This window comes from Zonotrichia leucophrys, chromosome 1A (genome assembly GCF_028769735.1).
Source record: "Zonotrichia leucophrys gambelii isolate GWCS_2022_RI chromosome 1A, RI_Zleu_2.0, whole genome shotgun sequence".
NCBI lineage: Eukaryota > Metazoa > Chordata > Aves > Passeriformes > Passerellidae > Zonotrichia > Zonotrichia leucophrys.
In genome coordinates this window covers 44,115,167-44,353,732 of record NC_088170.1, presented here as the reverse complement: position 1 = coordinate 44,353,732, position 238,566 = coordinate 44,115,167, and the positions used below count along the sequence as shown (strand labels likewise).

The 238,566-nt window shown below is 38.1% G+C and overlaps 1 protein-coding gene and 1 long non-coding RNA gene across 2 annotated transcripts; both read left to right on the top strand.

The window, feature by feature from the left end:
• Positions 1 to 1,630: 1,630 nt before the first annotated feature.
• LOC135457693 (uncharacterized) lies at positions 1,631 to 12,903 on the top strand. Its single transcript, XR_010442756.1, has 5 exons — positions 1,631 to 1,681; positions 1,812 to 1,887; positions 9,364 to 9,443; positions 9,913 to 10,264; positions 12,354 to 12,903. It is a non-coding gene; the product is annotated as an uncharacterized LOC135457693 (long non-coding RNA).
• Positions 12,904 to 28,367: 15,464 nt separating this feature from the next.
• CNTN1 (contactin 1) lies at positions 28,368 to 232,563 on the top strand. Its single transcript, XM_064702590.1, has 24 exons — positions 28,368 to 28,543; positions 85,760 to 85,803; positions 161,264 to 161,396; positions 170,036 to 170,165; positions 172,866 to 173,038; positions 174,976 to 175,071; positions 175,926 to 176,132; positions 177,407 to 177,503; positions 177,652 to 177,833; positions 178,988 to 179,112; positions 181,095 to 181,212; positions 182,822 to 182,972; positions 183,482 to 183,609; positions 184,818 to 184,993; positions 196,164 to 196,284; positions 199,371 to 199,529; positions 202,743 to 202,892; positions 206,293 to 206,363; positions 209,651 to 209,885; positions 213,465 to 213,568; positions 219,657 to 219,843; positions 221,289 to 221,401; positions 222,541 to 222,697; positions 230,031 to 232,563. Exons 3-24 carry the CDS (start codon positions 161,282 to 161,284, stop codon positions 230,108 to 230,110), a joined length of 3,075 nt encoding a protein of 1,024 aa, XP_064558660.1. The 5' UTR covers positions 28,368 to 28,543; positions 85,760 to 85,803; positions 161,264 to 161,281; the 3' UTR covers positions 230,111 to 232,563.
• Positions 232,564 to 238,566: the final 6,003 nt, after the last annotated feature.

Genomic DNA, 238,566 nt, shown 5'->3' with positions numbered 1-238,566 from the left:
CAGCAAATACAAATAGACCAGTGTGTTACCATGTAGAAGATCAAAGACACATGCAGATGCCCAGCTGAGTTGACAAGATCAGTTGCCTTTTCCTTGCACAGGGCAGAGACTTGCACTGGCACAGAGATGAACATTGGGAGAGACCAGCCTACCAGTGTCATGAGGTTCCTTGTCATGGGAATGGCCCCGAGCTACTTTTGCACACTCAAAGAAAGTGTGCAGAAAGCATTATTTCCAAAGAATAAGTTAATGTGTTTCCTTTGCCAGCATGGGAAGAGTCTGCCCGTGTGGTGGTGTTTGCAGGGGTCCCACGATGAGGGAAGAGATGAGAATCTCGACGCCATGTTTCGGAAGACTGATTTATTGTTTTATTATATATATTACATTAAAAGAAAACGATATATTAAAACTATACTAAACGAATAGAAGAAAGGATTTCATCAGAAGGGTAGCAAGGAGAGGAATGGAATGATAATAAAATCTTGTGACTGACCAGAGTCCCAACACAGCTGGACCCGTGATTGGTTATCAAGTAGAAACAACGCACATGGACCAATCAAAGATGCATCTGTTACATTCCACAGCAGCAGATAATTATTGTTTACATTTTGTTTCTGAGGCCTCTCAGGAGAAAAAATCCTGGCAAAAGGATTTTTCATAAAATATATCTGTGACATGCCTGGTCAGAGAAAAAGAGCAAACCAGTGTCTAGGTCTTTCTGAGCCCGTGTGATGTTGGTGCTGTCAGTCAAGCTATCTCCACAGCAAGCATCTACTAACCCTGCTGCAGGGGAAAAACAGAGACAGAGCAGGACTTGGAGCTATGTGCCTGAACCCTTCCTGAATTACTCTGCCTGGAATTACTGATCACAAGTAAACTGTGCTAATGCCCAAACAAGGTATCATGGTGGCTGAGGAAGGACATGCTTTGGTGTGGAGAGCCATGTGTCATTCTCAGGTTCTCATCTTGCTGTAGTGGTTGACACCCAAGATAAGGTGTGACTTATGTAAAATCAAGTGGCTGGATACTGTGCTTTTCTGTTAATTCACATTGTTATGTGTAATAAGTGTTGATGCAGCAGATGTGCATAGGACAGACAAACTAAGTACTGAAAATGAACTCCTGAATATATGGTGAATAGACCACCCATTAGTGCTTTTTATCGACCTCATGATAAACAGGATATTTACTCCATGTTACGCTGTTGTGCTCTTACCTTGCATGCTGGTCAACTCGGAACTATTCTGTTGACTTTTGACTTCTTAATTTTGATAGAGATACTTGAGACCCATGTAAAGGAACAGGAATTTAGAATCAGCATGGATTTCCTAAGCACATTAACTTTACAATAGATCTTCACCTCCAAAAAACCCTTCAGAAATGAGTACACACACACACGCACACCATTTTACTCTATGAAACAAAAAAACATTTGTCCCCTGTAGGGGGATACAATATAAGAAAATAAAGGTAGTAAAGAAAGTAATCTTACCCCATTAAGGAGTTGCAGCTGAGCCAATTATTAGAGATTGGGTAACAGGCCTGATGTTAAAAGGCCACAGCTGTCGCCAATAAGAAGAGTGTTATAAAAGAGTGTTAGGTTAAGGAGGACTGGAGTTGGTTGCCTACTGTGAGGATGAGTCAGTGCTTAGAGGAGCTGCCTACAAGAAACACCAAGGAGGTATGAAACTCTAGCAATATGGAACCCTTGCAATGTAATGACAACGGTCTTCGCTGCATGAAGCACTCAGAGAGTAAATCTGGAGAGAGCTTGCATCGTGCAAAATGAGTATAATTCTGTGATGCTGCAGGTTGGTGGCTGTGAATCACAGTGCTGTTCATGAGATCTGCAAGTCTCTCTGGGTTTCACTGCTCCTAAAGCAACAGGTAACAAGCTAAAAATGCTTTCAACTCTTCTAAAACTGAATGTCTTTGGATTTAACCCCAGCTGGCAACTAAGTACCACACAGCTGCTTGCTCCAAATGGTTTAGATAAATATGTTTGTTGAAAGGTTATTGGCCAGATTGAATAGCCCCAGGCATCCTGCTTCAGTTTTGGCATGGGTCCATGCACCACCCTTGCAAGAAATGTTGTCAACTTCATTAATCTATCCACTATTTTTTTTTCCACCTTTTAACATAATAATAAGCTGAAAACATGCCTCACCTTGAAGTGATAAAATTAAAATATATACTGATTAAAAGAAATTTCACATACCTGAGCTGCATGTGGCCAAGTGTTAGTAATGTGATATTATAATTACCAATTGCACCCCTACATTTTCAACAGGTATGCTCAAACCACATTCAGCATATATACATATTTCTACTGAAATATACATATATCCAGGTATTGTCAGTCAGAATTTCTTACAACATTCAAACCAGTGCTGAAGCCTCCCCTTGTTCCTAAGGTTCAGTGCAGCTTTGGAACATGTTACTTTGTATCATTCTGCATCAAGGCAAACAACTGAAGTTAATCCCTAATGAAAATGTGTTTTTGGAGTGTTGTTGACTCTGCACTGACCTCAGTGGATTTGTCTCCACTGTTAATTAGAAGCATCTCTGGCCCAGGCTCTGTTCTGGGGCCCCAACCAGCCCCACAGCACTGCTGTCAGCTCATTACCAGGCTGTCTTGAAGGGCTCTGCCAGTGCACTGTGGGGTCTCAGAGGTACCTGCTCCCAGCTGGCAATGCAGACAGGACTGTGTGAGCTCTGGCTCCCTTCAGTGCTGTCTCAGCACGTTCCATATGCCAAACAGTTAGGATGTGCTACAGCCATGCTGCGGGAAGAACGTGATCTTGCACCCCTACCACAGCTTTAGGCTTGGAGAGGGGGAAGGAGGGTCAGGCTGAACCTCAGTGGGGGCAGCTCATCCCCTGCAAAGTGGGGTCTACACAGGGTTGTCAAGACCAGGTCTGTGCTCCTTGGTCTTGTGGCTGCCACCTCATTCTGCACCTTCTTTAATTTGAGAACATACACATAGCTTCACTTCTCTGGAGAGCCCTGAGACAAATGTGCCACCCTGAAAAGGGAGAGAGGGAAGGGATCCTTCAACTTTAAATAACACTCCCTAAAATTACCCAGTTGTACTTTCTGAGGAAATAAATAGTTGGTTTAGAAAACTCAGTTCTGCATATGTACTTTTGCAAGCAGAGAAGTGACCAGGCCTACCAGAAAGCAAAATCCCACTGAGTTCACTGCACTGTGAAATAAAATCCAAAGTGGCTAGTAGGGAGAATATTCCACTCTTCTGTGAGGTTGAAGACTCTCCCCAACTAATGACAGTATAATTGATCTTGTGTGGCTGCTGTATTTTATTGCAGTGTTCAGCTTTTGCTCTGTGATTACAGATGAGGTTTATGACAGATTTCCAAGGCAGCTTTCTTTTCTCTCTAATATGGCATGATCTATTTCTTAAGATAATAGAATTAAATTAATTAAATTCCATATTTTGCTTGAGAAACAAGAAATCATTGCTATTCCAGATATCTATTTAAAATGTGTTTTAAAAAATATTTGAGTTTTAAGGATATGAACTAACAACAAAAATGAACAGAACAAAGTGCAGAGGCCAAAATATATGCACGTGTGGTATACATAGGGTGGCCAGCATGTATGATGTAGGTGTACCCAGTTGAAGGTACATTTCACATACACTGATTCAAGCATTAACACCCCAACAGAATTCAGGGGTAAGTGCCAAAGAAGAGAGCATAGGAGGGGTGAGGATGGTGAGGAAATAGGTAAGCAACAGACCAGAGAAAAAAGGCAGAGATAAAAGCAGTGCAAGTGACATAAACAAGACTTTTCTGCCACAGATGTATTTACTTCTGCAGGTTTGAAAGAAATTTATCTCTGGGATCTTCACATTGTTTTTCCATAAATAGGCAAGAATAAATCCACTTAGAAACACTTTATTGCCACTAGGACATGAAGGAAGCATTAACTTTGAAACAAAAAGCAAGAGATGAATGGCTGAGTGCCCAAGCCTAAAAGGAAACTGCCTGCCCATTGCTGCATGCAAGTTTGTGTGATGCCTTAAAGTGGTTTTTTTTTAAGGGAAAAGAGTGGCTATTACTACCCAAGTAATAGCCACTCTTCTACCAAATAGTAGTTAATAAGACATCCATGGAGAATTGACTTGATTTAAATACTTTATTCTAAAGGGTATTTAGCAATCATGTTCCCACTAAATGGATAATTAAATAATTCACACTCTCCATTTAGAAATGCAGTTCATTGTTAATGACCTAATATCTGGGTGCACAGTTTTTTTCTCAGAATCCAGACCCCTTTGGGGCCTCGCACTGCACTAAAACCTCTGAGCTGAGAAAACACTGCTTTATGTTTTGGATAGTCAAACCACAAGTGATAGACTACAGACATGTATGTTATCAGCTTCAAAATTAGTAACTTCCTGTGGGTAATAGCTTTAAGGGCAAATTGAAATTTATGTGTTGAAGTTAATGGAAATAGGATCAGTTTTCACTCTTCATACCATATACTTTTCCAGTGGGTTCAGCTTGCTGTTGTGCTGCCCTGACCACCATGTGCCCTTCTAGTAGTGAAAGAGAAGAGTTGCTCCTCAGTCCATGTCAAACTGCTCCCACTGAGTAGGACTGAACAGGTTGGAAACTGACAGGTTTTTCTTTATGAAAATTAAACCTGGGACTGTCAGAATTCAGTCAACGTGGAAAACAGATCTGAATTAAATAAGTCTCTTTTTTCTACTCTTATGTCTGTGATTTTCCTTCATGAGACCAGATCCATTATCAGAAGGAATCTCTTATGGTTATTATTTATGTCACAAAGGCACAGTGAGGCTTTTAGAGATCCCAATATGTTAAGTGATACTAAAAATGTGATTGGGCCCTTTGCATCTGATTTAAGTTGCTTAAAAAACAACTTAGCTTTTGACTTTAAATTCATCTTTATCCTCTCACAAGACACACTGATAATATATTTCTCTATTTTGCAAATTCTCTTAAATAGCAGCCAACTGTAAGTCTCAGGTCCATGTCTTAAATCCTTCTGCTAAGGGTAAAAATGCACATTATGGACTGGGAGAGGAAATGGAGACACAGCAGGACCCATGAGACTTGCCCCTATCCACTTACTTCCCTAAGATATTTATTTGGATCAGTCCCTCATAGCAGAAGGAACCAGCTTAACTTTTCTCTTCCCCAAGAACTGAAAGGGTGTTGCTTAAGGGACAGATTCTTATAAAAAATATACTCACCTCCAGCTAAAAGCAGAGGTTGAGGCACACAAATTTATTCAGTAGTACTGCTTGGAGATTCCTGAGCAAGCTGACATAGAATGTATTTGTCCCTGCAGGAACTATGTGAGGGCTGGTGGAGAAGGGGAATGATGGGGATGGGGGGTGCTTTTGGTGGTCAAGGGAAAGGCTCCTGTTTGCTTCTTCCACCATCCTCAGCTCTCTTCTCCTTCCCCAGACCCAGGGGAGCCTGTTGTAGGCATTTTATTCAATGTGAGAGCTGAAAGCTTTTTGAATAGAAATTAATTGCTGCAGATTTACTGCCTAATCTCAGGGGAATTTAATTTGTTAGTTTCAAAATGGGAGTGTCCCTTCAGTGTATTTTGAGGATACAACCACAGCATTACCTTGGTATGATATGGATTTGTCCCGTGACTACTCATAAGCTCTTAGCCCTAGACCTTACTTTGTGCAATCAATAAAGTTTGGGAATCTGAATATTAAACATAAGCAGATGATTTAGCGGTTCAGGTTAGCAAACTAAAATGTTAGTCTGGAAAATTAATGCAGGAAAACAGGAACAAAAAATTCTGGGTAATTTACATTTTCAATAGGGACAGGAATCATAGAACTTAGCGGTTCTAAATCTTTATAGAACCTTGCTGTAGGTGCAATTAATTATCAATTTGGAATCAGAAAAACTCAAAATATGGGCAAGTTCATTAAAACAGGAGAATAAATGGGGAACTGTGCAAAAACCCCACTTGTCCTTAAGTTACAGATTCTTTAGGAAATCAAATCTCTGCCCTTGAAGAGAGATATCTCAGTCTGTTAAATGCTGGCATGGGTGATTTGAATCTATCATGTCAGAAGTATAGTCCTCCTGCTGGAAGAACTCCAGAAATGAGATTAGTAGTTGTTCAAGCAGGAAGTAATAAAAGCAATTCAGCCTCCTCTGGGGAAAGGTAACACCACAACAATGTGATTTTCCTGGGATAATGCAGCATTAGGCTGGTGAATGAGTTGATGTCATTGATAAAAGGTAGACTGGAAACTGTGATTACTCCAGTGAAATAAGTTTCACTCGAAGAGAGAGGGCATAAATCATGATATGTACCTGAAAAATAGCCTGACATTATGCCCAAGAAGATAAAATGGCTACAAACACATATGGGTATCATACAAAAATTTTCAAGATTATATTGATGGCAATAATCCATCACCCTGCATTTTAGTTATCAATTGTGAATGTCTAGATACCATCCAAAACCCAAAAAATGGATAAAATAATACTTCCTGAAGCTTCTAGTTTTGCCCACACAGCTGCAGAAAGAAAAGCTGAACCCTGACAGTTTGGAGCCCTTGGAGCCTGATTCTGTTTTGAATTGACATGGCAAAGAGGTGAGGTCCCCCAGCCCTCTCCTGTGGTGGGTCCACAGCTATCAGTGATGGGATCTCACAGGCTTGAGCTGCAGCGAATGGCTGTAGGAGATGATGTACAAGTCAGCGCCCTAGCCAGCAGCTGGAGAAAATACCTTTTCTCAGCCACTGAGAAAAGGTATTATTTCAAACAAATGCATGGTATCTTTTTTAATTATCATTCCTGAAAGAACACAGAACACAAGAAGAAGCTGAGCCAGTGGGACAGGAAGATACACACAAACTGAGAGTAAAAGCACTGATGGCAATTTGGCAGCCTAAGGAGTACTAGAGGGATGATAATGAATAGGAGCTGTTTTTCAGGCACTGAATACAGCTACTGTGATTCAGATTTGGAAGCTGTATAAAGGTCTGTAAAGAGTAGGAAAAAACCATTATTGAGACTCCAGTTCTGAGCAGATCCTATGTAACCCCAGGGGTCAGAGCTTGGTGCTATGATAACACATCTGACTGCTTAACTGGAATGTTTTCATAGCTATGTATAAAATGATTTCTGGGAAGACAGACCTGCAGCTGAACCATTTATCATTGTTTATGGGCTGGCTGGGTACAGACCATGTCTCAGGGGCAAAGATGCTTCCTGTGCCTCTACCTTAAGTGTACATATCAGAGTAGACATCCTTTACTCCATGACTGGCACTCTTTCTCTGCTTTGGAAAATAAACAAATCTGGACTCCGCAGTGTCAAAGGAGCCCTTAAACACTCTTACTGGTCCAAAATAGTCCCTTTCCAATCTCATGAGCTGGACATTAGCAAGTGCAGAAAATGTATGGGTGTCAAAAAGACTCCCTTTCTACTGTAACAAAGACCACTTTCCTTTTCCAAGAAACAGAGAGACAGACAGAGATTTGACAGAACTACTAATATTTGAAGAGAGAAAAAAAATAGGAAGTAGAGGAGTGCAGAAAATATCTGGAGCTTTTACTCTGATTCAGACAAGGGTGAGACAAGATGAGCCCCAAGTCTGAACAGAAAGAGGCACAAAAACTCACATAGGATGGGATACCGAGAAAATATATAATGGTTGACATGCTGAAAGAAAAGAGAAAATTAGTTGGCTGACACAATATTTCTTCTTCCGTAAATGTTGTGAAATCTCTGTGCAGAGAAGTTTCACAAAGCAAGAAAAAATGTGGGCAGAGGGGCTTTTGGAGGCAGTCCCAGGCAGCTCACTTGAGAGAAATGCAAAGGATGAAAAGGGGAGCTACACGGAATGCACTGAGAACTCTCTTTTGGAAAGCAGACATTAGATACCAAAATGGTAAATAGACCTTGGTATTTCTGTTCCATACATACGCAATGAAAATTCTTTGTGAGTTTATGTGATAAGAGTGGCAAAACCCCATTTATTTCTGAATTATTCACTTAATAGGAGTTTCTGCATTTTGCCGGTATGAAAATGGCAATGTAAATGGGTGTCTAAATTGAGTAGATATCATGGTCAAGCAGACATAACCTATTGCAGTGAAATGCCATTGAACTTGCCTCATGTAATTAACAAACAATCATCAGCTTGATCAGGCCCTGCAGAGATGTGCTTTCATTAGTCTGAGCTGGCTATTGATAGCTTCCTGTATTTCCACCACCCCCTGGAGCACGAGGCAGCACTTCACATGTGTCTGTATTCAGGGCTGGTTGGTCAGACATGGGGAAAGACTGCTCGGGGCCAGCTGGGATAACGATTTTTAACAGCTGAACTACAGGGTCCTAGGCAATTATATAAAGTTAATTCAGTTTGTAAATCCAATTAAAAATAAGTTTTAGCACCATGGAAAGCAAAGCTTTTTACTGTAATTATAGAAATATGCTTAGGCTAATTATTTTTCTTATCAGAATGCAAAACAATGTTTGATGAGTATAGTTCTGTATTATCAGCAATTTACAAATATCACAGAAATTGGGCAGGTTTGAAAGCTTGGCTCTGGTTAAGTGAGAAATGAAGCAAGTCTAAGCAAGTTCCCACACAGAATCAGGAATTGTGTTGTGCTTTTGATTTAGTGGCATCAGAAGTTACCCAAGGTCTGCAGCCTGCAAGATTCTCACAACTGAAGAAGCAGCTCCTTGTTTGATAAGTTTAGGCTGCCCATGTACGCTGGCTCACAGCCACAAGTTTGAAAGTAAATGAGTGCAGCTTTTGTGGGAGTGCAGGAGAAGCTCCTAGTGACTGTGTGATTACTGGGTTTTGGCATTCATCTGATATATATAATCATGTATTCTAATGAGCATGTTAATGTTATCAAAATGTGATAAAATAAGCCTTCAGTAGGCCACCTGTGTTATAAGGGCTTCTGTTGTTATTGTATGTAATATTGCATGTCTTTCAGGTTATAAACTTGGCAGCAAAAAAACCCCTAAAACATTTAAAATAATATAATTTGAAATTGCAATGAAACATCCCATTCCCCAAATTTTATAGAAATAAATACAAACTTATCATCCAAATCCACAGACAATCTTGGCAATCTCAATTTACAAATCTTTTTCTTCAAGTGTTGGGAAAAGGATTTCAAAAAGAGTAGCATAAGGTATATACACTGACACTGACTTGCCTTTCTTGATGACCTCTCTACCTAGATAGAAAAGATATAATAAATGAAGTACAGTTTTGAACTTTTCAGTGTTGTGACTACAAGATAAATACATTTAAAATAAGATCCAGGTACTCTCTCTGGCATTTAATTCCCCATCTTTATTCATCTAGGGAGATTTATGGCTCTTTCTGCCTTTCTCAACATGGCCACAGTTGCTATACTCAAGATACCAATCAGGTGGAAGACCCAGGTAACCTTGGCTCCTCATGTTCACTGACTTTTTTCTTCTTCTAGATGTCTTTTTATGATTGGCCGTTTCCACAATCACCAAACATTTTTTTATAACAACCCATTATCCTCCAAGTGTTTTCAATGTATCTTCAGAGTCCTTACTAACCTTCACAGCCTCGTCCCAGTACTTAACCTACAGGATTCAAACTGCTTCCATCCAAGCAAATACAGAAAATGTTTGACAATACAGAAAAAGTGTTGCCAAGCACTTCGTAGCTGAAAACCTGTAAGGACTCATAGGAGGATTTGAGGAATGTGACACCTCTTGGGATGATCATTACATAGGTTGTGTGCTAATTCTGAAAACTGAAGTAGTCAGGCCTGTGGGGTGTTTTTATGCAGCTGTCTAAAGTGGAATTTGAGGTCAGCAGAGAGGCTTACTTTTCTCTTGAGTGTTTTCAGAGCTCATTGTTCCCTCCTGTGCCCAGGAACCATTTGGGAGTTTTGCCTCTGGGACTCCTGGAAGGACAGAGATGGAAAGACTCTAACATCTGCACGTGGGCTGCCTTCAGCTTTGCAGGATTTGCTGAAAATGGTGGTGGCATCTCAACCCTTCCAGATCTGGCCAATTTCAGCCCTACTCTTCTTTCAGTGTGCTGCAGTAATTATCAGATGATGAGAAACTCTCCACAGCCTGTCTCTCCTGGCAGCAAGGCTGCCAGCTTCAGACAAATCTTGGCTGTCTCCCAGGGCAGGGCAGTGAGCCCAGACACTCTGAATGACCCTCTTCTGCCATATAGACACAGGACACGCACTCCTTTTGAAGGAAACTGCTGTGAGGTGAGTTGTTCAGCTGTCCTTGCATTTAGTATGCTAAAATAATGTCCTTGTGTTTTAAGGAGGATGTGTTATGAAGACAGTAGATTTGTTCAAGATAGGTTCAAAGAAGCCAGGAATTTTGGGAACTCAAGGAAAGCAGGGCTGCATATCTCTCTCATCTAAAATGAGTTGATAAAAGCCCCAAAACTCACAGTTATTTCACTTTTCTACCTATTCACTCATAAAACCACTTTGCAGCTCCTTGACAAGCATTGTGTTAATGAGAACAAGGTGCCTATGAGGCATAAGGGGTGCTCAAATAGTTCTGAAATATCTTCTTCCAAATTGTGGACAATATCTCTCTTACTCCATTAATTTAAATCACACTGAATTCACAATAGAGGTAACTGAGAGAGGGATAAATGTATGCAAAAAAATAATCTGCTTGGTTTGCATTTTCTAACCCTCTTTCCTCTAAATGGAATGTATATCAATATATGTTTGAAATATCAAACATACAGCCATCTATGGCTTTTACTTTGGCTGACAGAGGGGGAAGTGCCAATTTTTTTAAATCCTGGTGTAGAGCCTCACTCATGTTTGGATGGTACTTTGTGGGCACCCAATACTGTCAGTTCTGACTCTGGATCCTGGCATCTAAGCACTGTAATTCTGCTTGCCACTGTGTCCTCCTCTGACTTTTCTAAGTGTAAGGCTTGGGCTAGGTCAGCCTGCTGAGATGAAGGAATACCTAGTTTTATGTGTCACTGACATTTATGGGTTACTGGGATGGCAAAGAAGCTCATTTATGTAATACAGCCTGCACATTGCTATGTGCCCCAAGGGGAGATATTTGCTGCAAAGCACTGACAAAAATACATGCTTAAAAAATTAGTAGCTTTGGGGGATAAAAATTGAACTTGAGCAGCTATAAGGATGATTAGCTCCTTAAATCTCTTCTGTGAATCCTATTAAATTCAACTTCTACTGCCTGAAGAGCTTCTGTCCTCTTCCCCTGCCAGCTCCCTAGATAAAGGGAATATGTAATGCTGGACAAAATATTATTCTAACAGAAGGCTTCCCTCAGAATTAAAAATTAAGAAACACTCATCAATTCTCAAATTACATGGGATTTAGCTCTATGTAGAGACACCATTTCTGACCAGTTTGGCATTCCCTTTACTCACCTGCAGACTTGTTCATGAATACTTGAAATCTATGAATCTCCTAAACAACCTCAGAAGCAACCAAGGAAAATATTTAGAACCACTGCATTTCCAGAGAGTGCTTTGTTGTTGTATCTTTGTGTAGAAACAACAAAAAATAGTCTACAATTATTTCCTGTTTTGGGCTTTAAGACATTGCAATACTATACAATGGTGCAGATGGTGAGAAAAGGGGTCTGTTGCTAAGAATATCTGCTCCCTTTCACAAAAGTTTAAATTCACTGTGACCTCATCATCTCTTCTATGTCTAACTGAGCTATCTAGAACCTGGACAGAACCTGGAATCTGGACTGCCTCCAAGATGTTCCCATGCACACTCAGGTTGTTCTTGTATGCAACCTGAAATCTAAGATGAAGTTTCTCCCCGTGTTGTACAACCCTGAACACACAGTGCATATCAGCCCTCTGACTTCCCACTGGCACCTCTGGAGGCTTTACACATTCATTTTGAAAAAAACCAATAGTCACCCAAGTGTTTAAGGCATAGATTTTAAGAGGCACAGAAATCCTTAGTGGTGCACATAAATAGCTGTGTGGAGTTCAGGCTGCATAAAAGATGACAAAAAGCTGGGACACAAAGCTGGTGAAAAGCACCTGGATAAGGGTCTTGCGGAGTTGAAAAATGAATCCTGGAAAAAAAATGGCAAGCACATGAGAGAAAAGAAATTTCTGGTTTTAATGTGGGACAGACATTTTGAAAAAGTTTGTTCGAATAGTTATGAGTTGTATTGTTAATCTCTGGTATTTATTGGGAGCATTTCTCACAAATACAGCCCTGCGAAAACATGCAGTTTGTCTAGTTGGTCCCTTCATGAGCACGTGGCCCAAATTCATGAGAATTTTAATCTTAACTGTGACTACTTTTTTCCCTGTCTTGAATCCAGTGTACTTCCCCAAGCCCTGTACTGGCACTGTGTGAACCCCAGGAACACAGGCTGCTTGAGTGCCAGCCAAATCCTCATTAACCCGCTGACTATTCCAATCACATACTGACCAACATGTCCGAAAGGGTCAAGGAAAATAAAGGTCAGGAGAGGGTGGTGATGTCTGCTGATGTAAACCTGAGTCCTCACAGTGGTGCTGCAATTTCCTCGCTGCACCTGATTCAAAAATACACCAACAGGTATGTGGAATCTTGGAGAATCTACAGTGTATTCTTGGGAGATAAAGGAACATTTTTTTAATATGAGGAGAGAGTCTGGGTTTGCCTCATGATATGTGTATGGATAATCCATTTCTTATGGAATTGGTCTCTTGCATTGTAAGACTGAAATAATCACCAAATGCCAGATGTGACAAAAAATGTAATCACCCTGGTTTTGACCCCATTTTTAATCTTGTGTTAGCTTTTTGTTTCATACACGCACTTACAATTGAGCCCAAACAATAAGGATGTTTTATGCCATCATGACAGAATGAGTACATATTGTGCCTCCAAATCTCATAATTCTAATAAGGGATCTGATGAATAAATAAAAGTTAATGTAAGCTCTGTATTAAAAGGTTGCCTCCTTTTAAGTCTCTTTCTCTGATTTATTATCTCAATTATATCCTATATTGCTACTGCAAAGCAAAGGCTCAATTATATTCATTAGTTTATAGTCCATCTGATGTAATATTTAAAAGAGATCCAAATCTCATTTGTATTTTGTCAGGTCATCACTTTTATTCCCATGTCTAAAGCTTGGTGAAGTTTTGAAATAGCTTGACACAGCTTCCCTATCAGAAAAGGCTGCTGGAGGATGGTGTATGTGGATAAAACCAACACTGAATTCCTCAGGTTTGATTTTGCACAGATGCTGGTACAAAACACAAGAGTTCAAGTAATCTATCTGAAGGCAATTCTTTCCAACTCCAAGCACCTCAGAGAGTCAATGAGTTCTTAATTTTACTATCAGACAGACGATTTGTCAATTTCCTTTACTATGTCTTATCTTAAACCAAATACAGAATATCTGCTCTCATTATGACTGAAGAGCTGTCAGATGTGAGCATTGAGTGTGTTTGTAATTAACTACAGCCTGTCTTTGTTCTAAACTCATTTTTCCAATATTAAAGTAACATATTCTTCAGAAGCTTTTTACTACAGCTGTAAGTTTGTAATGTTTGCAAGGACAAACAGAACACTTCAACTGTACACGTGCCATCCTTCCTGAGTTCAGCCTGAAGGATGGCCTATGGCACTTTTGGCTGAAACAAACCAGTAAAAATGCTTAAACTATTTAAACTAAAATATTGTTACCTATATTTTTTCGCATTTCATTTCCAAGAGTGTTTTGATTTATCCATAGTACCAGAATGTTCACAGCATCTCTGTAGAGAAAGGATAAATACATATTCATGCATTTTATCTTAAATGTCAAAACAGGAAATTGTTTCAAAATCTCATTATTGAAGTGGGAAAGACAAACACTAAAAAGTTACAAAGTGCTAAAATGAAACTTTTCTGCCCAAGCTTAATTTGTTTTTTTGACGTATGGATTATAGTAATTTTTTAAAAAATAGGCATAGACTATTTTCTCCACCAAGATGTTGTCTCAGTGAACATATGCGTAGTATTCACAGTAGCACTGAGGATATACCCTGGAAATGGCTCAGCATTATTTAACAGGAAATGTTACTCACAGTTCTTCGACCAATTTTGTCCACCTGATGCTGTTTCCCCTGCCCAGGCACTCCTTGTCTCTCCAGCAGCTCTAACTGATAACTCTCCAATGCTCCCCTTTGTCCTGTCTGGTCCAGTACCACCTTGGTCAGCACATCAAACCTAGCAGGGACTGGGTCAGGCTGCTTCTAGCACAATACCAGGACCCCTAAGTGAGAAAAAGGGTATCCTAAAGTTGGGCAAAAAAAGCAGTTTCAAGGAAAGTTTGGCTTGCTACAGGTAATTCTGGGCTAACACAGATTCCCTCTCTGTTCCTCATGCAACTCAAGCTTGTTGCAGAACAGGGAGTATGAAGCATGTTTGTATGTGAGGATGACACATAGAAGCTCTGAGATGAAAGCTGTACCAGTAAATTAAACAGTCTTGGGGTACTGACACCCACCTGTCTGCACTTTTAAGTGATGGTGACAGTGACAGTTTTGATCTGGACCAATGAGCACTCTGAGAAACAGTTCACTGGCACCATTTGGAATCTAGCACAGCCAGGGACCTTTCCCAGCAGGCAGCAGCAATGAGGCCCCCCTGCTGTACAGAGAGAGATTATAATGATGCCATGGGCAATGTCAGGCCAGCTGGTCTCTGTACCAGACATGGCACATTTAGTTTTTTTGCCTGAATGTATTTTGACTCAGTCGTGCTTATTGTGCCCTGACACATTACACCTTTAACCTGAAAAACAGTGGCAGTCTTTACTCCCTTGAGCAGTCATTTGCCTGAATTTGACAAAAATTACAGAAGTAACAGCACAAAAACTACATTCCCATCTAATGACAAGACCATTTCCAAAGGATAAAGTTCTAGGGTGATGAAGAGAAACATCAGCATTTTAGGAATCTGTTAAAGACTGTATTTGGGCATGGAAAATGACAAGTAATACATCCTAGTTTGTCAATAACAAAGGCAAGTTGAACAAAATTTTCTAATGCAAATATAAGGTGACATTGATAGTAGTTACTCCAATAATGACACCTGTAGGAAGCTCTTTAGCAATAGGAACAGTAAGGCTGTAGAGATTACACTTACTTTTCTTAGTTCCACCAGCACAGTAGCAGAGAGCTCGTCAGCCTCAGGTGTGTTGAACCTGTGGTGTGTGTGAGCAGCCCCTCTGTTCTCTCCAGTGCACTGCTGGCTAGGAATTTATATCTGGGATACATTAAAGCTTTAATTTTCAGCAAATTTGCCTTTGTTTTGGTCAGGCAGAAAACACTGTATTCCTTCTCCAGAATCTTTCTAAAAGGTCAGCTCACCAAGGGGGGCTTTGGAAAGCTGCAAGAATAGCATGTGGCTGCCCCATAAGGTGCACACAGCTGGTGTTCAGCAGCTGTGAGCTGAAAACCAGTATAGAGCTCCAAAGAGACTGCTGCCAGGCTGCTAGCTTGTTTTGTATTTGGATTTTGTGTTTGGAGTCTTTTTAATTTTATTTTGCTACCTCACAGTGACTTTCTGGTCTTGATTTTTTGCTTGCTGTATATATGGCTTTAAAATTCTTGTTTGCTATGGGATCATTACTGGTAATTTCCTCTTTTATGCTTTACTGATATCAGATTTGTACACAGAAGGAACCTGGCATGTGGCTGCAGCACTTTGTGGAGATGCCTGGATCTGTTGGAAAGTATCACCTAACAGCATGACAGTGTCACTGCTGATGCCTGAAACGTGTCCTCATGTCCTTAATGCAGCTGAACTTAACTGGACACGGCTGATTTTCAGATTCTGTTTGAAAAACAGAAACTGAATGGAGAAAAACCACATGATCTCCCAACGTACAATGACCCTGGATCTGTGGGTGCTTTTGGGCCCATTACAGGGTGTCTCTGTGCTCTCCACCACTGCAGACTAAGGCCAGATCAGAAGCAGCCTGGCCACAGCCCAAGTGTTCATCTGCATCTGCTTGCATGGCAGTCCTTGCTTACCCACACAGGAACAATCTGCATCTTGTGTCAACCTTAGCCAAACACTGGGGGAATAAGCAGAGACTTTTGCACTATATTCTGTTTTGCACTCAGTCTGTTCTCTGATCTTTTGTGTGTTTTGTATTCCTACTGTGTTACAGAATATCCCACAGCTATTTGGGTCTCTTGCTTGGAGCACCTGCTTCTTTTGAGGAGATAATTTAAATCATAGTAAGGGGATATACTGTTATTCTCAGTGTTAACTCCAGAGAGCAATAACCCTGTGGCATTCTGGGATCTGCTCATTTACCCACCTGTGCATTTGGCTTTTTGTGTCTATATTTTTTATTTATAATGCAATTTCAGTGACTGCAGTCTGGAACATGTCAGTTATTTGGAGGTCACTGGAAAATAAGTAAATATGCACATTAAACATTGATGAATCATTTTCCTACTGTATTTAAAATGTTAAGCTGGAAATTAGGATCTTGATCCAGGAAATTTCACCATTTTATTAACCTCATCAGAAATGGGAAGCCTTTCTGTGTAAGAGTTTTTTCAATCCTTGTGGGAGACAGTGACAAGAAAGTCAATAAATTTCTCTAACAATGTCTGAATTTCAGCACTTAGCAGCTTAGGGGAACACAACAGCTTTATCTGTGATACATTTTAGCAAAGCTGAATTCAGTGTATTACTTTTTAAAAATATGCTGAGATTTAAGAAATGCAGGTATGTGCTGGCTGAGTAGTTAAAATGCAATTTGGTGTGCAATTTCAAAATGCACACCAAATTTACAAATACTCCACACTTCAAAAAACATTTAATATTTTTTACAAGGTATAGTATCTTTATGTTTTCCCCCCTTTAGCAAACTTATTGTATTTTGCCTTGGAAAATCCATGGAAACTTGCTGGGGAGTCAAAATTTCATGGTAAAGAACAGGAAAGTATTGTAGCTTTTACAAAAGTGGAATTAACTAGTATCTCTTTCTACACATAGTCTTCTTTCATCTCAACATGAGTTTGAAGTAGCTATCGAAAAATGTGTTTATAATGAAGCTCCAGGGACTGCTGCATAACACCCTCTTGTACAGAAAAAGGTTCTTCAACCTGCTATTTCAGGACTCTAATGCATCTGGGTAATATACATTGAACTCTCAGAAATCTTCTAGAGATCCCTAATTATCCCATTAACCGAACTTATTCTGTGTTATATACAAACTATTTATTTCCTGTCAGACTTGATGGGGGTTTTCAAAATGGCAAAAAGAAATACAGTCTGATTCTCTGTATATATATTCAGGGATCTGTGTGCAGGGCAAATTTCTAGAGGGTGATCTTTGCTCATCTTCATTGGTTTCCGTATTCTGGATCCTCAAGCAATACAAAACCAATTAAAAATGTATGCACTTGAGGAAACATTGTCTCTAGTAGCCCCAGAGCTGAGAGTTTTCTTCTGTTTTTCTCCTTCATGCAAGTGATTGACTGAGAATGATTCCAGCAATGTGCAAGGTAATATTCAGAACGGAACCTGGCAACAATTGGCTTCTGCTAAGTGGGTACATATACTGCAACCATTAGCATGGCATCTGACTGTCTTGCAACCCAAGAACAGAACATTGTAATAAAGAGAGAGAATTATACTGGGAGAAAATGCTGAAGAGGGAGAAGTTGAGAAGAAGAAGGGCAACTTGGAATAGCCAGGAATCACAGAACCAGTCAGGATGCCTGATATTCAAGGGAAGTTCTGGTAAAAACCTGTATATCTGGTGAAGTTTCAGTGCTATATTGTTTAATTTAATATAGTTGTTGAGTCCAGAGCAAAAGAGAACTGGGGGATCTTGTAGAAAGAAATTTGATTTTGTAGAGGAAGCTGGGGTTAAGTACTCAACACTGAGGCTAAAGAGTGCATTCTGTTCTTTTCTCAACTAAAAACAGTGTTTTAGAGAAAATCCTAACATAGGAAAGGGAGACATTTTCAAGAAAACATCTTAGGCTAGAAGTGACATGCTTCTTCTTTTTAGATTATTTTTTAATGATTGAAAATACAATAATCTGATAATGAATATGTAACTCTATACATAGCATGAACCTAATCTTCACACTTCATCTGGAGTGCCCAAGGGAAGGGATATTATGCTTTTCAATCAACACAGTCATTCTAACTCAAAATAAACACCAGTACACAGCAGTTTCAATCAACAGACTCTTAAGCTGAAAGATATTTGCCCTGATTTTACAATATTAATTCTCTGGTTTTAACATCACTTATATGATACTTCCTTCTTACAGGTCAGTCATTTCATTTTCATTATTTCTACCTCCTAGTTTTATCTGCAGTTGATTGTAGGAGTTAACTGAGAGATGGAGTGAGTTCTCCCTTCTCTTTCAAACAGCTGCTGGTCATCACAGTTGTTTATCTAATTCTGCTAGGTCAATACTGTTGGACTCTGAATAGAGACACACCAGATACATTTCTTCTTAGAGAATAAGGATATTAACCATGGAGAATTCTCCATCTGAGCTATACATCAAGTCTCCCTCTAGTCAATGGAGAATAGTAAGCATTTCTGTTCATCTCACCGTGAGACTGACATCTACACTAAGTTCAATGAATTACATCCTAAAATTGCCTGGTTTCTCTGTTCACCATGAACGGAGATCAGCATGAGTTGTGTGGTTGTAGGCATTTGTACAGTAGACACAGGAAGGTAGGTGTGATTAATTCAGGCACTGCCTTGGTATTTCCAGCAGATTTCTCTGTTTTGAAATTGACATGTTATGGTACAGCTGAGCAGGTTCCAGGCAGAGCAATAAATGAAGTAGCCACTGTTTGTGTTGCACTATCTTCTTATAGAAACTAGCAGGTGTTTCCATCATCATTCAGTTAATGCAAAGTAATATGGGCAAAATACACTTTTACAGCTTCAGAACACAATATTGCTATGGCATGGGTAACCTAAAATTGGCACTGAAAATACCCAGGAATTGGTTTTGCCATTGCCTGTGGCTTTTGAGACACAAAAAACAGTCTAGTTGAGATTTAGAGATCAATAAGACAATCACAAGGCTGAAGGAGCTTTAAAGAGATCACCTGCTACAGACAATCTCCTGAGGCCAGGTCATCTTTAGTGAGATTATTTTTGTCTTTACAAAGCTCCTAAATTGGAGACTTCAAACCACTAGTATTTAAGCTGATGCTTCCTAGTTGTAATTTATAGCCATCTCTTCTTGTTTTCTCTGCTAGAGCTTGAACAACAGGTGAACCTCTTCCACCTTTTCTGTAACAGACTGCTGTTCCTTGTTCTCTAAGCTAAACAATCCCATTTTGTCTGATTTTCTCATACAACACAGTGACTCTTCTCAGCATGTCTCAGCTCTGTCCAACTGTTCCACATCATTTGTTGTCATGTCCAAAAATAAACATGGCACTGGTATAGAACCTTGCCAGACCTGTGGTGGGTGGAAGGACTGGCTCACAAATTTTGTATGTTGTTGTTTCGAAGTCCCAGTACAATGTATGATTTTTCTTGCAGCACTATGACAGTGTTTGCCTGTGCTTGGGAATCATCTCAACCCATGGATCCTCTCCTACAGTACACTGGCTTTCCTCAGATGGATTCTCCACATATGTGCTGCTACTTTGAAGCAACCTGTCCTCTGTCAGGCTGACTCACTGCCATCTTTGAATTTAGTAAGTGTGATGGGTCTTTGCATGCCTTGCTCCCCTGCCCCCCTTCTCCATCTCTGATGGCCAGTGTGGTTTGTCCAAAGATGCAAACACCAGGTGGGCACTGCAGGAGGAGCCATCTAGGATCTTGCATAATTAAGGTGCTCCAGCGATGGGCGAGATGAAGAGTTTGCCATTTACTTTGGAGCTCATCAGCCTGCCTACAGGTATAAAATGCTGCTGGAAACCGGGCCAGTTGGGTAAACTGGTCTCCTAAGGTTACAAGCAGCTTCTTTGTGGACTGCTACCTCTACACACAGCCCAGCAGGGACTCCTGTGTTCAGCCCAAAGACAGGAAACACTCCCTGTTATATGCACAAATGGAAAGCACCAAGATCCAGTCAAACAGGGACACAAAATCCTGAAGTAGCTACATAGATGTTATGTGGCTTTTAAATTGTGAATTCTAAAAGGCCAAAGACTTTGAACCTGTATGTTTCTAGCTTAACCAGCTTATACTATATAGCTATTTAGAAATAAACTGTTGGGCAAATCTGAGACTAAGTGGACTGAACCACACCTGGAAGTTTAGAAAGCAAGTGGGTCTCACTGAAATGCTTCACTCAATAGGAGGGAACACAACCTTAGTGCACTATAATCCATGTAATAGATGATAGAATTGTTATTTAAGTACTGCACTGGCAATATTTAGGTATTGTGTTAGCAATAAATCTAATCACAATCATCCACATAACCACTGTGTCCCACATCTTGTGTCTGGCCAAGAGCCTTCTCTCCACTGTTCTGCCACTGTAAGCCATGAAGTATTCTCAACTGCTCCTCTCGACAATGGAAGTGCACAATGCCGAGGCAGGCCCTTGTCACATCTCTCAGACACCTTCCCATTTTGACTCTGAGTTACTGCTAATTACCCTGAGTATTCTTTTCCAACTACTTTTGTAGTCAGGCAACAGCATTTTTATCTAAATCATCCTCCCCAGTTTTCTCAGTATCTATTATGAGGAAACTTAAAAAACTCTCAGTATTTAACATCAGCTGCCTTTTATCTTTCCTCAGTAGAGGTTAGGCTGCTGTATGAGGAAGTTAAACCAGTCTGTTACAACTTGGTCTTGACATATCTGCAGAGCAGCAGACAGGCAGATTAACAAAAGGACCGAAGTGACATCTAACAGTAATTTCAGATCTCTGAGACTTGTATCATACAAACTTGTAGCTTCTAATAACTTAAATTCCCTGGATGTTATATTTTCTTGTAGGAAGTGTATATTTTCCCAAATACGGTCTGCACCTCAGTAACACTTAGCTCCTAAATCCCAGCAGGATTGAGTGTCCAACTGAAGCTTTGTAGAAAATAAGTGAAGACTGAATGGGAGAGAAATTAAGAAGAAGAAATTATGTCATTTATCCAGGATAGAGACCTTCAAGTTCCGGTTGCTGTTCAGAACAGTTTCTACATGTTCCATTAGAATGTCACTGGATTTAAAAAAACCCCAAACCAGATGGATAATAGGCTGAATTTAAATTTTTCTTTCTTAAGTACCCTTTGAACAGAGGAATTGTGTGCATTGCAGTATAACGATGCAGTTTGTTGTGATTAGTCACAAAAATGTTAGAAAGGCATTAATTGTCAACTGTAATTGTTGGGGGTTTTTGTCTCCCGAAATATTGTATCTGCTAAGCACAAATTGCACCAAAGCACCAACGAATTCATTGGAGCCTATTATTACCTCTCACTTTATTTCTCTACTTTTGTGTCCTTTTAGCAGAAAAATACTTTGCTTGAAAAAACATGAGTGAAAAAAGTATAATCTTTTGAAGTGGAAGTTTCTGGTCAAGTTTAAAGATTAGGCTTTTATTAGAAAATCTCAACTACTGAGCAGCCAATTTGCATCAGTCCCATGAGAATTTACATTAAGTTTTGTCATTTTTAGTTGAAAAGATTAAAGACTTCTTTGGAGCTCAAAAAGAGAAGATTTTTATTGGATGAAAATTAGGACATAGTCCTTTTTATTATTTTCTTCCAGATGAAAATTGTTCTAAATCTATTTGTGTACAGGAACATGCATACATGCCTGTGTCTATCTCAATATCATCTCTATCTCTGTCATCTATCTGTATCTTTACCTACATGAACATGCAGTCAAGACAAGGTGACCAAACAGATTTCAGATATCAATGGAGATTTCTGGGTTGGAGTCTTTTCACTAGCACTAGCAGATATGTGACAGATTTCTATGTCCCTCATGTTGTAGCTGTAGGGCTACAGCATGCTTTTCAGCCTCTACATTGTCACATAAAAGCTCAGGACACTAGGAAAGAAAAGCTGAAGTACAACTTTTGAACCTGATAAAGAAGAGGTTATGCTACCTAAGACAGGATATCAAGAAAACAAAGATACAAAATGTAATATTTAAGCAGGGCTGTTCTGCTAAATAAGAATTAAAACTAAGATGATGGTAGTCTTTGGTGATGTATTTTGATGCTGTTCCAGTACATCATTTTGATTCACCTTATCTCCTGTACTAGTGATCATCAAGCAAATATGTCAGCAAGCAGTAAACTTGGCTGTGTCGTTACCACTGAGCTGATATTTTGGTTGTTTTGTTGTAGACATTTGAATGGCAAGATCTTCTCAGAGTAGTTTTGCAAGCACTGCAGCATTCTAGCCTTGACAGACATATTCCCCAGCTGAAGACAATGGCAGTAACAAAGAAGCCACCCAGTGCTAACCTTGGTGGCAACCAACAGCAGAGATAATAGTGGACATACAATTTTTAGCACTAGTCTTTCTCCCATTTCCTCCACAGGCAGGGCTGTATTGGCTTCTGTATCTTGTCCTGTCAGGCGGATTTCATATAAGATTTAGGAAAAGGAAGTTAAATCCCACATTGCTAATAAGCAATGACTAGCAGGCTAGTGCAAATACACATCCTAGAAGTCCAAGGCATCTGCCACACCTTAGGAGAAAGCATCTGGTATTAATGCTAAGTATATAATACACAAGTACCTTCTGTGACTGAGAGTCTTCCATTAGAAATACTCCTTCTGCTCCTTCTAGAAGAACTTCTTAAAATATCATCAAAGAATTGTTTAATACTGTTCAGAAAACTGGAGCATGCTGTAGCCTCTACAGATATGCTGAATCCTACTGCACAGAAATTCTTTTTCTTTGAAGTAAATGAATTCTTTCTTTTTGTATGGCTGATGAATATTTTATTTTAAAAAGCAAATAAAAAGTGACATAGAAATATGCATTATATATTACCCACACAAAATGATGTTGAAAGAACACAAAAATTCAGAGTCCAAAGTACAGATTATGTTTGCATTGTTACTGAGGTTTGAATGAAGTGACTTTCTTTGAAATAGGTGTATTTTCTTTTAAAAACCTTACACTGCAGCATGATTTCAATAGCAGAAAGTGCTTAAAAGAACTTATCAAGACAGGAGAACTAAGCTCCATATCTTTCACAGTGTATGTGTTACTGCACCAGCCACTTCAGGCATTTTTATTTTCCCAACAGTAGATGTGCTCTTTATTCTCCATTCAACCAGCAGAAGTGCCAGTCTCAGCCCTGACTTTAGGTAATCTTATCGACCTTCTTCCTCGCCTATAAAGAGTATGGAGAATGTTTAGCATTTCTGATAAGAAAGGGCCTCTAATTGCTGAGATATTTGCAATTTATTTAGTAATTTCCACATGTCATTTTGTATCTTAGATGCATATACTGAAATGAAGATACTAAAATCTTGTCATACCAGTATTTTTGGAAGAAAGGTTTTGAAGACAGGAACCTTGGGGAACACCAGGAAATGCACTCATGGCTACAATGAAAAAAGAAGAGGAATTTCTACTTAGCACCACTTAGCTGTAAATTATGCCTGAATCAGTTGATTGTTTCAGACAATAAAGAAATATTATGGAGATGCTGTATCACATATATTCACTTTTTATAGTGAACAGGACAGGAATTCTTAAAGGAAAACCCACGAAGCCCTTGTAAAACTCTAATGTGTAAGATTAGAGTAAAAAAAATATTAGGGTGAGAAAACAAAGGTAACACAGTCTCTCTTAATGACTTGAAACAGCAGTAAGTACTAGTACTCTTTTCCCAAAATGTTTATGCAGATTTTCATATATACTTAAAGAAAACTGAAATATTTTCCCTGTATATGACACTGTCAGTAAACTGCAGAATTTTGTGTTCATGAGATGATGGTCTGTCACCTGGGCTAAATGAGTTACTATGGGCATCAACGGTAATCAACAGAATCAACATCACATGAGAGAAATGGCTGATACAGGGCCACACAAGCCACTTTCTAAAAATGTTTGGTTTGGTTTTGTCCTTTGTTTTGCAGTGAGAACCCTGTCTGTGCCTCTGGCCATATGCACCCATGGAATATGGACTGGACTGGTGAGAGATTGTACTTTTGACTCAGGAGAGAATCTGGGCAATTTCTGCTTCTCTGAAGTTGCACTTGAGTTGCCTGTGCTGTGGTATCCTAGTAATAGCTCATAGAGAAAAGAATTTAAAGTAAAAGTTACATATTTTCATTTGTGGGTAGGTTCACAGGAAAATTGAGATCTGCCTGCTGAGAGGAAAACCTAATTTTATATTCACCCAACCCATGACACGATGTGACTGCCTCTTAAACAACCTCCAGTACAACTTATAGCAACCTAATGACCAAAGTTGGACTGGTATCCAGAGCATATGGCACCAGTCAGTGATCAACAGATTGTAAATATATTATCATGTCATCCTCTTAATTTCTCTCCTGCTCCAGTTATTTGTCAGATATTAATATTTTTGTTTTTACAAAAAAACCTGTCTGAGCTCTAAGCTACTTTTTTTTTGCCAGACCTCAAGTTCTTAATCCCTTCTGAGGAGGGATATAGGGACAGCATTCCCATTGCAGGAATGGTTGAAAAAGTTGTTTCTCATTACAAGTATCTAATTTTATCCTTTAGCATCCTCAAAAATGTCTGAATCATTTTCCAGAAACATTTGATTCATAAAAGAGATCAAGCATAGGAAATAGCAGCCTCAATGATTAAACTTCAAGCTATTGAGAACAAACTCATATGATACAGAATTTAATTTTAACCTTGAGTCTTGCCGTATGTTCTGTTTTAAGCTCTATAATTAAAATTACCTTCCTGATGTGTTTCATTCAATGTGGAAAAGCTTGGAATTCAACAAGAATAGTGTTCAGCTCAGTTAAGTCTGACTCTAAAACTTCCTTTCATCTGAAAATATTTAATATCATGGGAAATATTTTGCAACATTTGGGAACAATGAAAAGGAACTTGCATGTGTCAATTTCATGGATGATAGGCTTGGATATAGCCAGAGTTCAAATTATCTCTGCAAATATACATGTGGAATTCAAATAACCATGGATTTTAAAATGGATTGTTAGCATTGTTAGCCTTCCTTCAGCAGCATAAGCTGCAGCACAATTCTTCAAAGGGATAGTCTTAATCTATTTTTATGCATTACCCTCAACCAGGTAAGACTCTATAGACAAAGAGTTGAAGGGCAATTTTTTTTTTTGTAAAATTTGCAGTTGGAACATGATATTAATTCTTTGCTTTTAGCAGTATCCCAAGGCAGCACTGAGTATGGAGTAACATATGGTCATTTCTGCATGTTTACAAGAAAAGGCATTTTTCAAATAAACAGCCATTAGCAAAAGAATAGGGGCTTCTAATCTCATTAATCCTCTAAAAGATTGCTGGTACTGGGTAGGGGTATATAAAGCTTATGCTGGCCTCTGTCTCCATTTTATTACAATAACAGAAAGCTGTTGTCCCTGTTTCATACTCCCTCCCCCCCTTCCTCCCATGGTGGATCCTAAGAGTATTGTAAAAAATATGAAGTGAGGTCAGTGGTTGCTGTCCCTCCATAAGTGCTGCAGGCTGAAGCTATGTCTATTTCATCCTTATGTTTGGATCCCAAAGGACTTTTGGAAACCAAACATAAGAAAGAAATAGACATAGCTAGGGAGCAAATCCCTGACAGGAATCAAGTACCCAGGGATGTAGGTATGTATATGAACTAAAATACACAGATTGTAAGCAGCTGATGATTACAAATGCACATGATGCTGAAAGCACTCTGTTTCTGCCTTTAGCATGAATTCTGTTGTGCTCTACTGACTCCGTGACTCTAGCGAAGGACGTTTGAATCAAGCAAAGGGGGAGACAGAGATGTTCTGTGCAGTGCAGAGACACCCACTGGTATACTTAAGTAAAAAAATACCCTACTTCAAAATGTGTGAGACAGCCATCTTAACTTCTGGCAATGAAATCATAAACTGAGATTACTGAATATTAGGGAGGAACATCCTTCAGAGAGCACTGTAAGTGTTAAATGCACAGTGGCAGAGTATACAGCAGCCGTGCTGTACATCAGAGGGGACACGGCACAGCCCTTCTGCACAACTCATCCTAGAGCTGACTTTGTGTTTTACAGCTCCTAGCAGCAAATGCAGCCTGAGGCAATGAACAATGCCATTCAGAGCAGTTGTAAGGCTGCTCTAAATCCTAGCAAGGGCTGAAATTGTTATAGTCCTCACCATAAGAAAGCAGTTAAGGTGTCTAAAAACTGACGTTCATGTGAGGTCTGTGCCAGAGATACAAAGCACACTAATACTTCAAATGCCTTCTGTTTAGTGACTAGATACTGTGCCAATATGCATAATCTAACCCGTTTACTTTAATATGCTGTTCAATCTTTATTTCTCTTTTTTTTTTCCCGTGCTTTTACAACCACCCAATTTTCTCCCAGTTTTCTGGCATGTAATTTCTGTCCCTGCTGCTTTGAGAGCACACCAACAGTGACAGCTCTTCTCCTCTTCTGAATGTTTGTGTACACATACAATGGCCAGTATTGGATTAAGACCCAGGAATTAAAGACCCAAGTCTAAACCTCCAACTCTGGAATAACTAAATGAAAATATATTGGTTGAGGTTTTTTATGAACCATCTTTTTTATTCTTGAACAAGCTTCTGATCCATATGGTCGTGAGAGTACGAGCTCACTGAACTTGACATAACCGTATTTGGTGCAATCAGCAAACAGTGAAGCCACAAAGTCAGTGCTGTCTTGTGTTTAAGAGTTCAAATCCTTTCAGACATGTGAGAACTACCCAAGATGACAGCTGTAAGTGAAGTAGTCCTCCCATTCTTACTTCAAGCGTCAGGGGAAAAAAGGAACTGCAGGAACCTGATTTTTCATAAGGGTTGCTGCGGTGGTTACTACCACCATAAGAATTGATTATAAAGAAACAAAGAGTCTCAAGGCCTTGGACTAGCTGAAGTTTTTCACTCTCTGGTTGTTACTGTCATGCAGGTGGTGCAACCTAGTCAAGTGTTATTTCTGCTGTGACTGCTAGTAACTGCATCTTATCTGTCACTCTCTGTAAATATAAAGTGTCACGGTTGCAGGCCCTGCTGCCATAAAAAATTTCATTTCATATAGAGGGTGAACTCATGTCCCTAAATTTCTTAGGTTCCATGTTCCGTCCCTCATGAGTCCTTCCTGCAGCAGTCGTCACAAATTTCGAAGCTCATGATTTTTCAGTGGATCATGTCTCCACTTTTCTTGACCTGTTTGCTTTCTACAAAGGGATATGCAGCAAGCCCCATATTTGTCTTTTCTTTTTCCTCTGGGAGTTTTGATTTCTGCAACTTATAATGTGGAAAATACCATAAGACTGGGGCTCAAGGCACAAGTAGATGCTTTAAAAATAGCTAGTCTCTGCAGTAATGAAAAATAATTAAGAAATATGGTCCTACATACAAGACGCAAAGTTCAGAAAAAAAATTGAGGCTGAAGACAAATCGTGTCATTTCAAAATCATTCTCCTAGTTTGTGAGGAGGGTATGGATCGAAAGTTTGAACCTGGCCGTGCCGAGCACATTCCTCGGGGGTCCCGAGCATCACAACTCTTCCCCAGCTGCATCCTTGCGGTCTGTCCCGCCTCCCGCCTCCTGTTTGATGCTGTCCGTGGATGCCGGCGCGGCTGAGAGCCACGCTCGGGGTAGGGGGAGCAGCTTATCCTGGGCTTCGCCCGCCCTTTGGGCGAGTGCAGCGCGCACGCCTGTGCCCGTGTGGCCGTGCCCGTATCCATCTGTGCCCGTGGCTGTGTGTCTGTCACTACGTGTGAGCGTGTCTCTGAGAGCAGCAGCCGGGGCCGCACACGCTCTCTGCAGAGCGCGGGGAGCTGTTCCACTGCAGGCATGTATCAGGGCCGCCGGGACGGCCGCGGACGGAGGGATGCCGAGCCCCCTTCGCCCGGCCCTGCTCACCTCCGCCCCTCCCGCTCTGCAGAGGCCCCTTTCCTCCCGCCCTCCGCAGCCAGGGCTGCCGGCCGGTGCGCGCCTCCGCCCCACGGCACTCCTCACGCCGCTTTCCGCGCACCGCTTCCAGCGCGGCTCATCTCCCGCGCCGGGGGCACCGGGCACACGGGGCACCGGGCACGGCGCCCCCGCTCCCGCTCGCTCCCCGCTCCGCCTCACGGCCCCGCTCCCGCGCGCTCCCGCTCGCTCGCGCGCGCACGAGTGACATCACCCCCGTCCAATCAGCCGCCGCCGCTCCCCGCGCCCGCTCGGCCCCGCTCGGCCCCGGCGGCCCCGCGCGCGGCCGGGGCGGGGGCGCGCGGGCGGCTGTCAGCCCTGCCGAGCGGGCAGGGACGCGCCGAGCCGAGCCGAGCCAGGCGCGCCGGCCGGGCAGCGCCGTCCGAGACGTGCCCGGTGCGCAGCGGAGGTGCGGGCGGCGCGGGGTGACAGCCCGGCCGTGCGGCGGCACTGCGCAGGTAGGGCAGGGCTCACACCGCAGCGGGCGCCCCCCGCCCGCGCAGCGCAGCGGGGTCCCGCGTTCGAGCGGCACTGGCGGAGCGGCCCTGGGGAGCGGGCACCGCCCCGGCTGGGTCCCCTCAGCGGCGGGGAGTCTCAACTTTGCCGGTGCGGCCGGGGGAAGGCGGGGAGCTGGGGCAGGTGCGGGGCGGCGGGGCAGCCCAAAGCCCCGCCACGGCCCATGGTGGAACCCCTCCTTGGCGGCGGCCGGGGGCGGCGGCCCTTTCCCGGCCCTTTCCCTGAGCGGGGAGCGGAGCGGCAGGGGGAAGCCGCCCCCTCCCAGGGAGCCTGCCCGCTGGACGCGGGATTACTCGGCACCCCGGGCTGCCGAAAGTGGGCCGCCTGCCCCTGGTAATCCCCCGGCGAGGGCTGTCCCCGCCGGTCGGGAGCTCGGGGGCGATGCCGGCTGCCGAGGGACCGGGATGCTGCCGCAGGGGACGCCTCGTGCGCGGTTCCTCCCCGTTTCCCACGGCGCACGGATGGATTTTGGCAGCGTGTTTAAAAACGCGTCCGTACCGTGGTCCTGCAGAGCATCATTTCAGCACCACGGTCTGTGTGCGGGAGCAGCCGCAGCCTGCGTTTTGGGTGTGCTTAGTGGCGACGGGCTAAAAAGGGTGTTGGTTTTTGGTTTGGCTTTTTTTTTTTTTTTTCCAGTGCACCTTCTTGCAGTAAAAATGATAGCGTTTCACTCTGTTTTCCCCTTGTAAAATGCTAATAATGCCTTTTTTCAGTGCCGCGTTTCCGTAAATGTCAGTAATTGGGGGCGGCTGTAGTAACCTGCCGGTGAGGGCAGAAATGCCATTGCTGAGCTCCGCTAAAGGCACCTGGCAGGGCTGAGCCTGCACCTCGGTGAGCGGCTCTTCAGGAATTGCAGCTGCTCTGTGAAGCGCTGTTTAATTCTGCTTATGAAATCTACGGGAGATTATCTATGCAGTTAATCAACTATGCTCCATTTAGTAATGAAAGTAAAGTAAATTCGGAGCCGCGAATGTTTTCGAGTGTTACATTCTAGCATGGTCATAGTTATGTAACAATATTATAATAGAGTTATATTAAAGCACATTAAAAAGGGTTTGATAACGTTTTGAAAAATAAGCCATTATGTAATTACTAGGCTGTACGATTTAGGGAAAAATACGCCTTTAAAATGCAGCCACCTGTGCAGAGGTGGCGGTATCTAAGAAGGAATTAACAATACGTTACTTAGTTTCACGCTTTTGTATAGAATTGAAAACCACTAAAAATCATCAGCACAGGCCTTGAAGTTACACAAGACAGGGGAAAGCTTTCTGAAATAACTTGAAGTTATAAAAATTTTCAGGTTTTTTTCATCTACCATTAGTAACTTCTAAATGTCCTTGTAGTGCAAATACTGTACAGATCTCTGTGAAAATATGATCTTTGGTCCATGTTCTTCTATAAATGATAATGCACCAAAATTTCTTTAATAAGAACTTGCCCTAACATTTATGAAAGTTTTTGGTAGTATGAATCTTTTGTTTGGTCGTTTCCATTCAAATATATGTTATATGTTATCAGATGCTTAGGTTTTGTCTTTAGCAATAGTTGACATTATAAAAAAAATAGATCTTTTCTATCTCTAAATTTTGGAAAAATTAAAATAATCTAAGCTCAACACTTCTGTCCTGGTCCATATTTGTATTATCCATAATGCTGTTCTAAACTAGTAGGAGATTTCCAGTTTCACTTTTAAGTGGTGCTAAAATATAATGCAACCTCAACACAACTTCATGGTAATCCAAGAACCTACTTGATTTTATGGAATTTTAAATTGAGTGTCTGTCTTAAACACCTTTTGTAGAGGAATCCCACATTATTAAGGTATGGAATAAAGAGGTTTTAAGTGCCTTTTTGAGCCTGTACTTCTGGTACAGTCTTAATTACATGATCACATACTATTTTTTTTCCACAGGAATCCTGTCTTTCACTGCATGGGATAGATTGAGCTCACTTAAGAGAATCCAGTATTTTTCATTGATCGTTGTGTGAGCCCATGATTTATTTATTCAGTGTTACTCAGCTCTGCTTTGAAGACAGAACTGATAACATCTGTGTGAGCTTTGCTAAAGTGCTTATCAGTATGTGATCAGAATGCCCTACAAAGCACTAGTGGTTTATCAAACACTACCTAAGGTGAGACAACACTTCTACAGATGGTGAAGAAAGGCACAAAGAGGGTTAAGTGAAAAGTATTTACTCATTTTTGGTGTCCAGTCTGGAATTTCTACAGTTCTTGTAAATATGTTTCCTCAAGTTATACTTGCTACTGCTTTTTGTAACAGTCCTGGCTGCTCCACATCTGTGAGTGTACCTGCAGAGTGAATGGGGAAAAAGAGGAATTTACTGTCAATTACAAACTATGGAAGTTTTAGGTTAAATGGTTTGCTGCATGAGAGGAAGGGGAATGAAGGAAACTACAATAGAGAGGATGTTAGCCATTAAAGTCTTTGTGGCATATGACAGAGCCCCTGTCCCTTTTTCTTTCTGCAAGCTCAGTTCTTCAGTAGATAAAACAAGTCCTACCTGCCTTCAGTTCTCTATCATCTTCAGTGGCAAGGTAACTGAATAAGAAGCACATGTCCACTTAAGTGTATTGTAAAATACCAAAACCACTCAAGGGAAGTTAATTATGGTTGCATAGACAACAGTTTGTCATTTTACACCTTCTGAGTGCTTGATTTAGTAACCTTAATAATGTTCTTTTGTGTTGTTTGTGAAGTAAAATATGCATACATGTCCCATAAATGTCCTTAAAACCTAGAAAATTAAATTTTAGGGAATTAAAAACAAACAAACAATCAGAGAAGCCAACAAACAACAAACCAAGAAAATGCAGAAAAAATTCAATTCTCCAAGTAAATTTCTTATTGTTTTACTGTATTGGACCTACAGTGGTTACAAAGACAACAGGAAAATTTATTCCTTTGCAAAAAGCTCCTGAACTTTTACCACCATGAGTGATACTATAGGAGTGCACTCCCTTTCATAGAGTAGTGCAGTGGTAAAGCAGAATGGTGTCACTTGTAGTGCATTTGCTTGGGTAGTGGAAAAGTGGTGCAAGACTGAAGTCCTTTGTACTGTAGACTTTAGAATGTGTTGTGGTGCATGAGGGCTCTTTTGCAGGACTTCTGCAAGCACAGTATTTTTCACTTCATCATTTATATGTATCCTAATGACAGTGCCTTTATTGTCCTGTAGCTGGTCTCAGTGTTTTAGGTATTCCTGGTCTTGACCATTCCAAATGTTGCTTTTGTATCTCACCCAGTCCTGGCTCCTTGCTTTTTTCCTGTCAGCTTTTCTTCAGTTTACTTTCCTTTATTCCTTGGAGCCTTCTCATCCTGATTTGCTATGTCAGCCCAGTCTAGTCTCCTTTCTGCAGTCTCCAGTCACTTTTTCTGTGCTTTTAGCAGACATTGGTCTCAATTTTTATTCTTCTTTAAAGACTGTAAGGTGGCTTTTGTTCTTCTCCACCGAAACAATGCAGTACTTTCTTCTTAGAAGTTGGTTGGACTTTGTTACATTTTCAGAGATAAATGAAAGAGCATAGAATAACTCAAAGCCTGTCTATGATGATGGCTTCAAGCCATAGTCACAAACATTTTTTGAAGAAAAATTATTATGGTTTTCCTTTTTAAAAATTGAAGTCTTAAATTTTTTGATGTGATGTGTAAGTATATGTTTTATATGCATTGGCAGAAAGCAAGGACACACAGGGCACTAGGACAAATTTGTAAGTAGTAGTGAACTATAGAAATGCCAAGCAACCTCAATAGTCCTATTTATGCAGAGAAATCAGCCATTCTGACTGTAGCATATCCTGTATTCTTACTTAACTCAGCTAAGTTTTGGAGGGTTCTGTGCTGGCACATAAAATAACGGATGATTTGGGTTTTGTTTGTATTCATACTAATTCCTCTCATTTTATCTCAAGGATTTGCTACAACCTCTTGAGACAAATACTTACAAAAAGATGATGTAAGCATCTCACTGAATTGAGATCTGGATAAAACTATTGGAGTTACCACTGCTCCATGGTAGTTTTGTTTACATAAGGTAGTCTTTTGGATGTGGTAAAATAGTATTTGCAATAACTTAGTAGCTTTTGTGCCTGAAATAAGGGACATGATTGAGCTATGGTTAGCACTACAGAGAGAATAATTAATGTGATAAAGTATTTTAAAATGAAGGAATATAAATAAATGTATTTGACAAATTCTTTGCCTTTATTTGCCTAATGTTTTTTATAATTGACATATAGTGGACAGATGATATGTTGGTGCCATGCAAATGAGTTAGCTTGGAGCACAGAGATCAGGATTTAGTCATGAGATAAGTGATCTTTTTTATAGCTTTATTGGAAACATCATGTTTTACTATAGACAATTCAATTTTCTCCAGTTCAGCAGGAGTTGAGTAGAAGCATTACTATTAGTTATTCCTAGTCAAGCCAATACACAGAGTTGTTAGACATGGACTTGAATTTACTGCTGCATTAGATTTGCATGAAATTGGTTTTCTTTTCCCTAAAATATGAGTAATACACTTCAGCTTACTAGCTGCTAAATTTAATTTGTTTGTAAAAATCAGAGAGATGTTTATATGTTCAGTCAAGCATTGGTTACTCAGAGTTGTGCCCTTTCTCTTCTTGAAAGATTTCAAGACTAAAAAATAAAGCCCCCAGTAACCTGACCAAATGTCTTAGCTTTCAGCAGGAGATTGGGCTGCAAACCTCCTGACATCCCTAACAATATGAATTATCCTTTGACATCCCTTTTTTTGACTTGTCTTACAGCATGAAATATCCTATGAGGTTGTTCTGTAATTCTCAGGGAGTGAAGGGAGAAAGTCTATATACAGTCTGAACAGTACTTTCTGAACGGGAAAGGATAACTGTGCCAACAGACAGAATACTCAATGTGTGCATGGAATAACGTTACAGACTGAATTCCCTTTATAGTTTTTATTGATAATTGTATTTAAATGTACTGCTAGATTTGCTGTGGATTAGTTAGGCTAGATGTTTTATTATAGGTCTGTTTTCAGGGAGATTATAGCAGGATTCAGTATCTTTGTCAGTTAACACGTTGTAACAAGTTGTAGTTCTTCATCTTTAAGTTCATGGGAAAAAAGAATTGGGTCTATTAATCAACTGTTCATTATAAAAATTATATTTTTCATACAAAATCTCATATTTAAAATCTGAATGCAAATATTTAAAACAAACACTGATGCTGCTAAGTGGAACAGGCTGTTCATGTTGTCTCAATGTTGTTCCTAGTTGTGGTGTTAATCGTGTAATTGTTCTAGGAAGGATCGGTGCTTACTCAATGAGGAGATAACGAGGTGCCTTGTCTTAACCAGAAGAATGGGACAACAGAACAGTGACTGGTTTGAACACATCAGATCCAGTGAGATGGGAAGTTTTGTGTTTTCCACCATCAGGACAGAAATCCATGTAATTTGAAGGTTTTGTGTACTGTAAAAACACTGATTTTTTTTTTTTTTTAGGCTCTGCTTATAATTCAGTTAATGTGTGGTGCAGTGGTGAATATGTAACTTTTTGAGAACTGTCTTGATTTTACGAATACCATAAATTAACCTTTCACATATAGTTTTGTGTTTCACTATGTCTTTTCTTGAGGTTTTCCTGTTTAGGATTCATCAGAGCTTAGCAGAAATAAGCCAGTTTTTTTATTTCTTCTGTGAGAAAAGAGAAGCAGTCATATACCTCAGATATTTCTTCATGAAGACTTCCTTCCAGATATCTGTTTTTCCAGCTAGAATGCTTTCTTTGAAACTTGGAATAATGCTGACTTTGTTTTGATAAAGACAATCAGTTGTCCTGCCAACTACTCACTGATAAGATCTTAAATAAAGTTAAAAAGACATTATGTGTGTCTTGAGTTGTAGAGTAAGACTGTATTTTTCTTTACCAAGTATTATAAGCAAACTTGTAAAAGTGCCTAGAAGGATAACATAGCAGTTGATAAGGCTTGCTTTTTCTAGAAGTGTGAGCTCCCTGCTGTTACTAGTAGTACTTTAGAAAAAGCATTGGATTTTTCCATTATGATCATTTTTGAGCAAAGCAAAGAGAAAATAATTAAGATAAATGAGAAACAGCTGCTAGAAATACCACTTTTTTTTTTTTTTTTTGTTTTCTGAATGTCTTTTTCTGAAGATTAAGGTCATCTCTCCTTTGTTTATTGCCAGAAGCCCAGCTCCCCTTTCATCAGCAGTCTACAGTTCACTTCTTTTATAGAAATGAACTTTGGAATATTGAACAGTTTCCACTTCAGATTTTCATTATAAAGGAGCTCCCAGGGAGGCCAGCTGCTGTTGAAATAGATCTTGGGAAGCCAGGCATTCTGTAATGCTCCTTTTTTTGCCTTCTTGTTGTCACTTCCTGAACTCTCTTTACTCTGTGCTTTTATTATATCTTGTCCTTCTCACTTTTCTTGACCCTCAAATTTTTCAAAATTTTTTAACATGTTTTGAAGAAGTATCCAGTTCTGCCACTTAGACTAGGTGTAGCCATGATATGCCTGAAAAATGCATAAACAGGCCATCCCAATGGCAGAATTAGTCTGCAGCTTGATGGTAATAGGTTGTTTTTGAACTAAAGGTAAAAGTTCAAGACTTACTGCACTTAAAAATTATGTATGATTTTTGTTTTGATTGGTTTAATTTCTTTCTTGACATAAGTACTGTGCAAGTTTTGTAAAACAAGCAAATAAAACGCAAACAAAATCCAAACAAAACCATTGAAAGATAATTATTGGAATGGTGCCAATGCTGACTTCCGTTCTAAACATCTGGGGTGATACTTACACTTTGTTGTTCAAACATTTCCTGTTTAGGTATTGCATTAGGCCTTGTTAGATGGATTCTTTGGCTCCCTTGGTTGTGGGTTCTTTATTTAGCTGGAGTCTCTTTTTGGTCAGTGTAGGAATAAAGGTTTATTGTCAGAGTTTTAAGGGAATGCTGTATGAGATCTTAATTCCTTTACCTCATCATAGTAGTTCATTGCCTATTTCATTTCTTGGTGTTGATCTGCCCCATTCAAAAGAAGAGTTTTGCAAACGTTATTAATGCATTAACTGAAAAATGCATGTATGAGGTAAGTCCTATAACAACCAATTTACCTGATAATTCTTGTCTTTATAAAAAGAGGTTATATGTGTAAGTATATAGGCATTTAGATATTTCCTTTTAAGTAGCTGGTATTTATAAAATAAGAGTCTGGAAAGCACTGGCAAAACCTAATTAAAACTACTAAACAAATTCTTAATGGAAAAAAAACTTGACTGTCTTATTTGACACATTGACCTCATCCAGTCACTATTACATTAACATATTCATATACTCAAATATATCTGTATCTCTATACAAGATCTTTTCCCCCATGCACTCCTATTTATTTGAAGATAGTGAACTGAAGAAGAAAGTTAAATACTTTAACATTAATATTTTATTAAATACTCCCAAAAACAAAAGAGAACTAGATAATCTCAAGTAGGATGATTTTGAAGAACTTTAGAAGTTACTAATTCCATTATGAAAATGTCAGTGTAAAATCTACTTTTACTTAATTTCATTGTATTATTGAAATGAACAAGTACATTTACTTGGTAGAGGGTGCTTTTTATTCTTCTGGGGATCTTCTATCAATATGTGGAAAAAATGAGTCATTACTTAAGGAATTCCTTGGACTGAAGTATTTCTCCCTGTTTCTTCTCGGAAATTTCATGTTGACTATGGAACAGGACCAAGAACAATATAAATTCTCCCTCCGGGATAGTAGAGCAGATAATTGTTTTAAAATTTTAAACAGCTTTTTGTTTTTAAAGTGATGGTGATCTGTGTTTTATTTGCTAAGAATACTTGAGATAACTAAAGGGGTTTGAATGAAAAAGACATGATTGCAGTTTTATTACCAGCAATTTTTTGGTTCATTTATTATTAGGCTAGGTGATTCCAAAATATGATTTTGGGGCATAAAGGAAAGTGGTATATGTGAGAAATGGGGTTAATTTGTGCTTAACTGTTTAGGTGAAACACAGAAAAAGACAAATTTGATTAAACCAAGTATTTTGTTGTTGTGAAAATGGGAGTTTTCTTATCTGCTGCACAGAATGGCAGAGATTGCTACAGAAACCTAAAGGCATAAAGAAAGTTTTGTATTTAAACAGCCTCAGGTTTGTAATAAAGCACAGCTGTTGCCACTTCCACTCACATTCTTTTATAGAAATACATTCTGTGGGTTCTCTACAGACCAGCTGACCCAGTCTTAAATGTGGCTGAACCATAAAACCTGTTTTGTCTCATTTCTGTGAGATCTTATTTGAAGCATTCAAAAGATAAAAAGGCTTTTTTTTTTTTTTTTTTTTCAGAAGGTTTAAGTCCAGTCAAATGTGATGTTTGTATCTGCAGTTACAGCATCTTCATATAATCCAGACTTTGCCTATGCATATACTGGAAGGAAGCACAGAGTAGCTGCATAGGATTTAATTTTTTTATAAACTAGGACAAGTCTGAAAGAAATATACTTCAGTGCATTACCATATTCTTATGTATTACTTCAGTTTTATTTACATTCATGTAGTAGGCTTTTGTGACCTACTAAATATTTTTAGCTGATCTTATCCTTGGCAGTGTTGTTAACATAGTATTTAAACTGACAGTGATTAGATAAAGCCTGCAAATAGTCACTAAGGTTTTGCATGTGTGTGTTGTGTGTTTTTTGTTTTTAAAAAGCATCAACAAACCAGCTCCCCAAAACCCAACAAATATCAAGCACTCTGGTATGGTACAAGTGCCAAGAGAAGAAAGGAGAGTGTGGGAGGGATGTATGTGGTTTTTTGGCCACTGTCAAAAAATTTCTAGAATATCACATAAACCAATGAATACAGGTCAGAATTTACTGTTCTGTCATTATTTAATACTACCAAAGCACCTACGTATTTTATATAAGAGAATTAATCAGCTTTCAGATATTCTTTCCAGATCAGCTTGAAAGAAAACTGGATTAATAAGGACAGTGAAGCGTACAGAGCACCTTGCAATGTAATTTCTATTCCAGCAGTTTAGTATCTGTCTCTAGACAGCCATTGTTAAGGTTAGCAGGCTTCTATGTAGAACAGTTTTCATACTTGTGGCTGTCTAAACTAAAGCACTCCAAACATTTAGGATATTCTTGGCCTATTTTTCAAGGACTGTCATGTTTACTGAGATATTAAACTTTTTTTTTATAAGTACTAAGTGCCTTTCTAAAAGGGTAAAGCATTTATTGTGTGGGTACTGGCTAGATACTGTGCTATTTAATGTGGTGTGCAAGCAGCCAAGGGGCAGTTATTTGGCATTTGTCTTGGATCCATTGTAATCTAAGATAATAAAATAATCTAAAAGGAAATATGGTTATATGTGTAGCTACTAAATTAAATTTTTGAAATTTTGGTGTACCAGCAAGGAAATTTCAGTTCAGCTTCATAAAACATTGGCAATCATTCCAAACAGGCCAGGACCTAATTCTTGCCTGTTCTGGGAGAATCTATTGTTAAATATACATTTTCAGTATGTTTTTGCTTGTCAGTTATCTTCCTCATCTGAAAGCTTTGTCAGAACACAAAATTCAGAGTTAAAAATAGGTGAATTTAAATTTTTGTTAACTGTTAACATTATTCTGTTAACCTTTATCATCCAGATCATCCAAGTTTGGGATTGGACTGAGCTCTCTGTTGAAGGTGTTTACCATAGTATAGAATATCAATATTTAGGTGCTGAGAGTAACTTCACAGAACATAGACGCTTGTGCTGCCTCTAAACAACCCTTCAGGATGTTGCTAAGAACTTATGTAAAAAGTGTATTTATTTTTATTTTTTAATCTACAGGGTAATTTTATTGATTCTAACTTCATTATTCCTGTTCTATGGATCTTATCTGGGAGCTTTTTAGTACATATAAAATAATGCCAGTGTGGGCATTAGGATGACATTTGAAAAACTACTCTTCCTGAAAATAGCAAAATTTTCTGTTGCTGGATATATCTATCAATTTGATACATCGTTTGTACCCATGCTTGCCTCCAAATTCGTAGCTCATTAAAACTTGAAAACCAGGCTTTCATCCTGGGTTGTTCTTTCATCTTCCCTGGAAGTTCTCTGGATGGGCTGAGAACTTCAGTAGACGTAATTCGCATCTCAGAATCAGGAGCGATGAGAAGCTGGGTCAGAGGAGGCAGTAGCCAACAAGGGCAAACACACATTTCTTAATTTGCCTAGCTGTTCTGTTTTCAGTCTGAAGTTGTTTGCATGAGTTTAAATTCACAACAACAATTTAAAACAAATAGTCTGATTTTGCCCTGCTCTAGATTAGGACTGCTTATAAATTTGCTGACCATGTTTTCTCAGTGCAGTGAGATATAAAAGCAGAAATATTTGTTGCAGGCTTTTAGAAATACTCTCTTACCTTTTACAGACATTTGCAAGTAGTGTTTTGGTTAGATTTTTTAATGTGATTTAATTTGATTTTGTTAATTCTGACTGCAGAAGTGTATGAAAACATTACTGAGTCTCTTTTCTCTCTGTTGGTCTAGTGACAGTTGGCAGGTGCTGGCTCGCAGTGAGAGCTGTGAGTTGCACAGCTTGGTAATTGGCATTGAATTTGAGTAAGGAAATTGCCTCCTTCTCTTATGCTACAATACAGGCTTTCTAAGACAAGTTCTTTCTCTTTTCCTTTTCCTGAGAAAATCAGCCATTATTAAATTTTCTCAAAGAAAAAGGGCTTATATGTGGGCAGCATGAGGAAGAAGTACTTGCTCTCTGAATGACTTGTGTCACTAAGAGCCACCAGCTCAGTCTCACCTATATCTTTGAAAACCAGTCTAAGAATGTTTGGAAATTGAAGAGGGTGCTGTTTGGGAAAAACTTGAGGGGTACTTGAGTGAAATTAGTGGCAAAAGATTGCTGTACAAGGAAGAAAACTGTTTGTCAGTCTGCAGTTATAGAAAAAACGTCTCCTTTCCCTTTCATTAAAAATCAGATTTCTATACTGTGCATCTGAGAATATAATTCTTTACTCCTTCATTTTTCTTTTCTTTAATTTTTTTTGTTAGTTTGGATTTTTTTTCTTTTTGTGTTGTTTTATTTTTTTAATGGAGCAACGGTGAGTTGTTTTGTGGGATATTACTGTTGAGAGATACTTTAAAGTGTATTTTGCTTTGAACAGCTATTGGAGATTGTGTCAGTGTGTATAGGTACAAATCACAGTGTACTTAAAGCCAGAATTAGAGAATTCCTGTCCTTCTGTGGGGCTAGTGGAGTCTCTTCATGCATCAAACAGGACATCTGAGCTGATCATGTCTTGGAGTTTGTAGTACCTTTTCGTCATAGTGAAAGTGTGAAAAACCCATTTATTTGAATTTCTTTTCAGAGACAAGTTGTATAAAGAACAGAATTACATGTTGACAAAATACTTTGTTCTGCAGGTGTTGTAATGCATGTCAGGGTATACAGGAGATTAAGTCCTGATGTCATTTAGAGCATCCAGACATGCTTGTAAATTCTGTTTAAACATGATTGTAAATTCTTTTTTCCCTGATAAGGGAGTGAGTAAGAGAGAGAGATTCCAGTGAAAATGTATTAGAACAACTTTTACCAATTAAGGTTTTACTGTGACTAGAGTAAGGCTATTATTAAAAGCAGATAGTTGCATGGTACATTGCTTGTCTTGTGCCACTGTTCCCACACCTGCAGGTGCACACTGTCACAGACCCTGTCACACACAGACCCTGTCACACACACAGACCCTGTCACACACACAGACCCTGTCACACACACACACGCTGTCACACACACACACACACACTGTCACACACACTGTCACACACACAGCCTGTCACACACGCTGTCCCTCCCAGTGTCCCTGTTGGCTCCCAGGGAGCCTCTCTGGTGTGCCAGTGGCCCTGGGCAGGTGTCACAGGGTCCCTGAGGTCCCCCAGCAGCAGGGGCAGTCCCGGTGTCCCTGCGGGTGCGCAGTTGCCACGGGCGCCTGGAATGGGGACGGAGCTGCACAGCCCTGGCTGGCACTGACCCGGCCTGGGGCCTCACACACCTGCCACACGTTCTGGGGCTCATTTCATGTCATGAGAGGGCAACAGGAGAATAAATCTCTATAGCCTCTTAGTGTTTGCTAGACACCTTCTCAGCACACATGGTTCTCTTGCTAGTTTGCTCTTTTCTACTGACTTCATGTAGAGAAATTCCCAGCAGCGGGATTTTTATTACAACACAACCCTTGTACAGCTGCTACTGAATTGAAAAACTGCTGAATTGAAATGGGACGTCACTCACCTGTGAAATACTTTTCTCAATTTTCTTTCAATCTTCTTGTTATATTTGGAATTGAACTGTAATCAGTTTGAATTTTGAATTTTCATTTTGTATACTAATTTACTTCTGTGGAGTTCCACAGAACTCCATTACATTTGTTCCACTGCAACCAAGTTCAATTCCATTTTCCAGTTGTTATGAAAATACTAACAAAAAAGTGTCACATCAAATGCATTTCATGACGATTTTATCTAACCTGTTAATGCAATTCCAACACAAATATATTTATTATAACTGAGTGAAATATTTCTGCAGAAGCAGACATCTTTATTTTAAGATTGTTCTAACTATACTGATCATGTAAGTTTCAGTATTTAGATTCAGTGTTTTTTTGTTAGCCCAGCATACACTCTGCGTTTGTAATGAGGGCAATATGGCACATCCCAAGCCATAAGGAAAAAGGAATGGCCCCCTTTCTGATCTGCATGGACCACATCTCTATTTTAAGCAGAGTCTGAGAGACTGCATCAAGCATCCTTAATATTCTCCGGCTCGAATTTCAAATTTAATTTCTTGCATGTGTTGGGAGGAGATATTGAGCTAGTTGCATTTGTCATTATATAAGATATATATATATATATATATATAATATTCGTCATTATATATATTTGTCATTATATATATTATATAATTTGTCATTATGTCCCTGCTTTTTGATGTTCCTGGGTACTTAGTATTTAATATATCCTTAGATATAGGCTGAATCATAGTGTGATATTTTAATTTAATTTCTAGATTTTTAATTACCTGAATATTTCATTTGGATCTGAAATGTCCCTTTGAGCATATTGGCTGCAGAGTGTTCACTTGATGGTTTCACTATATGGGGTTGTCAGTTTAAAGTGATGAATAGCTCAGTAAATCTGGAGTCATTCCATACTTCGTAGCTTTACAGTGAAGTGGGAATCCCATCAATTCATACAAAAAATCTAGTTTAGTGATTCTTTTGGAATCACTAGAATGTATTTTTAAATGGCATATTAATATCTCTGAATCTAGCATTATTTTTTTAAGAACCTGCAAGTAAATTAGACATCTAGATTTAATGAAAATTAAATAAAGCTCTATTCTCTCAGGGATATAATATTTGTGTCTTATTTTGTGATTTTTTGTTGTTTTTTGTTGTTTTTTCTGAATGATTATGTTAATGTAGCTAAATAATTTGAATTTGTCACCACTCTTAATATGCACATGTTATAAATACATATTTAAATACTTTGGGAAAAACACCCCAATCCTGCAACTACTGTTTGAAAAGTGCAAATCTCAATGGTCCTTTAATAGCAAGTTCCCTTAAACTATATGCCAGTGTCATTTATCTCCTTTCAGCTGCCTCTGTAGCTGAGTTTAGCTCACAGACATGCAGAGTCTCAGCACATAATCCCCTAAAGACAGTGCTTGTATTTGTTATCTTTCTAGGCACAGTGTTTTATCTCCTGTGAACCCATTTGATGCGGGTTTCTGGTCCTTGTATGGGTGATGTACCAAGTAATGCCCTTGTAGATGTTTGCATGGAGAATTGTGAGCATGCTGTTTTTGTTGATGTCCTGTATTTTAGACCAATTTTTCCCCTTTTTCCCCCCAGTACTTAAAGCTATGAAAAGGTGTAAGCACAGCAAAAAGTAGAGCAAAGTTTGAATAATTATCATAGATGCAAAGGAGGAGGAAATATACTGAATTTCATTGCCTGATGACAGGAAGATCTATTTCAGTTTAAATTAATAGGTAATGCTGCAGGGGATTTTTGTTTTGTTTTGGGGTGGGGTTTTTTGCATAGTGGTAGTTTTAGAATGCTTATTATGTTTAATTTGGAGGAAGTTTTATGTTCCTTTTGGGGATTTTGATAGCTGTTCAGACAGCTATCAAAAATATTCTCTGTTGATGCATTCAGACAGATGGTTGTCCTGTACAGTATGTGCAAGGATGTTCTTTTCTCAGGGACTAAACTTCAGCTTTGACTGTTAAGATTTTGGGATTATGTTAATTTTGCCTCTCGGATTCAGATGCTCATGTAGTCCCTGGAGAGAAGTCTTCTGGTTATCGCTAGAGGCAGTAAATGAAATCTGTAAAATGGAAGAAGTAGGTCATGGTTTATCTTCTGGTTTTGGGTTTATCACCAAGTAGAGCCATAGAAAATTCAATGCATATTGGAACCTCAGGGCATCATTTTTTGATACTGATACTGTCATGAGGAGGAGTTTGACAGGTCACTGATTAAGTATTTGCATGATTGGATTTCATGAGAAAAGAGATGATGATGATGTTTCAACTTGAATTTCCGGTCAAATAGAAGTGAGGGTTGCCTTTGAATTTTCTCCCATCATGTTGATGTTAAACTGATTTATTTGTCTGTGAAAAATTTGCTTTCTATTAAAGATCACCTTTTTAATGAGTAGGTAAATACTAGGAAAAATACATTAGAAATCACTTAAGAAAGCTGCCACTTTTTACAACTTATTACAGCATAAGAGACCACATTTAGAGATCTCTTACAGAAGAGAAAAACCATCTCCAGACTACTGAAATGATCCCCTGGTAGAGATTTTTTGTTTATTTGTTGGTACAAATAAATGTGAGTGAGCCATCTGAACAACCAGCAGTCTAGAAGTCCTGAGGCACAAAGCATGAGTCAAAGCAGATGCATTGTGGAGTTATTAAAATATTTTATTTAAATTTTACATTCCTTTTAAGTATTTGTGTGGAAGATGTGGAAATGTTTTCAAACTTTTTTTTTAAAATGGGAATGTGATAGGTTTGTTATTTCAGCTCCTTAGAAATATTTCTGTCCTACTGAGAAACTAAATTCTGTTTACAGACTGTGTTTGTGAGTTCTTGTAGAATTTAGTAAGAAGTATTATAAAATTGTCTAGAAAAACATTAATAAAAACTAGTTGACAAAAAAAAAATGCAATGAGTTATTCCCATCTTTGTCATAGTGATATTTTAAGATTTCTCTTTAATTTAGGAAGACAAAAGTGTAAGGAAAAGATGATCAGAGTAGTATTTTACATATATGTTTCACATACTAAATTTTTTAGGTATACAAAAGATAGTAGTTATACATTTACTCATTTTAGATAAATTTGAATATATATTATTAATGACTCCAATTTTTTAGGTATACAAAAGATAGCAGTTATACATTTACTCATTTTAGATAAATTTGAATATATATTATTAATGACTCCAAAATGTAAGTTATTCCAGGTATTATAATTTAGAACTTTTAAGTATTTTGATTTGGTGTTCACCTGCTAATGCAGATAACAGTCATACATAAATGGATGTATTTTCAACATATTATATTTTCATTGAGCAATGAGAGAATTTACTAATATGCACTGGGTTTTTATGGCCAGGTTTTAGCAGTGAGGGGCTACAGGGCTGGTTCCTGTGAGAAGCTACCAGAAATCTCCTCTGTGTCTATCAGATCCAGTGCCAAGTGGCTCCAGGACAGACCTGCCAGTGGCCATGACCAAGCCCACCAGCGACTCTTCATTACCCATCTCTGACTTGACTGCTAATAGATTAAGCTGATTCCCCTAAGCTGAGCCTGTTTTTCCTGTGATAGTAATTAGTGAATGATTGCTCCCTTACGTTTTTCCATGAGCCTTACATTCTGTTTTCTCACCTCTGTCCACCTGAGGAGGGGACAGGGTCAACCCACCACATAAACTATCTTCAACAAGCTAATTTTCTGTCTAAACATCCAAAGTGATCTTAGAATTAAAAGACAATAATGTAAGGTAAGCTTGTTTGAGTTGGAAAAAAAAAGTGTTTCGTTCTTGTGGGAGATTTTTTGGTTTTTGTTTTGGAGATTTGTTTGTTTTTGTTTCATTGGGGTTTATAGTGATTTATTTTTGTTGTGGTGTTTTTTTGTTTTTAAAAAGACTTCTGCATACTTCTTATCCTGTATTCCAGCAGACATAGCAAGCAAACACAGATAACTCCTGTGTTCTGAACCATAAGACAGTGGGTTTGTATTCTTGTTGTTGGTTTTCTTCATTTACATTTTTTGGATATGTGTATCTGAGTTACCACTTTATGCTTGTTATGAAAGTATTATTTTGTCATGCTTTTAAGCCAGAAGTTATTTTAGTTACTAGAATTTATTTATTGCAGTATTAGTGTACTGGTTACAGCAGACAAATGGACGTAAGTTTGGTATTTTTATCAGACATAAACGGCAAGAGTTAAAAATACACATGCTTCCTAATAAAACTCTGAGCATGTCAGTATGATAGCATGCTTTGCTTTGAACTGACCTGCTGTTTTGAATAGTTGGGAAAAATGATCCCTTAATATAATTTGCTTTTTTTAAAAATAAAAAATTGGATTATGGGGTAAAATCTCATGTTACTGACATTTTCATTTCCTCTTCAGTCTAAGAGTATTTATGATTTGTAGTTATATGATTTCTGTTTCATAATGTAAGCTGTTGATCTGCCTCAAAAAATGGAAGAGTGCAGACTCTGCAGTGGTTTGTTAAATGCTGTTCTGCCACAGACAACTGTCAACAACTGGCTGTAAAATATAACCCTGTTTTCTGGCCTTTCTTGTAGAGTATTTGATGAATCAGTTTTTCCATGTTTTCTTCAGGAAGCTTTTAACCTGAGATTCAGCCTGTCTTTTTTGATCTGCTCTAAGGCACCAGTAAATAGCTTGGACCTGCCTCTTGCCCCGTTGGTAATTCAGGCTATGGGAGGTTAAGAGAAAGCTTTCAAGAGATGAGATTAAATCTGGGAGGTGTTTCAGGAGAGGGCACTCCAGGGGCTTTGTTCTTCAGGAAGATGCCTGTGGGATCTACATTTTGTTATAGGAGAGCATAGGGCATATTCCTGGGAAGCTGCTTTAATCTAACATTAAATGAAAGTTTTTCATCTTCAAAGTAGAGTACTTGTGGAAGTCTCAGCTCCTTCAAATGCACCATAAAGGGCGTCCTTATAAAAATGGTTGTGTTTTGGTTTTATTAAATATCCTATGTGAGCATAGCATGCTGTTTGGTTCATTCCTGAGTTGTGGTATGTAAACTTTATGCCTTGGCTCCTTCCAGTCATTCCCTCTGTATGCAGGCTGGCTGGCTGGACTGCAGGGAAGAAGTGCCCAAGCAGGGTGGCCAGGCTGTCAGAGAAACACCAACTACATCTCTGCTCCTATGTGATGCCAAGTGTTTCTTACATGGAATTGCTTCTATTCTTTCAAATTTGTTTCTTTCCCTGTCATTATGATGATCTCGTTCAGGTGAAATGAATCTTAACTTGCATGCACCTATTTCCAATTATGGGGTTTTGGGAGGAAATTGAGTGTAAGGGGGTGCAAAGTTAGATACTCAGGCCATGTGGATTTGCCTGACTTTTCCCCTCTGGTCTCAGTGGGCTCAGCCTCTCTCAAGGTTAGAGCGTACACATCCTTGAATTTCCTGTGCTGTGAGCAACAGATAACCAACACTGTTCCAATGGCAGCTTTCCAGTAGTACCATGAAAGAAAAAGTCCTTCAGGGTGAAAACTCTTCTAATGGTTGCCATGGAAACAGAGAACTGCATGATTATGTGGATTAATATCTCAGCTACATGTAAATGTTCTCCAACCTTCTCTGCCTTATCATTTAGGAGAAACATTGGTTCTCTCACCATTGTTGCTTAGATTTGGGCCAAACCTTTAATGCAGAAAAATAGCTATCTATTTAAATAAATGGTTTGATGTTAGTCCTGCTGGCTCTTCATGAATTTAGTAGACAGCATTGTTTTTCTGTTGTTGTTGCATAAGGTGCATTTTGTAGTTTAATTTAATACAATCAATGCTTCAAATACTGTACTAATATTCAGGGGATATCGCTACCTTTTTTCCTGTCATTGCCCCTGTGACATTCCTGGTAAAAACATTCCTCAAGAATATTCCAGAGGATCTGTAAAGCAGGAGTTACAGACAAATTGATCATAATTGCCTCAGTGTGCTGCTTGTTATTACTGGAGGCAAATTATTCCAGTGCATTCTGGCCAGGTAGATGAGTCACCATGCCGTGTTGGAATGTCAAATTCTTCTATCCAAGAGAAAATTAACTTTTGTTTTTAAATGTCATGTTAAACTTGACTTAATGTCTACTGGTTTATCTATAATAAAAGTAGCAACAATTTCAATTTTTAATTACACCAAATTTAATTTTTTTAAAATGCTGTATAACTTCATGACCACTAGCAGCATAGTTACAGATCTTTTAAATGTCTTCATTTCTGTGAAAGCACTAACATGAATGTAACCTTCTAAAGGTAATTTTAGTCGGATCAATTTCTGAGTGGAACAAGATTCTAACATTATATTTTTATTTCATTCTGATGGAGGAATTTTCACTTTGTTTAATAGCAGTGTAAAGGTACTCTTATCCTGAAAGAAAAAAATGCATAAAAAGATCACCTCTATTCTTATTTTTCCTATATAAATTTTGCTTTATAATTGGATTTATTTATTTATATGCTGTCTAGATTTACACTGAAGATTGCAGCGTTTCCATTGGTTCTGCCAGCTCTTGGCCTGTGCACCCCTCTCCAACAAGATCCTTGTGAGTGAGTCTTTGTGGTTTGGTGCATAATTTGGATTAAAGTTGAAAGAAATTACTTCAAGAATCATATCAATTTATTCATTTATTTTGCTTTGCTAGTAACTGAAAACATATCTGAAGTCCTGTTATACTTATTAGTTCTAATATTCTTCCTGGTTTTGGGTTTTTCTGTGGAAAGACCAAAAGGACTGTGTGTTGTGTTTGAAGTTACATATTTTAATTAGAAATTTATTCTCTTGTAACAATGTGACTATGGATGGAAGTTAATGTTTACAAAGAAGGTAGTCTGGGCCAGACAGCAAGCTCCTTTTTATCTTGAGAACAATTACATATGGCAGTGGAGTGTACACAGAGCACAATGACTTCAGTGTGGGCGTCCAGATGTGTTGATATGGTTCTAGATATCTCTATACATCTGGAGACGAACTAGAGATATATATTTCTTAGTTGACAACATTCATTATTTGTAATGACATTGTAGTCAGTAATTCAAATGTTAGCTGCTTTTTCTTATGAACTAAGAATTCATGCTGTCACTCGTATGTGTCTATTCATGTATGCATGTTGTACAAAAATTGCATGCTTATTGTCTCCAGATGCTGTCTAGCTTTAAGGCAATCAGCACTGTCAGCCAGAGCATTTCCATTTGCAAGTGTGGTGACTCTACTAAGGCAAGGTGGATGCCAAACAAAGTCAGTGTCAATATGCTGAGACCACACTGAGATACTTTTCAAAATTTTAATGGGCTTTATAGGTAAAGAACATCTTAAATTCTGTGTGGTTAGACTTGCTGCAGATCTGAAATTGTGTGTGCAGCTCCTCTTATGAACACAAAAAGGTGAGCCTTTGAATATTACCAATGAGATTAGACAAAAGTCTGAGACCAAAGAAAAATATGAGTTTTTAAATGGAAGAAAAAATTAGGTTTCACAAGTAGCATCTAGATATTTAGACTCAAGGTGCTATCAATGCTCAGTTAGAATCACAAACTGTTAACTACAGGATTTTTGGAATACTGGTTCTGCCTAATGTGTAAATGTGTAGAAGTAATATTCAGTCTTCATACCTCTTGCTGGAAATAATCTTAGGAACACTTGATTTGTAACTGTACAATGTTAGTCAAGAGGGCTATGTTTAGCTGCTTTTCCTGCTAACTTGTTGGAAGGGCTTCTTGCTGGGACATGCAGAAACAATCCTGAGCATAGTTCAGGAGCTAACATGGTCCCAAACAATTTCCCAGGAGAGTTTGTGTCTGCTTGGCTCTATTGTATAAGGTGGCAATAGTGTGGAAATGGCAGTGGAACTCTATGTCAGGTAATATGGTTTAGAGCATCTTTAATTTCTAGACTGGACACAGCTGTATAATACAGATTAACTTGAAGACCATACAAAATTTTTAAAAATTCCAAGTATTGCATGCATTGTCCAGATATTTAGCAGAAGTGACATGTTTATGAAGGTCTTTAAAATGTGATTTTGTCGCTGTTTTTTTTTCCATCCCTCAGAACAGTATGTTTAATTTTCTGTTCTTTCAGTCTGAAAAGCTTCTATTGGTAACTAGGCTCTATATTATTCTACAGAAGGCTTTTCTCTGGGTTTATTGCCTTATAAATGTGTATGTAATATAATGGGCCATCTGTGATTGCTTCAAGTTAATGCCTGAGACAGAGAAATATTTTCTCTATTTCCAGACAAAATGCGTGAGCCTGGTACTGTGGATTCATCTGTGCCAACAACCTGCTAATCACATTTTTCTTTGGGATTTTGTTCTGAAAATGTAGAAAGTTGTAGTGACTCACTATGGATTGACAGATGACACTAGCAGTAATCTTTCCCAAGGCAGATCTTCCTGTGAATAGGATAATTTGTTTTCTGATTCAAGAGGAAGAAGTGGTTTTGAGAAAGAAAGTTTCTGAGTTGTACTTGTGCTTCTGACCTAATCACCTCTTTAATTACTCAGTGACACTGCTGAAGTGATTTAGAGGTTCATGGCAAATAATGGAGCGTGGTATCAAAGCATGTGACAAACTCAAATCCATATCACACAAATAGTCATGTGAACAACTTGAGCTGAGTAGTAGAGTTCCAGCACCAGGAGAACTGCAGTGCTTACAAGGAATCACTTCAAGAGTAGTCCTTCATGAAAAAAAGATGTGATAGTTGATTTAAGAGATGCTATCCAAGGATGAAGAGGGTAGCATAGCAGATCTAACTATACTGATCATGTCACTTTCAGAATGTAGATTCAGTATGTTTGTTGGCCAAGCATACACTCTGCATTTGTAATGAGGGCAAAATGGCACATCCCCAGCTATGATGGAAGAGGAATGGCCACCTTCTGATCTGCACGGACCACATCTCTATTTTCAGCACAGTCTGAGAGACTGCATCAAGCATCCTTAATATTCTCCAGCTTGAGTGGAGTGTAATTCACTGAACACATGCTGGTCATAAGATTTGTTTGTGGATAAAATAGGGTTGCTCTTAGTAGTTTAATTCCACTTCAATTTCTTGTTCTTCTCTCCATGGCCCCACTGGCCCCTTCCCTCAATTCTCTAATTCAGTAATTCAGTTAGTTATTTCAAGGTCTGTTATTCATTCTGCTTATGGCTCCTAGAGAACTACAGGTGGTGATTCTTTTGATTTAGGAAGTTTGTCATCCTTGTTTTGGGAAAAAAATTCAATATAAACTCAGTCCCATGGAAACTCAGGACAATATAGTGCATAACAACAGGTGCCTTTTCTACGGTCAGAAACATTACTGTTAGCACTGATAAACCTGCATGACCTAAGTTTAAATTCACTTAATTGGGTTAATTGCTAAGGAGACAGTCTAGGAGAATGGGGCTCAACAATAGCTGCAAAATATGTCTGTGCTTCTGAAAAAATTCTTGAGCAATTAACCAACAATTTCTTCCATGTTACCACACTGATGTAACTGTCAACAAGTAAGTATGCTGCAATTATGATTTTGCCCAGATAATGTAAATAGTTTTATAAATGGTACCATAAAATAAAAACATTAGTTTGTTATGAAAGAATGTCTTTTAGCAAAAGCAGATTGGCACTGGTTTTGCCATGAACTAACACTTCTGTATTGTTTTAATCTCCAGCATAGTAACTGCAGTAACTGGGACAGAGCCACACAGAGGTCTTGGTGGCATACTCTCATATTAAGGAGGAGACAAGTACTGTTAAGTTGTCAGAATTTTGCCTAAGAAAAATTATGGGGAAGCTAAAAATTAACATTTTTGGATAACAAGGTTCCAGGCTTTGCTGTTAGTTCATGCAAGCCTCACCCACTAACTGACACCTCTCCATTGTGTATCTGTGGAGTGATGTTACTCTTTTTTCATGTTCAGTTCAGGGTGAATAATTCCCATATCCCATTAAACTGTTCACCTGTGTTGTGAATTGTACAAATTAGATGTTCATTTGAAAGCAGTGTCAGCATACAAGTATCATAAAGTAGGTCACACTAACTTTTACACTTTTTTAAGGTAAAATTATACTCTAAGACAATGACCTTGAAGCAAATGTTTGAGCAAAAACTACTCAGAAAGGCCTAATTTAACTGGTACTAAAGAAAAAAAAATGTATTTTAGTCTTGGGGAAATTGCTTCAGAATGTAACATTTATTTTAAGTGAACGCACTATCATTTAAAACAGATGAAAGACTAGGTGTGCTCATGGAGATTCCCTCAAGGTCCTTAAAATAAACCATTTGCTAACAACAGATGAAGAATTAAAAATGGTGGGAAATGCAAAGAGGATAAAAACCAACATAGGCAGCAATGATGGGTGTTCTTAGTGTATTAGTTCCTGTTAATTTCATCACCAATTGTACTAGATACCCTGCTTTATTGGTGAAGTCTCAATATTTGATTATTTTGTGAACTGGTTGATGTTTATTGTGCCTTCTGAATTAGGAAGAGGTATCATAAAAAACCTTAGCCTTGCTATGCATTTAATTTGTGTACCATTTATTGGTGTTCCTGCAGAGCTAAATGTCGTAGTAAAGAGGAACATTACATTACTTAAGTAAGTATTTCAGAGGGATATGTGCTAAAAATGAAACTTATAAGTGGCAGTAGTTTGCTTTTCTTAGTAGTTCTAAATGTGTAAAATATAGAAGACATCTTCAAGCCTATACTTGAATAGGATTTATTTTAGTAGTGTTACTTACAGTCTGCATCATCAGGGGGACTCTTTCAGTTATTTCTTTCAGAACTGGATCAAGCCCAATAATGACTGAACCACTTACAATCTCCCAACACTTTAATTGTCAATTATCTCATTCTTTATGTGGCCTTCAGTCTTCACTGGCTGGGGAGTAGTGGTTAATCCTTCCAGAGATAGGATTTTCCAGTGTGTTGCATGCAGCAGTCATGGCACAGCATGGCTCTCAGAGGACTCTGTGACATTTGTTTGCCAGCAGTAATAAAACTGTCCATTGTAGTTTTGCTGACAATCAGCAGCGTGATTATGGATTTATCTGGTACTGTAGAAATGTGTGGCACATTGACAGCTGCAAAAATGATTTAATTTTGGTTCCATACAAGTATGCAGCTAAGTGCTTAGTAATAAAGCAACATTTATAAAGTAAATATTATGATGACTTAATGCACACACAAAAGTGTAATTCATGTTTCTTGGAAATGAATGATGAAGCAGGAATTCTATCACATGAGAAAAAACAATAGAAAATTATAAGATACAGGTACATGAGTATGACTAATGCTTTTCTTGATTGAATACAATTTGAAGTTTGCTAATCCTGTGAAAATGTGGTTGTTTCCTTCAACTAAATAAAGCTTCATTAATTGCATTTAATACTCCATAAATCCATTGAATGAAAGAGCCTTAGGATTTCCTTAACAGAGAGGAAATACAATGTGTTGTGCTGAAATGTTACTATTACTTTAAAAGCAGTAATCCTAAAGTTATTGTGAAAGTAAGTAATAGAATCAGCACAGTTAACACAAAAACTGTGTGTACATGTACAGGAGTATGTTCATGTGAACATGTAAAATCATGGATTAGAAAAAGGAGACCTTTTAGCTCCATAGAATCACAGAATATTCTGAGTTGGAAGGGAACCACAAGGATCATTGAGTCCAGCTCTCTCTACAAGTGTCTGTGAAAGCCTATATTGTGAAAGCATATGAGAAGTCTCCAAATTAATTTGTTAATCATAATTAAGAAAATGCTAATTTTATTAAGAAATTATGTTAGTGCTTTGTTTAGTTCTTGCACATACATTCCAAAGCAAAATGAATTTTTTTATTACTGTGAAAGATCTGAAGGCATACAGCTCATACAAAAATACTTTGTGGTCTAGCAAAAACACCTTGCATTGACTGACTTAAGATCAATTTATTTGGTTTATAAAGAGGACTTGATCAAAGATTGTGAGTACCTGCACTAGGAAGAGAAAGATAGTGTTAGAGAGCCCTTTAATTTGACAAAATGCAGCAGGGCTGTAAAGCTTGAATTTGAAAATGCAAGAAACGCCAGTAAAGTACAGTAAATTTTTTTTTTTTAAGAGAAGTGTTATTTACTCTTAAATTAACCTTAACCAAGATGGACTATTTCATAAAATCTGTGTGTTAGTGTTTTCAAAAGTCAGGAGACCTTGATGCAAGAATTACTGTTGGTAGTTGGCGGTATGCATTATACATGTATATACTAAACTCTTACTATGGCCATTTTGATCATAGAGACCTTTTGTAGTGCGTGTCCTAGTGGTCCTGTCATTGCTTAGTTTTGCTGTTATAGAAAGCTAAAAGTATTTTTTGTGGCTTAGTATCTTTAAGTTTTAACTACATTGTGTATCAGCAAGAATCCCTCTCTCTGGCATATATGGCTTTTCATAATATATTATGGGAGCTTATTGGCAAAGAAAATTATAGTAGTAGTATGTTGCTTTGTATCTGGGATATACAGGCAAAAGAACTAAACTTGGATTTGTGGTAATGTTAGTCCAAACAGAAAACCAGTTTTGGAAAAACTAACTTCTCAAAAGCATAAAGTGTATGTAAAACATTTCATGTAATCAATGTAATTAATTTAATCTATACTATATGAAAACAAACCTAATACCTAACAGCCTAGGTTTTTTTTAAGTGAAGTAGTTTCAAATTCATGATAATGTTGTCTTACTTTACAACATTTTCATTGTTTATTTGTCATAAAGTGATGTGATCAGTTTCTTTCCATATGATGTGTAATAAATATTGGCAAAATCTCTAAGATCCTTAGATGATAGACACTACAGAAGTATAGAGATGAAGAGTGAGATAGAGGTACAGCTCAAAATTTGTATGGAGAGAGATTTTATATCCAAGATTGTTCAGAAAACCACTTCATTAAAACGATTTCTCAATTTTCTTTCTATTGGAAATTTTCCAGTAGTTAAACAGTGACAGAGTATGCAACATCCTCAGCATAGTACCATTTGTGTGACACAGCAAATACCAGGATAAAAGTAGATTCTTTCATAGTAGCCAGACAAAGCCTCTAACCCATATTATTTAGTGTTTTTCTTGGTGTGATGTTACAATTAACAATGAATTGTAGCAGCTCATGAGAAGTTTTCAAAATAGAATCAGGTGAATTAATGAATTTCACCCAAGTTCTTGGAAGAACATTACAGTGCTTTAGACTTCAACCACCTAATTCAGTAATCTAATAAGCAGGAAAAGCCTTTATACTGAAATATTACTAAGATACATGAATTCCAATCAAGTTATTCTTATGTTGCAGTTATGAATTTACTTGACTGATTAAAAATGCCTTCTCCAGTGTTCATTTATCTCCTGTTTTCCATGCCTATTAAGTATTTTCATATGCTTGATTGCTTGAGAGTTTCAGTCAAGTACCTTCAGATCTGTATTCCCTTTCCTTTTAGACATACCCTTGTTCATTAAATTCGATCTCTTCAGAATGATATTCCAGAAACAGGTTGGAAACAAATTATGTTAACTCCCTGGAAATGTTGTGAAGTATTTTTACCCCATCCAACTGGGAAAGTGAGGAAAGATTACTTCCATAGTTATACACAGATTCCTTTCCATAATTAGTTCCCTCAGATCATTTTATTTTCCTCTTAAAGGCAAAATTGAGTTGTGTCTGCTGAGTCTGAAATGCAAAGAATTTTCCTTTAGGTAGAAGCTGAGAAAATCTGGACAGTGTCCACAGCATGGAGCCGTTGCTGCTGTCTTTCTGTTGCTTGTGGCAGCCCTGCTCCTCTGCAGCTCTGTCTTCAGGCCTTGGGAAGTGTGGGGAAGTCTGGGATGTTTTTGTGATCCCTCAGAATGCTTCCTTAAATAATTTCCTTATATCTAACCCAATTGAGGCATCTAAAAGGTAGATATTTATGTCTGAGTTAATCACTCAGGAGGAGTAGACATATTCTTCACTTCTCTGAAAATGATGTGAATGTAAGTGCCTGTGACCCATGTATTAAAAAAAAAAAAAAAAAGAAAAAAGACTAGGTCAGAGAAATTAAAGTCTTTTTTTCACCATTTTATTTCGAAATAATCTCTCTGAAACTACTCAATCTGGAGATGCCTAATAACAACATGTGCATTACCTGAGTTTAGCCAGATTTGCCATCAAAATGGGCTGGGTGATCGTCTTCCCTTCTCACTCACCATGGAAGGGAGAGGGACTATGCCAGAGTGTGATTTAGCATAACAAACTGAGTAGGAAACACCCTTTCTCTGGAAGAGGGGTTCTGAAGGAAATAAGGAAGGAAGTTGGTGATGGGAGGTGATAAATGTGCTTAAATAGTCCAGTGCATTACTTAAATAATTCAGCTTATTCAGACAGTTTATCAGACTGAAAGTATGTAGAAAGTCCTGTGGAGTGACAGTTCTGCAATGCTAAGTGAGGCCTGAAGCAGGAATGCCTGGAAAGCTGAAAACATTCTTTTGCTGATGTTTGAGTGCATCTGTACATATCTGAAAGACCATAACTGTGCCTGTCTTGAAGAAACTTGTAGATGGATTTGGTTGTGCTCTTAATTCTGGAATTGGAATGTAGTAGATTTTCACTCAAAAAATAATTGCTCCATTTTTTTCCCATCTCACTAAAAAAAACCCCAACCAACCAACCAAGTTATTTTTTTAAAATGCCTGCTGCAGTACAATGAAATTTACAATTTCATTGTAAAGTAAGTACACAAAAATGAGCTAGAAAAAGAAATAATATGTTTAATACACTCTGAACATTCAGGAACAATTCAATATGAATGTTCATTGAATGAAGAACAGATATTAATATTGTGGCTAATTGAAAAAATGTTTCTGAAATGGTGTGCTGAAAGTAAACACAAATAGACTAGACATTTGTGCGTACCAATCTTGTATACCAGATATGTTTCAGCATTAAAAATTTTATATAGGCCATCTTTTTCTGTTTTTCCCAGTCAAAATTATGTTAATTCTTTTGAAAATAGTAAAATTCAATTCCTAGGGCACCAACAGGATGTGAAATGTTCTGCAGGTCCAAGTATTAGATGCACTCTTTATGTTTAATATTCAAAACTGTTTCTATTCTGAAAAATGAATCTGAGGCTAATTTTATAACAATGAGGCATAAAAACCAAAGATCATATCCTCAAATGTCTTCAGTTTTTATTTGACACAAAACAATATGTTGGAAGAAATATTTTTAGAAATTGCTGAGAGCATAAGGGACAGAAAAAGATCTCAGAAGAGATTATATTTCCCACTCCTTTTTGTTTTATTATTAATGTTGGTCCTCTTTTAGAGTAACTTACTTATTTGATAAGCACTCTAGAATATATGTCAATCTGTGTAGCCTGATACTACTTTTTGATCAACTCTTGAGACTTTTAATCCAGATCAGCAGGTAGATGTGGCAAACCTGGGTTCACCTTTCATCACACACAAGAATGATCTTAGCAGGTCAAGAGAGCCCTTTCTGTAGAGGGTGGTGTAACTATCTCATGTTCCACACTCCGAAGGCTGGAGGAGGACAGCTTCATTTGGATTCTCTCTTCTGCCTCTGGATGTGTGAAGAGCAGCTTTCACCTGACCACTGAAGTACTCTGACTTCTGAAATAAAGAGCAGAGCTACAGATGCTTATGCTTGCTTTGTAGGTGAGCATTGGAGATTAGTGAAACAGCAGAGTGATTTAATATTTTGATACTGTGATGTCATAAATCAGCTTCTGATTTATGACATCACAGTATCAAAATATTCTGAAATTTTAATTTCAAATTTTAAACTGATTTTCCAAAAAAAGCGCCAGTTTTTAAATTTTCTTCCTGAAATACTTAACCTCATAATGGTCTAAGTGTGCAGCCAGAGTTTTCCTATATAGATATTATTCTATAAAAGTCAAGCAAATGTATAATTCTATGAACCTTTCAAAGCAAGTTCATTATCATTCTGTGAATTCAGAAAAAATAAGCAGTTTAAACTTTATTTTTTTTCAATATGAAGTCCTTAAATGAGAAACTCTAGTCTTTGAAGCCTGTCTTCAGATAAATTGCGTGAAGTTTCCTACTTGCACATGCCTTTATGTCAGTTCTCCACATTGAATCTTGATAATTGCTTCAGAATGAGAACAAAGATCCCACTATGTTCATGTTAGTCACATGTTTGTAAATGATGAGCTGCTGGTGCCAGTGCTGGCTCTGTTCCATGTGAAGAGGCCGTGTCGCTGTGCAGTGCAGCCTGTCCTGGGTGTGCTCCGGTGCTCCGGAGCAGCGCGGAGCCAAGGGCGGCTCCTGCCCGCACAGCACAGCCAACCCCGCTGCCTGTGGCCTGCAGTGCAGGCATCTCTGCAGGAAAATGCAGCTTTTGGTCTTTCAGCTCGAGTCTGCTAAATGTTTGATTTTTAGCCTGCTTTGCATGGTGTTTCCAATCGCCTTGCTGTGCTATTTCAGGACTATTCACCAAGTCAGTTTGGGAGATCCGGGCGTTGGGAGTCTGGAGTGTTCTTCCACCACAGTTGGCAACTTCACTGCTGTCCATCTCTTCTCACTGCCTTTCCTTCTCTGCTTTTTTGATTGAAGATTTCACTTAATGCAAAAGGACATATGACTAGTGGTGTTAGCAGTAAGAACTACTTCCACTCTACCAATCTTTGCTGGCTGGCTTTCTGTTACATTGTGTGGTTATTGAGGTTTAAAACGTGATTTGACTAAGAAAGATGATTGGAATTTTTTCTGTGTGACCTGGTAAAACATTTCCTTACTGCTTTTCTGCGTGTAAAAAAGGCTGCTGTACTTGTACTGAAGTTACCATTTTGGATGCACTCTTTTTTATTTCTTTTAATTTCAAGTATAATGTGATCATAGATCTCCTGCATTATAAAATCTTTTAGCAATTTTTTACATAGGACAAAACTTTTCATGTGAGAGGTCGAAACTATTTATGGAGTGCTTTGAAATTGTACTGAGAATGCAGTAATGTAAGTACGTAAACATGCTTACATATTACAAAAAATACTGTCTGCATGAAAATACTGCTTTATTAGAAATACTTTGTCAGCAAATTAACTGGCATTTTAGAGGAAAAAATTAGGAAGAAATAGCTATGAAGCACTGAGTCTTTTCAGAGCTCTTGCAGTCTGCTTTTTATCTGGATGTTTTTATGTGATTTTATTAGCATGTAAATTCTAGTCTTACAACACTGATGATCCAGAGTTTCAGGACAATGAAGACCCAGTTTTAAAATAAACTTAGTTAATTCACAAAATTTAAAGTTCTTTGACATTTCAATTGAATTTTGATTGATATAGAGTAGTGTTTTACTATGAAAAAAGTTAAAATGTTTTTTTTGTGGAAGCATTTTCTATTTTTTTTCCTTACTGTGCTTTTTTGAGTTTTCCTCTTGAAATCTGAAATAAAATAAGTCAGATAGCAATGGTTGAGGGTTTATTTGGCTAAGAAAGTAAATATTGTGTGCTATCTGTTAAAACTGTTCAAGAGTAGCAGTTAAAAATAATGTGCAATGCTGTAAAAAGTTTCTTATAACAGAGTAATACATTTTTCCTCATCAGCAGTTTCTTGTGTAGAATAAATAAAAGGCTCCCATTTTACCAAGATAGGTGTCAATTACTTCAGAGTAAATATTATGTACAAATGTACAGAATAAAGACTTAAAAACCTGTTAGCATTTCTGTTTACTAACAGAAGCTAAAACACTGTGCTAACAATTAGAGCATCTGGTTTTGCTCTTTTTGTTCATGAGCTGCTGTGATCTACTTTTGGTCATATAATAAAAATTAATGGTAGAATAATAATGTTCTCTCTGATATGTGTTGTCTTTGAGCAAAGAATTTATTAGGTAACATCAATTCAGTTTGTGCTCTGAAGGGATAATGTCATTACTTTATGTTCAATAAGGCTGTTGGGTTTTATATAGAACTAATTACTGTCTAAAACCAGCCTAGTATAATCTAAAAATATGGCGTCACCAAGTATGAAGTCATAATAAATTGAAACATAAATAGTTTAAAAAAAATTAACCATGATTATATTTAGTATGTGCCTCAGGGATTGGTAAGGGATATGAAAAGGATGCAAACTTTCCTAGACTGTGTTCACTGTCTTTTTGAGTGGCATGCACAGTATGCACATTATTGGAAAAAAATAATTCATATTTATCTTATCTCTTCTGAAAGTAAGTGCTAAAACTTACCATTTAACTAATTAAACTTCCAGCTGGTGGTTAGGGAAAAATACTCCATTGCTATTTTTAAAGTATGACAGTTGCTGCAGAGATTGTGTACTCAATCACATTGAAACATCCTTGTAATTAATCAATTGCTATGAAAATTAGTCAATATTTTAAAATATATGATCAATTGAATTAATTTTAAATATTACTAAATGAAGCAAACAAATTACTTTTTTTCTTAGTGGTACAAGGGCTTGGTACAATGATGTTTCTCCCTAGCAAATAGATTATGTACAACCAAATTCGTTACAACACATTTGCCCACTCACATGGTGGCATGAAAATTAGCCTCGTCTGTGAATTTAAGGAAACCATTAAGGGGAACTTCAGAATGAAATTGAGAAAATTAAATTCACTAATGGAAATAAAAGGTAGCATCTTCTCTGTGGGATGATCAATCCTGTATGTATGGTTGCTTGCTAAGACAGGAGATGCGAGCATGCTGAGCCTGCTGCCTGGGCATTCCTGGTTACCCCTTGGCACTCTGGAGTAGGGTGAATATTAATTTTTGATGCAGAAAGCATCAAGAAATCCTTTTATGGATTTGAATAGATAAACTCAGGCACTAACAATGGAATGTGGCATGGGGTTTATGGGGTAGGGCTGACATATGACTTTTTTGGTCACTGAAGTTAAGGTCCTTAGTTGTGTTTCTGTGTGAATGAAACTGAGAGTTGGAGAGGAAACTACACTCATGGGAAGAGGGGGAGTTGTTGTCTTTGGTCTCTCACCTGTGAAGCTTTTGAATCAAACAGAGATTAAAAAGGCAGATTTACAGTAAGTGAGAAGCTGGAGGTTTGTGCCAGTGGCAAAATACATGCTTGTTTCATTAAGCTTTCTCATCAGGCTGAGGAAACCACCCTGTGTTTTACTGCTTCCTGTCGCTTGCTTTAGGGTCAGGATACTGAGACTAGAGTATCTTTTTTGGGATCTTCCTTGAGGAGAGAGCAGTTCCTTGAAGAAATTGTCTTGCTGCCCAGTGTATTACGTAGAATACCATTCCCCCACTGGTACTTGTTCTGTAGGCACTCAGTATTTTAAAATGTGAATTAGGTGTAACTGATGCCATTATGCTTGCTAAGCAGCTGAAGCTAGATCTGCAAAGCTGCCTCGACAGCTGTTCTGCAAAATTGACTCCATTGCTGGGTTTGTAATTCTTTCTATTTTCCTGCTTCTTTAAGTATTTATTGTGCAGATCCAGCAAAGTGTTCATCATCTGTTCCCTTCATCATTTTACTCCTTGGAGTGCGTGGATTTTGGATGGAGATATGTTTCCCAAATTTTAGCTACTAACAATGGAGTCTGCCTGAACTGTTTAGAGGGAGTCAGCTACATCTACCACCTACAGCTGGTATTTCGTTTTGGCAATGGCCATTGCTGGAGATGAGCTTGTTTGTACTCTTGTTCTGTGTCTTCCTGTGCCTGTATTTCCAGGTGGTCCTGCTGGACCCTGTGTGCTGTGCCAGGGCCACTTTCCACTGCTGGTGCTCTGATCTGCTATGAGTTTACTAAATGCAGTCAGAAGGTCCTTGCTTTGTGTGTAGTCCCCTGTCTTCCTGGGACTAGGTGTATTCAGTTTTGGCTGGAAATGGTCCAGGGATTTGTCATGAAAACTTCTTTATCTGAGACAGGTTGATAGCTGAATACTATGTCCCCCAGCTGAAGAGCTGCTCTGTGGGGTCTGGCTGCCTAGACCTGAGCTACATTTCTGTTCTATGTATCTTTGGATCAGTTTTTATTTTCCAGGTCATGCACCATCTACCAGCTAGTGTCCTGAGTACTGTGCTTTTACAACTGGCTAACTGCTTCTCCCAAAATAAAGAGGTGTCGGTTTTTTACTGCCTTGAAGAAATTGCAGTTGTACAGCTCCTTCACAGCATTGCTTGACCTGCTGCCAACTTCCCCTGCCACCTCTCCTTTCTCCACTCCCTATGAAGTGTCAGCACTGGGGATGCTGGTAGAAGCCCTGTCTCAGGGCAGGAATAGGAATTGCACTTCCAGCTGTTTAACACATATGTGGGATGTTGCCAGTTCCTGTTCATTGTGAGTAATCTTACTGTTGCCACCTTTCCTATCTGCTGGGCTACTGTTAGTCCTGTGCCAGCTATTGTTTTGACCACTAGTTATGTTGCTAACACCAGTTGTGTTGCTATTCACAAGGACTTCAGATTTTGTAATTTCATTGGCTTATAATTAAATATTTAAAATCATGCATTTATTTCTTAAACTAGTGAGACAACCTTGCAGAATTTTGTTATACCTGTTGTAGCTGATAGACTGTAACTGTATAAGGCTATATTTCCACCAGAACAATTTCTTCAGTGACCTAAACTCCTTTCCATTCTGCAGTGTCAATTTAGTCCATTCATCTGCTTAAAGCTCCAAGATCGAGCTTCCCTTATCTGATAGTACTGATTCCTGTATCTGATATTGATGCTTTTTAAAACTGTCAAGGTTGTTTTCTAGAACTGTAAAGCTGAGATAAGTGAAATAGTGATAAAGAGTGTAATTATTTATAGATCACTGATCACAATCAAATAAAATAATGAGATTTAGTTGACTTTAATTTTGGCAACAAATATTATTTCATAATATTAGTTAATTAGCTAAAATAAACATCAGAAAAGTTAATTATTAGAAATCACTAAGAAGCAGAATTTTCTACTTACAAGTGGAAACTACTACTCAGTGAATTCTCTGCTTGTGCAGGCAGAAAGAATTTCTGCTCCAAAAACACTGAGAAAATAACGGCATTCTTTGTACTGTGAAAAGCAATTTTCTTTTTTCTTCTATAAATCTGCTCTGCCAACAATAGAGAAGGTCTGGCATCCTCCTTGGTTTAAGCTGGATCTTCGTGTCCTCTGGCTTATATTGGTGTTAGTACTTGGAAGCCCTCACAATGATCTGGATCATTGAACTGTTGCAGTTAAAAAGAAAAATGTTTTAGAAAAAGTCCATGGTGCTGGTGGCAACCAGTGACTCATCTAAACATTTAAGCAAATCTCAGTCATCTGAAGGTGTGTGTCCAGTTAAACCACTGTTCTGTGCTTTCTCTGCAGTCAGCAGTGAGGAGGAGGTTCCCCCAAAGGAGAGCCCTTCCTCCAAATGTTCATATTTATTTGATACATAATTACTTGTCTAAAGAAATTTGACAAGTTCAGGGAAGATGCAGGTAGCCAGAAAACAATTATTTTATTATTTGAATTCCTACCTGATTCGTTGTTAAAGTTTTACTGTTTTTTACATTTATACTCAGAAATACAGTCATGTTATCTTAATGGTTTTTGACCATAAGTTATTAGTCCATTTTGTACCTGTCATTATTCATAACTCCTAAAGACAATTTAAATGAGTGGTTGCATTTTGCAGCTGTTTTGTGCAATAATAAAAATTAATTTAGCAGTAAAGAGATGAGATAGGCAGAATAAGATGTTTCAGTGTTGATAGTTGCCCCCAGAACTTTAAAAGCTTAACACACTGTTATGAATTGAGTCAAGCACAGGGTACTTACTGAATCCTTATCTGCAAATCCAGGTGATAAACGGGTTAATTCTAATGTTACTTTATTTCTTAAACTTTTGATTTGCTTTAAGAAATAGGCAAAAGAACAGATTTAAATGAGAGCTCTGCCTAATAATGGGCTTGGTGCCCAAAGCCTAATCCCCACTTTAATAGGAGGTTTCTAATACAGTGGGTATCTTCTCTGACTGATAATTCCCCAGGTTCCTACACTGATTTTGTTCTATCTTCAAACATTGCTATTCTTTGCAGCCAATACATATCTAACACATGAATCACAGCCTGCCTCTCTCCACTCTTTACATAATGAGCCTACACGCATGGTGGCTTTTGTAACTTGGACCTCTCTGTGCTGTAATGTAATGGGATGAATCTTGATTTAAGTACTGCTTTACCTAAATCCTCTGAAGAGGTCAGTGTCCTGCATGTGTTCAAAGAAAGAAGACCTGACTCAGCCTAATGCAGCTGAGGTTTTTCTGCCTCAAATGAATTCCTTACATGCTAAGCTAAACTATGGGAATGTGCTTGTGGGGTGACTCTCAGTTTTGAAGACATGTAACTGTGTCAAAAATAGTCCTGTGAAAAGAATGTGTGAGGTTCTCCTCTGTCTTCTCCAATGATGAGTGTCTGCATTTCTTATCTGGGAATATGGAGTGCATGGCAGCACAAGTGAATTTCCATTCTCTCATGCATAGTTATCCAAACGTCCATTAGAGAGGAAAGCTATTGCTTTTGCCTCACCTCTGCTTACCTCTGCTTCTTAAAACTAGGTCCAAGTAATTTTAGTCTCTTTCTGTACCCCTTTGTAAGTTTTTTTGCTGCCTTAGGCAGAGAAAATATTTTCTCAGGAGGACAGGGACAGCATTACCCTCCTGTTAAGTGTTTGAAGGTGCTAGTTCACAGCAGAGTCAAAGTCTTTTTGAATAAGAAGAAAAACAGGTGAGTTTTACAGTCATTGAAAGTGTCAGAGAGGAAGGAACCTCCTCATGACAGTGTTGCTGTAGTGTTTCCCTGTATAAAATAAATGGGTAAGAAAGATTACTGCCCATTTTACCATCTCTTAAGACAAAAGCAATTATCAACTTCTGATCTTAAAGAGATGAGAAAGTAAATGAGGAGGAAACAGTATGGGATGGGTCTTTGTAGACTGATGTCTTTTGTTAGTAATTTCTGAAAGATGTAGACTGCTGGAAGGAAAGGGATTGTTTACATGACCCATGTTCCAGTCTGTTGTGTGAATGAATTTGGATGACATTTTAAGATCTTATTCAGGGGATGAAATCTCATTCTGATCACATGAAAACTCCAAATGGCATTTTCCTCAAGGTGCCTTTGTCTTACTTTACTTTTAGGTGAAAACAGGTCTCTCCACTCCACTGCATCTGCCCTTTCTGTTACTGTAAAATTGGCAAAGCCAGAGAGTTTCAGCCAAATGCAGCTCATGGGATGATTCAAATGCGTCTCCATGGCTAAGCCAAAAACTGCTGAGAGTGGGGTGGGGGGAGAAAGCCAGCAGGGCTCCAGCAGCAGTGTTCCACATCATCCTAGAAATCCTAGAAACATGTCAAACACCCATCTTGACGCTTGCAAAATGTAAATCTTCTACCTAGAAAACAGTTTTCACCTACCTATTGTGCAGTGTGTCTTGAAGCTTTCTGTTTTTCATGTGCAGAAAGCTTTACTGACTCTCTGTTGATGCTTTGACAGTTGCCCATGAATAATGTAAAAAGAGCATTTAGTAAATATCAAAGCCCTTGGTTCAATACCTCTTCAGACCATTTAGGCAAGACAGAGAGCTAATATAAAGCTGATGTAAAGTTATGAAGATAACAAATGGCAGCAGAAAGGTAGTGCTTTTACCTTTTCCTGCTTATAACTGTAATGGAAGAAAACATAATAGGAAACTACAAATCATACAACTAAACATGATGATTAAAAATTACCACTTTTGAAGTTAATGCACAGTAAACTGGTGGAATCAAATAACACAAATATCACTGAGGGAAAAAATAATGAGGGATAAATAATGACAAGTAATGCGGCCTTGACATTTATGATCATCAGGCCAAAAACAGGGAAGATGTATTTGTTGAAGGACTCTGCCATCAGTTAGCTAGTAATAATCTTGGATTGGAAAGTAGTTCCTGGGAATCAGGAAGCAGCTGCCCACTTGAGGGGTTTTAAAGGCTTAATCAAATGGTTATTGTGATACAGAATGCGAACTTGGACCACAGTCCATTCACTTATAGTTGTTGTTTGTAGAATGACAGAGCATCAGAACAGTTTGGAGAAACACCTTCTAGAAATGTGCAGGAGCAGACCGGTACCATGTGACATGGCAGGATGCCTCAAGGTAGGGAATCTGTCCTGGAAAACCACAAGTGAAGCATTATGTTCTCTCCCTGTCAGAGAAGCATTTTGGGGGACAATTAGCAGCTGTTGCTGGATGAGTTATTTCAATATTTTTCTCATCCCTATAGCAGCTCCAAGAGCTGTGTGCCCTGAGAAAAGGATGCAAAGTACAACTGAGCTATGGAGTTCACCACCTGGCTATTAGAGGGGTTGACAGACTCCTAAACAGTATTAGACACCTTATTTCTGAGACTTTAAGAAGAACTGTGTATTTTCTGGGGTTTTGTTTAATGCATTTAAAAAGAATGTGAACTCTGCAAGTTTTCCAAGTTCTTTGCTATAGGTAGTAAGACTTCATTAATTTTTTTTTAACTGCTGTATCTACACAATATATATTATTTTCAGTTCTGCCCTTGCAGTATGTCTTATGCGAGGCTGGTAACCTGTGTTTTTTTCTTGTCAGATATTTAAATTACTTTAGCAATTTTAGATATTAAAAACTTGTGCCTTCTAATAGAATTGTCACAGTAGTGTCCTGCTTTAAGATTCAGTTCTCAGGAGGGCTAGGCACTTACTGTGAGCTTAAAATTCATTAAGACTACTGCTCAGGTAAAAAAAGTTAGTACTAATGAGTTAGGTGCATTCATGGTAGTATAAGCTACTAACTGTACATCACTCTGGTTTTCTGCAGGTGGAAATTTAGAAATCCCAGGTAATTTCTCCACTTTTACATTTTGTCACCTTAAGAAGGTTTTCATTACTCTTAGTATTTTGATTAATTTTCTGACTTTGATTCATTCATGCATTTTTTGATAGACTGGGGCTGAGCGTCATTTTTTTCATTTGAGTTGTCTTCATGCTTTTGTGTGTTTGATACTTAAATTCTATAAAATTCCACCTGGTTGACAAGGACAGTAAGTTCACAACTTCAGTATATGTAGTTTTTGCAAAACTGTAGCTTAAATCTCTTTTCCAGGTTTTTTAAGCATTTGCTAGATCTCAGTAACAGGTAAGTTTGAAAAAAAAAGCATCAGATTCCTATTGCTTATTTTTTGTATCTTTTGCCTTATATAGATAAATTACGCTGATTTAATAATTAAAAAATCTACAGTAAAAACCCTGCCAGTGAAAGTCACTGAATAAGCACTGAATAAAGTCACTTCGTTCACTACTAATAGTAAACATTAAGGGTAAGACTGATTGCTTTTTTTAGTTCACCTTTTTGTTAAAACATATAAAGGTTATTTTCATTTCTAGCATTTGCTGGCTGGTCACTGTGTTCCATGTCAGAGGGAGCCTTGAATAATCTCTTTGAAGGCAGTATTGAGGCAGAGAATTAGCATTCTCTCCAGCCAGACTCCACTGCACACAGGTTGGTTTCTCATTTGTCATGGCAGTGTTTTCATTAGGTCAGCTGAAAAACTGCCCTTCTCTCCTTCAGAATGCAAAATGAGCAGGGAATACAGCAAAATGAAATTACAGAAATAAATGTTAGATAATGTATGTCAATTAACCATGAAAGCATTGACATTTAATCTTACACAAATTCTTATAATTTGCTTGAGCATACAAAAAGCACAAACCCGCAGATGTCTTGCGCTGGAGTTAGAATTTCCCTTCTTTTTTTGAACTGTAGAAAACAAGGTTGAGTTCTCTATCTGAGAGAGACTCTCTCTCAGTGAGACTGAGCAGCAAAATAGATGAGGAAGTGATTTTTCACCTCTCTTGACTCTCTCCATCCCTCCAAAGTTGCTACTGACACTCAGATTTGGAAACAGGGTCACATTTGGAAACAGGGAGGATTGACAGAAACTTGATAGGATCACTCAGAAAACTAAATAATAAAGCTGCAGTAATTCCTGGCACAACAGTAGTTGAAACTTTCATTGAAAAAAACTGGCTTGACCCTTATATTTTCAGCAACGGTACAACTCTGTGGGGTTTTTTTGTAATAAAAAACCCCCAGTAAAATATGGAAAATGTTTCAAAAATGTGTCCCTCTTCTAATATCCTTATTTAGTCAATCTACACTTAGAGTTCATTTAAAATTGCTGTTTCATTAATTTTGTTAAGAGTATTTTGGTTTGAAAAGAAATACTGTACATGCAGGAAATAAGTAAACAGAAACAAGAATAATAAGAATAACAGACAACTAAGGAAGATCAGATAAAATAAGAAATTAGCAGTATGTTCTAATTCACATAGGAAGAATTCTCTTAAATTTAATTTCTCTTATTAGAAAACTGGTCCTTCCAATACTACCTGAGTTATTATTTTAAATTACTAGCTAGAAAGTCAGTAAAGTAATATTTTTCAATTTTTGTCAGAAAACAATTCATCTTCACCTGTTGAAACAAAACCAGATCTCTACCACATGCTGGATTTTAATAGTATAAATACTTCAGACTTCTAAATTACATAAATAGAGTAGGCAGTTGTCAGCCTTGAAAATAACTCTTACATTCAGCTGGTGGATAGGAAGATGTTTATTTTGGGTCGTACAATTCCCATAATGCAGAAGAAATTACTGTTTTGCTGTCCTATTTTTGTATTGCTGATCAATTCTCTTTGCACAGTAAAGATACAGTTCTGATTCAGATTTACGATAGGATTTGATCAGTCTCTTCAAGACCAAAGAGAAAATTCTCCTACTTTACTATTTCATTCTTGGGAGTCAGCTGCATGGTTTACTATTCTTGCACTTTATTTAGCCACAGATTTTGGTTTGGTGTCAAAACCAAACAGATGCCCCAGAAATGTGAGAGTCATTGTCTGAGACTGGAAATACACCTGGCTGCAGAACTCTTGGCCATCGCTGCCAGCTACATCTGCCCCAGCTGTCATAGCAGCACTGGGAATGGGGGCCTGGAGCTGCCAGGGGAAACTTCAAACCCTGCCTTCTTCCCTGCCTCGTAAGAGAAACAGCACTGGCAGAAATAGTCCACTTTTATTGAGAAAAAACTGCCTCAGGGAGCTGTAGAGTGTGCTGGTGTGGTGCTGCTCTGAAGTAAAACTCAAGCATGCTCTGCTCTCATTGGCAAGGCTCTGTGTGTGCCTAAGTATTTGCTTGCCTTTCTGCTCTCTGAGGAAGTAATCTGCCCCCTGTGTACAAAAGGGTGAGGAATTCCCAGTTTTATAGTAATAAAATATGTCTGATCCTATGTTTTAAACACAGTGCGCCTAAGATACCAGAGGCTTTGCATTTAAGAACAGTATATTTTTAAGTCTCTTGGCTTCCCCAGGTCATTTCTCTCTCAGGCAAGAAGTGCCAGCCCTGGCTGTGGGGGAAGCAGCCTCCATCAGCAGTTGGTTTTGACACTCTGTTATCTACAGCCTGGTAATCCCTGCACTGGTTGCAAGTGAGTTGTCACCAAAGAAATTATTGCACCCTCAGTTACAAGGGAAAACCTTCTGAATGAAATGCTCTGGAAAAACAGAAATTTCTGGTCACTGTACCTTTTCATCAGAAATTACTAATTACACCTCCCTGAGGTCTCCAGTGGACAGGTTATTGTGAAGAACGGTTGCACTGTATTAATACTGAAGAGGATCCTTTTTTTCCCCAAGCCAAGTCATTGAGCTTTAACCTCAAAGTAGGTTTTCTTTTTTATTTAACTTAACAGGTGTTTTCAAAGAGTATGTTTGGCTGCAAGTCATGTTCCAGACTCTGGCATTTGTGACTGCTAGGACCAGTAGACAATCAAATACTCCAGCCACATAGGGAAGATTGAAACAGGACTGAAAAAAGGTGTGAGATATGAATTCCCAAGGAGCTTAAGGAATGCTTCACTTGTTTTTCTTCTGGCAGCCAATAACCAAATACTTATTTTAAGTATATATAAAAAAAATCTTCTTCTGTTTGTTATGTAGACTATGGAAATATCATGTGAATGCTGTGTGAAATTCAAACAGTACAGCACTACATTCACAAGATTCATACAGCTGTTTGGGCTGCTATGTATAATTTGACTAATTTTTCTTCTAATTTCTTATATTTCTCTTTTAATTTTTGTTTCATATCTTAAAGTCTTGTGAGATAGCATAGTGTCATTTATATTTGCAGTCTGCATAGTACAATTTTTTTCTTGCCTATTTTGAATCTTTGTGTGTGTTTGTGTTAGCCATATTTAAGGACCCAACATCTAGTTGCTTTCAAAGGAAGAGAACAATTTACAGAAATGCACAACAACATGTTTGTGTGCCTTTTATTGGTTGATCATACTTCCAACACATTCTTCAGTGCACTCAGGAAGAGTGAAGCACCCAATATAGGCCAAAGTTTCTGTATGGAAAATGTTGCCTGTCTTAGAGTGAAATTCCAGTGGATTTAATTTTTATGTATGCATTCATTTGTGGTGACAACAAAGAGCTGAGCTTTATTTTCATCATATAATTTTGAAGTATTTTATATCAACGGAGGAAAAATAAATCTTGTTCACATTTTCATTTCTGTAGGCTCCTTGCAGTTGTGCAGTAATAGAACTGTCATACAACTGCCAGAACCCAGAAATTCTGCCTATTGGTGTGTATAATGTATATTTTGTCAGGGCTAATTTGAACAATGTTGTCAACAGCATGCTATAAAAAAGCTTGTGGTAGCTGAAGCACAGGATAACTGTAGGAGGGCTGGAGTAGCACTTGCTGCTCTAAAGAGCAATCAGAAATAGTTCAGAAACCAAAGAAATTGACCCCACTTTGATGTGAAAAGGGAGTGGAGAAAGAAGGACTGTAATCCCTCAAGTGTAATTCAGCATCCCTGTGTCTATGTTTAGCATAATTTGGGATTTGGCACCCTGTATGTTTCTCTCTCTGTTGCAGAACTGGCTGGCTGCTAATGTCACAAAAGTCAGTGTAATCCTCCCACTGAGGAGGCACCTGCAGAGGGTCTGGGGCAGAGGGTCCTGTACCGCCTCTGCTGCACCTCCTGGTGCCAGCAACCCTTCTTCCTCTCCTCGTGCTAGAAAGGATTTAGAAATGTGATAACTGCCCAGGGGCTTTATAAGCCATTCCTGCCATGTCCTAAGTTCATTTGTATTAGTTCATTTACTGCATAGTCAAGTTTTTATTGAATTATTGAGCTTCTGTGTGAATAAAAGTCTGTGTGTGAAGGGAGATGCTCTGCTGTCAACATCTTCTGAAAGCTGGGATTCGTGATGTATGCCAGAGTCCTGGGAGTTCTTCAAATGGAGATGCTTTGGAAAAGCAGCTGTTGAACAAAAAACAAAATGAAACTTCAGCATTTGTCAACTCTTGTCTGTCAGAATTCAGAGATAGATAGTGCATTATTATTTAGAACATCAAGAGTTCCTTTTAGCAATTAATATTGTTCTGTGCTGACTGTATTCTTGTTACTATTTATTCCCTGCATTCATAGGGCTTTTTTGCAAGGTAGTGTGTGGCCTAAAATAGGAAGCTTTTCCTCAGCAATCTGCAAACTGATGAAGCAGTCAAAGAAGATGTAGAGCAATCATTTTTGTAGAAAATACATGTTCAGTCTCTAGTGACAAGTAAGCATCTGTTTTTTCCTTTACATTAAAAGACATTACAAGTTGATAGGAGACATTACTGCTCCCTTAATAAAAATGATGTTGAAAAGTACTGGTGAGCAACCTCCTAGGATCTGCTTTCTCCACTTGGCCAGGAATGCTACACCAACCAGTGTATTTCAAAGGCCTGCACAACACAAAACATACAGCCAAACATACCACTAATTGATATGAAAGTGAGGATCTGTAGAGTAGAAGTTACTGTTACAGGCAGTTTTTACTGATTTTATATTGGCATTTTTTCTGCTTAACTTCAGAAAGAAATAGCTTCTCATAATTTCTGGAGAATATTTAGGGAAAGGTGCAGGGCTAGTAACTGAGAAAAATATAATAGTTTCCTGTCCTTCTGTTGGAAAATACAGTAATATATTTTTGTTGCCCATAGTGGAAATTGTTTCTTGCAAAGCAAATAGCATAAGTAAAACAAAACAAAACAAAAACATGGAAAGGGATGTTTTTCCAATAGGTTTTCAGGGTGAACAATGGAAATAAATACTGAAATATTTATAACCAAGACTTATCTGCCTTACCTTCTGATTCTCTTTTCAGTGAGGAAAAGTAGGTTTTCTTTTTTATTTAACTCAAATTCTGAGGATTTAAATTAAAATTCTTTGATCAGAAACAGTTCTACATGTATATATTTAAACCGTGGGAGGAGCTAAAATGCAGACGGTTGGGCATCTCTTGGATGGCCAAGAAATCCAATTAAAAGGTATGAGAAATAATTTAGCATGTATTGGGGAAGTCTGTAAGAACAGTTTTTATAAATTCCTATAGGAGACTTTATATAAAATTTTATGAAGATTCAAATTGGTAGCTAAACTAGTTAGTTCTCTGCATTTAGAGCATCCAAAAAGACACTGCTGTAAAGCTTTTTATTATTCCTTAGTGTTCATGGATGCTTTCAGATGTTTGGTTGGATCTGTCAAAAGTGCAGTACAATTCAGCTCCCATCTACAGTTACAATCCCAAGAGAGATTTTTAAGACAGTCCTTGGTATAAGCAGTGACATGAAGGAGTTGAAAAAATTTTTTGAGAGTAAAGCAACTTTATAAGAATCTTCAGATATTTTTCTTTATCAATTCCAAATCACTCATGACAAGCATAAGAAATTCTCTTTTGGGATAGAACGAGTTCTGGATCAAGAAGCCAAAGGTGATGGCTTTAGTCAATAGTTGAATTGAACTATTCAAAAGCAGCTCTGTTTTACAGTTTTAGGCAGTTTACTACCTGGAATATCTTTTACTTGAGCTCACCTAGTACCAAACCAAAGCTAAAATATCTTAGTTTGGAGTATCAGTTTCCTACCCAGGTAACAGGCTGCTTAGCAGACTTTCTTATCTGAAAGTAAAACCATACTTTTGAAATATCTTTGGTTTTGAAAGATGAAATTTAAGGATGCTGAAGTTGCAGGGCCAGTGACAACAGGATTCTAACTGTAAGAGGGTGAGAGTTCATAAAATGTTGATACTTTTCTTGGATGACATTGCATATACAGAACTGAACTCCAGATTTTGTGATATGTCAGTTAAACTGAATTTTAGTCCCTTGCCATATTTTTTGCTGGTTCCCAGCTGTCCTAAAACCTTATTTATTCAAATAGATTTAACTGTGAAAAAAATCTAATAAAATGCATCCCAGTTTGATTATGCCATACTTTTAGCAATTAATCTGTCACTGTGTCTATCTAAATTGTAGCAAGATTTTTCTCCTATTTGTTTTCTGCTAGACATAGCTTTCTCAGCAGTTATTTATGTGAATTTTAGAAATGTAGTTTGCTGGCTACAGGACACCATGGCCTACCAAACAATTTTCTGGATAAACACAGGACTTGGGCAGTTATTTCCCTCCCTCATTCTGCAAGCTATGAAAAAGAAAAAGCACAGCAGAAATCAGATTTGAGAAAAATATGGTCCACTTAGTTTGATTCCTTATGGCTTCCTTAATAAAAGTTTAAAAAGCAATAAAAGAATAAGAGATTGGACCACTCAGGCAAACAAGCTTTTTTCAGGCGTTTTAAATCAAAAATATATAATTATGCGAGGTAGACTAGGAAAGAAAACTAAAAGCATTTCTTAAATAATTAGTCCTAAAAATAAGTAAAGACTATTAACCGTCTGTACAGATCTTGCAGTGTTTTTCCTGTAGCAGGAACTTCCTTAATATTTTGTAAACCATTTTGATCTTCCAGAAATTCCCATCCACATAAAGTCCTCCTTATCTTCATTTGTGGCTTATCCTCCACTATCCTTCCGCCATTCTCCTCCTAGTGCATGTATAACATACAGGAAAAATCCCCTTGAAAAAGCTTCCATTTACTGACTCAAAAAGCTTTCATTTACTAACTCATTTACTGATCCCAAAACTCATTCTCCACCTGGAAACCATTTCAAAATCTGTGCCTTCTTTTTCCCATCATGTGAGTTATTTTTGAGAATTACTATGTAAACATGTGAAACTAATTTCTAACCTAGTAATGAGAAAACTGAAATAGAATGGAGGAAACAGTTCCCATAGCAATAAAAAATGCTATTTTGGAAAAAGATTTCTTCCAGCATATCAGTTGCGTAAAGCAGTCCCAGTGTGAATAACATTTCATAACACATTGAAAAAATCCACTTAGTTTTTTTGGGGAAAAAAGCATGTTTCGAAGTCCATTATTCGCCAGAACACAGGACATTTATAATGTTCTTTTCTAATGCTGTTTTTGGCTTTTAGCCTTCTAACTGGTGTAGTATAGCCATATTTCCTAAGCCATCCAGTCAGACCAGGCCAGGGCTTATGGGAGGTATGGAAGCTCACCAGGTATGGTTCATCCAGTTGTGAAGCACAGCTCAGCATTGACACAAACAGAATGTAAGTTTGATAGGGGTATAAACAGAGATAAGTTTGTCTTTTGGTAGTCTTTAAAGGCATATTATAACTTCCTTTGAAGTTGTTTTGTTTTAAATAAACCTTTGATTTTGAATCTTAGCCTTGATATTTACATCCATCTAATATACAATATCCATCTATATACATCTAATGTATGTGTGCTCCTGGAAGAAAAAAAGCAAACAATAAATCAAATCTTGATTTTGCACATCATATAATCCATCATCTTCAGTTTTTACAAACTTATGCTCCCTGCTTTTAAGGGACCACGTTGGGGAGGGCAAGGTTCAAAGCACCATGCTTGAGAGAGGATGAGTTTCCTAAGCAGTGCACATCTGTTCTTGAAGTACTTTGGTAATATGCAACCATAAATGACCTTCTCTAAGTTTGTATTTTAAGGGGAAACCTAGGACAATGTAGAAACTGTTAAGATCATACATTTATTATAGGGTGTTGTATCCAGTTTGATCAGTGGAAATTTTAACAATGATTTCAGTCAGAGCAGAATTTGGCCATTATTTTATGAAGTAGTATCAAAGCCCAGACAGAAGAAGTGATTTATTTATTAGCAAAGGCTTTCTAGAAATAACTATAAAAGAGAGAACCTTGTAACATAAATGTAGCATCACATAATGAAACTAACATTTTTTTCCCTAATTCTTACTCTTTGTGAGATACAAGCTCTAGAAGACTTTTCAAGACTTGTTAGAGCCATAAAATATCTGTAGTAGAGGCTGGAGTACGGGCAAAGGATTTAGTTTTCTCTTTGTCAAGAAGAATCAGTAAGATTTGATCTCCTAAGAGGTAGGAGGGAGTTGGTGCAATGAGAGGAATTGCCTTAATGTCTCTTCTGCAGCAGAGGAGATGCATTTACTCAGTCTGATATTCTCCTAAGGTGGAGGTGAAGGATAGTCTGGGAGAGCTCCTTTCTTGGCAGATGATGCAGAAGCCATTCAGTCCATGGTGACAGTGAGTAGCATGACTCCAAGGATGGGCCAAAACAGCAAACGTGTCGTCTATTAAATGGGGGCCACAGTCCACTGTTGACTTGTCTGTTTCCCCTCTTTCCTTCTGACATAAGGGTAAGGTTTGTTTGGGAAGTGTGTTCTTTTTTTATTAGCAATTAATATTCAGTAGTGACTTATTGCTTGTTCCTTGTATTTTTTAATTCCCTTATCCTTACAAAGAGAAGAAGGGATGGAAAGCAAAGCAAAGGTAAATATTATTTTCTTAACCTGGTGAAGATCAGGGAGTTCTCTGTGGTTCTCTGTGGTTTTTCTTCCCTCGAGTAGGCACTCATGGTACTGTGAGCAAAGTAATGGCTGTCAATGGCTGTCAACAAAAAAGATGAGACAGAGGACAAAACCAGACTGGTAATTAACTTAACTGTGGTTAATTGGTATCATTCATGAACTTGTTTCTGAAAGCAGTCACAGAATATGTCCCTTGTGAGGAAGGAGAGCAAACTAGAAGCTAAATATTCTTTCATTGTAATTATTTTTAAGAATTTTCTTAATGTTTCATAATACATTGACTGGAAAATATCCGCTTATTATCAGAAGTAGTAGACATTTTATGTGTACACACAAAAAAAGGTTACTGCACTACTCTGTCTTCATTCCTGCCCATGTGTCATTTGCCTGGCTTGGTTTCCTCTCACTATTAAATCTGAGGGGACTGAACACTGCATGTTGAAAGGCTCAGGTTATGTTGGATCCAAGTTTCATGACTCACTGGCAGCTGCAGCAAGGGAGTTTTAGCAGTCCATGTGTGGATAGAAGGAAATATCTCACCTCCTGTCATACACTGGCAGAGCACACAGCAGCCACACAGTGTGGCCCCATTTGCAAGTACAGGAGAAGCATGACTGTTGGAGATGTGTTTACTCTTCAAACAGCTGATCTGCATCTTCTGGATCAGGTGAAAAAACCCCACAGGCCAGGTGGAAGCATCCCAGAGGCTGAGCTGTGTTGTTATGCTGTATGATATGATAGAGATAACAGCCCCAGTCTCTCTAAAATCTGTGATCTGACCTAATATACATAATGTTAATCAAGAAAGTTTTCATAGTACTTTCCTAATAGTCTTAATCTCATTTTTTTGTTACGTGGGCCCATTTATATCCCTAAGAACTTATCTTAGTTCTCTTCCCTGTCGGTGATGTCATCCAAAATCCTAAAATTCAGTGCATTATTTATCTTTGCCAGTAAAGAAATGTTTTCTATGAATTGTAGAAATGGAAAACAGATGATCAGAACTTCAGCACAGTTATTCTCCCAGGTTAACTGTCCTATATTTAAGGTAATAGCTTATGTTGTCATCCTTCTCACTCTCCTCCAGTTTGGGAAAATTGTAACTGTGGCTGAAAGCTCTGCAAAAAAAAAGATAATGGGTGTTCCATCCACTTTTCCTTTCCACCTATACTCACTCAAAAATTGTCTTCCTTTGAAGTAGTCAGGTGTAAAAGTGTATAGTTCTGTTTAGTTTGTACTGGGGCAAAGGTGAGTCTTTTCAGCAGAAACTTACGCAAGACCTTACATTTTTATGATGAAGCTAATTGTAAGTCCAAATCTATATACCATTACAGTAAGATACATGCTTGGATGCTTTTACTGTATTGGTTCAGGAGGGAGATGACTCCCTGGTAGTGCAATACATTCTCTAATGGGTTCAAGAAGTCCTGTGAGGCTTTGATCTGTCTGCATGCCTAATAAGTAGGTTTCTAACTTTCAGCTTTTAAGCCCAGCAGGCTGGCTTAATAGAAAAATTAGTAGATGGACTTTTAGGCATGCACGTGGTAAACAGCATTAGCATTTTCTGTGTCTAGAATGCCAATTCTGCCAAACCATTCAATTATACATACTGATTTTACTGAGGGGACTTTGGTTAACTGGGCACCAAGATAAAATCATTAAAATATTCAACATGGAATATGAGCTGCCCTTTCAGAAATTGGGCGGTAAGGAAAAAAAAAGATATATTTACTACTGATGACATTTTTAGACTTAAAGGAAACATTTTTTTGTTTTAAGTTTATTTTTAACATCAAAAAATGTTAAGCTAGTTTGATCAGGGAGCACATGATAGAAGAGAAATTATTTAAATTTTAATTCAGATTGAATCCAATCCAAGTGATCAGTATCTCACTAGAAGGAATATCTGACATTTACAGATGATAACTCATGTGACAGGGATTGATAATACAATTCATTTTTCAGTGAAGTAATTTTACATTAAGTAATACTTTCATTAATTCATTAATTTCAGAAAAGTTACAAACAGGGGAAAATTTTTGCTTGTTAGCCCTAGAAAAGCTGGTTTTCTCTGGCTTATATATATATAAACGTGAGGTTTACATCAGTGGAATGGCAGAAAAGCCCATGACATGCTAAAGGTTTCATCAGTATTTAGTTTTCCAGAGAAACATTTAATGAAAAACAAGGGTCTGCATATTGTTTAGCCAGTTTTTAAGGAAATGAGACCTAGATACTGTGTACTGAGTCCTGTGCACTCACAGGTGTTTCTCTGGTAACTTTTTTACCTGTTGTGCTGTTTCTAATTCAAGCTTGAGAACGAATGCAATTTCCCAAAATAACTGCAGCTGACCCCAGTAAGGAGGAGCGTTAGCTCACAGTTACCTGTTGTGCTCAAGCACACACACCTGCAGAACTGGCTGCACCTCGCTGAGTTTTTCAGTGAGATATATGGCAGCTTGTGGGGACACCTGGAGGGTGATTTACAGAGTGTGGACATCATTCGTAGGTGCCATGGGACAGTGGGTAATTCTGAGGGGCAAGGGAAGGAGCTGGAATTCTTACTGAAGCAGGGCAGACAGGAGAAGCTGCACGGTTCACGAATCTTAGGCTTCTTCAGTCATCTGCTCATGCAGCAACTTACATTGCTCTATGAGTATTTAAATAAATACAAAGAAAATTTGCTAAGTATTTTGTGGTTTAGTATGCATAGGTGAATTGTTAAGCAAAATGGAAGCACAAGCCAGATATAAAAGGAGTTTTGCTTGCTAGTACAGCTAGACATATATATTCTTGTGTCTTGCAGACAGGTACCTTAATGAAAATATCTTAACAGTATTTCACAAATAAAAATGTAGTGCTTTTAATGTATCATGCTTGTAGCAGCTCTGTTCAGTGCCACGTGCAAAAAATAAAAAACTAATACCCAAATACTTTATTTCTTTTTTTCCGGTTATTTTATTGCATACCATTCAAGCACTGGTATGTTTATTCCTGAGGCTTGATACTTGTGGTAGTAGTATTTTGAAAATCACATCTGATTTTGTCAGAGAAACATATTAGTACCTTAAGGATTGCAGAATTATTAGTGCTTTTGTTTTCTAATTGGAGTTCTTAGACTAAGTTATTTAGTATCCTGCTACCTGACAGAAATTTTAAGGCAATCATTCTCCAAATCCTACAAAAATGTTTTGCTTGTTCCCAAGGAGCTGATACATGTCCTTTCTCTTTTCATAAGTAGAGCTAAATCCAGATCTGTTTTTAGTTCTTGGGCATGCATTCACCAGCTGGAAAGCCTGTGATGAGAATCGGATCATTTGTTTAATGGGTGTTCTGCATGACAGAAACAAGGGCAGATGCAGCTTCTTGCTCTTCCCAGTAAATCCAAGCCTATGGAACATACTTTGAAGTGGTGACAGCTTTATGTTCTTTGGAGTAGAAATTAATTACTCTTTCTAAACCAGATGAATTAGGGTTTAGAAGGTAATGCAGACTACCTCTGCATTCTGTAAGCCCAGAAGTCAGGAATCAGAAAACTTAAATGATGTAGAACATGCAATTTTCTGCAATATTTCATTCTATTGATTCCAGTGGTAATTAAATATGAACCTTTTGGCAGTTCCTGGAACATTTTTATCAAATTTTACAGTGATGGATTGAAGGTCTCCATGTCCAGAGGTGAACAGGGTTGTTAGCATAATTCAGCCTGAGTTGGTTGAATGCACTTTGCTAACATTATTCTCGAGGGTAAAAGATTATTTTCCTTTTGTGTACTAGGAGAAATATGTTACAGGTCTTTGACAATCCTAAATGTGGAGGCCCTTGATAAATTGTTTGAGCTTGGTTCACTCTGGCAAACCTTCTTAATTTTATGTTTTTGGTTTCAGTAAATGCTTTATTGCAGCTATTTTTTCAAAGTGTCCCATTATCTTTCAGAGCAAATACAGTAGTGAAATAATATATGAAAATGAGGGAGTCAGAAAATATGTGATTTTTTCCACTTCCTAATACATTTTGTGTGAAATAGGAAGGCACTTTTCAAATCTAGCCTTAACTGGACTGGTAATTACTCTGGTCAATGGTGAAAAACATCTTTAGTATTAAATACTGGATATACCACCCTAAGCTGAAATACTCATTGAAATACCTAATTCTTGATAGATGTACACTTATAATGACCTAGTGCACAGAGTGATCTCACTTGTGTGGCTCTATGTGAATGAAACTTGTTCGCAGGAGGGATTCTGAGTCATTTGTTCTTGTGACCAAACCCAGAGAAGAGCTATATTGTGGGTTAACCCCTGCAGGCCACTAAGCACCAGCAGCCTGGTAGGGTGGGGGGTAGAATCAGAAGAGTAAAAGTGAGAAAACTAGTGAGCTGAGATCAAAGCAATTAATAGGTAAAGCAGGAGTTGTGCATGCAAGCAAAGCAACACAAGGGATTCATTCACCACTTCCCATGGGCAGGCAGGTGTTCAGCCATGCCCAGGAAAGCAGAGCTCCATCACAGGTAATGGTGACCGGAGCAGACAAACACCATCCCTCCAAACATTCTCCTCTCCCTTCTCCTTCCCCAGCTCTGTGTGCTGAGCACAGCCCCACCTGGTCTGGGACATCCCTGTGTCAGCTGGGGTCAGCTCTCCTGGCTGTGTCCCCTCCTTAGGCACCCCCAGCCTCCTCACTGGTGGGGTGAGAGCTGGAAAAGGCCTTGACTCTAGGTGAGCTCTGCTCAGCTACAGCTAAACACCCCTGTGTTATCAGCACTGTTTTTGTCACAAATCCTAAACACAGCTCCATACCAGCTACTGTGAAAACTAATTATCTCAGCCATAATCAGCACATTCTAGAAACAGGGACACCTCACAAAATCTTATGCATCTAATGCTCAAAGTATAATGTACAAGCAAAATCTATGGCTGTCCAAACATGCTCACTGGATCGCTGAAATCCAATAACTAATAATCTAGTTTTGTCCTTCAATGAACTGGCAATTTAAAGGTACATGAATGTCACCAAAGTCAGAGCTTAAAAATACCACTTAACAATAAATAGCACAAAGTGAACGTCTTTATGCTGAGTGTAGAATAAAATTTGCTAATTCATGCAACATATTTGTTACCATTTAAATATTCTCATATTTTTACAAAAATTTATTTAATTGCCCAACTGTCAATAAATGGTATGTAGGTAGTGAGGGTGGCAATGAAATAGAGGATTTTCTTGGTTTTCTGGTGTTTCTTCAGCCTTAAAATAGTGTAGAAATGAGGAGGCTTGCAATTTAGAGTGATTCTAACTTGTTCCCAGCTAAGGCATTTGGAATACTACATCTCACAACCAGAGGGTGTTACAAAGAGACTTTTAAAGTTTTCTAGTGCTTTAGTATATGGTAGGATGGTAACTTACATAACTCAGGTTTATGTTATCACATGGTTTCTGGAACAATACGAACAAAACAAGCTTGAAGATTCTCTAGAACAAAGGGTAGTTTAATAAAGAAGAAGAAACTTTGTGTCTTTGTCAAAAAGCAAGTAGCTTTGGTTTTTGGTTTCTTTGTTTATACCTAATTTTTTATTTATAGCAACAGAAATTCATACTTACACTTAGCTTGTCACAGGCAGATCTTTTTTGCTTTGCCAGAAGCCATTCCAGTCTTGCATGAAGAATGGCTTATGAAGGAGGTTTTGAATAGCATTTCATATTCTCCAATGGGTAACATCATTGCCTTAAAGTGATTAGTTAGAGATTTCTTAATATATGGAGGGGATCTCTTGCTGTATTGTTGGGAATAGACAATATACTCTTCAAATGCAAATAGTTATATTATTTCAATAATACTTTAATATGTTGGAAATCCTCTTAGCAACACTACAGCTAAATTACTGGTAGAATGATAACATAAAATGAATGATTTGCTTTTCAAAGTAGAGGCAGCATTGGTGTGCTGTTTATAGGCTCAGTTTCTGAAGAAAGATTAAATAAGGTCCTGGTCCTGCATGATTACTTACATGAATAAAGTTTCTGATATGTAAATTTTTTCAGGATAAGAGCTTTTGTAATTTCCCAGGCAGGAGCTGCATCTGTCTCTTTGCTTTGTGATACACCTACAGTATGAATCAACTTATAATACTCAATTTTAATTCCTTGCAAAAGCAGTGACTTAAGCTTCAGCCCTAAGTTAAAATGAGAATAAACAGGGAGCAAACATTGCAGAGGCTCTTAGCACACTGGCAGTTGTTCTGTTTTGCACTGTTGAGTTGACTTGTTTATAGCCTGGGTTTGCAATGAGCTCATATGTAGAAGGGGGAGATCTTGGATGTCCACTGCTCACCAACCTAGTTGACCCTGTTTGCAGACCTAAATAGCTAATGGAACAGCCTGCAACCAGTAGCAGATGATGAGATGTTGCTGTGATTAATTTTAAAAATTGTTTAATCTCATTCTAACTTGATGGTGGCAGCTGGAAGGATGGGTTTTGATGCCTTTGGCAGCAACTTTGCTGAAGGCAGGCAGGGCTCTGGTGCTCAGCCTGGGACTGCACCTCTGCTACAGAGACAGAGAAATGATGAGTGATGTGAGGAGCTGTGCTTTATCTTTAGCTATAGTCCTAACTTTCTACTCAAAATACAGCTGTTATTTCAGTCCAGCTCCTTACAGTTATTGATACAGTTAATACACAGACTTTATTGTATGTTCCATTCTCTGGTGCACACTCACTCTTTCAGCATCCTTTGAGCCTGCAGCCTGGTGGTGTCAATACTTCTCAAGAATAATTGCAGGACAGATTGAGTGAGGTTACAATGAATCAGCAGTACATTGGTGCAAAGACGAGTGGTATGCTAATCCTGGGGGTCCCTTACTGCCTTCTCATAAATCCACTAAGAGACATTTTTACTTGTTTTCTAGCAAGGTTGATTACTTGTACTTTGTAGGCACACAGTTTGTGGTAGTTGGGAGAGAGGCTGTGGCTGACCCTCAATCCCCAATGGCGTACAGCTGTGAAAAGCAGGTGAACAGCATGAAGGTAATGAGACATGGAATGCCGACCAATCAGGAACTGACCAATCAGGAACTGACCAATCAGCACTGACCAATCAGTACTGACCAATCAGGAAGGGGACCAGAGGCCCCCCAGGTGCAATGCATTGGCAGTCAGGGGTATAAAAGGTTGGGCTGAAGCAGAAGAGGGGCAATGGTTGCAGCCCTCTGATGTGGTAAGGTGTTACTCTGCTGGGGAGATGCCTGAAGCCTTCTGATGAGGTATGGTGTGACTCTGTAGGGGAGAATGTTTAAAGCCTTCTGAAATTGTGTGGTGATGCTCTGCATTGTGGCCCTCTCAACTCTGGCATTTGCTGTGACAGTACTTTTGTAATTGATTCACGGTTCCCCAACATAATCTTTCTTCCTTTTTTTTCTTTACTGATTTTACCTGACTCACTCCTGTATACTGTGACTTGTATTTTCTGGCTCATACTTTTTGTATTTTCCTGTGTCAGTGCTGCGCTACACTCTGGGGTTGTTCCTAGGGTTGTAGATAATTCTGTGATCCCCCCCCCCCCCATTTCCATTTAATAGTTTATGAAGGAGCTTTCTCAATATTTGGCTTTATTTGGATAATAATATTTGGATAATTGGAGTTTTTTTTATGCTAGTGCATACCTTCCTGTTTTTCTGCTCTAAGCCTGGCCTTCAGCATGTGAGATGAGTTAATGTCTGAGCCTAGAAGACTGGTATGACTTCCACGCAATAGTGTCAGAAAGAGCTAAGCTGTGTAAATTTTTTTCACAGTTTTCAAGCTTTTTTTTTTTTTTTTTTTTTTGGTATAGGAAAGGCCATATGTGTGGGATGAAGAAAAAAGACACTTGAAGTGATTAGGTGGAACTGCAGAGGAGGGCTTTATGGAAGGATGGGAAATTATTGCCAACAGTTTGACTAAAGCTACTAGAGAAATGTCTGAAGTCCTTACTGTCCTAAGTCAGAACTGATAATTTATACCTTTAGCACTGCTTTGTCTAATGGCCTGTACTGAGATCCTTTTTTAGTGTAACAAACTAGCATATTGAGTTTTCAATTGAACCTTAATATCTCTAGGAAGGCAACAGCTTTGTGTATCTTTCAAACTTGGAATATCTAAGCTCCTGACATGCACAAAAAACAATGCATGTTTTTTATTAATGCAGGATTCTGTACATTGTATTCCCTGCCAGAAGCCATTCCTAAATAGGTCATGGAGATATAAGTATCTTTCTGATGTAAACCGAGTAATCATCTTTGAGCTTGGTCAAGTTCTTACTTTCCCTGTGTTTCTTGTCCATGGGTGATCTTCTGCATGACATACTCCTCCTACAGTGTCATCCACAATGTATTCATGTATGTGACAAGTACTACAAAAGGGCTTTTCTCTGAGTGGAGGTTAATTTATAATGGCCTTTTTTTACCACTGCTGTGCACAGCCAGTGCCTGGTGCTGAACTGATGGGTTCCTCTGATTAGCAAAGTCTGAAAGTGGTGTTTTCAAGGTCTCTGTATGATTGCTTTGGCATTACTGAGTTCAGCAGTAAACTTTATCCATCACAGCTCTCTCTTGCTTCACAATGTCATTAAGACTGAAGAAGTGAAGATATTCTAAAATTCTGTGTTTTTCTATAAATTTTCATGCATGGAGATTCATGCAAATCACTTCATTATCTTTTACAGCCCACTGCAAATGGGAAAAGTGCAGTAAAACTGAAAGAAAAAAGTATTCTGCCTGTCTTCATTATGTTATGAGCTAAAATGATCACATCCTATTTTCATGACACCTGATGCAATACTGTGAATCCTTGTAAAATGAATACCATTGCTTTCCCAGGTAACTCAGAGACTCAATTCAGGTACCAGTAGATAGAAATACTTTGAGTTCAGTGTTGTTCCTCAGATATGAAAGAGGAATAGAGTTTGATGGCTTCCAGGGTAGCCTGTGAAAGATGCTTATTTAGTCACTAGGAGTGAGTTTTGCTGGAGTATCTCCTTCCCTTGCTGTGCCTTGGTGTGTGGGCAGGGGAGCTGCTGAGCTGTGAGGGTGAAATTTCCTGGTAATATCTTTAACATTTTTTTTCTTCTTACATTGTACAGCAGTCATAAGCTTTAGTTGAAATAAATAAATGTAAATCTTGTAACAAGTGCAAAGTCTGGTGTACAATAAAGGGATGATAGAAAATAACATGCAGAGAGTTACAGAAAGACTGTTGTTTAGTAGTGCTAGGGAGTTTCACTGAACATGATAGTAAATAGGTCTCATGCCTTTGCTTTAGAAAAATGTGATTAGTTTAGAGAACTCTAATAAGAAATTGGCATTCTTAAAATGCTGCCATTTCAGAAAACCATTCAGAACCTTGATGCTGAATTTTTTTATTATTTTCCAACCCAGCTAATCAATTTTGTAGCAAGCATGTAAACAGTTCTATTTAGAGCTGAAAGAATGACAGAATACATTACACTATTCTGAGAGTGTACTCAATGACTTGTTACTCCAAGAACTTTGTGCTCAAGATAAATGTCTTTGTTGAAAGCCAGTTTTATGAGTTACTAAGACTTCTGACCATGCCAGCACGTACTCAGCAAGGAAGTCAATAGAAAATAAAACTCGGGTGCGGCAAAGTGAGTCTTTTTCTGTCTGGGTCTGTAAGAGTAGTTAAAATTAGTTTTATGCGCATATTCTCAGTAGTAGCTTACAAGGAGGTAGAAATAATAAAATTTTATAGATGGGAAATACCGTGATATTCTGTCCATGTCAGCAGCAGCAGAAGGGTTAAACCCAGGTGTCTTAACATGTACAGTAATGACCTATAATGAGCCTGAAAGTACAGTCATCATTTCTCTCAGCACAGTGAAAAGTAGTACAGTAAGTCAGAGTACAAGAGAAACAGAGTAACAAACACACCTTGACTAAGCTGCCTACAGTGTAGTACAGCTTTGGAACCTGAGTGCCTGGATTTTTACAGCACTCATAGAAGTAGAAACCAGACTTTATGTATGTAAAATAATTCCATATCTCACATACTTAGATCATTGAGCTTTTGGCCATGAACAGAAATTAAAAATTCTGTTTATATAATATGAATGAGCTACAGTTACAAAGGAAATAGAGAGATAGGAGTGAGCTGAAAATCATTTCCTTTTATGTAGCAAACTTCTGAAGTGAGTTCTCTGTATTGTGCAGTGGCTGGAGCTGCTGTAGATCTTTGAAGCATTTGAAAGTTGCAACTAGTGCCACTGTAATGTAGTTCCTACCTTGATCCACTGATCAAGATGTACTGTGGATGTAACTCCCAAACTCCTAAGGGAGGCAATTGAGATTTGAGGTACTTTGACAGCATCTATAACTGTGAATCAGAAAAGAGTTGGGACAAAGCAGTCATACCGAAAGTTGCGTACTTTTTTTTTCCTGGAAGGGTATGCCAAAATTTGATGGATGGAGACAAATATAAGGAGGTGTTAGAAGAGATACCACAGAGGGAAGAACTGTTAGAGAAAGCAGGAGTTTTGTGATAGTATGTGTCTGAGCAGGCATCTCAGTGTAATTTACTTCAGGAGAGAGCTCTAGGATCAAGTGGTTCTGATGTTAATAATGTTTCTGTGCTCAGATGTTAATAACTTGAAAAAGTAGCTAAATCTTCACCAAGCCAGTTTCTAAAGGAAGCCTATAATAGCTTATTTTCAAGTTTTCAGGAAAAATAAAACCACACGGGTTTACTCTGCTTTTAATTTTAGTAGAATGTTATGGGTATGTCCTATTTTTATTAAAAAAAAAGTGACTTACTGGAAATCCACATATTTATGAATGCTGGAAACATCTGTTAAAAGCTGATTGTATGACAGTATTATGAAAATATGCATAACAAATTCTGATAATTGGTAACTGAAAAACTGAGGATTGAGCAAACAAGTGAACCCTCTTTTTATTCATTTCTAGATACTGACTTTGGATCTGCAGTGGAACAGTCTACCTTATTAGAGGTTGGTGACTTATTTTTTCAGTTCTTACATACAATTTTAAAGTAATCTTAGAGAGGCAGAACCTCAGTGCCTTTGACATATTGACAAGCTGTTGTGTTGAATGTTTCTGTAGCACTAGACCCAAGTGATCTGTGTAATAGAAACAAATGACAGTAATTCTTCATATTGTGGTTTGGGGGTTTTTTTTGTGAAATTCCTCCTTGCATTTCTGTTTCATGTACTGCTTCAGTTAATTGTAACTTAAACAAATCAGTGTAGATCAGACTTAAGTTTTTAGTTGTCTGTAGCTAACCTGTCTGACAAATAGCCCAAAAATCCTCAGCTTTACTGTTTAATTCATTCTTCTAGAGTCAAATATTTATCTGGATCTTTCATCCATTTCCAAAGTACTAAGACATGACTTGTTGTATATGTGACAGTATGTGGATTATATCGTGGTTCATTAATATATTTATTCATTGTATAGTATGACACGAGTGTTTAATGCTAATGCGATTGCATACATTTTAGGAATTATTTTGTTCTTTGGACCTTGATTTATGGCATAATTTCTGGAGAGAGCTATCTCATCTGTTAAGCTATTTTTATTTATGTTCTATAAAACTGGTTTCTTCACTAACAAAGATGAAAGTGCAGCTTATTAATAGTTGTGATTCCAGTTGTCTGATCAGAGTTCTGGAAGTTTGGCAATGCGTTTCTATTTGGACTGAGTGTGATATCATGGCTCACTGTATTAGTTCCTGTCCTTACATAGCTGTGCTTAGGCTTAGTGTGATTCACATTTAAGTGAAGCTTCTTATCAGCCAGATCTGCTGGAGCCATTAGCATTTCTCAAACTTGCAGCACATGCACACTGCTGCAAGCAGATGTTCGTAGGGTTTCTACTCTTTGTGCTTACAAGGGCGTAATTTTTTGCTGTAGGACAGGTATTTGAGATGGATCTTTCATTCCTGAAACCCGTTCCCTATTTGAGATCAGATCCATGAAATTGTTTACACACTGCTTTTCTGTCTGAGAAAGAGTTTATCTACCCTAATTGCATTGCTCCTCACACTCAATTTTCCAAGTATATGTTATACTTTCCTTACCAATAAGGTCATGACTGAGTATGGCATATGCTGTTGCTCTCTTTAATTAAAGAACTGCTTTCTTTTATTGTATAAATGAGTTCATGATCCCAGGAGCAGCTGGATATACCTGATGCTTTTTGTCTTCATTCAAAACAGCCACAATATCCTGCTGTTTCAAATTTATTCATGTCATCAGTAAAGATGAATATTTCTTTTATTGTTTTCCTGGGAAAATGAAGAACAAAGATCCTTACAGAGGTGTGAAAGGTGTAAGTGCAAGAGTGTGTACTTCCCTGTAGTGGCAGACAGCATTGCTTATCTCTGCTGGGAGAGGGCACCTGCCTGCAAGCTCATCAGGTAGTGCTGGGGATCTGTGCAGCTGCACTCAGATGCAGGTCAGGTGTAATGTAATTCAGTGCTTTTCCCCAGGGAAGGAAGCAGCTGGGAGTAAGTCTCTGGTGTCCTGCAGGGCTCTCTCCTGAGCTCCTGGAGTGCAGAGAGGGAGCAGTTCACATGGTGAGCATGCGGCTCTGATCACCATCTTTAGACAGTGCCTGTCATGTGAAATGACAGAGGCTGGGGGTAGGGCAGTGCAGCTGGAATGCAACACTTGCAGCCTCCCTGTTACTCTCTGACCTTATGGGATTAGCTAGTGTTTGTAGGATCTGCCAGTCATTCATGTTTTGTTCAGGTCTGGGAGGGATGCTGAGCTGCCATAGAGGAGCACTCTCTGGCAGAGCTCAGCACTGGGGCAAGGCTGCAGGCAAGTGGCACAAAGTGCCTGTTGTGTCCCTCTCTTGGTGTCTGACTCAGTGGCATGGTTCTGTGACAAGACCAAGCATGATGGCTCTCATGTATTTGAAGAAAAGGTTGAGAAGCAAGTATATCATTCTTCAGGTATTCAGCAGAAGTAATGCTGGTGTGTTAATTATTGCATAAACTGCACCATCTCATCTAGAAGTCTCTTTGAGGTATGCTGTGAGCTAATTAAATATCCAAGCATTCAAAACTAGTGCTTTTCATATATAGATGTATTTCTGTGCAGCAATGGAGTCTCTTCCTCATTGCAATGCCTCTAAACATGAAAGATTCTGTCTGGTTATAACTGTTACTTCAGACTAAATGCTTGTCAATGGTCTTGTAGAATTCCTTTTGGATATTTTTTAATGACCAGAAACAGGTCCAATAAGCCTTTCCCTGGAAAGGCCTTCATAGAATAGATTCTGTTTATTATGGATTACTTTCTAGAACTATATATCTGCCTTTTATATTGGAGGCATTATTTTCAAATTACTCAAGTGTTTTAAGATGCTTTTGGTAAAGGCCTAAGCAAAGTATAAAGGCCAATCTGTTTTCCACATAGTAGATTGTTGTTCAAGAGTTTGTGCCAGCCAGTACAGAGTGCAATCATTCCTCTCAAGAGAGATGAATTACTCAACTGCCTCAGCTTCTGCTGCTCCACATTCTTATCCTTGGACTGTTGGAGTGGCCTGCTCCTCTTGTGGAGCAGACTGGCAGAAATGTAAATGTCTACCATTGTCTCCTTGATAAAGGATCTTCACCTGTGAGCTGTTTTGGATATGCACCAGTTTTCACAACAATGCAGTTAATTGTGCTTTTGAGATTTATTTTTTTTGTTTGAAAGAAAACCAGATTTTTTTTTTTCAATAGCACTGTGTACAGCAGTATCTTACAAAACTGCTGCAAATTTGCAGAAATTGAGTTGAGTGATACACTGATACATTGCAACAGGCCAGGTAATTTATCTTGCCATTTTCTGTTGAGAAAATTTTGTTTACGGTGATAATTTACTCAGGTGTTTGACAGAGTAGGGACTGTGAAAAGATTGTCCAGCTAAGATTGCCTGAATCAACAACATTTGTGTCTTTGACTAATTTTCTTGTGAAACAGGTAGGACCATGTGCCTTCAACATTTAATTTTTTAAAAGTTTGTATTTACTACATGCATACTTCAGTATAGTTACTGCTGCAGTTTCTCAACAGGCCTGAGTATTTTCCCACCTTGCTTGGGGTTAAAATGTGACTGGTATGTTACTGAAAGGCCCCTCCAGAGTGCGGTTTCCCCTGGCAGCAAAATCCTTTGACTTTGGCAGGACAGTATGGAAGTACATATGTAGCTGTGAGTCCAATCATTATCAAACCAGCAGCAAATGCTGAGTGTCAGCCATGGATACTTGTACCTGGGGGTGTCCAGAGAAGTCTTTGCGAGAGTGGACCACAAAAGCTAGTGGCCTTGGAGGAAACACAGTAACTGATGTAACAGAGATGATGTATACCAGTTCCCAAAATAACCCACAAGCCCTTCATTTGCAAAGGAAAATTAAACTATATTTTGCTCAGAGGAAGCACTGTTTGCATAAACAACATAATTTATTGTAGATTAGGAGCAGAGCACTTGCAGATGTTCAAAACACTTCTTTTGTTAATGTGTCAACACTGCACTCCTTAGGCAGAGCCTGTGGAAGGAAGATTATCCAGATATTTGTCTAACCAACCTCTGGAATTGATGCTGGTGTCAAACACCAACTCCTATTCTTGAGGAAGGAAGCATCTGTGTTAGGCACTTAGATCACGTGTGCGGTGAAATCTATTTGAATAAAGGCAAGACATTAATGCAGTTTTGTGTTGCCAGTTTTCCCAAATAAATAACAAGTAGTTCATGTGGATAGAATTTGAGTGTGCCAAATCGCCTTGCAGACTTTGACATCTTTGCTGTATTTCACTTTCCATCAAGAACAGTGTGTGTTTTCATTGTAAAGAGACTAAGTCTGCAAAACAGTGCTTACTTGACCTTCCAATAATCATGCAAAATAGTTGTTACTTGTAGATTTTAAGACCCAAAAAACAATTACTAGATAGCTGCAGACCACAGAACCTTTTTTTGATATGGACATTAATTTGAAATGCATAGGTTTTATTTTTTTAAAGATGTCTTAGTAAGGTATTAAATTTGTTGATAGTTGCATTATTAAAAATGCTTATTCACTAAAAAGCAAATCAAGGGATCACAGATTAATGTTTACACTAAGGAGTTTTTAAACAATAGGCTGTATAAATCCCACTCAAAACCACTGCAGATAGTATGAAATCTGTTACTGTCTGCTGGTATTTGTGGAGTATACAATTTCATCTTAGCTTTGTTATGAATAACCCAATAGGTTAAAGTTCTTTAGGTCCTGCCGAAGGCAAGTTTGACAACTGTGACTAAATAGAAACTTTAAATTTGATCTTAAATATTCTTTTAAGGTGTTGATTCAAGGACTAAATGCAGAATACCAGTAATGACTTCACTAACATCATGTACTGTCCTAATTATACCAAATACAAAAGCAGAAATTACATGTTCATTCTAAGAATATTTATATATTAGTGTATAATTCTCCCATTTATCACTTCAAGGATGACTGACACTGCACACTGGAAGTGCACCTTCAGCTGATTTTCTGGTCCTTGCTGAGTTTGCTTGAGAGCCTTTTGGGATATAGCTCTCCATTTTAAAGATAAGATTTCATGCTTATTCTTCAAAATTAATACCGTTCTAAAATTGAGAAATAGCAGAAGCATAGTACTTTGTAACTGAGAACTGGACAACAATCTGATCCAAACATGAATTATAAATGACTGAGTAGTGCATACCTGATTTTGCACATGAGGTATAGCAAACTGCTGAGTTATGTGTGCTCTGCTAATCCTGCATCATGGCAATTTAAACAGCAGTGCTGCTAACAGCTCCTTATATCTTTTTAATGTCATTTGCATGCACTTACATGTTTATATGTGCATAAATGCGTACACACAAACAAGAGAGGTTTAAATGGAATTGCTCTCTCCAGGATGACACCTGTTTTAGTCACTCCCATGGATGTAGTAGGATGGGATATTTGATTGCTCACATTGAATAAGCTTCAGAGAATCTCAATAATCTTCTTAGAAGTATTTGTTTAATAGTGTGTGTGTCCTGGCTACTGGTGTTAATACTAGTGTATCCTTGCTTTGAAAGTGTCTCCAAAACTTATGAGCATTGAAAGTGCCAGAACAACATTAAGATCTAAGCAATTGCTTCTGCAAATTAGATTATTACTCACTGTGAAACTGCTGAAGTAACATAGAAAAAATCTCATATTACTGGAAATAATGGTGTGAAGAGTTCAGCTTTTGGGTGTGCGTCACATGTGGAGAGGAGAGACACCATCTGCTGTCTACTCAGTGCTGTTCTGGTGAGGAGAGCAGTGTGGGGAGCTGATGGGAAAGCAGTGAGTCTGTTTTGGCAGCAGCCAGGGGGGCTGTTCTCCCAGGAGATAAGCTGTGGGACAGATAATGGATCAGAAAAGTGGCTTCCACAGCTGGAGGTGATAGTGGTGTTAGGTGGATTGGCTGATGTTCTTGATAGACTTGAGTCTGCATCCCTGCAGAGTGCTTCTGGAGAGGTGGTCACATTTTTTCATCTGAGTAGTGGCAAAGGAAATCTGCTTTGCCAAAAAAATATTGCTAGAGGTGATCTTCTATGCAGAAACAAGAGGGGTGGTGGCCTACAGAGACTTGTTTTTTACTAGGGGTAACTTAATTTAGAAAACTGAGTTTGTTTCTAGAGCTCTGTCAAAAATAGGCATTTGAAGTATGAAATTGTACGAGGAGGGGTATGTATACTGCTGAGGTATACAAACTGATCTCAATGGCCTAAGTGCTTCCCATCTCTGTTTTTCTGATGAGATTTCTTTGTTTCCTTTTCCTCCTTTCCATTTTACCCCATTTTTCTTAGCTCAGTTTTCTCTTTCTGTCACTGTTTCAATCCTTCTGGAATAATTGCTTCCAGTGAAATCCAGTTCTCAACTATTTGACATCAGGAAAAAATTTTAGGCCACTAAACTCCCATAAGCTATTATTCCCTTCCCTTAGGCTTGCCTAAAGAAGGCAAAGACTGGGGCAAATACATGGGGCTCTTTAGCCCCATGTATTCCTTACAGATCTTAGATTCCTACCAGCCTGTTCATAACCATAACAAAAAATTACCTAATACAGTAATCTTGGAAGTGGTGACTAATATTCTTCCATAAAAAATCACAGGTGTGGAGCACTGAGGGTGACAAACTCACCAGCTATCATCTCTCTACCAGGTCTGCACAGGGAAAAGCAAAAATGGCCTGCACATTGCTTTATGGCCACAGACTTGATTGCATCTTGAAAATGTTCCTCCTTCTGCTTCACAACAGAGTTTGAAGATAAAAATATTCTTCAAAATTAAAATGTTTTTCTATATCCACAACATACATTGGAGCTAATAAAGGATTTAAATTAAACAGTAATAGAAACCAAGAACAATGGTCCATGTTTCATTTCATGGTGGATAAAGAAAGTCAGCCTTATTTCTATTTCATTTATATTTTGAAGTTCAAACTCAGGTGAGAGCTGTGGCTTACGACTGAAGTTTCCCTCTTGCTGCTGAGCCCTGTACACTGTTGTGGCTGCATGCAAATCTTAGGTATGTTCCAGTTTTGTCTGTGTTTGTGCGTTTTTGTGCCTGCAACATGACTCTACAAAATTCCCATTATTGGTTTTTGCAGTGAAATTCAGTTGAGCAATACTGAACCAACTCGTCACATTCTTGTGTGGAGAAGTCCAGGAAGAGTGAAATTTATGGTATTGATATTTCAGGCCTATTGTTTAGGAAGTTTAAGTATTAGGTGCTTCAGCAGACCATGTGTGAGTTATTGGAGTACATTCCTGAGCTGCATTAACTTGCTATCAGTTACTTGGCTCCTGATAACCAATTCTTGGAGAAATTGTCTTGAAGATAATGTTTAAGGTGGGAGATGCAACCTGTGTTTCTGATCTCTCTTCCCCTTGTTTGATAGCAAATGAATAACAATACTTTTCAAAGTGAGTGATGTTTGTGCAGGCTGGGAATATGTCTGTGTGAATTTGCTGTTGGTTCTGTGAGCAACATCTTTATCACAATCTCTGTTTTGACAGGAGGCTTTCATTTAGCTTTTTATAGTCCTTTCATAAGAGGCATTTGCATGTAATAGCCAAACTGCATCTGGGAAATTGTGACAGGAGCAATCAGACTGTGGATGTTTTTACAGGTCAAACAAGCAGCTGATTGCTGGCAACATGGCTCAGCCTCACAGAGTAGGGCTGGGAAGAGGAACCTGGAAATTCCTCATGAGAAGTGCAGAAACCAGGTGGTGTCAGAGGGTTTTTCAGAGGTTTTCCCTGAATGAAAACCACCTGAAGCCAACAAGGAGCATTATTATTTATCCAAAGCACTCAAACCAACCTGGATTAGTTGTTTCTCAGGGGTGTAACTAAGAAAGGAATGAACAGTCATGCAGGCTTAGGAAGGAAATTCTTAAGCTCTGGGTCTTAAGGAGCAGAATTTCCGAGAACTGAGTTTCTGGTGAAAGCCAGTCCACCCTTGGGGAAGGCACGGAAAAGACAGCGGTAGGGTGGGCAAGACATGAATCCTGTTTGACCTTTACTTTCAATACAGAGTAAAACTAAAGCATCTTTATATTCATCATAAAATTGAAGCAAGAAGTAGAAGCTGTGACGACTCATAAGTGAGTAGCTAACAGAACAGCTCTTGGAGCTGGCTCATGAATCGCTCCAGCTCCTTGCTCTGCCTGGTTCAGGCACAGCCCTGGGGCTGTGCTTCCAACCACTGTCACTTTGTGTTCCAGCTGCTCAGCCTTGGAGGTGTGCAAGGATCAGAGTATCTCATCACTCAGATTGGTTTCTATTTTGATGAGAAACCTACAGCTGAAAAAAAAAATCATGAATACAATGAAATACTTTTGGGGACTCACTACACGCAAGGACACATCATATGTATATAAATTATGGTGTGCAGGGTACATATAAAATTAAAAATAAACATTTTAGGATATACTTTCAGTGTATATTTAACTCCATTATGAGAGTCTTATGTTACATAACTCAAATTTAATAAGCTGATGAAATTTTCATAGAGCTTGTGCTGCCAGCACTGCTAATGCAATGGAACTTTAATTTGGCATAACATCTTACTGTTTCTTAAGGAAATGAGGTTTGTGCAACTGCTTTTTGCCTGTCAGTTCTCTACATCAAATTCTGACCTTCTGTACTAGCTCCCATTAAAATGAGTGAGGTTTTCTGCAAGCCTTGAAGAGAATTAGGTTCTTACAAGTTTCATGGTGTCCATGGTTGAGTAAAGAGGAAAAAACCCAAATCAATGCCCTCCTGAGTGGAAAGCTGTTACATATTTCCCTTGGCAGCATCAACATGTACACACTCTGGACTAAGCATAGCAGGCAGTGTCTCCTGCCCAGAGGAGATGTCAGGAAGTCCATGCGCTGGGAAAGAATCTGAAATTATTTTGTTTAAGAAGCATGAGAGAAGTAGGACTTCAGTTTGTAGGAAGGCTTGTTTCATTACATCTGTTGACCACAAAACAAATGATTACTTTTTTTTTTAACTTTCACCGTTCATGTTTTAGTTTTCAAGTACATAATTACTGAATTCACCAACCATGCAGTTTTAGACAGAAGATGCCTCAGAGATGAGAACAAGTGGAAAATTGAGTCTATGTACATTTATGCTTAATGCAGCTACAGCTATTTTGCTTTATATTTTATCTTTAACAAAACCATTTTTTGGTTTTGTACTCTGGCAGCAGCCTGAGATACAGCTCAGCTGTCTGATGTACAGCTTTAGAAATACTTTTGTCTGGTCTTTCAACAGATTAACATTAGTTTTCATTAAATGTCTCTCCAGAAGAAAGACCATTAAAAAAAATAGACTTCTGTATGGAGTCACAATTAATTTAAGTACTTTGCTACTGGTGATATTTTGAGAGCTAGTAATGTATGTTCTTATTTTTGCTAGTATCAATATTTTTTCTTTTACTGTACTGTGACTCAAAAGGATTTGAGTCTTATGAATAATTTCTAAAAACAAAGCATAACATCAGTTCAGAAGTTTTGCTTTTATAAAAGCTAGAGTGGCCTTTGTCATCAAGCCAGAATGAAGAGAAGAAAATCAAATAATGATAATGCACCTTATCCAGTCTGAGTGAAGAAAAAACCTTTATGAGTGCTGTAAAGTTTGTTAAATTTGACATCTGAATGACAGTCAGATGGAGATTCCCAGAGTGGAGAGATGTGACTGCCACTGACCTGCCCTTGTCCTCCCTGAGTCACCAGTGTGGCAGACAGCTCATCAGAGAGCCTGTGGTAAGACAAGGGACACAGAAAAACTGGTATTGCACCTAGAGGAGATCTGTTCTAATAAAAATAGAAATACTTTGAATGAAATGTGCGGAAATAGTGCAAAGAGGACCTAGTATCAAAACCAAAGGTAAATGATCTGTCAGCATAAAGGCATAAAAGCATCTGGAAGAGGTTAGAAAATACCTTCAAAAATATGAATAGGTAGAAATTTTAGAAAAATGCTTTGATGCACAGGTGAACGATTTTGCAAAGTAATTGCTTAGGACAGTTCATTTTGCGGATGAAAAACTTCCATTGAAGGTATAATTGGAGAACTACAATTAGACAGAAGTTGACCATCTGTATATGATTATACAGATAATATAGTAGTTCCATCTATTTCTGGACATAATATTAATAAGGAAGTGATGTAGTAATCCAATTATTTTTAAATTAATGAAAGGAAACATATTGCAAAATTATGCATTGATGTTATCATGACAGTTTATTATCTCAAAAGAGGTTAACAAAATTCCAAAGGACAGCCAAAGATTATTGATAGTTCTGATAGAGGGTAAGAGAAATAAATACCTTTGTGTTCAAGGGCATAAGGTTAGAAAAAGTTAAGGACAAAGGTGTTCATTGAAGAAATGCAAACACTTCTTTCTTTAGGCTCCTAGTTGCTGTTTTAAGATGTTGGAGTTGATTAAGCTAAGCTTTGGATAGCTGCAGCATTTATGTATGCTGCAGGTATCCAAAACTTAGCTTAATCATTATGGCCTGAAATCCTGATCTTGGGGACATATGGACACTTCAGCAGTCCTCACCTGTCAGACTTTGAATTTAGAGGATCTCCTTAAATAAAACATGGATTCTTTCCAGCCTTGATATGTTAGGAAACTGATGCACCTTGAGAAAAGGGGGGAGAAGAAAAGGCAGTAAAGTGGAGTTACCTTCTCAAATTAGGACATAGCTGGAGTATGGCATACAATGTCAACAGAGTCATAAAACAGGGAATATAGTTTGTTTTGTATGAGCCAGCCTAAGCAATGCCATGGCATATTCAAGATGTTTAATATGTTTGTGCCATCAGTGCAGGTGTGGGAAGGACTGTTAGGTAAACTCATAGGGCAACAACCACATCAGGTACTGGGCTCTACCTGTCCTGGGTCACCTGCTGCTGCTTCCAGATAGCTGCGTACATGGCATACAGATAAACTTCATAGCCTAGGTGTCACCCTGTTTTTCTTTGTGAAGTTTTCTTTTGTCAAGTTTTCTTTATGTCAAGTCTGGCAGCTGTCTAGAAGTGCACATAATTAGTGAAATGTCCTTCACTGGTGGTATGAGGATTTTTTGCCTTTCCTCCATTTGGTTTCTGAAGCCTCTAGGATTAACCTTCAGCCTGAATGAGTCAGGCAATCCACTTATGTTCCACTAGCAGTGCACTGTAGTTTCAGCAACTCAAATATAATTTGTTTTAGTACAGTTAATGATATATGTAATCATATTTTCTGGTACTGAGTTATATTTAATAGAGTTGAAACATCACGCAACATATAAACCTTAAAATGGCCTTTACGTCTTCTCTTGGTTTCCTGCCTCCTCAGTATGATGTCCTTTTGTTCTGGCTGTTTTTTATGCTCTGGGTAGGCAGAGGGAGGTGGTATGACTTAAAATTAAAAGTTCGAAGTATGTAATATTTGAAACTCATCAACATTACTTTAGGAGCATCAATAATCTAAGCATAAAGGTAGGTGTGAGGGCAAATTGAAGATGTATATTATATACATGGGAAATAGACAGATGGGACATGGGTGTCTCCGAATGCCGGACACTCGGATAGAACCTAGTGGTCTCTAGCTACTCAGGGAGAAGAGAGGCAGGAACCAGCACTTAAAATTTGGTAGGTTACGTTATAAAATTGTCTGGAGCGTGGACAGAGCATTTGAAATATGATTTTATGTGAAACTTGTCATTGTGTTTCATTCCTAATTATGCTGAATTCATTTAGAAGGAGAAATCTCTGTCTAGCATAGGGCAAGAGCCAAGAGGTGTAGGTAGGGGTTTTACTATCTGATACTGCTGATGAATTCACTGGACTCTATACATAAAGTTAAATGTTTAAGCATATAACAAGAGAATACAACTGGTCTGAAATAAGAGTAAAAGAAAAAGAGTTAAAGGAGGGCATGATCAAATGTTGTAGAATAAAAAGGCAGCAAGCTGTTCATGTTGTTTTCAAAAACTCCTGACAATTTGTTTGAATTCTTCAAAATTCATTCTGCTGCAGGTAAATGCAGATAAAATTTTATTACAGAAATTCAGAGATACTCTTCCTTGACCACTACTCTTTTCCTGGTTGGTGGAAAAAAAAGTAACGTCTGTTTCCAAAAAGCCTTGTCTAAATATAAGACTGAACACTATGACTGGTGATGTTTTGTAAGTGTTTAGTGTACTGAAGAAAGACTGTGGTCGAAAAGAATGCATTTCCATAGGGGACTAGGAAGAGGTGCACTGCCCTCTCTGGACTCCTTCCGACAGGTCCTTGTTGTGTTGGGGACCCGGATGTGGACACAGGGCTCCAGGTGGAGTCTTAGCACAGCAGAGGGGTGGGATCACCTCACAGGCCTGCTCTCATGCCTGTTTGGGACGCAGTCCAGGATATGTTTCACTTTCTGGGCTGCAGGTACACATTGCCAGGTTATATTGAGCCTTTTGTTCAAAAACATTCCTAGGTCATTCTCCCCACGGCTAGTCTTGATCTATTCTCCAGAAAGACTGCGGAGGTTTGGCAATTTGTTTGTAACTACTGTGGTCAGCTCCTACCCAGTCCAAATGTCACCAAGATGTTAAATAAAACAATACATAAATAAAATGTGTTCCAGTGTTTCTTCCTTTTCTTCCATAAAATGCAACTCAACACCCAGTTACCTACCCCAACTCTTTTTGTTTCTGAAGAAGTTTTTGCAACTACCTATTGGAGAATGTGAATAAAGGAAAAGACAACACATTTCAAAATCAGATGTGGAAGATCTTGTTCAGGGTTTGGCTTCAGGTCAGACACGTGAATCTTAAGTGCTAGATATAGATCTTGTGATCATCTGGCTCTTTGCTGTATCTTTGTTTTGAGTCCTTGGCTCCATAACAGATACTTTTCTTCTAAATTAGCTTTTATAGAAGTTCTTCATTTTACTTGGTAGTGTCCCAGCAGAAAGCAGCTCCTTGGAGAGTGTATGATAATGGTGTAATATTGAGGCAAAGTTCTGGCAGGATTTCATGGACTACTTTTATAATGTTTCTACTTGATTTTCCCATTATAGGCTTACAAAGCCAAGATTATCTTAAGCATGTCAGTCCTGTTTAAATCCAGTTGGTTATTTTTATTATGAAAATTAACATTTTTTAAAGTGCTTTGCTGGATTGGGGCCCAGATGATTGTTACATCTTCCAAATTAAAGCTTCCTTGATGATCATAATAAGGGAATTATAGCAATAATTATTAATGAATAGTATTACTGTGTAAATTCCCCTGTGAATCTAACTGTGTAGAGGAATTAGAGCATTGGCTCCAATAGTTTATTAATGTGCCTTAGCAGTCTTACTGCAATTAATTTACTGTCTTGCTTACTGATAACTATTTCAAATTCTGATAAAAATAAATCCTTTGTGATTTGGAGGTGGGCTGTTTGGATCACATGGGAGTAGATAATAAATCTTCAAAATTCTCCCTGTTGAGGAAAGCAAAAAAGTCCAAACAGTCTGAGTTGACCTTTAAAAGGTAAAAATATCTTTTCACATCTAGGAAGAAAAGCGGCAGAGAAGTTAGGAACCTCCAAATGTATCTTGGATCTAAGTCATTGTGTCAGTGAAAAGGAGAATCTGAGAATGAAAATAACTTTATGTAGGCTGGGTCATTTTGGCAAACTGTTCCTACTTTTGAGTAAGCATTTCTACAGCTCATGGAGGTGAACATAGAAATGGTAGCACTAACACACTTGATCTTTCCTGCTGGTTTATTCATTATTGATGCTTGACTTTCCACTGTGATAAACATGCAGGGAAGACTCTTTACTGCTTGCTGTCAGTGGCAGTTTAGAATGCTGAAGCAGTTCAGGGTGGGTCTCATTTTGCTGGCATGGAGCAGTATTTAGGAGTCTTCTTTAGCTTTTATTTCAATAAGCCTAGGATAATGGCAAGGAAACTTCTGGATGTCAGCAGCCAGGAGAACTCACGTATTTCCTTCATCCAGTAGGATGATGGGGAGCTGCTGCTGTTTTTCCTAGCAGCAGCAACTTGTGATGAAGTTCAAGGCTTGGGTGCCAAAGTTATCATCACAAGTCCTACACCTCAGCTTGCCGCACCATCAGTGCTCCCAGTCTGGGGATGATTGGTGTCCAAGAGAAGCTTAATGCTGTGCTGGAAGGAAAGCTGGAAAGGGTGCAGAAAATGTGGCTGTCTGCAGTCACATGTGAAGTAAATGTCATGTGTTGAAGTACCACACAGAGAAGTGGGAGAAACTGAGAACCACAAAAGCTGAGATGCAACTAGGTTTTGGTTGGGCTTTTGTTTGTTGGGTGTGTGCTGCATTGTTTTAGGGTTTTTTTCCTTAAAAATGGTCAGAGTCTGAATCTTTAAAGGAAAACCCAGAAAAGTGAGCTGGTTTGGTAAGAAGGGCAAAGGCTGTCGCAGGGCAGTGGTACAACTACTTGTACTGCCCTATGCCTAGATGTGTTTTTGAGGAATTATTTTATGATGAACACTGTAGGTATTTTCCAGAAGCATTGCAGAACTACAGAGAGAGTTGTACAAGACACATTTTCTTTAGTTTATCTCTGATAGCTTTGTTGTCTGGTCTTAATGTCGTGACAACTAAAGACTTGTATGTTTCCTTTTAAAGCAACAGTGGTATTCATTGATATCTCAGCTTGTTTTTGTGGAGATAGCAGATAAACATAACTACTTTTGTGAGAAGCATAACTAAATACTACGAAGCAAACATTTCCCAGACTACAACAACCCTGCAGTCCTGCTAAAGTTAATAGAAACTGCCAGTAGCTCTATAGCAAAATTGGAGCCTGAACAAGGGTTTGAACAATTCTTCAAACCCTGGCCACAGTTTTAAGCTTGTATAGTAATTTAAATGTCACTAATTTGCGCTCTGTGTTTTGTACAGTGCAGCAGCAATTTTGTTTTATATTAGGAAATAAGAGGAAGATACTGGTAAGAGGCATCTATCAGATTCAGTGCTTCTACTACAAAAGATTACTAGCTTTTTAAGATGTGATAGCATATCAGTAGTCTGGAAATACACTGGTAAGATCAAAATTGAATTCGTTAGAGGATTCCTGTCCTTCATTGTCAGCTTATCTTAGAATATTACTCAATCTGATAGGAACAAAACCTTTTATGTGCTTTATGGCAGAAAATGCACTGAAAACAAGGGGAAGAGATGGAATATGGCCAATATCACTTTTAAGTTCAAGACTGACTTAATTTGCTCTTTAGAGGTCAATGACTAGATTTATATTTAATTCTCTAATGGGTAAATTGTTATTTACTTTTAAAGTTGTATGCCTGCAGTTGTTTTATTTTAGACCATCATCATGCTTGAAAGAAATGAATAATTTCTCTGAAAAATTGGGTGAAACTTCAGTATAATGAAACTTCTCAGAACAGGTGGGCTGTATCAGTGACATTTAACTAAATTTTAAGTGCCAGATGGTATATTTGCAATTTATTTCAGGATTTGGCCATAGATTCATTGTTTGTCAGTACCCATATACTGCTGTTATAAATAAAAGCTTTATATGGAGTCCACCGCTTTCTGTAAATCCTAAAAAATGCAGCCCTCAAACACACAATTAAGCTAACACAAAAGGATAGTACCTTTTGATATTCTTCAGAAGTTAGTTTTCATGTGGGGTAGCTAGAAGACTTGCGTATTTGTACTTTTTCTTGATGTTGCTACTTTCCTTCATGGACAGTTACAGTGGGATACACAGTACATGTCCATTAAGCTGCAGCTTCCTTTCCTTTGAAACATGCTGTGCATTTTTCTTTTGAAAATACAGTCTCTGTATGCCTGTTAATATCTCCAGCAAAAAATAACTAAAAAATTAACAGGCAGCTTATGTCAACTCAGAGGCCCAAATAGTTACATTGACATTATTCATCTCACTAGTCAGATGGAGAACTGTAAGATGGACAACTACAAAAAGGCAGTAATTTAACTGTTTTGGTGGAGGTTTTTGTTGGGGGGGGGGGAGGAGGTTGAGTGTTTCTTAACTTCTGCATCCCGTAAGGCACAGTATTTAGTCTTATATGGTGATTTGACTCCTATGGAACATTTCCTCTATTTGTCAAGGAGCTGCTGTTAGTTTTTGCAGACCTTAGTAATTGAAAGAACATTTGGAAAATTTTCTTTAATTTATCTTCATAGGACCGTCCATGCTTCAATGCAGACATGTGTCTGCAAACAGTGGGAGAATGTTGCAGTCCTTCAGCCATCCCATCATTTGCTATGTAAATGAAAATGTTTGGTCTTGGAACTGTATCAGTAAAAAACACTGGCCAATTACTAGAAATACTTATTTTGCATTAAATTGCTTGCTTTTTGTGTTATTTGTGAAATGTTTAGCTTAATTTGTCTGTATTAAAAGAATTGGTGAACATTTAAATGTGTACAAAAGATATGTTTCTGATACTGTCATCATTCTTCATTTTGATTTTTGCTGTTAAAATCAGAAACTGCAATGCTACAGTCATTGGACCAAAAAGTATTTTTCTTTCAGAAATAGACCACACCCATTCAAAAGTATCCTTATTTGTTTTTTACATACTTATTGTGTACTCATTCAAAACCAATATTCCCACAGTATATCTCATGGTAGCATTTCACTTTGGGACTAGAAATTGAGCTCATACTTTCTAAAAACAATTCCCAATTTTGTTTTAGTACTATTGCTTTAGCTTCTTCTAAAATAAGCAAAAGAGCTTGCATACCTTATGTTGTGGTTGCGACCCCTTATGTTTTGTATTTCATATCATATGTTGTGCTTCTCACAAAGTGATGTTATTCCTTTGTCTGTTCAGACAGAGTTTTAGACGTTGGTCTCTTCATTCAGATATTAGCATCACCCCATGGAAATAGCCTATTCTGTATGAGATGGTAAAATCTTTTTTGTTGGGGAAAAAAAAAAATCATGTAAGACCCCAAAAAGTTTATGCAACATGGGGAGAAGGAAATAAAAAGTCACATAAACCAGTTGCACTGATACAGGTTAGAAAAAAAGGCTTAAAGGAAAGCAAGCTTCTCATTCCCATTTCTTATAGAATTTGTAATCCCGGTCTGGCTTAATTTTGTGTTTTTCCCCAAAGGTGAAAATTTACATATTTAATTGATTTTCCACTAAATTCTCACTGATAACAGAATTTTCTGCTCCTACTAATTGCTAGGCTCTTCCCCCTGCAATCTGTGGTGCATATTTAGAACTCCTCATTTCATGTTGTCTCTTCATTTGCAGTTAGCAATTTCTCACAGTGCATTTCTAAGGTGGAGAATTCAGAACATGATTGTTCCTGGATTTGAGAATGCATATTATTGCAGGGGAAATTCCTTCCTAGGAGAATCCAAATGTCTGATTCAGTTTTTATTTGGAGGAACACAGTTGTTCCCAAGCAGAAAAGAACCTTTTTTCTCTATTTGTATTTTTATGTTTATTTTCTCTGGTCAGACAGAGCTAATGCTGTGTGTTCTGTGATGGAAGTGTTGATTCAGAGAACTGTGAACAAATATAGATGAGAAATTCAAAAGCCACGCTCTGGCAGAGAGGAGAAGGGGCTAGTGGTGAATAGCAGAGAATGATTGTCACTGAAAATACAGGCTGTTGGTAGCAGAGAAGTGGGAAGCTTTCTGCCTATTTTGTGTCACTTTCTGCTTCTTTACTGGCAAGCTACTGATCTAGATTGACCTGCATTTGAAAACACTTGGTGGTACTGACTGAGAAGTATGTTTGACATGAGGATAAAAATTAAATACTGGCCTCCCACTTCAGTTTTCCTGTGATTTTCATGCACCCAAATGCTATCTCATGTTGCTTATTAGGAAGCACAGGGCCATTTTTGTCATTCAAAAGTGCAGTATGACATGCAAAATTAGTAAAGAATGAAATAAAATTAAGGTGAGCAAATAATGTATTTCTTCTAGTGGCTCATTGTGGGAAAAGACATGCTCATTTCCTCCATCATTGCAAAGGCAAGGACAGCAGTCCACTCTGAAAAGCTATAATATGCTTTCTCAGAGTTTGCAGACTGAGTAGAAAACAGATAAAAATCTAAATGTGCAGATTACAAAGCGAGCAGGAGAAATGCCTTCTGACTATCATGTACTTTGTCACTAGTATTAATTTGCAGAGAGACTATAAGTTGGTATTTCTGTGGTTTGGCATCCGAAACACTTTTCCAGGGCATCAGATTCCTGTGGCCACAAGAGCTCTGAATTGGGAGCATGCTATTCCCCACATTTCTGGAGCTGGCAGGGTGTGTTCAGCAGAGCACTCTGCTGCAGCATGCAGAGGCACAGTGGGCACTGTCATGATTTCAGTTCTGGCCCTTCTGACACGTGCTGTGCTCTGGGGAGGACCTCAGGCCTGCCCTGTTGCAATGGTCTTGGTCCAGTGATCCGCATCTGTGGCTGCCCTGGCTGCCATCAGCCCAGCCCCAAACTGCTCGTTCAGGGGCTGTGGACTTGTGCCCCTAAAGCAAGGGCTGCCTGTGGCCCCTGGCGACCCAAGCCCCTGCCCTCACCCTGTGGCCCCCTCCCACCCAACTCCAGCAAGATGTTTGGATGCAGCAGTTTGTCTCTTGTTTGTATGGTAAAAGGCTTGTCATTAAAGCATTTCAGTCAGCTGGAAACATTTATTGGCTTAAGCTTCATGCTTAAAAAGAGCTGGCAGCCCTGAACTTGTTGCTATGCTCTGCACAGGCAGTGGCCCTGAATTTCTGCTCACATGGATACTTGGATTTTTCTACTCTTTGGCAAAACATGTAATTCAGTTGATTCCTGTGGCGTACCCTGGATTTTTGTAGGTCTTTGGACGATGATATGGGAAGGAGTCTGGCTTTAATAGGAGGCAGCCCAACACTGAATTGCTGTTGGGTCAAGCATAGGCTTGCTTTGTCTATCCTGTGATGTAAATTGGTACTGTGATGACCAATAAAGAAAATGGAGGGAGTTCTTAACTAATGATGGCTAGAACAATCAGTCCAAAGGTGAGGAAAGTCATAGAGGAAGCATGCACAGTAGAGTGCAAAACCAGCAGTATCAAAGATGCAGGAAAAAAACATATCAAGCAGACTGTTTGCTAAGCTCAAAACATATGAAGAGGTTCAGTTGCTCTAAGGGCTGTCCAGCTGGCCTGAGGACAAGGATGTGACCAAAAAACCATGTGAAGAGAAGACCTGAAGAAGAGAATTTTCCCATCAGTATTACAGATAGTCTGTGGAAGCATATGCTGCGGCGAGTCATGCTGCACTTGGTGCTAGCTTTGGATCAGCAGTGATTTGAAGTAGATCGCTCTGTAAACATTGTAAACCACTTGGAGGGAAGTTTTCTGTGTTATCTTGGATACAGCCTTTGTTGCTGTTTGAGTGCAAAGGCCTAGGAGAACATGAAAGTGGTACTCTCTACAGCTCTATATCTGTAACTGGCTCTTGGGACATTTGGAGTGGCATTTTTCTCAGTATATATGGAATCTCTTTTACACTTGAAATATGGCTGATACATATAGTAATCTGTTGTACCAAGGACTATGGTTACTATATTTTATTCTTCTTTTGTTTTATAATATAACTGTAAATAAATAGTATGGTTTTTTTAAAGCCTGTGCTATATTACAGAATACAGTATAGTATAAGTAGTAGGGAGAATCATATTGGCATGCAATTTATATAATTGTATTAAATGTCATGATTGTTTTTTAATAATGTTTAAAGAAGGAATTTTCATATAATTAGTATCTTTGACATCTTGGAACACTGGCTTAAACAGTAAAGCAGAACAAGCAGTGGTTTTGTTGTGGTACATGTTTAGGTATTGGTAGCAATGTGGTCCACAGAAGATCAAAGTCACATTTTCAGCTTAAATGACTGAACTGGCAGTCTTGATTTTGTTCAGCCTCATATGACTTCTCTGTAGGAACTGAGAGCCAGCTCAAATTCTATGTCTGACTCCATAGGTTCTGTGAGAGAGTTCTGGTTAAATTCCTATTGTTCTATGCCCTCCAGTACTTTCCATTACTGTAGTGCTGAAAAGTCAGAGTCATCAACAGAGATCACTTTAAACAAACAAGAAGTCTGTCCCTCTCCCAGTGAGAATTACTCATAGTAGTTATGAGTGGAAGTATAACATAAAAGGCAAAGACAGATGGGGAATTGCAAAGAAACAGTGAAAGAAAATCATCCATTGAGGATAGCGATCTCTGCTTCCCAGAGCAGCCAACGTGCTGTCAATTTAATTTGCAATTATCATAGCAAACAAGATTTAAGAAAGGGTTTGAAGGAGGGCAATGCAGTAACTTTGCAGGTGTTGCAGAGTTCTTCCAAAGTGTGAAGTGTAATGGGAGGAAGCACAGAAGTGGTTCACTGAGAATTTAACAAGGACATAATGAAAAATAACTTGCAGACTAATTGTAAGTTGGCTGTTCAGTACCAAGTGAGAATAATAATGAGAATAGTCCATGAAACCTGTGTGAACTTGCTTTTATTTGACATACCAAAGAAAGAAGTGGAGGCAAGGAGAGAAGTCACATGCTCAGAGTAGCAGCGCTCTGATAAGGTGCTGTCTTTGTCCAGGCTAGAGCAAAATATTTTGTATTAATTTGTTTCTAAAATTAGGAGAATCTGGACAATGGTATTAAGTGCATATTAAAAGATTTTTATATGAGCAATATTATGCAGAAAGATTTTGCAAGTGAATTTAATGATCTAAGGATGATGTGGGTTAGAGATAACATTCAGACTGACACAGTGATTCAGAAAGAATCTGGCAGAATAAGTTTGTGGGGGTGGGTAATGAAAACCTTAATTTATCGATGAGGAGCCTAAGCTGGTACCTGAATTTACAATATCAGAAATACTGTCTGAGATACCAACTTGAAAAGAATGAGGTAGTATTGAAGTAGAGGTACAGCATCTAAAGAGGAGATAGTAGTTGATACTGTGTCTATCAATGAGATTGTACTGGAGTAAAGTTTTAGGAAGAAAAAACACCAAAAATTCTCCAGAAAGCATAGAAGAAACCATGAAGTTGTTCCTTTGAATGGCATCCAGAGCAACAGTTAGAGACATCAGGATAAGGCTGTGCTAAGGTAGCCAGAACATCAGAAATAAAAACTGCTAAACATGACAAATTATTGGCATGTCAGGAAGATTGAAAATGAGCCCACTTCCTGAGGCCTGGATAACTGCAAGTTACAGAGATTTAAAGAGTTTAATTTACACATTTTTAGTGCAAAAAGTAAAACCATCAAGAAAGGAAGAACATCAGGACTTGGAAGTGCTAGGTAAATGGTTGGACTAAACGATCTCAAGGATCTTCTCAACCTAAACATGTGTATGATTCTATAAATCAAGGCTGTGGTTAGATTATAGTGAGAGAATAAGAAATAAAAATAGAGGCACATAAACCAGCAAAATTTGCAAAAACTAATTACAGAAATAAAATGAGTTGTAAGATGTTTATAAGAAATGGCAGCATTCAATGGTTTTGTGGTCTCAGAATATACTCTGCTAAAAATGGGATCCTGTGATTAAGAGTACCTGACAGTCTACTGCGTAGTAGGTCTTAACACCTTACATGCCATGAGTACTTTCCCATTCCAGATTGAAGAGAAAGTTCCCAATTCTGGAGTTTCTACTTTGAAAGGGTAGTTTTCCAGGAGGGCTGGGAGGCTGTGTATTGTACTGGAACTAGTTTTCGTGATGAAGGATAAATCTTTGTGTTTTTTCTGGTGGGTTTCTGACATCTATCTAGGCATAGTAAAAATGAGAATGTCTTATTTACATGAGAAATGTGGAATAGGAAGAGTAAAGCAAGGAGAGAAGGGCATTTTCATTACCTCCTTTTCATAAGCAGCAAATCAGGGAATGCTAAAGTTACAATTAAATACACAGAGAAGGCAATCAGCATGGATTGTCATGTTGTCACAGCTTTTGTCAGCATGGATTGTCAGATATTTTTGGGATGCCTGTCTAACACAGTGAAATACCCAGGCAGTACTACAGTGTAATGATACCTATAACACTCCTATTTGTGTTTGCTGATGCTAGTAACTTCAAGAAAACACTAGTTTGTCCAGTTTCTAGCTCTTACCCTTCTAAATTGTAAAACCCTTCTTATATTTATTTTCCAAAGAAAGTGTACCAGTTTCTATTTTTATTGTTCATGCTCCTTATGAAATTCCCTGGTAGATGTAAGACTGTTCTTCAGAGCTTCTCTTGAGGCACCCACCATATTACATACAAATTCTAAAATATCAGGCAAGTGTTGCTGACATCTTAACAATTTTTTCCATATAAATAGTTATTTAACTGATGTATTATAGTACCAATGACAATCACATGGAGTTGTTTTCCATTTCAAACTGCTGAATTCAATGACTAATTTAACTTTCTCTCATAAAAAAGGCAACCAGTTAGTTTCTTTTTGAATCAATGATCAAAATTCTTATTCTGGACAGAACTGTCCAATATGGCACTTGTGTTGTGGTATTTACATATGAAATCAGGTTTAAGCAATTTTTCATTTTCTTTAAGGAATCCCAAACATAGCTTGAATAGGGAGGGTGATAATGTTCCCAAAATTACCATGTCTCTTTCCCTATGTCCAGGAAATATTCTTGTTAAATCAAATTAAAAGAATGAAATGTGTAAACTGAGTGGTCTACATATTAGTACCTCCATGTGATTGACGTGATCAGTCTGATCCTACTGGGCAGAAACCTAACCGACAGAGTCCACAAACATAAGAATGATTCAACTTGCCCTTAAACAGACCACAAGAGCTGAACTGGTTCTGACAGATTTCTGATAGAGAATGGGCATTTTACTCTTGCGTAGGCATGTGTTGCTATCTGTCCAAACTTAGATGTCTATCTGGAGAACACTCCCAACATAGTAAGAAGTGGAAGATGTCCACTGGAATGGTAAGTGCAGGATGAACTCGTCTGCACTGCCTGCATGAGCATTCTTTTCCCAGTAAACTTCCCACTTAGGACTGATTAGAATAAGACCAGAGTGAACTCGTGGGGATTGCATGACCTGGGGCATGAATCTCATATTTGTGAGGTTTAGTCCCATTCTAAAGAAACCTTCTAATCTGACTAATTAAGGAGTCAGGTGCACAACATCATCTGGTGATATGACTTTTAACTTCTAGCTTAATGCTTGTCAGAGATTGTGGCCCAGCACTCAGTATTGTAATGAGTGAAGAATTTGACAAACTAAACATCTGATTTTGATGTATCCCAAAGTAGTGATTAACTGCTCTTATATTATAGCTTTGGTAGCTGTTGAGAAAGGATGTACCAGATGGACATATGGGAATTTTTTGGAGATACGTTTGCCAACCCACTGAAATGTATGGGCATGCCTCAGCATAAGGGAAAGCAGTAGATGCTGGATGTGCTGAAAGGTGATTGCTTTGGTGAGAGACAAACAAAGGAAAACTTCTTCCTGAATTTCTGCTGAAAAAGCCTCTATTCATTCAAGTTTCCAGACTGTATGCCAAATCCTGCTTGCTCCAGACAGTTTTCCATTAACTTCCTTGGTAGGACTCTGAATGTGTACAATTGCAGGAGAGTTGATACCTTAGCCCAGATTTAGGTTTTCATCAATACATGTCTCTGTGCTGCAGTTCCATCAAGATTTTTTGCTTTGCCAGGAATAATTAATTATTATTGTTATCTTACTAACTTCTTGAATATATTTTAACCAACCTCAGTAAGAGTTCTTTATCTTAGTGATGATGATGATGGATTTTAGTGATTAAGGAGCAGAGCCAAACTGTCAAGGGTAAGGAATAATTCCATGGCTTTCAGGAAACTACAGGTCTGTGTGGTTCATGCACCAGTGTTCACAGACAGTGCAGTTGGGCAACACAAGGGTAATCAAAGATCCTTGTCATGTTATTTTTAAATACTACTTTGGAGTCTCACCTCAGCCATGACTTTGTTTTCCTTTTGTCCATCTTTTTCTTGTGAAACCGTGGCAGTTGGTGGTTTTGTGTGTATAGGAGGAGAAGCATGTGGCATTCAGAGATGGGGACTGCCCAGAGGCTGCTGAAGACAGAGGCTGAAATAGGGTTGATATACTGTCAATGAAGCTTGTTTAAATGACAGGGGTGCAGGAAAAATGAGTATGCTGAAAAGTCTGGAAGATGGTCAGATCTATGGAAAGAAGTAGAAACTCTGGAGCATGTTTTAATTGATCTGGCAGATACAAATTATGTGCTTTGTGCTAGACAAAAGTGATGTATCTATACGGGTCTATGCAGGTAGAATATAATATATGCACTCTCATAAGAGGATTCAAGGGAGAATGAACTTGTTTCCTGGTACAAACATGGTTCAGGTGTGTATGGGGCAAAGAATATGTCATGGGGTAGAAAGCTTTTACATCTGTGCTTTCAGAGGTTCACTGTGCTTTGAACATGGGGTTAGGAAAATATACTTGCTTCTCATGCTGCACAGATAAAGGACTCTGCAGAGAATACAGACTTCAGATAAAAGGCTCAGATAACACAGCATTTTTTGGAGGTCAAAGAAATGCAGAGTCTAGATTAAACACTCTGCAATATGTAAATGCCATGTATGTTGGAGTTACATTTGAGTGCTGCAGGGGGAAGCCTGTGTCTGCATCCTGTTTTGGATGGAATATTGTTTGTTGCAGCACAGCAATTGCCCAGCCCCAATTGTTTAAGCGATGAGCTGATCGATACCCCATTACTGGATGTAACAGTTGCTGCAGGAAGTGCACAGAAAATTTTAATGCATGAATTATGCATGCTGTCCTCATTCTTTAGTCTCAGAGCATAGTGACAGAGATTATAAAGATGACTGGGGTAGTTTCTTGCATAAAGTGACTGCAGTGAAATGCTTCATATTTTCATGCACACAAGCAGCATTGAGTGGGACGGCCTATTTAAGAAGATATAAATCCCCGAGCTTACAGTACAGAATGCTTGATTTGAAAGCATTGCAGCCATGCACAGAGCCGGTTTTCGTGCTGTCTAAACCTGCTTTCTGCTGAAGGTTGGCTGAGGGATGCTAATGACTGTGCTCTGCTCTGAGGTCACAGTTTGAAGTGTTTTTTGGTTGGTTTTTGTTTTTTTTTTTTCCCCTGTAATTTGCTTTCTGCCGCAGGAGAGGATCTGTGAAGTTTATTGGTTTAACCATCCTTGTATTTTTTCAAAGATGCAAACTTGGAATAGTTACTATGAACAAAAGGACAAGAGGGAATTCACCATCTAAGGTAAAAAAGGATATTTTTTATTTGTGGATTTGAGTGCGGTAGAGGGAATATGCTGAGAAAGGATTATGATGATGCAGTGTGGTTACATTGACTCAGATACCTGGGCTGGAATGCAGAGTCAGGGTTTTCAGGTGGATAGAACTGCAGAGATCCTGCTAGTCTGATTATTTTTAAATGGTTGTTTAAATGTTGCTGAGACTAAATACTGTGTTTGAATCCTGCAGTTTGTTCAAGAGTGTACATTTCTGATCAATTTTTGTCTGCTATAGATGACTGCGTTGAGGGGAGGGGCAGGACAGTCACTGAGGTGATCAATATAATAACGTGATCTATTTCATTAGGGGTTCTAACTGAATAATGACAGTGAAATTTCATTGACCTTTTTTCTTCTTTCTGTGCATTTTCTGTAATATTTGCAAAAATGTGTGCCAGGAAAATGCATTCCAGAATCTACTGCTTGTCTGTCCTGTAAATAATGAGGATGATAATAATGTTACATTTTGGGTAAAAATCTGTGCTTTCACTCAGTGAACAGACAAGCCTGTCCTTACTGTCCTTCAGAAAACTATGTACTTTTAGAAATTTTACATATAAGTACAGCTATTTCTAATTATGGAACTTGCTGGAAATTTAAAAAAAAAATTAAAAGCAGTCTACCTTTCTTTAATTTGACAGTTTTGGATATATTCAAGAAAATTATCTAATGCATATAGATGTACAATAAAGAATGCCACCTTTTAAAAGAAAAGTTAAATTACATGTTTTAATTGAAATTGTTTACCACAGTAAATGCTGAAAAATTCTACATCATATTTTTTGCACTTGTAGATTTTCATATTTTGGAAAAAGGAGTACAAATGCTTGTGTTCAGAACTACCCATACTTTCAAAGAGATGTATTGTCAGAGAATACTGAGAAACAGCTAGGAAAGCTGTTTCCTATGTGATCTCAAAGCCCAAGGTATTGCCAGTAAGCATTACAGGCATTCACAACAGTATGCCACCCTTCCTTGGTAAACGCCTTTTTATTTTGAGTTTACATTGTAATTTTACATTTACGTCTAATAACACCTGACAGGCTGGTTTTGGATCCCTGACTCCTTATGCCCTCTTTCCACAGAAACACATATGGAGCCATGTCTCAGTGAACAGTATGTGTTTGCTTTTTAATTACCAAATAATCAGCTGGAAACACGCTGTACCAGAGATCAGGCATTATTAGTATCGCCCGACTGAAACCGAGCGGTCGTGGGGCCGAAGCGGCGGTTTTGAACCCTGGGAACGCGTTCCTTGTGCGGGGGCTGCTCACGCCCGGGGCTGCCCTTGGCCACCGTCCGTGCCGTACCGGGGGGGCGGTGCGGGCAGGGCAGGAAGGGCCCGGCGGTGCGGGCAGGGCCCGGCCGTGCCGGGGGAGCTCCTGGGCAGGGCGATGCGGGCAGGGCAGGGCCCGGCCGTGCCGGGGGAGCTCCTGGGCAGGGCGGTGCGGGCAGGGCCCGGCCGTGCGGGGCTCCGGAGCTCAGGGCTGCCTGCGGAGTGCTGAGTCACGGCGGCGCTGGGAGGGGCTCGCCGGCCTCCGAGCGGCCGCGGCTGCGAGATCCAGCCTGGGCAAGGGGAACACACCTAGAGAGGGGGGCTTAAAAATCCTGCCAGGCCAAGGCTGGGTCTGGCGTGTGCTGAATGCCGGCACATTGCTGGGCGTGCGAGCGCTGGGCCGGGAACGCGGCGGGGATGGCAGCGACAGCAGGGAGGAGCTCTCGCTGTGGCACTAACAAGGGAGATGTGTATGATAGCTGCTGCTCGCAAAGATGCTCGTCCGTCTTCATTTGCCATGGAGGATTTACTCTATTTTCCGTGCTTCTGCTATGAAATATTACCTGAAATGCGTCATTTGAAGATTAAGCAGGCTTTCAACTGTGAAAACAGATGTAAAAATGAGAATAACTAACAGCAGAAAAAAAAGTCCTAAATTCATTTCATTCAGTTAATTAGCAAATACCTACCTTCAGTTTTCATGGAAACTTAAGTAAGTTAATGGAAATGTGTTTCTGTGAGAGAGAATTTCACATGTGTGCATTTAAGGGTTGCACATTCAAATACTGAATTCAGAACATATGTGTTTTACTGAATATGGCTCAGCTGTTGCAGTGCTTTGCTGCTATATGGAGATGTATCAGTGAATGAACATTGCTTGCATTCTTTGACTGCCATAAATAAAAAGCATCACAGCCATAATCACAGTGACATGAATCTTATAACAACAATATTGTTTTTTTTTTTCTTTCACATTGAAGGTGAAGTACCTGAATTACCATTTTTTTCACATAGAAGATGAGGTACCTAAATTACCTGTTTAATGAGGAAACAGATATATTAATTAAAGGTAAAAAATTGGAAATACGGATATTCTCTAAAGAATGATGGCTGGGTTTCCAGTGCATTTGAGAAAGATATCCATTGAAATTGCCTAGAGACCATGATTGTTGATCACTGAGGTTTTCAGAGGAGCATACATAAATATTTTAGTCACTACAGAGCAGACAGGCTGAATAAAAAAGGGAGTAAAGCAAAGGCAGCCCAGCGACTGCTTGCTGTTTATATAGGTAATTTGAGGAAGAAGAGATTGGTGGTGGTGGTGTTTCTTGTCCACAATCTCCTCAGATAACTGGCTAATTATATAATTTAAATTGTTTAAAATAACAATAAGTAATCCATGATGCTATACAGAGAAAAGGGTCAAGAAGGGACAATCTTGCAAACATCTTATTAGTAAGGAATATTGTTAGGGGAAAAAAAAAGGCAGCCTTATGTGGATAGAAGTGTCCATTAATAATGTGTTGGAATATTGTCTTTCTTGTTCTCATTATAAAGCCAATGATTCAATTATAGTACTTAATTTTCTCAAATTGCAACTTTGCAAATTTTAACTGACTTAGACTTAATTCTGGGAAATTGTCTTTTGGTAAATACATTTACAATCAGAGAATTGATGCATGCTACCAAATCTTATTGATTTTTGTTCTTGCTCTGGGCTGTAAAGCAGATCCATTCAGTTCAGTTAGTAACTGAAGGGGTGACTAGTAGAAAAATCAGGAGCTTTAAGAGCTGATGCTTAAGCATCATGTGAACTTGAATGAACACAGATCAGTTCTCACTCCCTTTTGCAGTAAAGTAGCATTATCATACTTCTGAGTTATGGCCTTGTGATAGGTAAAAGGAAAGCTTTTTTCTTCTGCTCAATATTGGTTTTCATTTGTTACTTTAAAGAGCAAGGAGATGAGAAGTGAATGCATATTAATAAGAGGAATTAAAAAGAGGAATTAATGCATATTAAGTTATCATGCAGTTGGTATTGTTCCAAAAGTGACAAAATACTAGATTAGCTGTAAAGAAATATTTCAGCATGTATCTTTGCAAGCAGGAGCATGCTTCTAAATTATTCATAACACATTGAAAAATGTTTTTCTTCTGTAATTCACTGTATTATATACTGCTATTGGTCATGTATTTATTTTTACATTTCATCTCATGGTTGAGAAGTAATCACTAAGAATATGAGATTTCTTTGAATGATTAAATAAGTCTTCAAACACTTAATTAGTAATTGCATAAAATAATTTAGAGCACATAACATATGGATACATTACCAGTGCAGCAGAAAAATGTCTGTATGTAATACCTGCTTGTTCAAGAAGTCTGTTCCCTAAGAACTAATTTTTCAGCAGTTGCTGAGACTAGGCAAATTTTCCTTCTGTTAATATTTTCCTGTAGATAAAATTAGAGGGGTGACAGAGTTGAGTTAAACTTCACTCAGTGGTAGCACCAAAAACTGATTTGACTTAGCTGAAAGAGAACCGAAGCTTCTCTGTCTCATTTGCTGCAGATATTGTTCACAGTACAGTAATATTTCAGAATATTGGAAAATGAGGTCTTTAGTCTCTTAGGAGGAAGTGGTAAGAGAAACCTGTGTCATAGGATTTGTACTGGTAGCACTTTTACTAAAAAAAAAGCTGGCACACTAAAGATTGCTTTATAAAAATAATTACTCGGCTGCCTGTTCTGCTGGAGGCTATAAATTCATTGTTTAATGTGGGTCAGTGATATTACTTAGAATTTTTCAGCTGAAATTCTTGAGGTACATTGTATTTTTTATTTAAAAAATAGGTTTAGTGTCTGAGAATTTGGTCTGGTATGGCTTCAGTAAAGCGCAAAGGACTGGTAGAATATATAGCAGAAAATAAGATAGTTGTAGGCAGCAAAATCTGTTCCTCGAGATTTGATGTTGGAAGCAGGTATACGGTATACTACATAACGTAATGGCACCAAAATTTGCAGACCTTTGAGCACAGGGAGTTCAAACACAGGCCATTCTTCTGCATGCTGGAATATAACCACAGTGTTTGTTCCTGTTCAGGCCAGTAGCCAATCTCCCATCCTGAGTCCTTCTTCAAAGGCATGGGAGCCATGATCTTATTCATTAGATATGAGGCTGTTCAGACTGCACCCTGTTACAGGATGATAGATTACCCTTGGGCTGTTTGTTTGCTTCTGTGTGGAGAAACCTAGCAGACTGTATAAGTGTTATTGCTGCTCTTGACATCAGATAAATGCCACCAGTTTGACGTTTTTGTGTCACAAGACTTGATACTTATTGTTACTGACCAGAAAATAGTGTTAGAAATTGAATCCAAAATTTCATTGGATTAATTGATGGAAATGAAAAACTGTTATTAATTGTGCCTATATGGTTCTGGTAATGATATTCGCTTTGATATCCCAGCAAACACTTCAGGAAATTTTAGGCTGTATAGAAAACACTGACATCTGAAAAAAATTGAGTCTTTTAACTCATTAGACAGACAAAATAATGACCTTGCATGTTAAACACTGTCATCAAGAAGTGCTTAGAAATTTCAGGACCTTGTATCCAGCCTTTGACAGATTCTAGTTTACATTTTCCCCTGCAGGGAAGGTGAAACTGTTTTATGGACCAAAATGTGTAGCCAGTCGTGGTAGGGCTGGAACCAGACTCTACCTAAATTTGCTCTTGATTGAAGTTTCTAGGTCTGGAAGACTTGGGCCCCTTTGAAAATGCTGTTAGTGGGGGATGAGTGGGATAGCTGCAGAGAATGATTGCAGAGTGGTCACAAATTTGCCTAGTCTTTGTCTTCCTCCTGGGGCAGAGCATGCTGTTCCCTTGTGCTCTTTGATGAAAATATTTCAGGGACATCCTTAGGGAGAAGTCTCAGCCGGGAAACAGCCAAGGGCTGTGAGCTGGAAACTGGCAGACAGCTTTCTCTTGCCAAATAGGACAGAAGTATCAGAAGGATTTCTGCTTTGTTTTACCTTTTTTTTTAACTTCTTTTAGAAAACCTGTTTCTTAGAGTAACTGAAATTGAGTCCTTTCTGCTATAGTCACATATAGTTTAATGGAAATGAAACCAGTAGAAGGTTCCATTGCTGCCGCTTCTGCAGTCTTTGAGTGTGATGCAGAAGGGAGAGGTTTAAGAATGGAAAAGGGGAAGCCATGCAAGGAAAAGCAAGAACTCCACATTCCCTCACATCTTACCAGGGTGGTCTGTTTGGAGTGATTGGAAGATCACTCTAAGGTTGACCTAGGGTTTGAGGCTCTCATAATGAGCAGTTTTGTTATGTGAATACAGTGATGCCTGTTTAGCCACAGCTTTGCCAACTTCTTGTAATGATTTAGTACAGGGTGTTCTCCAACCTCAATGATTCTATGAATCTAATATCACAAATGAGGAGTACATGAATTACTGATAGGATTGGTTGGTATTGATCAGGTATTTTGTTATGCAGAATTACATTTGTGCAAATCTTGATTTGTCCAGGCAACACAATCATCTCCTCTATGATTATGATGTCTTGTGTGAATCAGATGCTTCAAAACAAAGCTCAATATTAATAGAAGTAATAGCATAAAAATATTAGCTCCTCTACTTCCCTGCTCTGGGATTCATGGGGCTTAATATCAGCTGACAGTGGCAGCCTCAACACAACATGGTGCTGGTTTCCTACCACAGCTCAGGTTTCAGACAACCACATTGTCCATGGGGGCTGTAAGCCAAGCCTAGGAGCTGTGCCTGAACTTCCTATCCATTACATGTAGATCAGGATCTTCACATCGGCTGCTGCTGCCAACACTGATCTTCTGATGAGTACCTTCTGATCTCTTGCCTGCAGCAACATCATCCAGGACTTATCCAGGATTTTTTTTCATGGAAAGGAAGAAAATTTGGGATGTTAACCTGCACAAATAAGTGCTTTTTTATCTTGGGGCAGAAAGAAATCCCAAACTGGCTTTTTAAGGCATTACTGTATTTGTGAGGGTAATGTAGCATTGTATGGATCATGGCTGCATTTATATAATTAATTCTGCACTTTGTTTCATTACTGGTTTTATACTCCACTTGAAACAGTGGAAACTACTGGAAAATAGTTATATAGTTCTACCACTATTCCAGAAAAAAATAGTTTTGCTAGTTACTGGGTTCATGTGCTTTGTCTTTACCAGAACTGAACATTGCAGTGGAAACAGGAGTGTTCTGCCATTTATCTTTTGGAACTCCTGACCTGATTTTTCCTTTTTTTCTCCCCCTAATTTGGAGCATCCTGGGGTTTGAAATGTATATCTGGGGATGGAAAGGGGGCATTTGTGCTGCTGGAGATAGAGAAGTACATGTTAGTAACTAGTCTCCTTAAAAGCCAAAGAATAAGGAGCACTTGATGCTTCCCAGCACCCTATGTGTGCATGGAGTCCCTTTAGTCTGCCGAGACAGCTTGCTGTAGGCATTGAAACATGCTGCTCAGCAGAGCCAAGGTGCCAGGACAAAAACCAGTGCATCAGTTCCTGCTGAGTTTCTTTCCTTCGTCCTTCCTCCTTCTCTCTCAACTCCTCATCCTAGAGCTAACCTCTCTTTCTGCTCTGCCTCCTCTGCTCCCCTGTTCCAGGGGTCTTGTAGTGAGAATACCTCAGACCCCAAAGCACCCCAAGCAGCAGTGCTGGGGCCAGGGCACATCATCCTCCCTTTTCATCCTTGAACATAAGCTCTTCATCCTCTTACTAGGCAGCTTCAACCCACGGGGAAAGTGTGTTACCCCTCCTCTCTTCCTGTCCTCCTAGCCTGCATAGCTGCTCTGAAATCTACAGGCAGCTTTCCCATCGGAAAAGTTAGACTTTGCTAATTAATAATTTGACACCAATGATGTGTGATACTCTCCTGTGTATTTGCTCTTTATGGTTTTAGTAGTAAGAAGCATGAAAAAATCCAGAAAGAGAAATTTATCATTTTGTCTATTTTTAGCATCCCAAGGGCTCCACATGTGCTGTATGAAATTGTAGTTTATTGATTAATTCACTAAATAGGCAAGAAGAATTCTCATCCTGATGGCAATGCACAAGCAGCTGCAACCCACAGCACAGCTCCAGAATTGAGACAAGCTGCTGTGTGTGGTGCTGTGGAGGTTCTGGGCAGTAGAGCTGTCCGTATGCAGGTGATCACAGGCACTGGGATGCAGCCAAATCCTCAGGACCTTCTGGGTTATGCCGTGAGCCAAAACTACAGGCCAAAATCAGGAGGTTACTATTCCTGATACTGGTGACAGTTTCTTTAGAGGATGTGTACCTTCTGTCACTTACTGGTACATGTACAGAGCAGGGTCATCTTTGTGATTTTGGGGTTTTTTGTTTGTTTTTTAGAGTGCCTTGTTTGCTATAATCTTAGGGAGTAAGTAATGAAAAATCTTTTTTAGACATTGTATGTTTTATAAAATAAAGGCGTGTTCACACATGGAACCAGTCCAAATTGAAATAGACACTTCTGGGTGTGAAAGTACTCCTTACATATACTTGCAGAAGCTTTAGTGAAGCTGTATCTAGGATCACATAGTAAGAAGAAACACCCTTCCCCCCAAAATCTCCTTTGAATCTCAATTTGGGGTACATTTAAAAATAAAACAGACTACCTTAATTTTCACCTAGAATCTAGTCACTAATGAGGTAACACTTTAAAGAAGGAGATGCCAAACAGTTGAGTACATCTGGCATAAAATGCAGACCCTCTTACCTTCTATTTCTGGTGGAAAAATCTGCCTGGTCTACAGCAACCAGAAGTCCATTGGTAGCCTGGTAACAATCCAGACCATGAAGATTTTTTTAAATGGGCTTTTGTTGAGAAAAAAAAGAGAACCATTGTTTTCCAGTCTGGTAAAGAACCTTTGCCAATCACTTCATCCAAGTAAGCATTTAGAAGTATTCAGAAAACTGGTAGTGTTGGTTATTTTGCTGCCATTGTTCTACAGAGCATTTACCTGTCTGAGACACCCAGGACTAGCCTATCACACAGGATGTTTTGGGTGAAAGTAGCTACACTTCAGATTTTTTGGGGAGCATAATGCAAGACTGTGAGGAGGGCTGTACTGGACTGGACCTAATCCAACATCCTAGCTTGAACAGTCACTAACAACAAACCCTTCCCTTGCTTTACCTTCCAGCCTTCAGCTACTCAGTGAATCCCTGATCCAGAGCCATCTGGAGGGTGTTCAGTAGTCTCTGATTAACCTGTCCACCAGGAATTTGTTTAATCTCTTTTTGAACTGGTTTTTCTCTTCAAATGCTCAGAAAAGCATTCTCATGACACTTCTCTCTGCGCTTGTAATTTGTTCTTGCTTTCAGTCCAATGGGAGTTTAGAAAATTCTGTCAAAACTACCTCAAGCAGGGAAAGTATGAAGATGAAAGATTTTAAAACCAGGAATATGTGCTTTCTCAGAGAAACTTCATTCTCTTAAGTACTGCAGTGTGTCTTGGATGCTATAATGTGCTTCCTCTTTGTTCCCCACAGTGGAGATGAGTGCTGTGCCTTAGTACTTTTCAAGGTGACTCTTTAGGAGTTTTTCTCTTTTGTTGTATGTGTGCTGTGCCTGCAGAAATTTCGCAGGTGACTTTGTTTTCCTAGTTTTGGCATGCATCTTACCATGAATTATAGAATTCCTTATACTGTCAACTATTTAAAATGGAGACTGGAGGAAAAGAAAAAGAAAAGCAAATGTGTTCTGCTCATTTCTATGTTTTTCTCTCTTAGCCTGAAAGAAGTATGGATAACTGAGCCCTATATAAAAGTTATTATTTTGCACTAATAATTTCTTTATGAAATTCTGTTAAAAAGTGAAATTTGTGATTGGACTTAGAAAAAAATCTCCAGACATCTTTCTTCAGGGGTGAAAGGAAACATTTAATGCTAGTTTCCATTTGTAGTGGCCTTCTATGCTTAGCCTGATTTTTGTGCACATCCAAAACCTTTCACTTATACTAAGTTAAATTTCAGCCACAACTTCTGATGTAAGAGGCACTTCAAGTGATTGACAGCAGTGGTTCTCAGATTAAATGAGCAAATGGCAAAATGAGACTGGTCAGTAGAAATTGCCGGTTGTGGACTGAGACCCGTGGCCTGCCCAGTGGTCTGATGCTGTGAATTGAGTCATTAGATGTAGGTGCCATGGAGCTGTGTAGTGCAATCCTTCCTCCTTCCTGAGGGAGGATTTGTCATGGAGAGTAAATACAAGGATTGGGCTCTGCTCTTCGGTGTAATGAAGGACAAAATGCTAGCTCTTGTTTTACTCAAGCTTATCAAATTTAATGTGACAACAGCAATGCTTCATTCTTACTAAATGATGCTAAAATTTTTTATTAAATTACTTTCTTTGGAATAAAATGCTTGGGAAACTCTATAGTTTTTGTGGAATGCAGAACAGTACCTTTTGGAGCCTTCATTGGGAGTCTTATGCCTTTACTGTAGCACAGATGATAGCTGTGTCTTTGATTTTAATTACTTTGTCCAGCACTGGAAGAGCTCTTTCTGTGAATATTCTGAACATCTTTGTCAGTATTTTTCTGTGTGGAGCTCAGCTGGCACTGGTTACATATAACCCACTCACTGTACCTAATTATTCAGAGACATTTCTGCAGTAATTTCTGTGCTGGAACATACCGGATGGAATATATAAACCAGAGGCTTAGGTGTGTCTGTCATGAAAGCCAAAATAACAATAAATAAGTAAAATTTTCATTTATTCATAATAATTTATTAATAATGACTAGGTAAAATATAAGGGGAAGAAGTGATGTCTTTGGGGCAGCAAACTGAGGTGAGTTGAAGGATTTCTAAGATGAATTGCAAGTTTAAAAGTGATGGTTAAATTTTGGGATGTGGTCATTTCACAGATTTGATTCAATTCCTGTCCTCTCATTAATGAATGCTGAATAGTTGGATTTAAAAAAACTTCTACTTAGTCACTTAATTTTTTTTCAGCCACCGGACAAACACCCAGTTTTGCAGGTTGCAAGGTCAGTTAGATGTGCTGTGGGGCCACATCCCCAGGTGCCCATTGGCAGGCAGCCGTGGCCCGTGGTGCGCTCTGTCACTGACATGAGGGACTCTGGGAGTGCCACCAGGGTCTGGAATAGCCAGAGGACCTGAAAGATGACAAGGTCAACGCCCTCTTCATTATCAAACTATATGACATGCTTGTGTATGGCTTTTGAGTGAATAAAACCAAAATTCATCTTCAAGTTGATCTGACATCAAAAAATGTAAATAGAAATTCTCAATAGCTGAGGTTGACAGTGGTGTGGTGTAGAGTCACAGCTGTTTTTAAAAGTGAATATCTTAAAAGCAAACTCTGTAAGAAAGCGTTAAGCAACTTGCTTCATCTAAAGCCTTCCCTGTATTCCATTAAGATTTTCTTGTTGGTTCAAATGTATTATGAAAGGTAAAACCACCTAAAAATATCAATGGATAAATGTTTTTTCTTTGACAGTTCAGAAATGGCTCAAATTAGGTAACAATTGGTAATTTTACAATTATTCATATTTTGATAGCCTGGAATAAATTAAAATCTTAAGAGTAGCTTTAAGGTTTTTCCTGCTAATTTTTGTAGATAATCTTAATATATACAGCATTCTTGCAATTTAGATCAGTCTGCTTAAAATGCACTCAGTTGATTTTTATAAGTTATTTATGATGAGGCGGAGAACTTAATGCTGAACATATTTAAGGCTTTATACCATGAGAATCACAATTTTTGCTCTTTTAATTTCTTTTAATGTATAGTTAATAGAACTTGGGCTGATTTAATATTCAGCAAGAAATGCTCTTCTTTCTCTCCCAGAAAGAGTGCAGGATGTGATTTATGCACTATGCTTAGACATTGTCTTCTCCAGCACTTCATTTTAAAATTATGTTTAGATTGTAAATTATCTGGCTATAATTTTAAAAAAGTGAAGATGTTGAAATGAAAATTAAGTATCTTGTCTCAGGGGACCAGCAGTAAAACCACTGAAAAACTTCTGTTGTCTTGTCCAAGAAATGGTTAACTGCTAATATTGTTATTTTTTTAGGGCAAAATTTGCTACTAATGGAAGAATAGCTGTAAATCAATTAATTACTACTCATGAGCCATCACTTAACTACTTTGCTGTGGCCTATTATATCATCTAGATAAATTTGCTAATGTTATGTTAGATTGTCCTGCATGCTTGATGTAATTAAGATAAATTACTTCTTTAGATGTTTCACCAGATTGACTGTGTCCATACACTTACATTGCACAACTATATTGAGAAAGCAACTCAAAATATTCAGCTGAAAGTAAAGATGTTTATACTATTCTATTTTTTAAATTAACAGTTAATCTTAATTATTCTAAATTCTGTAGGCATTTTTTTCTGAGATGTTATTTCTCTCTGTTTGCCCCTTATTAACACATGCCAGAAGTGTGTCCTATGGCTGCCTGCTGACTGTGCAGCCAGGATGTAGAAGAAAGAGGAAAGACTTAAAGCATAAGTCTTTGTGTCAATCCGTAGCTCTGAAATGTAGGAGAGCATTTCTGCATCCATTTGGTTGCTTCCTGGAGTGATCCCCACACCCCAGAGTTCTCTACAAAAGGATGCAGAGGTGAAGCTTGCAGGTTTGCCTGAGTCCTCTCATGCCCCATCTCTCAGTTTTACTGCAGGAAGGCACAAGGTTCTTATGGTTGGTTCATCTTTGATTGTGATCATTTGAAGGATGATGGTATTACTTTTCACTATGACATGAATAATTTCCTTAGGCTTCTCAAACCTTTGATGCATGGCCAGCTCATCTTAAAGTGAACACCTCCATGTACTCAGTGGAATAGGAGGTGAGGATGGAGCTTGACACAGTAATCTGGAAAACTACAGGTGCCTAAATAAGAGCTTATGATAATCAAAATCCAGAAACATAAAATGCTACTGTACTCAAACTGTTCCCTGTTTACTTCTGATTTAATTTTTTGAATGTGGTGTTTTCTAGTGCTGTGTTAATAATTTTTTTTTTTAATGCAGGACTGTAGAATAAGGGAAAGCATTCTGTTCTTTAACTTCTTTCAAAAACTTCTCCATTTTTAAGAACAGTTGTTGGCTCCTTCTTTGGAAGGTTGTTCCAGAATACCCCTCCTTTGATGGGTATAGATTTCATTCTATGAAAAGCCAAATAATTTTTCTAAAACTAATCCCAGGATTAAATACTTTTCTGGAGAGTTATCTGTGAAGTCTGATTTCTAGACACCTTCCCTGTTCTGATGTGTTTGTGCGCATTGTTACCTTGTATCATATGTCCAGGAATCGAAATTTTGCTGCTTCTCTTCTGCTTTTTTACCACCAATATACATTAAATCAGAAACATGGAAAGAGAATGTGCTTAGGCATGAAACCACGTATTTCCTTCTGCCTTGTCTCTCAGATGCAGCATCACTGCCCTCAGGCTTTGCTGTACTGAGATGCAGTACCACACACTTCCAATGTGCTCCTACAGATGATTGGTTTCAGTGCACTTTAGTGCAGCACAGCAAGTTTTGTGATTAAGGCTTTTAAAAAAGTTCTCTTATTGTCCTTCTGTTTCAACTGCTCTATAGGTGCAGGAGAGCCTACAACAGACTTTTTTAGGGACAGCATATTTCTAAAAATTTCATTTAAGAGTTTGTTTTTTCTCCAGTCTAGAAGTACTTCTGCTGAAGTGTTTAACATTATATCATTAGGAAACTAGCACCTCTTCTTGCCCCCTTGCATTTCATTCTTACAGCTCTCAGGCCTTGTCAAGTCATTCATTCTAAAGCACAAGCAGGGACAAGCCTGGCTTTTGTTCATTGCTCTTTTGGTATGAGGTTGATCAGAGAGCATCTGGTGTTATGCATGTATTATCCATAATTATCCATAATAGTCAGAGATCAACAAAATGTCTTCAAGACAGTGGTGTGAACTGGAATATTTTTCAGGTTTAATCTGAGTAGAAATCATTAAGCCACCTCATGGAACACAGATTGTCCAGGTTTTTTGATCCAGGTTCACTGGTGACGTCAGGCATATACCAATGCAGAGGTTGCTATGTGTGAGCCCACCTGATGTTATCAGGGCTCTGAAAGCTCTTCAAGCACATTTAGTGATGAGCAGGCAAAAATCCTCGCTGGTGGAGCCCACTCTGTGGTATTTTGTTTTGTCATAGTTTTGGAGTCCAGAGCAGATGGCACCAGAAAGTGTCCTCTGTCCTCTGAGCCAGAAAAGAATTAAAGCCCTCTGGGTTAAAAATTCCTCTAGAGGCTGAACTCTAAGACCATCTTAAAGTAGCTTCTGTCTCATTCACTCAGAACTGAGCAAGTTGGGCCATCTTATTTGTACTGAAATGGCACAGTCCTGGCTTTTTTTTTTTTTTTTTTACCCCATTTCAATTTGCTGGCACTTTTTCAAACTTTTGAAGATTTCTGTTCAACTTGAATACAATGATGTTCTTTCCTGGTGTCCAGCTTATTCACACACTACTGTAGTTCAGTCATTAAACTCAAGAAAGTCATCCTTTGAATTGACCTGTTTGTTCAGTGAGGCTAACCAGTTTCTTATAAAATTTCATATATTACTGCTCATCCTTTTTCAGTATATAAATCAGTTTCAGATTTATGTAGAGTTGAATCAGGTGTAGTGGCCTCCTTAGCTGGAGAGGCATAAAATGAGAGTGGGTCAGGAAACCAGGCAGCAGGAAACCTCTTGACTGCTTTTCTGTCAAATTTCTGAATCTGCTCTTCATCTAAGTCCATTGACACTGAGATGAGTAATCAGGAAGGTTTCTTAGGCTTCCAGGACTGCTGGTGTAGCCAAACACAGCAGTAAGGCTCTGCGCCATGGCTGCAGTGGAGAATATCATATTGAAGCCTGTAAAAGGCTAACAAAAAATAAATTTAATTCCTTTTCTGCTTTGAGCTACTTGTTATGAACATTTACTTAGAATAAAAAGCTAAGGAAGAGAAGGTGGTCCAACTTGAATTTTTGAAACAGAGAAAGAAATTGCTGGACTAGAGGACTTGAAGGAGTTGTAATGGACATTAGGAAGTAAGTCATAGTATACAGATGAATCTTAGTCTGGATTTCAGTTGGAAATAATACCTCTGGAAAAAATTAATTTCAGTACTTCAGTGGCACGCCATTATCTCTAAATAATTTCTTTTTTTTTATTAGTTCTAGCAACCATAAATTGCAGTGGTCAGAAGGGCTTTTTCATGGTAACTTTTATGCCTTATTAAACATTAATAGAAATACTCATTTATGGCATTGAATCAAACTAAGATACTTATCAGATTTAAATAATAAATGCGTGATGAATCAGATCAGAGAATAGGTGTCAGTCTTTTTTATTTTACATCAACTAGATCTGTTGTACTTCAGCATGTGTGTATATGCAAGTTCTCACAAATATGTGTAACACATGCTTGAGTCTTTTAAAGACTTCGCCTTCGTTTTCTTACTTTTAAATGAAATGTTTTCTGATTTTAATGAAATGTGCTCAGAGTGATTAGACTTTTAAAAAAGTATCTCCAAGAGCTACACAATTGTCGTAAGATGTAAGAACACAATTATTAAGGGTTGAATTATTTTGTTACACAAACTGGAACAGTTTGCAGAAGTCTTTTTAACCTCATCAGCTACATTCAGAGGTCATATTAAAAGAAAAACCTCTTTATTTTAAACCATGGTTAAATGTTTTTCTAAAGACCTCTAAGAGGATTTCTGTAGGAAGTCATAGTGTAGAACAAGGTAACAGATTAATCTAGCATTGCAAGTGCTGCTTAAAAAAAAAATCTCCCTGGTCTTACAGGTAAATATTGTGATAAGTCAAGCTCAGGTTGCCTTCCCTACTCAAGTAGATTGATAATTAAAACAGGCACATGTGAAGAGAGGGTCACAAGCAGAGTATGAAAAAAGAGATGGGTAGGACAAGAGCACAGAGAAATTTAATTCAAAACAAATGAAAACATTAGAGTACAGCTGCCAGATACTCCATGCAGGAGAAGGATGAGGACAAAAAAGAGCTTCAGGCATTTGGAATCTCCTCCAACCCATCTGTTTTCTATGAATATTAGTCAGTGCTTAGACATTCAGTATTTAGGCCATTCCTACACCATACACCACAACCAGGCACAGCAGAATACCACTGGAAGCTGGCAGTGCAGTGATGCCAGACCCTGGGAGTGTTCTGAGCACTTGAGGCTTTTGCAAGTCTGCCATACTTTAGACTAAATCAGCTCCCTAGGCTAGAGTCCAGCTTGGGCTGCTTCCCCAGACTGCAGTCTTAAATGACTGTCTGCAAGTAGGTGTTTGGATGAGGGTCTCATCCAAACACCTCTCTGATCTCAAGTTATAAAATGTATCAGTATATTTTTCCCAAAATTGCATCCTGGATGGGCTAGAAATTGCTGTAAGAGTTATCTATACAGATGCTTGATATTAAAACTTTGTAGAATTAAAAAAAGTTACAGAACTTAACTAAGTTGTCAAATTGTCCCTTCACAATTGACCAAGGGAACCCAGTTGATGTGATCCTTTTGGATTTCAGTAAAGCTTTTGATACTGTCTCTCACAGGATCCTTCTGGAGAAAATGTCCAGCACCCAGCTGGATAAACACATCATGGGGTAGGTGAGCAACTGGCTCATGGTTTGGGTGCAGAGGGTTACAGTGAATGGGGTGACATCAGGCTGGTGACTGGTCATTAGTGTAATTCTTCAGCGCTCCATTTTAGGGGCAGTGCTCTTCAAAACCTTCATAAATAACTTGGATGTGCAAAGGTACATTAAATAGGTTTGCTGGTGACGCTAAATTGTGAGGACCTGTTGATTCCCTCAGAGGCAGGCAGAGAGACCCTGCAGAGAGACCTTGACAAATTAGAGGGCTAGACATTCAGCAGTGCTATGAAGTTTAACAAACACAGGTGCCAGATTCTGCCCCTGAGATGAGGCGAGCCTGGTTGCACAGACTGGGGAAGGAGATGTGGAGGAGCAACGCCACGGAAAGGGACCTGGGGAGTTGGTCAGTGAAAAGCTGAATTTGAGTCAGCAGTGCCCTGGCAGCCAGGAGGGCCAACCCTGTCCTAGGGTGCATCAGGCACAGCATTGGCAGCCAGGCAAGGGAGGAGATTGTCCTGCTGTGCTCTGCACTGGGGTGGCCTCACCTTGATTACTTTGTGTAGTTTTGGGAGCCACAATATAAGAAAAATATTAAGCGATTAAAAAGCATCCAGGGGAAAGCTACAAAGATGTTGAAGGGGCTCGAGGGGAAGCCCTGTGAGGAGTGGCTGTGGTCATTTGGTCTGTTAAGCCTGGAGAAGAGAAGACTGAGGGGAGACCTCATTGCAGTTACAAATTCCTCCTGAGGGGAAGACACTGATCTCTGCTCTGTGGTGATGAGTGACAGGACTGGAGGGAATGGCCTGGAGTTGTGTCAGGGGAGGCTTAGGTTAAATATTAGAAAAAGATTCTTTACCCACGGGGTAGTTGAGCTGGAATAGGCTCCCCAGGGAAGTGGTCCCAGCACCGATCCCTGACAGAGTGCAAGAAGCATTTGGACAGTGCTCTCAGGCACACGTTGTGACTCTTAGGCATGGTCCTGTGCTGGACCACAAGGTGGATTTTTAGGGGATCCTTTCAAATCAAGTTATTCTATTATTCTATTTTAAAATAATAAGTTAAAGATTCCTTTTTTGTTACACATAAATCTAATAATATTGCTAAAAGCACATAGTAAAATATGAGATCAGTAAAATTAGAAAATGGATATTGGAAGTGTTAAATATCAAATGGAAGCCTTCCAATAATGGGTGGATTGAAGATAAATGTCAGTGGATTTGCTTTGTCACCTTTGGACCTTTAGAGGTTGGAGAACTGCCCCTGAGATGGTATTCATATCATTTGCGGCTTCAAGAAGCAAGAAACTTTTCTGAGCCTTAAAAGTCAGCTTCTGAAATCCTTAAGTAAACATGATTAAGCTTTCAAAAGTGCTGACAAGCTGATTCTTTTCAACTGCAAATGGATGTGTAGATTCATGATGTTCAAATGCAAGTAATTTTTTTGTTTAAAATACCATATTTGAATTTTTAACCTCCCTTTAAGTACCCAGGTTTACTAAAGCAGGAACTACAAGTTATACCTGAACTGGATCACAAATGAGCTCTCCTGTTAGGACATTGCAGGCACTCCCACTTTGCTAGTGCCCAGTCACAGAATCAGGTAGGCTGAAAAAGACCTGAGATCATCCAGTGTAACCTATGGCCAAACAATACCATGTCAACTTGACCAGGGCACCGAGTGCCGCATCCAGTCTTTCCTTAAATAACCTGCAGGAATGGTGATTCCACCTCCTTCTTGTACAGTCCATTCCAATATCTAATCACCCTTTCTATGAAAGAAATTCTTTCTGATGTTCAGACTAAACCTGCCCTGGCACAGTTTAAGACTAAGCCCTCTTCTACAGTTGGTTGTTAGGGGCAAGAGCCCAACCCCCATCTGTCCTCAGCCTCCTTTCAAGTAATTGCAGAGGGCAATAAAGTCACCCCTAGCCTCCTGTTCTCCAGGCTAAACATCCCCAGCTCCCTCAGCTGCTCCTTGTAGGACACAAACTCCAGACGCAAGCTCCAGACCCTTAACCAATTCCATTTCTCTTCTCTGGACACACTCCAGCTCCTCAATACCTTTCCTGTAGTGAAAAGGGCCTGGAACTGGATGCAGGATTCGAGGTGTGGCCTCACCAGTGCTGCATACAGGGGACAGTCACTCCCCTGGTCCTACTGGTCGTCACACTTTTGCAAGCCAGGGCGCCCATTGGCCTTCTTGACCACCTGAGCACACACTGGATCATCTTTAGGTGCTGTCAGCCAGCACCTCTGGGCCCTTTTTTCTTGGCAACTTTCCGGCCACTCTGCCCGCAGCCTGTAGCGCTGCCTGAGGTTGTTGCGACCCTAGGGCAGGACCTGGTACTTGGTCTTTTTCAACCTCATGCCACTGGTCTCAGCCCATCTATCCAAGCCTGTCCAGGTCCCTTTGCAGGGCCTTCCTATCCTCCAGCAAATCAATGCACTCACCCAACTTCTGTCCACAAATTTGCCAATGGTACATTCAATCCCCTCACCCAGATCATCAAAAAAGATTATCCATGTTTCCATAGACTAATTATCTAATTATCTTCTTAAAAAACTCTTCTTGACACAAATATTTTTGCCTTTTTTCAAAGCTGACTTCAGGTGGTATGATAGATGTTGGGGTCGTGTGGGCTTTTAGCTGAAGAAATTACTTTCAACATCCTGAAAATCCATTTGATTTAGTTACTGGCTTTGAAATTACCTGATTGAACAGTGTTCTTTTTTTCCCCCTCCTCCCAAAACCATGATACGTGTCTTAGGAAATGGTTTTCCATAGATGACTAATTTTTTTTGGAAATTGTTTTTCATGGAGGACCAATTTTTTTGTCAGTGAGTACCAAAGGTCTGTCCTTCATCTTTGTGTGGACTGTCATATAAACTTCATGCATCCAAAGAGTAATTGCAATTGCTTTACAGTACATGACCCTATTTGAGACACCGTATGCAACCATCCTTATTCTGTGGTAATGTCTGGAGTTCTGTAGTGAAACTGTGACCCTGTTGTTCCCAGCTTGATTTTCCCTTTACCAGGGAGGTTGTATGATCACAGGACAGAGTTCTTGAGAGGGGGACAATGTCCCACACAGCCAGCCTTTGGTCACAATGCTAGAAGTTTAGGCTCATGGTAAATACACAAGTGTGGATTGAGTTCAGTTTATTTTGTCATTTTAGTACGGAGTGAACAGGGAAGACTACAAAAATACTGTGTCTTGAAAGCAAATTTTCTGGGCTAGGTACTCCTTTTGAGTTTGCAGGGAAGAGACAAGTATTCCAGTGCAATTGTGGCTAAACTAAGAGGCCTGGTTATCATGGCTTTTTTTTGACACTGACATTTGAGTGTTCTACTGTGTATAAAGAGGTTTTATAGCATATTAATATATATATATAATAGCACCTAACTTCTGTGCAGTACTTGAGCAAAGTCATTCATCTGGCTTATGCAGCAGTTTGACATGACCAGAAAAGTAAAGTCAAAGAAGCTACATCTGAAAAAGCTAGTATTTTTTAATAGAAAAATTAAAGGAAGTTAAAAAAACCTCTACTGCCTATTTCTTTTGGATGCAAAGGGACATGTATATAAGATTTCCTGCTTTGTATATAGAGTACATACTATCAAAACTGTGTGGAAACAGGAATTACGTAAGATTCTAAAATAGTCTTTCTATCTAGCCTAGTATTTTCTCTCTAGGACATTGAAATAACATATAAAGAAAGAAGAGTATAAAAGAAAATTTTTCATAATGTATTCCTACAATATTCTGTCTATTCCCGAAAGTTTGTTACTTTGGGAATTCCCAAATCACAGCTGCCATCTTTGGGCTAAATTTTGTTTTAGAGATTTCTGTATTGCTTGATTGTGTAAATGCTTTTGAAGTAATTAAAAGAAACTTGACATCCTTACATAATCAGTAGTGAGATCCAGAGTACACATGCTTACTGTGGAGTGGGCTTTGATGGCAATTGCCAGATTATCCTTTTTTTCTGTAAAGGCATGGGCAATACACAAACTGAATTTCTTCTGAGGAAACTGATGTGCAACTTGTGCTTCACATGCATCTTTATTTTAAATTAATACTCTCTGTGGAACACGTTGCATGAGTAATCTGTTCCTCAAGAGACTCTGCAAGCAGGATAGATGCAGTTTAGGAATTCGAATTTATTACTTAATGTATGCAACTAAAAGGCTATGAAATACCACTCTCAAAAAGAAGCTTCATGTGTCCTGATATTCCACAGTGGGGCAATAATGATTTATTATCTTCAGTGTTCCTGAATTGCCATCTTCCAAGTCCTGGTTTTACTCTTGGGGTTTTAGACCTTAGGGGTTTAAACCTTAAAAACCTAAAAGTCCTAAACTGTTGTTTTTCTTATGAGCTGCTGTACTGCTGTATTTTACCTTCTCAACAATAGCACTTTTTCTGTAGGTTTCTTACCTCATTACCTGTAGGTCACATAGTGTTTTACACTTTCCTGTCACTCTTAATGAATAAACTGCAGCAGTGGCTGCACAGCTGGGCTGTGCTGAGCTCAGGTGCCACAGAGCGCTGAGGGTACACGGCCAGTGTTCAGTTGTGCCACCACACTCGAGCTGGGCAGGAGGGGAACACCTGAAGTGCAGGTGGGGTGAGGTGTGGGGAGAGGTGCCTGGTGCTGGCTCCTCCTCACTGCTCCTGGGGTCACTGCAGTCAGTGCCCTTCCACCTGCAGTGTTTTGGAGTGGAGGAGAACGAAAATCCCAGAGCCTAAGCTGGGGGGGATGACAGCATCTCTAGGATGGCATCATGCCATTTTCTGAAGAGGTTTCTGTTTCTTTCCTAGTGACACTTAACCTGCTTTGAGGTATTTTCACTGTTAATGAGTTGATTACCTTGTTGGCTCCCTCAAAGAACTTTAGCAGAAATGGGAGGGATTATTTTTAATCTTCCCTGGTGTATCACACTTAACAAATACTAGAATTTGTATGCAGTTTTGAGTTACCATTCTATTGAAGATTTAATTTTTGAAAGAATCATTTCTGCTTTCTCTCATACATAAATACCTTCATTTCTTTGCTGTTTTTTCTCCACAAAAACCAATGCCATTACATACTGTGTTCAATTCCTAATAATTAACTTACTCTTACTAAACTTGCAGCATTAATCATTGCAAAAGAGTATAACAAATATGAGGAATATAAAAATGCTGTAATTTTTTTGTCTATGCACAAAGAATTATTACAGAGGAATACCTTGTAGTAAGGAAATTTCAGTTGCGTCTTCACATTAAACATATGGTGTAAAATAATATATTTTACTGCATTTTATTAATTACAGTGGTAAATTTCTTAGACATAATACATATATATGAAATATGGTCTATCAAGCCAATTAGGATGCTTAACCATGAGTCTCAAGTAATTTATTCTGAGCCCACAAGCAATGCAGTAGATTTTGAGATGCTTTTACAAAGCGACAGTATTTTGTGGCCTAAGTTTATGAAACACTGTAAGAGAAAAAAAAGAAAATATGTTTTAAATTATTAATTGTAACATTTTGTAATTAAAAGCATAAAACTTAAGTGGAAGGCAATAAAAACTAATTATTATCATTTATTTTACTTCCCCTACTTCCTTCTGGGGACATCAGAGCAGCTGTAATTACTGTATGCAAGCATTTATGTTTGCCAGGGAAGAGCTAAATACATGTAATTGATAGCAACAGCTCAGTTCCTCAAGTGAGGAGAATGAGTGTTTGTGCTTACATCCAGTAATTGCAGCCAGTTTTCTCTTTGCAGCTTGCAGCAAGTGACCTTGCCATGGTTGCAAGGAAGGATAGCTGTTTTCTCATGGGCTGGAGGGGGTAGAGAGCAGATAAATCCAAAAAAACATGAAGCTTACGGAAATTGAAATCACTGTTTTCTAAATGAGAAGGCAGAAGCTAATGCCTCACTGCAGTCTGAATAATCTATCTGTGCATGCTGAATTTCACTTAAATTGTAGCCTGTTGTCCATCTGAAAGATGGACACATAAAAGAATGTGAACTGGATGTAGACAGAGGATGCCTGCATGTAGTATGGCACATTCTCTCCAGTTCCTTGGAATAGCAAGGCACTAATATGCATTCTCCTTAAAATGTTTTTTCTAGGTTGCAGATCAGCAAGAATGTTCATACTGGTTTAGCTTCACTGACTTGAGAAAGAAAATTCAAATTCTATTGCTCAAGAGGAACAGAAATTTTGTTCTTGTCAAAATAGTTGTTCAGAGTTAGCTACATAGGCGCCTGTGATAAGAGCATTTGGTGGATTGTATCAAATGCTTGGGTGACTGTGCAGGTGTAGGAGTTTGAGTGGTTCTTGTCAGAGCAGTGCTTTGTTTGCAGGTTGTGCAGATAGTCACTAATTCTTGCATTTGCTGCCCCAGCATGAGCTGGTTCCAGTGGCAGCATGCGTTTGTGTGAGGAGACACTGCTCCTATTCAGGAGCTTAGCAAAGCTGAGGGGTTGCATGAGTTGTAGAAGCAGATGAAAAATACATGAGGTAGGATGATTTTTTAATGTGGATTACTATTCTTAAATGATTATTCTCTATGGTTTCTCCTGGAAGGCTGTATGTGACATCTGTGGACATATGACAGTGTGAGGATTCTTTCTCCATCAAAGCAAGTTCGCTCAGGGTGTTTGCAGAGCTCATTTAAAGCTGCCCATTAGAGTTAGCATACTTAAGCTCAACGTGGTGTAACTGCATGGCGTAGTTAAGTTGAACTCAAAATTATTGTTCGCAGCTTGTAGTAAGCTTGGAAAGCTGCTGCTACTGCTAAGAGCCAGAGAAGTGTCGGAAAGTCTGAAGGCTTTTTAGTTTTTTCTTCTCATATGAGATACCATTGGTTGTGAAACTACAGTTACTTTTATTTAGAACTCATCATAGCTAAAACTGGACTAGTAGTGTGAGAACTGGTTTGATATATCTGGGGACTTGTGCTAAAATGTGGGGGAAGTTGAGTGGAAATGGCTACTTTAGACCTTGGTTTTTTGTATGTGCTGTTACTTTTTCTGATGTTCATCACTTGCTAATGCCAGAATGTAATTTCATCTGCTATTTTACCGTTTTACCTTCAGTAACTTGGTATCATGATCTCCTGGAATTCTTCACAGATAGCTTAGATCTTATTGCCTTGAAGGGTGTTGTATCTTCAGCACTCTTTATCATCTCAGTGTTGTACTGCACAGCAAAATATCTCCTCCTTTTGTCACACTTATGGATGTGCTGTACAGCAAAATATCTCCTTCTGGCAACCTTGTTCCATTGTCAAAACCACCCCATTATATCTACACTTTTTTCCCATCTTTTCTGCTTATTAATCTACGAAAAGATATTCTTAAAGGAAACAGTATTTTCCAGGAAGTGCCCTGTTAGCTGTGAGTAGAGGCTGCATGTAGGTCTTCAGTATTCTTTGCTTTGTGAGTTTCCAGGTTTGCTTCCTTCACAGAGCCAGTCAGCAGAGGAGGATGCTTTAATACAACACCTATATAATTAGGCTGCTTTTTCCCTTCTTTCTAGATTTGCCAGTGGACTATAGTAAATAATCAGAAGAGCAAAAATACCACTTTCATTACAGCTATATCATTTTAGGTGAAAGGAAGCTTATATTGTGGCTGAATTCCAAAGAAAGATAGTCGATGCGTAAAGTATGGTGGTTTCCAGCTTTAGCTGTTGGGATCCCTCTATTGCAAAAATCTGCTGTTTCGATTTGTGATAAGCCTGTAACACATTTTATCTGGTTAGTAAAATTCATGGTGTGGTAGAACATGCAGGTGCTGGCAGACAATAAGGAAATTTTCAATTCTATGTTGAGTAGACAGAAGAGTAAGTACAAGAGACTGTATTCCAGAAGGCCTGCTATACCTGCGTTAAAGGAAAACAAAACATGATGTTAGGGTTAGGATAATTGCAGCACTATAAAATTATATTTTAGCTATAAAATTATATTTTCTTTGTTCACTTCTTCAAGTGTTATTGAGGCTTACCAAGTAATTTCAGCTTCTGGAGTAACTTGGAGAAATTGTAAAAGTGAAAAGCAACTAAAAGAGAAGTGTTAACATGACAGTGTTTTGAACTCCCACTACTGCCACTTCCAAGCTCTGCAGCCTGGTAAATGCGTGTTCAGCAGTTTGTTGTGGAAGCACCAGTGACATCTGATGGCGGCATCCAGTTAGACAGTTCCCAATCTGCTGATTTATACCCAAAGTTACTCAAAGATCTTTAATACTCAGCTGTTTGAAGGTGGCAGTTTGGGACTGCTTTACATCCTGACCTTACTCATCTTATCTTTGTTTTATGCTTTTCATTTTGATAGAACAGGATTTCTTTTACTGCTGCATTGACAGTGAGATTCAATGACTATCTCCAGCTGGCGTTGCTTTTTTTGTTGCTCTGCATGATATCCTAATTGTCATAGAATCTGCTTGAGATTATGAACTGTATACTTTAGCAAAAGAGTCTAGAATCACTAACATTGCATAGCTGACTTCCTGCAGTGCCTGTTAGGGATGAATTCATGTTTATTTGTACTGTCGGCAATAGAATCTGAAACCATATATCCTTCTACTTTATGTAAGAGAAATTGTAAATCTCAGCTGGCTACAAAATATTATTCCTATATTAAATTTCTCTTCAGGTTTTTAACAGGTTGTGCTCAATTTGGTCTCTTGATAGTCAGCATTAGCATGAGACAAATGCAGTTAGGATGTTAATTGTCACACTAGATGAAAATTTCACGGCAGTAACAACTGTGGCATTCAACTGCCCTCTAGATGTATTATATCAATTAGAAGGAGTGACTAGTTTTTAAATGTATACGTTTTCAAAAATAATTTCAGCAGTTTATGAGGTTGCTCTTTCCTGCTGAAGATGTGAATGAGAGCAGTTGAAGGTTGTATTCTTTTCTCAGTAACTTAGTGTTGTTGGGTCTTTGTATATCAGCAACTGGGATTATTGGATTGTAGTAGGGCTTTGCATATTAAAAAACCTGAAAGCCTCTCCAACAGAAATTATGGTGCTTTATTTGTATTTTTCCCCAAGTCACAGTCTGAAGAGGCCAGTTCTGCCAAGTGATAAATGATGTATTTATTTCCATATTTTAGCTTCATTGTTTTGTTGAATGCTGTATTCTTTTCTGAGAGGGACCGTCATTGAGACTGTGTGGAGACACATGCTGTGTATCAGGGAAGATAAAGCTGGAAACCAGACCCTGTCACTAAATCAGAAATGGTTTCAAAGCCATGCTCTTTATAAGCACTTTGTCTGACTCTTTGCAAATTTGCTCCTAAAAGGAATAGAAGATACAGATCTTATAATTTGTTAATATGTCAAAATGTTAGGAGCCAGGGATCAGGCTCATCTCACTTAACTTTATCCATCCAGGGGAGTTGCACGAGGTAAGTGTGTAGTCTGCTTTGCCACTCTTAGGAGGGGGCAAGTGAAAGAAGACAATCAAGCAAGGGCCCACTATGACACTCAGATCTTTGGTAGGCTGAGGTGGTTTTGCAGTCAGAGGATCTCTTTTCTCCAGCTATAGACAATGTCTTGAATGACTCTGCTCTAAAGTTTGTAATAACAGGGCTTCAGGATGTGCTTCAGAGTATTAGCCTTTGCTTCTAGATTACACAACTGTAAACGATATGCATTTGAAAAATCACCCATTAAAATGTGATTTCCCAAACATTAACTCAATTAGTTTGTTTTTTTTTTTTTTTTTTTTTTAAGAAGCATGTTTAAAATCATTGGCTGTTTTTAATTAAATTTCCAAACCATGAATGCTTTTCTTAAATAGATATTTTAACATAGTGCTGCTTTTCTTTACTGAGTCTATATGGCATGCAAATAGCTGCTATAAACTATAGGATATTACAGCTTCTGTAGCAAATCTTGGGGCATGTGCTGATTGTTCATAACACAATTATAGTGATAACCAGTGTCCTGTACGTTTTCTAAGGAAGCAAAACAGTCATTCCCTTTTTATTCCTGTTAATTCCCTGGCTAAGAGAAGTGGAGGTCTAAACTCTACAAACTAGGACCATGTAGCAATGTAGGTAAGTTTCTAAATTATTTATCAAGCTGTTAGTGTTACTGTCTCTGTCAGTGCTGTTAGAATAAATCTTCTTAGCACTAACAATTTATTGGAAAGATCTGTTAACAAAAAGAATTAAAGCAAAATATTACCTAAATGTCATTAAGAGTGTCACTTTTAACGACGCTCAAGTCCATTCATATTCCCAATTCCAACATGGCAGAAAAGGACACTCCAGCACTAATCCTAGGGAAAAATGGTCAGGGAGCAAGTTTTTAAAATGTGTTTGTCTTCAAATATACTAATTTATGTTTATTACCTAATTATATTAGATATATGACTGCATTACCAACCAGAGTACCAAAACACTTTTGTTTAAATGTCATTTAGTTTGTATTTCTATCTCAATGTCATGAAATAGTATATTTCATTATATATGAAAGATATGCAACATAAAATGTATTAAATTGGGGGAAAAAGCCATAACAAAGCAAGTTTTGTTAGGAAATCCTAGCAAGTTTTCATCTACTTAAAGCATTCCAGATCTGAACAGGTTGGTGTATCGCAAGCATTAGTACTGTAATATCTAACTGAGAAAGTACAACTATTCTCCACTCCAAGGACAAAAAAGTCTTCTACATATTCACTGAAGAATTTTCTGTCAGTCTTCAGTCTCATATTTTTCTGGTCATTTCAACAAAGTTTCTGTACTTGAGCGTGTTTCCCGGAGGCAGCTTCTCTGCAGTGCAAAAGGCAAGCTGGCTTAGCTTTATTAGCAGTTAAATGGATTTGTCTTGCTGGTATCAGGATAATGCTGTTGTCTGCAAACAGAAGAGTAGCAGAAGAAAAATGCTGGGTTTCTAGGCACATGATGGAGATTAAACCTTTATTAATTCTTTATGAAAATTGGTACATTTTTTTCTTCCTCAAAAATATGTAATTTTTTTTTTAATTTGCATATAAATTTTAATTCTAATGAAGAATTAAAACACCAGGCTTACCAGCCAAGATAACCCCTTTAAAATTGTCTTGCCCTTTAATCTCTTAGGTCAGTTGAATGTATTCCTTACCAGTATAATTTATTATGGCATCTACTATGTATTTTCATTAATTGATGAAAATCTCACATTATGGCCAGGTACATGTTAGAATTAAACCAGTCAATTACTTTAGAGTGACAAAGGACTTAACTCTGATAGATGCTGAACATCTCTAACTACTACTGAGACTCACTGGAATGCAATGTCAACTTATGAGCATGCCTGGAATTTGCCATTTGGTGAAAATAAGGAGTTTAGTACCTCTCTGGTGGCTTAATCAGTATCAAGAAAAATTGTGTTCTGTATTGCGTTATAAAAAATCAGTCTGTCTTCAGTGGTAGTGCACATCCTTCCAGAGCCTTAGGTTTGCAGTTTGTCCCTTTACCTTTTAAGCTTCTTCAGCAAGTAAAAGGGGTTTAATAGAGAGCCTATGGCACTTAAATTATGTTCTGTGCTCTACAGTTTGTTCTTGTAGTGTATGTTGCTTTTCTTTCACACAGACCCTTAAGGAAATTTCTGGTTTTTAGTGGTGAATTATTGAAATACTTATTGCTAGTCTTCAATCCCATTTCACTCAAACATTTTCAAATGTCTCTCCATAAAAGAGGTATTTGTCCAACAGTTACACTCTACTGAAATGACTGTTTGTACCAAAATTATTACAGAAACACATGAAGGTACTATTGAATACTGCTGAGAAATTACAGCAATGCAGTTACTGAAAATCAAAGTAATCAAAGAAGTGGACTCCCTGCTCCACTTCTGGAACTGTTCATCCTTCAGCTTAAATGAACAAAGCTCTATTCAAATCAATTTTTAGCCATGACTCAGTCTCCAAATTCAGTCTAAATGATTACGCGTAAGGATCGCTGTAAGGTGCCAATTTTGAGTAACTGTGCCAATGATAACAAAATGCAATAAACATCCAAATGTGAATAGCTGTAAGATAATAAAGCTGAGGCAGTGAAGGATTGGAGGTACTTTCAGCTAGTTACATACTGAAATTTGATACCATTTACAGTAAAACCTTAGTCTATATGATGCAAATGGGAAAGAGTCCCATCCTAGGAGTCTCCGTTGCTGGCTCCGTTATCTGATGTTGCTGGCTACAGCAGATGAGATGCTTTGCCAATTGTCTCCTCTTCTTCAGAGGACAGTAGAAGGGGATTATGGTGGAATTGCCATCAGTGCTTACTGTTTTTAACTCACTCAGGGCTTCTGTTTCTAGATGAATGTCTAGAACACTTCATAATTTTCCCCTTCATGCTTGCAGTATATTTAAAAGCAAAATCTGCTTGTGGAAAGCATTGCTGAGGTGATCTGCAGGCCCACCAAACCACATTAGATGGGCATGGGCAGACATTTGCTATCACTGAACAACTCAGTGTGCTGAAAGATGCGTGATTGTATTGTCCTTAAGATCCAGCAAAAACACTGTGACCATCATGTCTGATGTACTTCCATGGCAAAGAAGTGAACTGCAGAGGTACTGCAAGTGTTTCCACCATGGCAAGAGCCAGGTTATACCCCATCAGATGTTACAAGGCATTTTCTGTCCCCTCTTGGAGATGGGCGGCCTCCTGCATTTTCTTCCTATAGAAAATGTCCTTTCATGACATGACCCTTCATTGGCTCTGAATTGCTGCAGTCAGTTCCTGGCAGAACAGTGAGAACTGTCTCCTGGAAGTTAAGTATTTGAGGAGGGAACAGACACTCAGGGCTTGGCAGCTGTGGCAGGGTAAGTCTGCTTACTTCACCCTGAGCTTGTAGATTATGAAATATTTCTTCTCTCTGATTGCCAGAGATCAGAACAAAACCCATTGTAGGATCTAGCTTTCATCACTAGTATCTCCTTATTTAGTTTGGTTTTGTTTTGGCATTTGTCATGCAGATGATCTTTCTGAACTGAATATTCATTTATAGCTGCAAAAACTATAGTTTAGTTTTGAGAAACAATTTGTGGGTTTGTGTGAGTCTTTCCTTGCACTGACAAGAGATATATTTGTTCTAAGGCAATTTTTTCTTTGGGGACTTACATGACCCTGTACACATCGTGAAGTAGATAAGAGTTGAGATTTAATCCCATGATGGAATTTTATTTTAAATTGTGGAGATCGACCTTTTTATTGTGCTTTTTTAAAAGAAGTTCCTTTTCTGTGACATATAAAAGGAAGCATGCATGGGGAATCCTTCATTACAGGCTGAACAGCAAGGAGAATTTGGAGGCTCAGAGGGAACTAAAAGGCCTGGTACCAGTTATCTATACAAAAATAGATTTCTTTTTTATTGTCTTACCACTAAATAAAAGTTTGTGTTAAAGTGGTTACTTTCCTTGAATAGCATGTCCTCAGGCCTGATTTGGTGTCAAAGGAGGAACATAAGGAAACATTTGGTGTCAAAGGAGAATGATGGTGGTGATACATAGGATGATAATAGAAAGATATCACTGAGATACAGAACTGTGACTGCTGAGTTTTTAGGTATTCCTGGAAAGATAGGAACTGTAGCAGGATTTTTAATGTGATTCAACGCTTGAAAGAAAAATACAGTATGTGTGAAGATTCTTGTTCTGCCTTAGCCATATAGAAAACTTCAGCTTTTGAAACAAGAAGAAGCAGAATCATTGAGTGAATCTGCACCTGAATGAATGTCTCTGTGGTCTGTGGATACATTGTTTTTTTTCTTGAACTAAGTACTGCAACTGTTTGTAAGCAGTTTAAAATTATTAAGTACAAGTATTTTTCTAATTCCTCAGGGTACGGAAACCATAAGATTAGTTGGTAGATCAGTGTGTGCAGAATAATGACATTTAAGTTTTGACAGAACATCAGCTAAAAGAGGATAGACTTTTCTCACGACTGTTGGTTTTCCTTTTTTTAAACTTGTAAAAAAAAAATTCTGTGTGTTACAATGAGTAAAGGCAGAATGCTTTTAACACTCTCATGATCAAATAAAATGATGGAATTTTTACAAGACAAGCATTAAGCAAGCAAAGCACAAATAATTTTTATTTGTCTTTTACTCTCCATTTGTGTTTTCCTTTTTTGTTTTATATGTACTTTTACAGTCATTTCAACAGCAGTTATGTCATCAAATGTCTTGCCTGCTAGCAGTAGACCGCATCAGTTAAATGGATATCTGAAAAATTAACTTTTGAGTAAGTACCTTTGTGATAAAAATAATCTTCACTTATTAAAGATTGGTAGTTCAAAACAGGCTAGTAAAGATGAAAGTGTTGCAGAAAACTAGAAAATAAAGTGTCCAAATTTGCTGTGTTTTGCTGTAACATTCTGAAACTGGGACAAACAAACTTGGCATTGGAGCATTTGGAAGTAAGCAGTCTCCAGCTGCTTTCATGACATAGGAAACTTGCCACACGATGACAAAAGCATGCATAATGCTTCAGTGATCATCCTGGGTTCTTCTCTGGCTCTACAAATGGAACTTGAAGTTTGGCTGGTAATGAACATTAATAATCCTTTGGATGTTTACAGAGAGCATGGGAAAGTTTTAAACTCTTAATTTCATTTTATTTCCTGCAGGCATGCAGAGTATGGAAGCGTCTCATTGACATGAAAGCTAGCCAGTCATCTTCATCTTAACCTAAATTTAGTGAGCTGTTTAAGCTGTTGGATACAATAAATTCAAAATATTTTTTTCTGTGACCTCATAATGTCTGATGCAAATTGTTTCATTCTATAAAAATTACCTATTCTGTCTCTTTCCCATTGTGTACAAGCTCAGCTCTTTGTGTGCTTTCAGAAGCATATGATGCAATTTCTCAGGGCCCGGAAGAGCAGGCTGCTCGGCAGGGGATGGCACTGCATGAGCCAAGGCAGGGCAGTGTCCTCACTGACACCAGTGCCATTTGTGCTGGCCACACACATCACCTTGTTACAGTCCCCATGCACAGACTCAGCCTGCTGCAGCAGCCTTCCCCGCTCACCTTTCACACACAGAGAGACATGCAAATTGCAGATCCTTCATTTTCTTATGACTGAAGCCATGCTCAGGTACCTGTACTTGCATGTAGACATGCACCTCACTATTTGTAACAGAATAAGAAGAGCAGAGGAGGTCCAGTCATGGAAATCAGGAATCAGGCAAGAGTCTGGGTTGCAGTCTAAATTGTCAGTCCAGACTCTTGGGTGAGGGCACAGGTGTCTGCAGCATTTCTCTGGCAAGAGCCCAAGTGCAGCAAAGCCCCCAGCCCAGGGGTCAGCTCGTGCATGAGGGGAGGCCTCGGGGGGCTTCTCACAGCCCGTTCTGGGTTAGGGGCCTATGCAGTGTGTTCAAATAGGTGTGCAAAATACAGAGATACAGTTCAAGATCAGCAGAAGTTACTTCTATCAAGGACATTCCCAGAATCTGTGGTAAGCATTTTTTTAGCATGGCATGGAACCAGACCGGCTCTGTCTGTTGGAGCAATTTACCCTACTCTTCTTAATGGCAACTTAGCAAAGTGAGTTTGCACAGTGTTGAATCTTCAAGCCCCCAATCAACATTTTATAGATGTAAGCATTATCAGTCAAATGAGTTTTGAGATTAAGAGATCATATAATTATAGCTTTTTATATTAATACAATCTTTTTATCATTGATGTGCATTGATAAAACAGAATCTTGTATCATATCTGAAAATGTGAATTTGAGCAACTTTGCAGTTTGTATGAAATATTCTGTGTTTCTGTGCTAAAGAATAAGAATACTGATAAAACCTTGTCTTTTTACCTGAAATTATGTTTTAGGTGAAGATTCTGAAAAGTGTTTTCAGATCTGAGAGTAATTTTTTTTTTCTACTAAAACATTTTGAAAAAAGCCGGTAGGTTTCTTTTGTGGTGGAAAGCAGGATACCAGACATGCCAGGAGTTGAAAACATTTAAAGTTCCCTGAGAACCTGCTTCTGTGTAATCTGGGTAATAAAAGCCGCTCCCTCCTGCTAGAAGCTGCCTGTGTATGAAGGTACAGATCTGCTGTTATTTACTGTTGGCTGCAAAGGCAGGGAGCTCGGTGGGATGCCGGGGGGCGAAGGCCAGGACCCTGAGCAGCTGATGAGTGTGTTGTCTGAGCTTCCTATCTGACCCTTGTGCAGCCAGGCCTCCAGTGGCACCACTCATTTCTTTTCCCAAAGGACTCATATTTATACCCATTCAAACATGAAGATAAGAGCTGGAAGCAAATTGGTGATTATCAATTATTCATTATTCATATGATTATTCATTTTTACATATAAATTAAATTGAATCAAACACTTCACACTATGAATTACGAAACCAGTGGCACCATATGTACTGGCATGCTTTCTGCAAACTCTGAAGGAAAGAAACATGTAGGTATCATGTTAGGACTGCCACTCATTAAACAGTCTCTAAATTGGTTTGCTCTAACATGTGGTAAAATTGCATCTGTGAGAAAGATCTTTGTCATCTATGCTGGGTGTCATTGTTTACCCATCTGAGGTACTGGGGGACAATTTAGGAGCAAGCTGTAGAGTAGGAGGTGTCACATGCTGAACCTCACCATCAGGGCCATGCACCATCCAGCTTCATACTACAGTTGTATCCTTCTACTAAACCCGCTTTTATGGGATAACAGGAAACAACTCTCTAGTTTGGCACAAGGCAAATGTAAAGCAAATCTTGGGAAGCCTTTGCAGGAAATGAACTGTATCTAATCCAGTTTGATATAGTAGGCAGCATATTATTAAGCCAAATCACCATGTTTATCCCTTTTTTCTTTGCACCCTTGTCCCTGAGGCCAGTACCCTTTCCTCCCCTGGGCAAGCTGTGGAGTGTACTGCAACTGGAGGGATTAGAAAGCCTTCCCTCTGTCTCCTCCCCTTCTTCCATCCATGCTGTCTCTGAAATTCATACCAGTACTTACTGCTGAATAAGATGCAGCACTCTATTAAAACCCAAAACACTGAAATAATGAACTGTTTAAACTTGCCAGGGGCAAAGTATGTTTTGTTAAGATACCAGAAAAGATCCACAGAGGCCTGGTCTTTGCATTTACTCCTGTCAAATGAAAAAGTAAGGAAAACAGCACAACTACTAGGAGGCTATCCTAAATTTATTTTGAGACTGCTTGTATTTTCAGCATTGAATCCACTTTTCCTTTTTGACCAGTTCTGTTGTTTTTTATGTCATTTTCTGTCATGTTTCTTCTTCTTTGCTTTTCTTTTTGAGTGATTCTGGTCAGTTGAAATGATAATTGGCTTCCTGACAGCCAACTCAAGGATTTGCAATTTATTTTTGTCTGTCACCTGTTGAAAAAGGACAGGAGATTCCTTGTCTGCCAAGAGAGGAGTCCATTAGTGACACGGAGGCAGCCAGCTGCATCACGGCAGGGATGCACAATAGTTATATACATCACTTACTCTTTATCTGCTACGAGACATTTGGACAGATTGTTGCCTGTAATTATCTTCCTAGGAAAAAAGGAGTCCATACAGTGCTTAAAATGATCTCCTTTCGATTTTAACTCTTGAAATGACATTTCTTTTCCTGCAAAACCTTCTGGAGAAATGATAAATAAAACCAGAAAATTTTACAGTTTAAACATACTTCTAGTGCTTCACTGTTTCTGTTTTTATGTTGTAGGACCTAATCCAGAGGGTGTAGTAGCACAGTGGTGAATCAGGTGGCTTCTCAGCACACTTGCAAAATCTGTGATTCACTTGGACTCACTTGTCTGAGAATTCAGATTATAGTCCAAAGCCGTAATGGTCTTATTCATGCAGAAAAAGCAGCAGCCAATGTATTCATCATTTCTTCCCTGATTCTCCACATATTGTATTGAAGCTAGAAACATTGCAAATATAAATGGCTGTGTTGTATTTCAGTTTTCATTAAAAGAAGGGAACACTAATAAAAACTCTAAGATTCATCAGTGGATTACAGCCAAGAAATCTGAAGAATGCTGTGGTCACTTTTTAAGCCTCCTTTATTCTGTTCCTTTATGCACCATCACACTGAGCATTGGCAGGGTGCTCCCTATGGAGACAGGTTATATTCAATCTGTAGCCTTCTTTATCTTTGCAAAGGGCTGGTGGTGATGGGGTTTCAAACATCCTTTCCAGTGATGGAATTTCACACACCCCTTTTTCTTTGCTTTTATTTCTTTCTGAAAAAATAACTTTCTGTCTGGATAACGTGGTAACATTAGCAGTGCATGCAGTGCAATGTGTTGAACTAATTGCCAATTAAATAATAGGGAAGGTCAGGATCTAGCGGAGAATCATTGTGCACAGTTCATTAACCACATTTCACAGAACCGAAAGCATGCCACGCGATTTTTAAAAACAGATTTAAGGAATGAACAGTTTCTTCTTTAATACTGTATAGCTGCAATGCAGAACAGAATGGAAAGATAGGCAGACAAGCAGTTCCCAGCATTTTCAGTTCCTCTCCCTCCCTGAGGTACATATCTGTACAATTCAGACATTTCTGTGGATTAGTTTATCATCTCCATGAGGTGAATGGCTTTAAAAAGACATGGGGAGTCGGAGATAATCAGTATCTTAGTGCTATGTGTAAATATTCTTCTCTGACATTCAACCACAGTAAAATAGGAAATATTTAGTAAGATTGAGGAAAGCACTGCAGAGGCCATTCAGGCAGATTTTAAAATATTAAATAAATATTAGTGGCTTCATAGAAAAATCATGAGAATAATGGCAGTATTTGAAAGCATACCTTATTGTAAGGGGTATAATTGAATACCATAAGAGAACTCACAAGGACTCAAGTAATACCTACAAGCAATGGTAAAGTACTATAGGAGGAAGCTTTGGGTTAGTAAATGAAGGTACAAAAAGGCTGTTTCTTGATGCCACTGGTTCCTGGCACTAGACAGAGGCAGACAAGAAATGGAATGGATGTACGTGTGTTGATATGAATGGGCCTGAAATTAGGCAAAAATGGCAAAAACGAGTTTATATTGAATATGATCACACTGCACTTAAAGGATGGCCAGGGTGTCAGACCCAGCCAGCATGGGTGTAGGAATGGTAGGTCGTGTTTGACCAACCTGATCTCCTTTTATGACCAGGTGACCTGCCTGGTGGATGCAGGAAAGGCTGTGGATGTTGTGCACCTGGACTTCAGCAAGGCCTTTGGCACTGTCTCCCATAGCACACTCCTGGAAAAGTTGGAGCCCATGGCTCGGACAGGAGCTCTCTGTGCTGGGTTAGGAGCTGGCTGGATGGCTGGGCCCAGACAGGGGTGGTGAATGGTGCCACATCCAGCTGGTGGCCTGTCACCAGGGGTGTCCCTCAGAGGTCTGTGCTGGGGCCAGTTCTGTTCAATATCTTTACTGATGACATGGATGAGGGGATTGAATTTTTCATTAGTAAATTTTAAGACAACTCTAAGCTAGGATCATGTGTCGATCTGTTGGAAAGTAGGAGGGCTCTGCAGAGAGACCTGGAATGGTTGGATGGATGGGCAGAGTCCAGTAAGATGCAGCTTAATAAGGCCAAGTGCCCAGTCCTGCATTTTGGCCACAGTAACCCCCTGCAATGCTCTGGGCTGGGGATGGTGTGGCTGGACAGTGCCCAGGCAGAAAGGGACCTAGGGGTGCTGGTGACAGCCCACTGGACATGAGCCAGCAGTGTGCCCTGGTGGCCAAGAAGGCCAGTGGCATCCTGGCCTGGATCAGGAACAGTGTGGCCAGCAGGAGCAGGAAGGTCACCCTTCCCCTGTACTCAGCACTGGTGAGGCCACACCGTGAGTGCTGTGCCCAGTTCTGGCCCCTCAGTTTGGGAAGGACCTTGAGAGCTTGAGCGCGTCCAGAGGAGGCAGCGAGGCTGGTGAGGGGCTGGGAATACAAACCCTGTGAGGAGCGACTGAGGGAGCTGGGGGTGAGAAAGGCCTGGAGAAAAGGAGACTCAGGGGTGACCTTAGCACTCTCTACAACTCCCTGAAAAGTGGCTGTGGTCAGCTGGGGTTGGTCTCTTTCACCAGACAGCAGCTGACAGAAGCAGAGGACACAGACTTAAGCTGCACCAAGGGAAATACAGGTTGGATATTAGGAAAAAGTTTTTTATGCATAAAGTGATAAAGTTTAGAGTGATAAAGTTCTGTAATGGTCTGCCCTGGGAGGTGATGGAGACACCATCCCTGAATGTGTTTAAAAACAGACTGGATGTGGCACTTAGTGCCATGGTTTAGTTCAGGTGTTAGGGCATGGGTTGGATTTGGTGATCTTGAAGGTCTCTTCCAGCCTAGTGATTCTGTGAAAAACAAAAAATGAGACATAAGAAGTGAATTATGTTTGGGGAAAGAGTGGGAGTATAGATGTTAGAGTGAGTAGCATCTCATCTTGAGGAATGTGGTTTGAAGTGTCAGTGTTAAATTAATTGGTGAGAATGAGTAACATTCTTAGGGAAAAAGAAAAGAGAGGGGGAAGGAGAGAGCACCCAAAAATATTTGAAAAATTTTATTTTTTATAATAGATATAGAAGTCACTCTTGAAAATATTTGCCTGTAGCATTTGAAGTATCAAGTTTAAATTTTTTCAATACTCATTGACATAAATTTAAAATGTATTATGAAGCTCGTTTTAAGAGAAGAGCAGTGAGATCTGTGAATGGAGGTCTGTTTCTTTATCTTGCTGCTGATTAAATGATGAGTGTGCTGGTATTAAGGATTTTTTTCTTGCAGGTATTTTATTTCTATGGAAATGGAACATCTTTCACCATAATTCATAACCCAATATCATCTCCAGACCTTTTGTAATTGATGTAGCTATTATCAAGAAGTTTTTATTTTACAATAATTCCTTTCTATATTTTTGATCTCTTGATCACAGCTTTGTTTGTAGCTTCCACAGCTGTTTGTAGCATTCTGGAAAGTAGTAGGTTGGAGTATTTTTAATAGTTTGGAGCAATAAAAGTTGCTGTTCCCGAAAAAATAGTCTACTTTGAACTTCACTGGAGCATGTCACATTGTTTTCTGGAATCGCAGTGTCCTTTGCAGAAAACACTAAAAGGAGGTGCTATAAAATGGTGTTAAGAACAGGGAACAAGGCTTGTCATTCTGAAAGGATCCCACTCTAGGGAAACACCATGCCAGAACATCATCATCTGCCTTCTGTCTGCAGCTGGAGGTCTTGAAAGGCAGTGAGAGCTCCGGGGCAGGTCAGCTGCGTCAGTGCTGCTGCTTTCTGCCTTGCAAAAGAATGTTCAGTAGGTTCTGAAGACTTCAAGAGCTTCAATGTCACTGTATGCCTTGCTAAAATTTTACCATACATCCCATCTAAATAATTCCAGAATCAAATTCCAGATTTTTGGTTTTGTTATGTCTTTCTCTAGAAGACAGCAATACCTTTTTGTCTCCTGTATTTTCAGGCCATACTGATGTCCTGTAACCAGGATATTCACCAGTCATCTCCTTGATATGCCAAACAGGTTGAACAAGCAAAGTTCTTGTCATAAGGCATTTTCTCCACTCCTTTTGTGTATATGTGTATATTTTACATCTCTCCATGCTCTTTTTTGTCTCTGTAAATAAATACCACTCAGCATCACAATTATTCAAGGTGTTCACATATGAGTCACGCTAGTTCCAAGAAAATTTGCTTATTTCTAACACGCAAATTCACATGGTAATTGTACTTGTTAGTCATTTAATCCCCAAGGGTCACACAGTTCTTTCAGCCACAGCATTGTCCTGGAAACCCCAGTAAATTAGCTTGTCCACTGAATCCCTTAGAGGTTTTTCAGAGTTGCTGCTGTCCAGAGAGCACCGATTCTGGTTTATAACTTCCATAATTTATTCCTTTTTGCTGTGAATGCCTTGGTTTTCTAAGCATGGAAGAACACTGTGGCTGCTTTGTACTTACTGTTAATTGTGGCTTTCTTAAGAAACAGACTTTTTTTCATTTGCAGTTATATTAGGAGTGAATTTACAGTTAATTCAAAATGACAGGTATTACCCAGCTGAACAAGTCAAAAACCTTCTCTTGTAATTTCTTTTTCCATGTCCTTCCTTTGGCACTGTTACATGGGAAAGGTCCAAGACCTTCAGGGTTTTGCTTGTATCTTGCGGTTGTGTGCCTTCCTGGCAGCAGGAACAACAATACAGTTGTGAAAGGGAAGACATCAGAAAGAAAATTTCCTGTGTCAAAGTGACCCTGAAACATGGCCTCAAAGAGATAGACTTTAAAGTGGCTTGAATTCAAGGAAACTTTTACAATGCCTGCTGTAAAAGCTGTTCCCAAGGACTGTCAGACTTCTTCCACCTGAGTGTTATTGTAATATCTAACCTGTGTCTGTTGGGAATGAGGAGAAGAAGGGGATTATATGCCACATAAGAAATGAAAACTTAAATATGCAAAATCAATAACAAAAAGTTGGTGATTGAAACACAAAAAATAACTGTTTAGAACCATCTTCAAGGTACATATTCAATTTTGAATACAAATTTATTCAAAATTTCTTCAAAATATTTACAGATTTTATTCAAATTCATTTACTTGTTTCACAGCAGCAGATGATCACTTTCAGATAACCCTCCTCAGAATTTATTTTAATTTATGATTTTGCATTTTATTTTAGCTAAATGTTTTCAATAAAATTTATGAGACACTGGATGAGTCACTTTTGTTGGTTTTCCCAGCTTTTACAGAGACAGAGAACTGAGAGGCATTTTAAAAGATTTTATTCCATCATCAGTCTCGATGAATACTGAGGCACAAGAGATGTAAAACTCAATGCCATTCCATCAGAAGGCAACATATTTCCTGGTTACAATACCTTATAAATGTTTTTCAGCCTGTTAGCTTTTGCCACACAATGCTGCTATTCCTTCTAACACCAATCACCTATATTTTTTCCCCATGTGGTCCTGCTGCAATGCATCTTTCACAGTTCTAATTCTCTAAAATGTCTGGTCTTTTTGTAAGGCTCTATTTTGAAACTTGTTGAAACTTGCTTCTAGCTCAATCTCTCTCTCAACAACGTCATCTCTATTCCATGGCCTTCCTAAGTCAGCACACCTTACCTCAGGGTTTGCATATAGATGTACAAGACTGTGTGAGATTTCTGTCAGGTTTTGAAGATTCTTTACAAATCCATTTCTTGCATAATTTATTTTAAAACATAATGGAGTCCAAGAGCTCTTGATACCGGTCACTTAGGACTATCACCTGACCATTTCTCTCTGTATTTGATTTAAATACATTTGGTGTTCATTGTAGATTCACACTCTTTACAAGATAAGTCCAAATTGCCAATCAAAACCATAAAAAAAAAAAAAAAACAACTAATGATTGGTTAGAAGAAATGATCTTTAGATATGCCATGAAGCATAAAATAGTGGTATTAACAGAACCACTGATTGAAAATATCTGACACATTATATGTTATAGGCACAGCACTATAATATTTTGTGAATAGTAAACTTGTCCACTGGTGACTGTTTTCTTCAAACTGTTTACTGGAAAACAAATATCAAGACAGTAGAAGGTTGATGATAAGCAAAGGAATTAAATTCTCCTTACTTTGTTTTTTTCTCCTCACATACAATTTACTGAATATAGCAAGGTGTCTTAAATAATCTCCTCAACTGTAATTTCAGGTATCAAATATGAGAGCAGAGATGAAGAAAATTTCTCTTTCTGTCTGTATCAAAAAAAATCTGGTTTTGACCATGTTATAATAGTCATAGACAAAGAGGAGTTTGCCCATGTATACTAGGAAAAATCTAGCTTTTATTCAATTCTCATGTACAAGAAAGGGGTATATTAATGTACATTATTTCTCAGTTCTTTGGTACGTGCTCTGTTAGGGGATCTCGTGCCTCCTGGAGTGAAGTTTGCTTTATGTCTTCCAAAGCTCATCTTTTCATGATAATCTGATAACACTTCATTCCCATAGAACCTTAACCTTGGTCCCGGGGGTCCTAAACCATCACATTATTTCCTTTGTTCTACTGTGCTTCTGCCTAAATCCTTCAGTGCCAGTATGCCATACTGACAAAGGACTGGATGCTCCTGTCATTGTCATGTTTCTGCTGAAGAGTCCAAAGAATGATCTGCAAGAGTTTGAACTTGAAATCATGTGTTGGATCACAAATACTGAAATCTTAGCTCTTCAAAACTGCCCTTGCACTTCTGTGTTTGCTTTGAAGGGAAAGACAGATTACAGCATTAAAATAAATTATCAAAGCAAATAGTAATGTAAGAAGGCATATCTAAGATAATACTGACTTATTGTCAACTTCAATGTCTTATAAAAGGGTTTTTCTGTTATACCATCAGCACAGAAGCTATCTGTGCTGTGACCTAGAGCTACTCTGTAGCTACTCTTTTATAAGAAGAGAAAGGTAGTATATAAAACTGTGATGCAAAATGCCTGGTTAGTTTAATTGTGTGTGTTGAATATTTCATAGTCATTTTCTCTACGAGAAGATTTTTTTCTTATTCTTGTTAGTGTTGTGGAAATTGGTAATTTTATTTTACAAAAAAAATTATACCAAAAGAAGGCAAATACCCCCAAAGAATGTTACAGAATAAACCTTGACGTTTAAAAGGTGATTTATGGTAATATTTTGAGAAATGGAAATACTAAATGGTTACATTTGTGTTACTATAATGATTCATTTGCCAGATGCATTAGCAGACCACAGAATGTGATATACAGAAGTTCTGGATCTCTAAAAATAGCATCATCCTTCTCATAGCCTTTTAAAATATTCTTACACATGCTAAACTGTGTTCTCATATGTCCATCAGTATGAAAGCACAGAGATTCCAAAGAAGGTAATGATGCTATTTAATTTCTGGTATTGGTTACTTACTCTGTTCTGTTGTCATTTCAGCTGTACAGCTGGAGGTAATTTTATCAAATTTTTTTACAAATAAATTGAACATGAAAAGTACTTTACATGCCTCTCCATTTAAATTAGATCAATTAGGAAAAGTTGAGCACTTTGGGGAAAAGGTCAAGGAAGAAGGACAAAGGAAGGCATGATAGAAAGTATGTGTGAAAGTTAATGGATTAAAGCATAATTTGTAGATCCACTAGCATATCACCAGAGATATTTGAATATATGCTGTTTACTTTGCTCTTGCTGGGTAGAACAGTGTCTGCTGGTGATTGTATGCTTTTCTTTTTCTTAGGTAATGGGTTTCTTGCCCTTCAATTGTGGTACCAGACAATGAAAAATCAGAACATTAATATTGTATGAGTATTTAGCAGTTTGAATGGTCAGCCTTGCTTGTTGAACAGTTTTGGTCATATATAACCCCCAGATAAACCTAAATAATTGGAAAAATTTAATGATGATGATGATAATAATAACAATAATAATAATAATTCTTTTATCCAGAAGTTGGAAATCAGGAATTAGGAAGTATTGTTCTTTGGCCAAAGATGAAAACATTAGGTCATAATAGGGAAAATTAATAAAATTACTGTGCCTATTCACTGTGTAAGTTTTAAGCAAAGACATGGTATGTTTGAGCTCTCTTCAGTGCTGAAAAACAGGAATAGTGAGCACAGAACCCTAGCACTACTACATACTTTCTCATACTTTCAAGTCAGAGTTATTATTCAAAAATGGTACGATTCCTAATTTGAAAGGATTCTCTTTTTCAGGTATCATTTACTTCAGTTTTCATCATACCTGTTTTGTGAGAAGCTCCTAAACAGGGAAAGCCCCCGTGTTGGAGGCCATGTCTGGGCCGTGTCAGAAATGCAGTAAATACAGATTAGCTGTGCAGCACCTGTAGGCAGTTGTTTAACTCTGTCTGTGGGGACTCAATTCCTTTGCCTGGAAAAACACGGAGTTGCTGCAAGATGGGACAGCACCACTGAGAGCTCTGACACATTCTGCTGTCTCCTGCTGCTGCCACCACAGGGACCTGGACTCTGGTCCCATCCCAGTGGTGTGCACCTGTGTCTGTCCACACACGTGCACACAGAATGGGGACCCATCACCCAGAAGAGTCACAACCGGACCCTTTTGTCCCTTTGCCTGCCCATTTTCCTGTCTATTCTCTTCCTTGATCCACCTTGATTTAATCTAAGTGCAATCATGAGATCAAGATTCTGAGTAGCTTTGGGAAAATGTGATTTCTTATGTCAGGTGAACTGGTTTTGGCACAGGGATTTCCAAAGGCTGTTCTGATGGTATATGTCCACATGTCCCTCCTTGTTGGCTAAGTGTTAAGAGAGATTTCTGTACATGCTGTGTGCCTCTGAGGCTCTACTGGCATTGATAGGTAACTCATGCATTTAAAGTATCAACTGACAATTAGGAGGCAAGAAACTAAGCTTCAAAAGAATTAGTTTTCTTCTTTTTTTTTTTTCTCCCAAAAAATCTGAAGACTACAGAAACAATGCTTTAGTTGTAGGTCATGAAACCAATAGAATGAAATCATTCCTTGTCTGCTAAAATATCCAGAGCAGAGCTAAGCCTACCTCATGATTATGTATCCCTGAAAAGTAGTCTTTAAAACACAGAGGATCTTTGAAATGGTGATGGCGGCTCAAACCTATAAAAAACACCAATGGATCTCACCAACATCTGTTCTGAAATGTGTAAGCTGAAAACCAAAAGGCACAAATAATGTATTGTTCCAAAATCCACCAGCAAGTTCTAGTAAACATTGGGTTGATTTTCCTTTTTTCTCCTTTTTGCAGCTGCTAGTCTGATTCAAACTGTTTATTCATAGAATGAAAGACATGTTTTTAAGTATTCTCAACAGTTCCAAGTGATTGATGTAAATTTTAAAAATGCTACTCTGATTTCAAGAGAGTTGCTAGGAAACATGCATTTTGAAGATGAAATCTCCCACTGAGCTTGTCCTTGGCTGTATAATAAGTAGTATGTTACAGGGTGTCCTGAGTTGCAGATTATATGGATAAACTGTTAAATTTTTATGTATATAAATACATCTGCTGTGAACTTATTGAATATACATGATTCATTCCAGTATCTCTATTTACTGATGAATAACAAGGTATTACTAAGTTCAAGAAAATGTGAAAATCAAATGAAAATGCCAAGAGCATGATAAAGATTTTTTGCAGTCTTTATTTCATTTTTCTGAAACATAAAATGATTTTTTTCTTAGAAATGGATCTCTTTAAGATTTAATTTCCCTATGATGTTCTGATTAGTATTTTTTCTTTTATAAACTTTAACAAAATTTAAAGTTCAAAATAAACATAAATTATACACTTAATTTTTCTTAAGAAGTTAATGTGTTTCGTCCCTTAAAAGGTATTGACCAAAGTAACCTAAAAATCTCTATTCTCATGAAGGAATACCCAGTTTTAGTAATGGATATTTATTTGTATTAGTAGCTAATGTTTTTTCATGCTGAGTATGTTTGGTTACCTTGGAGTAAAATTTAAACTGCTTGGTCTTTAAGACGCAAGTGGAAGCTTGTGTAAGTGTACATAGGGGAACAGAGTAGTGTGCTGTTCTGCAGGATGCTCAAGACTTGGAAGGAGGTTTATTGATTTTTGTTGCTGAAATATTTTACCAGGCAGTCTTTAGGCAGCCAGCTTTCAAAAAAGTGAGTAATGCCTGTGAGTTATGATAGTAGTAAGTGATCCTTTTCTTTTTTATTACCTTAGAAGAAAGAGCAACAAGTTGCTGATAGAGCAAATAGTGTGGACAGGAACTGTCTGTCTGACCCTGTGTTGCTGATGTGATAATTAAAGACAGTGTGTAAGCACCACTAAGGAAGACTTCATAATCTGAAAGTATTTCAAACTATGTTTTTGCACCTGCTAAAGAAAAGTAACTAAACTGTATTAATGATTAATAGTAAAGACGAGTTATTGAGCTTACCACAAATTAGAAGCTGCTTAATGTTCCTGAAAATGTATGTTTGTAATAGTATTACCAGATGACCTCTTGTTACAGAGGTGTTGGTTAGCTGAGCTATGGCCGCTCTAAGGCCCTTGTAGGGAAGAAAATTAATGTTGATTCATAACAAATCAGTGGGTGCAAGTAAGAAAAAAGAGACATATTATTAGTTGTGTAAAATATGAGGACAAAATAACAAAAAGACAAAACAGAGAGAAACAATGAAAATGGGAATGATGCAGCCTGTGTTGGTGCATTCTTCCTCAAGTGCAGGCACCTGCATTTATCTTCACTGAATTTCAGACAACTCTTCTCTGTCTATCTCTGCAACCTGCTGAGGCCCTTCTGAAGAGCTCACAGCACGCTGGGGTATCAGCCCTCCTGTCAGGTTTATGTTGCCGTGAACTTACTGAGGATGCATCTTCATCCAAGTCAGTGATGAATACATTAAGCCATACTGCGCACAGTATTAGTGACAGGACTCCAGCTAAACCCTCTGCCACTTATGATGCTATGGAATCTGCTGTTCAGCCAGTTCTCAGTCCTGCTCACTGTCCACTGATCCAGCCTGCATTTCTGGAGTTTTCATATGAGGATGGTGCAAGACAGTGTTCAAAACCTTGCTGAAGTTGAGCTAGAAAACAGCCACTGCTCTGTCCTCATTTATCCAGGTAGTTGTTTTGTTGTAGAAGGTAATGAGGTTGGTCAAGCATGATTTTGCTTTGAGGAATGTTCCTTGCCTACTCCTGATTGCTTTCTTGTCATCTGTGTGGGTAGAGATGGCCTCCAGAATGAGGCACTATATCAGCTTTCTGAGGATTGAGGTGAGGCTGATGTTTTTGAAGACCAGAGTGGCCTTTGCTTTCTTCCAGTACTCAGGGACCTTTTCTGATCACCTCAGCCTTTCAAAGATAATTCCAAGCAGCCTTGTCAAGATGTCCATCAGCATTTTTTGAGCATCCTCATGTAACCAGTGTTCCCACTCCATTTAGCAATGGACCCACATGATATCCTTTGTTTTCCTTTTGTTTTTGGTTCAGTTGAAGAATCCCTTCTTGTCTTCCTTGTCATCTTTGTCCAGATTAAATTCCAGATGGTATTAAATTCCAGATCACTTCCAAGATACTGTTTTTTTCTATTTACAAGTCATTATTTATTTAACAAAATCCCAGAGCTGGTTATCTAGTAGTGATAGAATCACTTGCTAATTTAGCCTGTTGAAATATACTAATAAACTTACTCTGGGTTTGTTTTAATTTTTTTTTTAATTATTGGTTACTTGGCACCAGTAAGCAGTTAAAAAGGATGGAGTTATTGGATGGGAAGAATTAGCCTGCATGTTGCGCCAACTTTGTGCTTTTTTGTTATGTCATTGCATATTGTCCTTGAAATTGTAAATTCTTTTCAAGAAGAGTATCTTACTTACGGGCTATCAAATTGATGTGCTTTTAGCCGGATTTCATTCATGGGAGAGTATAGCTATATTCTTTATATAGGATGAAGTGGAAAATATTAGAAGCACGACTGTTGATGATGGACTGTTTGGGCCAGTGGGCAGTATTGTGAGTGGTGGATTTGAGATTCTGTTTTCGCTTGAACAAATCTGTCAAAACCAAAGATTATAGTTATAGAAGTCATAAGGAAATGAAGTATTTCTACAAGACTTTATTGAAGGGAACTGAAGTCACTTTTGGACTCCTAAGTGACAGCCAGCTAACACACAAAATCTCTTGCAGATGCAGCAGTGCTGTAAGAGGGCTGGTTTGGAACTTTGCTTACAGCAATCCCAGACCACTGGAATGAGACAAATCTGTGCAGTGGCAAGGAACTTGACTGTCATCACTTTTCCAGTAATAGAGAAAGCTATAAATGCTAGTGGCTAAAGCATTGGCTTCAGAAGTAAATTGGATTATGTGTGGGTGATGGTTGAGAAGCCAGACTTGTGAAGAAGATTCAGTCCCCTTTTTAATGGCACATTTTTTACCCAGATTGTCAGAACTTGTTCATTGATCACAAAATTCATTTGCAAGGGTCAAAGTAGCAGAAAAGGACAAAAAGTGATACAAAAAATAATATGCAATGTACATAATTTTTTTAAAATTAAACCATTTTGTGGTATTTCTGCATACTGAGCAACTAACAAGATTTGTGAGGAGTTACTTATCATAGAAGAAAATGTAAACTCTGTTAAGAAAATAAAGACAAGGAGCAATTACATGCTTACAAAAATCACTGAAAGAGTCTGAAGTAGAAACAAATACAAAACACTGATTAGGCTGAAGTATTGTGTGACTCCTAAAAGACTTTGATTATAACTTGCCACTGTGTTAATTTGCGAATGAATTATTGCAATTATATATATTCATTTTTTGAAAAAGGGTAGAGAGCCACATATTTCTTCTAGATTGTTGTATCTATTTACAGTCTAATCTGGGCAGAATTTCTACCAATTCTGAAACTTGAATGTCTGTAATTATCATAATATACCAGGAAATGAGGATCATAACAAGCATCTTGATTTACCTCTTCTAGCTATGTGTACCATGCCAGAGTTCCTGAACACTTTCTTCTGCCCCCTCTCTTCCCCTTCGGCACTTGGGGTTCCTGACTGGAACCTGGAGTGGATGTCTGGGGCTGACAATCATGCTGCTCCCACACTGAAAGCCTCAGCAGGCAGGGTTCAGGAAAGCTCTTACATGGTAAATGTTGACATTTACTGACAGAGGCAACTGGCAATTCTCATACACCTTTATCTACCTATATCTCCTTCACTTTCCCTCTCTGCCTTCTTTTCTACCAGCCCTTTTGGGTTGGTTTATTGCTTCCATCTTACCACAGATCCTAAATGTCCACATGGCATTCATTCCCTCTGTAGTGTTGAGATCTTTGTCTCCTCTTCACCTCTTCAACATCCCCTACTGTTGCTCTGCTGTCCTTTGTCTATCCCTATCCCTTCTTGATTTCAAATCTGGTAGATTAGGTACTTTGTTTGAGCTGCCTTTGATCTTGAAAATCTTTATTCAACTGACTTCAATTACGTATTGTTTGTAATTTCTTTTTGTGTCTATCCTGTAAATGCTTTATTTCCTTGCAAAACAATGATGTCATCTGCATGTTTGGATTTAGCAGGGAAGCGATGGAAAACGCTGTCTGCTTCAATAGCTATAAAATAGGTGTCTTTTTTTCTTAAATAAATGCCTAAGTGCTCTGAAGATCTCAAGAAAATCACACATGGCAGAAAATGTAGATATTTTTCTAAAGTGCATTTTGAGAGATGAAAGAATCCTTACAATTGGATATTGTAGAGAGACAGGTTTACCCTTGTGTCCTGGGAGCACCTCTCATCCTAATGAAGCATCACGAGACACTGCAGGCCTCCAGAAGCACTCTGGCAGGTCCCTGTGTTCAAAATTCAATGTGCTTCTTATTCAGCAGCCAATGCCCCAGTTTTTTCTACCTCCTTTGGGGATTGCACTCCAGACAGCTCACCAGAACTTGTTTTTTTGACTCTAGCAAAGGTGCTGTAGTGGTGACTGGTTCTTTTGGAAAACTGTACAGTAGAAAGAGACCTAAGTGTGTTAATGAGCATTAGTTAGTAATTAAACATGGCATGGTTGCATTTAAATGCCTGCTTATTAAATGTATGTTTTTAAAGTGTCTTACTTTTTTTCTGAAATTATGATGGTTTGTTTGGAAGAAGGATAGTGTACTGTGCAGACTGAAGGATGTATGTCTAGATGTGTAGACACTGTGCTTTTTCGGAGGAGAAAAGTGACTCAGCTGTTCATTTGTTCAGGAATGATTTTTAATTAGGCAGCAATACCCCTCTCACTATGCAAAGAATAAAGGTTGAGAGCTGTAGAGCAGGAGTAGATTGTGCTGCCTGAGCAGCGCAGCCCACAGTGCTGCCTCTGGCACCGCTGCTGCTGCCTCAGCTACGCCAGGGGACCCCTTGGGCAGCTGGGTGGTAACACTGCACAGCTCTGCCACCTGCCACACACACAGCAGTAACCTGCCTGCTGTCTCATCTTATAGCAGCCAGGTCTGCCAAAATTCAGCAGAGCGATATGGAACAGCTTCTCACCCACAAGCTGAGATGAATCAGGAGGGATGGCTGTGCTATATATACAGAACCCACTCAGCCGAAACAAGTGCGAGTAGGGAAAGGATTTAAATCCTGGCAGGGTGGATATTTTTGTCTCTGAATAAAATGAAGTATTTATAGCGCTTACTGACACAATTCTTATTTACTTCAATTGAAGCCATTGTTGAAACCATTTTTTGTTTTCTGAGCCAGCAAAAACGGATTTTTGGGGAACTAGAGGATATTGTATCTTTCCAAAATCAAACCTAAATTTTGCTGAAGAGAGGGAGGAGGGATCTTCCCTCTCTGACTATAATGTCAGAGAACACAGTGCTCTTAACAGTCTCCTCTATCAATACACTTGAACACAGTTATTATCATCATGAGCTGCTGTGTAATTACCGTTGTTCCCTAAAGAGTTCCTGTTTCTTTGCTATTTAATTATGTACATTATTTCAGCATAACTATGCACTTTACTCATGTCATTTGGAAACAAATGTTTCAGGCAAGGCAATGTCATATCACAAGGATGTCATAGTCTGGGCGTGGCTGCTTTAAAAGCATACAAAGTAATTTCTTGATCAGACCTACCACTGCCTTCTGTATGAACCACACACAGTAGTTCATTCGTTGGTCAAGGTAGATGCTTGAAATGGTTGTGGATGTCCTTTGTGTGACAGAATCTGAAGAAACTTTAGTGCCAACAGAAGTGGGAAGGTAAAGATGTTTAGTAAATCTTTCTCCTTGGATCCAGCTGTAAGCATATGTGTTTGTTGCCAATTTAAGAGCCTTTTTCTAGGGAATATTTCTAAATAAATCTCAGTTCTGGGGAATCACTGTTTAACTCTTGTCTGTCTTTTACTGAGCACGGTTTTCATGTAACAGCCAGAACTGTAGGTTCATACAGCTTTTAACTTTTTATTAACTTTTATTAAGGATTTACTCTGCTTAAAAAAGGGGAAAATGCAACAGCTCCTGTACTTTCTGAGCCAGAAGATTTTCTTGTGATATTTATTGTCATTTTCCTGCATTATGACTTTATCAAAACACTCTTGAAACTCTGTTCTAAGGCAAGGTCGCTGTTTGAGGCATGTTCAGATGAACATCTTAGCGTTAGTCTGGGAAAGAGGGGAGAAGTAAAAGGCCCTAGAAGCTAAGACACGTTCCTACCCACCTCAGGGGGAGATGTGAGACACATACACTGCAGCAGGCATGTCCGGCAGCCGCTCGGATGAGATGTTCTCTGTAGTAAGGGCAGGATTTATCCTGACCATACTTAGGGAATCAAGTGTATTTGTACTTGTGTTTTGTAATTTAAAATTGCCCCTTTCTTGGTGTTGGAGGTGGGAAATGACACAGTTTCAAAACAAGATCTAAAATATCTGAATTTTGGAAATGAACAATTAGGTAAAAATTTTGACGTGGAAAGGGCAAGTATCATGGTAAAAGGTGGATGTCACTGTCAGAGTCATCAATTCCTGGCATGGGAGGCTGGAAAGCAGAAGCATTGAGATTACACCTTGCTAAAAATGACAATGCAACATTAGAATCATAGAATCATTTACGTTGGAAAAGACCTCTTGACTCCAGCTGCTAACCCAGACCTTCTACCACTAAATAATGTCCCTCATCTACAAGTATTCATTTTTAGCATGCACCATGTCCTGGGATGCTTATTACTGAAGGGTGTTTAAGTATGTATAAGCATATTTTATAATGAAATAGTAACAAAATGGATATACTGAGGGGACTGGATGATATCAGCATGTGCCTGAGGTACAGTATTCTGTCAGTGATAAGCTGGAAGTCTTGCTTCGTGTGAAGTTCTTAATGAGTGTTAGAGCAGAACCAATCAGCAAGCCAGAACAAGGTGTGATGGATACAAAGGATGTATTTATATATTCGTGACAAGAAATCCATCAAAAAAACCTAGAGAATTGCACACTGCAAACATGATGACACATTTCTCTAAAGAAATAGATAATAGTCCCCAGAAAGAAAAAAAAATTGGCAAAATATTCTGATTTGAAGTAGTAACAAATCTTACAAAAGTGTCTGAAAAATGATTTATAAAATCTTAGACTATTCAAAAGAAGCTGCATGCTTTTTTAGCTTGGTTTTAGTATATATACAGGCAGAGTTTCTCCTGTACATATACTAACCTTTGAAAGCAACATAGCAATAATTATTATATTCAGTATTTAAAAGGAAACTCATGAAAAATATAGCCACTTTTGTGAAGGACCATTAATTGTATATTAAAAGTTTAAAATGGTGATATACTAGACAAAAGGAATCTGAAAGAGATGCATGGACTTTAGTTTCACTGTAGTCTTTTTTTACAGATTTTGAAGGCAAGAATTGCAATGTAGTATTTACTGAGATGGAGGATAGAATACAGAAGAGAAGTGTAAAAAAGGATGCTCAGTTTTAACATTTACCGTATTATACCATCACCAGAACATCTGAGTACTCTGAAACAGAGTGCTCTCTGAATAATAGATATAATTAATTTGATCCAGAAATTCTAATGATGCATTTATTATTGAAAAGATTCTCTCCTATACTAACTCTTAAGTATTCAGTTTAGTTGCATCATCTGCCATGCCAAATGTGATATGAGATAAAGCCTTATGTCAGAGTTATTGACTCTCTCTTCTTTCTTTGTAACAGACTTTTTTAGTTCTCTGAATGATGGTATTGAAGTGCACAGTTCCTTTTGAGATGATGGCTGAACAGAAGATAACCATTTGGTTTTTCATCTATCATCTTATTACACCCTGTTTTGTCTACTCCCTGGCAGTAGGTAAGACGATCTCCTGTGTTAATTCCTTAAAGTAACTGTTGTTAGTTTTATGTGTTTCAAGGACAATTAGAATGTTTTTATGGATTTAATTTATTGGTGCTGATACAACAAATTACTAAATGTGAACAATGAAACTGGCAGGAAGCATATTTATTAGAATTGCTGCCATAATAAAAATTATGAAAAAAGACAGATCTGAACTTTAAATTTGGCATTGTCTAATTTGATTTACAGAATGAAATCTTTCTCTAGATTATAAAAAGTGTATCAATTGTCTATTGTGCGCAGAAGATCCACATGTTTAGAATAATGAAAAACCAAATTCTGTATTATTGACACCATCTAAAATTCATAATTTTTCAGAAGCCCAGTGTAGTGGTGCTTTTTCATAATGCAATGGGGTAATTCTGCATATTCTGACTCCAATTTTTTATTAAAAATTATTTTTTTCATAAATAGAGATGGGGCCATAAATAAAACATTCTGGAGTCATATTTCTAGCATCTGCATTTAGAGAAATATTTGCAATTGAAATTTTAGTTCTAGAAGAGATAGAGGGAGGTCTGTGAAAAGGCAGAATTCCAGCTATTCCAAACAACATTGAGATTTCTAAAGCTTGTTTCAGATTTCCTTGCCAATTTAAATGAATGATGGGTTTTAGTTGCTGGGATGAATTTTTCTGTTAGCATAAACACAGCATGTACAAAATATTCACCAATATTTGAAAAGTGCAAACATTGTGTACTAATGTTTTGGTTAATTTCAAGGTAGGCTTTAGATCCTTCCCTACTTTGAGGGTCACTGACTTGCTTATTCTGGGATATCATTTCAGGCATTGCCTTAATTTCACTTTCATGAGACCATATTCCTTATTACCGAGTCAAAAAATATGATTTATAGTGTGATGTAAGCTTATTGCCTTTAAGAAATCAGTCCAGAGCTCGCAGGAATGATTTCTGGTTTAGCAGGAACATTACTTTACTCCATGGTTTTGAACAGTGTTCTTTAGGCCACGTCTGAGTTTGATGGAGGATTTACTGATGCCTGATAAAAATCAGTACCTTCACAACATATGTGCTGTGTGTTTCAAGAAATTTTTTCTTTGTAAAGATATGAGGCTTGCTGATAGCACCAAAGTTAAAACTTTAAACTCACCGCTTTAATTCAATGCTGGGCTTTTCCTGAAAGAATAAAATAATAATAAAGAAAAACTGTGAAGTGCTATCAGTAATGTTACACACATGATTTTGTTCTGGACCTGTTGACATCAAACAAAACAATCAGTTACAGTAGCCGAACAAGTGCTGGACACTGGTTGATAAAATGGGTGAGTCAATCAAGAAGAACAACTGTTTAGGTAATTCCTTGACAGACAGGATCAAATTATTAGTGTTGTTGTGTATTCTGCACATCACATTTTTGCCCATTAGCCAAAAAAACCTTGGCACCAGAATGTAGCTGCTGGCAAGTTCCTGAGAATGGCATTGGAAGGCCATGAGCTGTGAGGGTAACACCTAAGTGACATAGGAAGAACAGAGTGGGCTGTCATGACACCATGTGCATCGTCAGTACACACTGGCACTGTCATTGCAAGGCTCGTTTGATCTCTCACTGGGCTGTTGTTCTTGGCACTCTTAGATTTCCACAAACAAGATGGAGCCATTGGTGTGAAGGATTGTGAATCCAGGGCAGGTTCTAATAATGCTGTTACAGTTCAAACACATTTCCTAGCTTATCTCCTGGTATGGAATAAATACTTGCTTGCATTTTTCATCAAAAGCCAAAGTTAAGACCTGTGACCATCTCTAAAGGTATGGCACCACCCTCCAGTGGTGTCTCCAGTGTGGAAGATTCCTAGTTTTATATAATCAGAGGGTGTTTGTTGCTGCCAGTGTATTGCAGTGTAAGGCTGTCTGCTCCGGGACCCACTCTACTTCGCATAAATCATTAAATCAATAAATTCACATTAATCATTAAATAACCTTTTGAGTAAAGAGAAAATCTGCTTCTATTATCTAGGGTTTATGGTACCCATCTAGGTTATATAAATCTGATGTTGCAGTCTTTGCTCAGCCCCAGCACTTGAATCTTGCTGGAGGGTTTCTTATTTCAGATGGGTTTGAGAGCTGCTGGCAGTCAGGCTTAATTGTCTTGAATGTATGTCTTGGCAATGAAAATGCTATTGTATCCAGAGAATGTGTATCTGCAGTATGCAATATGTATCTGCAACCAAGATGAAATATAACAGGTTGCTTGGAAGTGTTCTCAATGTGGTTAAAAATTGAAAGATACTGAAGAGAAAGGAGTAGAGTGATCAAGTTCTGGGAGGTTTTCTTTCGCACAGGATGTTATCAAGGGGAATGCTGGCAATGTCAACAGTTATGGAGGATGTGTAAACTGGGGACAGTTTTTGAGTGAAGATTATGTGTTCTCATTAAAGTAGGAAGACAGACCAAGTTCCAGAGTGAAGAGGCAAGGTAACTGGAAACAGATATTGAAAGCAGAGTATTTAAGAAGTTGTTTTAGCACCTTTTAGCAAAACACAATTTCTTTGGAAGTATATTTGTCTCCTCCTGCCTTCTGTGGTGCTGGATCTGCAGTTCCAGGTGGTTCTACTCTGTAAATTGCCTTTGGCAAGCTCGTCTGTGACTCTGTAGTCTAGGTTTTTGCAATCCGTGCTTCCTAAACAGACCTACTATTATATTAACTGCTCTGGACCCAGGAAAGTGATAGCTTGTAGATGCAATGTTTTGAGAAGTCTCACCCTATGGGTGTCGCCCGGTTCAAAAATATCGGCCAAAAAAACCTGAAAGTATTCAGAATTCATGTATTTGACTGAGCATTGAGAGCCTTCAGACTTTAACAGCTAGAAGTATTTGGGAAACAGAGAGCTACCAACCTGAAGCTGCACTGACTTGAGATGTTTCGAATTTGGCCTGAAGAGAGGACAGGGATTCTGAGACTCTAAAAGCTGAGTAGTTTTATTTGTTTTAAAATTGTTCTTTTTCTCACTGCAGGAAATTCTAAAAAAATTCTCAAAGTGAAGTACATACATTTTTAGAATTTTAGAGTTTGCCTTGGAGTAAATGCCTTGACTTTTTTAGTCAGTTCTGTTTTGTGGTAATTAGAGGCAGAAACTGGGAACTGTTGCATTGACTAGCCGTTTCTCATTGGTGGCAAATGTGTACTTACTTAACTGAAAGGAAGCAAAGATTTTATGAATCAGAGGTATAGGCATCAAAGGTAAAGGCAGAGATCATCTTCTGCAATGAGACAGGAGCAGTATTTCTTTTCCAGGTAAATTAGTGTTTGAAATGTAGTCTTGCAGATATAAACTGGTGAGAAAGCCATAAATAATTTGGTCTCCACTTACTGATAGAACAGACAGTTGTTACAAGAGTTGCTTTTCAGAGTGCACTTTGAATAGTGCAAGGCAAATGAGAGCAGCAAACCACTCCTCAGGGAACATGTCAGTGATTGCCAGCCCACTGCCAAAAAAGTTATTTCATGCCTATTACTGATAATATTTGACTCTTCTCCATTTCCCCCTGACATTTCTCCAACACACTTCCAAGTTGCCTTTGACTCTCCTTTAGATTAATATCCTGTTGCTAAGTCTGAATTTCAAACTTTTCTGTTATCCACTACTTCCCAGGTAAATCAGTGAACTCGTGTGTCTTCAGTTGGGATACTAATCTATCACCAAAAGATTCAGCTGTTCTTAAGCTGTTCTTCAGCTGCAGCTTGTTTTATTCTTCCAAAAGACTAATCAAAAACTGCAAAGACCCTGTATTTTATTGTGCTTCATGAATAGTAGATTACATTTGGCTATGAAAGGAATCAATATTGAAAAATGTCCCTCTGATAATATGTTTCTCATAAAATGTTCTACTTTTTACCTTGGGATTTGGTAGTGCAGAGCCAGACAGTATCTGAGTTTGGGTCAGATCGTGCCTTAAAAGGCAGCTTGTCACTCTAGTAAACTATCCTGAAATGTCCAAAATGAGGCAATAGTCCAGGGGTAAAAATTTCTAAACTGTTCTGCTTTTTAGGCAACTAAAGTTCCAAAAATCATTAGGAACTGAAACTTCAGAGAAGGCTGGTAAAGCAAGAAAGCCAGTAAGAAGCAGAGCCTCTCAGTGCAACACAGTTATTTTGATGAGTACCTGGGGATGCTTTTAGACAGCATGCTGAATTTCGGAGAGTGTTGCTGATATATGCACCAGGAAGGCTTGTGTGGGGAGATTGTGCAGAATAACAACTGCACTTTAGCTTCATCCCTAATTTTCTGGTCACTGGCTTTCCCATGGGATCAACATGTTAGGCTCTTCAGTCACTTCTTAACTAACACTTCAATTTTTGAGGAAGAACCACCTAAAAGTTTAAATATTGAATACACAAATGAGAATATGTTTAAAATACGATAATTAGTATTGGCTGACATTCCTCTTGGCAGTATGAGAAGACAAGAAAACTGTACTCTGTTAGGCACAAGTGGAGGAGCTTGCTCTGCCAGGGGCTGGAGGTTTTCATACTTGAAACTTGATGTAAAGGAGAAACTGTATCATTAACTATGGGGCTCTTCAATGTCCTCCCTGGAACATAGGAAATAGAAGTTATTCTCCTGCTCCTTTGAGTCCAGATAAATAGAGGCAGCTTTCCCAAAGACAGTCTTCATCTTTCATATAATATGAAGTGGGAGTGCTGGAGTGGTTACCTTGAGTGCTGACTGGCTCTTGGAGAGTGATTTGCCTTTAGCATCTTCATGGTTTACTCTTACCCTATCTTCTCCATCATGGGGACACAGTATGTTATGAATTCTTTCAATATGAACACATTACTGCTTCAGCACATAAGCTTCCCGTGAATGCCAAGTACAACTTTTCCCACATGATTTAGAGAAGTAAAGAAACAATCAAGCCCCCAAACCTTAAATTATTCATGCTTGGACATTTTCCAGAGCAGTAGGTTCAAAAAGGCATTTCTGAACTGGAGGCTAGAATCTACATTATTTAAAGCTTTTTATCACAACATACAAAATTATTCACATTTTCTAAAGAGAGATAATGATTTTCTTCCAAAAAAAGAAGTGGATGAATATACTTAATGCCTATTTACCTTGTCTCTCTTGTCCCTGCTTGGATCTTAGACGAACATTACATGCTATTGCTGAGTGTCTGACATCCATAAATAAATAAATAATCATAATGTGTTTGGTGATCACAATGCTCAGAAATGTGGAAGTGCCATTTTCTGTTCCTGCATGCCTGGTAGAGATATTTGGCTCATTCGCAGACCATCTTGTTTTTGAGCATGAGCTTCTCAGACATGGGTGGGTCCTCATTTCTCATACTGAAAACAGAATATCTACTTCTAAATATCAAATGGTTTCTGGTCTTGCAAGGCTAATGCAGAGCCTGACAACTTAGTTAAACTGATAATGAATGACTCCAGGGCTCTTACGTGCAGCACCCTTTTGCACTCAAGGTTAATCCAGCCATGCACCACATCGACAGATCTTTGTCCCTCTCTCATGTTGATATATGTAACGGGATACAACACTTGCAGGTAGATCAATACTCACACCCAACAACTGTCTCAGGCAGTCAATTTTGGTAATGTTGAGTACCAGGGAAATAGATAGGTGTACAGGAAACAGAAAGAGAAGGAGAAGACTCATTAGTGAATGTCACTTGGAGAATGAATTATATGACCACCTTCCAGAGGGAAAGATTCTTATACAGGATCTGTAGTCTCATCAGTTGAGGAAAGATTTTCTTGACCTTTTCACAGACTTGCTAATACATTTTAGCAATATTGAAAGGTCTGGGTCTTGTTTTCAGAATTCACTGAAGAATGCCTCTAATAGTCAGGTGATTGTTTCTGCTCCAATTTAAAATACAAATCACAAGAAATTTACCCAAAACATAGGGCACTTTTTGAGAGGTCAGATAGTCCATCCTCCTGTCTAAAGCAGGATCCAAACATAGGAAATGTGCTCTTCATCACATCCTCAGTTTGCCTAATACATCCATTTTCGTCTTCTTTCTCTACTTTTCCTTTTCATGTAGGCATAACTTCAGTGAGCTGATACTTTTCCTTGTACTCTTAGTCTTCCTTTTGTCACTCTCCAAACTTTGTCCCACAGCCATGGTACTTCACTTAAAGTGTGAACATTTCTTGCAGATCTTTTCACAGCCCCTTTCTCTTCTGTTTTCTCCCATGTGCTGTTTCGTATCACTGGTCCATGTGTGGTCTTGTGGCTGAGAATAAAAGGTTTATTGTTTCCCATACCTGAAATTCAGTGTGCACATCTTATTCTGCGCAGACAGGCACCTGAAACCAGATTCATAATAGATTGCAGCATAAGTGCCTTTATAAAGTACATTTGATAGGTATGAGAAGCAGCTTTCACTCAGTATAATTAATAGTGCTGGCAGCATTAAAAATGCATGCCATGAAATGCCTAAGTGCTCTGTAACATTGTTTGAGTCCTAAGGTGAAGAGTCAGCTGCATATGATATGGCAATTTGCTGCTGGAGACTGTTGTTATTCTGTACTCATATTTAAGAACTGCACAGAACATGCCACCAGGTTTCTGTCTTAGTCATTCCAGTCTCTGAGCAAGTATGTGAATCTTGCCTTTTCAGTCTGAAATAAGTTCTTCTTTTGGTCTAGCAATATGTAGATTTTTATACTGTGTTGTGCTTTAAAATGTGAAAGAAAGCAGACCATTACTCAAAAGCTCTGCCTTTCTAGCTGCTCTTCTTTGCTTCTTTGAAAGAATTCTCATTACATGAATTAGTTTTTAAAAATTAAGTTGTGGGACTATATATCTCACAGTGTAACCTTTATGTACCTGCTCCTGTCCTCAAGGCAAATGGTGACTTTTTTACCATTTACCATTGATTTGAAGTCGAAAGGGAAGTTGCTTTTAATCTGCAAACAGCCTTCTTCTAGTACTGTAATCCAGTGTCCATCTATGAATAGGACATTTAAAAACAATAAAAAAGATATTTGCAGAAAGACTATTTTATGTATATGTGGTATTTTTACACTAGTATAATTCACATTCCTTACATATATAGAGAGACTCTTTCTTCTTTTACAGGATTCCTAAAAAAAAAAAAACTGTTTGATTTAGTCTAGAATGTTTTAGGACCAAACACAGGACTTTTAAGGGCTTGAGTACCAAGTCATAATTTGATTTAAGAAAATTCATCTTTTAAACTGCCAGTTTATTTACTGATCTGAGAAAATTTTTTAAATTACAAGACATGTAGCAAATTTTTATGGACAGCACAGATACTACTGCAAAATGATAGGATTTTTCCATCCTTAACCATTGCTTTTGAAAATCATTTCCATCCTTAACCATTGCTTTAGATTTAAATTATTCAGCCATCTCTGAGGATCTTTTTAATTGAAGTTGTGTTTGTTGTATTTGTTTCCCTTGTATTACCCATTTATTCCCTTGTATTACCCAATTATTTCCCAAGATTCTTGCAGTCATTTTACAAGTCTCTGACATCTCTAGGATTTGAAGCAAGGCTCTGAACTTGAATGGAAAGTGAACCTGTTAGCAATCATATATTAATTTGTTCTCCCATGAATTTGCTTACAAGTGTCCAGGTTGTTTCAGTCTCAGTAGAGACCTGTGAGAATTAGACAACTGTGTTGTCTCAAAATTTTATCTATATGAAGCATCCACTGCCTCCTCACAGTCATTCTGTACCTAGAATGTCATTTTCACAGAAAAAAAACCCAGTTACATCCTGGATTTACTGAGAATAATTGTCCCAGAGCATTCCACCTTTGCTCTTAGTCTTGCTTCTTAGACCCCAAAGAACAACCTTGTATGCTTGAAGGAGATAAAGGAGAAGGGAGTGCAGCAAGGGTGGGCAGACCCTACCAACTTTTCAACAGCATCCACAAATGAAGGATAACGATTTAAAAATACGGGTTGTGTTGAAACATGTTTTATGTTTATTTACCTTTAAGTGCCTGACTGTCCAAACTGAAATTATTTTAAGTGTAGGCTCTTTTAAAAATTGTATATTGGAGTGTAGAACCTAATACATACCTAAAGGAAGGAAGGACAATGTGATCTGGAAACAATGTAGTTTTTGGTTTTGACACCCAGCATAAGGGCTTTTTAGTCTGATGTAGTAAAGATTGTTCCTAAATACATAAAATCATTGGAGATGTTTAGTCTGTAAGATCAGAAATAACTATGGGTAGTTGTTTTGGATGAGGACCTTTTTGATCAGAATTTGTTGGTCTCTGTGAAGTAAGTTGGTCTCACTGTACTCCTAAGGGACTTGCCTTCAGTTCCTAATTATCTCCACTTCTGGCCTAAACATGACAAATAATTAATTTCATCAGAGAAGGCACACAAGGTAGTATTAGAGGAACAAAGTGTGAGTTACTTTGGTTCTCAGAAGGCATGAAACAGTGAAGGACAGACAGCATTTTTGTTACCTGTACTGCTCCAGTTTTGCTGAAGCACATAGAATTTAACTTTGAGTGACTCACTGTTTTGCCTTCACATTTTGATTCTTGAATGTGTGATGCAAATTTGTCTTCACTTTGACTGCTAGTTAAAAAGTGATTAATTTGTAACTCTATTCTGTTTTCAGAAGAAGGAAACAAAGGTTATGGACCCGTTTTTGAGGAGCAACCTATTGATACCATCTATCCAGAAGAATCTTCAGATGGACAAGTTTCAATGAACTGCAGAGCTCGAGCAGTTCCTTTTCCTACTTACAGGTAATACCTACTGTTTTGATTTACAAATCTTGCATATTTTATTCAGCAGCTATTTCAGATTGTTTTATTAAATGATTGTGTTAAAAGGTTGGAGAAAAGTGTTCAAGGCAGGAAAAAAAGTACAGATACACAATTTTTGAGTGAGACTCAACCTTGATTCAATTTGCCAAAATGTCTAATCAGTTTTAAAACACTATATTGCGTTAAATATTTTCAGATTCTGAAAGAAATACTGCTTCATATGTGAATTTAAAAAGAAAAGTGACCTTTAAAAAATTGAAAGACTATCTTTCCAGCTTAGGCTGAGGTTAGTGTAGATTTGAGTCTTTGTTCTTTTTGATTCTGAATGGCTTTTTTATTATATTTTGCTTTGATAGGAGAAGTACTGATTGTTGGACATGGATATTCTACATCCCATGTTGGTTTTGCATCCTCTGTGTTGCAGGGCAGTGGTCAAAAATGTGTCATCTATGCTACTAAGACATAAAAAGCTTCATTCTGAAAAAACATTTCAGCTAGTTTTAATACAGATTCTCACAGGACTTCTTTCGCAGTAATTATATTATTGTAGAAAGCAATGATTTGTTGTACATTAATATGAGTTTGTCAGCCATTATCTGTTCATAGTGTGAAGAGAAATGTACTTAAGGTTATCAGTATTAAGACTGTGACTAAATTACAACCTGATCATAGGCAGAAAACTGCTATAATTGTACTAAAGACAGACACAATATCTTGCCAGCAAAAGAGATACATTTCAGTAAATTACCCTATGATCTGCCCCAATAATCACTTACGTATGTTCCCAGACTGGTTTCTAGAACAGAAAAAATAATCAAGTCTGCTAGCTATTACTTTAAATCTGTTACAGTGTTGTGGTCAACTATGGTCTTCCTCCATCAAAACAGCTTATTTCATCTTCATTGCCGCTTTTAAAAATCTGGTAGCAGGTTGTCTACCTGTACAGAAGCACCATACAGAATATGACATTTTGTTGCATTTACTTCCTCTTGCCATGCTTGGAAAGCGTAGAGAGATTACATATGCTAAGATTTTATGCCTTTTGCTATATTTCCCCATCCCTTCCAGTTGGTCCAGAGTCTCCCCCAGCTCTGTCTGCAAGACTGTAAACACACCATCTATAGATGATTACAGGTTCTAAATAAATGTTTACCTTCTTCTTTATCTATTGTGGGCTCAGCACAATCTGAACTAGCAGAAACACTCAAAGTATTGCATTGCACCTCCAGAACTTCTGTGTCTAGGAGCAGATCTGACAATTAGCACTGATAGGTGATGAGATGATAATTGCAGTACAGAATAAGGCCGCTTTTCTTATTTCCTGACGCATTAGTTTTAGTATACCTCAATATGTTATCTTCATCTCATCCCTCTGGCAGTTTATGAGTCAAAATTCTTCTATCTCAGAGGTAAATAAGTCCTTCCTGCCATTTTCATTGGAGGATGTGCTGTCCTCAGCACATTTATACCTAGATATTTCTGAATAAAGGATTCATTTTTTTTCTAACACTGACATATAGTATGTCTAACAGGACTGAAGTGATACCTCTAGAACTCTATAAGATCAAAATACTATTTGTTTAATCTTTAAAATTCTTCTATTTCATTTGATTTTTTTTTGTTTTGGGTTTGTTTTGGGTTTTTTTGTTGTTGTTGTTGTTTTTTGTTTTTTATTTTGTTTATTTCTTTGACAATAGCAAGTTCCACTTCCAAATGAGAACTCTGCATATTTTGGTATATGTTCAATAGTGAATGAACAGGTGGTGTGTGTATTATCATTGTCAAATACTAATGCCTAACCTTACCTTATGAAAAAAGAAAATACTTATGCAGAAATAAGGTTATGATCTTTAAATGTAATTAAGTTGCATCTGTGCTATTTGCGCATAGGAGCCAGGCAGTTCCTTTCTAAGGTAACAGGCTCCCTCTTGTGGACACAGTAACAGGCACAAAAATAAGTCATGAGCACTGGTACCCACGCCGTGTTTTTTAACATTTCTTAAAATAAGTAAAAATCGGTCAGAACTGGGCCGCCAGTTTCCCTCTTAATCTCTCAAGTGAAAATTGCAGTAATTCAGTGAATTGACTGAGGAGTTTTACCATAAATAAGGGAAGAGTGTCCAGCAATTTACTGAAGCAATAGTAAGTAGTTCTTTTATGAAGGATGCCACAGCTTTTGCACTGACTTTACTGGCATGTTACGTTTTATTAAGCATTTTCATTATCTGCAGCAGGTTTTAAAAAATCTCTCATTGCTTCATACTTTAGAAGGGCAGAGAGAGGACATTTTTATCCAATCTGAACTTAGATATTTATTTGAGATATGTTTAAAATCCATGTGTTTGGTGACTGGCTAGCTCATTCACAGCCAGCTCAAGCATCTCTTACCACTTAGCCAGAACAGACAAACTATGTATGTTTTAACATAGTATGTTAAAACATACTATGTTTTAACAAAGTATGTCACATCTCTAAGAAGGAACTGACGCTGTTATTTTTCAAAGACCTCTGGAGTTCAAATCTCTGCATCTTGCTGAAGGAAAGCCTAAAACTTGTATAGAAGTATATTAATAACTTCCTGCATAGTTTTTCAGAATTTATGAGTTATTGTTCACATCATTTTTCTTACCAGGTTGCTTTTTGGGGCCAATCTTACATCTTGTTTTTCTTTTTTAATAGGTGGAAATTCAACAATTGGGATATTGACTTAACAAAGGAGCGGTACAGCATGGTGGGAGGCAGACTCGTTATCAATAATCCAGAGAAATCAAGGGATGCTGGAAAATATGTCTGTGTAGTGTCAAATGTCTTTGGAACTGTCAGAAGCAGTGAAGCCACTCTGAGTTTTGGATGTAAGTGTTTTTTATGTCAGAATATAGAAAAATTATGGTTAGCCCAATGTTTTACACTGCGGTGTATTCTGCTAACGTGTGCTGTATCTGTGCTACTCTGTAAAAACAGCATCTTAAGTGCCTTAGTGTGCAGAGATAGACGCAAAATAAATTTGTAAGCGTTTTATATTCTTTACATTCAGCTGACATGACATAACAGCCTTCCCAGTGTGTAATTGTTAAATTATGAGGTGAAGAAGCTCATGGAGCCACATCTGGAGATAATAATGTCCAGACTCTCTTAAAATCATGGTAGGACCTGAGGGGTCACAGAAGAAAGACTTGAGTGAGGGCATATGGTGATGAGGTGCAGGGCAAGCACAGCTGCAGGGGGAAGGCACAGCACTTGCTAGTAAATTATGCCCTGATTCCTAGGCTACAGTGAAAAAAACTCTGCTGGGGGAAATTTCTGTCAGCTTATGACAGTGATGAGCTAGTCTTGAGAGGATATGTACATGTGCAGACCTGCATGTCACAAAATACAGGAATTACAAAAAATTGATGTACTAAATGAAGACTAATGCAAAATTTTATAGACTTAAGACAGTGTTTGGGATTTCTGTTTCATTTTGACTTAAGTTGCCTTTTCCCCAGATGTATTTTATCATCAGAAGGTGCAAAAAGGAATCCCAAAAAAAAGGAATACACTCTGTGATCCATTCGCAAAGCCGTAGGTGCCCTGACACTAAGGGTTTGGTGCCCCTCTTGTCTTTAACTGGCCTCCATAAGTAGAATTCATTCCTTGCTGTAGAAGATCAGACATTTAGTACAAAGTTCTGCTTTCTGATAATACTTGTGAGACTGTGGGACTGTAAATATTAGGGAAAGTCAGAAGCTGTAATTAGCTGATGAGGATCATATCATCATTTATATAGTCTAAGTCTGTATTTAGCCAGGGTATCTTTTAGAAAAAAAAAATTGAAGGCCAGGTTGTTACTTTTTTTTTATGAAGAAAACATCAACATTTCATTTATGGGATATTTATTTTACCTAAAGCAGGCTTCAGTCGTGTCAGTGCTGAATAATCAATAGGATAAAAAAAATAAACCAATAAACCGAATAGATTAAAAAAAAGTAGAACCAAAACAGTCTGAGGTATGCTTTCTGCCAGCCAGCTCACTGGCTTCATGAGCTGAATGTTGATAGTATACTGAGAAATTATGCTGAACAGAACCCTAATATACAGTGTTTCAATATGTAAACTAAAATAGGTAAAGAGGTAAGGAATAGTAAAAAGATTCTAAAAGATAGCTGGAAACTGATGAATATCTGTTTAAAAAGTGCCTGCTTTCATTCTTCTTTATACTGTTGTATTTCTTCCTTTTTTTCCTATTTAATGATCACCTACAAAAACATTTCTTTCTACAATCAATGTTTCCAAAGAACTGAATAGAGTTGCTAAAATTAGGAGAGAAAATGTCTGATCTTTAGTGTAAGTTTTTTTCTTATGCATAAACTGATTGAAAAATGTCAACAACCATTTAGAAGAGTTCAAAAGTCTTGACCAGCTGTAATTTTGTTTTGTTGCCAAATTTACTGAAACCGTGGAACAGAACCCACATTCTCTCATATACTTCATCAATTAGTCCATCTGAGAATACTGTACATAATTTTTAGATCCAGTGCCTTAACACTCATCATAATTTTTTAAGCCTAACTACTCTTAGAGATAAAGTCTGCATCACTTTTTTCTTTTCCCTGGTATTTAAAATTATGATGACAAAAACAGCAAAAAATGCATCGGTAATGAAAAATAAGCAAAACTGGCATTAGTTTCTATCTGCCATGCATTGATGTATTTCTCTACTAATTGCTACAGGACAGAAACGGATGATAATAATAAAAAGTTACTGTAGTTAAAATCCCTATTCTCCTCCCCTTGCTTTTTTAAAAACTAGATCTGGATCCCTTTCCACCTGAGGAACGTTACGAGGTTAAAGTGCGAGAAGGTGTTGGGGCAGTGCTTCTTTGTGAACCCCCTTATCACTACCCAGGTAATTCAGCTCAAAGTGCTTCATTTTCAATGTCTGAAGAGTAAAAGATTGATTTTTTTTTTTGCAAGTTTCCTTTATATTCACTTAAACAATAACTTTTGTGCAGCTTGAGAATCACCATTTAGGTTGGGTAGCTGTTTTGAATGTGTGTTGTTGACCATATTGACTGTTCATTGCACCTAGTAAAGTCACCTCAAGTGCTATGGTCATGGGCTTCTCTCAAAATCATGGAACAGCAGAAGCACCCCAGAGGGTCAGAGATGAGGTTATTTATTCTCTGGAAGGGACTTTTTCTAATCATTAGCTATTGAAGAGCTCTGCATGGATTATGCCCATAATCTTAAGCATCTGGAGTTCCATCATGAGGGATGAAATTGGCTGTTAGCATCTCTTTTACCTTGTAAAATGGAATAATGATTTACTTTTCATGCTCAGTTTAAGCATTGTAAGGAACTGAAGAATGAAGACATGTTACTAGATAAAATATTCTAAGGTTTTGTCTAAATCACAAGACAGCTGAGCAGTTCCCAGCTTCTCAGTTGCATGAGGTCAAGACCCAGCTGCCTCTCTCATCCCATCCTGGTCAGTTCCTGTGGGATGGTTGTGCCCAGGGCAAGGTGTGCACACTGTATCCAGGTCCCCAGTAACCTGCACTGACAGCAGCAGTGCCCCAGTGTTCACTGTAGACAGGAATGAGCTGAGACATGCATAAATCTGTCTGCATAGCTGCCTCTCTGAAGAAAAGATCTATAACCTAGAAATTAGACTCAAGTGATTTCTATACAGACAGTATTCTGTGGTTTAAATAGCTGATAATGTTGGGTTTTAATATTGACTGAAGTATTTTCCTCCAGATGACCTCAGTTATCGCTGGCTTCTAAATGAGTTCCCAGTGTTCATTGCTTTGGACAAACGACGATTTGTGTCACAGACGAACGGCAATCTCTACATTGCAAATGTGGAAGCATCAGATAAGGGCAATTATTCATGTTTTGTGTCCAGCCCTTCCATAACAAAGAGTGTATTCAGTAAATTTATTCCACTTATTCCTCAATCTGATCGTAAGTATTTATTGGAAATACTATGAACAGCATTTTAACTGTTTGTATTGTAATTTTGTTAATTCATACCTACTTTCATTTTCGTAAGGAGAATTATATGGCAAGTTATAATGGCTATTGAACAATGTTACTCGGTGTTTCAGATGCAGAGGTACAAATCATTCCTATTCACAGTGAAAACTTTGTGAAAGAAATCTCCATTGATTAATTCACACATTTCCTTTCACATCATTGAGAACAGAATTCTTATCCCCACAACCCCCATTTCTTTTATGTGATAAGCCCCTCATCCCATTATCTTCAATATCTTTTCTAGTCTTGGCATTGGTTCAAAGGAGTATGACTGAAAAGTAGAAACTTCATGTAAATGCTGATGAACAGCTTCAGGATTTACTTCTTTTCCCCCAGAAAATCCCTCGTGAAAGAGGAAAATCCTTTTATCCTGATGAAATTTCCCATCCAAAATAGTGACAGGGCTGGTGAAAGTCCTGGGAGCTTTGTGTCTCTCAGTCAATCTCCTAAGGCACCTCTGTGGCTTTGTGTTACTGGATTATTTTATGCCATTTCTTCAGGGGAACTGCATGGTTTCTAAATAGGAACCAAATTAGTTTTTGCCTCTTCAGACTGTCAGTCACTAGGTTCTCATAAACTGATCATCAGTTTTTCAGTGACTCTTTTATCTGTACAATTTTCCATATTATTGATTGAATTAATGTAATTTCAAATTATTGATCTTTGACCGAATATTCCAGTATTCACACTGCCTTCTTCATCTAGAACTGATGGGAGTTCCCTGTAGGAACAAGAGGGTTCCTACAGGGATTGCTAGTAGGGAGATTTGACATCCCTTTGCACTCATTAAACTGTAGATGTGCTTGCTCTAGTTCCTTCATACCCTTACTGAAATAAAATTGAGCCTAAATTCAAAATAATTCAAGATATTCTATCCAGTATAAAACATGTGAAAAAACAGACTCAGGTTTTTGTCTACCCACACATAGAGTACATCATCCTGCTTTAAAAGCAATTAGAAATTTTGTTAAAAATGTTGGGATTACTCATCCAGAGAAAGATAACTAGTTGCTAAGTAAAACACGTATGCTTTGCTAGTAAAAGTTCAATGCTTAGTCAGACTTTATGAATTGACAGGCTGTTGCAGTTTAAAGAAGAATTTTGTCTGGCATTTTAAGAAAAGTTTTATTGAACTGTGTAAATTTTAGTAGCTCTATAACTTTCTGACATGCCTTTTCTTAGAATCTTTTTTTTCATATTAGGAGCAAAAGTGTATCCTGCTGATATCAAGGTGAAGTTCAAGGACACGTACGCTCTCTTGGGACAAAACGTGACACTGGAGTGTTTTGCTCTTGGAAAGTAAGTGTGTTTTAGTTATTGTACAGCATGAATTGCTTTCATATTTCGGGGAATGAAAATACATATTTCATTATCAAATGCTCTTTTTGTAGTCTGCAGTTTAACTGCCAGTTCTTGAACACAATCATTTTTACTTTATCTTTTCAAGTCCGGTTCCTGAGCTCAGATGGAGTAAATACCTTGAACCCTTGCCAGCCTCTGCTGAGATAAGCATGTCTGGTGCAGTTCTTAAGATCTTCAATATTCAGTATGAAGATGAAGGGCTTTATGAGTGTGAAGCTGAAAACTATAAAGGAAAAGATAAACACCAAGCAAGAGTTTATGTACAAGGTAGGAAGAACAGTTTTTTTCTTGATGATCTGTGTTGCCTTTACTTAGGTTAGAAATGTCTGTTTTCACAGTTGATGTCTGTGTTGATTCCTCATACACTGCTGTTCAAGTTGATAGAGTAGAATCAAAATTCTTGTATTAAAATGCAGGCATGATATTTATGTATTGATTGTCTGGTTGGATAGCTGGTATATACACTTTGGTATATACTATATGACAGTTCTGTGTTACCTGTTATGCATAATGTAAATTAAATCAATTTACAGTACTTGAAGTGAAAGGACTTCTGGAAGAAAAAGAGACCATGAGGTTTGTTAGGATTTCTTGTTTTCTTATTTTGTGTTTTCTGTCTTAGCACTCTATCTTATTAGCTATGCACAGTTCTTCATTCCTTCATCCTCCCTCACTTCCCTTTTTGCATTTGGTTAAATTAGATAGCTGAAAATGATATCTTACTGCTCATAATGAAATTATCCCAAGTAACTTGGCTTCTTGTCTGAGGTTTATGCCATAAAGCCATGATATTAAAAGGTCACACATAGTATCTGAAGCACCCTCAGAAGATTTATGTCTCTTTCACTGGTTGTGCAGAAGATCTGAGTTAAGATCCTTGGCTGAGTGCTAGAACTACAGAAGATCAAACTCAGAATTAGTGTGACAAGGTTATTACTGCTTATAATAAGTAAAGCTAGTAAACTGCTAGTAAAATATAGCAAAAGCAAATATGCTGGGCTGTTTCAGTATTAATTTCTTACATATGGTGTTTGCACCAAGAGAATAATTTCTTGGAGATCCTTTCAGTACGTTTTGCACAATTTCATGTCATTTACCCATCATTTTCATAGTGCTACTGAGTAATTTTCACACAGAATAATCTACAGATCAATATAAGTAGTGATACCTTGTCTTCTGTTTTTCAGGAACCATTATTTCAATTCCATATTTTCTTCTCATAAAAAATAGTTGGAGGCTTTTCTGAATCTATGTAGTAAGACAAGAACTTCTTTTTTCTGCCGGTGCATTGCTGAGTTATCATCATTACTTTGAGTTTCCTGTTTAAGTATCATGGAAAAAGCAGTGGAATTAATGCAACATAATGCTAATTAAATATGTATGTGCTATATTTACAATACATCATGTATTTTATTCTGCAGCTGCTCCTGAGTGGGTAGAACATATCAATGACACAGAAAGGGATATAGGCAGTGACCTGTACTGGCCTTGTGTAGCTACGGGCAAGCCTATTCCAACAATTAGGTGGCTGAAGAATGGTGCCTCGGTGAGTGTATTGCTGTAGGTAACACTGGCTTGAGTGGAAACAGTGTTTTGAAACATGCATTAGTAAAGGTTAAAGGAAAATTAATTATAATGATCTAAATATTTCCTGATGCCACTTGCATGAGGCATTAAAATCTATTTTTAAAAGTTTCATCTCAATCTTCTCTTATTTCTTCAGGCTTTTTAGTATTCAGCTTTGACTTACCAACTTCATTTTGACCACATGTTTAGGAGGTAGAGACCCCTTTTTCTCTAGGCCTTTTTAAGTAAATGCTCTTCACTCTGGGTAAAGAATGTCATCTTTTCTTCAAAATTAATCCTTTTTACCATATTAAACGTGAATGTGTCTTTAAAAATAGAAGAAAAAAAGTCAGTGGAGATATGAAAATAGGTTATTTTTTAAAGTATCAGTGATCTTTATCCTGTATTTTTTCACATTTTTTCTAGACAAAGAGTGTTGCAAATGTTTAGGTGATGTTTAAAAGTAGTTTAAAGAAGTACTGTTTGATAATTTAATTCTATTGGAATATTTGGTTTAAACAAAGTAAATTTTTTCTCCTAGTATCCTGGAATCATAGAATGATTTGTGTTGGAAGGTGCTTTAAATATTGTTAGTTCCAGCCCCCTAGCAGCGGACAGGGGCACCTTTCACTAGCCCTGGTTGCTTAGAACTCCATTAGCCTGCCCTTCAACAATTCCAGGGATGGAAGATCCACAACTTCTCTGGGAAAAACCTTATCAAGCATTCCAACAGTGTATTCAAAGTGTAGTGCTTACACTAAATGAAAAGCCATTAAAAAACCAAGAGAATACGAGGGCACAGTGCAGCTCTGCATCTGCTGAGCTGTGACTCGTAGCAAACAAACAAAACAGACAATGAGGCAGATTGGTTTTTGACTGTATGTCTTAAGAAGAATGTATGATGTTGGAGACAGAGTAGGGATATCACCATCTGCTATATGGAGGTGGCTTAAACCAGGAAAAACAATGCTTCTTTTCTAGCTTTGGTGGTTATTGCAAACAAATATTTTAACAAGTGAGTTACTTGCTGTTCCCCACTGAACTTGGCTTTCACTAACAAAATCTGCATACTGGATTGCAGAACACAGTGTGCAGGGCTCCAGTAGTACACCAGAAGATTATGCTGTGTGTTACTATGATGATAAGATGATTTCCAAATGAAAGACTGCAGAAATGTTAATTGCCTTGAAAGTATAATTTGTTTCTAAATCAGATAACTTGTAATTAGACCTTTCATTTAGAGCACAACAAAGATTCCTTGTATAAAATCTGATTAAAACATTTTCACATAAAATAGTCAGAAAATATGCTTCTCTTAATCTGTTCTCTTTTCAACTAAGTACTGTTCTCCTAATCTTCCACTGCCCCATGCACTCCAAAGCACTTAGATACAAGAGTTAAAGCTTTCAGCTTAATTTTCTCAAGAAAACAGAACACATTAACATGATCTTTCAAAAAGTGATTGCCATCTACATTTACAAAATACCCCACCTTAACTACCTTACTTTGATTTACTGATTTTTGCTTTTTTACATTTAAACCAAAATAGTTTATTATCTCTCAGAGGAATCTTCTGAAAAATTCCTACCTCACCGGGACTTGCTTTGACTTTTTGCTGTTATAAAATTATGTAACAACAGAAAGCACTGATGAGTGAGCATGGCATAACAAAATTTATGTGCATAAAATTAATTTAATTCCTTGTTTCTTATTTCTGAATCAGTAGTGTGCATTGATATGATAACAGGGGATTGGAGAGTAAATTTCTCTACTGACACTCAACTAGAACTTTCCCAGAAACTTAGATATTGAATTGCAATGACTCTTTCTTTAGAAAAAGGTGAACCCAATCTTACTGAGAAAGGAAAAAAGAAAAAAATTTGGATGGGTGTGGATTCTTCAGCTTATGTAGTTTATGTTAATGTCTTAATATCTTGTTATTTTATTGATTCTGTGTTTTAGTTCCGGAAAGGTGAACTAAGAATGCAAAGTCTGACCTTTGACGATGCCGGCATGTACCAGTGTATAGCAGAAAACATGTATGGAATTATTTATGCAAATGCTGAACTGAAGATTGTGGGTCAGTGGGATTATTTTTCTATTTACTATTTCAGGCTTGAGTAAGATAGCAGTTATATTTGCAAGTACTGTTTGGTAACAGATTCCTGTGAGGATGAAGCTAAGAACTCTCACTCAATCTAGGTGAGATGCGGTTTATTTGAACTCTCTAGCTGGTTTTTGACAACAACTTGAGGAATAAATTTACCAACTTGTGGGGCATGTTTTCTGTTTGTATTTATGGTGCTTGTTTCCTAATGTTCCCCCTCAAAGGAACTGATAGTGCTGATGTTATATGAAGCATAACATAGAGTTATGAGTTGCAGCCTAAGTTTTTTAGCTCATAAAACTGGTTAAGAAGCATTTTAATTTTTGCTCACATATGATTACTCCTCTGTGATGCAAAATCTGCTTTCCACTTACCTGGCTTTTGAAGCTCTTCATTTTTGTTCTCCCCTTTGATTTTGTTTTCTGCAACCCCTTACACTGAAGTCACAATGTCTGGTTTTACCCACAGATAGCTGTGCCATTTGATGGCTTGATGTAGTTATGAGTCCACTGTGTTTTCCTGAGGAGCCTCCTGTTGAAAATTTGACTCTCAGATCCAAAGTTCTCAGCCTTTAAACAATTTCTGACATTTTTACTGATTTCATTAGAGCAGACACACTGACTGTGTGACATATTTTTCTAAATTTCCCTGTGGTAGTTGCTGTTCTTTCTTGCCTTCAGACTTTCCCAAGAACTAAACTATTCTTGGTTTTCCCAACCCATGCACAACAGTGCTTCAATCTACACTGTTATTCCATTACTATGTACTCACTACCAGCTTGGTTTACACAAAATGAGCACTTTTTAAATGTGTGTTTTCAAAATTCATTGTTGGTAATATTTGGATATTGGTCAGAGTTTTGCTCTGTACTTTTGTAATTAAACAATAGCCTTTTTTCCTCAGGCTGTGCACACACTTGCTGGCATAATTAACTTGCTGATATGCCAAGATGCAAAATAATGAAAAGCTTTATTTTCTTTCATTTGGTTTCAAATAAAGAAAAATAGTAAGCAAAGATCTGACCTCAGAGACATAAATGTGGTGCTTATGACAGTCACATCTCAATACTGTTGTACATCTGAGACTGCACCTACAGCCAGCTGGCCAAACAGAAAACCACAAAGAATAAGAGGGGTGCAATTTTAGTTTGTAGAGAGGGTTAAAACCACTGAAAAGTAAACCCAACTATTCTTTGGAATTATGATTGAGTGAGCAACTTGTTAAAGAAATTTATCTCCAGGAATCTGAATTTTATTAGGGCTGATCAAAAGGCCTTTTGAAAGGGAGGAACTTTCAGTGGACTTTGATCTTGTTAGATTAAACTCAGATGAAAGTTCAGAAATCAGTAGAAAGAAACCTCTAGGGTAACACAGCACAAAACTACGTAATGATTTTTCATTTCTCTTGTAGATCAGCACATACTTCAAGTACATCTCTGTATCGTTAGTACTTTTCTCACTAGTCTGCATAATGAACATTTTTAAACAATTCAATAGTTCTGTCTTTTATTGTATGTTGGAAACAAATTCTGTTTTGCAGTAAAATCACTAACAGCAGTATTTGTGTTAATTTTTGCTTTCAGCTTCACCTCCTACTTTTGAATTTAACCCTATGAAGAAGAAAATCCTAGCAGCTAAAGGGGGACGTGTAATCATTGAATGCAAGCCTAAAGCTGCTCCTAAGCCAAAATTCTCCTGGAGCAAAGGAACAGAATTGCTTGTAAATGGGAGCCGGTTAGTACTGACTGTCAGTGAACACTTTAAGCCTTAAAAGTGTAAACTTTATGTATCATGTCTGTCTATCCCATAGGATGATTTTCCATTTTGCAGACTTCAGGGACAGGAGAATGTATAACTTCAGGAAAATAATATGCCAAAATGTTGCTGGCAGTATAGATTCAAGGAGTTAGCAGGGTATCCAACTTTACCCAGTCTGATTTAAGAATTGAGTTGTACCATAAAACTCTAAGAAAAATACTTGAATCAGTACAAGTGAAGAGAAGTACATTCTCTTGCTCCAGCAGTCTGAGATTGATGTCTAGATCTAATGTCTCAGTGTAATCCACAGTCTCTTTAAATATTTTTTACTGCAGGTGTGTTTATAAATCCAGTAGTTAGATGTGAGTTTGCAAATGATTTTTGTGGTTTGTTCTCAATTACCACAGTTCTACAGGAAGCATTGCTTTCTAATAGGAAGCATTGCTTTCTAATATAGAATTTCATTTCTCTTGCACTTTCCATAGCATACGTATCTGGGATGATGGGAGCCTGGAAATTATCAATGTCACAAAGCTGGATGAAGGTCGCTACACCTGTTTTGCAGAAAATAACCGAGGAAAAGCCAATAGCACTGGTGTTCTAGAAATGACAGGTAAGCCTCAGAATTGCAATAGTTTGTTTTGGGCAGAATCCCTTAGTTCAAAATGACTAATTTTTGTTCCAGCATTGCACTACTTTTTCTAATGTAATTGCTCATTAACACTGAATTGATGCTTTTAAAGCATATTGCTCAGTTGAAACTGGGTATGTTTGCATCACCCTGAAAACTGCATCTCAGTTTTCAGGGTTGATATTTCCATAAGAGATTAGTAAACAAGATCCATTAAATTGACATATTTTAATGTGTTGTAGGGTTTTGGTTTGGTTTTTTTTTTTTTTTTGGTAGGGGGTTTGGTTTGGCTTGGTTTGGTTGTTTGTTTATTAGTTTGTTTTGGTGGTGGTTTTGTTATTGTCGTGATGGTGGTATAAGCATGTTTGAGAGAGCATTGCTGTTAAAGAAAAATGCATTTGTGAGATGAGGGCATATATATATGGTTGCACTTCTAAATTACCTTCTTTTATCAGTATTTTTATTTACTGATTGAGTAATGATAGCCTTAATTGTGTATTTTAAATCTGATGTCAAATAACTAAATAACTGTAGACTACAGACAGGAAGGACAGGAACAGCATTCTGTAAGACCCATGTCTGTGAAATACAACTGGTAGTGGAAGAGTCTTTTGTTAAATAGGTTTTTAATCTCTGTTCCAGAAATCATGCTAGATTGACATGACAGCTCAATGCTGATGTGCTTTCTTCCTTTTCTTGTATTGTTTTCTCTTCTTTTTCACATGTAGCTATTTACACAATTTGTTATGCATCTATTATATTGTTTCTCAATAGATAAATTAAGATCACAATCCCTGCAAGGCTGTAATGAAAATCTGACTTGGCCCAACCAAGTAGAACTTTTCATTCATTACAGAGACAAGTTTTAAAACATAGGAAATACTATAATTGAAACGAGTCACGTAGGACTCATCCTGTGTCTTCTTTCTACTTGAGACAGAGTCAAGGAATAAAAATAGTTGTAATGTGATTCAGAGATTTAAAGAGCTAAAGAGAAGCCAGCTATTTTAGTTATAAAATGCTTTCTTTATTGTCTTCAGTTTGGTCCTTTGAAATGTAGTTGTGTGAATAACGTGAACTAGACTTTGAGGCAGTGTTTTAATGTATGATCAAAGAGTTATGAAGCTGAGCTTATATTTTAATAAATATTTATTTATTGGAATTCTTCATGTTTGCCATTAACTTCACAGAAGCTACAAGAATTACTTTAGCTCCATTGAATGTCGATGTCACCGTTGGAGAGAATGCTACCATGCAATGCATTGCATCCCATGATCCCACATTAGACCTGACATTTATCTGGTCTCTAAATGGCTTTGTAATAGATTTTGAGAAAGAACATGAACATTATGAGCGGAATGTTATGGTAAGATTTTATAGAACCTTATTTAATACATGAAAGCCTAGTTTTCTTTGTTGTGAGTAGTTGTCTTTTCTGTGTCGGTTCAGGTCCAGTAGGCCAAGAACATCAAATAGAATTACAATTCAGATACCTTACAGACACATAGACACTTGCAGGCAGATACCTGAAATCAGATATCTAAATTGATGTAAGTATTTTGGTACCTCAGATTATTACTGAAAATAGCTGTTAAGGTAGATAGCCTGATTGTAAACAGGGTGTAAATTACCTCAAAAAATTTTGCATATGCATTAATTTTTATTTACCCATGTTTTTATTATCAGTATTTCTGGAATTTGGCACGAAACTGGGCCAGATGGTGGGTAGGAGTCAAACAGTTGGTAAACACTGAGGAAGAGCAGTTTATGAGAAGGCTAAACAAGTTAATACAAAGATACTCATTTTGGCATGTAGAACAATCCTAGTTCCTTCGTATTTGCATGTATAGTTATGTTTTTAGAGTCTTCTATGAGTTTTATTTAAAATTAATATCTCTATTAGAAATCCTTTCTTGTTAAGTCTAATCACCTGCTGATTTGCCTAATATTCAGCAATCTCCAAGTGGCTGCCTGCTTGTGTAAATATTCTGCTAGTCTGGATTTAAAATATTCAAAAATTCTCATATTTAGATACTTTTTTTTTTTTTTTTTGTGCTCCCAAGAGAATCAGTGGGTATGGAGAGAAATAGTTGCTGATGGTAGTTGTGGTGTCTGGGAACACCAGGGACCACATTTAGTTTTAGCTCTGTGTTCAAAATGATGTACCAGTGCCCCCTGAAGAGTCATTCTCCTAGCCTGGCAATATTATCTGATTTTCCATGGACCAAGAGATTCCTGTTTTTGCTTTCAGTATCTGTTTATCTCTATGTGAAAATATGTTGAAAGTGTAACTATTTTAGTCTGATTTGGAACAAAACAGCCCTTTGAGGAGTCAAGAGTTGCCTCAACCTTCTCCTTTGCTGAGTTGTAAGATGTAGTTAAGAAGCCACATTGCTCCCTTTCAGTGAGAGAGCATGTTCTTGTCCAGGAAGCCAGTAGAAGTATGGTAAGATCAGCTGATAAACATTCAAACCCAAAGATATACCCTCCTTTCTGCATAGCCTGACAGGCGGTGTCCACACTCAGTAGCAGGGTGGTAAGCAGTCTGCAGTGTATTTTGTGTTGCCTCAGGAATGAGTAAGTATGTAGTTATTCTCCAGTGCACTGGCATCTTTCAAAACATTTCCTGCAAATGGCTATTAAGTCACACTTGTGATAGGTCTGTGTTTACACTCCTGTAGAGTACTTGATGCATAGGAATACCTTGGAAAAGCTTGAATTGCCTCCTTGATTGTATTAGTTTGTCCTTAGATAAAGACTGGAATGAGTCTGAGTGTCAGACAAGAGCTTAAAGAGTAAAGCCCCAGTAAACCTACTCCTTGTGAAAGATCAAATAAAATTAGTCTGTGTCAGATTTTATTTAGTTGATTGCTTTAAGCTACCTGACAGTTGTCACACAAAGTAATTTGTCCCATAGAACAGAAAAGCAGGTTGAAAGTGTTAATGAATTGGTTATTTTGGTGTGGAAGGAAGGTAAAAATGGCTTTATCTGTAGTGCAAGAGAAAGCACTCCATCTGTGGGTCATGTGTTGAACATGTTGAGCAAAAAATTCTATATCACTGATACACACTTTTGAGGTTTCCTCTAAATAATGAAAATAGAAGTAAACTGGAATTATTTTTTTTCCTTTAGGGGAAATTAATTCTGAAATTTAATCCTGCTTTTAAGGCACTTTTTAGCAAAGCACTTCAAATTGACAAATGTGGGACCAAATAAGGCCTTCTGAAAATGTGTAATCTCTTAGAAGATAGACAATTTAGTTTCCAGCTACCTCTTTCATCTTCCAGATGGCCAGTGGTCCTGGACTCCTGATCTCAAATTCTGATTATCTCCTCAGTATTTTATGTCCTTTATTGAAGTGCTTAATTTCGAAACCAAATAACCCTAACTTTTCTAGACTACCTTGATCTCTACAAACTTTCTGTGGTCTGCAGAGGGAGGGAATGAGGTTCTTCTCTTCATGTGAGTGTTGAATCTTGTGCTGGAATGTTTCCTTTTTCAGTAGAGGTAGGGATGGATACTCCACAGGATTCAAAAGATGAAGAACTCTTAATTCACTTAGACCTTTAAGTAGTTTGTCAATTAATTTATTATCAGTTAATGAATTTGTTACCAGTTAATTTACTTCAGGATACCCTGAAGGATAACCTTCCTCCTGAAGGATATTTCTTGGTTTGTTTTGCATTTGATCTGTCAAAACTGGTAGAAATTCTTTTAGCAGAGGCATCTTCTAGTTTTGCATTCCTAAGCCTTAATTCTGGGCTTTCAAATGCAAAGCAAGTGCAAATAGTCCTTGTTACTCTTCCACAGGTACCTTGGTCTTTATCTGGGAAAGAGGAGACAGTAGGATTGCATTTGAGGTCTGCATTTGTAGGTATTAGGTGGTTCAGTGCTTAAGTAATAACAAATGCAGAATTTTTAACAAATTCAGCAAATCTAATGCAATGGTTTATGTAGGATATAATTAAGACAAATATGTAGTTTCTGTATTTCTCTTCTCTTCATTTGTTATTCTATTGTAGCATTAAGGGTTTTTCTCCTTCCTGGCAAGCAAAGGGATTTTCTCTTTTCTCCTGCCAGTTTCCCTCTCCCTGGCAATTCTGGGCTGAAGTCACTGGGTGGCAGGTTTGCTCAGGCTCTCCTGGATGTAAAGAGTGAGCTGGTTTACACTTGACAGCAGCAGCCCGAGCTGCTGAGCTTGAAAAGTGCTCACCAGCACTTCACAAACGCAAGAGAAAAAGATACTGCACTGTGAATATTAAGGTTACTGGGTATATGAAGCATGTGCGTAATTTCCTGTTGATGAGGGATCCTCATCTATCCCTCTGATAACATCACTATTAATTTATGTGACTATGCAGATCAAGTTGCTGAAACTTGATAGAGCCAGAGTAATTTCAGTTCTCAAAATAATACTATTATTATTGTCATATAGACATAATGAAATGCTAATAAAAATCAGGTAAACACCTGCATAATTCTTTTTTCTTTACATGCAAGCTTTGGTATCTCCATCATTGCTGAAGGCAAAGCTAATTTGCATTACATTAATACTAATACTAATTTCTCAAAAGGACATTTGTCAGTTCTGTTTTCATTTCCTGTGACAGCAGTATGTAAAGGGAAAAAAAAAAAAAAAAGAATTGGTTAGCTTCCAAAGAGTCAAATGGAGTCTTCAAAATCTTACTATTTAATAGATTACTTTCAAGTTTATATCTAGTTATTACTCTGATTATTTGATTGAGGAACTAAACATTTACACATCTTTTCAAGTCCCAAAAAGATACAGCTCTTCAAGTAATCTGGAAAACTCTAATGTTTGTTTGTTATTTATAGATCTGGTTTTTGTCATATATTTTTAAAGATTGAAAAGATTACTTTTAAGATGTTTATATTTAAAAATACATAAAGTATCCAAAAAGGAATATTCCTTTAAGTTCATTACAAAAAAAGAGTATTTTTTTATACTTTTGAGTCCCACTAGCCTATTCATATGGATAGTCAGGAAAAGGAACTCCATAATTTAACTGGTTCAAGTCAGAAACTTGTACGTAGGCTTAAGAAGAGTTCAAATTTAGGCTGTAGTTGTCTTAATGACATAATGACACAAATGCATTTTAAACAGCTTCCCATATCATCAGTATTTCTGTTTGCTACCTTATTTATTAGTTGTCTTAATTGATAGCAGTGAACCTGAAACCCTGATAGTTTTATCATCATTTTATCTTTAATAAGTTAAATTGAATTGCTGTACAAGTGTTCAGGAAGTTGACATTCTTGCAAAAAGCTTTCTTCTTTAAGTATTCAAAAAAGAGTAAGTGGTGATAGATACAGTAAAGCCAGGAGATGAGTTTAGTCATAGAGACAACTGACTTGCTATCTCCTCACATTTTCTCATATAAAGGGGCATTTCTCAAGCTGAGGCTGACACACCTCAGTGTCATGAGTGCTACAGAGCAGGAAGCAAAACCTGCTGAGTCCGCACTGACTCTGAAGTGTGAATTCTCAGTTTGCAGTGTTCTTTCCAGTGTTCATAGGTGCAGGGACATGGCGCAAAGGCAGACAAAGACATTCAGCATAAAACTTGCAGGACCCACAGCTCAGGCTCTATTCAGCTTTGAAGTAGCTTCTGAATCCAAGGTGTGTGTGCATAACCACCTCTGTCCCTGCAGCTATCTTGTGCTTAACCTGCAGTAGTGTAGACTTCTCTGAATACTGAAAAGCTTGCGTTTTCCTTATGCAAATATTATTCGTCTTACTTTATCTCTCTTTGAAGTACAAAAAGCTTTACAGTGTTCTAGAATGACACATAATATTCTGGATATACACTGCCAGGCAGGTACTTTTCACACTTAAATGAGTGCAACACAAATGGAAGAGCCTGTTTCTTTATTTAATTTTTAAAGGTGATTGGTCCAGATACCAAAATTCCCACTGCAAATTTCTGAAAGTGGTGAGATGAATTCTAGATTGGAGACAGTGTTTGCCAAAACACTTTGTTTGTTTCTTCTCCAAAACTGATGAGTTTATAAACAACAAAGAACAGGCTGAAATATAAAAGTCATATTAGAAAAGATTTACAGCTGCCTGTTTTTTGTACGGTTTTTTAAGTTGCAGTTTGTTGGCTGACATGGATAGACAAAGTTATTCTACTGCATGCTCCTGCTTCAACAGATTGCTATGGAGACAGTTAGTTTTATTGTAGAAATCTATATTCCAACCCAAACTATTCTATGATTCTATGATTCTACTGTTACCTGCAGCAGAAAATATACAAGGATTTTAATTTCCAGTTTTCTTCATTGCTTTCCCTGGTAATCCTCCTTGCAGAGTGTTTAGCCTTGCTCCAGGTGTAGACCAAGAAATTAATAGAAAGTTCAAAAGAACTGAAGAATTAGAGAATCATAGAACAGTTTAGGATGAAAAGATCTGTAAGAAAACCAAGTCTGACTGTTAACCCAGCACTGTGAAGTCCACCTCTAAACTGTGTCTCTAAGTGCCACACCTACAGGTCTAAATGCCTCCAGGGTTTGATAATTCAGACACTTCCCAGACTGACCTGTTCCAACACCTGACAGCCTTTTCCATGGAGAAATTTTTCCCTTGTTATTTGAGAGAAGAGACCAACCCCACCTCACTACTTTGGGTGAAGAGTGATAAGGTCCCACCTCAACCTCTGCTCCAGGCTGAACGCCCCCAGTTCCTTCAGCTGCTCCTCGTCACACCTGTGCTCCAGCGCCTTCACCAGCCTCACTGCCCCTCTCTGGACCTGCTGCAGCACCCTGATGTCTTTCTTGCTGTGAGGGACCCAAAACTGAACACAGTACTTGAAGTGGCTCCTCAGCAGTGTCAAGTGCAGAGTGACAACCACTGCCCTTTTCCTGCTGGCAACACTTTTTCAGATATAGGCCAGGATGCCATTGGCCTTGGCCACCTGAGCACACTTATGATCAGCTGCTATCAACCAGCACCTCCAGGTCCTTTTCCACCAGGCCACTTTGCTGCCACTCTTCCCACATCCTGTGGCACTGCCTGGGGTTGTGACCCAAGTGTAGGACCTGCACCTGGCCTTGACCTCATACGATTGGCCTTGGCTCATTGATCCAGCCTGTCCAGATCCCTCTGCAGAGCCTTGCTTGCCCTCCACCAGATCAATACCACTGCCTAACTCACTGAGCATGCTCTTGATCCCCTCATTCAGATTGTCAGTAAAGATATTAAACAGGACTGGCCTCAGTACTGAGCCCTGGAGTACCCCACTGATGCCCAGATGCCAGCTGGATATAACTCCACTCACCACCATGCTCTGGGCCTGGCCATCCAGACCATTTTCTTTCCCCGCAACAATCCACCCATCCAAGCCATAGGAAACCAATTTCTCCAGGATAATGCTGTGGCAAATGGTGTCAAAGGCTTTCCTAGAGTCCATCAGAAAACATCCACAGCCTTTCCCTCACCTAATGAAGAGGTCACCTGGTTGTTGAAATCAAAATAGGAAAGCTCAGTTACGCGCTGATTAGGAAGAAGAGGTTATTTATGGGCTAGAACAAAGCCGGAGTTGTAGTGAGCTCATTTAGTACAGTTTTTGAATGTATTAAGGTGGCAGGTGATTGTTGATGGAGCATGACCAACCAAATCAACTGCTTACTGGGTTTTTATGGAAGAGAATTCCAGGACTCTCAAGGTACTGTCTCAATGCAGCTGTTTTCCGTGCCTTGATGCATTAGGGCGGTGCTTTAGACATGAGTGAGCAAAAAGTGACTCTGAGTATTACTCCCAAAGCTACCCAATTTTGGGTAGGTTTGGAGGAGTATTTAGAGGCAATGGCCTAATAATAACAACTTAGTGAGCATGGAATGTGATGGATGGAGTCAGTGGTTAGGAGCAAGGAGGGGAAGGAAAGCAGAAGATATAATGCTGAGGGTGAAGCCAACAAGCAGTTTGCTCTGGCAGAAGCCTTTGAGGAAATGTGTTCTACTTACAGCACAAAGAATTGTAATTAGTTTAGAAGATCTGCCAACTTCTCTGCTAGAATTAAAAAATACTCTGCAAAAGCACTTGACTGTGCTTGTGAGACTGATGAGGCTACCAAAATTCATGTACCATCTGTAGTTAGGTGGCAGAAGCTAAGAAAACCAGCTGTGAACACTACTAAGAGAAATGTAGTTTGCAGTGTATTGTGAATTTTTGTCATCAGCCATAAAGCTGTGAGCCATGAGCATAAGTGAGCAAGTACCTAGGCTTTTTCTGCTGTTGTAAGTGATATAACAAGCCCCATTACCAAAGGGATGCGGGTACAAAGCACAATGTCCTCAGGAATTTTCAGTGGTATGCTGAATGGAGAAGAATAATAATACATTTGTTGGAAATAATTCCCGGTCCACAACTCAAGTGTAGAATTAACATTGTATATCCTTTACATATAAATATAGCTCACTGAAGGAAAAGATTCTTTAGTGGGAATGACTGTCTGTCATCATTATCCTGCTGAGTTTTTTTATTTATCTATAACTGTGGCTTATACAGCAAAAGAAGGTCTCAGGTGAATAGGATTAAGACAGTGGTGTTGCACTGGGGGTGTTGTCTCTATGTCTCTGATGTCAATAGCAAGAAAACATCTATAGTCACATTTACATTAACTTACCTCAACAGCTGTTGGATTATCTGTTCTGGTTTTAGCAACCACTCAACTAATTCTTTACTGGCAGGATCAAACCAATTCATGTGAGCTCATTTAGAGTTAATAATTCTGGGTACACATAGTAGAAAAAGGTATTTAATCTTATTTCTAGCTTGGACAAACTGATCTCATCACCAAGAATCCCATCTCTTCTGGATTACTTCTTATTGATTCTCTTACCATTTTACATCTACTGTGTATTAAACAATGCTGAAGCTCAGATGTCTAATTTTAGTACCTGAATTTAAAAAACCACTCTGCTTACCAGGTTCTTCTATTTCTGCCAAGTTAACTTTCTTATTTTTTGGGCTTGGAAGTCTTATATTGTTCCTTTATTGAAGTTCCTTTATTGTCTCTGAAGGCCCAACAAAAGTGGATAAGACACTGTTTTCAGTCAAAACACTTGATTCCTGTAAATGGTATTTAATTGTACAGGGGCAAGTTCTGATGGCTTTTGGCAATTTAGTGCCCTGGCAAAGGTAATGGTCAAAAAAAACCCAGTGTCTCTCAGAAATAGGTCATAAAATGCTATTTTTGACATCAGTATTAAATCATAAATACAGGGCTTATACGGTGCAAGTATTTGCTTGAAACTTGGTAAATACTGAGTGGTGAACCACAGATACCCTTGGAATATCCCTGAGTATTGCTATCACTATTTCCAGTCTGTGATTCAGTCTTCTCTGAGTTAAGGAAGGCATTTTTAAGCGTAGCCAAGCTGAGGTTTTGGGATGAAAACATACAGTACATTCATATCTAATTTGTGGACAGAATTTGCTGATGCCTGTGCTCTTAATTTGCTTGGTAAGCTCTTCTCTTACCACCAAGAACTTCGGCTTCTTCTGAGGTATGGATAGCTTCATTACCAACTGCATGAAGGCTTGCTCCAGGAGAGCTTCTGAAGCAACAAGATACAATACTGTATCTATGATTTTTTTGATGATTTTTAAAATTATGTTACATTTTTCAATCTGTTTTTCATTATTTAGGTTTAAGACCAAGTTTCCATAAGGGAAATTATTGTTTGGGCAAGTATATGGGCACATCATTATTAAATACAATAAATTACTTTAATTAAAGTACTAACATAGAAATAAGTACTACCCCCAGTAAGAATTTGCAACCATTTGCTATTGAAGTTGTAATATGATGATGAGAATTCCCATAACTTGTTTCTAAACCTTATTGCTTTGCCCAGCATTTGCTTACGTTTATTTGCAGATAAAAATGCAAGTAATTATTAGAGAATCACTGTGGTTCTTTCTAGGATGACATTTAGTGTTAATGAACCAATACACAGCGGCCAAATAGGGAACTGTTTGTCTTTTTTATTAAAACCAAAACCAATAAGAGCAGAATTTAAAAAAAAAAAAACAAAACAAAAAAAACCCAAAAAAAACCCAAAAAAACCCTCCCAACGCACCCCAAAAAACCAACAACCAAATGACAATCAGAAACTGAAAAATCAAAGAGTTTGATTTTTTACAGCTTCTTTGTTGTAATTTTTAGAGGACAGAGGATCAGGTAGCTGCATTCTTTTTTCCCCATAGAGCTACTGACACTCTGACTGCTTTTTCTCCCTGGAAGCTGTTGCCAGAATTGCTCAGCCCACTGTAGGGCTCACATGTGATTAGTCAGGTGTTCAGCCAGACAGTGTTCACTTATGCAGTAACTCCAGCAGATTTTCAAAGGATGCTCTTTGCCACAGCAGTCTTACTGGAGTTCTCATGAATAAACTGAAGAGGCATGAGCACAGAAATGACACTGTCCCAGATTCTCCTCATCTCTGTAGGATCCATGCACTTTGAAAAATCAAGTTAAAAGCCATATTAGCCTTGAGTGAAAAGTGTGAATATATATATATATCCACATGGAAATAGTTTAATAATAGCTAAGAGAGAAATTATCTGGAATGTATCAGGAATACTGGATTGTTCACTGATCCAGCAGATCTGTTTGATCCTTGCTAGCAGCACTTGTATAACTCAATAAGAGAAGGCACAGTGTAACCTGTCTTTCTTGCTGACCCTGTAAGGCAATCAGCTGACGTATTGCTAGCTAGAGTCAAGCACTCTCTTTCATGTGTGCTTGATTCTTCTTTTATTAAATTATTTATTTACCAAAGTAATTTCTTAAATATGTGAATTCTTATGTTGGACCTAAAAAAATTGATGCTAACATTTCAGTTTGTGCTGAAATTTTATGCCAGCAGAAATTGAAGCTGGCAACCAAAATCCTCACTGGAGTCTGGAAAGGAAAAGGGTAGTGTTATCTGTGAATTTTAATCTCTCCTAAATATAGACTATAAGCTCTCATTCTAGTTTCAGAGCATTTGGAAAAGATTTAACCTTGCTTTCTCCCCCCATCCTTCTCAATCAGGAAACATAAACTGGATGGTATTAGCTTTATTCCATTTCTTCTGAATGTTTAAAAGCAGACACACAGGCCATACTATTCAAGATTGTCTCAAAGGTCTGTTTTGTTACCCAGCATCTCTGATGATGAAAGCACTAGTTCTTACACCTAAATATCTTTGCACCTAAATATATTTTCATATGTACCATTTTGCATCTGAATTGTTTTTATTCCTGCATGTAAAGATCTGTGGATTGCAGTGAGTTATCTCAATGTTTGGGTTTTTTCTTTTTTTTGCGGGGAGGGTGTTTCAGTTATATTTTTGAACAATTTTCAGTGAATTAGGAAATCTGAATGTTGCCCCTGTTGATATAGTGTGGTATAAATTCATGTATCAATATTTTGGTTGAACTTCTACTCCCATGAAAGTTCAGATATATTTTGTTGAGAACATTTGGGTTTTTAGAGAAATCTCTTTAAGACTAGCACATGTATAACCCATTGATTTAGCCTAGTAATCTTTTTCTGGAATAAAAGGCTGGATGGATAAGCAAAATATTTCAAGTGAGTTATTTTTAACTCTTAAATTCTTCACATAAAACGTGTTTTTCATTAAGAAATAGCTGTGGTGCACATAGTCTCTGTTCCACTCGTTGTTTACAGGTGCACATCTGGTCACTCAGAAGTGTCATAGGATAAAAATACTATATTCTGTTTGCCTCTCTGCACAGCCAAAGGTAGCCAGTGGCCCTCATAGCCATCTGAAAACATGGCTGAGTATTTCCCAATAGTTTGGCATTGGTGAAGAGTGTTAAGGAAGGATTAGGGCCTGGGATGATCAGTGTATGAGCCTTTTTAAAAGGTAAATTTCTTCCCTGGCATCCTGCTGTTTGCCAAGGAGCAGTGAGAGTTGAGCCAGGGAAGAGCATCTCCAGCCTGACAGGGACCTCAGCAGCAAGGGAGGGCAGAGGAGTACAGGGCAGCTCTAGGTGCACCTTTGCTTAGGCTGTGCTTGTAGCCTCTCCGAGATAAAAGCTCAAGTACTGCTATAGGATTAAAAAGGAGCAGCCAAACAGCATCCTGCTCTGTTAACAGGACTCCATGACATTCTATCCTGCCAGTGTGTTTAAAGAAAAAGCAAGTAATGGTGCAGAAAAATTGTATAACTGTGGGTTTTGAAGAAATTCTTGACTAAATTTAGTTTTCAGATATGGGGTTCAAAAAGTAAGAGGGAAATGTTGATTTGTTAATAATCATTTACTAAAGTGTCTAGTTTTTTCATGTCTAGTAAAGAGCTGCAGCTCCTCAGGAAACACAGGACACTTTCAACAGCTGTCCTATAAATCAGATCTATGTTTGAGGGTGATCCATCGTCTAAGTAAGCAATTACTCTTTAGAAATAGCAAACCCTGTAAGTCGGTTTGGAGGAATATGTAGACAGGTATCACATAGCTGCCCAGGGATGTTTACCAGTTTCACTAAGTGTTGTTTTTGTGACAGATTAAATCCAATGGTGAGCTGCTGATTAAAAACGTCCAGCTGCGGCATGCAGGGAGGTACATGTGCACTGCTCAGACAATTGTGGACAACTCCTCCGCTTCAGCTGACCTTGTGGTAAGAGGTAAGCCTCTCCAGGTAATACAGAAATGTGGCTGGTTTTCACCTAGACAAAACACAAAGATAAGGGTGTTTCTGATTGTTTAGGGTATGTGATTTCTGATCAATGGATGGCAGAAATTAAAAGGAGAAGTCCATAAACAGGCAAAGTCTTAAAAGTCTACTCAGGGTGCTGATTTGGTTGCAGACATTTAGAGGTCCAACTAAGCATGTGTTCTCCTGAAAAGAAGTAAAGATTTTTTGATTATGGGTTTTTTCCTTATGTGAAGGCAATATTTAGATAGTTTAATTTGGTGTTCATTATTAAATCATTATTAAAAATAGATTTCAAGGATCATTTCAATGTATCTCCTGGATACATTTCTAAGTCACTTCTCAAAGCTGTATGGATTAAATTATTGTGTATAATACTAGGCCTACATTAAAAGGATTCTGAGTTTTCAAATTACAGAAACCAAGACATCTGAGGTTAAGTTTATCTCTCAGTTTTTCTCTGAGTCATGTCTGTTAAGCGTTACTGCATTCCCAAAATGCTGTTCTTGCTCATACAGTATGCACCCTACAAGATCTGTTACGATGTGAAGTTTTAATAGCATGGGTTAAGGTCCTTTGGGCATTTTGCTTTCTTTTATGCCTGTGGGCATAACACATTCAGAAGTGCTAATGCTCTGTTTTGCTGAAAATCAGAACTGATGTAACTTGTACATTCAGTTGCCTTGCTGCTGTGTTTTGCCCCACATTCAAGTCACATCACAGAGCTCTGTAGCAGCTGAAGTATAACTAGTGTCATGGTTCTGAGCTTCTGTTATCTCAGGCTGTTGTGCACTTGAATATTTCTGCATTTAATTTTTTGCTGGGTATTAAAAGCCCATGAAATGTCATCAGATTTGGATTAAATGTCAAAGCAAATATGGTAAGTGATAAACTACAGAATAGATCTGCAAAGTAAAAGAGTAGGATGTGTTCTTAAGCCAAAGTATTATGTAAGCAGTTCCTTTTAAAAATTAAAAGGCAAAGTGCTTTATCAAGTTTCTGATTCCCCTTCCAACACAGTAATTAGAGTTTCTCAGAGACTATTTTATAGAAGAAATTAGCATTCATTTTGTTCTCAAAATTCAGATTCTAATGCAGTGAACACAGTTCTGCTTACAGCTGCCATTTTTGTGAGTGTAAGCATCTTAGCAGGCCAAGAGTAAATATCTTACGAAATATGACAAATTGGGATTGTAGTTTCGCTGCATTGGTAAGGAAGAGGCAACAACAGGGAATGAAAAGAGCTATGTTCCAGAGCATCTCATCAGTGGGGCAGTAAAGGATAGGCCACTGTCACTGCAGGCACATGAAGATGTTTTGTCTGGTCACAAAACAATTTAACAGTTCATATGGATTGTTCTATGTGATCTTGTTTAAATTGCTGGTGATGTTAGCCCACTGAAGACTGTGCGGCCCCTCTGTGCACCTAGAGACCTCAGTGGCCATGTGTTGGGCAGTGTTACAGTGCCTGCTTCCAGCTCTGGAATGTGGAATGCCTCCTGGATGTGCTTCAGGCCTGTGCTGTGGGTAGCTCCCTCTTGGCTGGACTGCTTGGAGTTTGTCACCTGGATGCACCCAGTTCACTGTCCCTGGTACCACCTTATCAGCACCTGGCTCTGCCCACTATATTTGCACCCAGTGGAACTGTGCCCCATTGCCAAAGCAACTACCAACCTTGGGGTTAGTTTGGGTCCAGTATCAGCTTTCCTATGGAGCCTTTTCCTTTTCCTATGGCCCTTGGTGTTTCCTGAGACATGCCATTTTCAGAAGCTGATGGGGAGGGGAGAAGCTGTAAGAGGTGTATTTTGAAGAAGGTAGGAAGGTTGTTGGGAGTGATGACCCTTTCCATAGCTTCCGCCTGAGGGCTTCTGAAGTGAACAGTCTTGCAGGAGAATGCGTCTATCACCAAACCTTACATGTGTGTGTCCTTAGAGCTGGGGTACGAAATATGCATGTTGTCAGGATGGAGAGTTAACCAACAACCCTCATCTTAAAAATCAACTCTTAACAACAATTTCTACTTCCTGCGTCCCTTGTGAAGAGTAAGAAGCCATTTCCACGTTCAGTGAGGTATTTAGCCCTTACATTGAAAGGAGATCCAAGGAATGAAATTGCTTGCTTGAAGGACATATTCATTGAAACCAAGGAACAGCAACATATGCTAGTACATGCTCTTGTTTCAGTTGGTTTCATTTGAGTCCTTTGACTCAGCTGTATGGAGAAAATAAAGAGCTCAAGAGGAGCTGAAAATATATTTGGCACACTGTGTGTTTAGATCTGATGTAGAAATCTCCTTCCATTCTTTTTTGTTTTGTTTTGATTCTCTGTGGTTTCTCTGTTAATAGTGCAGAGAAATATATTATGGTACTCTTGGGGTTTTTAATATTCTCTGGGATATGTTCAATCAGGTTGTTGGATAATTATCTGAATCATGTTGGCATTTTATTATCTCTGAATGTTGAAGCAGAAAATACATTTCAGTAGTCCTAATGCATTGTATCTGTTTTTACACAACAGTTAATATGCATCAGATAACTGTGTATCATACAAAACAGAAGCACAATAACAAAACCAGAATTTTGTAGGAGCTTGGAACATGATGAGGGGTTTACCACACTGGGGTAATATGAAGACCAAGAAAAATAGGAAGAGATCTATAGAAATCTCTTCTGCAGTATGGTTTTTCTCCAAAATAAGTCACAGGGTTTTCCACATAACTTGCTGCCAGGGCCCAAGTGGCACAAGCAGAAGTGTAGATTAAAGGTGGGCCCCCAATAAGGTCAGCATTAGGTGGAATTTGAGAAGGAAATTTTTTTGAGTTTCTTCCTGAGTTCAGTTTTATTTGGTAAAAAGAGCAGCAACATTTTCAAAGTATCATCTTTTCACTTAAAATTATCTCAATATTGATGAGGCAAGAATCATGGAAGTTTTATTTGGTAGTAATAAAATGCAAGAGGAGCTTTCCTCTGAATCATTCCCTAAAGTATTAAAAGTTGATGAAATTTAATACTTTCAGCACATTTAATTTGTTAATTGTACTGTTTTTTGTTTTTCCAGGTCCTCCCGGCCCCCCTGGAGGTATAAGAATAGAAGAAATCAGAGACACTTCTGTAGCACTTACCTGGAGTCGTGGAACAGACAATCATAGTCCTATTTCTAAATACACTATCCAATCAAAAACCTTTTTATCTGAAGAGTGGAAAGATGCCAAAACAGGTAAGAGTAATGCCAGAAGAAATAAAGATAGTAAGTTTTAAAGTATAATTGTTAGAAAGTTTGACTAATTGAAAAGTAATCACAGTAGAAGGAAACCAGGGATGCTGTTGATGTCTGCTCCATCAGTGTCAGTGTCTGGTCAACAGCATTTGCTGGGAAATTCTGTTCCCAGCATTTTGAAGTCCTGAACTGAATATGGAGAAATACAGAAAAGAGCCAGCCAGAGTTGCTGCTTGTTTTTTTGGCTCTTTCCTTGTTGCCTGAAACATTCAACGTCAACTGCTGGAATCATAAAAATTTATTTATAAGTTCATTGGGATGAAAAGTGGATGTCATCGTTTTTGTAATTTTTATGGAGAAAGCTGGGTAAAATTGTCTGCTTTTTCCTGGGAGCAGACTAAGTTCCAGTTGCATTAAAACTGGCACCCCTAGAGAAAACATGGCTAAGATTATCCTTCTAACCACTGGATGTCATCATTGTGCCACAAAATTGCAGTTAAAGAGGAACCTACCTGAGCACAGGACATGCTAATGTAAATTTTTTGCAGGATTTAACATAAAAGCATAAATTTTAATATTTTTTAGGCTACTAGTATCTCTGAATGCTTTATGAAGGATAGCATTGTCACAAGCTATACAGAATTTTCCTATCAATGTGTTTCATTATCCCATCCTTATAAATTACAACTGAAGTGCTTTCCTGTGGAATTAAGATATCACATACTCAGCATTTCTAAATACTAAGAATAATAATAGTTCCAGTGATTGTCTTCCATTTAAGTTTTCACTTGAAACTACAGACATATAAGAAACAAACTGACATATTGAACTGAAAATCCCTTACATTTTTTAGAGTAAAACGTTAGATATAGTCTTCTGCCTCAGATCATGTTTTTCTTTCAGACTATGTAGTATATGAAGTTCACTTGGTTATGATTGCCTCCATCAGCCAGGACTGATATTTTTTATGTCAAAGAGCTTGGAAAAACCCAGAAGGTTCCCCAGCCCATTCTTATCTCTTATATCTTGTTTAATGGCTTCTTTAGAATAGATTTCTTTGAACGTTAAAAAAAATGTAGAAATTGGAGCTGTTCTAATAACTGATTATTTGGTTCAGTAAAAATACATGCAGGAGGGAGGATCCTTTTAGACTTAACTCCGCTTTTCTCAGGATAAGTTAGTTTTATTTCTTATTCATTCTGTACTTTTCAATTAATGAAAATAAGGAAATGTGAAGAATTTCAGGTGGCAACTGGTACTGTTTTGTTTGTGCTGTGCATTATTGGAACTGGAAATGGAGGTATAAGAGTTAACATAAGTGTTGGTTTCAGATCTTTATTCTGTCTCACTCAGAGCAGACTTGAAACTACTTTTCTCACTTCTCAGGAAGAATCCCTACTTGCAATTTTATAGGCATGATGGGATGAAATTCTCTGCACCTCTGAAGTTCTCTGCTTCTCAGAATTACTGGGATAGTCTTTGAGACATGCAGTCAGACTTTGAATCTTACCCTGAAGAATGCTGGGTGGGTGGGACAGAGGAATCCAGATTGTTGAATTCCTTTTTAAAGACACTAACACAAAAGATATACATTATTAAGTTCTGAAAAGTTGACAGTAACTATTCTGGTGTTTCAAAGTCATTACTTTTTCATTTGAACCACAGTTAGGAATTTTGTTAAATAGATGATTCCCTCAAAATAGGTAAAGTCATCATACTAACCATCACTGGCGTCACTGCAAGCTTTTACCTAATTGCTGAGCTGCTCCTATTTTGATTCAGTGTTAACTTTCAGATTAATGAAACGTGATGAACAGTCCAAATTGATCTGTCACCAAATGTTTAGGCTATCACTTAATGCTGCTAATTTTCAATGTGTGAAACAAGAAAATATACTTTGGCATTGCCTTTTGGAAATACTGTTATTATTACTACTAACATTATTCTCCCAGCCAAATCATTCATCTCGGGTTTCATAATACTGAGTGTATTGTGTGAAAGAAGTGTATTCTACTTCACAGCATGGAAATATGTATGAATGGATTATGTAATAAGTTGTTTACATTTATGTTGCTCTTTCCAGTTAAGGGGATTCAGATTCTCATTGTGCCAAGTGTTAATAATGGTTCTGGGAATCTGAGGGACAGTAAAATTAAATAAAGAGATCAGATATCCCAGGAAGGACATTGAAATTATGTTAAATTTGTATCACTACTTGGATGACAGAGAGGTTTGCAATAACTTTAATGACTAGACAGAAAAATAATTTGAGTAAGGATGAGAGAGGATGGTGGTCAGGTAGAAAGAAAAATGGAAAGTCTGTTCCTTTCTCCTTCAAGACCTCCCTTTGGAATGAAATGTAATGATCATTAGGAAGAGGGAAGTGGTGTCACCATCTAGTGCTTACACTGTTGTTGCCTGTGTTTTTTGCAGGCATTGCATTTATATTTTAATTCCAAATCAACTGCCTTTCTAGTGCAGAATATCTCAGTTCTCATCCTTCTCTGAACACAGCACTCTAATTTGACAAACAACTCTTGTTTGTATATAAATGAAAATCCTCTGTCTTTTCATAGCCGCAGACAGCTATAGAAACAACCCCTATTGTCTGTGAATTGCAGACAGTCATGAGTTACTCACTTATTTATGATAAAGAAGCTTATCCTTAAGACAATTACAAGCCTTTTCATAGGAATTGCAGGAACATTTACATTTCATGATCAGAACCAGATAGCAAGTTGTAACACGCTCACTAATTAGGTGCACCAAAATAGGCCTACATTTTATAAACCTCTCTTCATCAATTGATTGAACCCTACATGTCAAGCCCTTGTCTGTCCATGTAATGAATTTTTATTTTACTGTTTCTGCATTACAAATTTCTCATTGCATTTGTCTGTAGGTAAAATGAAATTCTACAGCTGCAATATGTAATTAGTAAGGAAATCTCATAACTACATGTACTAGTTCACACCCAGTTAAAACTTACATGTCAATAAGGGTTTATCCAAGCTAGTGTCATAGTTTCCAGATTCCCAGTCACTGCTGTGGGTACTCTTTGTAAAATATGATATTCCTAATCTACAATGTCAAGTTTGCTTTAGCTTTCTCTGTGTGGTTGCAGAATAGTGCAAGTTTTGTCACAATCAACCACACTGTTGCTGACCTAAGTGGGAAAATGCTGTTTTCTAAAGCATTTAATCTCTTTTTTAGACCCATCAGATATTGAAGGAAATATGGAATCTGCTACAGTGATTGATTTAATTCCATGGATGGAATATGAATTCCGGATAATAGCCACAAACACTCTGGGGACAGGAGAGCCCAGCATGCCTTCGCCAAGGATTAGAACTGAAGGCGCTCGTACGTAAACAGAAAATGTCAGGGTTTTTTTAAATGTGTTTCTTAATTTTCACACTTTTGTTCACCAATTTTGTAATCCTAGGTTTTACTCTAAAAAAAGCAGTTTATAAGATCCAATGTGCAGAGAATATATTTTCAGCTGCCCACTACTACAGATTGTAGTAAGCAAGTACCAAACTGTGAAGATGTGAATGCATCAAAGCAGACAGAAAGGAAACATCAAGATATGGCAAATTTGTCTTCATTACTGAACAGAATCATGCTGCATCTTTCAGAGATCCCCCACTGTGTCTGTCAGCCAGGCTGTGTGTGTATGAGTGCATGCACATGTTTGGGAGCATGGTTCAGGACTTAGGATAAAACATGCATATATTTAACAAGGAAAATGTCCATTTGCTATTTGGTTTGTATTCTAACTAAAGAATACATCACAGGATATATGTTCTACTGAATAATGCCAGTTATTTGTGATTGCAGGTTTGGTCTGGTGTCTTCTTACGTCGCGTCATGTATGTGACATTATACAACACAGCGTACTCTCTTACCAGTCTGGTTGCTCAGTGATAAAAGCTCAGAGCATATTTAAGGGTATTCTTCAGGCTCAGGCACATCCCTTTTATAATGAATTCACCAAAATGAGGACTTAGATGTTACTATTCCAGATAATACATTCTGGTTTGACTGTACAGAGGAGATAACAGTGGTTTCCTAGGGGGTAATGTATCACTGCACAAAGACTGTGTCCAACAAACCTGTATTCCACAGAGTAGCAACCACTCACAGTCTAGATTTCTTTACAATTGTTTCCCATAGCTTGAGTTTCGAAACTAAAAATGAAAAACCAAAGTGTGGAAAGCAACTTTTCCAATTACACCGGCTGGGTCATAACTTTGATTAGATTGTATTTTCAAAGTAAAATGTATTTGCATTGTAAATTTCAAAACATTCACTAATGGCAAACTTGGTCCATTAAAATTTTGTTGCTTGGGGAGAAAGAAGATAAATTGGTTAAATTATTTTGGATAAAGAAGGAAAAGCCATGGAACTTTAATAATAAAGTCAAAGATAATCACTGCCTAGAAAATTGACTTCTAGCGCATGTGTTTTGACTCAAGAGCTGCATTTGAAGGCCCAAGAATCTACAGGAGAAGTCTGGTGCACAATAGACTTTTAAAAAAATGTTAGCAAAGACACAGATAAGGAGAGAAATAATGGACTAGGGGTAGTGGGAAATGGGGAGTAGGGGTGGTGTCCTGCAGTTTGCAGTGCTCTACGTTCATGGCATTTTTTGTAGCCCCCCAGAAATGGCATACTTTCCAATTTTGTAGCAGGATGTATCTCTTTTGCAAGAAGTGGTCTATTTGGTCTGTTGTCTGATTCCCTGGGCGCAGCACCCTGCCCTGGCAGACTGTGTGACAGTTTTTGGCAAACCATGCAAAATAGTAGTATAGTCTTCTTAGGCATCACTCGGCACTCATTGTCATGACAAAATAGGGTATAAATAATTTACAGTTTACAGATTAACTTCTGCACCCAAGTGTGTTTTCTACCAGGAGCTGATGTTTGTTTTAAGCAACAGTAGGGTTTGTGTTGCACAATCAATGTCAAAGGTACTACAGAAGCAGTGTGCACAACTCTATGTGCATTTTAATATAATTCTAAAAAGGTAAATAACAAACAAAAATCCATGTCTACATATTGTAGTTATTGTTAACAGTTTTTTGTGTTAAACAGCAACAGTGCTGTGTCTTTGTTGTACTATGTGGTGACAAATAATGTCTGTTACACTTAAAAGTTGTCAGTATCTTTTTCAGTTTGGAAGTCTCTCTTCTGGTAGATAACTAATTTCAGTAACTTATTAACATGCTAAGACTGTGGGCAATGTTTTTTATTTTTAATGAAGCGGCTTGTTTCATCAATAACATTTCACAGAGATTTCTTGAAATTCAATGAATCAAGGGCTGGGTTTATGTATTTTAGCTTTGGGGTGCACTAGAGTAATTGTCTAAGTTAGTTACCTGGTCTTAACAGAGAGAGAAACCTGGGTTTAATGGTTGGGAGAATGAGGAAGATACTTTTGAAAATAATGACTTGTTAGACTTTAAACAGTCAGGTTTTTTCTGTTCTTTGGCAGCCTGTCTATCTTCTTGGACTACTTAAGCATTCTAGCAACCCTCTGCTTCTAACGTTGCTATATATTTATAATAGATAGTGTGACTACAAGGTCAAGTGACAAACTCCAGCTTTCTCTCAAATTGTCATATGTATGTTTAGTCTTGATCTCCACTAATTTGTTTTCAGAAAGGACAGGAATGAATAATGCAAACCATGCACTGAATGCTGATTTCAATTTCAAATTTATTTTTACATACTTTTATCCTGTCTGAAAACATTAGTTCTACTCTGTTTGTGCTCCTCTTCTGCTGACCCTCAGAGAAGGCCTCAGCAAATATCTTACTTACCTAGTGCTTGAGCACCATGACTTATGGCTTTCACTGAGTAGTAGAGAAAATGGCCAATCCCATCGGAATTTTTTTACATAAAGAACACATTATTTTAGGTAGGGCATATAGCTCATACATGCATATCTGAGGCATAATTAGTGCCCTGTAGATAAGCTGTCACATCCTAAGTTTTCAGTGGCACATTATGTGTCCATATTGAGTTACAGCAGATTAATACACAAACACCAGAGAGGATAGCAACAGAATTGTTGCACTCAGTGCAAAGAATCTGAGAGAAATTACAATATAGGAATGATTTCTAATGGAGTCCTTGAAAGTATCCCACTTTACCACCCAGCTGTGCACCAATGATAGATGAACAGATCATATTTCATTACACAGAATATCAGTATAAGATGGAATTAGTAAATTATAAATTGCTATGCCAGTTTTGCTTAGGTACATCTACCCATCCTGAACAGGACTATCAAGAAGATATGTGCTACTAATCTAGAATACAGTTAGGCAGCCAGTGCTTCAAAGATAGACCTATAGATTTAACCTTACACACAGGAAGTAAATCCATTGAAGTAGGTGTAACTGATCACAGTGTGTTGAGGTAATGACACGTGCAAGTCCACAGTGCTTGAGCCCCTGGCATACCAACATCTGAGAAAGCACGAGAAAAATACACAATGTGCTTCTCTTAAGACTTATAAGAAATTTTCCATTCCTGAATATTCAATTAAATATTTGCAGATAATACAGGGAGAAGGAAGAATGATTGCTAGCTATGGTTACAGCTGGCACATTTCCTGAAGCAGTAGCTATACGTTAGTCTTGGCAGATTGCACACCATCATTACTTTAATTGTGTGTGCCACGTGTGCTCATTGGCCTTACAGCTGTCTGCTGCATACTTTGTAGTAATTGTTCTTGTCTCTTCTGTTTCACTAGCTCCTAATGTGGCTCCTTCTGATGTTGGAGGAGGGGGTGGAAGCAATCGAGAGCTGACAATAACATGGATGGTAAGTATTGCGCATGCAAGATGGCATGAAACCTGTACTGTCTTATATCTGATCTTACTCCTCCTCAAACCTGTGAATGGTTGGTCTCTGGGTCTTGTGAGAGCAGGATTCGTATATAATATGTGGTTTTTCAGACTTTTCTCATGAAAAAATACATGAAAAGGAATTAAGAAGAGAGTACCTTAGGGGTTTATGTGTTGGACATTTCTAAAATATCATCTAAAACATTCTAAAACAAAGAGTTTGTAACACATACTGACTGTGATAATGCATCATTTAAAGCAGACTTCATTCTGCTATTGAAGCAATGGTTTTGAAAACTTACCTATACTGTGGATATACCTAAAGCAATAAGGGAAAAGAGACACTAAGCTAAGGGAAAATCAAGTCACCGCACAAGTGAGGATAAGGATTTATAAACAAGATTGCATAGGTAAAAGCAGCATGAAAGAGAGAACTGAAATTAACTGCAGGATATTTGGGGAAGCTAGGGAGAAAAAAATAAAAAAATTATTGTTGGATTCCTGTCAAAGCCTATCAGTATCCGGGAAAAACAGAAATACAGCAGCATTACCTCTGGCAAAGAAGGATGGTTGTGTTATGCTTGAGAAAATTACCAAGTTTGTTTTCTTTTGACCTCTCTGTTCACTGTTGTAAGGCTATGAGATACATTTGGCACATTATGCCATTTGTGTCTTCTGGGGAATAGTTGTTTCATAGGTAGCAGCTGAAGTGCCTGTAGGAAGAGTGCTTTTTTTTGGGGGAAGTAATGTAAAGATGTCATAAGTCCAATTGCATGTATGTTGTATAGGGATTCTCCTTATGAATATGCAGTTTTTCATCCATAAGCATATTTCCTTCTTTTTGTACTCTGGATTGATCACATATCTGTGAAAGTTCTCAAGTATGACAGAAATAGCCAGCCATATCTTTGAGCTATCAGATTTGTGCTTTCCTGGCTGAGTTTTTTGGGGGGTTTTGGTTTTTTTTTTTTTGTTTCTTAACTGAGTGCAAAATATTTATTCAGTAATCCTAAGTATTCTTCCTAACATTGAAGAAAAGATTTTTAAGTGTCTGAAAAAAGAGGTCCACAGTTCTGTTACAATATATTGGAAAGGTTGGAATTTCCACTAATAATAGGTTAGGAAGTAAATTGGCTTAATTCTGGTCTCTTTATTTTTGAAGAGCAAAAGAACACATGCAGTGGGCAGGTGCAGAAGACCTAGATTATTTTACTTAATAAGATTTTCTTCTAAAAACTTTAACAAACTGCAGAGCTGCTCCTGGCATTGTATATGAAGACTGGTACTCATGGCATTTCCAATACAGTGATAACTTGACTCTGACCAAACTAAACAAAGAAAATATAATCAGGAGAAAGAATAGTGACTAAGGCAAGACCAGAAGTACAAGACCAGTTTAGTATTTCCTGTTGACCCAGGCAGATTTTTATTCTCGTTATTTCTCTTACCTAGTGTTACGCTTTTCACATCTGTTCTGGGTAGCTCCTTTAGAGAGATAAATTAAGCATGGCTTCAAGTATTTATTTCCCAAGAATCTTCTATCCTATGTGTAGCAAGAGTTTTTAAATAGAGGCTTTAGGTTCACAGAGTCTGACAGACAACAATATATCTATCTGTAAGGCTAAGATAAAAATACATATTGATTCCCCCAAATGTGCTGGCATTTACATATGCTACTCTAAATAGTCCTTAATTAAGAAAAGAAGAACAAAATGTATGTCAGGTTCACATGTTGCTGCCAACCCCTTTTCAGCTTCTTCTATGATTCATAAGCCCAGGTTGAATGAGACAGCCAGAGATGCAATCAAAGCTCTTCTAAGACTTGTTTTGAAAGAGGAACTGAGAAGGAGAGCTAGGAGTGGCATGCCCATTCTTCCTCATTTTCCCCCATTTGTGTTTCCCTCTCCCATTTTCTTTTATAAACATTTCAGTGAATTCTACAAACTGTTCAGCTACTTATTATGTGCAGCCATTGGAGAGAAAGCTGCTTTCAAATTTCAAATTCTTTTGAAAGAGTATAATTTTATGTACCATTCCTGGCTTTCTAAAGTTTGCTCTGGCTGAAAATTATTCTGAGGCTAGGGCCTCATCTAGTCTGCTTACTTTGGCATATGAGATCAAATTCTGCTTTATTTTAAGCAGCTAGTTACAGTGATAGATTCAGAAGATCAGCTACATGGAAGTTTCAGAAAACCTTGCTCAGAGTATCTCCATACATGTTGGCCAAAGTGCTGCAGTAGTGGGCAAACACCTAAAGAGAATAATTACTTTCTGTGTCACTGCTGCAAGACCTTTGCCTCAAGATAATCTATTTCACCTCTGTGAGGTTTCCATTAGGGAAAAAGGTGATGCAGAAAGCTTATTTTCAAAGGATGCTTCTGATCAACCTCCTGATGCACAGATGAATGATGTGATTTTGGCTGGTTGGATGCAGTGTCTAATAGTTGTGGTAAAAGCTCTATAGACTGAGAAGGGATCACTGAATGTAGAACGTTGGTAAAAGAAGAAAAATCCATATGGCAGATTGTCTTCCTTTATTTTGTATTTTCCAGTATTCCTAGGTATAGGAAATCAACTGTAGTTTTAAGAAATACTTTGGATAGGTACCTTTAATGCCTGTACTGAAAGTGGAAGTCATTTCATTAAAGGATTTGCCAGTTAGAAGCTAGGTAGTCCAAATCAGCATCTGGATCCCCTCCATTGTCAGTGAAAAGTGGTAGGATGAGTCATTCTTTGAATGTGTCCATCTTTCTTTGTCAGCTGTGCCAGTTGCCTAGGTGACAAACTTTCAGTAAATTAATATAATTTGGGCCAGCCACATAGATTTTCTCTTCACTGTGATTCTTTTGCAGGAATATGCAAAAGAATCCACAGGTATATGGACTCCTATACTGGTATAATATGTCTGTGTTACATATCTACTGTGCCTCATTCCTTAGGTCCTTTTTTGGCTAGCTGCAGCTGTTTTATTACACAATTATTCTTGCTTTCTTTCTGTGGGAGATAACATGATGTGTGTTGCTCTGAGTTCAGAGGAGGAAAAAGTTATTAAAATGTTTTCCTAACAAATGCACTAATACTGGAGATCTAACAGGGCCTATTTTAAAGGGGGTGGAAGCAAGCCATTGAAGGAAACAGGATGAAATGGAGGTTTGGTTCAGTGTTTTTACAATATACATATCAACGCTTTCTGCATTATTTATATTTAATTCTAGACCTAGCTGTTTAGCAAAAATTAACATTTTATTTTTTTTGTCTCTACAGCCTTTGTCAAGAGAATACCACTATGGCAATAACTTTGGTTATATAGTGGCCTTCAAGCCATTTGGTGAGAAAGAATGGAGAAGAGTTACAGTTACTAATCCTGAAATTGGCCGCTATGTCCACAAGGATGAATCAATGCCACCTTCAACTCAGTATCAAGTAAAAGTGAAAGCTTTTAACAACAAAGGGGACGGGCCATTCAGCCTCACTGCTGTCATTTATTCAGCACAAGATGGTGAGTAAATGTTCCAAATGATTTTTACACTGTGGGTCCAGATCAGCACTACCAATGTCAGTAGAATCTGGTCCTTGACACTGATTAGTGTAGCAGGATACATCTTCAGCAGGGAGGTTGTGCATTGCCTGCACAAAACTCTTGTTCTGAACAGCCAGCTTCCGCTTTTTGCTTTCTGTGTGTTGCAGAGCACTTGGCTGTACTTGCTGGCAATGAGCAATACACAGCAGAATGCAATTTTCTTCACAAAGCTTGTTAAAATATTTAAGAATATAGGAAAAAAAAATTCCTCTCTTCACAGTGGTTGCCTAAAACATTTAGATCTTTATTCAGCAATGTCTCTGTGATCTTAATACATGTATTTGACATATCTTCTTCTTAACAGACCACACTAAAGCCTAGTATTTTAGTAGATCAGTATCAGAATTTAGCCCAAAATTGTGAAGGAATGATAGTTCAATTGTATCTAGTTACATTTCCAGCATGTTTAGAGTCTCATATAAATTATCCCTGTTACATACTTTATTCTGGTTTGCATGTTGGAGCTATCAAGTCAGTAATTTAATAGAAACTTCTTTCACATTCCATTAAAATATTTTTTCTTAATTCTTACTGTAATTGTTTCACATGCTGTGATCTTTAGGATTGAAGTTTGAATGACATTTCCAAACTTAGAAGAAGAGAGAAAGTACTGGAAGAAAGTTTACTTAAAATCAGAAGAAATATATACGACATCTTTAATTGCATTATCATCACTCAAGCCTGTTTTAAAAGCATGCAGTTTATTAATTTCTGCCAGAAACCCAAAGAACTGCTAGTATTTTTCTTTCTGTAGAGCAAAATCTCCACACAGTCAACAGATGTGGACCAAAGAGCCAAGAGGAGGGAAATGATAACAGGGCCACATTCTCACACTTCCCGTTCTGTTCTGTACTCTGTGTACTTTATGGAAGATTTATGTCCATGGTTCCCATTAGCACTAATGGGAACTTCACTCACAAATCGGCCACACACAGAGAAAGGACAGAAGAGTCCTCAATACAAACTGGCTGATGGGGATTGTACTAATCTTTTTTCTCAGGAAAGCACACCTTAGCAAATCATCTTCAGCAGCTGCTGCAACAACACAGAGGGGTTTTTTTGCAATTGTATAAGTGTTAGTAAATAGCTGTGGTGTAATGAAAGCAATATCAGTCAAATTACACTTAAGTATCCATCCCTGCTCAGAGACTTTATCGACAACTGACTGATAAGCTCCCACATGTTTATGTTAGGATTATCCATACCATGTCAGGGGTGGGAAGTTTGTATGGTCTCCAAGTTCAGGGAAATGGTAGAGCCTAGTAGCTCAAAAAGACAGAGGAAAAGCAAATGTGCAGTAGTGCCAGCTTCCAGATAAAGGGGTCACTTGAGTGGCTGCTGATGTTCTAACACAGACTTTAGCAAAGTCCAGATACCTGATAAAAAATGTTTGTGGTTAAATGATGCCATATGCAGACTGCAAAAGAAATAGAAGCTCAGTGAACCTACTCCTTTGCCTTCAAGTGCAAGAGCACAAACTTTATCAGTAGCGCTCACAGCTCCTGTGTGGAGCTGTGACCCTGACTACTGCCTATATCCAATCCAGGAACTTCAGAGCAGGTTAGAGGGAATTTTTCCAAGGGATGTAACAGAAGTTACTCTAAAGAGCATTGAGGAGGCAGTTGTCTCCTGGCATCAAGACATGAACAAAATCACTTCCATACCTTGTAGCATGCTTACTGGCTGCCAGCCTGAAATTTGTATTATTTTGCTTAGAAGATACCTGTGTGATGACCAATATATTTTCAGTGGAGAGAATATATTGTGATGACCCCGTGATTTCTCTTTTTATCGGTAGAAATAGTGAATTAGAAGGCTGGAGGAAAGCAACTGATGCCATCTTTCTGGCTCAGGAGAAGCTGCAAAATATTTATAGAACATAAATGACAAATAGGGATGTAAATTATCTGCAGCTCATAGGCAAGCATGAGCAGATCAAATATTGTTAGAGTATTGTATCAGCAAAAGCCCTGGCAGCTGAAACTTTTCAGTATGAAATTTTTTGGAAAGTTCTGTAATGGATACAGTAGAGAAGAGTCTGACAGTGATTTGGGAATAGATTAGATGATCACAACTATTCCACCTGTACTTCTGTACCTTTGAATCAGCAAGTGATATTATTACTGTTAAACAACAAAATTTCTCAAAGGTATTAGGGAAATCTTAAAGCAATATGGTCATTCAATATTCCATACAGATGTGTATAAATATCCATATAAACATAAATATAGTGACAGATTTTCCTCTAAGTTGTGTATTCTATAATAGATCTATGTTTCTCTAGTTGTAACTCTGGGCATTGTTATTCCCTTCAAGTGACTAGGGAATTTCTGTGTTCCCACAGAATAAGCCAAGTTCCATGTCTGACAACTGCTAGTCATATCTGCCATTGCTAGTAGTCAGTAATGATTGCTAGTAATGAGTGTACAGGTCTCTTGCTTATCTAAATTCCTGTCATTGTGAAAACAATTTTGCAATAATGTATAATTTTTTAATTAGACATTTGCATTATTAACAGCCATTGAAAGACAATTACAAAAGGTAACTTTGCATATAAGATTATTTTGTTACCTAGGATACTTTTCATGAGAGATGTTAGTGATTTTTTTTCTTAACAGTGGCTGTTTTGATGCATAGTTGACTGGATGCCCAGTTGGAAGATTAGGTATATGAAAGCTTTCCTCAGCTGGGGCTCCCATGCCTGTCTGTTGCAACTTGTTTCAAGAGGTTCACGACAGAGAACTGTTGTTAAGCTGGAAACCTTTATCTTTTACAGACATTGCTAAGTTTATGCCTTTCTTTATTCCTTACCTCATTTAAAATTCAAGCAGCAGTGAAATTAAACTAGACTGTAATATTCTAACCCCTGGATAAAGGTCTATCACATTATGATAGTCTGTACTTTATGTTGTCTGCTGTTCAGAACTAAGAATGCAAACAAAATCGTCTTTATGATGAATGCCTTACTGAAAGGTACTTTGGATTATTTCACAGCTCTGTTCAAGTTTGTGTGTGCCACTGGACAGCTGTGTATCTAATATCTGCTCTCACAAAAAAAATATTTGTTATTAGGACTAAGCGACATATATGAGTATTTGTGTGTAACCAACTATAAAAATCTCATGTATATAATATGTGAGCTGCTGCCCCATTTAGTAAAAGATCACTAGAAGCTTCAAAGGCTTTATCAAAGGCTGTTATCAGTTTACACAAATTTCAGCATTAAATCTATTGAAGCGTAAAAATGCGTAGTCTGAGCCAAGTAACAGGATCATCACTTTGTTTTTACAGAGTCATTTTCCTCACAGATCATCACTGGACTTGAATTTTACTCAAGAAAAAACAGATTAAACACTAACACTTAGCTCAGTTATGTCAGGAAAATTATATAAAATACTGAAAATAGTATAAAATACTGAAGTGAGAAGAATCCCTGTAAACAAGTATAACATTACCACAGGATCAGATTGAATGTTTAACATATGTTTCATCTTCCAGCTCCAACTGAAATACCTACAGATGTGAGTGTAAAGGTTTTGTCTTCTTCTGAAATGTCTGTTTCTTGGCACCATGTTACTGATAAATCTGTGGAGGGATATCAGGTGAGTTTAGTAGCGACACTGTCAGTCCATTTATTAATTTACTGTCAATAGTTATAGCCAACAATAGTTCCTACTCTGGCATGCCATCTCTTACAGTTTACTTCTCTTTAGTTAGCATGTTCCGCGCAGATTTTCCATCTTGAGAAACAGATTATTTTCAATGTTATGTACTTCATAACTAAAATAGATTAAGAAATGTATGTTTGCACTTTTCAACTAACAAAAGGCACCATTATTTCCTGAAAGAACATTGTCTCTTTCATGTAATTGAATGCCTATCTATAACTTCTTAAAACATATTGAAATTAAATTTTGGGTGTAATTTCCAACACATATGCAAAATTGTAACTAACTCTGGCCCACTTAAATTACCAGCAGTTATTAATATATTTCACCCACAAACCCTACAGTAAGATTTGACAAATGTCAAAATCCAGTATAACAGAGACACTGCTGTTGTGCAAGACAGTGATGTTTTCTTGATGGTTTCTATGCTCTGCATGAAAAAGAGCTTCAGGGCAGGTTCCATCTGGTCCATCTCAATGGTATTACCGGTGAAAACTGTTCTTGTCCTTCTGCAGAGATGGCAACAACCACAGGCTGGGTGCAATGAGAAATGGCCATGTGGTACTCTAGCAGGGAAGTCTTAACATCATCCATGCACGGTAGATGCTGGCAAACTCTGCAGTGCACAGTCTGCTTACTTTGGCTGCAACCCAAAATGGGGGTTTGGGTCTTTAGTTTTTTAGTGACTTACCTTGGGATTAAAGTTTTCAAGTACTTGAAGATATCCTCTGTGTTCCAAAATAAGGACATGCAAATGAGTAGCAATCTCATGGAATGTATTTTTTAATTAAAATCTATTCATAATTAAGTAATACTTGGTTGTTTTTATTTCCTGATTTCTGTTTCTGTCTCCATGAGATTTATGTAAAACTTTTTGTGGTACCGTAACAAGAATAGTGTCCCATGTAGAGGTCGATTTTATACAGTACAGACATAAAGTCTTAAAATTACAAACAGAGGGCACTGGGGTTTGAAATTGAGACACTAATATCAGTGGTAACTCTTAATTTACTAAGACAGCCCAATGGTTTGGTGTCCTATAGGGATTTTGCAGTTAGAATAGGATGGACATAGCTGGGATCTGTGAGCTGAGCCTGGATGGCCCTGCAGCAGCACTGCACTCCCAGGCTGGACAGTCTGCCCAGACACTGCCATGCAGAACACACACTGGGCAGGCATGCACCAGGGGACTTCAGGAATGGAGGGAGTGGCAACTGGTGGGGAGTGGCAGCTGCTCTCTCTGGTGGATGGGACAGTAATAAATGGTACTGATTGAGGCTGGAATTACAGTTGTGATACATCATGAAGATGGATGTTCAGAGCTGTAGTAGGGAATAGAGTAGTAGAGCAGGAGGAGGAAAGATAAATATGCAAAGTACATGGTAGGAGAACATTGGCAACCCATGTTTGGCCTTTTTTTTTAATTTTACCTTATTTGACATAAGACATCTGAGTTGTATCAGGGGACATCAGGGGAAGAAGAGAGGAGGGAGGATTTAGCAGGAAAGACCAGGATGAATGGAACAGTCAATAGAAAAAAAAAAAAAAAAAGAAAGAAATGTGGGGGATCTTTGAGCTGAAAAGAGAATAACTGTTAGGAAAGGTGAGCTATCCTGGGAATGGACTATTTGCTACATAGACTATGGATGTCTGGGTTGTGGCCTTGTTTTGATAGCTGTAACGTAATTTCATCCACCTATTCCTGGATAAATACACTTTCACAAATCCAGCATGAACTAACAGGCTTGTATGTGTACACTGAGGAACTACATTAGAATATAAATTTCTTCCTTTTTCCCCCCCTCTTTTTCTAAGACAATCTTCTGATTATCAGGACTATGTAAAAGATCCCATCTGGCTAGACAATAAATAGACTGGTAGTCCCAAATTACTGCCCCACAATTCTCAATAAGGTATTAATTCTGAGATATTTTTCTCCAGAACAATCACCAGTCTTACTCTAGCAGAAGGGAAGGCAGCAAAAGGAAAGTCCATGCTTCTTCACTGAGAATAAAAAGAAAGACTTGTGTTCCTGAAGATCAAAACCCCCATGAGCCCTGAAGGAGCCATAGGACAGGGTAAAAATAGAGAGTGTTGTTCTGGAAGGCTAAGGCTGCAGATAGCATTTTTGAAGTTGCAATAAAAGTTGTGGTGAAAGAAGTATTCAAAGAGCATTATAAAATTCTAATGACTATCTCTGGAAGGCTCTGTGTCTATTTGCATTGATAAATAGTTACCTTTAAATTACTGCTCCGGTGTAACAGAAGTTAATAGAAACCATCATTCACCAGAGCACTTTCTCAGTTTCCTTTTGGTCTTTATTATTTCTAGAAAATTGCATAATTGACTTTTTTTGAATGCTAGAGTTTAAGAGGTGGTAGTGCCCTGAGCAAAGAACCTGAGGTATTTCACCTGTGACACAATGCTTCTCACGCCAGGAGGAGTCAGATTTTCCTGACACTAATGCATTCTGTCAGGATGACTGCTCCCATGGTGATGAGTGTGAGCTGATACATTTTGCCATTACAGAGGAGTATCCTCAGTTCACACTTAAAGAAGAGATAAAGTATGAAAACTATCTTCATCCATATAGAGAACTTAAGAGTGATGAGTTCTTACAATAGACTGCTGATAGCCACATCTCTGCAGGGCATGCAGCACAGTGACACTATTCTTATTTTGCATTGTTTCTATGCAGTAGATTTAGGTTTATTTTACTAAACAAATTTATCACTACTCACCACCCTTGTCTCTTCTAGACTAAAATATGCTATTAACATTCTTTCTCAATATGAGTAAAGTGTATTTTTGTGTCAGTCGTGCCTAGAACCTTCAAGAATATGGAAACTTTTGTTTCATGGTACTTACAGAAACAGTTTCAGTATATTAAAGTTTAAAAGAGGAGAAGACCATGAAAGACAGGCTTTTCCCTGTGTTTAGCACAGAGGGATGCACCAATTCATGATGGCTAAGGCATTCATTCACACAAATCACAATTGGCTTATTTCCCACAAAAATTCTAGAGCTTGGTTGAAATCTCCTTCTGTTTTCTCTGGGAATTCAATGCCTGTGGATTACCTTAACAAAGTAAATGCAGAGCACCAGGAATAAGAAGGCTGTCTGGGGCTTCTATATAAGCTCTTTAAAAAGAAGAGAGAGGGGCTATTCAGTAGAGTGGGGAAATGTGGCCCCTTGAAGCAATGTGGCATTTAATTCCAGAGGCAAGAATGAAATTTCCAAATTATTTCAAGAAAGTTTGGAATTATTTAAAAATAAAGTGAGAAATGTAGGAATGGTATAAAGAAGACAGTAATTTTCTTAGCTCTCAGGGAAGTAGTATTTTTTTTTTCTTTTCCAGGAGTTGTTAAATGGTCCAAATATATAAATATGGCTGTATATTAGAGAAGAACTTTCTGTGTTCATGACATATAGTTCACACAGTATAGGAGTAAAGTCCACAACACTGCAGCCAAGAACTATTATATTTGGGATTTAAATTTTATTTAATTTTTAAATAATATTACTTCTGTCTGAAATATAGTATGTTCTCAGTTATGAAATTTGCATTTTCATTCATTTTTCTCCCTTGTCTTGTTTCATGCTCTGTGTTAATCTTGTATTACACCATTAGCCTCCCTGTACTGTAAATGAACATTAAGATTGTTAAAAGCTTTGTGAGGCAAAGGAATACAAAGGCTTCGAGAATATGCCACATGATTAATAGAAGCTTCATATAAAGTGTGTTTTCTATCTTTAGGTAAAGCTGTTACTTAATTGGCATGATACATCATACTAAAAAAAGTTAATTATTTTTCAGTGGCCAGCTAAAATCAAAAACAAAGCTACTATTGGTCCTGTCATGGTTAATAAACTTTTGGCCACCTAGAACTTCACAGACGTTCTTTTGCTGCAGGCTAGGAACTTGTTTGAACTTAGAGATAGACATGACGTTCTCTAGCTCCTGATGTACACGCCCTCTCTCACCTGAGTCAGCCACTTACTGTTAACACCTTATGGTGTACAGCTGGTTACATTCAACAAGATCTGCTTATCTACAATAATATGTTAATTATGTTCATATAAAAGAAACTCTGACTTGAAGATCACTATCAGACCTTCAGCTGAAATGGCTGTCACAGTTTCAGATCCATGCCAGTTTGAAACCATTCATCTGGTGGAGGTTGCCACTCTACTGCTGAGGCCTGCAGAATGGACTGGGTGCAGAGTCCTCATTTTAGGGTAAAGGCTGTTTACTTGGGAAAATAGCCACCTTATAAGTGTGAATTTTATGAGTGTGATTGTCTAAATTAAGGAAAACTGATGTTTAGGATGCTAATGGATTATACTTTCTAAACAAAATGGAGGACATACATTTATAGAACTGAAGATTATCTTTTTGTGCTGGCTGGAGATCAGGTGTGCATGCTGAACTTAAAAAGCAAATCCAGTTTGGTCTGCAGATACAGTGTGATTCTCCCTGCAGCAGAAAAAAGTGACAAAGGCCACTAAGATGTCACATTTGTAATAATCAGAGTGAGTAACCTGTAACACTGGTGGGAAGGACTGTGGCAAAAAACATTGACAAGAGACAAGCTCCAAGAAGTATTTTGTTGACAGTAATCTCTGAGTAGTGATACTGTTCTCATGTACAAAGACATTTGAAGTAGGTATAGAGAAATCCACTGCTAAATCCCCTGCATCTCTCATTATTCAACCACAGCATGTGTTCTAAGATAAAAGAAAGCAATATTTTTATTAAATATTGTAATTTAAATGTAAATAGGAGAAAATAAAGCCTCACTAAACAAGGACTGTACCCACAAGTTTTAAAGAGGAGAACTTATGATATTAACATTTTGAAAGACCATCACTTCTTCTAACCTATTCCTTAAATAAAGTTTTCATGGACAACTAATGTCAGAAAAACAGAAGGTTAAAGCAGTTTCTATTTAAAAGAAAAGATGACAGGATACCAATAATGTCTTACAAAGTAAGATTTTTCCTAGAGCCTGAATTTACCAACAGAAGTCAGACAGAAGCTGAGCAGAAATGCTGAGGGTAAAAACACTCAGAACAAATGCAATGGGCACGGCTTTCTGCTCTTTGAGGTTTATGCAGTAATTTAGTCTTATGCAAATAGTTATAAACCAGACAAAAGCCAGAGACTGACAGTGTTTCACTCTCATTTGCATCTCACAAGGCCATGCAGAATAGGACCCTGTGTATGTGAGGGACTGTATGGAATGGCATCACTCCATAGGAATTACTCTGTATACACCTGGTGCTTTGTAATGCATAATGAATTAAAGTAGGATGGAACAAGTTCTTGGGGAAAAAAAAAAGAACCCTAATGGAATTTCTGTGTACTCTTAATTGGCTTTGGTGTTTAAGCTGTTACAAGCTTACAGTCATGCTTTTTGCATATTATAAGCATTTTGATGTACTACTTCACCTACTTTGATAAATATTATATTGTGCTATGAAACCTAATCAAGTTTAGCTGCAGACCTCTAGAAAATGGTTACATACACCTATCCAGACCTACAATGCAGCTAACATGACTGAATACTTTGCTTTCCATAGATAAAGTACAAAAGGCCTTAATTTGTAAGCCATTCAAAACAAAACACACCAAAAATAATCTCAGAGATTAGTTTCTACTAGTGTAAGAAATTAATACTAAAGTTCAGAGCAGAATACAAAAACAAAAGAGCAAGAAGAAAAAATTCTTGTTCTTCGAAGGCATTATCCGTCTCCCAGGCTTCTAGTGACTTAGCTGGGAACAAGTTAAACCACTGTGAGAAAAGTTTATATAATAAATTCTACACTTATTTCTGCTTCTTTATGCCTATACACAACTTGGTTAAAGTCACAGCCTGTAGAAGGAATTCTATGCTATTGCTGTTAGATTTCTTTTAGCTGGCTTGTATCTGAATATATAATATAGAAATACATCAGTTTTTATAGAATTTTTTTGTGATTAAATATGCTAAATTTAATCCTCCAATTGGCATGCTTACAGATTCGTTACTGGGCTGCTCATGATAAAGAAGCAGCTGCACAGCGGGTGCAGGTGAGCAATCAAGAGTATTCAACCAAACTGGAAAACCTGAAGCCTAACACTCGCTACCATGTGGATGTGTCTGCCTTCAACAGTGCAGGCTATGGGCCTCCCAGCAGCACCATTGATGTTGTCACAAGGAAAGCACGTAAGTTAATGGAGCATTAGGTCAAGTATAGTCATGTCCATCATGTTTTCAAACATGGCTTCTCATTCATATACCAAATGTTCTCTCCTCATGTGGCATTGCTGCTCAGTCCGAAAACTTCTGCTAAAATTCTTCTTCCTTTCTTTTGTTGTCATATATAATGGGGATATCTTACAAAAGGCAGTAGAGAGGCTAATATTATAGGCTCAAAGGTCACCTGAAAGCTCAGATCAGGTTGCTCAGGGTTTTTTCCAGCTGGATCTTGAAAACCTAAAGGGATAGAGACTGCACAAGGTCTCTGAGAAACCTATTCCAGGTCCTGACTTATTCTGAGCATCTAGTCTGAGACTCTTAATCAATATTGTGCATTTTTGTTACTTATCCTCCTGCCATGCCATCCAAGAGCCTGGATCCTTCTTGATAAAACCCTCTGCCAGGACAGGGCACTCTTAGGTCCCCTCCCAAACTGTCTCACCTCCAGGGTGAACAGGTGCAGCTCTTTCACCCTTCTTTCACAAATCAAGTGTCCCAGATCCCCACCAGGTTGGTATTGCTCTGTTGTACTCACTCCAGATCACTAGTGTCTTTCAAGTATTGGGGATCCCAAAGCTGGACACAATATTCTAAATAGTCAGCAGTTGAGACCAGCTGTTACTTAGGCATCTATACACTGCCTTTCTGTTTTGTCAATGATGTTTAAAATGTGACCTTCTGCCATTTTCATCAGCAGCAGATTCAGGCAGCCTTGAGAAGTGGGTGATCTGAATCTCACCCTAGAACTGACTTACCATAACAGGTTTTTGAATATTGCACCTGACTCAATGAGGATACCTAACACTAGCATTGACAACAATGTAAAAAAAAAAAAAAATCTTGTGTATTTAAAACACAATTATCTGGGCTAAAAATGCATACAACTAATTTGAGGATCTTTGTCAGTAAATAGTGTATTGTGCAACTTGCACCTGCAGGGTTCATTAATGAGAGTCCATTTTATAACCTTACAGTGTAAGCTATAATTAATGGTTTCTGCAGTGGCATAGTGTTATTTCTGCTGATCTGAGTTAAACGATGTAGAAATGGCTGTAAATAGTTGATTGAATATTTGGTCTCGATGAATAAATATGACTTATGACACATTTCTGGGAGGTTCTGAAGGTAATTGCATGCCAGCAAACACTGGTGGTCAGCAACAGTGAAGGCCACTTCTATTCTGGAAACACAGAAAAGCAGACCCATGATGCAGCCACTGCACAAAGCCATCCAAAATTGCCTGGCTGGAGCTATAGCAGTTCATTCCAGGAAGGACACTATCCCTTGCTTATATATATGGCTGCCTAATTTCCATTTTCACACTTTTACATGTTTACATGTCTTAATAAAAACATCATTGAGCATTTATGGAATCTCATTTATGTGTACGTTATTCATATGTTCCTTTTCAGCTCCGAGCCAACGCCCGAGGATTATCAGTTCTGTAAGATCTGGTTCAAGGTACATCATCACCTGGGATCATGTGAAGGCAATGTCAAACGAGTCTGCCGTCGAAGGATACAAAGTATGATATCTGAAAATATTTCTAATCTTTATGTATGCTTTGTGAAGTGCATTTTATATAGACAGTGTTGAATCTTTGTATGTAATCAGACTTACACACACTTGAATGCTGAAGAGGAAGGCATCATGCTCAGCAATCGCAGCCATCCAGTAGGCCTAGGGCAAAGCCTATGTCAATACAATGAGAAAATATTAGGGCACTGAAATTCATTTGGGTGGTAATTTGTATTATGGGAAAGTTCATAGCAATCACTGCAACAGCCTTATTTCCCACATGATCACTTTTATTGTCTGTTGGTTTAAAATAACGCATAGAAAAGTTATACGCTTTATGGTTTTTCCTTTTATCAGTATGCATAGTTCCAGTTTTCCTTTCACATCTCCATACAGGGATTACAGTTCCTGAAACGTGAGTCTTTAAAGTCTGGGAAGGAAGACAAAGGGAAGGGACCTCTACCATCAGTAGATGCAGTTACTCTGTAACCACAGCAAGTGTATATACTGACTATAGGGCATATAGAAAACTTCAGCTATTAATTCCTGTTTAATGTTGCTACTTGCTTGGCAGTAAGAAAATTAGTATAATGTTCTTCATTTACAAATTTGATTGAGGAGTTGCACTCCTTCCTGGGAATTGCTAATCATGTTTCACAGAGATTATTTCAGAAAGAAATGAGATCTTTTCTAAAGGTCCCACAAAACAAGTATCATCCCATTTACAATAGTTTAGAATCATTGAGAGTTAATTAAAAAATTGCTAATTGTCTCATTTATAAATTTTATGTCAGAAAACCCAGCTGAGTTCTTATATTTTTATTTGATGGTCTCTGCCACCCTGCCTTGATATTCTCCATCACTTAATTACTTTTTTAAGTGTAAGTGCTTATCTTTCAAAAGGTGTCATAATTTTGTAACAGAAAGTGTGAAGACATCCTGTCTAAATTCTCCTTGTGTAAATATGGAAAAAAGTTTTATTAGCCCCTAAGTTTATATATATATATGTGTGTGTGTGTGTCTGTATATATAGTGTTTCATATAAATGAAAAGCCAATACTTTTTCATTGACACACTTTACATACAGAAATGTATCTTCATGGAAATGTAACATTTCAATAACTGTATTTACCATTACTTTCCTAGGTACTTTATAGGCCAGATGGACAGCATGAAGGCAAGTTGTTTTCCACTGGAAAGCACACGATAGAGGTCCCAGTCCCCAGCGATGGTGAATATGTTGTTGAGGTGCGAGCACACAGTGAAGGAGGAGATGGAGAAGTAGCCCAAATAAAAATTTCAGGTGAGCAGATAACTTCCCTTTTTCTTTGCCACACTCCTTGGAAATTTTGGACTGAATGTTTTCCTTTTGCATGCTGTTGAGAGATGGGCACACCCAAAATTGGAAAGGTATCCCTTCAGGACTGACTGCACTGAGATAAGAGTGTATCTTAAAACATTTTTGAGGACTCATAGCTCACACACAGGACACTTCTGTAGCAGTCCAGCTCAATCCTGGAAGCACTGCCAATCTTCCAAATACCAGAGTGCTTTTACTGGTGCCCCTGGTTAGGCTGCCACTTCTAGTAATGTCTCACAAGCATAACTATATGGTGCAGACCTCAGGATCTAATTGTCATCTTGCAATAACCCCATAGGCCTATTATCTTTTGCCTCTATCTCATTCCTCTGACAACTGCTGCTGAAAGGAAAATAATAGAGAAAAGGAGTGATCCACAGACCACTTGCTTTGGAAGTTCTCCTTCTCAGTGAAAAGGGGATCTGTGGGACAAACATGATAAATAGGGAGTGAGAAACTCTACATGCTCTAATTCAGAGTGGTCTGGATGATTGTCAAAGAAGACAAGGGACCATGGCTTAGGATAATTCAAACTGGGCTCAGTGTTGACTATGAGTACAAGTTCAGACATGGTCTGCACGTCTCCTTCCTGTTGGTGTTTTATCTTAATACTTCCTTGGCACTGTTTGGTATGAAAGAGAACACATGAATAGATGTCAAGGAATTGGATAGTGTCTTTGCAAGGTTATAATTCCATCACTTACATTGTATTCTTGTATTTTTAACTTAAAAAATTAACCCAGGGAATAGAAAGGATTAAGTGTCAACAATATTCTTGTCACAGAAGCAATGCAATCATTATTGTGGCCTTTTAAAAAGAGCAATGCTTATGCTGTATTATCTGTACTGTGAGGGAGGCTGCCTGTGCCTACAGGAGTGGACCTCTCATCTGCAAGTTTTCAATAATATATACATCTTATATAATCTGGTGTGAGCTCATGAGTATCACCATTTTTGATTGTATTAAGTTTTTATTTTGTGTGTACTTTGTTCTTATGAACACCTGCACAGTTTACTTTTTTTGCCTAATTTTTTATGTGTGTTTTTCTGGCTTTGGTGTCTGAACATTGTTTCCTTTTATAGCTGTTAGATTAAAGAGCCTTTTTGTGTCTAATATATTGTTCCCATTAAGAAATGTATCTATACTAGCCAAATGATTAATCAAATGTTTAAAACACTGTGTGCCTTGAAATTCTCCTCAATTACAGTCATCAGGTCTTAAATAATTTCATCAACTCTTTTCTTCACCTCTTCACCTTCTGATACTTCCTTTAAGACTGTAGAGACTATATATGCACTGTGTTCAACTCAGCTGTCTGCAGAGATATTCTTGCCTCCCCACACTTAACTACTTCCAGCATTATTCATGAAAGGCTTTCATTAGCTATTTATTACCTTTCATGGGGCTATGAAATTATGTTCATCTTGTTTGTCCAATACCATCTCTAAATCCTTCCTGGAATCTGTACTTTCCAGGATACAGTATCTCATCATTTGCAGAGTACCACCAGAGTGTCCTGTCTCTTTTTAACTTTGTGTTTAATTTTTCCTGTGGCTACGAAAAATCACAGTTGGTTTGAATGGTTCAAGTCCCTGTGCTGTCTGAATTTTTATATTAATCTGTTGTTGTCTCTATTTTCCATTTTGGTTCCATAGGTGCTTACTTCTCCTGTTTTTGATATAAATATATGGATTGCATTCAGTCTACAGCTGTTCAGTGCGGAATCGCACTAGAAATTCAGTGCCCATTCTTCAATAATTGTGATTTGAAATCTGCTGATGACTGAATTCTTAATCCATTTAGCATGCATGTTAATGTGTGTACCATGTTCTATGAGACTATTTTGGGAAAATAAGTCAACCACTTAAAAAAATCTGAAATATATTGTTGTATTATCATACGCTGGGACAATCACTTTTAATGTATTTTATAAGCTGCAGAAATGTTTAGGCAACTGTTATCTTCAGGACATGTCCTAAGTATCTTTGTGTCAAACATGTGTTACAACCTGCCATTGGTGTGGTGCCAAGGCCTTTAGGTAACAGCTGGCAGATTACTTCCCAAAGCATCGTGTCAGTGCAATGTCAAGCCCAAGCTGATCAGTCTTGCCCAGACTGTGACCTGTCCCAAGTATGCCTGTACAGAATTAGCACCACTGGGAGAGTTAGCACCCTGCTGATGCTAATTTGCAGTTTTGCATTGAACTGTCTTTCCCACTGCAGGCAAGTTCTAATCTGTAAATTCTACCATACACCAGCTAGACAGACAGGGACTATGCCTCTGGTGACCTAGACAGAGACAGCATTCCCTGAAATCAATTTAGGAAAGTTTGAAAAAGACAAAAGGCAAGGTAGTCTCTTTGGAACACATAGTATACAGCCAATCAGGAAAGAATTTCAGGTTATTTCCAGGCTACTTTTCCTGGAGCAGAACAAAGCAGAACAAAGTATAGTTTTAATGCCTACACATGGCAAATTATGTCTGCTAATTTTTATTCTTAAGGAAATCTTCCAGTAATGCATTAGGGTTTAGAATAATTATCCCAAAAGAATGATAAAGTAGTTGATTTTTTTTTAATTACAGTTTTTCTCAGAGAATTGCAAAGAAGAGAAGATGTAGCTTGATAGTAATGCATGTTGTGGTGCTTGACTGACCAAAATGGAAGTTACATATTTACACAGAGATGTAAACAATAGCTAAAGCAAAACATAAGGGGTCTTACCAAGCTCAGAAAGTAGTATTGCCTTACATGACCTTTAGGCATCTGATTCCAGTGTTTGCAAACCTACCTAATTTTGTGCAGAAGTGAATGGGGAGAATTAAGCAGCTAGGGCAGAGGTTCCAAATAGCCTGTATGACCAGGAATGGCAGGATCTTAAACAAGGAGTGTCTACAACACCAGTGTGTCATCCAAGTGGGTGTTTCCCTGCTGTTCACTGGGTATCAAATCCAAAGTAATCTACATAATAGGGCTGAGTTAGTGTCTAAGCTCCCATTATAATCAGTTGTCATCTAGGGTGTAATTCAGAATATTAAACAAAGCCTGTAGCATTTGAGATGCCCCAGTTTACCAGGGACATCCTGGGGCATCTCAAGTGCTGTGTCCAGGGACACAATTCTGACAAGCATGACATGAAGTACAGGGAACCTGAGGCCTTCTGGATAGGCAGGTTGTCTTAGTTTGGGACAAATTTGGAAGGGAACTTCCAAAAGGATGATTCCTTAAAGGGCAAAATTCAGCAGTCCTTCCCTCCACCTATTCAGGCGATAAACTTCCTTCAAGAAAAGTGGAAAAAACTGTTTATTTAACAAGCAAGGTATTTATAAACATAAAAAATGAATAATATTAAACAATAAAACCTTTTACTGTTTTGAAGAGAGGGCAAGTTCAGAAAGCCCTTCTGTAGTTCAGAGAGAGTGCTCTGTAGGTGTTGCTGGCTCACTGAGTGTCTCTCAGTCCCTCTGGGGACGGAATGCAGCATCCTGGGCCCCCAGTGGGCCACAAGTGTGAGCTCACAGTGGTTTTTTCTGGGTTTTTGGTCCAGAGCAGGTTTGAACAGTTCCAGGAAAAGACAAAGCCACAGTCTGGGGAACATCTCTGCCTCACCTAGCCAAAAACTAACTAAAAGCAAAGGAGAGCTCTCTCCCACTCCCTGTCCGTGCTGCAGACAATGTGTGCCAAGAGAGACCTGCAGCTCTTGTCTTTGGTTTTGAATACAGCTCTGAAAAAATTCCACTCCTTTTCCTTCTCTCAGATCTATTTTTAAAGGCACAAAACTTCTTTCTGGGCTAAACTGATGAATGGGAATGTAATTCAGCATTATGAAGTCATCCCAGGACACAGGTGGAGGCCAGACAGGACACAAGCACACATATTTTATTCTATATTTCAGGTTCAGGAGCACTAACTGGCCCTGAGGTCCTAACATAGGGACTAAAATTGTAGCATGTTTTAACTAACACAATTAGATTTGAAATTCAAATGGGAAGGAAACTAGAAGTAGATTTTATTTATATCTCGATTCCTTGTTCAAGGAAAAAACCTCCTTTTTGTTTTCCTTGTTCTCTTCCATCTCACAGAACCAACCGGGAGGCAAATATCCTTCTGCAGCCACTTTGCTCTCATGTAACCAGTCAGCTTCCAACAGTTGAGAGTGATACAAATGAAGTTTACCAAACATTATCTAAAGCTATCTCACATGCCTTTCTTTTTAGTGAACATCTTGAAATAAAAGTTCTTTTATAACTCTCTGTATATGTGCATTCCAGCAATCAGTGTAAAATACAGCCATGATCTTTTATATTTTATTGGCCAGTGTCTGTTGTAGAGCAAGGAGCTTTATTTTTTAAGCCCATTATAGTAAATTAATGAGCTACACAATTTAAAATTCATTCTTGAGTTACCACAACCAGATGAAGGTTGGAATGACTTGTTTAACCAATGGAGTCCTTTTCAAGAGTTAATAATAGGCTTATCTGTTTTCTTTGAAATAATGCCTGAGAAATTTCTTTATCTCTTGCATGATTTTTGGATTGCAGTGTTTTGTCATATTACTAATATTAGTGTAATCAAAACAATCTTGCAGTCAGTAGGAACTAAAACCATATGGTGCTTAGTTCTTTTTTCACTTCTTTTCACTTCACTTGTGTAACTGCACTGTCCCCAGTGCAGTTGCTTTATGCCAGAGTAAGGAAAAATAGAATGAAACTCTCAAGTTTTAAATATTCATCCAGGGTGGGAAAGAGGGGAGGGTTACTCTTCTTATTTGGATAAATATTGGGGAAGAAAGGGAAGTACCATACACCTTCAGCTTCACATGTGAAATCAGGTTAATGTCTCTGTTTTAATAGTGGCCTGGAGAAAGAATAATTTAGGTATTGTATATGCTTATAACAAGAGAAGAAAATTACAGTTTCTCTGTGTTCAGTGCACACACACATATATATAAATACACATATGAATTCCATTTGCCAGAGGCATGTTTTAGGATCCTGAAATAGCATTTACTTTGAACTACAGCTCTTTCAAAGGAAAATCCATAGATTTTGCCTGTACTAATTTACACAATTCTTTTAATTATTTAGCTTTTAATTTTTTCAATTACTATTTGAAAGGGGACAAATGTGTGTTGCACACATTAGTATCAAGTAAGTCAGGTGATCATTCACTTCTCATATGGTATAATCACAATCTTTTGATTGTGATTTGAAAATGCCCATCTGTTGCAAATGTTGTTGTAGTAATAAGAGGAGGAGAACACAGGTACAAATCATAATACTGGAGAAAACAGACTCTACCTAGTTGGGGCAGGACAGTCCTTTGTTCCTTGCCTTGGAAGTTCTTATGCATTTGGTACACGAATACAGCAAAAAGCTTCTACTGAACTAAAAGTACATTTCTAAAAGAACTCTCCTCTAAAAGAAGAGTAACTTTCAAAATGCATTTGCTGTTGTCTCCTGACTGAAAAATTAAGTAGAAAATACTGAGAATGCCCTCTAAACTGGTTCATACATATGCTTAAATCAACAAATTTTGTTCTCTGATGTTTTCTTGATTCTTCTTCATCATCACATTTCATTTCATCACAATTCTAATTTATTGGTATTGCCTCCTTCCAAGCCTTAGTTTGATTGAATAAGGTGAACAATTTCATGCATTGTGACATACTCAGTGATAGTAAAGTATGGGTCCTTACATGTAGGTAAGTAATCTAACAAGAAAGAAGAAGATGATATGCTTAATATGCATTTATCCTGCTAATGTTCTGTTAATGTCCTGCCCAAGGATAGGATTTGCTTTATTTAAGAAAACTGGTAAATATATCTTTGCAACAGTGCCTAAACCTTGTAAGGAGCCACTATAATGAGGTGACTTGCTAACTATTCTGGAGCCAGTAAGCACATCTCAGAGGAAGATTTATTATTCCTTTTTCTCTGTAGAACAGCAACATGCAAACAGATGTTTTCTCATACTTTCACATCATTCGACTTTACTCAGCAAACTTTTTGTCTTGTTTTTCTTCATTAGAAGCATTCAAAATATTTATTTGTGTCTTTACAACTGCATTATCCTGCTCTGACAAAAGCAGAATACATTTTCTGTGGATATTCTTAAACACAAAACCTAGGGTTTTTCCCCTATGGCTTCGTTCATTAGGAACCTCTACTCTGATATTTAAGAACAAAAACAAAACATTAATGTGCCTCATAAATCACTAAAAAATAAGATAAATATACCCTTGTACTTTCACAGTTTGTCATGCTGTGCTTGTTTTTAGGCCTGCTGGAATCTCTGCTGCTCTGTTTGTGCTTTACCTTCTCAGTTTGGTTTTCCTTCTTTTAACATTTTCTGGAGAGCTGTCCAGTGAGCCTGTTCCAGCAGCACCTCAGGACCTTCAGCACCAGCTGCAAGCACTTCTGTGCTGAGTGTTCAGCAGCAGTAAGCTGGGTCCTGCACTGCCCATCTACCATCCTGGTATAGACAAGCCCTCTCTGGGGTGAAAGAATATCCAGTTCTCAGGCTCCTTTGGCCCATCTCCAAGACTGACAGCCAGGCACAGTTTGGCTGGGTTGTTTTCTCATATAGATGCTTCTTAACAGGGAGCTGGGCCATCGCAGCACAAACCTCTGAACAATAGCAGCTCTTATTTCTGTTTGCCAGAGTGAGTCATGTTAAGTTTTTAAGCCATAGATTAATATTTTATGTCTTAAAATATTTGTTTAAGAAATACCCTTGTGACTTTAACAGACATAAATGCCACACTGCTAGAAGTCGGCCATCTGGACTTTGTAGTCTGGCAGGTAAACAAACAGACCAGGCTCTTTGACATCTCTCAGAATATTGCTGTTCATATGAGCATTAACATTTCCAAAGGTGTCTCTTTGTTTTGTCACATTTCAAAGACTCCATTAATTTTGTTTTCACATGCTTAAATATTTATTTTGACCTTTTGCCTCCTGGTATAATAACCTCCCGCCTTGTCGGACTGGCCAAATCAAAATACACTGATGTGTCCTGAATGGCCTTGTTTCTTGTATAAACATGCTGCCTAAACATGCAGCTCTGGCAGAACAAAGGAGCGAGTCCTCCACCCTACTGCAACAAGTCTCTTTGTCCATTGCAAGTTATTCATCCAGGTGGGGCTGTGCTGAGATATGCCAGCTGGTTTCCAGCCTCCATACCCTGTAGAATTCAGGATTGTTCCACCTCTGCAAGCAGTGCTGGAGTCAGACCGAGTCAGACCCATGCTGTGTTGTTTTCTGTTCGATGCACAGGTGCCGCTGTTGGAGTGCCAACTCTGCTCCTGGTCCTAGTGGTGCCTGCCCTGGGTGTCCTTGCCTGCTCGGGATTCTGAATGTAGCTGGATTCACCTTGTCCTCCACATTTCACAAAGGATTCCCTTTGATGATGAGGACCACGATTCTTTTTGATTCCTGTGTCACCATCCTAAGCCAAATAAATTACACTTTAAAAAGAATTACCCTACCGATTTCCTATGAACTTTAAGAGGACTGAGGCATCCAGGAACTCCTTCATGAAGTAAATCAACTTTTGAACGGCTAAGAATTTTTAACTTGTTCCAATATGCCTTATAAAACACTTATGCTGATCTGTGACAGTTGCATGATTCGGTCCAATGGGGCAAGTTACAGTGTTAAAACCCAATAACATAGGCTGTACAGTGAAAGTAAAATCACCATACGTAGGTGCTTTAACTTGAATAACAAATTGTGAAATATAATCGAGATTGAAATGTTGATTGTATGTGATAAATGTAAGAGTACTACGTCTGTCTGTACTATCCTATATGTTTTGTGTACTGCATATTTTTGAATAGCCCCGCCATCATTTATTGGGATTACTGGTTTTAGAGAGACAGTCAAAGCAAAAACATTTAATTATTTAGAGGTTATTGGATAGAATTTGAAGGAATTGAAATAAAAGTCAGTGATAAGGATTTTTTGTTTTAAATATGTTCACCCAAGCATGGATAGCATACTCAGCTTAAAGGAATTTACCTGTGCTTCACTGACCGAGATTTATTATATTCTTTTCTTAAAAGAATTCTGTTGAAAAATTCTGTTATGGTAATTGTTGCTGGTTTTGGGAGTCAAATGTCAGCTTTCAGGGAAGCAGCGTAATGTATTGGTTTTGATTTAGTCTTATTCCTATTGTTGTTATTAAGGTAGCAATATAACACTTAGGAGTTTGGAGATGAAGTCCATGCTAAGAACAGCCAAGTGGACCATGAAATGGTAGGAAATGTATGTTATTTTTTAAGGTGAAAAGATTTAAAATATAAAAAAAAAAGATATACAATAAATGGCAAAAGCAGAGTAGCACAGTAAAAAAATTATTATATTTACATTTTTATGCTGCAGACACCAGGTGTTACCTTCCTGTATTGAAGGCATACATTTGGGGGAACTATATGCTTTTTCAAGAACTTGATATTATTCTAATGTTCATAGTGTTGTAAATAAGAGTTTTAAAGTTCTGAGACCATTTCTCTATTTGACAGAGTACTGGATGATCCAACTGTGTGTTAGTACGTGAAAGTCAGATCCCAACTGTTAGTCAAAGCTACGTGTTTACTATGGCCTTTTCAAAATGGGAATCTATTAGAGATAGAGAATGTTTTTGTTCTGACTGTGTCTAGAGTGTTTCAGTGCTGGGTTTCTTTGTTGGTTTGTTTGGGGTTTTTTAAGTTGTTAAAGAAATGCACATTCCTTTCATTTTCCATGGTATGCTGGGAATTAGTTTGGGTGTGAATGATGAAGAAACACAGTGGTGTTGAATCAGCTGGCTCAAGTAATAGTGCAATGTCTGATGCTTCAAGAATTATAAGCTTTGAATCATATTTTATTAGCACAACCTTGCTAGCTACTTAGAAATAGATTTTATCTTTTTAGAACTGATACTGTAGAGGTCCGTAATAATATTTACATGAAGCAAGAATAGGTCTATTAATAATTTACACCCTTTCCTTTTATTTGTATAATTTTGTACTATATATTTACATGTAAAAGTGTAGAGTCTTCATTAATAAATATCAATAATATGGTTTTAGTTTAATTTTAACTATTTGTTACAAGAAGAAAATTTTTTAAATAGGCAAAAGTGATACTCCCCTATAGAGGAATGTCAAAGTGTCAAACACTGCTGAGTTTCATAAATTGTATAATTATTTGAAAGAGAAATGAGCTGTCTTCATACGTAAGAGACTTATATGCTGTAAGCCTTCTGTACAAAAAAATGTGTTTTATTGTGCTTCATTTGGTTTTGTTCTTTTGCAGTATGACTCATTTTTATATAATATACAACCACAAGTACATCTTTTGCCAAATGCATGATTGCCTTTTACTTTTCTAATACATGATGTAAGAAGCAAAACTGTTTCATTTTGCATGGAAATGACCTGGGACGGAAAACCACTTCTCTTTTTTTAAATCAGCAACATGGATGAGGTAGGTGTCACATACTGATCAGATAGTTGGAGAATTTTCTGTTTCACATAATTGTGTAAATTTGACTGGGACCTTCAGCTTCAAATTGTTGTCAAGAAAAACTAACTAATGTATCACCTGCTTTAAAATGCAAGGTTCTTAATTAAAGTTTATATAGATAGACATATTTGTTGTTTCCTTATATTTCAGGAAAATTGATATTGCTATTATTTGATACTGATGAATATTGAACTGGTTTTTTAGTTACTTTTTATCTTTTCTTTTCAAATGAGTAGAACAGGACTGTGCTTTGTCCTTTTTATGAATGAAAAGTAAATGACAAATAAATGTATTAATGTTACTCAAAGTATTATAACTGTCTTTTGAATTGGAGCTTTCTAATTTCATAACAGCAGTGTGGTCATTTGTAGTAGTAAAGGTGTGGATAGAATTAAGTCCTGTGTATCCCTGCCCTGCCTTCCTGTGACTATTGCTGGAGTTTAAGGGCTTTTCTGCATTATTTGCTTTGATTATAGGTGATACAGATAGAAAGACTTTCCTAAAATCGGTAAGAGAGAGCATCCTGAGAGCTTTTCAGCATTTTTGGAAACAAGAGATAACTAAGGAGAGTATTTTTTCAGGTAACATTTGCTATTCCAGTAGATATATGTCATGATTTTACCCCAGCCAGCAACTATGCCCCACACAGCTATTCACTCACTGTCTGATCATGAGTGGAGACAAAATCAGAAGAGTAAAAGTGAGAAAACTCATGGATTGAGATAAAGATAGTTTCATAGGAAAAGCAAAAGCCATGCACAGATGCAAAGCAAAACAAAGGATTAATTCATCACTTTCTATGGGCAAGCAGGTGTTCAGCCATCCCCAGGAAAACAGAGATACAGCATGGGTAATGGTGACTGGGAAGACAAATGCCATCACTGCGAATGTTCCCCACTCCCTTCATCTTTCACCAGCTCTGTATGCTGAGCGTGATGACCTATGGTCTGGGATTTCCCTTTGGTTATTTTGGGGTCAGCTGTCCTGGCTGTCCCTTCCCAACTCCTTCTGCACCCTTCTCCATTTCTTCCAGATATGATCTACTTGTCTTTTTAACTTTTCTACAACTAATTCCTTTTGCTTTGCGATTTAAAAATTCTTCTTGTTTCCAAAAACAGAGAGAGAATGCACAGAAGTCCTCATCAATGGAAAACAAAACATGGTCTTTACATCTGAAAGAGAAGTGGAACTGTCTTTTCTTTTCTTGCCAGGCTAACACATTTGTTTTTTACCTCCATGCCAATTAACCAAGTCTAAAGAACATCATAAAAAGACACTTGAAAAATACCTCCTCCACTTTAGTTGGCCTTAACTCTCATTTATTCTATTGATTAATGAATGACACAGGAAGTTATGCCAGTTTTTATTCTCTAAAACCCTTTAAAAGCTCATGATTTAGGTGGTATCTTCAACAGGCAACCCCTGGTGGGCACTGATGATTGGATTATTCTGGTCTGTATTTAAATAATCTAATCGTGTCTTTAACACCTGATGCTTTTGGTCTTTTACTGTGTTGTCAGAGCCACCAGCTGTCTGCTTTACAAAAAGGTATGGCATAATTTCTTTCTCTCAAAGCAGGCAGCAGACATGACAGTTTGTAGTATCATCTGCTGGTGAAAAGACAAATCCGAACAGAGAATACAAAGATTCTCTGGGCATCGTCCCCTCCTCATGGCTGTCATGGTGCAGCTATTTACCTATGTCACCTCTGTCCTTCAGTTATTTGATGCTTGCAGAAAGCAGCACATAGAGAAGTATTTCCATTGCACTGAGATAGTCCAGCTCCATCCAAATTTAGATCCTTTTTCGTGGCATGCAGTTCCATGCCATAGGGGTGAATGGCAGCAGTCGTCATTGCCTGACTTTGGGCTGGTCTTAAATCCTTCAGGAAATACCCAGGTGGTATAGCCCAGGGCCCTGGAGAGCACACAGGCAAGAGCTGTTGTCCTCAGAGCACAAAGCCTCTGTCCAGACATGGAAGCAGCGCCTGGCCTCAGTAACGATATATCCAGCACAAGCCACTGAATTCTCCTCAATGGGAGGAGAGAAGCAAATATCTTCCAGCATAAAGGTCCATATGATGTGAACAGGGAGGATTTCAACATCCAGTGAGCCCTGAAGTAAAAGCCTTTGGGAGTTCACAACAACTTGGACCCATGTGCCAGTAACTGTGCTCTCTGCGCATTGACGTTTATTTCTGATTCTCACAGGGAGAAACATATTAAAAATACCAAATTCCCAGAGGCACTAAACTCAGGGAATTCATCCCATCCAGACAGCTCTCAATGAATGGCTGCCCTGCAGTTGCCTGCAGCATGGTAGCACTCTTGGGACATGGTAGGTGAATTGGACTGGTGGAATCAAATGGCGTTTCCAAGCTGCTCAAATCTTGTACTACCCACACATTCATGAGGCACTGTTCATGGCCAGCGCTCCTCCCAGGACTGGTTTTCAGATGGCACAGCCCTGAGCCACGCCAGAGCCCCTGGCAACCACTTAGCAGTGCAGGAGTCTGTGCCCCAGGGTTGGCACTACCAGCTGCAGGTCGGGTATGTTAGTTTTCAGTTTAAAATCTTCAGAGTTACTGTAGGTTCTGCAAAAGCTTAGTCCTTACTATTAATTTATCTCTGTCTGCAATTTAGAAGGGAGTGGAGACATGCGCAGGGCTTTAGGGAAAGACTATCTGGGGAGGGTTTTGCAGACCCACCTTCAACATTAAACTGCTATTCTTTGTCTTATGAGTCTATGATAAGCCAGTAATATTCATGAAGTCACATGTTGTTTTCTCTGCCCAGAAGGTTTTTAGCTATAGATCCTGGGAAATAAGCATCTGCCAGATCTCTGTGACAGGACTGAAGCAGTTAATTATGGATCCTTATTTAACTGTACGCTGACAGAATAATGCTTGTCAGACTCCCTGTGGATCTACCTGCAGCTCAAAGAGCTGCTGAAAATCAGCCAGTTCTCCACTGTGCTCCCCTCACAGAGCAAAAGAGCACCCAAGTACTACTGCAGGCCTCTGACATGTGTGCTGAAGCCAAGGTGATGTCTCCTCTGGCATCAAATCACAAGACTCTTCAGCCAGCTTCAGTACCTGATCTATCCCTAGTAAAAAGCTCATGATGGAATGATACAAAAGGGTCTTGTGCAAGTAACACACTGGGATGTAAAGCATGCGCTGTGATTGCAACATAATCTGACAAAAGTTAATACCTCAAGCAAAAAAAAGCCCAAAACAATAGAGGAGCTCTGCATTTTTTTGTGGCAGCTTTTATACAGACAGGTTCAACTTTGTGCTCCAAGAGCCAAGGAAGTGCACACAGAATGACTTTATTGGGTTCTGCTCAGCAAAGGTTTCTGTCATCAACCTACAGCACTACTTTGTATGATGCTGCAGAGGAGATGACTTGGACAGCAGTACAGGAGAAGAGGGTAAAACACTTCTATGGTAAGTAAGGAAGGAATCAATAATTCAAACACTCAAGACTGAGCCAAGTGTGCTAATGCAAATGATCTAGAAAATAGCAGTAATTTTCAATATTAGTAACTGTGTGTTGGCATACAACAAAAGAACCTGTTCCTTTGAGGGTTATGGATTCCAGGAGGCAGGAAAACGGGATTTTTTAAATATAGAAACAGCATAATCACTGGCTTAGTCTTTTTCTAATCAGTACTGAAGAAACTAAAAGCCTTCACTCTGTCAGGAGCACAGGGCACAGGGGGCATTAACGTAGTTAATACAGTTTATTTCCCTACTTGGCATCTTCCAGGATGTCCTTGCTGCAATTTGATAACCTGGTGGCTTCTGGCCAGTGCTCTCCCAGCACTCAGCCTTTCAGCAAAGATAAACAAAAATGGATATTTCCATGATCAAAGTACTTAGCCTTTCTTTCTTGCTTTCTTTCTTGCTTTCTTTCTTTCCTCTCCCCCTGCTTTTCTTCATTCGCTTTCCCCTGTTCCTTTCTTATCTTCCTTCTCTCAAAAGAAAAACTGAATAGGAACTTGAACACTGGTAATAAAAAGCCATCACTAGGGAATATCATGGTTAGTTAAGCTTTAAAACAAGGAAAAATCCCTTAATGACTATCCAGGTGTCCAAGAGATTTTTGCAAGCACTCAGTTTCATGGACATTTCTGGTACAACAAAGAGGTGGGTGAAACCACCATGACTTTTAAGTCATCATCCCTGTGCAAGTCATCATCCCTGTCCCATCAAGCCCTGTGCAGGCTTCTTCCCAAAGCTCTAAATCAGATTTGGAGGATCAAGGATATATTCCAGTGATTTAAAAAGACTTGACATCAGTGTCAGACATCTTAAAGAACTTGAAGCCACGTGCTCTGAAAACTAAACTAAAACACATGTGTTATGCATTTCCCAGTGAGCAACCTGCAATTTCTAATCTAGTTTCATAATGAGCATGATAGATATTTGGATGCCAGCATTTATTCTAACATACAACATGGCAGAATAGGGGGAATATGGCTAAGTTTGCTTTGTGTTGAATGGCAAGGTGTTTTCATTAATAAATAATTTATGTGCTATTAGACAACTGGGAATGTGATGATTGTGACTCCTAAGGCTATAAAGGAGACTGAGGGAGACTGTGTGTCCCAGGAGAGGCTGCCAACATATATTTTGGGTTATTTTTTGCTTCAGGATCTTGAAATGCTGGAAAATTTAGACTATCAGTGAAATACTTGAACCTTTTTATACCAAAAGTAAAATCCTGTGGGATGTCTGCTCAAGAGAAAATTACTTTGTACCATCCTAGCACAGAGGAACCTCAGGACAACTGAAAGGAAGGAGTTACTACTACTGAGGAGTACACCAGTGGAGAAAGAACAGACTGAGAAGTAAAAAGATTCTTTCTAATGATAGAATTAGAGAAGCAAAGTCTTGTTAACAGTATTAGCTTCTCAGAAATTAATGAACTAGAACTACTGTGAGAATAATTGCATATGAACTATGATAATGTTGATGTTATGCCAAAAGCTGTGATGTCTGTTGAGAATTATTACAAAATCAAACTCCAGGGAAGTCAACTCCATTTCTGACCTTTAAAAATACAAGTAAAGACGGGATGAAAAAAATCTCATGAGAGAATATTTGTAAAAATACAATGGGAGATCTCGTATCTAAGTAGATACATTTCTAAATGACAAATATATATGTTTATGATAATTATTTTAAGTTTTTCCCTTTTCATGTTTATTTGTAGAAAGTGGTGGTGTCTTTTCTGATTTCCATATTCCTGATTTAACTAAATAATAGTTTTTCACTGGCCTATTGTTCTCTGATGACTTTTTAGGATAAATATGAAAAAATAAATTACATCTTGCAGCTCTTCATGCCATGAGTAGATACTGACAGGATCTGTAAGTTAATTGAGAATCCAAACCACTGAAAGAACTGTGTAAAGGGGTTAAATAGTAGCTATACCAAATATAAAATCGCCTTGCTTGTCTCTGGTAGAACTGCAAGCAAAATCTAGATAAATCAAATGTACGCTTCATTAAGGACACGTGAAAAAGCATTATGTGGTTTTTTGACAATACCCATTTAAAATATCTTTGATTATTTTTTACTTCCTTTGGCTTATACCAGGAAGCCTCCATTATTTTTCCTTTGCAAAGTGTGTGCTCAACCAGAAGTAAAAAGTAACTCATAAAAAAAGGAAAATAAGTAAAATATGTAGAAAAAACATGTTAAAAAATCCTTCGATTATGGATGCTAATTTTTCTGTCCATTAAGCATCAAAAAGTAATTTTCTGTAATGGACATATTAAAATTAACTCTCATTATAAGCTGATGACTGCCAGATGTTAATAAACTATTTCTAAGTGCTTATCATTAGGTATAATAATGACCAAGCTCACAAAGTGTTCCGTGCTTATGTGCCTGTAAAACACAGCACAGAGAGCAATGGCTATATTCTCTTTAAACAATAAAACATGATCATAGAATGGCTTGGGTTGGGAGTGACCTTAAAGATCATCTAGTTCAAACCCCCCTTCATGATCAGAGACACTTTCCACTAGACCAGGTGGCTTAGGGCCATAAGAAAACAGTTGATTTCTACCAGATAATAAGAGGGCAAACCTTCACTTTGGCCCAGGGCAGTGTAAGAACTGTCATGGGAGCCTTTCCACCGGATTTTGTAACCAGTGTTTCACCTACAGGTAAGCTAATTTCTTGGCTAAGCCTCCATCCACTATTTATTTAGTCAATGCCTGTATGCTGGATCAACTGTCAAAAAAATCAACCTTTATAATGATAGAGCTGAGGGAGAAAACTGTTAAGTAG

Bases quoted from the DNA above. Each gene is read 5' to 3' on its own strand.
- CNTN1 (XM_064702590.1), top strand. From the start codon at position 161,282: ATGATGGTATTGAAGTGCACAGTTCCTTTTGAGATGATGGCTGAACAG. The intron at 175,072-175,925 runs GTAATTCAGCTC...ATTTTCCTCCAG, and splicing joins ACCCCCTTATCACTACCCAG to ATGACCTCAGTTATCGCTGG. The intron at 221,402-222,540 runs GTATGATATCTG...TTACTTTCCTAG, and splicing joins CTGCCGTCGAAGGATACAAA to GTACTTTATAGGCCAGATGG.